The sequence below is a fragment of the Pagrus major genome, chromosome 6 (genome assembly GCF_040436345.1).
Source record: "Pagrus major chromosome 6, Pma_NU_1.0".
Taxonomy (NCBI): domain Eukaryota; kingdom Metazoa; phylum Chordata; class Actinopteri; order Spariformes; family Sparidae; genus Pagrus; species Pagrus major.
Genome location: NC_133220.1, coordinates 8821432 through 9109789, shown reverse-complemented (window position 1 = coordinate 9109789; position 288358 = coordinate 8821432). Strand labels below are relative to the sequence as shown.

The 288358-nt window shown below is 40.2% G+C and overlaps 5 protein-coding genes across 5 annotated transcripts; 2 read left to right on the top strand and 3 right to left on the bottom strand.

Annotated features, from left to right (window-relative positions):
* Positions 1–17126: 17126 nt before the first annotated feature.
* Positions 17127–27009, bottom strand: dhrs3b (dehydrogenase/reductase (SDR family) member 3b). The gene is made up of 6 exons (XM_073468802.1): positions 26260–27009; positions 20761–20904; positions 20325–20444; positions 19628–19866; positions 18228–18353; positions 17127–18113 (listed from the first exon to the last, which is right to left on the bottom strand). Exons 1-6 carry the CDS (start codon positions 26452–26454, stop codon positions 18029–18031), a joined length of 909 nt encoding a protein of 302 aa, XP_073324903.1. The 5' UTR covers positions 26455–27009; the 3' UTR covers positions 17127–18028.
* A 5236-nt stretch (positions 27010–32245) lies between these two features.
* On the top strand, positions 32246–35577 carry aadacl4 (arylacetamide deacetylase-like 4). The gene is made up of 4 exons (XM_073468801.1): positions 32246–32422; positions 32846–33071; positions 34621–34684; positions 34794–35577. Exons 1-4 carry the CDS (start codon positions 32246–32248, stop codon positions 35575–35577), a joined length of 1251 nt encoding a protein of 416 aa, XP_073324902.1.
* A 517-nt stretch (positions 35578–36094) lies between these two features.
* On the top strand, positions 36095–39051 carry cfap107 (cilia and flagella associated protein 107). Its single transcript, XM_073467630.1, has 4 exons — positions 36095–36205; positions 36683–36793; positions 37154–37331; positions 38756–39051. Exons 1-4 carry the CDS (start codon positions 36095–36097, stop codon positions 39049–39051), a joined length of 696 nt encoding a protein of 231 aa, XP_073323731.1.
* Positions 39052–40965: 1914 nt separating this feature from the next.
* Positions 40966–43230, bottom strand: klhdc7a (kelch domain containing 7A). Its single transcript, XM_073467489.1, has one exon. It carries the CDS (start codon positions 43228–43230, stop codon positions 40966–40968), a length of 2265 nt encoding a protein of 754 aa, XP_073323590.1.
* Positions 43231–48050: 4820 nt separating this feature from the next.
* Positions 48051–236709, bottom strand: igsf21a (immunoglobin superfamily, member 21a). Its single transcript, XM_073469140.1, has 10 exons — positions 236571–236709; positions 177404–177516; positions 134245–134366; positions 123283–123401; positions 84476–84591; positions 70680–71160; positions 63631–63716; positions 58846–59038; positions 55921–55959; positions 48051–48256 (listed from the first exon to the last, which is right to left on the bottom strand). Exons 1-10 carry the CDS (start codon positions 236707–236709, stop codon positions 48180–48182), a joined length of 1485 nt encoding a protein of 494 aa, XP_073325241.1. The 3' UTR covers positions 48051–48179.
* Between the last annotated feature and the right edge of the window lie 51649 nt (positions 236710–288358).

Genomic DNA, 288358 nt, shown 5'->3' with positions numbered 1-288358 from the left:
TTCACTTCTTAACTCCTCTCACTGTACTAAACTACCATTTTAAGACTGCAAGCCTGGAAGAGTAAGTCATAGGGTCAGCGTGTGCACAACACTGAAATGCACACTGAATCATCATAATTCCTGGGCTACATGACCAAAATCACTGAGGGCTATGTTGAAATTGCCCATGACTCACTGAAAGAGGAAAAAATGCTGTAATGTTAACCAGAGCAGATCAAGTCAACATCAAGACTTCTGTTCTTTGCTTGGAGATGGATAACAACCGCTGCAGCTCACTCCCAGTGACTAATGAAGAAGCTTATTTTAACATTTGTGTTGCTAAGATTTACTGTAACCATCATCTTTTTATTCTGTGGTTTATGTTATGTGCTTTTTGTTCGTTTTGTTTGATTAGTGATGAGTGAAAATGTCATTTTTGTATTTGTTTAAATAAGGGGAGGACTGTGAATAAGTCTTTAAGGCTTCTTTTCACTCCAGCACTGCAGTTTCTGTCTTTTCTATTTAGAAACTAAACTAAACTAAACTAAACTAAACCACTTCCAATAACGAATGAAGTCATTGTTTTACATTTGTCTTGATTATATTCTTTTGTTGATGCCACGTGTTTGTTTGTTTGGTTTCATTTTAGATGAGTTAAAATGTCATTTTTGCATTTGTTTAAATAAACGGGAGACTGATGAGTCTTTTCGACTTCTTTTCTCTCCTGCAATGTGATTTCTGTCTTATATAAATGAAAACTAAGCTAAGCTAAGCCAGGCTAGGCTAAACTAAACCACTACCAAATGTCCCTTTTTTCACACAGTGATCAATTTTCACCTGACTATTAATGCACTGTGCCTGTGTTTCTCTTTTATGCATTACATTCTGTCTGGCCATCGGCTCCACTCAAGAGTGGAAAGGTTTTTGCTGCAACTGCAGTATGTGATCCACAGCAGACTGGATTTAGACTTGAAGAGCAACCCTTGAAGATAGAGAGAAAAAAGAAAGAAAACAAAACTTATGTGGTGACTTAAAGGTGCACTATGAAATTTTGGGTAAGAAATTTTGATCAGAAGAGAAGGATCTTCATTAACTAATTACTTGTTTATGCCTAAACAAACCAAATAAACAAACTCTCTTTGTTTCATGACCTGAATAAACAAACTGACCTTAAAGGACAACAAAATATTAGTTCATACTGTTTACTTTGTTTATATGTGGCAGACCCTGCCATGTTTCTAGCTTCAAACAGTTTTCTGGTGACCTTATTTTCCTCTGAGAACAGCTTGTTTATTCAGTTATGGAAAAAAAAAAAACCTCATTAATATTGTAAATATTAAAGTTCTGAGTTTGAATTTCTTCTCTAAAACTACATAGTGCCCCTTTAAAAAACAGACAGAGGGAGAGATGGAGGAAACAGAAGGTTTGAATAACTCCATAGTGGTAAAAACCCATAAAACAACTCATATCCATATACAGTAGTATCCCTATTATTTAATTATGTTGCAAAATGAAAATACTCCACTCCAAGTAGTAGAAACAAAATGTTGAGAAATTGAAAGTTAAAGTACTCGTGCAGAATGAACTCTGTCAGTGTTATGTTATCATATTAATGGTGCAAGACCATTTAATTTAATCAGAAGCAAAAATTCGACACAATACAGAAGATTTTGTTTCTCAGAATTACATCTAAATGAATCCTGTGTCCTGGGAACTGTTACTTCTGTGTGAAGGAACATTTTGTTATCCCCAAAAGGAACTCATTCCACAAGGCTGATAAGGACGTTAGAGTGTCTGGTATTTAAAGACCGTTTGTCTCCATTGGCAGGTCTGCAGGACCCGTCTCTCTGAGACGCCGGCAGACAGTTTCTGTCTTGTTGACAACAGTGTGATAGAAATGGAGAGAGAAGGGAAAGCAGGAGGGGTTGTGAAAAAACACAGCATGAAGGGAGAGATTGAGAAAAGTTGAGAGGAGAGGGAGGGTAGAGTAGAGAGGTGAAGGAGGGTGCAGGGGGAACAGAGAGGGGATGAGGGGAGAAGGGGAGGGAGAGAGGTGGGAGTGGGAGGAGGGGGTGGCTGTGCGTGAGTAGAGGACCTCCCCGTGAACTGTGCAGTCGCGAGCCGGGTCATTGGGGCGAGGTTGTCAGAGCGTGCCTGAAACAGTACACCCAGGGGTTCAGCCAGAGTTCACACACTCAGTGTGCAAGATCCATGTCCCTCAGTCAGCGCTCGCCAGCCGTACACCAGCATATACACAGCAACACAGCAAAACTCGCGTGTACCATTACACACGCATGCACAAAGACGAGATCAAAAGCAACAAACAAACAAACACAGATGCACTTGCGAAACGTACAGGATGTTTAAAATATAATCAATCTTTCTCGGGCCGGGCCAAATGGGAGTGCGCAGCGACGAGCAAACAGTGAGAGTCTCGCACGCCGCCTCTGCGTGAGTGGTGGCATACGGTTTTCATATCAGTGCAGGAAAAAGTTTGTCTACAGGAGACACATGCAAAATAAACTCACAGAAGGAAAAGTGACGAGGCCCGTCGCTCGGTTCAAACAGACTAAGTGAACCGGTGAGACGGTAACTGATAGTGTCCATGGCCGGCGACAACACCAGCAACAGCACCAGTAAGGTTGTAACACACTGAGAAAGATTTTCTTTAATTCCAGTCAGTGTGGTTTAAATAGGAGAGGCCACTAAGCCAGAATCCCCTCTGTGTGACTGAGCTCTTTGTGGGAAAGCTGTCTGCTTTACTCCCATTGAAGACTGGTTGGCCCATTGTCAAACCCAGAGCTTGACCTGGTGTTGAACCCAATTGTCAAACTTGCAGTGTAGTGTGGGACCTTGGTGGGGGAGGAGAGGCAGCGGAGTGTGGTTTAGCTGACTGAGGCAAGTGTTTGTCATCTCTTGGTCCCTGAAAGAGTTCTGCATAATGATTTCATGTGTCTCAGCTAGTGTAGTAAAAAGCTGTGAAAAGTGGAATTTCCCGTCAAAGCCTCATTTCTTCTTCCACATAACGAATGTGGTGATTTAGGCCGAACATACAGTACGTTCTCACATTTCATCGAAGCCCCTCCAGTCATGTGGTGACCACCCCAAATCTCTCTCTCCCAATTCTCACGCTGGGGATAACTCAGTCTTGTGTGTCACATGAGGATTTGACAGACAGGCCCAGCTGTGGCAGTCAGGCGCCAGAGCACCACGCCCTCCGAGTCCAAGGCAGACAAGGCCCAAAACCCAGAACAATTCAGTCTTTGTGGATCTACTGGAAACCATCAACTGCATCCAAATGACCGTAAGCTGTAGATACAAGCCAGATGTTGGAATTCCTCGGCTCAGTTCAATCTCAGTCCAGTCTGGCTCATCCAAGCCCGGCAGCAGAGCGGTGGCAGGAGAGTGGGGGCGGGTTGTTCTGATCACTCTGTCATATGAAACCCAGTCTGATCAAACAGGAGACGCTGGTTGCAGCCGTACGGTAGAGCCGTCTAATTGAGAAATTGTGCAAAATTGGAGCTTTTTTACCCAGGGCTTTGTGACAATTGAAAACAGGTTGCTGTGTACTTTTCATTTTGATGAAATGCTTTACAACATACCAAACCCAGTCATGTCTCATGAAGGCAGCTGTGTTGCACATTACTCTATGTATAATTCCTTTCTTTCAACCAAATTACCCCCAGATGCCCCCATCTAGATTAGTTACACTTTATGGAACGAGTTAAGCATTAAACCTGTTTAAACTGCTTTGCCACTCAATTGATTGCCCGAAAGAAGCTGCTTGTCCATGTTAGTTAGTCAACTTCTTATGCGAAAGCGAGCGCTCCGTGCAGAAGAAACAATAGTTTCCATCCTCATTTCGAGAGCAGCCTATCGTGTAATCAGGATCTCCAAGAGGCCACGAAATTATCTTGTAAGGTCGTCAGCGGTCCGAATCTGACATGCTCTCAGCGATCTGGTGGGAGACTCATTTGTCCTTTTGCAGGCTAATTACAGCAGGCTGTTGCGACCACCCCCCGTATTCCCAGCCAACCTTTCACCTCCGAGGTGTTGAGCAGGCAATTACTCTTCTTGGCTTCTGTGTGAAGGGTACAAACACAAACTGGCTATTCCTCTCCCGCTCCATCCCTATCTCCATCTCCATCGCTCATTTCTTCTCTTCTTCTCTGATTTCGGAGCACTTGGACAACATACAAGTGCTCTATAAACACACGCACCCATCTGTAGGTTCAGTGGCGTGTCACGCGTGGGAGGGCGGCTGCTGTGTTTTTTGCCTCCCACACCCTCTGTGCTCTCTTTTACCTGAACTTTTGTGCGGATATTAAAGATGTCTCAGAGTGTTCAAATACATTTCAGCTCTTCCGGTTTTTAAGAGAAAAAAACAGCCAGAGAGAATTCACACAGCGATGCGATCACACCTCAGTCTCTCGCAGACGCCTTTACTTTTTTTTATTCCTCTCACCTCTGATTCATGTCATCCTGAGTTGCAGATATAAAAGCTGCGCGCATGGAAAAACATCTCCAAAAACAGTCTAATGAGAGACCCATATGTCTGAGACCTCTGGCAAAGGTGCCTGTAAATTTTAATAAAGCTAAGAATGAGGGGTGAATTGTACTCCTGAGATGTGAAGGTTTTCGGTGTGACTTTTTGCTCAGACATGTAACTAAGCCCCATGCTGACTCAATCGTTTAGAAAAGTGCTTTTCAGCTCTCCTGCGCTGCTTGATAACCCACATCCTCTCCTCAAAACCCTCGGTAACAGCTCTCCAGAGGGATGCTTTCATCCTGACGCAAACTATGTGTTTGGTCTGTTTCCATTTAGCTAAGTTCAGGTGTAGTTCACAGAGGCCGCCAACTCTGGTCACGTGATGCAGCATGCAGGCTGTGGGCTTGCATGGGAGGCCTTGTTTTGTGTAATATAGCCCTGTGATAGATCGAGGACTTCTGTGCCAAGAGAACTCAAAGAGTGTCTAAACTGTCAGCTATTTTACATAAGCCAAGAAAATATGCGCGGCATTTCATCTATTTTTGTTCCTGTCAGTCTTATCAGCGCGATGAGTCTATGACCTGCACATCTCTTGTTATGATGAGAGCAAAGGCATCTCGAACAAGTTGAATAACCTTTTTGATATGTTCTGGATTTCAGATGAGGGTGCGGAGAGGACGGTGACCTCCATCTGACCCACATCTGATTCACCTTGAGCAAGGCAGGCTGCTGGCAACAGACGCAGAGCCACAGAGTTCGCTCGTGCTGCGACACTGTTGCGTAATCTATGAGGAAGCCGCTCCGCAATAAATAAATCTGGCTGAGGCGGTCCATCTGGGAACAACATTTTTCAGCAGAGATCTCCTGACGTGATGCCTTGTGGGCTTTATAAATATCCTGAGCCCATCCGCGCAATGTGAACTGTGTTTCACCCTCCCACACCCTTCCCCTTTGAGTGTTTGCCTTCTGCTCGCAGTGAAAAGCAGGCTTTACTTTGCTTTGTTTGTCCCTCAGCGCTTACCTCCCACTTTCTCCCTGTTAACTGTCAGTGCTCAAAAGCAGAACACTGGAAACCACATGTGAAACAGAACTCTCTTGGCTTCACAATGTAGGTGAATGACCCGGAGGGATTTTTTTTTTTTTATGTCATATGGGAGTTCAGAAAGATGTGTGACTTTTCTCCTTTTGAAATCTGTGGTAGGCTCACAAACTATGTATGTGTGGCTCTTGTCATTCTAAAATTGCAAGCTGAAGCTCTAAAAGTAGAAAAATGTTTTATTTAACGATCCCCTCTGCACATGTATTAAGGTAGACTTACACAAAATGTATGTCTGACAGGGTAAAATCACCACGTTAAATTCCTTAAAATGGCACCTTTTCCTTCTCCCTCATAAAAAATTGATAATATATGAATGTGGAAAAAAAATGAAGTCCACAAGTTTAATGAAGTACTGTATTTCACTGCTGGGAAGACGGCCCTTGCATAAAACTGGGCTGTCTATGCAGCAGAAAGACGCAAATATTTTTGAAATTTGAAAGATAGAAATTGCCGCTACATGGCAAAAAAAAAACAGAGAGAAAGAATGGTTGTATTCCCATTAGCTCAAGAGGTAGAAAACCTACAACAACCAGAATGAAGGTAAGGACAAATTGTTGTTATTTTACAGCTTCCCAATTCATCATCAACTGAAAAGATGATGGATAGTCAAAATCTGGAGGGGCCATATTTCAAGCTAAAACAACATATTTGATAACTTGTTAGCTGACGTTAGCATTCTACCACTTCCTAGCTAACATCACCATTTGATTACTTCCTGTGTAATGATGTGTGTCAATATTTCTAAATGTGTACACCTTTCCTAATTGTATCACATCAAAACAGTATCGTATCAGTAACAGCATTAACATTAGCTAGAATTTGGTTGAATGCTAATGTTAGCTGTTGTCCAACGGAAGCTAATCGGTTATGAAACCTGTGGTTTTACCTTGAAATATGGTCGCTGCTCCTCCGTATTAAACCATCCGTTGTCTTTACAGTCGCAAATCAATCAGGAAACAGTCAAATGATACTATTTTGTCAAATTGTCTACGTTTATGTGACTCGCACCCTAGAACACAGCGGTATGACATTTGAGCTTCCCACCCTGAGAGTGATGTCAGAGGAAAATGGCCGCCGTGTGAATATGGTCAACGAACAGGATCTTGGTTCATATTTGATCAACACGGCCTGTCTTCACTGTGTGATGTTAGTTTTTCTGGTTCCATTTTTCACAAATACAGGAACTATATGGCAGCCATTTTTGTTTCACTACCTTTCTCTCTTGCTGCTAAACAGTACGCTCAAACAAAAACTAAAACAGTTTCGGTAAGAAACATGCAGTGTAGCAACATAATCTTGGTTTATAATTTATCAGCACTTTCTAGTTTGGACAAACTTTTGATCCAAAGAGAGAGTTACGGCTATTTTGTTTCTTCCATACCATGTGTGATGTCAGTGGTCTGGCTCGTAGGCCTGCCTCTGAAAATCAGATTTTCCAATGAGCACAGAGAAAATGTACTCTTTAATCAATGAATATTCGAGCAGCCTTCCAGTGTCAAACTCTGCACCTACATCATCCTGCACCTTGAAGCTCGAACACCGAACTGCAGGAGAACACATTTCTGACCTGCGGGGGACTTTAAACATATTATTGTGAGCGTGAGCCACTTCTCCAGCGGTTCCACACACCTCCTCGCTCTGATCTAGTGCTGTTCCTAATCATATCTGTTGGCATGATACGATGTTCCAGAACAGAAACAAGCCTTAATGAACAACGGGGTGATAGCAGAGACAGAGTTTTCTTGTGTGGCTCCGAAAACCTTTTCCCCACAGAGATCACCATATAGATATTCTGTGCTTCTCTGCTCGCTCGCTGTGGAGGAAGCACCGTGTAGATACGGCTGGCAGCCAGTGATGAATAGAATATATGGAGAGTTATGCCCCAACTACCAACTGTTTGACCTTGTGTTGTAGAACTAAGGCCCCATCTGCTTAATGCATATGTATGAGGCATCTACCTGTAAAGGAGCCATTCTTTCGCTGAAGCGGTTGAATATTTCATGGCAACATTAAAGTAATTTGCTTCTGTTCTCGGCCTATAACTACATGACAAAAGGTTGAAATATTTTCCTGCGTGCAACATGTCCCTCTGAGTCTAATGCGTTGACAGTTTACTCATTCATTAATGGATTGCAGCTAATTCCCTCCATTTATCTCCTCTGTATGTGGTGTGTGTGTGTGTGTGTTTTTGAGGACTGACACCCTCTGAGCTTGCTGCTCTCTTTGACCTTTAACACCACAGTGTATAATCATTCTTACAGTCTGACAGGTCAACTGAGGCGTCACGGCTGGCCCCTTGCTGTGGGTTAGGCCTGAGCCTTTTTATCATACTACCTACCCTGTGATGGATGAACCCGGCAACAAACTGGCGAGTGGGCTAACAGCGTTGTCCAGAGAAAGCGGATAAGGCGTTGTAACAAATAACACCTCGTATGAACTCCAGTCCGCTACCTTCTCGTTGCCCCTGGCTTCAGGCTCATTCAGCTATTTGCTTCAGGCGGTGTCTGCTGGTCCACAAAGTACACAGACTTATGGGGTTTATTACAGGTAATACTACTCCGCTCGTGTAGCCAGGAGTGTGTTAGTGTAAAACAAGGGCAAATTTATTTGGAGCTTCTGCGTTATGACTCTGCGGCTCCGAAACATTTACAGAAATAATGTTTTTTTTAAAGGACAGTAGGAGACAAACACGTTCATTATTTTTGCAGACTGTGAAGTGAAACGGGATATGAAGTGTTTTGGAAACACATTTATCATATGCAGCGGAGCCACATTAGGCTTCAAAGTCACGGTGAACCATCTGCCAGGAAACTGCGAGTCACAGGATCTGTAAGCGTATGTGATGTGAATAACGACAGAATCCTGCACTCGCTGAGGTTTTACATGCGTTCAGCATCGCTGCACAACAAGCCAAATGGACTCCAGATCCAGGCGCCTATAATATATTTAATGGATCATTGGAGGCCGACTTTCCGAGCCCCTGTGTTGGGATTACAAATGCCTGGACAGCATATAGGAAAAGTACACTCAGGCTCCTTGCTCTCTCTTTCAAAGTAGAGAAGAGGGAACTGCAGGGGCGTTCAATAACAAAGGTGCAGTAAGGGGTAATGACGACTAATAAACATTTAAGATAAACATGCATAAACATAATTGTGGTGATGGTCAGTTTTCAAATCAAACACACAGAAAGAAAGAGGAAAAATGCTCAAAGACTTCTTATCACATGTTTTACAATCCAAAATGAAAGTGAAATATCCAGCAGAGACACCTGGGAATGTGGTCACAGCTGAGACAGCTACACTCTCCGATTTCTCCCCATGTGATCAAACCTTAAGTCCACCTGCGCCTGGTCAGTCATCCTGGAGCTGAGCGCCTTCAGCAGGGAAAAGGCTTCCCAAGCTCGCTTTGATTTATTCAGTATTTGGCTAACCTTGCTCTGAACCTGCCCCATGAGATTTCCAACCATTTTAGCCCTCCTCTTCCAGCATACGTGAACTACATGCCTCCTCAACCTAGTTCCATCCCAACATGCTTCTTCTCCCTCTGCTTTCGCAACAGCCCGCTCAGAGAATGAGAAACAGGCCCCTCGAAGGAGGCTCGGGTTCACTCTCGGCACAGCGCGTCAGCCCTCCCCACCCAGTGTGGGTCACCTACTGATCACAATGTGCGGCCCTATCGTGAGTGCACAGGAGGGCATTTATGGTTCGCTGGGATTCAAATGAATGTTTATGGGGCTTGTCTGGCAGCCAAAGGGCAGGCACTATCCCAGCTTTTACAGCCACTCTCATGGGTTCGCTTTTGGTTGTGTGGGCTTGCTTTGAATTGTGTTAAGATATGGGGTGTCTGTGCGTGTGTCTGGATCTGTGATTTCCATATATCCCTTCATGTGTTTATTACTCCGGGGTATTACTCTCAAGGCAACGAGGTAACAGTCTCTGTGTGTTTGTACAGAACCCAAAAACACACAGCGTTCACTTGTCTTCCAAGTTGACAGGCACAATTTTCTTGTGTCCTTTGAATGTTGGCTGGTTTCATGATCTTCAATATTTAACAGAGAATCTGAGATTATTGTCACACTGCACATATTCTCTTCCATGTTAACAGTATTGGCTTCATGATTAACCTCACAGCGAGGGAGGAAACAGCACAGCACAAATTTGTACTGCGCTGCATTTTCACTGAACATTGCTCTTTGCTCTGATCTAAATATACCAGTTATAGTCTCAGGAGGAACAATCAGAGCATCTTGGTGAGCAAGCAGAGGGAATGAAGGTATGAGGTCCTGTTTCAGGTCTGCAGATAAGGAGCTGCTTGCTTTGTGCTTTCTGATGATAAGTCAACACATTAATAAACCATCAATTTAACGTGAAAGCAATTATTCTGCTGTTTTATGTGGCCTAAAAGAGAACAGTGAGACTTAAAAAGCAGACAGATGATTGTCTTACAAAATATATTTATTATAGACGGCAGTAACCAGTGTTGTACATTCAGTGAAAAGGTAAAAAACCCTCTTTTATCAGGATTTTTCAGGAAAAAGAACTCCTTTTTAGGAAAAAAAACCTAACTTTTTTCAGGAAAAAAAAACTTTTTTTTCGGATTTTTTTTTTTTTTTCAGAAAAAAACCCCTTTTCCCTTTCTTAAAAAAATTCCTTAAAAAATCCTTTTTTTCCAGGAAAAAAACTTTTTTTTCGGAAAAAAACCCATTTTTTTTTTTTCGAAAAAACCCCTTTTTTTTTCTAAAAAAACCCCCATTTTTTTTCGGAAAAAAATCCCCATTTTTTTTTCGGAAAAAAATCCCTTTTTGTTTCAGGAAAAAAACCCTCCTTTTTTAAGAAAAAAAAATCCTCTTTTTTCCGAAAAAAAAATCCTCTTTTTTCCGAAAAAAAACCCCTATTTTTTCCAGGAAAAAAAACAATTTCCTTCAGGAAAAAAATATCCTCTTTTTTCAGAAAAAAACCCTCCTTTTTTCAGGAGAAAAAAACACTCTTTTTTGAGGTAAAAATTATTTTTTTCAGGAGAAAAATTATTTTTTTCAGGAGAAAAATTATCTTTTTTCCGAAAAAAACCCTGTTTTTTTCAGGAAAAAAACCTCCTTTTTTTTCCAAAAAAACCCTCTTTTTTAAGGTAAATTTTTTTTTTTCTGGATAAAAACCCTCTTTTATCAGTATTTTTTCTGGAAAAAAACTCCTCCTTCCTTTTTCCAGGAAAAAAACCTCTTTTTTCAGGAAAAAAACCTCTTTTTTAAGGAAAAAACTTTTATTTTTTTTAGGAAAAAACTAATTTTCAGGAAAAAACCTCCCTTTTTTCAGAATAAAACCTCCTTTTTTCAGGAGAAAAAAACACTCTTTTTTCCAGGTTTTTTTTTTTTCAGGATAAAAACACCTTTTTTCAGGAAAAAAAAATCATCTTTTTTCTGAAAAAAACTGACATTTTTTCTAGATAAAAACCCTCTTTTATCAGTATTTTTTCTTTTTTTTAAAACTGAAATTTTTTCTGGATAAAAACCCTCTTTTATCAGTATTTCTCCAGGAAAAAAAACACTTTTTTCAGGAAAAAAACAAATTTTTTAAGGAAAAAAACTAATTTTTTAAGGAAAAAAACAATTTTTTTTGAGGAAAAAAACTAATTTTCAGGAAAAAAACTCCCTTTTTTCAGAAAAAAACCTCCTTTTTTCAGGAGAAAAAAACACTCTTTTTTCCAGGTTTTTTTTTTTTTCAGGAAAAAAAACTCCTTTTTTTTCCAAAAAACCCCTCTTTTTTAAGGTAAAAAATTTTTTTTCTGGATAAAAACCCTCTTTTATCAGTATTTTTTCTGGAAAAAAACTCATTTTCTCAGGAAAAAACTCCTCCTTCCTTTTTCCAGGAAAAAAAACTCTTTTTTACGGAAAAAAACAAATTTTTTAAGGAAAAAAACAAATTTTTTAAGGAAAAAAACAAATTTTTTAAGGAAAAAAACAAATTTTTTTGAGGAAAAAACTTTTTTTTTTTTTTTAGGAAAAAACTAATTTTCAGGAAAAAACCTCCCTTTTTTCAGAATAAAACCTCCTTTTTTCAGGAGAAAAAAACACTCTTTTTTCCAGGTTTTTTTTTTTTTTCAGGATAAAAAATCATCTTTTTTCCGAAAAAAACCCCCTATTTTTTGAGGTAAAAATTATTTTTTTCAGGATAAAAACACCCTTTTGTCTGGAAAAAAATAATATTTTTTCCGAAAAAAACCCTATTTTTTTTCAGGAAAAAAACTTTTTTTTCGGAAGAAAACCCCTCTTTGTTTCAGAAAAAATACCCTCCTTTTTTCAGGTAAAAAAACTCTTTCCTTCAGGAAAAAAAACCTCATTTTTTTCAGAAAAAAACCTTTTTTTTAAGGTAAAAAAATTTTTTTCTGGATAAAAACCCTCTTTTATCAGTATTTTTTCAGGAAAAAAAAACTCATTTTTTCAGGAGAAAACCTCCCTTTCCAGGAAAAAATTCCTCCTTCCTTTTTCCAGGAAAACATTCCTCCTTCCTTTTTTCAGGAAAAAAACAAATTTTTTGAGGAAAAAACTTTTTTTTTTTAGGAAAAAAACTAATTTTCAGGAAAAAACCTCCTTTTTTCAGGAGAAAAACCCCTCTTTTTTACAGGTAATTTTTTTTTTCAGGAAAAAAACCCTCCTCTTTTCAGGAAAAATATCCTCTTTTTTCCGAAAAAACCCCAAATTTTTTCAGGAAAAACCCCCTCATTTTTTCAGGAAAAAAACTCATTTTTTCAGGAAAAAAACCCTCCTTTTTTCAGGAAAAAAACCTTTTTTTTCGGAAGAAAAACCTTTTTTTTTCGGAAAAAAACCCCCTCTTTGTTTCAGAAAAAAGACCCTCCTTTTTTCAGGAAAAAAAATCCTCTTTTTTCAGGAAAAAAAAAAAATTTCTGGATAAAAACCCTCTTTTATCAGTATTCTTTCAGGAAAAAAAATCATTTTTTCAGGAGAAAACCTCCCTTTTTCAGGAAAAATTTCCTCCTTCCTTTTTCCAGGAAAAAAACCTCTTTTTTCGGGAAAAAAAACTAATTTTTTTAAGGAAAAAGACTATTTTTTCAGGAAAAAACTATTTTTTTCAGGGGAAAAAAAATCATTCTTTCAGGAGAAAAAAACCTTCTTTTTTCAGGTAAAAAATCTTTTTTCAGGATAAAAAACATTTTTTTTCAGGGAAAAAGCTCATCTTTTCAGGAAAAAAAACATTTTTTTTCAGGAAAAAAATCCTCTTTTTTCCTGAAAAAACCCTCTTTCCTTCAGGAAAAGAAATCTCCATCTAGAGAAAAAAAATATTTTTTTTAGGAATTTTTTCCAGGAGATAAGTCAACACATTACTAAACCATCAATTTAATGTGAAAGCAATTATTCTGCTGCTTTATGTGGTGTGAAAGAGAAAGGTGAGACTTAAAAACAGACAAAACAGATAATTCCTGTTTTTAAATGGAAGAGGGTATTGTTTCATACATAGTAGTGTTATTATGTATCCCACTGCTTTTCTTGCAAAGACCCCCCCTACTCTTCCTCTGATTGGACAACAGGCTCAACTGAAGATGAACGCCCCATCAAGTCGGAGCAACAACTCGGAAAGTTTTGGTACATGAGTCGCCAAGTTGACGTCATATGGCGCTGAAACATGGCGGGTGAAAGCAAACTATAGGGTTGATGGTAACATGCAAGTTTGTAAAATATAATTCATGGCTTAAGTGGTCCGTTTCTTTTGTTCTTCCCTGTCACTCAAATACTGTAAACAGCTGTCAATGTCTTATTTAAACGATCTGAGCGTCCATGTTGCTCCCACATTCTGAACTACTTCCAATCTCATGAAGTGGGTACATTCGAGGAGCATGTGAATGCAGCATGGCAGTCATGCTAACAACAATAGCTAAAATGCATAAATAATCACAGAAGACATTCAGTGTTGGATTTATCCTTATGGTTTTATTTTACAATGTCTCCAAAAAGACACTGCACTTCAAGGCTGGATTACAAAACTGCTCAAAGGGATAGCCCTCGTTAGCACTACGCAATCCTTCAGGGCAAAAAGAAAAGTAAGTCACTCACATGCAGCTTTCCAGAGATATCTTCTATGTTGTGTACGACATATTTAGATAAAGTATATGTCTTGGACCCCAGATAACAAGGTCGAGTGGTAATGAGTTAATTGCCACTAAATGTGATAAACCAGAAATCAGAGCAACTGATGAGGACTGTGAATTTAGTTCAACATGTAAAATTGTGAACTTTGAACGTGAACTGGTTCCTTTTAATCTGTGTGAACTGAACTTTGAGCTCACTCCTGTGAAGTGTGAACTTGCACAACACTGCAGTAACATTATGGGCTGATGGTCAGAGTTTCATGTGAGAAAGCCATCCTCCTCCAACTGAAATTACTGTTTTTCAAATCCAACCATGAAGTTCTCGATGATTTGTATTTTTATATACTCCTAATTCAAACATGGTCGGTCTAGACATCATAAAGTGGTTTAGTTAGTGTAAAAACAGTCCAACACCGGCTCCACAATAGGTCAAAAAAGGGAAAGGAGTGTGGCATTTTCATCTTTACCACAGCCCTTCGTTCATTGTGATAAACCTCAATGTGGTCAGATTTTATCCTCATCTCATTAAACATTAATGAGCTCTGATTCACTGTCTGCCATCTGTGATGTGAAAAAGAGCACAAACCCTCCCCAGCATTATGAGTTAGTTTATTGCAGCTCATGGTCCCTGGTATTGTGTTTTTGTGGAGCAGTATAACCTGAACTTTTCATTCCACTTCCATTAAAGTTTGGTTCTCCCCTCGTGGTCTCGTCTTTATTTGTCAGAGTGGCCTTCATGGACTGCACAGCTGACTATTCTCTATTCTCTGACTAAAAGTACAGGTCACACATGACAGTAAGGGCAACAACTTCTTATTGGAGAAAACCAGGTACACACTGGTCTTTCAGTGGCTTAATGACTAAGCTGCCTTGTTGTGTAACTGAGGTAGGAGAACAATTACATTTTGCTCAAGTGTCTCAGGTCTGTTTGGGATTGTGCAAACTTTAAGCTAAGTTCAAGTAGTCCTTGACAAAGTAAAACAGACAAAATAGAGGCACCATTACCCAAAGGTATGATATAAATCAATGCAATAACCTTCAAACAGTCTGTCTAACCTGCCTCAGTGAGTCAACTGTGTGAGCCACAGAAATTCTGTGGAAGAAAGGCCAGGTGCTAACTTCATGTATAGCTATAAGAAACGCTCCTGGCTTAGAAAGGGATGTGATTATAAAACACATCTTTTGAAGCTTGATTTCTTTATCTTTTCTCAATAAACACAATCTCTTCAGCATGTGTAAAACATTATGTCTACGAAAAAATATGTATGGAGTGGAAAGAGATATTTTTATGCAGGAGGGGGACGTCTACCTTTAGACATCCCTGCTGTGTTTAAGGTGCTATTCCAGTGAAAGGAATAGTTTAACATTTTGGGAAATAAGCTTATTTTGACCAATTTGGCCAGGAGTTAGAGATCAATACCACTCTCAGGATATTTTAAAGTAGGATGTTTTTTAGGACTTATGACCAAGTCATAAGTAAAAAAAAACAACCTTTTTCAGGAAAAAAAACATTTTTTTCTGGAAAAAAAACCTTTTTTCAGGACATTTTTTAAAGGAGAATCATGTGTGATATCAAGTGGAAAAAAGAAAAGGAGAAAAAATATGTTGAAACCAAGTTTTTTTCTTTTTTCAGAAGCAAAAACATCATGTAGACCAAGTGAAAAAAAAGTTTTTTTTCAGGAGAAATTTTTTTCAAGGTTTTTTTTTTATTCAGGAGAAGAAAATTCAGGGAAAAAAGTTTCAGGAGAATTTTTTTTCAGGAGAATCATGTGTGATACCAAGTGTAAAAAAATTAAAGAGACCAAGTGAGAAAAAGAAGTCAGGAAAGAATTTCTTTTCAGGACATTGGTTTTCAGGAAAATATTTCTTCAGAAGAAATGTTTTTTCCAGGAGAATTATTTTTTTTCAGGAGAAAAAAAGATCAGGAAAAAAATGTTCAGGAGAAAAAAAAAAATTTTTAGAAAAAAAAAAAAAAAATTCAGGAAAAGAAAACTATTTTCGGGGGGGGGGGGGGCGATTCTCCCTGAAAAATTGTAAAAGAAAATTGTAAAAAAAAAATATTTTTTCAGGGAAAAAAAACTATTCTTCAGGGAAAAAACACCCTTTTTTTCTTTTCCAGGAGAAAAAAATTTCAGAAGAAAAAAAAATCCTTTTCAGGAGAAAAAAAACCTTTTTCAGGGAAAAAAAACCCAGGAGAGAAAAAAAATGTTGAAACAAAGTTCTTTTTTTTCAGAAGAAAAGAAAATCATGGAGAATTTTTTTCCAGCAAAAGCTTTATTTTTCAAAAGAATCATGTGTCACCAAGTTAAAAAAAAAATCAGGAGAGAAAAAAAGTCATGTTTGAAACCAAGAGAATCTTCTTTTAGGGGAAATTTTTATTTCAGGAGAAAAAAAAGATTTCAACAGAAAAAAAACATGTGACACTGAGTGAAGTACAAATTCAGGAGAGAAAAAAGTTATGTTTGAAACCAAATTATTATTTTTTTCCAAGAGAGATCGTGATCATGTTTGACATCAAGTTTTTATTCCAGGAAAAAAAAAATCATGTGAAACCAAGTGAATTTTCCTTTTAGGGGATTTTTTTTTTGAGGAGAAAAATACTTTTTTTTCCAGGATAAAAAAAAATCATTCAGGAGACAATTAATTTTTATTAGGGGGAAAAATATTTTTTTTCAGGAGAAAAAAAAGTTCAAGTTCTTTTCTTTCCAAGACAAAAATTGTTTTGTGTGACACAAAGTAAAAAAACAACAACTCAGACTTAGAAAATGGATCACCAGGAAAAAAAATCCTCACTTGCCCCTCAGAGCTTCCGTACGAGCTGTCTCCTCCTGCTCATAAGTTTTAATGCTGAGCTAAGTTAAACTCAAATGCTGGTTGCTTTAGTTTAATATGTTTTGTGCAGACATGAAAGTGATATCAATATTCTCATCCAACTCTGGGCAAGAAAGTAAATAAGCACAATAATTGAAATTTCAAACATTCCTTTAATATACTAAGTTTTACTGTTCCAGGGTTTTATTCAGTTCATATACGATGAAATCACAGATCAGTTTCTCCTCTTCGTATGAAGTCGTTACAGTTGCATATTTCCCATGGGGATGGACCAACTTCAGCTACCAAGCTTGGCTCCTGACAATTTCAAGACATTATTTTCTAGTTCTTAAATAATATCCTCAATCACAAGGTAATTCTCTGACTCTGGCATTAATAAATCTCATTTATTGTGAATGTATACAGCTCTTTTCCTCTGTTTTGCTCTAAAGTCCTGGAGCATGCTGAGACTCATATGCAATAAAACGAAAGAGGCTCCATAATGTCCCATTTTTTCCTGGAATATTAGCCTCTGGGGTTTTGCTAATGCAAGTCACATTTATATGATCTACTACCACAAACGTGTAGCAGGCAGACATTGTAAGATTTTATGAAAGTGAGCCAAGATAACAAAACCAAATGATACATCGATATCTTTATAATGAGCAATAAAAGTTTATTTTTCAGAAGTTTTCCTTTTTAGAAACTCAGATGAGTTCTGTCCTTTCAGGGCTCAATAAATACAACAGTCTCTCTGCCTGTGCATGTTCACTCAGTGTGGTTTAGACTACTGTGCACATGTGAAGAGGAGGTCCTGACCGACTTGTTTTGAGTTCAGTATATTTATGAAGCATTACACCATCCCCCTGCGCCGTTTTCTGACAGCAGGAGAACAAACAATTATACACATTCCCCCCCAAGCTTGTGTTTTATGTTTTGACAACATCGTCTGTCACAGTCACTGATCTCATGCTTGGAATAAATCAAAAGTTGTTATCACGCTGCCATGGGAGTCAAAACCCAGACACAAAACAACGTGTGCCTCCCAAGTGTTCGCTCTTTCTATTTTCATCATGCACAAAAGAAACACGGCGCGTCTCTAAAACTCCATTTTATTATCTGGTTTGATTCAAAGACACGTTAAAAGGAGAATAAAAAAAAAAGAAGAAGTGTAAAAACAGACTAAAACAAGTGTCACAAAAAACTCCCAGAATAACTACTGGTACAGTCCTATGCATGGCTTCTGTTCAAAGTGAGAATGGCATTCAGTTCTCCATACTATACACATGCGCGCACACACACACGCGCGCACACACACACACACACACACACACACAGACACACACACACACACATACGAATGGGACCAGGGTGTGTCCTGCAGTTTATCAAATTATTTCTACCTGCAGAAGGAACCACCTTGCATGTCCCCTAAGTGTTTGTCTTCACACTATCATGGGGCTTCCTCCACCTCCATATGTCTTAAGGTCCATATTCCCTTCATAACACCTCAGAGTTGTTGAGGCCGCGCTCACATTGTGCGCAATCCCGGTTCATGTCCTCCCTTTGAACGTGTTCATGCAGGTATAACTCCCAGTAAACTTGTGGATTTCTTCAAGTGCAACTTGTGGCATGAAGCTAAAAAAAGAGCAGAAAGACAAGGGAGGGAATGTTAAGCATGAAGCAACTATACAGACGAAAACAAGACAAGAAATGTCAAATTACAATTAGATTTTTTTATTTTTGTTTTACCTTTTTAGAATGACAAGAGCATGCATAGTCCAGGGCAGGTAGAGGAAGGCCTTGTCTGCTCTGACTGCATCCACAGTCCTCTGAGCGACCACCTCAGGTTTGAGAGGTGGAAAGAGCTGAGGGAACCTACAAAAGAAAAGATGGTAGATTTCACATTAAATGATGATCATTCTAATAAAATGAAGAATGAATTTTCAAGCTTCATTACTCCAAACAGATCATTTGAATCTATGGTGCCAACAAAGCCTGATTTAGCTTGACATGCTAATATAGCAGCTAATTTTAGATAAATTGTTGGTGGAAGCTGCCAAATTGTATACTAGATGTTTCTGACATTTCCAAAAGTTATTACACAACAATATGGAAGGTTGGGCCTACTGATACACATGTATGAGAACAGTCTGTGTCGCACACTTTAGCACTATTATAGATTTAAAAGGTGCAATATGTGAGATTTTTTGTTGAAAACATTCAAAAACTAACTACACTATGAATGTGAAGAAATCACAGTCCAAAGCTCCTGCTCTAGTGATGTAAACAGCAACACTCCCCTGGTGCTCCGGGCTCCCATTCCGAACTGCTAGCTGCACGGCTAACTGAGCTAACTGGCTAATGGCAACTGCAGTTAACAGCAGTTAGCGGGTACTCCAGCAATATGCTGCCCCCTTTTTGTTTTGAGAATCAAATCGACAGGTGGCCAATTGTTACATATCACACCTTTAAAGCGTCTACAAATGCCTCAAAACAGCCGCTAGAGGGCAGATGGGCCGACAATCAATAAACTGCTTAATGAATGAATGACCAGGAAAACTCCTTTTTTGGTGATTGAGATGCTACTACTTTTGCTACTACTACTATTACTTACATTTATTAAGGCCAAGTAGATCAATAATATTCATAGTCACAATGAAACTGTGGGGGAGTTTCTGTCTGACAGTTGCGCAAAGTCATAAACTTTCACTTTAGATTCCAAGCACTGTGACCGTCTTTTATTAGGGTCTACTAGGGAGTAGCTCATTAAAAAGGGAAAGTCAGGGGATCACTAAAGTTCATCGGATTCATTGTCTGGGAACCAAACATATCCAACAAGTAGATAAAAAGCCAAATTAACTATTAAGTGAGCAGTGGTGGGGCTGGATGAATAAGTATTCAGAATATCAAGGGACCTTGGATATATATAGCAAAGTTCCCAGAAATCCACCCAGTAGTTGTTAAGATATTCTCTCTGAACTATAAATTTCAATGTGGTGCAAGAGGAAAGGTCCCCACTGTCTGTGTGGTTCATCCTGTGGGGAACATGAAAGTACATTCATAGGATCTATGGACCTGAGGACCAGCATCACCATCCCTCCAGCTTGGCTAAAAATAAAAAATATGTATATATATATATGCATAAATACCTGACTCTCATGCCCTGGAACATCTCTGTGTTGGTGTGAAAGGGAAGCACGGTGGTGCAGCCGACGCCGGGACAGTCCAGCAGGCCCAGCGTCAGGCTCTCCATGAAGGCCAGCGACGAGGCCTTGGAGGTGCAGTAGTCTATGGCTCCAGGGATGGGAGACTGGGACAGGATGGAGTTTATGCACACTACATGGCCGTGCTGCAGCTCCAGCATCCGAGGCAGGAAGGCTTTTGTAGTCTGGGGGTGAGGGAGGAAAAAAAGGGTTAAATGAAGGCGGAGAATTAATTCAGGGTGGAGAGAAGCATACAAATAGAAGGTGAAATATATTCAGCAGAGGGAAAAAGAAGAACAGACAAGAGTAACAGGCCCGCAGTGTAACCACAGATGAAATTTCTATTTCCATTTAGTTGATAATTGCATTTCTGTCTGCATATTACAGCCTTTTGATCTCCATTCAAAATAAAAATGCCACAAGTTTCAAATCCCCTCTGATGTTTCAGGGGCTGAGAGGAGAATTGGAAATACCCTACTTAACCTGCCATAATAGCAGTCGTGATTGACAAGTCCGGGGGTGCCTACTGTAAATACTGCCACGCTATAATCAAAATATGAAAACGATAAGGATAATCTGCTCGGAGGAATTCCCCTTCTTCTGCATGCGAGCTCCCTCTGCTTTAATTTCCTGCAAGTCTTACCCAGAACTGTCCCATGGTATTGATGTGTTGGGATTTCAGAAGGGCGTCGTCATCGCTGTCCATCAGACTTTTGCCGTGGACTACAGCTGCATTGTTCACGAGTATCGTAACATCTCCGACCTGAGATTGAAAAGCACAGCGAGGGGAAAAAAAGAGAACGCTGTCAGAGATCTTGTGTGTTTTCTGTCTGCCTTCATGAGATGACACAGTTGTGCTGCACCAGAGCTTTCAGCAATATTCCCCGCTCTTATTCAGATATTTCAGATGAAGTGTAATCTATACACCAGATGGGAGAGACAGCGGCTCAGAGCCAGTATACATAGGAGAGGAGACAGAGAGGCATCACAGAGAAATACTTTATGAAGAGGTTCACTGTGTGCAAACACGGTTCCTTTTTGTGCAAGCAGAAACGTCTCTAAATATAAAACTGGTGTACCTTTTCTCTAACCACCTTGGCTTGCTTGTAGACTTCCTCCCGATTGGCCACATCACACAGGAAGTAATGGCACTCTGTTCCTGAGACAGAGATCTCGTCAGCTGTTTCTTTGAGGCACTTCTCTGTTCGGCCCCACAGGATCACCTAGCAAAAAAAATTTAAAAAATTCAAAAGGTTAGAGACAAATAGGGAAATGTTCTGCATGCACCGAAACTGTGCCGAGATCAGAAGCAAGTGAACTGTAGCCTATAAATGGAACAAAAGGGGTTGTTTTCACAGTCAGTCATCAACACAACATTACGTCAGTTTTGCGCAATATTTTCTGGCAGTGAGACCTGGTGTAACTGTGGGGATCTTTGGGCAGCGATGTTCTTTTCATTCAGAGAACAGAGAGGCCATTTTCACTCCAACAAATAGTTTTCGAGCAAGATTAAAGGCTCGGGGGCTGCTGTGTGAATGAACTGTCTCTTCATCCACCCGGAGACTAAATGAAGGCCGGTCATTTGAGCAGGGAACATGGGGTTGGATGGAGGTGGGGGACTAGTGATTGGGCAATTAGATCTGTCAGTCTTCGGGGTCAGGGAAAGGTAATGAAATCAGGGGGTGAGCCCTCCTCATCTCTCAAACACAAATTCTCAAAGAGATTACACGGCCTGTTGGGCAGATGAGCCCCGTCATTTCTGGTCAGGGAGTCTGAAAACAGTGCGTGTGTGAAGTGCTGAGGACGCCAGTGTGGGATTTGGCCGGTCGCCCGTGACCAAGGTTAATATTTGAGCAAAAAGTCTACTGGAAAGTGATCTTGTGTATGTGAGCGACAGACAGGCTGCGTGTGTGTACCATACACACACACACACACACACACACACACACACACACACACACACACACACACACACACAAGAGAGTGTGTGTGTGGCTTCCCATTGCTACAGATGATCACACGTCATCTTTTGCACGTATTGAACCTGTCCTCCTGCGGTAACAGGACACTTTCAGACAGCGCCAATCTCTTCAAATTTACCCAGCATTTATGTGGAGCCAAACATAACACACTGGCACTGACAGTGCGTTAATTTGCGCAGACACGGCTCTTAGAAATCATCAAATTACTGCGCTGCGATTGCTTTTAATGTTGCGCTCGTGTGTCAATAGCTGTCTGATAGTAAACGAGTCAAACACAGAAACACTGACAGGGTAAAGCTCCAGAGACATCAAAGATTACAGTCTGGAATGTGTTCTTTATTTCTTTATCAGATCAGAAGCAATAAGGGGTTTGGCTCCCTCTGTGAACGGCCCTTGTTTGAGTTGCTTTTTGATTGGGCTTTTTTTTTTGTTTGCTTCATTTGCAAGCCCGTTTGAGTAATCAGCGAAGGCAGACAGGTCTTGATAAATAACTGAAAGCTTTTAATAGGATTTGAGCCTTACAAACAAAGCTGACAGCTCTCATTAAAAGTCAGCACTCAAACTGTGCTCTCCTGTTAAAATGTTATTTAATTCATTAGGTTTATCACCCGTCACAACACACGGGACCCTCAGAACAAACAAGCACCAACCAAATTGCTATCTGGATAGAAACAGTAAGAAAACAGTTTTTAATTGACCTTGCTCAAGCCGCCTTTGCTATCAGTGATACACCAGTGATTGTTTCTAACCAGGCGTGCCTAACAAGACTTCAACACATGCTGGAAGTAAAAGCTGTCTGATCAACAAATTAACGTCGCCGAAGCCTCGACACGAGACCTTGAGAGGGATTGGAGATGCCACTCAATACCGGCTGTGGTGTTCGTCTCCGTGTCCCCGGTAGCTCCAGCTGAATTACAGTGATACTCTATCTCTCAGGTCTGAATGTATGGGTGGGTATGAACCCTCCTTTTCACACCCATTGTATGGGCCAGCAGAGAGGCGGCACACAGAGGGGGCAGCAGGAGTTCAGGAGGCAGTCGCCTGCCGCTGTCTAATTACTGCGGAGACAGCAAGGTCAGTTGCAGGGCAATACCCAGCTGGGAGCGGTGTGCTTCCCGCCTCCAGCACAACACACACACACACACACACTGACATAAACCTGTTGTCAGTGCCTCGGTTTGGTTCATCCTCCGTGCACTGATCTCTTTATGTAATGTTAACAACCACATAAAATCCATGTTTTCTGCGATCACTTTCTCCTGGAGTTGTTGTCATGGTGAAAAATACTTAGAAAAAAAAAGGAGCTTTGAAGAATTATGCTGTTTTAAGTTGTCAGCTATTTACTGGAGTTGTTCTGAAAGACCTCTTGCAGCGCTCTGAACTTGGATGCCGTTTTCGAAAAATGCTTTGGTCTGGTTTTATTGTTTCAGGGCTTCGTTCTGCAACGGTTCCCCCCTAACAGCACACAAGAAGACCTGGCTCCCCTCCTGAGTCCTCGGCTCTCCATCTCGCCGGATTCTTTCATCAGCGCTGTAGTTAGTCTTCCTCACACCGTGAAAACACCAAAGCCGAGGAGAGGGGAAAGGAAATTCCGGCTGCCAATCACAAAGGGGCTCAAACTGGGGTGAGCGCGAGTTCGTGGAGGTTAGCCCTATTCATAATTACCGTCCTATTCCCTTTTAGCATCTCTTTAGGCAGGGAGTAATTGTCATACACATTACCACAGGTGTTGTTTTCAAAGCCTTCACACCTTGATAATACCCAACAATGGGGTGCTGAAAAGCGTGGTGACATCCTTTGTTGTGCAGCTGCAGAGTAAAGCTTTTAAAAACCCGCTGGTTTCTTCTTGCTCGTTCCCCAAGGAGACGCATTGAAAGACAGAGGGCGAGCAGTTAGTGTTTCATCAAGCTTTCAGCAATATTTTCTAGCTGCTAAAATTGCGCCTTGAGAGAGCATGCGAGATGAGCCACTGTCACACAAGTGCTGATAATTACAACCCGCAGCATTCAGCTGGGCTGCTCACCGCTTTCTACCAGGGAAATTACCACCATTCCCATCCCCGTGTAATGACGACTCCCATCTGAGGTGATCAAAAATAGCGCTGCTCTGTGTTAACACATCCCTGCTGAAGGGACACCGGCAGCTCATCAGGCACTCAGCTGTGGAATGTTCACCCGCTGGATTGGAAGACAAAGTGTAGCTGGAAGTGATGATGGGAACAGAGCCCGACCTGCAGGGCTGAGGTACTGTGTGTGTAGCCACTCGAGCATTTCAGGCCCGAGTGACGGCTCCTTGTTAGGGGGGTGAGGGATGGTGAGGGTGAGGGTGGGGGGGAGACTGGAGGGTGCACAGGTTTGATGGGTTGGGTGATTCTCTGATACTTGCAGGACTGGATTAGTTCCAGGGACAATATTGATTTGCAATTTCAGAGTTTGCAAACATGATATCCAACGATTTATTCCAGCTCAGCCGTGTAATCCGGTAACTTCTGGATCACCTCACACACATGTTTCAAGATGTTGAAAGGTTATGTCTCCATGCAGAAAATATATTTATAAGACCAGGCTGCATGTTTCTTACGGCTGAACCAAGTGGATGGTGAAACGCAACAGATGTAAACATGTGCGTCGTGTTTAACTAGGCTACTTCTTGCACTCTGGTGAGGTAGCTGAGCATGAGCAAAGAAAATGGAAGTAAATTCATCTGTTTTTTAAAAAATTATGGATGACTACGATTCCTTTATGTTTTAAAATCAGTCACTGAGCGAGAAAAAACAAATCATGTAAACTAATAAATCTACCTGTCACCTGTCAAATATATACTCAAAACAAATGGGCGGGCAGCATATCACCTGTGTAACCGCTAACTGCTGCTAACTGTAGCTGACACTAGGTACTTAGCCGAGTTAGCTCAGTTAGCCGTGCAATTAGCAGCTTGGACTGTGAGCTTGGGGACCAGGGGAGCGTTAGTGTTTACACCGCTAGCACAGGAGCCTGGGACCAGGATGGGACGGGGCTAGCTGGTTAGCATGCTAACTTCAGGAGATATCTCTGAAAATTGAAAAACTGAATTTCACTGAAAAACTGTTAAGATCATGAAGTTGTGACATTTGTTAGGGTCTGTACCAAACAAGTACGTTTTCTTACAGCTGGAGAAAAGGCTTTGTACAGTAGGTTCCCCATTTCGATTAGGTTTCACTTAATTGTGCCGCCTTAATTGAGATGCATCGCTGATCGTTTTGCGATCACATCACAGCCCTCTGAATCGGAACATAACCGAACCCTGATGGATAACGTCATGCAAAATTCAACTTGACATTCGGCTGGGAAACATAATGACGAGTCGTTATAAGGGCTGCATGATACGGTCCACAAATCGTATCGCGATTATTTTGACAGATATTGCGATTGCGGGGTGAGTCACACGATTAATGGGAATGACTATTTGGATCACAGTTTCACTGCAAAACTCTTAAAATCAAGATGAAGTGAACATTTGTTGGGGTCTGAACCAAACAAACATGTTTTCTTAAACCTGGAGAACAAGATTTGGAGGCCAGGTCATCTCAGCAGCATTACACTACTAACCTTAACCAAAGACTGGCTCTTCTGCGAGTTGGATATTGCACTTCTTGCAATCTGAATGTAATCGAACTCTGATGTTGATAATAACAAGCAAGAGTCACCTTAACATTCAGCTGGGAGTATAATGAATCATAACTTGTAACTAGTCATAATACTTCTAACTCTAATGGGTTAGAATCGCCACTTTAGCTTTGGACTGATCCAAGATACTGTGATCTGTTCCTCCCTCACTGTGTTTGTTGGATTCATTTACTTTTCATTAAACTCCATAAAAGGCATCTCATGTCCTGAAAACAAAACCTAATCTGGCTCTTATTAAAGGCATCATGGAGCCTTTTGTTGTGCTGTGATATGGCAGATTTTACAACAGAGCAAAGAGGGCAAAAACTATTAAAACTATAATAAGCTCAGAGCAGGAGTGTTATTGTGTGAATGTCTTTGAAGCAGTGAGGCTGTGCACACACACACACACACACACACACACACACACACACACACACACACACATGCATAGAGGCACATGGAGTCAATGCCTTAATCTTTGGATAAAACACTTTCTGGACACGTCAGTCAGAAGCACAATCCCCCCAGACCTCAGCAGAATGAGTGTCAGCCCAATGCAGCACTTATAATCACATCAATCAGCCATAAAGGCTGCCCAGTCCTGGCCCCTGGTTGACCCGAGCTCTTGTGCAATACACGAACCAAAATTGAGGGCAATGTCTCCGGTCTCGCTGGCCCAACGAGGCTACTTAGAGGTTATGATCCCTGCTTCCATAGAACAGTAACAACAATACACATGGGGCAGGGTGGACATGACTGACCCCGCTACCGGGAGGTGGAGGAGGAGGAGGGGAGGTGTGTGTGTGTGTGTGTGTGTGTGTGTGTGTCAGGCTGACCCAACTACTACTGACACACAATGAACCCAAATAAAGTTTCTTGCAAAATAACTTGAAAAGTCAGGAGGGAGCTGTGTGGGTGCAACAAGTTGGCCGAAGTGAAATGATATTACCTTTCTGGCCCCCTGCTTGGCGAACTCTTTGGCCAGGTGTCGCCCGATGCCTCGTCCCCCGCCGGTGATCAATACCACCTCCCTGCTCAGATCCTTCCTTCTGCTCGGCAACAGAGAAACCAGACTGGCTCGGACTAAATAATAGAGCATCTGGACCGGGAAGAGAAACATACGACACGCGCTCTTCAGCTCCATGTCTCAGAGTGCTCGCGGGCAGCAGCCGACAGAAACAGAGAGTGTTTACGCTGCAAGTTTACGCGCACGACGCGGCCGATATCCTCCAAAACAGCGACTGTGGAGCTCCCGCAAGTTTATCCGCATGCAAAACAACACGCTCATGTGCAGCCTCACAAACTGCTGCACGAGTAATCCACAGACGGAGGAAGAGTGAAAAGGCAGCAGCCGCAGCAGCAGGAGGAGAGTTGTGTGACTTGAAGGAGCTCTGACATGTTAGTCGACATGCATCACGCTCTCGAAACGTGTGAGTGATCGCTCATTACGCCTGTCAAACTACTGGTGGAGACGCAGAGACGTGAGACACAAGTCCAGGCGACGCTCCGTGCTGTGCGCTACTGAAACCGCTGCGCTCCTGTCCCGTCCCGTCCTGTCCTGTCCTGTCCTGCCTTATATATCGGTGCCTCCACCAGTGAGAGGACCTGGGTGAACCTAAAGAAGAGGTCTGTAAGGGGCATTAATCCTGATTGACATGTTAAGTGGGGATGAATATTTGTGCTCCAGTGCCCGTCTGCCCTGAGTGGTTGCGTACTTGCCTCTTCCCCACCCCCTTTATGTGCCTACAGCGGTGGTGCTCAATCTGTGGTCCGGGGCCCCCCAGTGGTCGCCCCATTGCCTTCCCAGGTGGGTGCCCCATTCACGTTTGGGGAAACTTGATTTAAGTGACTGGAACTGAAGCCTGTTGAAGAACAATGTTGCAATCATTGCTCAAAGTTATAAGTCAGGACAAAATTAAAGGAGCACTATGGAGAAGAAATTCAAACTCAGCATTTTAATATTTACAATATTATTGAGGAAATGATGCAAACTCAGACATGTTTATTTTTTCCATAACTGAATAAAGAAGCTGTTCTCAGAGGAAAATAAGGTCCCTGAACACTGTTTGAGGCTAGAAAGGTGGCAGGGTCCGCCACATATAAACAAAGTAAAACAGTATGAAATTGTTGTTGTTGTTGTCCTTTAAGGTCAGTTTGTTTATTCAGTCATGAAAACAAAGACAGTTTATTTAGTTTGTTTAGGCATTTAAAAAAAAAACAGTCAGTGAAGATCTTTCTCTTCTCAAAACTACATAGTGCTCCTTTAAGAACCAAAGTATCCTCACCTAAGTGTGTCAGATGGAGGTATTTGTTCAGAAAATGACTGAGAGTGCCCTAATCAATTAATCTTTACACCCGCCCACTCATTAATTAAGCGAACCAAGTAAACAAACACAGAAAGAAACAGCTAATCACTAAACAAACACACAACTGGGAGTCCTGACAGTTGTCACAATCACATTAACCCCCAAATAAGCAGTCAAGATCCTTTACTTAAGTAAAGGTAATAATACCCAGAGGTGGCAAAAGTACACACATTCTTAACTCAAGTAGAAGTACAGATACCTGTGTAAAAAAAAGTACTGATTCAACTTCTTTAAAGTACAGGCTCGTAAATGTACTCAGAGTATAAAAGTTAAAAGTATCCCTCTGAAGGTAATTTCTACCGGCCATTTATGTGCAAAGCTAACTGAATCTCATGTCATATTAATATAATTCAAAGACTATTAAACTCAAAGGTAGAATCAGTTGGGTTTGTCCCAGCTGTTCCTAAATGCACCAGAAAGATAGTTGATTGTTGGGTCTCATTCCCAGGACGTCAAATACTGACATTTTGGGTCGATAAAGCGCCATAAATAATCGATAACTCCCCTCAAATGCGTTTAAAACTAAAATAACAAGCCTGTTTTGAGAATGTAAGGAGTAGAAAGTTCAGATATTTGTGTTCAAATGTCGGGAGGAAAAGTAAAAAGTTGTCTCAATACTAATAGTAATGTACAGATACCTGAGTACAGTAATGGAGTATTTGTACTTGGTTACTCTCGCAAAATGTACTTAAAGTATAAAAAGTAAAAGTAATCATTGTCCCTGTCAGTATGTTTCTATTATATCTGATGTTTTTGGATTAATGTCCTTGCATGTCGCACTTTTATGCTGTAGATGTTTACGGCTGAGCTAATTTGAACCACTTGATATACTGTTGGGTAGTTTAATCTACAGCAAAACATCATATTCTATAAGATCGTCATACGTTAGTAGCATCTCTGTCCCGTCAGAGCCACATACTGTACCTCTAATCCACCAAATTTGGTGTTACATGGTTTTCACTGGACATGAAGGGTCCTAGTAACTGGGGATCAGGGCTGCAGGACACAACAAAACACTATTTTAAACTACCGGTTTACTTCAATAGCTCTATTTGGAAAGAAATGATCATTCAGGAATAATTGGGGTGGATAATTTGCAGTGGAGTCCATTGTATCAAACAAACCAAAGCAGGGCCTGCTTTGTTTAATAAATTCATCAGGAATGATTGTGATTAGTGGTTAACTGTGCATGCACTGTGCGAGCTCACGTGTCACTCAGTAGCAACAACAAACTCCCACGTATCCAAGAACCCTTGAACTGGGACTAAATTATGCAATATCAGACAGACCTTTGGTAGATTTGTCATCGAAAATGAGATCAGTTTCAGAGCAAAACAACATGGTTTCAACATTTCTTTATCAGGAATATTAGATTATCCATCTTTGCTCACTATATCTGAGTCCTTTCTTTCCCTCAGGTGTCAAATTATCAGTTGCCTTATTGGTATCAGCCACAAGAAGCAGGTATAATCGGTTATCAGTATCGGCTGAAAAAAGTCCATGATGTGCATCCCTACTTAAGCTGTCAGAGTAAAAACTACAATACTGGCTTCTGAGATGTAGTGAAGTAGAAGTACAAGTACACTGGATTTGTACTGCAGTACAGAATGTGAGCAAGCGTACTTAGTTATGTTCCACCGAGACGATTAAGTAGATAGATGTGAAGAACTGAAGAATAACTGAGGTGATTACCTTTACATGGGGCAATCTGGGTTCAACTTCCATAATGACCGTACTTCCCCTAATGCTGATGTGCCCTTGAGCCAGTTACTGATCTCTGCTGTCTCCTGCAACAATAATCCGACGGTAACAAACCTACAAAACAACATTTGTAGCTTCAGAATAAATGTCAGTGTCACTTCTGGGTGATTCAAGCTCACATAATAAATCACATCAAACATTGTTTGAGTTGCATAAGCACAGCAGGATTTCCTGAAAATGATTTTTTTATGTTACACAGTGTGTCCTACATCGGTCGTGGTCTCAAATGTTCAAAACCACATCGGTTGTTTGAACCCAGCTTGTCGTGGTAACAGTGTTTTTGAAGCAGACTATATCTTTCTGTGTGTGACAGTGCAATTTGGGAAATAGGTCAGCTCGGTCTCAGCAGCTCGGCATGGTGACAAACAGAATACTGCATGAATACCTCCTAAACAAATCCTATGAATTCATGGGCCTCAGACAAGATTCCAGTCTGTGATTTTTGGCCCTGGCACTGTGATTTTTACAGGGTATCGCTGAATGCAGGGCTTTTTCAGCAACTGGGATGGGTTTAAAGAGCAGCCTCACAATGGTTGCTTTGTGCTGGGCTCAGCTACTTAGGGAAGGCAGAGAGGCTCCCGAGGGCTGCTCAAACCTCCAAGACAACACGACTCCAGATGCTGTCTTCATTTTGGAAATTTCTGAGATTTACAGAAACTGAACCCAGAGTCAGGTTGCACTGGAAGCTTGTGCCGTAATATTCTCTGCAGACGTGAAATGTAATTGAACTCAGAGGACTTGAGGAAAAACAAAACAAGAAAGAAGTCCAAAGATATGCATTACAATGAGTGGCAAATGGGTTCCGGCTGCACGCAGAATGCAAAAATGTAAATAGTGTATATTTCAGCAGGCCCTGTTTATTTATACTCATGCTATCACTGCCATCTACAGATCAGCGGAGAAAGTTCAGATAAGAGAGTTTCTCATGTAGGCAGGCACCGGGGAGCATCTCTGAACATTTTCTTCCCTCACAGACACCAGACAGTCAAAATGCTGGTCTGTGCCGAGTGCAGCTGGAAGAAGCAGAACGTTCCTCAGTACCAGGGGCATGAATGAAGGCAGGAAAAACATCAGGAACGTCAGTGACTGTTCGGGATTGGAAGGCAACCGAATGGGTACTATGAATATGTATGCTTAATTAAAACATTCATCTGTTAATGAGGGATGCAAATAATGATTATTTTTATTATCAATTAATCTGCCTAGTTAGTTAGTTTCATCTGTTATCATTTTGGAAATGCTTTTTTTTGTTCATAGCAAAAAAACAACAACAATTCCATTCAAAGACAGACATTTAACAACAAAATGCTTCACAACATCACCAACAATAAAGAATATAAATATATTAAAATGCAAGTGACACACACCTCATATCAGAGGGTTTGTTTAAAGGGTAACTCCACCAATTTTCCTCATGAAAGTGTGTAGAGGTCTTCGGGAGTATTACTGCTTGATATGTGAAAAAATTGTTGAAAACCTTTTGTGGCTCCAGAGGAAGCTGCATGGAATCTGATAAACTGCCTCCAGTGATGTCACTCAGTGACCAAGTTGCTTTGTGGGTAATGTAGGCACCAGGTTTTTGAAAAGCAGTCCGCTTGTCCAGCATTGTACTCCTATGACGCTGTTGGACTCCTTATGGACAGTTTAAAACAAATGATCAAAATAGACACTGCAGAACCAGAACTATCACCTTTTCTACTCCACACATTCTTCTTTGTTTCCAAAACCTGGTGCCTACATTACCCACAATGCCAACTTGGAGGCAATTTATCAGATTACATGCAGCTTCCTCTGATGCCGCTAAAGACTTTATACTACTTTTTTTTACATGTTAAACAGTAGTACTCCACAAGACCATTGATCTCTGGGTGTTGTTTATGACTTGCAATTTCTAGACATCTTAACATTCTTACAGAGTGTGTTCTTGTTAACTACAGACAGTAAAAATATCTGGCAGTGAATCACAAGGTCAAAATACTATACAAAAAAATAAAACCAGTATTTGTGTATCTACTCTGACCTAACCAAGAGTCTACATGAATTACAATCGTTGTAATCCTTTGCTATCGATGACACCTGTATTTATATCCCAGCAATTATTATATTTAGCAATTTACATGTCACTTTGAGACAAATGAGACCTTCCCTGTCTCTCTCGGTTGTCTATACAAGCCTGTGGGCGATTGTTTGATGCTGCTGGACCGTGGATTTCATTGTGAAGGACTACGGTCAGATTTTCCATGACAGTCCAAAGGACTTCATGCAAGTTTTTGAGTGTCTCGTGTCAGTGCCTCTCTACGCTTACGTTAGTTTAGAAATGGAGTCTGCTAACATAAACTGACAACCGGTTTCAAGCATGACACAGAATTTCCACAGAGCTCCTTTAAAGAGGCTGGAAGCAGCAAGTCCAGTTGCCTACGATACAGCACCTAGATTTACCATGACCTGGATGACTGAGAACCTTCATCAACAAGCAGCATTTCTTAAGAAATAAATTATTTTTTAATGATCAAAACTGTTGGCAATTAAATTTCTTCCAATTGACCAATAGATTACTGTTATCTTAAACAATATGTTGTGTGATATTTCATAAAGGGTCAACTTGGTTTCTTTTGGAAACACTAAAACACGTTGAGGAATATAGGTATTATTTCCTGGGCACCCACACATGCCCAACATGTCATAAAGTGAATCCAAGGTCAGAATGCATTGCGCGTGGAGGTGGGAGTGGAGGCAGGAGACTGAAAGCAGGCAGATAAAACATTTACTCCTAATGACTCGCCTTTAACAGAGCCGACCAGCAACACCATGGACATCGGCTCGGCAATTTTAATAATTGGCTTCGCTGCTCTTGTTGCAGCCTTCCTCCTTCTGGTAATTGGACTTGTGTACTCTGAGCTGATGAATTCAGACATTCCTCGTGGGGTTGCAAATAGTGGGAAACTGCACATGGTTCATGGCTTGTTCGTCGGCATAGCAATTGTGGTGAGTATCCACTGCATCCATGGAGTTGTTCGAGCTTATTATTTTATGTTTTCTGCGTGTTATTGTATCTGTTGTAATTATTTTTTTTATTATCATTAAAAGAACATATTCCTTAGTGTAAAGGAAAAGACGTCTGTTTGTGCAAGATTAAAAAAAAAAACTCTTTTCAGCTCTCCTTGCCTTGTCCTCCAGCAGCTGATAAAGCTCAGATCAGAGAAATTTTAGATAAGAAATCAAGTCTAACAAAGGTGCAACGAAAGCAAGGTCATCTGTTCTCGTGCTTTGATGTTGTCATAGTAAATATGGTTACTCAGAGAGAATAACTTTCACTTTGATTTTACCCTTCAAGAACCCTTTTTTTATTTTTTATTTTTTTAACATTATGTCCTACTTGTGGTAACTGTGTGCTTCCTCTCCTACAAGGGCCGGATCCTACAGCGTCTGGGTGTTTGTCAACAGGTCAGCTTCAGTCGGTGGTTTGTGGCCTGTTTCCTGACTCACTTAAATCCAGTTCCTGCGGGCCTGCGAGTGAAGGACCTGACATTTTCAGAGGTGCCAGTGCGAGTCTATGAACCTACCGCTGTGTGTGACGGCTTGAGAAGGGCACTGGTGTATTTCCACGGAGGAGGATGGGTGTCGGGCAGTATAGGTACACGGATAATTTACTGAAGTAATGTAGTGGAAATGCAATACTGTAAGAAATACTCAATGACAAGCAGGAATGGATTAAATTCTGACTTTATAAATGAGAGATATATTCAGATACATAGTTGAGTTTAACTTAAGTGCTGCAGACAAACTTTTAATGGCATCAGAAACATGAATGACTTTGTGTAGAGTACGGGTCGTCTGTTAATCAGTTTGTGGGTAACATGAAGTTTCTCTCTTCTGTTTGAATCTTGGTGGTGGAGCAGTCTACACTTCATTTCACATTTGGCTCAAGGATTGAGCTTTAAAATTTTTGATGTTTTAATATATTTTTGAAAAAGGGAAAAAGATGTTTTGAGTGTGCAGCTTCAGACATTTCTGTTTTTTTTCTGATTATCTTATAAATTGTTGGGCGGTTTGATCTTTAACGATTCATCACATTTTTGAAGATCCTCATATTTTTGAACGTCAAGTATCTGCAAAGTAACCAGTAACTAACTAACTAACTGAGCAACAAGTATAAAACATAATATTTTCCTCTGAGATGTAGTGGAAAAGAAGAAAGTTGTAAAATATATATAAATACTTAAATGAACAAACTTGTAATTAACTAAAAAACTGGCATTTTCTGAGGAAATGTGTGTGACGGCTGCAACCGTTGCTGTCGCTTGCAGTGAGTATGCAATAATCAAAGTCCTGTAGTGGTAAATTCATCACAAAACTCTGCGTTCATACAGTCTTGTTAGTATATTCAGTAAAACTAGATTGCATTCTTGCTCCACTGAGAGGTCACTGACATCACATTTCACAGCAGTGTTGGCCAACTTTGTGTTAATTGAATCATGCACTCTGGAGTAATGGCATCATTTTATTAATGGCCACAATATGGCTTTGATATGTCTTGAACATGCTACATTGTGTACCAAGTTTAATCTTTTTAAGGGCAACAGAATTGGAGAAGTATCATCTTATATTGTTACTGTAGCGCCCCCTGGGGGTAGAATTGTCACACCTGTCCAGCATGGCGGCACGAACAACATTCCCATTTGCTTCACTGCAGCTATCACGCAAATACAGTACTTTCCATCTATGGGTAAACAACACAAACAGAAATAAAACAGCATATACTCTATTGAAAACAGCACAAAGGCATTATATTAGATGTTTTAGCTCATCAAATTCATTGATTTTGTAAATATATGCCTTTTTTGGAATTTGATGCCACCAACATGTTTCAAAAAAAGTTGGGACAAAGGCAACAAAAGACTGTGACAGATGTGGAACGCCCCAAAAACACCTTATTTAATAGGTACATTGGTAACAGGTGATGGTATCATGATTGTGTATGAAAGGCTCAGATGGTAACAAGCAAGGATGTAAAGTAATTTCTTTAAAAAATAAAAAAAAAATGCGGCCTGGATATCCAAAAGAACAGTGTAGGTAGAGAGAGAACCAAAAAAATGTCATGTTTTCTCTGCAGTGCTTGTGTGCTACTTTTAAAAGATCATAACACATCTTGCTACCTGTGATGTTCTGCTAATCCTGAACAGATTCTGTTGATGAAGTCTGTCGGCACATCGCCAAGGAGTCGGGCACCACTGTGGTTTCTGTTGGGTACTTAAACTTTTACCACAAAACACGTTAATATCCCAAAACTTATTCCGTCTAGCAAAAAGCCAGAATCCAACATATTGTTCTCCGTCGTCCCTCTCACCTCTCTTAGGTACCGATTAGCCCCTGAGCACAGGTACCCTGCCCAGCTGGACGACTGCGAGACAGCGACGTGTCACTTCCTGTCTGTGGCTGAGGCAGAGTTCAGCGTGGACCCACGCAGAGTGGCAGTCGGAGGAGACAGCACTGGGGCTAACCTGGCAGCAGCGCTGTGCCAAAGGCTGGCGAGGAGAGAGGACGGACATCTGCCGTCCCCCTGTGCTCAGGTCCTCATTTACCCAGCCCTGCAGATGGCAGATTTCAACCTGCCCTCATACCAGCAAAATCATGCTGTGCCCATATTGTTTCGTGGCCGGATGGCGTTCTATTTCCTACAGTACATCAATGGGGACATGTCTGTGTGCCAGGACGTGTTGGAAGGCATTCACGTCCCCACCGAGCTCAGGCCATGCTTTAAGGAGTGGCTCTCCCCTTCCAACCTACCACCTGAGTGCCTTGAACGGGGCGTCCATGAGCAACCAACCCCAGAGTATGACGGGGAAGTGTATCACGCAATCAAAGCTGGTTTAGAACACGAGGTTTCACCTTTACTGGCGGACGACGCTGTCATTCAGAAAACCCCGCCCACCTTCGTCCTCACCTGTGAGTATGATGTCCTGAGGGATGATGGGATTCTTTACAGGAAACGGCTGCTCGACTTGGAAAAGGACGTCACCTGGCAACACGTGAAAGAAGGATTTCACGGCATGATTAACTTCTTTAACCAGGGCTGGCTCAGCTTTCCCTCTGCAGTGCAGGTTGTCGATCGTGTTGTTGACTATGTGGAAACACTGTAAAGATCATAAATAGGATCATGTGATGTACTTCTACCTTCCATCTTGTTTTATATTTTAATAAACAAAACTGGCCTCCAGTGGCTGAGTCTTCTTCTTCATTAAAAGTATAGTGTTCACAGAGGAGAAAAAAAAAACACATCGAAATCTATAAACAACACCTGTTTTATTCCAAAAATGAAAAGCAGCCTGAGGGCAAGAAGCCTGCACACACTCTCTGGCACCATTTTAACAATATAGAGTATACTGCTAAAAGGTAAAAGTCATGCCCTCGCCTTAAGGAATGTATTTCTTTTTACCACAGATATGAGACGTCTCCCATTTGCTTCCAGGACGCTCTGCTTGCCTTCCCTTTTTAGTGTTTGCTGTAGCCATAGCAACAGAGCTCTTCTATTTCCCCTGCACTGCCTGTGCTATTATGGAGCCAGGTGAAACCACCTACATGCTGTTTGATGAGCTAACCATGTTCTAACAGGGCTTCAGATGTCCCCGGTTAGGTTTGTTTGACAGCAGGTAAGGCATGAACCTGAAAGCAAAGGCACATGATAAGTGGGCCCAAACCGGCTGGAGAATAGAGCAGAAGTATGCAAACAAGGTGCTGTTGGGCAACTGGGCGGAAGACAGGCTTCAGGTAAGAATTTTTGCTTGCTTATTACCTATTTCGTAAAATCAGCTGCTCTGGTTTAAGCACAAAACTTGATTGAGTGTGAGAAAACAGACCATTCCTTTTCATGCTGCCGATACAAAACCTGATGTCATACCGGTGGCAGCCCGCCAAGGGTTTTGTAGCACCTCAGCTGGTAGTCAAATCTATAGCAAAGTGATTAGGCAGCCTCAGTTCAGCTACATCAGCACAGCCTCCTGGTGGGAGAGGCCTGAGCTGGAGACTAATTGCATCGACGTGAGGTTCGGCCACGGGCTGCTGGTTCAGGATCTGAGAGGAGAAATGACTTAAGGAATACTGTACAACAGTGCGGATCGATATTGAAGTGTGAGCTTTGCTGATCCTTGCGCTGGGCTCATTGCTCAAGTCCCCATATATTCCCCCCCACCCACCTCCTCACTCCTCACTCCTCTTTGCGGTGTCTGTTTATTCTGTCCGACATAGTTCACTCGGGAGCCAAAGACAGACAACAGCACCAACCGTGTAGACTACGGGCCCCACTGGGACTTCAAGCCAGACGTCTTTGAGAGAAGATCTGCCCTGCTGAGAGCTGAGGTCAGCCTTTAACTGCTCTTTCATGGCATTAACACCAATTGAATGCCTGCCACAGCCCTGCAAGTCAGGGCTTTCTTCTCCAGATTGTGGCCACTTCTGCATAATATTGACGGCCGAGATAAAGGCCTGTGATAAAACTCTTTATGAAAGCAAGTTTCTGGCCAGACTCAGCAGTCATGAAAAACACGTAAAATCATCAGTCCTACTGGGCACTTAGAGGCTAGTTAGAGCAATTTGCTGCTGTCACATAGTGAGCCTTTTGAAGATTATTGTAAAAGAAGAGGTCATGCCCTCTATATCTTAATCCAGCGAAGGCCTGTGCATACAGGCTATGTCGATGTACTGTGTATTGTCTTCCAGGGGCTTCCATCCAAGTCGCTGTTTGCCCACCATGCCCCACCGTCCTCTCATTACTCGGTCACGCATTATGAAGAGAGCTACGGGCGTAAGTACACCAATGCATTGCCCACTCTGCGACCCTGGCATCCAGACAGCAGCTCAACATGGCAGCTTGAGAGGTCTGACCGGCCAATTTCTGGTAAGACCACAGTTTAAAGTGCCATGCCACCACCGCCTGACGGTACAGATTATAACTGGGAAATTATATATTAAAGTATTCAGGCACCAGCGCCATGTATCTAGAGCAAGGGTGACCAAACTTTTTCCTTTGTGAGGGCCAAAACCGAAACTTAAAGGTGGACTCAAAGCAAACACCGGTATTGTTTTGTTAATGTGAACAGACAACCTTCCCCCCCAAGTGTTCCCAAAGTGCTTTTATAACTGGATCGTTTCCATTTTCCTCGGAGTAGCAATTACCAACAACACAGGGCAAAACATACGTTTATTCATTCATGTAATGCCAGGCTGCCTGCCTGACTAGATGGCCAGTCAGCCTTCATTTTTCCTGGGAGTTTTCGTACCCAACGGCAGACAAAATCCGCATAATGAAAGCGAGGTTCACAGGGTGCCAATTTAAACTGCGATGGTGTCATTATTCTATAGCCTCTACATCTACATTTACTTCATAATGATATATTGAAGCAAAAATCGTATCTAGTGCCAGTTTAAGATACATAAGGGCACAAAGCGTACAGAGAGTTCACCCAAAAAATAAAATCCGGTCATTATCTACTCACCCCCATGATGATGGAAAGAACAGCGTTGCAGCATTTTCCTAAACAACCGAAGTAGCTGGGGACTCGTTTTCAAACATAAAACAGCTCCCTGCAGATCCTCCGGCGTTATCTCCTGAATACCTGAGATCCCACATTGATTTGAAAAGACAATATTTACATTTGTAGTTTAGCAGCTACGGTGCTTTAACAAGGTGGTAAATAATTACTTTTCAAATCAATTTGGGATATCGGGGCTTCTTGGGGCTGGGATTACACCATAAGGAGCCATTTAATGTATATTTTCTGTTTTTTTTAATCAAGTCCCCATGTACTTCAGATGTTTAGGAGAACGCTGCAATGCTATTTTGCTGTGAAGCTCCAGAAATGTTTTGTGGACTATTATTTTTGGGTGAATTTATCCTTTAATTGACTGACTTTCTTATGTCACTCTGCCTGCCACTCAGATTATGCAAAATAATTAATAATTAGGGATACTACATAATTAAAGATGAATTTCCTCCACACACACGACCAAAAAAAGAAAAACTGTATGAAAAGCTATTTATTGCTTGGAAAAGCTCCTTTGCTGGAAACATCAGACGTTCCAAATCGAACCTTTTGGCGGCCAACTTCGGCCTGTGGGGCTCTGCTTTGAGCAGCGCTGGTCTGGAGCAAACATACTTCAGCGCATTAAATTTTGTATGGACGAAACACATCAGCAGTTGTGCTCATGAACAATTAAATCTGGGTGGCCCCAGATGCCTTTTATTGTTCCAAATCACTCACCAGTGTAATTAATGGCTGCAGTAACATGGCAGTTAACTTTCTTTTCTGGGTTCCTTTACAGCCCTTCAAACCAGCTCTGGCCCTCTGCGGTCCACAAAGCCCCGTTTGGAAAAGCAGCAGTCACACCTCCCATCTCTGACTGTGTACAGGTCAGCATACCAGAGGCACCCACTTAGTTCCTTCTGCCAGAGCCATTTTTCCAGGACTCCCCGTGCGCTCTCCAGCCACCTACACGCAGCCAATCACAACAACAGGGACCTGGATCTGAGAGGGCGCTCGCTGTTACAAATCCCGGATCCTCACTTCGGTCCGCGTCCACAATCACAACAGGCTCGGAGACAACACTGTAGCTCTTGAATTGCCTCACATGCTGCTTGTTAATTTAGAAGCTGTGATCAAAGCGGTGCGACTTTGAGGTTCCTCTTTTTAGTCAGCCTCGTGAAAAAAATGTAACAGAACAGACCATTTGGGAAATCAAAAGGAATTTAAAAAATTAAACATGATTCTCATTACGTTGCTGTGAGGACTACAGACAGTTTACTGTGTGTTGTGTGCTGATTTGCTACAGTGTTTATATGTGTGTGTGTGTGTGTGTGTGTGTGTGCAACAAGCAGAAAAGTGGGGGCTATAAATTACGTCCGCCCCTTCCAGAGAATAATTATATGCAAATTCTTCCTCTCTCGCACAGTTAATATCTGAAACTCAGAGTGGGCTGCTAGTATTACCCTAGATACTCTGTGGGGGGAGAAAATCAGAAAAGGATGAGAAAGAAAAAAAAAAGTGTTGATGCCAGAACTAACCTGAGTATTCAGGCAAACCAGAAGCCATGAGTCATCCAAGGCAACATCTGAAGGGACACGTCTAACTCTCATTCCATTAGGTGTTTAGTTACAGGGAATCAAAGTGTTTAATTAGGATGAATCAAAGATGCTTATGTTTGATGGTCAACCATCTGCGTCTGCCTCCCCGGTCCCCGCCTGCCTGCTGCCTTACAGTGCAGCTGAAGCCCTCTGTTTCACACACTGTTAGCTAGTTAGTCACTCTGCTGTGCTGCTGATGCCTGCGTGTCACATGACGCCTTTGTGTTGTGGGAAGTCTAGAGCTTTAATATGTCTGACCCGGAGCACTGCTGTGTTTGCACCGCGAGCCACATGATGGTGCTATAGCAGCACGTCACTCCCCGAAAGCTGTCAGTGTGTCTTTGAGGTCCTCGGTGTTACAGTGTGTACAGTGAAAGATTGCAAATGAGCAAACAATGAAGGGGGTTTAATATTTGTATCATCCTCATACATATTTCCATCGTTAATCTAATTGCTCAACGTTTAAAAAAAAAAAAAAAACAGTTTTGTTTGGACTGCTGTGTGTTATTCTGTCATTGGTTATCATCAGTCACACCAATACTGGAACAGACATGTGGATAAATACCAGTAATTGTGGATTAAAAGGCAATGAATGACAAATGAATGTTTTTCTTTGATGTTTATGAAGCAATAGATGACAAAACAAAGAGACTCAGATGTCAAAATGAAAAAGAATCAGCTCAGTCAAGATGAAAACAGATGGCCACCAAAGGAGAAAGGCTCAAATTATAAAAATAACTGCAAGTCTGAGTGTTGGAAGAGTTTCAAAAGTAATGACGAACGCTTTTACAAGCACACCTATTTATAATGTAAGACAAACCCATTTATACCCTGTCATACTTAAAGAGCAACTGTAGATAATTGCATTGTATCCAGGCCACTGTGTAAGTTATACTTGTGCCCTACACAGCGCAGCAGTGATACATTAGCACTATATTGCCCAATCTCAGTAATACGTTAGAGCTGAATGAACTCATTTACTTCTAGTCTTATTTATGAATTATCTTTATAGCGAAAGAGGTTAAGCATCTGGGATGATATAAAACTGAGTAAATGGCAGGAAGGAGTGGCAAATCAAGAAGCAAACAATTTACATGGCAGCACATCCTGCGTAAATCTAAGCAAACAATAGCTTGACTACCATTGAGAGTGTCATACTTCACATCTACTGCCAGGAGCCGAGACATAAGAAACACACATTTCTTTGTGTAATACCCAATGCAACCAAATAAAGAAACAGAAGCTTGGTGGAAAGGTGATCTTGGTAACACTTCAAAGAAATGACAACACCGTGGTTACAGTTTTTCAGTAACATTTTGGGTTGAGCATAAAACCCACTCAGTCAACAAGAAACTTGTAGGGAAAGTCCATCACCACCTAATCTCATCATCAATGAAAAACTGAGTTCTCGTTAAACGCTGGTCTGCCGGGGCTTCTTATCAGGGAGTGAGAGGACAAAGGGGAAAAGTATGCCCTTTGCTGCGGAGAGGACACTCAAATTCTCATCTATAAAAGCAGGAGAGATCTCATCAGCCTCAAACCTCATGGTGAACTGCCGGCTGACACAAAAGATCATGTCATCCATCGTGACACACTGGAAGGCCGGGCAGCGCTGAAGCCGTTTGGAGCTGCACTCGTACCACAGTCGAGCCACTGTGTGGTAGCGGTACACGCTGACACCCAGCAGCGGGTTAGTATCAAACCGATACAGAAATCTCCCCACAGCGACCATATCTGCAGTTCTGTCTTTGCTGCTGACTAACAGACTTGGCCTCCAGGTGTTGGTTTTGGGGCTGTAGCGCAGAAGCATGTATCGGAGCGTTCCCCCAGAAACAAAAAGCTCTCCGTTGCACACTGTGACGTGATGCGCCACAGCAAATGTATCATTAGGCAGTGGAGCCACAAATGTCCATCTGTCCAATCGTGGGTCATAGCGCTCCACTGAGGAAAGGCACTCCCCTCCGATGGCGTAGATGAAGCCCTCCAGAGCTGCCAGTTTGCAGCGTGGTCTGGCTTCATTCATGGGACTGATCTCCTTCCAAATGGATGTCAAAGGATTGTAGCAAAACACTCGCTTTGAGGGTGTCATTTCTCTGTCTGTGCCTTGGCAGCCCACTGCCACAAATAAGTAGTTATCCATTGTGCACATGGCACAGGCTTTGGAGATGACCTCCTGTGGGATGAGGCAGAGTGTATGCCAGACGTCTTTGTAGTCATCATAATAGTACACTGCACTGGATGTCCTCCTCTGCTCTGTCTCTGCTGTCTGTCCTGCTGTGCTTCTCGCCCAGTCCTGAGGGTCCATGTCTGCCACCATGACAAACCTTCTTCCTCTCATTCTCTGCTTCTGGATTCGTTCCCGCTCCCCAGCCATCAGCCGCCCATAAAGGTTGGGCTCCCTGAGAACCTGTAGGTAGTTGTCTGACATGACTCCCAGAGCTGCTTGCTGCACAGAGGTCTGTCCGTGTTTCTTAGCCAAGTACAGTGTCTCCACACAGTTACCCAGATCAAGTTGACTCCTCAACTTTTCAAAATCTGCGCTGTCAAGAGGTTTTGCTGGAAGGTGTAGAAATGGAGCCCCTGCTAGATCTGCCCCCTCCCTCACATTAAGATCATTGCTGTCTGTCGAGCTAAAGATCATAGTGTGAACAGAGATGGACTCATCGTTGGTTGAGACCACAGTGTGAGTCATTTGAGTTGAGGCTCTTGATGTTAGAGAGGGGATGGAGAGCTCAGACTGCTCAGCTGCAGACAGATAGCTCTCCTTGCGTAGGAGTGCCGGCCTTGCGGGGTGCCTCGGCTTGAGGCTTCCCAGCGTGGATGAATCCTCAGCAGTGCTTTGTGGTAAAACCAGATCACGCATAATGATGGGGCTCAGAGAAGTAGGAGATTCTGTGAGGCTGCTGCCACGACTTCCAAACTCCCCTGGGTTAGACTCAGAGTTTCTCTCAAACTGACCCAGCATAGTATTTGAGTCTGTAATCGAGTGAGAGGAAGATTCCACAAAATAATCATATATCTTGCCGCGCACAATCTGGTCTCCTGTTCCTTCCAGCACCACGTTCGCATCCTCCACTTTGATCTCCGCCTTGGAGAGGAAGCTGGAGTAAGCCCCCTGGCGTTCAAAGTCCTGCCTTAACTCCCTGCCCACACCCACACTGCCCTCCAGCTTCTGCAAAAAGCAAGGGGAGCGGCGCCCCGTTGTACTGGCCATCCCACTCTCTGTTGGATGAGGAAGGTTCAAAGCAGATCCAAATGAAATATTACTGGTGGCAACCTGTGCCGGCTTCTGATGAGTGAGGATCTCTCCTTCCACGCTGATAACTTGGTCGCCGCACGCATCCTCATTCTTTTCAGCCTGGAGTGGCGTTTCCTTGATGTTGTCAGATGTCTGGTCGTCAGTGGCTGAGTCTGTGTGCGAGGGTCCTGGTTGCTTGGCCTCAACAGCCGTGTCGTGCTTTGGTGAGTTCTGACATCGGAGAGTCGTCTTGCAGTTTTGGCAGGTGGCATTTTCTGGTTCTTTGTTGTCTTTGACACAGACCTGAATTTTCTTCGCATCCCTGGAGCTGTAAAACCTGTAGGCCCAAGACACCAGCAGCACCGCAGCCACAGAGAGGCTCAGTTTCAACAGCAGCTGCATGTCGAACTGGACTCCCAAAAGCTCTGCGATGGGCATAGCTGTAGCAGCGATGGCGGGGACGACTGGTTGACTGATCCTATTGAATGTTACTGTCGATGCGTCTCAGCTGACGGTAGCATGCTGTCTGGCTTTCATTGTTAAAGAGCTGCTGTGATCTGATGACTGCGTCTGTTGCCCAAAGGATCAAGTGGAAAGTGATACCTGTAGAGATGCTATTTGCATCCCTGGCTCTGTAGAGGCGGAGCACTGGTCATGCACCACCTGTGTCGTGTCAGATGCAGCTTCAGAAACCATACACAGAATATGTAAATACCACATAGATCAATATTTGCTTATGCAACAGTCTGACTCACACAACTTTTTAATCTAATGTCTTCAAAGAACCTTTCTGAATAAACTCTAATCCAAACTTTATTTGAGCCATCTTGTTGTTGTTGCAGCTTTCACTCTGTGTTTATGTGAAAAGGAGTGGTTCAGGTCACGCTCTTTAATGCCAATTTCTGAAAATCTCCGTGAAATATTATGATAGATCACACCCCTTAACTTGCTCAGACACATGGCTGGAGCTGCGGGAGGAAAACATGGTTTGAATAAGGGGTGGGGAATGATGATAGGTGACATTTATCAAATACTTAATAACCAGGATACATCTGTTTGCACAGCCATGCCACAGATCAAAGGTCCTTCTCCGTGCCAGAGCAGATGCTTAAATTGCTCTCTCTAAAGAGAAGCTCAAGATTGCTGTCCAACAACGAAATGGCAGGCAGTCACTTGGTATTATAAACACATGGAGCCGTGAATAATACAGATAACCGTCTGAGGATCCCAGATGACAGTGTCATTCATTTCCATACGCTATACATACATCTGTGTCGCATGGGAGCCGTGTCACTCAGTCACTGCTGTCAGGCCGTCGTTTGTGTTGCTGATAACACACTTGAGCGAGGCTGCGGTCAACAACAGGACAGTGTTTATTTTAATAGCACTCTGTGGAGCATTTGAAAGGTGCGTCACGAGGAGAGGCATATAGAGGGTGTGTCAGGTGTTGTAGCTGACATGGGGACTGTTTGGTCATCTGATAGCTGAGCCTGCAGACGACATAAAGGAAACCGGATTCTGCAAGCATGGCTGACTACTGAATTATTCACAGATGGGCCAGAGAGGCAGCTTCTTATCCTCCCCACTGCTCCCAGCTCAGGTGAACTATTCAGTCAAGACAGTGCTGAGAAAAAAAAAAAAAAGTGATTGTCAGCCATGTGCATTGTTGTATGGAGGTACTTTCACCTCTTTGTGTACCAGCCATCATAGGTGTGCAACATGCGACTGAACAAGAACAGAAGACACAAAAGGCACATTTTTAAACAGGTGTTTGCTTTTTCCTGATTAGTGAAGCGTGGCAGGCAGCAGAGGGATGTAGAAAAAAGCGATGTAGCTGAGATGGCTCAAACTTTATCCATAAAGACCGTCCAAAGTTCTTACAAATAAACCTAAGCAGCATTGGTTTACAGCGAGCCAACAAATGTGCACACAAAAGCTTGCTCTTGTTACCACGTTGATGATAATTATGGACAATCACCACTGAATGGAAGAATAAAATGCTTCACAGCAGCGGACAAATTTTATAAATGTTATGACAGTTACATGAAATGCACATACTATTAAGTTGTGGCCATATCTGCACACACGCACGCGCACGTGCACACACTCACACATGCAAAGTTATGAGGCACTTCTTCTCCTGGCACGGTTATATGAAGACAATTTGCACGTCCTCTAATGCGTTCAGAAATGGTGGTGGGCTTGTTTTTCTCTCTTGAATGTGAAGTGAGTGAAAAAAGCTAAAAAGCACAGAAGTGCACCCTTGAATCAAAATTAAAATGATAGCTGAGTTGTAATGCTACACAGTGGGGGGACAAGGATTCGTGCTCAAAAAAATTAATTCAAAGCGCATAGTACAGTCTGTTAATAATGTTTGTGCTATGCAGCTCTCATCTCCAGAATCCGGGAATATGGATTGTATTTTGGCAAGGTGAGCCGATATCCCAAACGGATAGGTCTATCCTCTCCATTCGACTAAGCTTTAAAAACGTCTCCTCTTACCTCCCACCCGGTTTAAACCTTAATCCCTTAATACATGTTGTGTCCTTAGAATAGTTTAAATTGCAATTCTTGTGAAGTCTAAAAAGTGTGGGATTACTTTGCATTAAGATACTCTTCACAGTGTGAGAGAGTACAAACTGCAAACGGTTAACAGCAATGTCAGAATCTCCTTCAAGTCATGTCGGGGTCAGTTCAATCAGAAATATCTGAAACAAAGTCATTTTTTTTGAGGGTTGCGTGAAATTGAGCAGGCATAGAAATGAGTCTTTCTCTCAGCCTATGCAGACTGTCCTTCAGATTCTCCTTTACGGTGAGTTAAGATTAGATACAGTACCACTTCTATATGACCGGGAATTTAATGGTAAGTAGGTGATATTGTAATTACCAAGCAACTTTTTTAAAATTTCTTTGTAACGACCTCCAAATTACCACAATAATTACCCCAAAATGTATTGAAAGTTACCCCAATATTATTTAATAATAATAATTCTGCTACTTTCCATCAGGCAGTTAATAAATATCTGGTAATTTCTTTAATGCATTTCCAGGAAACGTCTGCTTAACTGCTTAACTTCTGCTGATCATGCCATTTTAATTTCCTACTAGTTTCTGTCCACCTTCTGCAGGTCAGTAAATTCAAGATAACAATCAGTCTTCCTCTTACTTTCCTGCCTCTCTCTCTCTCTCTCTCTCTCTCTCACACACACACACACACACACACACACACACACACACACACACACACACACACACACACACACACACACACAGACACAGCAGTTAAATGCAGATAATTAAATGATAGTGAAGATTAACCTTTTTTTCCCCTGTAATTAATTTATTTGCTTATGTTTTGTTGTCTCCTAATACAAAAAGAGTGACATTTAACTCGAGCGATTATTAGGCATCAATTGGCAATTAAGTAATTAAATAGTTTAGGCTGAAATGACAGTAATTTGTGAAAATGTAACTGGATAAAATAATTATCTCGATTTACTGACCTGCAGGAGGTGGGCAGAAAATTGTTTTTAAATTTTAAGCTGCAACAACTCATTTCACTTTAATGGCCTGCTGAGGGGAAGTTAGACAGAAACTAGTGGGAAGTTAAGCTGCTATGATGAGCAGATGTTAGCCAGAAACTAATTGGAAATCATCTGCAACAACTCACTTAAGTTTAGTGGCCTACTGAGGGGAAGTTCAACACAAACTAGTTGGGAAATTAAGCAGCAACAACTCACTTAAACTCAATGGCCTGCGGAGGGGAAGTTAGACAGAAACTAATTGGAAGTTGGTATGATCAGCTGATGTTAACCAGAAAACAGTTGGAAGTGTCCTGGAAATACATTAAAGAAATAACCAGCTATCTATTAACTGCTTATTGGAAAATAGCAGAATATCATTAGTAAATCATGTTGAGGTTAATTTTCAAGTGGCATTGTGGAAATTTGGGGGTGATTTCGAATATGTTTCTTGGTAATCACCAACTAGTTACCATGCAATTTGCAGTAAAAAGAAGTGTTGCCAATTTCACTAATCCCTGCAACAATCTAGACATTACGGAGTGTGCAGTATTACCTGCACCCAGCATGAGAAGGCTGAAGATGCACATATACTGCTGGACATGTCGAACACAGTGATACAAGTAAAGTCAAGGCTTGTAAGTTTTATCATCTCTCCATTTTAATACAGGTGAAATGAAACAAATGCAACAACCCTGTTTACACACGCTGCATCAAGGTGAGCACCTCCCTGGAATGGCTGCTAAAATGATCCTACTAGTACTGTAAATGTCTGGGTAAGAGTTACGTATTGTACACAATGTAGGTCACTTAAGATAGTATGTCACAAGTAAATAACTTGATTACAGGCCAGTGACAATGAGTTGCAGTGCTGTCAATTGCAACACGCCAAAAGGAGAAAGAATCTTCAAACGTCACATGCACCACAACCCCAAAACAGCAGACATATGTTAGATAATTTTTTTTTTTTTTTTACGCTGTCCTTGGAGACCTGCCATAGAGATATAAAAAGCCCGAATGAGAAACAGAAAGGCTGTTAATGTGTCCGTCCTTCCAGCCGAGAATTATCTCTGAAAACAGTGTCAAATGAAGTACAAACAAAGGTGGAGAAGTGAAAACTCCAACTGTCTCAACAACCATCCCTCACCGTAACCCATATAACCTCTTTAATTATTTTCAATATTTACACTGATGTACACAAAATACACTCAAAAAGGAGATTTTTTTTTTCTAGTTTCTCAATTCATTTTAAATCCTCTTGTACATTCCGAGCCATCAGAAAAAAAGGAATAGGTGTATATTAATAAAAAAAGAATGTTCTCTTGGAGCATCTGTGTCTGTTCCCCCGTGGTTTATCAGCTTGTTGCTAATCAGGTGCATCCCAGGACATGTAACAGACGGGTGTGGTTGATACGGTGGCACAGCCTAAGCCAAGTTCCACTTTCACATTTCAGTCAACACCAATGACATTTTTGACTCATCAAAATAAAATCCAAATGCTTTTTTCTTTTCCGTTTCAAATCAACTGAATTTTATTGATCAACAGGCAGACGTGGGACAAGAAACAAAAAAAGGTGTAACTGGGCAGGGCTATATAGGAGGTGGTTATTGTCATGTTCATCACGTTGCTCTTTTGATATCATTATCTTGGTTATTATTTTTGTTACAAAAACAGTGGCGCGCCATCCTGCGGTGGTACTGTTTCCTGATCGACTGACGCATGGAGGGCCTCTTGATGACTGGAGAAGGCTTGCGGGATTTGTGGAAAGTGTGTGTGGATGTTGTGTAAGAAGGGCAAGTAATGTGTGTGCGTGTATGTGTGTGTGTATGTGTGTGAGTGAGTGAGAGTGTCTTGGATGAGGGGTTTCACGTCAGTTCCACTGTCACTGTAAGGACGAGTGCCATCCACGTCAATCCAAGCATGTCCATGCGCGAGGCTCCATCTACAGACACAGAAGAAACAGTGAATCAGACGAGAGACACACTTCCTCCGTCCGCTATTCAATCAATCAGCAAAGTCAGATCTCTTAAACAGGATTTAAGTACATAGATCTAAAAGATTTTGATTCGTAAACACTATGAATGTAAAATGTCCTGCTACATTTCAGAAGCAGAATCTTTATTCATCACGTACGGTCATACTGAGCACAGCGCAGTGAAACATGTACTCTGCTTTTTAACCAGGCAGTGGGCAGCCATCGTTCAGCGCCCAGGGACCGACTCTTGATCCAAGCCAGTGCCTCGGTCAAGGCCACTGACTGGAGAATTAGCCTAATATACATGTTTTTGATGTGTGTGGGAACTGGAGCGCCCGGAGGAAACCCATGCTGGCATGGGTTGAACATGCAAACTTCACACAAAAAGGCCCTGCCCCGAACGTGCTGCCAGTGCTTAAAATGGCCAAATATGTTCCATAGTAATTAAAAGTTCTAGTGATTAGTAACTAATTAAGTATTTATGAAGAAAATATTTGGCCTGGGTCCAGACATTTAAATCCACCCAGTTGACTGATTCTGATTTGTGTGACGTAATATGAAACAGCGGCTCCTTGTCTGAAAAGAGACGATCCAATAAGTGCCCGGGGGGATTTACAATTAGGCAATCAGTGCCATGGGCAGGACTGAGGCTGTATTCAGACCAAATCGCGGCGAAAACGCAGGTCTTCCTATTCATTCTAATGAGGGTAGAGCGAAAAAAAAAAAAAAGATGCAGCTGGTGTGGTGAAAAAGTTGCACAACTGACTCAACTTTTGGAGTAACACAGCTGGACGTCATCTTGTGGTGGCCAATCATGTAAGCTGGCAATCAGACCAGCAACATGAAGGACTACAACCACAGTGGAGTGTAATGTTATGTGTCATAGGTTAAGGTTTACAACGCTACGCCACACAAACGGGCCATAGAGTGACACTCCCACACTGCCGCACCACCCTGAGGCGTTTAGCCGCAAAGCCAGATTCGTTCTGAATACAGCGTAGCGCCGTTGTCATGCTGTTGTCAAGCTGTGTGCTGGAACCAACTTAGCAACGTAGTGGAGTTACTATTTTAACTTTCATGTTACAATGACCAGATAGCAATGTAACAACAATGGCAACCGCTATTGACGAGATACACAGTAGTGAGGGTGTATTGCTGTGTTCAGACCAAACGCGACGTGGATTATTCTCGTGACTAGATTACATACAAAGTCAACGATAGCCGCGATATTGCTTATAATCGCAGCTCTTCGCTGTGTAGCGAAAGCCTATTGGCGTTGACGTTCACACTGACGTCGTGACATTCATGCCGCTGATTTCTGGACTTTGAACATGAACAACAATGGAGGAGAGGATAATAATCATTAATCATAGCTGTTTGCAGACACCCAGAGCTGTACAATAACACATCTACTCGTACCAAGACAGGACAAGGTATGGTATAAGGAGCTGCCATGGAGGGAAGTGAGCGAGAAGGTCAGACTACCTGGTAGGTCATGTCAGCACAGCATAGCTCTGATCGATCTGAACTCCATTCAGGGAACAAGCATTTTAAAAGTCGTTTGCTTGTTGTCTGGCCGTCAGACCTGACGAAGCATGAGTTCAGGCTTTTTACAAGACGGCATTATGATGTTGTTATTTCAGCATCCTTCTGTTCCATTTATTGCTGTTAGATCACAGAGAGGGCTCTTTGTTTTGGGTTCATATTGATGTGCCGCGCGTTGGATATTTCTATCGCGTTGTGCAAGTACACCCGATTAAAAATTAATAACCCAGTGATCAAACTCATGCGAGTAACGCAACATGAATATTTTTCAACGCGTTTGGTCTGAGTGCGGCATAAATTGACAATTACGTCTGATATCAGGCAAGTTTATATTGTTTTCTTACAGATTTTTTTTTTAAATGAGATCACTGCTCTACTTAAAAAGAAGCAAAACTTCACTGTGACACATCTAAACTTGTCTGTATTTCATGTATTACATAACATTCACCAGGCAGATGCTTTTGCACAAAGTGACTTAAAATACCATAATTGAACCTAAATGCATTAATATATATTCTCTTTGTATGGGAAGTTTACTTGAAGTCAATCTTCTGTCTTAGACTGGATTTGTGGTGACTTCATGACAGTCATGCTAATGATAAAGATACCAGTAAAACCTTCTTTCTTTCAGAGCATTCATTATTGGAAAAATGTTGTTGTTCTTTGAAGTGCCCAACAATGATATGCAGTCGAGTCGATTTTATTTATGTGGCCCAATATCACAAATTGCCTCGAGGGGCGTTACGATCTGTAGAGCATATGGTGCGCTCAATCATTAGACCCTCGATTTGGATCAGGAAAAACTCCCTATTAAAGGTTTTTTTGAAAACAAATGGAATAAACCTCAGCAGGAGGGACGAAGGAGGGATCGTTTTCTTCCGGAGTGGACAGACATGCAATAAATGTCTGCACAGAACAGACCAACAAAATTGAATTACAGTATGGACTATCAGGATGAGGAAAAAAAAGATAGATCGTATATGAAGAATATGGATCCTGAAGGACGTCGATGTCTATAAACAGTATAGGCACACCACAACACCAGTGTCCCCACATGGCCTTTGGTACATTTCAGGCAAACACAAAGACTCTCTTTCTTTCCCAATATTTGAAGAGTGCACAGATAAAGAAAATGACGCGTGAAGCCTTGTTTTTATTTCTTTATGTGTCGGACTTGTTGTTCTTAGGCCCACGGCGGGGATACTAGATTATGGCGGTGTGATCAGCAGAGACAGCAGCTTTATTCTGCCATTGTTTTCTGCAGCTCCCTCATGGACACCTTACAGAGAGAGGTGGTGGAACTGGAGCTGTTGTGGGAGGGAAGTTGTGGGTGTGGTTTTGCTGACATAACCAACAGTTTGCTCAGACTGTGCCAAGTTTGTGGACACACCAATAATCACAATGTGGAGCTGACCGCATCAGGGACTCATTAGTGTCTGGGCATGATCTGATATCACCATGTTGGTTTCCCTGGAACATCATAATTAATATTGCACCAGGGCCATCATTGATACTGACCAATGACATTTTTTGTCATGTGATAGATTAGTAACCCGGGAAAAAGATCAGAAAAATACGTGCATGGGAGAAGATGTGTGTGTTTCAAGTGTTTCAAACTGGGGATATTAATTTTAACCAATTTCTTTAATCGATAGCTGGCTGCCTTAACAACCGATTATCGCTTAATCATTAATAATGTATGAAAAATGTTCATAGGCTACATTAGCAGTTAAAAAAAAACACGTGAAGTGAACACTTGAATAATTAAAGAAATATCACAGCGTAATGACTTCCTTTTAAATAGCGGAGCTCACATCTGTCGCTATTCAACAACTGGTCCAAACAAAATCTCCATTACAAAATGTAATAATATCAGTTTGTATCAAATGTTTTTTTGTAGTCATAAAATGACAAATTACTTGTGTTTTAAATTAAATATAATATTTGATAAGCAAGTATCTGTTAATACATTTTTAATCTGTTAAATTCTTAAAAGCGATTAGTTGATTAATCACTGACACCCCTACTTCAAGCTGTTTAATATTGTGAAAGGGTCTATATTAACCCAAACCATGTTTGCCTAAAACTATTTTAGTTCCCTAAATCTAACCAAACAGCTGCAGAAAACGGAAAGGAAATGGAAATTAATAGGTGAACTTAGTGTCAAAATAATAAGTGGAATGTATAATATGTTGTAAAGAGGATACAAACCCCAATATCTTGAGTGAGAGTCCTGTTCAACCATAATGGCCTGGTGTAGGTTCATTTTTAGACGCTGTTTCATAAGTTTTATTGATGGTGCTGGAGTCAACATTAATTATGATGTTCCAGAAACAACACCAACACGATTCGCAAAGCTATTACATCACAACAACGTTATTGGTCAGTTTGAATGATGGTCCTGGAACAACATTAGTCAGATACAACGAGTGATGACACTAGTGGTTCCATAACTGAATAAACAAGCTGTTCTCAGAGGAAATAAGGTCCCAGAACACTATTTGAAGCTAGAAAGGTGGCAGGGTCCGCCACATATAAACAAAGTAAAACAGTATGAAGTCGTGTTGTCCTTTGAGGTCAGTTTGTTTATTCTGTTTAGGCGTCAATGGAGATCTTTTTCTTCTTCTCCCTTTAACTAACCAGCTTGATGGTGCTTTTATTTATTTCATTACATTGATTTTATTCTTCCCTGTACTTTGTTAACTTGTCTGTATTTCTATGTATTAATTTTTATTATTGTTTTGCCTATAAAGGACACTGAATAACCTCTGTGTATGATAAGGTGCTATATGAAATCTTTGCCTCACTCCCAACTCGTCAGCTACGGCCCTTTTTTGTCAGTAATGCCGTAGGTATCCATCTAACAGCATTTTTCAGTAATAATGAATATGCAATGTCTCATCAGACTTTCAAAAATAAAGCTAGTTTTCACATATTATGAGTTTTGGACTGTTTAAGTTGTGAAACTGTCATAGTCAGGAAAACATCATGCTTTGGGTTAAAATAAGTATGTAAATTCAGTTCACAACAAGTCAGGTTTGACTTTTGGTTACAACCCTGACCTGCTCCCAGTGTGGATGACGCTAAAGGTCTAAAATTAGGTGTCCTTAAAGCGTTGGGCCACTGACCAAGCAGCCGTATTTGACTCATTGGGAGGGAGAATAGGCTGTTAATTCAGTCCAGTGAGTCTGGGTGATAAAATATTGTCTACCATGCTGAGAAGTGCTGATTTAATTATTGTGAGTTGGATCATAAACAATTGGATCATATGACTGTCTGGATTGTCTAAATTAAACTGTCAGTGTCTCCTAATGGCTCCCTAATGAATGTTAAATCTCCACACAACTAAATATTGCGATATTTCATATGCAGCATATTCTCCTCTGTTTATGCGAGTCGTACAACATCAGACAATAACAACTGGATCTTCTCAATAAGTAACTCATTCTGTAATGGGCTCATCCAACCATAAGATCATCATCTGAGGTCCCCTTCCAGTCTACAATCAGAGATGCAAGTCGCCCCGCCATCTGTTTGCCTTCAGTTTTTGGCTCAGACCTCAATGAATTTCTGCCAACCTGAATTTGAACTGGGACTGATTTCTGTGGCAGCTTGCTCTTTTTAATAAAGGATGACTCTACCTCAGTTGTGCGGAACCTGAAATGCCAGCTGAAAAACATCATGCTTTTTTTGCATATGAAAACATGACGGCTTTGACTCCAGAGAAGGTTTAAGTCGAGTTAGCTGTCTGTACAAACCATTTTGATATTTCCAAATGTGGCTACGACACATCTGTTTGTACTCCTACCGGTCTGGTTCCAGTCTGTGTTCTGACCTCTCTTATAAAAGAGGATTTAAATTAGCATTTCGCATGGCATCGCTGTGCAAAATGACAGATGCAGCATGTCTGCCAAAAAACTCAAAATGCAGATTACTTGATTTTAGCTCCTGGCACTTATGCTGCTGTTATTTTTGAGTCAATGAGTGCAAAGTCCATCATTTAAGACTTTGTTGGTTGTAATGAGTTTCACTTTACGATTGCACAACTGTGTCTCAGATGACTCATTTCCCGCTCTGAGGTGATAACCCCAAACTTTTGACACTTGCACGAGCCTACGCTGACAGGCACAGCGCTGTGCAGCAGAGAATATGTCACATTTTTGTCCTCAATTTCACTCATCTCTTAAATTCTGTTCATTGCCATACAGTGCGGCTTGACAACTTCTCTGGGAGACTGCAATTCTGACAAAGATGAATGAATATAACCCCTCATGGGAAGCGTAGTTTTTTCGCCTGCTGCGGCCCTGACTGACTGACAAGGGTGGTCCTTTTCGCTCGCACCAGACAAGGAGTTGGGTATTCAGCCATTAAGCGACCGTGCACGTGTGCGTTGACCTCTTGGGGCCATGTTGTACACCAATTTGACTTGCATGCAAGGCATGTCTGCACGTCCATGCTGACCTGATTCTGTCCTTGCTGTGACACACCTGCTCCTGCGCTTACCATAGCATTTGCATATTCAGATTTGCATCCCTAAGATACGACTGGCATAGACGAGGAAAGGCGGGTGGGGGGAGAGGCGGAAAAACAAAGAGCAAAAAAGGACGAGAGACAGAGAAATTGAGAGTGGGAGAAGAGGAGAGGCAAATAATGAGATGTTTTTAAAGTAGGAAACAGGAAAAGCGAGAAAAAGAGTGGAGCCCATGTCAGACTACAAGACTGCTCAGATCTCATCTGACGAGGGCAGTTCAGCTTAAAGACAGCTCCGCTTGCCATCTGCTTTGGAATCTGTTTGCAGACTGAGCTGGGAACAACATGGGTGTCACACACATGCACAGGAGATTATACACTATGTAATTATGCCTTTCAAATACATTTTCCACTTCATCAACAGTAGCTCATTGTGGGAAAAAAGAAACTACTACTATACAGGTGCTATATTGATTCTTGCTTCACGGTACATAAGTTACAATTAACTTCTAGTGCACATTACTGAGATATTTTACAGAATAATGTTCAGGATTTTTCCACTGATCACTTATAACTGCACAATTATGTGGACTGACCAAGATATGCTGCCACATTACACTAATTACAGCCATTTATTGAGCTTGGAGTAAATGGAGCTTGAAGTGTTGCCTATATAAACTAATCTATATGTTGTATTTATTCAGCTTTTCTTACCTCTGATTGCTATTTCTATAGGGTCACACTCTGACCACTTCGTACTTCAAAAGACCATCTGACCAGAGTCTAAACTCTGACTGTTTAGCCAGATTTGGATATTTTTTTACACTCTGAGCTGACCATGAGGCCAGACTTTTTTGCACATCTGCATCAAAATTGTGAGCTAAGCTGAAAAGGAAGAGTAGGATGTATGAATGTGATGGAAGGGGGAGAGACAGATGAGCAAGGGAGAGGGAAATAAGGTGGTGAAAAAGGGAAGATGAACCAGAAATGGATGAATTGGTAAAGAGACTGGCATTGGAAGACAGAAAGTGAGTATGAAAAGTCAGAGAGGAGGAGAGGAAAGACAGAAAGATTGAAGCAGAAAGAGAGAGGGAGTGGCAGCAGAAAGCGAGAGACGGAAAGGTTGTTGTCACAGCCCTGCGGCTTCTTCTGACAATCCCTCATCTTTACATATGATAATCTCAGAAGCCGCAAATGAGCCACCACTGCACATATGAAACACCAATAATCTCACACTCAACCAGAAGTGACAGCCTCTGTTAGTCACTGGAAGAGGCTTGTTGCTGCTGCTCCTGAACACTGGTGAAGATTAATCCTGACTGAATCACTCTCGCGCAGTTCTGTCTGAGAAAATGCATTCAGGACCGAATGAGAAACATCCACCTGTCAATACTTTGAAAGTTGAAACCACAGTCTCCCAAAGAATTTGCTTCTCTGATCAGTGCCAGATTTCCGCACACATTTCGTGGCTGAACAGACAAGCGGCGTCACATTTTGTTCTATTGCATGCAGCCCCTCTGGAAATGCGATGATCAAGCGATACAACAGGAAACATGAGACACATCGTAATGAAATCACATTCAAAGACAGTTTATTTCTGTGGCTGGAATACTCACTGTTTGGATTCTGTGTGTTTTTCATCATGCTCGGATTTTCTGTTGGAAACAAGGAGAAAAAAACAAAACAGTGAGATGACATAAAAAAAACGTAGCTGTTACTAAGAGACCGAGTGACTCAGTGAATGAAGGAGGGAGTTAAACGGATAAAGAGCATGACAAGGAGAAAGAGAAAAATAGTAATCTCTGACAGAGGTGGTGGCTTTCCAATGAAGCTGAACACCAAAGTTCCTGAAGCACACGTCAAATGGCACATCCCCAGCGAGCGAGACGGTGCCTGTTAATGGATCTGGGAACACAGAGCAGTGCACCAGAACAACCAGGACACTTTTAGCAGCAGTGAGAACAGGCGAGTACAGCTGTGGCCAGACAGTCTGGGAAAGTGTTTTGGAGAAATCCACTCCACCTTTAATAAGTAGTGCCAACGTCTACCCTGCACAATACGCTCTGACAATGTATTTCCAAAGTTCTCGGAGGAATAAAGTAATTGCGAAGGAAGAAGCAGGAGGCCTTGCAGAGTATTAGCAAAACCCCTGAATTCCACTTTGTGAGCTATTTTTTGACTTCACATACGAGCAGGTGGAAGCTACACATACAGCACAGTGTGAAACTTTTTCTGGTCTCACTGCAACCACATTAACATAGCAGCTCCTCCGAGAGGCACAGGGAAATTAGTGTGTGCACTCTGCAAATGCACGCTCCTGTTTGCCTGCTCCTGCACATTTGCATAAGCATACATATCTGTGTGTTTCTGCATGTGAGTGCAGTTTTCCTGTGTGTGTGTGTGTGTGTGTGTGTGTGTCACTGCCTGGCTCTTCAGTGCTGACTCACTTAACAGTAATCTCAGAGGGTATTATCACTGAGGGTGGCTAAAGATGTACATCATCAAGACACAAGCGCTTCTCGTCGTCAGTGGAGAGTCTCTATACCAAGCCGTCATTATACTCTATTATTCCTGATGATGTATATTGAACACGTTGCCAAGCGAGCAGAGCCCCCAAATACTTCTCTCTCCTCACCCCCGGCAGGGAGAGAAGTGTCTCATCTCAAGGCCACGGGGGACGGTGCCAAGGTCACTTAATCACCATTTACTTCCCCTAAGCATGAGTGGAAGCAGTCTACAAGGAGCAGGCAGACAGATGGGCCATACTAGGCACGTAGCCGATGACACCTGAGGGTGCATCAGGGTGTTAAATAGACATTAGTGCTCTTCCTAGCAAAACGCCTCCCAAGGTAACGCCTCCCTAAAGTGGCACTTTCCCCTTAATGTGGGTTCTTATTAGGCCCGCCCAGTAATTTGTACATTTGTGACATACTTTAAACCCTTTTCATAGGAGTGTTTCAGACAGAGGACTTTAAAAAAAATGATGGATACAATATTCTTTGTCTCAAACTCGATGAAGTACGAAAGTGGTGTCGACCTGATTTACGTTAATAGGGCACTTCAGGGCCGAAGTGCACGCGTGTCCGCCACACACATTTCTTCATATTTAAAGAATATTTCTCCTGTTTCTGTTCCGTGACTTGACTTCTGTAAAGTCCAAGTGTCAGAAGCCCTAACATTGTAACATGGCTGTCTTTATCTATCTACAGCACTGTAATGTCTTCTGGGCTTTCAAACATAGGTCGCTGTTACGTAAGTGTTTCGTAATGGCTCTATTCTAACACGACAGAGCCATTATGGATAGAGCTACAACACTTGCACGATATTTAACATCTGGTATTCAAGAAGGATTGGTAGCACACATCAAGGAAGAAGTGTTCTCAGTTCTCTCATGGACTGCATCAATGAAGGATTTAAAAACTCATTTTGTAGCTGAAGCCTCGATTAATGACCATTGTGAGTGCGAGGGAGGCTCAACCCTGCTTTTCACGAGCAGACACCCTCGAAGATACTTCATCATCATAATTGATTAGATAGAATAAAGAAATCTGCAGCCTAATTTTTACAAATGATGTCTGCTAATTTAGCGCTGTGTGTGTTGTAGCTTTTGTTTGAATGTTAAGTCTTTCAAATCAGGTTGAAACCGTTTGTAATTTCCACTGTGACTTTTAAGGAAAAAAGTGACTCGGAGGCTCATTCAAACATGAGACAAACACATCCAATTGTCATCACAGTGATGTAAAGTGCACTACTGAGAGGCCTAAAGAAGACAACGCTCATTTAGCCGCAGTAAAACTTATTTGGATAAAAGTTTCTGCTTTGATGAAGCTTTCAGAAGAAGCTCAGAACGACAGATCCCAGTTCTTCCAAGTGTGTCCATAGTAAACAGAACCAGAGGAGCATGGCACACAGATATAATAGAGCCTGTAGGCAATCCAGCTCCCACATCAACACGAGTAAATGAACAACTTCCAGGTTCTGATGAACACGTTACTTTGGATTGGCCGTTGAGCAAAGTGCTGTTCTAACACTGTCAACAACAAAGGTCCTTTGATTTCATCACGGGCCTTTGATGCCACACTTGGCTGTTAAATGAGAGCAGTACAAGACGTGCCATTGTTGGAATAGTCACTAAATCCCTTGCTGGAGACTAGTTATCGGCACTAAGTGCAGCCTTAAAAATAATGTGTTGTTGAGCCAATTAGGGATACAATCTCTTATTAATCACACACTTAGCTGCATTAATGATTCATACCTAAAAGCGGCCACATAAATCTCTAAAGTATTTTTCAAAGATACTGTAGATACATGAAATGAATTTTGTAGAATTATGTATTTTTCTGTGACATTTAACTGTGTAATTGTATAAGAGTTCCAGATAATTCTCGTGGAGCCAAGTTGTACGGTAACAAAAAAAATGTTTCATATTCATTGTCTCCTAAATAATTAATCAAACTTAAATGTGATTTCAGTTCAACTGCGAGTGTAGTAGCCGCTCCAGAACGGGGCCATGGAGCGATGCTGCAGCAGAGCGTACATACCAAAGACTATGAGGCGAGTGTGCGTATCCGTGGAGCCCAGTGGATTCTGGGCCGTGCAGCGATACATGGAGCCGTTGAGCTCGGCCGGCACTCTCTCCAAAATCAGCTCCTTTCCCTCTCGCTCGGTGCTGCCGTCCAGCAGACGGCCCCCCACTCGCGTCCAGGTGAAGAGGGGCTCAGGGAACACCTCATTCTATCAACGCCCAGCCCCCGCACGGGATGGAGAGGAAAAAAAAGAGGAAAGAGACAGGAGAGGAAACAAGAGATAGAGGGAAAGAGTGGAAAAGGGGGGGTGGTGCAGAGAAAAGTCTGTGAGTCTCAGCCAAGAGATTAGGAGCAAAGGATACATGAATAATACAAGCTCCAATTTTTTCCCCTAATGCAATGGCAAGTTAACAACATGCATTAATAATCAACACTTCACTTTACAAGTTTTTTCTCTTCACATTTTTGAGCCCTCCAGAGAATATTACCCCCCCTCCCCCCGTCTCCAATTTAAAAATATAAAGCAGTATTTCATTCATATCAGTGGGTTGACATGTTCAGAGATAATAGGAGAACACAGTATGAGGTTGGGTCTCTTGTATGATTCCACCTCTGAGGTAGAAGGCTTTGCTTCTTCATCTTCCTTTCTCACACCATAATCCCTGCCTGACACACACACACACACACACACACACACACACACACACACACACACACACACACACGTACCTTTCTACATTGCAAACAGAGGGCTATCATTCTACAAATAATCAAGTGTGGACCACTGTCTGATCATTTTCATACGAGGTCTATGACTTTTAAAGTTTTCTTTTAAAAATTGCCAAGAGGGGACTGGCTGACTGGCCATTTTAACTTTAGTATGTAACTTCATTCCTTGTGTCAGGAGTCAACATTTTTCCATTTTCTATGGTTCATCATGTCAAATAATGATCCAGAATTCTTCTTTCTCCGATATGGACTATTCACAACTTTAAGCATTCATGCTGCAGTGTGAAGAGGCAACCCGGGTCATTCAATACTGGCTAAGACAGGACTCAGACATTTTTTGTGAACCTTAAAAGATTTGGCAGCTCACTGTTCAACCACAGTGAATATATTTGCTGCTGTTTATCAGCAAAACATGTAACAAGATGAATAATAATTGAATTAAAACTCTTACATTTGATTTCGTTCAAACAGTGCTGATTAATATTGTGACATTCACAGTAACTGCTGTGGGAATCTTAATTGTTTTAGTATGCTGGCGATCTGATGGCGATGTTACAAGCATTCATTTTTTCAGTAGAACTGCTCATTTGGCTTGTGTCTATTCCCGTCCTTGTGCATCTGTGCCGGAGTGTGAATGTCACTTCATGCTATCTTAGAAGGGACATCTGCTCTTATCTGACAGCAAACAGCAGACTCCTGTCATTCTGTACTGTAGAAGGAAGGACTGTCTTTCCTGCTATGTGCATGAACTTAGGACTGTTATTCAACACCATTTCATTTTATTTTCATATAATTGAAATATTTAAGATAAATTAACAACCCAGACACAGATGTACAGATTGTAAAGCCCACTGAGGCAATGTGATTGTGATTGTTGGGGCCAAATAAATAAAAGTGATTTGATTTGATTAACCCTCATATTAACATTCCAAGACTATATTTGCTGTTGCTTTACTGACTTGTATCATAACAGGCTGTCACTGTGTTTGCACTCTGCGCCCCTTCATTCAAACAGCAACAGTGTGAACCCTGCTGGCAGCACTTTACACAAACTATAAAAACACCACTGCCATTCTTCAGTGGTGAGTGACGCTAGAGTTTTCTTTCCACAAACATCATGTCATACGAGCAGAAAGTCAGGAATCAACAACAACTCTACTCAGCATCTTAAGCTTTGCGCCCGCTTGAGGTTGGCCAATCATTACACAATCGTAACAAGCAAAACCGGATTAATACATTTCGATTACTGCCTCGTAAGAATTTATTTTGCTTTCATTATTTTGCTGGAGTGTTAATTTCGTTCCATGCTATCGAAGGAGGAACATGTGTCATTTCAGTATGTACCAGCAGATAGTGGACGCCTGTCCGTCTGTACAGTAAGAGTGTGGCCTTTTTTTCTTCTGAAATGTATATTATATATCAAATTGCATTCGTATACAAGTAAATTGAGGGTTTTAAAATTGATTGAAATCCCATGCTTGTGAAAATAGGTCAGAGGAGTCTTTATTTCTTTTAGCAATTACCCACAGCAGAAGGTCCTCTGTTGGCGAATGTGGAACAATGGCGTGTTCCATTGAAAAAAGGTCTATTGAAAAGGTGTATGTTACTGCACACACACGCATATGCAGTTTATAGACACACATGCACACACGCTAGCATGCACACACACACACACACACACACACACACACACACACACACAAACGCGCACTTCTCTTTCATCCATTTGATGCTCTCTTGGAATAAAAGCCTGGAAAAGGCTTTCAGTGTAGAAAGGGCCGTCCAGCACTCCAGCCTTATGTCAAAGGAAAGCGCACCTCATTGCGACATTAGAAGTACTTGATATATGACAAGAGAGAAGGATATATCTATTCCCACAGAAATGAATGATTCAGTGAGGGGTTTAAAGGTTTGACCGCATTGTTGTTTTTAGTGATGAAGAATATGATGTGAGTTTTTTGTGAAAAACCAGTGAATGAAGCAGGTATAAAATGAAGGTCCTCGACATGCGATAACCATTTGTATTGGAAACTTCTCAGTTTGGTTCATTGAGCTAGTTTATTTGACAAATTCACAGAGGTGAAGTGAATCATAACAGAGCCAACAAATCAGTTAAGAGTGCATGAAGAACCAGCAGAATATGAAAAACAGTCCCGACTCTAGTTTGCCCTTCCTTTTCAGTTTTTCAAGCACAAGTGACTTCTAACTATCAGATGTCAACATCCCTCTCCATTGACTCACAAAGGGCACATTTTGGAATCCTTCCCTGAAGCAATGTCGGTGCATTTGGTTGGCATGCAACCAAGATCAAATCATATCATTCTCACATGCCCAAACAAAGCAAACACTGGAGAGTTCAGACAAACTGCTCTAAACAGGCTCGGTGCAAAAGTCCCCACTGAAATAGTGTGGTAGGTTATAGCCCCGTAACTTTCTGGTTTGTAATTGCTGTGATAAATCTGATGTGAATTGTCTAACCTTTCAAAAAATGAATGTTAATAATAAAAGAGTTCTCCAAGGTCTGTGTTTAAGTCATGACCGGGGTTAAATGACTGAGCACTGTGAGATTGACTCAGGGGGAAAAGGTCACGTTTAGATGAAAAAAACAAACAGGAAAAACACTAAAAGGGTTTAACGGAGACCTTGTTGTCACATAATAAGAGCCTGTAGAATCCAAATTAAAAAGGTCTGCGCACTGTGCTGCTACAACCATCAATGTCCTATTTAATCTCATACATAAAGCAATGAAAAATGAATACAAAGAGCACACTGTCGGACGATCATCCATAATATATTCCTAAAACAATAAACCTGGGGGGAAACTGGCATCTTATTTTATCAGAAAAGCGGGGGGAAAAATTATCAGTCTTGACACACAATCTTATCTACTTGTGAAACCCTAAAGCCTCGGTCCAGTGAAGGATAAGGGAAATTTGCTTTCTGATCAGTCTGCATGCGCTGATGCCTATGCTGCCAAAGGGCCCAACTGGCTGTATGCCACAGCCGAGCCTGTTTATAATAACCAATTTTAACACTGTTCAAAGAAAAACTTTAAAAGATTCCTGAGGTCACTGGGCAGACACTGGGCCTGTGCAAATCTGTGCAGTCAAAGGCCTGATGCATTATACCGAAAACAACACCATGAAAAATGTCTCAAAAGAGTGGAACAAAATCAAACTTATGATTCCTGTAAATTCCTGAAGCAGTGACTGAGAAAAAAAGCAATTTGCGCTGTGGTCCATTAACAGGATCTATATCAGGATTAGCCATATCCCCTTCACCTGACTGACACCAGCTGCCTGTCTTCAATGTGTCATTCCTGTCAAAGAGATCAGGACCATCCGCAGGCCATTCACACGAGGGACATGTTCTTTTTTTGGCAGGGGAACAGAGTGACACATAGACAATCTCTTTGCTGTTACCTTTAGCACCTTCTATTGGATTATGGAGCCGGAAGTGTGAAAGCAGCAAAAATGACATCGGCAAGCAAAACACTCCTGTTGGCTAAGACCGATAGACATCAGATGGTCATTCTTAAAGCAACATTATGTAACTGTTTTACCTACGATGGTCCGCCCCCCATCACTTGTTTCTGCACTATGTAAGTTTTCAAGACATAACATTGTTATGTCGTAATGAGTTTTGTTTGTAGTTAACACCTACAGTACATCTGACAAATTATTACAGACCTGGGATTTCTATTTACAACAGCGGTGTTGCACTCAGAAACTGTTGGGGGGCGCCAAATCGCACAAAATATCAATTTCTACATAGTGTTGCTTTTAACAAATGAATATCTTTTTAGAATTTACGAAAACCAATTAAAAAATGGTTTGTAATGTATTTCACAGTCTATATACTTCATTCAAAATGTTAAAATGGGAATCAAAATTTTGACAAAATGAATATATCGCATGCACATCTGAAACGATTGAGAAGAAGATGTCTATGCCCAACAGGATGGTCACTTCAAAACAGAACAAGCTTATCAGCACACATGCACCAGTTCAATTCAAAGACTGAAATTGTCTTTTTTTTAACACCCCATGCACTTACCCCAGGCGATCCTACCTGGAATCCTTGCACAGTGATGCGCACTGTGTCCCCTACCTTTGCCCTGGTAGGGGACATGAAGAGTTTAGGGCCCTTTGGAGCAGCTGAAACGAGAAGAGAGAAAAAAAAGACAAAGAGACAAAGGTCATCGTACTGAGCGTGGAGAGCAAATCTTGTCGGATACCTGTTTTGTCACAGAGGGAGAGAGACAAATACAATTTCCTGTCAATTAAGGTCACGGGGCGAGAGGCAAGGGACCTGCAGGTTCTTTCATCTGAAGGACTGTGCTGGATTTATTCCCCCTTGGAGAGAAAAAGAACTAAATTGGGTAGATACTCATTACTAGAGGAGAATGGGAGTGCACCGGGTGGAGTGTGGAGGCAGTGAGATAAGGGACACTCAGAGAGCTAATTCCCTTGTCTTGGTGTGGACAGCAGCCCCCAGATGGCTTTCATTTGGACCCTCTAAAACAATGGGGCGCAAGCGAGAGAGGGAGTAGGCCCATTCTAATATTGTGAGATTGTGAGGGGCTGGTGATTGTCCTGTGTATGTAGTGTCAAGATAAAATGAGTGATTTGCATAATGTTATAAAAAAGGTAAGTCATTTCATTACGGCTAAACTGCACAGCATACTGCATTAGGCCCATATAAGCAGGTTCTGGACGATTTGAGATGATTAACAATTCCCTTAAAGATAACTGCTCCACACGCTGTGCAGTTCCATATGTTAGACAAATGGACTGAGCAGCACATGCAATGAGACTCAAGCTAAGGGCATCCTATCAATAATGCCTGTCCACCCCAGGAGTTCTTCAATTAATTTGGTTTGAACTCTCAATATAAATCACACTGGATGCTTGTTTCCATTGATGAGTTAAACTGAAGGATAAATAAATAAACAGACAAATGACCTCAGTATTTAGCTATTAATCTGGCAACAAACTGTCCACTGTGGCTAATGGAGCACAGCCTTTTCTTTAGGCAGCCATTGACTACAAGCCTAGCTGACTAATGAATTAGGATCATATGTGTAAATAGGATTGAGCATGTGCCATTGCCCATGTGCGGTATATCATGCGGGAAGCCTTTTGTAAACAGAAACAAAAGCATTTGAATCGCACAAGATGGTTAGAGAGCATTCGAGTAATACAAAGGGGTGAAAGAGCAGAGAGTCATTAATATTTAAGCACCATTAGACAACTTGTTTTTCTGCATAAACTGATTCATTTATCCAGAAAATCAATGCATCGCAATTCAAACTGCTGCAAAGTCTAAATAGAAATCATGGAGTCGGTAGATTATTTTTTTTTGGTCGGGGATTACAGGAAAGCATCCACATATGTATGTGCTCTTGGCATGATGTGAGCATTTTGACATGGCTAAGTGTTCCATCTCATGCTGAAGATGGATTGCATTTCACAGGCTACTTTTGGCATGTCAGTGTGAAGCCCTATCTTTCCACCTCCCACACACTTACGGAAGGGTATTTTTAAATACTGGTGTCATGGCGTCACATAGAGCTTGCACGGCATATGGCGGGGGAAGATGATGGCTGATTTCTGGGATTTGCTCCAACAGTGACAGTTGGCGTCCTACGTCACCACCTTTGATTAGGGCAGCATGCAGTGTGATGGACATAACACAGCCTCTCTCCGAGGGCGAGGGCCTCGCAGGGGAAATGAGCCACGGTCCCATGAGACCGTCACCTAAGACCCAACTTCTTCCCACTGCAAGATGGAGCTGTTACCACTCCAGGAGGGGTCAGGGAATAAACATGCTCCCCCCAGAAAAACAACTGCGCACCCTGCATCAGGTGTGCTTTAATACCAAGCCAAGACATCAACAGGTCTGCCCAGCTGCACAACAGACTTAAGCAGTTGAAGGGGAACCTGTCACATTAGCTGGGTGACTGGTTGCGTTGGAAAAGAGAAGCTGGAGAGGCATGCGAGCGAATTTAAAAAGCCTGACTGACTGCTGGATTGCACTGTTGCAGTGAATCCGGCACTATGTAATGTCTTTCACGGATAAACTAGGTGACCCAAAGCAGGGAGATAAGACAGATTGATGAATGTGGAACTGAGCTGCAGATGAACACTGGTACAAACAACATACTGGGTACAGAAAACACATATAGGTTTGCATGGGCAAACACACACACACACATACACACACACGCAGACATTTACATACAAATAACCATACGCATACTGTATGCATAAAATCCCCCCAAAATGGACACACAGATACACACCTGCACACATACACACAGATCACAGACGCCTTCCTGAAACTGAGCATCTGCTCTTTGATTATCACGGTCTGGCAAAAAAAAAAAAAAAAAATGACTGGGAGATGTGAAGATGTGAGCCTGGATCTCTTCTCACTGCTGAACTGTGTATGAAATGAGAATTCCACCACTTGTCGAATGAGGTTGAATAATAAACACACTAGCTCATGTAAATCCAAAGCAGAGAACTTCTTTTAATTATTAAGATGCGCTATGGTCACGAACACAATCCCGGAGAATAAAACAGACCGGAAACATGATCTCAAGGAGACATAGCACTTTTTTTGGACGACCAAGGCCGGAGCGCCAGCTTCATGTCCATTTGCATGGCAAGCACGGAGCCATTCATGAATATTCATAAAGTGTAATGCAACATTTGTCGATTGTCAGACTGTCGCTCCTTCTCATGTGGCAATATTAAATCTCTGAAAGATTTATTACTTATGGGCACTGCGAGGACCTTCTTTTCATTTCCTGGCCAAACACACCTGAGAGAACCAGGAGAGTGTGTGTACATACAGTAAGACAGATCCTGAGTGCAATTATCCAGTTATGGGCTGTGTAATATAAACGAATAGGGTATGTCATTGATGGGAATCCTTCGGTGAGCTGTTTTACACAGTCACATCCAATTACAGATAAAAAGAGAAACGCTAAATACTTTAAAAATATCTGTTCCGTTTTGTCTATGATATGAGCCAATTCAAATTTCTACTGTAATAACCTCTGACCTGAATCACAACCATATTATTTTGTTATTTTTGTTCTACTTCTCCATTCCAAGATGGATCGAGCCCCCAGCAGGTCTGCGAGTGCTTTGAATTTCAAGTGTGCTCCAATTAGAATCAACAAACGCCACATTTTCTGTTCTCTTTTCTTTAGGTGGTGAGGAAAAAAAACAGGAGTGTCTGCTGATGCTCCTACCATCTCTTTAAAAGAACAAAGGTAGTGATAAATTAATGACTTCAAACACAGCGGGGAGAAAAGCTTGTCAAAATATTAGTGCCTTTGACATTTAGCAAGAGTTTCACAGGGCCGATTCTCCTCAGGGTGTGTCATCTATTTTATCATCAACATGTGAAGGAGCTGTTAGAGTCTTTAGTGCAATACTTTGTCTGCAGAAGACAGCTCATGCCATTATACCTTCAACTCATGCCGCTGTCTCCGTCTTGCATGTGATGTACTATATTTCTATCCACTCGGGATATGACGGTGACAGTTATTACATTTTAAAAGATGATTTTCTGGTATGAGATATTCCCATTTGAAGCAAGTGACAATGGCAATTGCAGCTATCGGTTTTTAAACAGGGGCCAAAGGGGCTTTTTTTTAGACATTGGGCCCTCTCCTCTGCACAGATTGATTAAATGGTTTAAAGCTTGAGGCTGGCAATATGTTATATTGTTCTTAACATTGTCAAATTCTACGAATGGACCAAAAACAACAATGAATGAATCCTACAAGTACTGTCTAAAAGTCTTAGAAGACATCAACAAGCCAGACTGTGGCACTGGGTAAAATGGTTGTTTATTATGATTTGAATCAGTCCCAAGTGCTGCACACCATCCTGCTGCCATTAATACTTGTACTAGTGCACCAAATGTGCATTAACACACAGATGAAAATAGTCCCAGACAAATGGACTACTTATCTTGTTTGAGTGATGTTTGCTAAAAAACTGCAGCTGTTTGAAAATATGAAGCAGCCTTACTTTAAAACATATTAAACTATCTTCAAGTATACTGTCTGTGTGTAGTCATGGGCTTTATTTGAACTAAAATATATATATATATGTCATCAGTTTTGAGTAGTTTGTAATTTGTGTTTTGCTGGCCTTACAAAATAAGATGTACTTTGCATGGAAATGCTTATTTTTATTACTTAACATGTCATTTTATTTTCAAATCAGACATATATTTTTATCCCCAGGTGGTTTTTGGCTAAATGCAAATGAATCGCACGACATATCCTGTCAGGTCCATCACAGAGCACTCATTGTCACCTAATGTTGCTAATTTGTGTTCCAGATGAACAGCAACTTGTAAAAAAGCCGTAGACTACTTAATGCCTAACATGTGATAATATGAGTTTGTATATAATGTATTTTTGTATTTTTTCTGTACTTTGATTTTCTGACACTTTTTGATGTCTTTGTTCCCATCTCTCTGTGTGTGAACCATTTTTACAGATTTATGTCTTCAATAGGAACCAAAAAGCTTTGGGCTGAGTGTCATACACAACGCAGGGCTTTTATCTTTTCATGGGATTTGTTTGACAATAAGAGAAAATATAGAATAATACAAGCCCAGTCCTTTCAGCTGTTCTGCACAATATCTACACTCCTCTTGTCAGTCTGAAGTAAAATCTGATTTAAGAGCTACATCAGAAAGGAGTGTCCCTTCCTCACTAATTGAGACCCTGTAGATTCACCCTATTTACCCAGATATGTATATGGATTTTGGCAGGAAACCTTCTTGGCACACAAGTGTAGAAGTGAAATTAACCCAAAATCTAAAACTTTTTTTTTCCTCGAGCAACAAACTGTGAATGTGCCATCAAAACAAAGCTGGACTAGTCAGTAGTGTCGTATGATATCTGATGCATTTTTTATTTTTATTTTCCAAACATCAAGCTGCTATTTGGGACATAAAAAGGGATAGAGAAGTAGGGCAAAGTGTTAGGGCGACATGGCCCTCCAACAGAGCTTTTGTTGTCTTTATAACAAGCATAAATCAATCGCTAACAGTTTGCTGATGTCTCGGTAGCTATCTAGCTGACATTACACTGTTATTATTGATTTGTGCATGACAGTCCCTCATTTTGACACAGTTCAATGTTGCATCCACCCCTATGGATGATGCCCGAAATTTAACTAAAGTCCAGCATCAGAGTTGCTACCCTTGGTACCGCTACTCTAATATCAGTGCAGACTATCAGGGTAGAAGCACAGGTTGCTAATGTTAGCCTATAACGCACTGCTAGTGGCTAGGTAATGAAGTAGTGTTTCTCTTTTACTTGATTGATAGTGTGAAGTTGTGAATGAATCGGGACCTTCAATACTTTTCTTTCTCCAGCACATAAATGGCAAATGGCATTGTGATAACAACAGGATTGCCACAGTAACGCAGGAGAAATTCCCACAGCTGAAGATGGAATATTGGAAATGTCCGCTCGCGTATGTTTACATAAACCCCATCAACGGCTACTGATGAAGTAGGAGGGTCTTGAAGGGTTGCCCCATTTCATAGGGGTAGATTTCAACTACTTCCCTTACAGTTAGCAACAGTTACTCCAGTAATATGCTCCCCCCCCTTTCTGTTGTGAGTATGAATTCGACAGGTGGCCAGTTCTTACATCTTGCACCTTTAAGGTGCCGGATAGAGCACTGTCCAGTTGTGACTATAGTATAGAGTAAATGGATTAGCTTGAATGCTGCTTGAACATTGATGCACGAGTAATCTTATACTATATAATAGTATTTCTCTCTTTCTTTATGTATTATATATACCCAAAGAGGACATTTTGCTGATACTACCTTTTCAACTTAAGTAATATTTTCTTAACAGAACACAGAACAGAACAAACTTACTCACATACTTTCTCCACCACCGGATCATCCCTGATAACAACGGACCACGGCTGAGGCAAGAACAAACTGTGGCGTGCCTCGTTTACAAGAGACTTTGAATCCCTACTTGTCATTTCTTAAACCCAATAAAGACTTTCCACTTCTAGATGCTAATGACGTCTCTATACATTGACTCAGAGTGACCACGGCTGCTCACGAGCATATTAAGAGTGACAGTTTTTAATTAGATGAAATGTGGTGATGGGAGATAAAACGCTGACAGCGAGACACAATGCAGCAGGCAAACATGTACGAGCCACAATCTCCTCATTTTCTTTCTGCCTTCAACCATTGCTTGCATCTCATGGAAGATAATGTCTCTGTTTATCATGTCAGGATTGCGTGGCTTGTTTCCAGGAGGACCATGCCAACGTATTGCCTTTGAAGTGTTAATTGGATGCGCTGGAAGCCATCTTTGTTTTTAGATGAAAAAAATAAGCGTGTGTGTGTGTGTGTCTCTTGGATCACACACCATTAAAACTTAATGCGAACTCTTCCCTTAAAGTGTGACTCCTGTTTTCAGCATTCAGTATCTGCGTCACTGTGTCTTCTGCTTTGATAGTTTGCAGATGAAAAAACAAATACATTTCAGGGGCTATCCTTCAGATTAAAAAGCTAAAGCGTGAGGCTGAAGAGCTAAAGGGAGGTGCTCACTGAAGTTCGAAGAAAGGCAGAATCTCTGAAATTGTCTTTCCAGCGCTATAACAATGGTCAGCGTGTCTAAATTCTCATTTGACTTCTCTAATTCAGGTTGACTTTTTCAATAACGCTACTGAGTTAACTCAATCTAGCAACAGACAGCTCGATGAATTGCCCTGTCAGTCACTCGGAGTTTTGCATTCGCCGCTAAACTCGCAATCTGCTCAGCTGTAACACAATTAAGCGGCATCAAATGAAAATCAGTGTTGTTCTGAGTACATTTGCAAAGGAGACATAAGGGGGCCCAGTCGGTTTCCAAGTGCGGCAAGGGGATACAAGGAGACAGCAGGAGATTAAAAGGGAGAAGAAATGAGAAAAGGGTGTGAGAGTGTGTGTCTCTAGGTGGAGTGTGCTGGATGGAGTGGGAGGAGGAACAGAGGACAGATGAGAAAACGGTGGTGGGGTAATGAGAATAGCGTGCGAAAACAATGAGTTAGTGGGTGTCCTACTCACCTAGAGTGACCTCTGTCTGCATGGGCATGGACAGTGCTGGGTGCTTAACTTCGCAGCTGAACAGGGCATCGTTATCCAGCTGAGGGTTGAGGGTCCAGGTGAGTCGGGCCTGCACCACCACAGAGCCGTCACTCTGGGGGAGGTGAGTGTGGCTAAAGTAATAGAGAGGGTCCGTGCTGTGGACCCAGCGGGGGAATTCCCGACTCACGACTGTCTCTGGGATGACCTCTGTCGCGGGGCTGGGCTCGTGGGCCTGCTGGCCCTGAGTGTGGACACGACTGGGGCTCTCTGTGTACAGACGTGCCGCCCGCCCCTCTGGGTCCAGAAGTGAGAGGGACCGCTGCAGTTTAGTGTCATCGAGGTCCCTGCTGATGAGCGGCCGGGCTCCTCTCACCCCTGCTGCGCCGCCTCCCTGCTCGCTGGTGGAGGCAGGAGTGTAGGAGATCACCTCTATCAGCTCACCATCGCGCTTGAAGTACACCTAAGACAGAACGAGGAGTATTGAAACTGAGTGAGAATCAGGAACAAACGATCGAAGGACATATTTTACTTGCCTTTTTTTTTTTTTTGCAGAAAAAACAAGCAATGCACAACGTTGTCCCTCATGGGGTTGATATTAGCAAACAGTTCCCTCTTTATACATCCAGCGGACACGCAGAAACATTAGCATCAATTTAAAGTCCTGTTTCTGGCCACCTGGTGAATGTAATAGTCAGTCTTCTCTTCAGGTGCTAAATCCTTCACTATGTTCACCAGCCTGACTTTGTCTGTTCCTTTTGGTGCTGGGCAGGTAGCGTACTGTGGGTTTAATAGAACTGTTTTTTTTTTGCTGGAAAAAGCTGCCTGCTGCGGCTGGAAATGGGGTTGATAAAAGCAGTGAGAGTGAATCAAAAAGGAAACATTGTGAACTGTAAAACCAAAACAATGAATTCAGAAGCCTTTTATACACCGAGATCCTGCAATACTGCCACAATGAAGGACCGTCGGTACACCGGCTTTACCTTATTTAATACACTGAACCAGACAACGGCGGCATAACGCCACCCCGGTGTGAATTTGGATAGCAAGCCAGCAATCCTCAAGCAAAAGAGGCATAGCGTGCGACAGCAGGGTTTGAACAGGCTGTGTAAACGGGGCTTAAGACACAAAATCTTTCAACTTAATATTTTTTTTGTTAATAAAAAAGTAGTGCAGCCTTCAAAATGACCTGCCGTGTCAGACCTGAAGCAGCATGAGCAGCCACCGAGACGGCTTTCTCAGGATATTACAGGACTTTTTTCACTCTTTCATGAGTCTATTAACATCTGGGGGCCTAATCTCCCATTTCAGCCTTTGACCTCCAGATATTAGCATTGAAATAAGGTTGTATAGTCGCTGCCTGTGCTGTTGATATTTCTGAAACAAACATTTTTCTTTTGCTGTAAAAGGGGATTTTAATCTGCAGCTCTATTGGGGACCTTTGGTCATTTGAATTCAATTTGCATAAAATCAAAGAGTTCTTATTTAACACTGCATCTCACTGTACTGTTTGAGGGTTTTGTTAGGAGATGATTGAGGCGTGCTTTGATATGTTGCCACCTCCAGGGCTGATGCCTTGCGTGGGTAAACAGCAATAATGAGTGTCAACAAGTCGGGATAAGGCCAAACTCTTCAGGAATAACTAAAAAAAATTACATTTTCATGTTCATAAAGGGGGTTGAGTCTATTATGTGTAGGCCACAATACAGCTGTTCACACTTTGGCCCTTTTTATGAATAATCATTCACTCAACACTTGAACATCATGGTCGAATTCAACCCAGATCAAAATATAAAGCTAGACTAACTAACTTTAGTATTCAGAATGAAGGACACAGAGTGAAACCCCATTCAGAATTTATTTAAAAAATACACATTTCATTTCAAAAGGACAAAGCCTGTTAGATGATTCCTAAGCCTTCAGAGTTTCATCCAATGTAACCTTTACTTTAGCAACTTTATTTTAAAACACTGATGAATGAGGGCTGTCTGTGCGGGCCCCCTTGTTGTTGAGGTTATGCTGGGAAAGACAGATGCAACATCATTATATTACAAGCTGTGTTGTGCTGCTGGGGTGTATCATAGTATTTATAGCCAACTCTAAAAACTTTCTAATGCCTGCCATCAGAGCAGGCTGGTACACATCCACATGGGGCTGGGTGACCTTGCACAAAGGCATTCAGCAGTACTGGTGAATGTCCGTGCCACAGAAAAGGAAAAACTTTACTCACCCTTCCAACAAACATGACGTTCCTACCTATGAGTACTGAACTGCTCTATGGCCCCATCTGCCTGCACTACACTTTCAGTGCAGAGGGTTCGAAAAACTTTTACTTTGAACAACAAAAACTGTTTTAAGCTAATTCGTTCATTTTGGAATGTGAATATAGAGGCTCGTCAGTTATTTCATGACATTTTCATTATATTTAATTAAATATTTAATTAGAGAAAAACAGATTTGAGTTCTTGAAGGTTTTCTTTTATTCATCCAATCTATAATATCTGATTATAATTGCCCTTGTTGGAGATATTCTGAAATCCCATTAGTGCAATCTGTTGTTAAAAGATGAATAATGACTACGTCTACAGGTACAACATTCCTTTTTATTTAGCTTGCACGCACATAAGAGATATTTTTAGAAACACAACACATTAAAAAGCTTCTCCCAAGGAAGGTCGAGTTTAGCTAAGGTTCACTTAAAGAGACAGGATTTCAAACAGAGTGTTTCAGAGTGAGAGAGGGAATACAGAGCTGCAGCACTGGACAGTATGAGGAAACTAATGTGTTTTTGAGCATTTAAGCATGTAAAACTATTCTAGTAGTTACCCATTAAAAATTATGAACCTGAAAATTAGCATAATATGTGTCCTTTAATTGACTGACTTCCCGTGCAAAGTATCTGTCAGGCACAAATTAAGGATAATCAGAGGTTCTACATATTTTTACTTCAAAAAAACATAAAATAGCAAAAAAAATCCTTTAATTAAAACATTTGTAGTTATTTTTTCCTGCCACAAACATCTGGCGGGCCATATTGAACCATATAGTGGGCCAACTTTGGCCCGCGGGCCCCACTTTGGGCAGCCCTGATGTTAACTCGACAGCATCTACCACAGCCTTTTGCAGTTAACAGTCTTAAGTACTGATTATAGCATTTATATAGCATCATTTACAAAATAAGTACCATAGATTAAAATATTTCCCTCAGATGAGTTTTGCCATGTGGAAACATTTAATACCCACCACTTTTTTTTTCCCTGCGTCTGCTCTGTGGAGCCGGAGCTTAAAATCCAATAGCGCAATGGGAAGCACACACATCAACCTCAGATCCACAATGACCCCATTGCGTCTGCTGCTAACTCCTACAGCTACTCGACAACTTGCGAGGAGAAGGAGCTTTTTCACTGCGTATTAAAACACCTCATTAATTATCACAGCAGGTGGAGGGAGAGCAGCGTGGATTAGAACGATCCATGCACCTGTTCTGTAGCTTTTGTTGGACAAAATGGTGTGGGTACACAATAACACCTGTGTTGGCGATGGATCGGTATAATAGGGAATTAATTGTGTAAAGCCCTGATAACTGATTTGTTTCTGTAAACATTAACAGACAAGTTAATTTATAGGCATTAAAGAAAAAAGTGATTAAACAGCTACATGACTTAACATAGTGCATAGAGGCTTGTGCTGCGTGTGCTCTGAATGAGTCAGAAATAACACCTTTATCGAGGTGTTACCTCCAGCAAAATATCAAACCTCGGTTTACCTATTCATAAGAATCCCCACCATGACTAAATATCTTTCGTCGCCACCTGTCTGCTTGAAGTATAAGAAAAGGAATCAATCAATGTTTCATCAAAGACATGAATGAATGGGATAACAGATATGTAGCTGCGGGGAGAGAGTGGAGTGTTATTCCTGTGTCATTATCCTGCAGTTCTGCTTCTTTTTCATTTCCCCTTTCATTACTAGGAAGCAGATCACATATGGATATGGAAAATACTGCAGACACGGATATAAATAGAAATATAAAGAAATGTTAGAGAAGTGTGGCGAGCTCGGTCATTCAAGCTAGTTATTTGTAATGTTCTCTTACTGATTTCCTGTTAAGCGGCTTCCAATCAGCTTTGATTTCTCTATCGACTCATCCCTCTTTGTCGAGGCATTTTTTCCGAGTCGAACACGTCATCATCCTCATTTCTGTGACTTTTTCCCCTGCATATTTTTGCAGTGGCAGCAGCTCGTGTGAGAGACAAGTGAATCATGTTAAATGGAATGCCAATCAGCAGAAAGCGTTGGCTTCGATGGATTTCTGAGTTAAATGTGAGCACTTTTACTTTACTGTTGAATGTATCAGGCTCGAAAATGCCAACTTTCTAAGACACCATTCAATTAATGCCTAACAAATCGTGACTTGGGATTAAAACGATTTTGTCTGAGTGGGATGCAGCTCTGCGGGGCCAAGATTTGACATCTTGCAAACGTGTTAAAATGTGTTTTGAAATGATTTTTGGTGGCATTTCTGAATGTACCGGACAGCTTACAGCAGCCGAATAAGAGGAATGAGTGAGACGTGCGACAAAGGTCCCTTGCGAGACTACATTCAATGTAGCGAGCCATCAAGCCACGCTGCATCTTTGTAAATATTAATATGAATCAATCAACAATTCATCTTAAACCCAAGCACAATTAAGGAGACATCTGCCATCACTGTAAACTTGGTCTGTATTCATTCAAGCTACCTAGTAATTTGCTAAAATCTCATTTCCCACATTTCCTTGTCTGACAGGCAGAGATAACAGAAAAACGCATCACTTCTTTCACGTCTGTTCAAATGGGAGAGCAAACACTGATTAATTTTCCACGAGTGATTATAAAGCTGCCAAAATAACGACGAGGACGTCTCTCGCTGTGATACATGTCCCCAATAAACGGTTGCATTTCACAAAGTGACATGGGAACTTTTGTTGGGTGCTGCTTAAGAAGAGCTGCGTTTTGTGTGATTATCCTGCATGTAGTATTCTGTATTGATGAAACAAAACAAAAAAAAACTCTTTTATGTCACACAAAAAAACAGCACGGTTATTGAATGGTGCATTGTCCCTCAAGAGACCATTTCTTGTCAGGTAATATGGCTTGAAATACAGCATTTGAATCTTGAAATCCCGAACATGTCTTCTCAGGAGATTATAAAACATGTGTCTATTGTCTAGCAAGCATGCAGTGCAACGTGCAAAATGGGTTTATTGCCTTTAATCAACACAATGACTTGTTAGGTAAAGCATTTGGCCGCTATAGGACTTAGAAACTAGTGTTTGCTCTCATGTAAAAGGGGATTTCTGAGTGTTTTTGGCATTGCTGTTGCATTGTTCTTTTACAGACAGTGTTACTGCATGGAATAAAGTGATTATCAATCACGCCTCTGTTATAAATCCCCAAACACTTCATAGTCCAATATATGCAGACAATGAAACCAGACAGAAACCACTTACTTCATTCTGAAATGAATTAGCACAGAAAAAAAAAGAGATGTAATTCTAAGCAGTAGCCCGTACACAATGGCATACAGCAGTGGTAAAATTAAGCTGGGATGGCATGAGAAGGGTTTTGCATTTTTCCTGTGAATAGACGGGGATGAAAGCACCTGCACTCTGAACGCTGCCAAGCTGCCCCCACCTCGCCAACATCTCAAATACGAAAACCTTTTTGAAAATGTAACAATCATGCATTGGTCCATATACACCTTTATGTTGCTGCAATTAATCATGGCGGTGTCAAAGGGACAAGGCGGTAATTTTCACGCTGACAGAATGATTCAATGAGAGTGCAGAGGCAAGAGAAAAGGGGAGAGAAAGAGGAGGGAGGCAGTGAGAAGGATCCTGGCCATGACTTAATCAGCTTTCCTTCTTATTATTAACTGTCATTATCTTTCTTCTTTTCAATCAGTGCTTGCTTGTGCTCTGAGGATGCTCTAATGAGTGGCACTGGGAAGCTATTATTGATATGTCACCAGCTTGCTTCAGTGGCATCAGATGCCGACAGATCTCGAAACATAATACTAGACAATTTTAACACATGCAGTCAATTGTATTCAGCTCTCTCCAAGCTCCAGTGGGGGATTTTGGCATGCTGGGTGTCGCCTAAAAGTGGTGGGAAGTAACAGCTTTTTGAAAGTATAAGAAGTTCACACAGAATTGATGTTATGCTGCAACATGAGAAAACTGCACACAGACATAGTCGTCTCTTAAAATGTTAAACCTACTGTATATTATAGTAAATAAGCTATCGGATACAATATTAACCTCCATACAACTCTATCGGGCCTTTATATGGACAAAGCAGAATTGCATTTTATGATGCAAGGCTGCAAGGCTGCAAAGATGAAACATAAAACACTCTGTTATTTCAGTGACATCTGTGGAGGATAGATAACATGTTTAAAGAATGCTGTATGACTGTATTCATGCCATGGTCATGGAAAATGCATGTTACATGCACATACATCGCAACACATCAAATCACTTCATGTAGCAGCCATTTTTTACAACTGACAGAAAGAAGGCATCGCAACAACAGTGCTTTGTTGATGCTTGATGCTATATTAGTCCTGCCAGTGTCATGGCAGCTGTCGTAGCTAGCTTGGAATGTTAACATTTTCAACATGAGTTGAGGAAATATGAATCAAGCTAGGTGGCAAGCTATGTAGGAAGATGATGACCCCATACTTACTTTGGGGGTAACAACAGTCATTGAGCGCAACATAACACACATATGAACCTCTGACAAAATCAGAAATGTGTGCAGTGAGTCAGAAGTCTGGACCCAGGCTACTGCTTTAATTAAATGGCAAACGAATATGTAATTTTGCCAGTCACCACTGGCAGACTGAGAAAGTTTGAGGGGCAGGGGCAAAAAATATAACATAAAGGGCACCAGCTGTATGCAGTGGATCACCTGTGCACAGAAAGTCGTGCTACATTTATAGTGAAATACTTACAAACACCCTAGAAGGAACTTCATCATGTATTATCGACCACAGAGGCATCTGAGACGACTTTGTTAGGAAAGAAAAAACAAAAAGCCCCTAACTATTTCATATAACAGGCTATTCACTTCTGCAAGTTAAAATTTAACTCTTAATCTTAATGTGACATTTGAAAAAAAACATTGAGAAGAACATAATGGGGCAGAAGTATGAGGAGCCTTTCTAAAACTGCTTTGAATATCAGTGTTACTAGTCATGCAACAGCTGCAGTGTTGGATAAACTTCAACACTTTCAAACATCTACACTGAGCCAGAATGAAGTGTCAGACAATGTACTGGATGTGGGAAAGAAGCAAAAGGATGTTGCATAGCAACAGGGAATATCTTTGTATTCGTTAAGGACCAAAGCAAACGTATCTAAGCAGAAATCTTATGAGACGAAGTCAAGGCTGACACTTGTGTGGTACTTATGACTATACGGTTTGATCAAAGCAGTGTCGAAACACAGCATGTTCAGCTGTTCAGTGCTCAAAGTTTAGAGTAGAAGGTCTCGTTTGACTCATTTGTTTTGTCATTAAAGCTCAGGCAGAGATAGAGAAGTGAGTGTGAAGCAGTTTTAAGGGCCCTACAAGCACATTTCTCTTCCCCACACACACAATTTTAATAATGCTTATCACTATAAAAAAGAATACTGTTACTTTATTGGTACTTATTTTTAATATTAAATTGCAAAAGGTAAAAATAAAAAAAATAAAAAAATAATGCGAAAATCTGATGATAAAAATAACATTTGCTGCACAAACACTGTTGCTTCACATTGCTTTGTTTTAATTAGTTGAAAGGATTCGAGCATAATCAGCAGCCCTCATATATGAAGCAGTGCAGAGAGGATCCTTTATTCTGGAAACAGAACAACTTTTTGAGGCCTGGGAACATAAAATGTGGCTGACTTTATATTAAAATGACATTATGGCTACAGCAGGTATAATAAATATTTTTTACTTCGATGTTTTTATTTTTGCCTAAGAGATTTACAACAGGTTTCCGAACCCATTGCCAGAATAAATGATAAAGTATGTTTCTGCAAAACCACAGATAATTCAAAACTTTACCTTATTTACGTTGCAACCTTCCTTAGGTTCAATTTTAAATGCTTGTCTTGTCACAAAGCTATGCTTTTGCTCTGGTTAGGTTAAGGCACAAAAAAAAACACTTGGTTAGGGTTGGAAAACATCACGTTTTGGATTAAAATACTTGTTTTGGTAGCCACATACACACCTGAAATTGTTACGAGGTTTCCTTAAAAATAACTGGTGGCTTCAGACTTGACAATGTTGAAACATAGACTCAAACTACAGTCACCAGCTTGTTAGCCTTGTTGTCTGAATTCAACTTAAAAGGTAACATATCAATGTTTGTTTGTTTGTTTCTGCTGCCTCCACTTGGCCAAAAAAGTATTGTACTTTTTAAAAATAACTTACGAGTTTCTGTAAATTAATGTTAGTTTCAATGTTCCCGCAGTATCCCTTGTTGACCTCATTTGATAAAGAGTTGCTGAACACACAATTATACGCTGTAGGGCTGGAAATACATTAGATACAAAATGTGTTCTACCCTAACTCCATGTGCACACGTACTTTTAAAATAGAGGGCAAGTTTTATATGCAGTGTATTAAGGAATTCATTCCAGTCACACAGTAACGAAGGTGAATTATGCCTCGAATCAAAGATGATTTAAAATGAGCAATACCACAGAATGGTCATTTTTTAACGGCTGTTAAATGGTGGCTCAATAAAAAACGGCCAATTCCTTTGTAAGTCGTGAGCCACTATTGAGACCAGCATTGCAATGATATGACATTGAAAATAGAGCTGACAACAGCTCATTTTGCAACAAGCCCCGGGGCAGCAGCACCGACAAAGACTAAATGAGTTTCATCAAAAAGCGGAGGGAGCCTTTTGAAGTTGCAGTCACATAACTGGGCCAAAGAAGCAACATCTAAGCATATACTTACAAACCTAATAATGAGGTTTTGCTATCCGGCGTGACCATGGACAACAGCATAAATAGGACAAATTATCACAGTTTAAATGTGATATTTGCGCTCATTCTTAAAACTGAATGGGGATTAAGTCAAGTGTAATACTGTGTAGAGACAATAATTAAAGAACAATGCCACAACAGTGTATTATTTTTATCTTGTAATTCTCCTTTTTGGAACCCTAGTTTACTTTAACAGTAGCTGTAAGTTTAGCTTTGATCATGATATAACAAAGACATATATTTTGCTACAGAGCTTTTCTGCTATGACAGTAACAGTTCAGACAACCGAGCATATAGCGAATATACCCAAAACAAATATGAAAGCAAGCTTGACTTCCCAAAGGACCAAACTTTTTTCCATATAAATTACAAATATTATTTCCCTATCCTGACTACGAACCACATGAGATCTCAAAGAGAAGTTTTCAGGACTGCGTATCATAGCGAGACTGCACTTCTGAAATCTATCCATGAAACCTGTCAGAGTTTGTTTGCCTGGTTTTGATTTAGTCCGACAGTGCAAGGCAACTTTGACAGGCCATGATCAACTCCCTGCAGAGGCAGTGTAACTTTAAAATTGTTTTCTTTCTCACTTTCCACGAATAGCGCAGTCTTGACTTCACACTGTATCACTTGCATCACTCCGGTGTAAACACTGTGTCTGTTTGCCGAAGGCTAATAAGCGACCCTGGAAATTAGTTTCCATCCAGGCACAAGGTGCAAGATTGAGAAGTAAATATCCTCCAATAGTTTCCTGGCACACACAATGACTCACAAATATGATTTTAGCAGATGATTTCCATGCTTTGAGGGCACTCGAAACATTAGAGGCCTTTCACACTCGTGGTGCTCACACACAGGTGTTTTCACTCATATCGGCTCATTAAACCTCTTCTCGGGACGGTGTGGGTGTGTACAAACAGTGCTTGACTAACATCTAACGGGGTGAAGCCGTATACCTTCATGAATATTAACACGTCCTCACTCCCACAACTCATTCAATGTGGCAGCTCGGTCAGTGGCCTTAAGCTTCAAAATATGTTGGCTACCTTCCCTTACAGTCTGTTTTGGATGTGACTGGCTCCGCGGTAAAGTTAGCAATAATATGTTATATGTATGGTTAGACTTTCAAAATAAAGCTTGCTGACAAACTTCTTGTGACATAAGATATTATGACTTCTGGACTGTTACGTATGAACGTTGTCAACTGGTTGCAATTTGGTTAGGTTTGGTCACAAAAACGTCTTGATTGGGTTTAGGAAAAGATCATACTTTGGGTAAAAATAATTATGTTCAGTCTCCTAACTTACAGTAACGTGGCTTACATAAGTGACACAACTCACATCACGCATTAACTTACTTACGTAATCTGAATTAAAAACAAATCACTTGTAACTCTTGGTCCCAAACGCCAGTCTCCGGAGGTAAAGTCCAGCGAAATGACCCCTGCAACCACCCCTGACATGGACCATTCTCACTTTTTATAGTACTGCACTAGTGGGACTTCAAGAAGGCGTACCTACAGTTTCAAATTTAAAGTGTATAAGGCCAGTGACCAGGCTGCTGTATTGGATGCATTGGAAGTGACAACAGGCTATAAATATATATATACAGTTTTGGTGAGTAATTGGTTACATGAAACGGTGTTGCATAATCAAATCACAAAATAAATGTTATGTAATCTGTTTTGGCCTGTTAAAAGGCAGTTTTTCCTGGCACTGTTGTCAAGTGCTTGCTCATGGGGAAATGTTGGGTCTCTATAAATAATGAATAAGGATATGGTCTAGACCAAGACTATATGAAAAGTGTCATGAGACAACTTTCGTAATGATTTGCTGCTATATAAATAAAACTGGCTTGAACTGAGTGAGAAAAATGTGTAATTAAAGTACAGATAATGATGAAATTGTTGGTGATTACATCCGCAAACATTCTTTTCGGTAAAAAGCATTTACATGTATGTAGAATATAACCTTCATTCTGTTGCTTTGCATCTTTTCTCTGCTCGTGAAGGACTTCTTTTGGCATATTTGCGGAAACTCTTGCCAGCAAAGCCATTAGGACAAATTTAAATGCAACACCATCAAGGCTGGGATGGCTCACAAGGAGCTGTCTCTAGGTTTTTTCTGACAGGCTACATTCATCGGGCAGTATGCTCTCAGCACTGTTTTTGATTGGTTCTCTAGTTTGAACTGCACCACCAATCAAAGCGATGTCCTCATGAAGTCTGAGAAGGGCTCTAATATAATCGTACAGTGTGACGCTTGTTTACTAGCGGTGCAAATGCTGTCAACATCGAAATGCATAATGTAACTGCAATCAATCACATGAAATAAAGTACCTCCTGCCGCAGCGTGTTATTTATTTTTCCAATCTTAATTCAAGTTAAATTGAAGACCTTTTCATAATAGTTTGACGGTAATCAGTGTTGAGTACTGTTGAGGTTTACACTGCCTGGTTTATATTTATGTATTTCAGACTTTTCCCCTTTATAGCTAGTTTAAAAGATTTGTTAGAAAAGTAATCAAAAAGTAATCATCAATAAGTGATGAAGCACTTCAAATAGATACTTTACATTTTTAACTGGGTAACTAGTAGTCTGTCTACTCAAAAGTAACCTTCCCTACACAATATATGTATATATGAAGTATATCAATAGGAAGTTTGGTGACTTGAGCAAACTTTCAGAATACTTTAACTCACCCGAGCTTCAAACAGAATAACTAAGAACACCTGTGTGGGTATGAAGACAAGTATACCAGTGTTGTTTCACTTTCTCTGATAAAACAGATTCATTTGGTTCAAAAAGCACTTTGCAAACAAAATGAGCCAATCTGAAGATGTCTTGTTATTTCAAGGATGTTATTGGATTCAGTGTTTCCCTGAGGATTACTGTCCAGGAGCTCCAGTAAATGTGTTTTGTTTGAAAACGGTTGTGACTGGAGGCGGCTGGATCTTGATGATGAGCTGAAAAATGTATTGTGACAAAGGTTTCACAATATGAGTTTCTTATATGTGGGGGACCATACATCTAGCTCATTATTTTTAATTGATTCCATGTTTGTTGTCCATTACTGCTACACTGCAGCTGTGAGCTAACAATCATTCAGGGTTAGCAGCCTTGAACAAAAGGTTGAAAACTTTACTTTCTTTTTGTTTAATTTGTTTAATCCTAGGTACCATTACCAGATATTTCTCAACTTGCTATTATAAAATCTGCTTTTTATGATTCTCAATTGAACCATTTGTCATGTAAGCTTCTACTTTCCCACATGAGTCACTTGTGAATTTGCTTTTAAAGAGTAGGAAGATGTGTTTGAGGTTTCTCTTTAATTCTATGGTTTGGTGTATTAAAAAATGGTTTTTCTTTTCGACTTGCAGTGCTACTTGAGTTTCTTGAGTGATAAAACTGCTGCTTTGAAATGATTGTGAAATGTCTTTGCAGAACAAAGCTTCTTTGCATTTGAAAGGCAATATCTAAACCTTTCAATATCTTAGAGCTTCCTCTGCAGTCTGCAAATACAATGTTGAATGGAGCAGCCAAACTGTCTTTCAATTTCTGTTTTTTATCTCGAGTCGCTGACTTGGATCATTTTCTTGCCGAGTCACTGCAAAGCTAATTATCAGCAATGTGACTTGGTCATGACACAGCGACGGTCCGGGCTTACTGACCAGCTGAAACCTCTCTGATCTCTTTTCCTTTTTTCTTCCTTCCTCTTTTTAAGTGTTGGAAAAAGGATCCAGCAGTGCTGAGCTTTAATGGCTTAAGGCTCCCTGTGAAATCACAACAGGGGGAGAACCTCACTCATCACACCATCATCCAGGAAGTACCTGAGAGAACGGAAATCAAATTCACCTTGTATTCACCTCTCACTGGGCTCATAATTGCAGGAGATAGGTGTGCTCAGGGTCTGGAGTCCATTACCATACACCCATGGACGATGATTAATGACCCGGTGGGAACAAACAGCGAGCGACCGCTCTCAAACAGTGTTCGTAAGCTCATATGCCACCGAACACAGGAGCATATGCTTCAGACGCTTTAAAGACCTTGTCTTGCACTTCAAAAAGTTTAGGGAAAAAAAAGTTGTGCTAGGTGCTACTCTGAAGTGTGTGTGTGCTTGTGTCTGCTCGATTGCATGCATGTGCACACTGGTGCTGTCTGCATGTGCATGTACAGTGATAATTCTGTGTGCAACCATTACCATCATGTCACTGCCATTAGATTAATTACCCTAAATGTGACCATCAATAACACTAATGTGTCTGTTTCCTAAATCTGATCTACCTTTTTTAATGACTACATTGCATGACGAAATTAGTGCTGGTAATCAATCACATGTCAATCTGTAATGAATGTAACAGCAGCTCTGGTGACAGCTTCTTCAAAAGACCAGGAATACACTTTTTCCGTGTGTTTATGTGCGGCTGTGCTGAGCTTATATCCACCAGTATTTTCTAGCAAAAAGCGCCGGGTGTCTGTGGGATGCACTGAGATCAAGGATTGTGCTGTTGTCATGCAAATTTTAAAATTCTGTTTAAAGAGCCTTTTTTTTTTTTTTTTACTGGAAGTAGTCTGTGTGCTGATATCTTAAAAAAAAACAACCAAACAAAAAAAAAACCAACCCAAAAACCCTGTAGCAACATGCAACACAGTTTCTCTTCCTCTGTAAACAACAGGGATCTGTGCGCTGTAAAGGCAGGTCCCTGGTGGACGAACAGCATGGCGCAGCTTCAACAGCAACTCACCGATGGGGCCGGTTTCCCTCCTTTTGCAGTGCAGACGAGAGTGAAATTCTGGGCTTGGTATCGACTGAATGGGGCTGGAGTGTTCTCTGCCACCACTGATATGTTGTTCGGAGGCGCTGTGGAGGACATAGGAGAGCTTTGTGAGACAAAAACATTTGAGACACGAATGCAACCTCAGATATTCTTAAACTGTTGGAAAAAACATCCGCTTTTCCTTTGCTCAGTGCATTCCAGGAGTTATTTTGAGATGAAACGTCATGGGGTTATGTATGTAGGTGGAAACAACACGGGCAATGCTGACACAAGAGTAAGAGCAAGGAAGTGAGAGCAGAGAAAGAGCGATACTGTTGTGCCCAGATGAAAGAAAATGGACTAAAACAAATCTGCCGACCTGCTTTATCTATCTATTTTCAAAAAGGAAAGCAAGAACCTGCTGAGACAATCTCCACTTAAAATGGTAACTGAATGGTTTGGACAGTGTGTTCAAAACTCCCCAGGGCTCATGTGAGTCGGATGAGGCTGATAAGGTAGAAAATCTCATACATATCATATCACCAAGCCTCCGTCTGAATATCTCAAGGGATTCCAGCAAGTATGTCATGGCAGTGTAAAGGGAAAACGTGTGAGCGAGACTTCACAGCATTATAGAGGAGCACTGGGAGGAGAAGGAGGTAATGAATGGAAATCTTCCACATCCCCCAGAAAATCAGCTGTTCAACATGCAGTACTCTAGTCCTTGTATGGCGGCTTAAATATGAAAGCGAATACTTCATAGGGCCATATTGTGGCTGATTCAGGGAAATATCAACACGCAAGTTTTAAACTGACGACACTGCAGCAGATGATGGCCAGCTGCACAAGGGCCACTTGAATTTCAATAAGGACCGCTGAGTGGCAAAGGCATTTTTTTCTCTACAACATTTAGTGGCTTTAAGATGCAGACTTTCTCATGCATTCTGAATTATCGTCTCTTTTTCAGGCTGCATCATTTTCCCCTACAGATGCGGCAGTAAAGTGTTTTTAAAACATTTCAATTGGCCTGAGCTCTAATCAGAGTGAGAAGCGTTTAAGAAATCTGTCAAGGACTGTGAAGAATCTCCTCAGAAGTTATGATTTCTGAATCCCCTGGCCGGGCTTTAAGGCAGATAAGGCAAAGAGAAAAGGTCACGCAGGGAGAGCAGTGCTGTTTTTAAATGTGTTCAGCCCAGTCAGCAGGATATAACTGTTAGCAGTTAATGCCTGTGCAAACCACGGATTCGTCCAAGTTTGTTCGTGTCATAGGCTATGTATATTGACATTTGTGCAAAACATGCCGTGTCACGTTCACAATGTTTAGTACCCCACTCTTACATCAGGAGGTGGAGGGGATTGCGGTTGATTTACAGGCAGTTCGAGTCGGCGTTCCATCATTTGTAAGTGTCACACCACTGGATTTGTTTTAAGGAGAACTCTTTTTCACGGAAAGTAGAGCCATTTCCAGCCGTGTTTGTGGGGACAAAACCAGATGTTTTTGAGGAGACCTCTGGAAATTTCCAGCCGTGTTTGTGCCAACAAAACAGTTATTTTAGGCCAAACTGTGATGTTTCTGAACCATTACCAAGTTGTTTTTGTGTCTAAACTTAACCAGACCATAAGCGCAGCGTTGTGACGAGAGAAATAAAAAATTGAACCTCAAGAAACGTTAAGTTGTAACTTATCTGTGGTTTTGCAGAAACTTACTTCGCTAACATTAATTCTAGCGACTGGGTTGTCACTTCATTTGTAGATCTATCAAGCGGTTTGAAACAGACATGCCACCAAAATTAATTGATTAAATGCGTAGGTGGGGGTTGGCGGGGGATCTAGCTGCTGGTCCGGGTGCCTCCGTGTTTCCACACCTGTTAATTGCTTATTGATGGGATTCATATGGTAGTAAATTAACCTTAGAACACTCCATTAGCTTACTGACAAGCCCGTCTCAACCTGGCATATGATAAGCTGTCAGAGGTGTCAGTTCCCGACCAGTCACGCTCCAGTACTCGACACAGAAGCAGTGTCAACTGTTGAAGTGCCTCTAGTGCGGTGAAGTTGTTCCGATGTGAAGAGCGTATAACCAGACAATAAAAAAAAACAATCCAACTTTATAGATTTATAATATTGATTGCTCTATTCCATAAAACAGTATTATACTCCACTTTGTAAAAGCTTGCTGGAGTCCAGTAAATGTATTCTTAGCACCATCATCCTTTTTTTTATTTGCAAAGCGCCTTCAGTGCTGCTGTAGTATGCAGTTAAAAATTATGATTCATTTTCACAATATTAGCAGCTGTAAATACAAAGAGATCAAGGGAGTTTTGCAGCAATCTGGAGGGAGTTTCAGTACACCAAACCACACGCGTTTCATTAAGACAAAGTTAATCGCATGAAATTCAATTTTTATTAGATTAAAAATAATTGCTGTTAAATCGAAAGTTTCTGCTTGACTGATAAGTATTGATAATCCCCCAACAAGTGCTTCTTTAAATCGGTTGTAAGGAGATGCTTTGCTTAGTTTGGATAAATCACTAACACAACCTCTCAGTCAAGTTAGTTCAGGAGAGCTGAACATTGATCATGATGCTCCATTGTTTTCTGCCCTGTGGGCGCGGGTCCGACTAATGGGAGTCAGAGTCAAAGACGTGATTAAAACCAAGACCTTCTGTGCACAGCGCACTATCTGCAAACACAACAACCCCGTATGAGATTAAGATGGTTGTCTGCGATGATGGGCTCTAAGCTTTTCATACCTCATTTAATTGCATCTCTCCCTTCACCCACCTGTTAAAGGTTGAGCATTTTTTTTCTCCCTTGAATTTTTGTGCTACAGGTCTTTGTTTTAAGCTCTCTGTTGGGCGTGTTAAATAGTGCAAACACCTACTGAGACCTGCATATCAATCATTAAAGAAAAAGATCAATAATTGCATTTTTCTCTTGACAAGGCTACTGTCTAATATGCTGATATAGTGCTCATACAAAATATGGAGGGAAAAAATCGAAATGCAAAAAGAGCCACAAGTTTTTCTAAACAATATTCAGAAGTCTGGGGGGAAGGAAATATCAAACGCAAAGAAACTTTCAGAAAAAAAAAAAATGTCAATATCTCTGACATTCTTCTGGAGGTTTCTTTAAAGACTCAAACGATTCAAGTGCAGATATAAAAATTCCAAATCCTCTCAGCACCGTCTCTCTTCCCTTTACATAATGAAAACTGCACAGCGACACAGTGTACAGAAAAGTATTCCTGCTCTGTGTGCCTGGCATTCTGATTGTCACACAAGTTCTTCTCTTTTCCTACAGTATTGATTGAAATCTTTTGGGTAAAGTAAATTTCTGGTTTGGGTTTTGAAGGAGGGTTAAAAAAAAAGCTTTAAATATGCTCAGTATGGACAATTTTGGTGATTTTCATGTCTTCGCTTAATTTTAAGGATAACCTCTTCCTCTTAAGGTAATTTTGCTGACCTCATGAGCCCGAGGAACTCTTTAAATCTTGTTTGTAATAAAGCTGAATCAAGCTAAAACATCCTGAAACTTCACAATTCAAGTCACCTGAAAAAATAACATAATTTGGATTAAGAGAAAGACCTGAATACCTCCGTCCATCTGTGCCAAAGATGTATTGTATATACTGCTGGCTATAGTCCATTATATCATATGAATACAGATGGTGAAATTTAAAAGCAGGACACTACAAATGTCTACGAATGTGGAGCCTGCAGTCCCATGAGCCATTCCTTCTCTTTCCATTGTTCAGAGCGCATTTGCACACCGCTGCATTAAAAGCAGCATTTACTTCCTTTTGTCCCGGCTAGTACTGCTGTGCCAGTTACATCAATAATGATCTCTCCCTCTGTCTCTGGTTTACCACCTCCTTCTTGTTCTATACCCTCAAGCACCATTACCCTGCTATCTTTTCAAAAACACTAAAAAAAAAAATAAAAATAATAAAGATATAAAAAACAGCAAATGGGATTGGTGAATGTGCAGAACAGGAGCATGTTTAATGCTCCCGAGAGACTGCTTTCCCTGGCCTCATAATTAAGGGATTTAGAGCTCTGGAGACAGCCGGACTCACAAGAAACACTCCCAGCATCCCCTTGTACTAAGCACCCTGGCCTCGAGTTCAAATCTCTGGGGGTTTATTTATTGTGGGGGAAGGTTGTGTGTGTGTGTGGGGAGGATGGCATCAAGGTCATTCTTGGCTTACTTTTACTGACAGTAATTCGGTGATAAGTATTTGATGAAGCAGTACTTTTTTTTATTGTGAGCCCAAGGGTCCCAAAGTAATCAGTATGAATTTTGAATGGTTTCACCAAGCTAAATGCTAAAGCTAAAAGTGCAAGGCATTTCACTTCTCTGTCTTATCAACATCACAGGAGGATTAGTGTCTTGACAAAGATTTTCTGTGACAGCTGGAGAGGCACATACTTAACAAGAACAGGACTTATGACATTCTCCACTTTGTTGCTACATGTATTATTTGGAAACTCTAAATTGCCCATAGGTATGCATGTGTTTGTTTTGTATTAGCCCTCTGATAGACCGCTTAAGGCAGGCCTGCTCAACTGCCTTTTAGAAGAGCTAGATTCAGTGATGGAGTGTAACTGAGTACATCTACTCTAGTAAAGTAGTTTGAGGTACTTGTACTTTACTTGAGTATTTCCATTTTCTACTACTTTGTACTTCCACTCCACTGCATTTTGGAGGCAAATATGGTTTTTACTCACCACATCAATTTAGTAACTTAAGTTAGTGTTTACTTTTCTGACTTTCTTTTTAAATTAACATAAATGATCGACAATCAGATTTAAAAAACACTGATTCAGATGATCCCAAAAATGCTGAAGATCAGATCTGATAATTGTCCAGGCTGATAGTCAGTTTACCCATAGTATACAATATTTATATACCTGTAAATAAATGTTTAATCCACTTCCTCATCTACACATCTACTTAAGACAGAATATTATTTTTGATACTTAAGTTCATTTAATACCAGATACTCAAGTACTATTTGTATGCGTTACTGAAGTAATATCTTAACACAATATCTTTCCTTTTACTCACCTTTGGGTATTTTATACAACACTGGCCAGATTTTTTTTTAAAAAACTGTAAATTACAAGGGGCCTGACTTTTACGGTCCTTATGCCTGACCTGTAAAGCTTGAAATTTAAATGTGTTAAAACATTGCAATTTTTTTTCCCCGCTGCTTTGTTTTAATCAGAATGCCTTTATTGTCATTGTAAGCTCATCATACAACAAATTAAGAGTGCAACTATGTTTGGTGCAACAAAAAAAATCACGGAATAAAAACAATTAAAACAATACAAAGACAATAAACAACATATGAAAATATAAACATAAAAACTAAACGTTTTCACAATGACAGAAAAAATACCAATATTCAAAAAACAACATGTCTTTTTAATCCAAGAAGAAGGTTGTTGTTTTGATTCTCCTAAATTCCCTCTGCTTAAACAGCCTGAGTTTAAACTTTTTAATGAAATAAGACTATTTTTGTGCTTGTCAACAGACAAAGTTAAAGAGTGGGTTAAATAGCCTTCCAATAAAATGATCAAAGAATCCAAATAAAGTTGTTAAAGGTCTGCATTTGGCCCCCTGTGTACCTAAAGAGGATGGGATAACAGAATAGCGCTTCAAAGCATTGCAACAATCTTATAAATGACATTGTAGGTTTAGTTTCAAATGACCTGATACCTACAGGTGAAAGCTGGCGTACCTAAGCAGCAGCTAATCTTTGTCTCAAAATTAAACTAAAACTCAATTCAAACAGTAAACACAACAGGAACAGTAGTGCAATCATTTAACAAAGGTTTTCACGCTACTGCTGCTTTTTTCTTTGTTTACTGCACATGAGCTTTTATGCACGACATGTGCCGGAGTCACCAACGACCCTATGTGGATGCATGCCATTGAATCGCAGAGGGAATCATTCTTCTTGAATGCTCTACTGCAGAGATTTGCTTTTAATAAAGCCGTCAAACACTGATTTCAAACGGCATTTGAAAGGATGGTAATTTATTTTGGTATATCTGACTTGTCTGGAGCAGGTACAATGGAGACAGCGACAGCCATACTCTGGCACATCCCTATGTATTCTGGTTGTATTTCAAACCACATTGAAGAGGGGCCTTGAGGTGAGACAGTGTCATCAATATGCAAAACAATTTCATGTCTGAATTTGGAGAGGTTCTTTATAGTTGAAATTGGAAATAATGTGCAGACAGAAAGAGGCACAAGTGGACCCCGAAGAACATCTAAAAAATATTTCCCTCCTCTTAGTGCCAGAGTGACAATATCACACTGTGTCTGTGATATGCAGATCTGTGACAAAAGCCAGAGAGAGAATACAGATGGAGGGAGAGGAGAGGCCGGATGATGAGGTGGTATCGTGCTTTTTGCATGATTCGGTCTTTGGCCAGAATATTTTTTATTAAATCTTTAGAGAGACTCCACAGAGGTCAGAGCTAGTTGGATGACACAGATGCTTGAACCTGTTTACTCCAGCTGATGCACACCCGGCCACTTCATCTTGTTCCACCCTACGTGTCGCTAATGGCACTTGCATATGCGGTCCTTTGTCCTTTTTTTCCTTTTGTGTATTTGTACAAGTCATTCAGCATACTCTACGGTGCTCCACCGATGTTGTTAAGCCAAATTCATGTAATGTGCTGTTCTATCAAGTGCTCAAAGTATGAGCGAACTACTTTCAAAAAGGATGCTGCATTTTACTCAATTGCTCTTAATGCAATTTGTAATTGGTCCTAAACACAAAGGCATAAGTAAGAGGTTAAACATGAGGAGTGGTAACATAAATGCCCATGCCACATTACTGAATATTAAGCAACTGGAGATTCAAAATGTCAGTTTTATTGACTCTTTCACCTAATATTCATCCCGGTGGAGCATGGAGTGGAGATGTTAATTGGTCCATTCCTGAGCCAGTCCTATGATCTCGATTTAACTTGTAAGCTTGAGGATATGATTCTGGCGTCCAAAAAATCAAAACAAAATTCACGTTGCCAGCTCTTGGCAAGGCTAAAAACATATGCCCCGCTGCTGCTTTACTTCTCCAAGGCTGAGACTGCTCCTCACACAGAGGTATATGTAAATGTGTTTGTGTAAAACGCCGTTATATCTGGAGGTGTAGGGGAGAAAACATATATGCATTCCAGGCTGAGTTAAGTAGAGTGAGACATAAAACACTGCCAAAGGGCTTATATCCCTTATTTTGAGAAGACACACAGTTGGATGGGCCATGATGGTGGCAGTGGGGGAGATAGAAGGCGGCCTGAAAAAACAATCAAAGTTAAGTCCTCTCAAGAGGGAAAAAAAAGGACATGTTGAAATGAGTGCTGGCACGAGTCGCCTGTACCTAAGTCTGAAAGCCTTTATTCCCCAGCATGAGCAGCACTGCGAGATAAAAGACACTGAAATGCTTTTTAATCACTATTCTATTGTGCTTTTAGCATTCGCATTTACACCCCACCCTGTTAATTTGCATGGGTTATTACTGTGCTGTCAGCTCATATCGCATCCTCCCGCCCCAGCCGAGCAGCCGGCGGTGGCTGGTTGTGGAGAGAGGGAGACTCTGGTGGCTGTCAGGAAGAGGAAGGGGATGAAACACAGAGACAAAAGCTTGTGTCACATTGAACAAGTTCCCCAGTTCCGGAGCCCATTAATCATACCGATGTTGTTGAAAATACAGCGAGCACACATCCTGCATGCTTGGTTTCTGTCCGTGTGTTTAAGATGGTGAGAAATGCGTCTGAGTGTTGCTGTCTGTGGAAACATATGGTTTCATTGATGCTTTACTGAGCAATAGCAGCTGTCTAGCAAGCGGCCTCCTCTCAAGTGGCCATAATATTGTGGTCTACCACTGAGAGATATCCACCACCCACATACACCTAATATACAACGCTATTTAGAGCCATCCACATAAAAACATGTCACAGGTTCATATATTTTTCATTGAAAAGTAAGAGGGGAATTACACAGAAATAAAAAAATCCTTCGCGATCTAAGGAGAATGATTTGCGAACTTAAGCGCACTTGGGCTTTTTTCTGTCGCTCTGTTCCCGTATGATAGGAAATGCGATATGTCATGGCTGTATATGGCTCTCCCCAGGCTGCTGCTCTCTGAGGGTAAACCAGGCTTGGACTTACAGCTTGTGTCTATAATGAGGACGGGGGGGATAGAAGAGAGGATTCTGCCAGCACAGTTTGAAGGCTTGGTAGAGACAGGACAAAAGGGAAGGCTTTTTGTGTCGCCCAAATAACAGACAGTGGCAGATGGGACTTACCCTGTACCCAACCCAGCATCAATTATGCTGTGACTGGCACCCTCATCCCTAAAGTCCATTTTTTTGCTTAAGGGCAGGGGTTTAGGGTCGGCAATCTGTTACAATTTGGCCCTTCTACCTCCAGCCCTCTCCAGCCTCACCCATCCCCCTTTCGCCAGCTTGGTAATCCAACACAAGGCACTGACATGGATGCACCTTTAAGGTCCCCGGTGCTTTGGGTGTCGCAGACAAATTTCATGTGGCTGTAAGGCCTGGGTTGTGATGTTTCGTTTCTTTCTTTTTTATGACACCTAATTTACAGACCAAGGGGGTAAAATGAGGCTGTAAAGTTATACGAGGCCAAAGAGAGTCACTTGAGGTAATGAAGTATCCATCATTCAATTCTCAGTTCTGGCCTGAGACCATACGAACAATCCCCAAAGAAGTCTTTGAGAGAATCTACATCAAATGCCCGCGGCCAGACGGCCACAAGCACCACAAATGTCGATATAGTGTACACAGCATTCAGGGACAGGGAGGAGAAATCGTTTTTCACGCTGACATGCAAGGGTTGTTGATGGGGCAGTTATGACGGGGACAAATGGGTGACCATGCATCAAGGGTTTCTCTTATTAAAATGTGAAAATACAACAACAGAATACCCTTCATTACCTTGACACTGGTCTCTGTTTATCTTCAAGCAAAAAATGACTTCCCTCAGCTATCAGATAGTGTAAAAGATGCTAATATCTGCAGCTTTTGACCATCCCGGTGTGAAATATGGTAAACTGATGAAGCATTATAACATCTTTAACCCTTCCAGATCATTTAAAAGCCTCCTGTGCTTTGATTGCACATTTCAGAGATCTGCCTGCTGCTTCGGTGAAAATGCATTTGATTGAATAAGACAGCTGCATTTTAGCAAGCATGCTCCTGAACCATTTATGAGGCTCCTCTCGCTATTCAGAACGTCAGTGACAAATACTAAAATTGCCATCAGTCAGGCACACAACACAAAAGCAATAATTTTCCCAGCTATTAAACACATCTCAGAGCCATCGGTAAGTGACATGATATATCTATTTCAGACTCTATCTTATGTCTTTTCTCTCTTCTTATCGCAGATTTTTTAAAAGCAACCTGTCTGAAATAATGTGAACTGAGCGATTAGTACACGGGTAAGAAGTATTATTCAGGACATGACTGATGAAAATAACATTCTTAATACAGAGGTTTGTTTGTTAAAAAAAGCCAAACATGCAAAACAGCAGTGGTGGAAGAAGTAATCAGATCCTTTACGTAAGGTAACGTAGGTGTAATATGTAAGAATTTAGTCGAAAACATTCAAAAATTACTAATAATGAATAACAGAATGTGCAGAAATAACAATTTTGATATCTACTGAAGTTAGCATGCTAATTAGCTAGCCATAGCCCATCCTCTCTTATAAAACCATGTTGTACCCAAAAAAAGGGGGATCTGATGGTCTGGAAATGGGCGTTGATTGATGCCGATTTCTCGTGCTGCCAGCTGCATGGCTAATAAACTACCTTGCAAATTGCATTTACAGTTAACAGTTACTCTGGTGATATGCTGCGCCTCTACTCGTTTGGAGAATCATTTTGACAGTTGGCCAATTCTTACATATTTCACCTTTGAGAAAAGGTAGAAATTAGTTACCTTTGTAAGAAAGTTGATTTTTGATTTTTTTTATTCAAATGCTGACGCTTCGGGATGGTAGGTCGGGTCGGTCACCATCCCAAAGCGTCAGTATTTGACGAGTTGAGAATGAGACTCAAAAATCCACTTTCTTACAAAGTGATAGTTGATAATTGATTTTTCATTCTCAACTCGTCAAATACTGATGCTTATAGACGGTGGCCAGCCTGACCTACAATATGTGGCGAACAGTGTGGCTAAAAGTAGTGCTGTAAAAAAGTATATGAATGAATATTTATCTCCGAAATGTAGTGGAAGTAACTTAAAATAGAAATACTCAAAATTGCACGTAAGTATACTACTTGAGTATATACTGTATATCTAGTTACATTGGGATGTTCAACAATGAAGGCACCCCCCATTACCCCATGCTACTTTGTGACATCATTAAACTAGGAGGAAAATATATACGGCGTCTTTAATTAATGGGAAGTGTTGCATATGTCTGCAATATATCTGGTGTTTCAAGGTGAATGTGAGCGGACTCTGACGGTGAATTTCTATAGTGGGGCATCCTCAGTTATTCATTATGGTTTGAATGGCAGGTGATCAGCACAGAACATCTGTCTGTCTCTTCCAAATGTTTAGCAATTTACATTTTACTCAACATGTCCTGACAGCATATTGAAGGGTTGTCAAGGCATTTGAAGAGCTTTTTGCCACAGGTGCTACTTGTTCGCAGGCTGCAGTCTTGTTTTTTTTATGGGCATGTGCTTGAGACAGTGTACCTTCATAATGATAGGTTTGTGCAATTAAATGCTGCTACTCAGTACATTCTTAAAAACAGGCCTCGACAAAGTAACTTGGCAGTTGCTGCTACATTTCTATGTTCTCTATCTCACAGCACAAAGAAGCTGCCAAATATTATATTTAAAGAAGAAAAGGGAGTCATTGTGTTCATGTTAAAGTATCTTTGTTAAAAAATTCTGGAAAGGGTGTGAATGAAACTTAAGCTTTCTTCGTTGTTGTGACATTCTCACCTTTTTTCTGTTTTGTTTTTTTCTTGTTCTAGCAGCCAAAACATAACAAACTTAAACTTAACAAGCTCCATCTGGCCATGAAAACTTGTTCCCTACTTTTTTGGGTTATGAATTATGCCTAAACAAAGAAAAAAAACACCATTCACTGAACAAGTGCCACAAACTCACCCACAAACTCTTGCCACATTATTAGCGTGATATATATTTAAGCCTCTACTGAATCTTGACTTCATCACATTGTACCACTGCTTCTTTAAAATACATTTGGCTTGAAATGTTGGCAGTCGGGAAATAGAGAAAGAGGAGTCCAACATGACATGTTACAAAGTCATGTGTCATAGGCCATGTACCATATTGACATCTATACAAAACTTGCCATATCACGTCCACATTACATGTTTATTACCTGACTTTCACACTGGGAGGCGGAGGGAATGATGGTGGGCAACTGCACAGCAAGTCTGCGTTTCAACATTTGTAAGTGTGACACTGCTGGATATTCTTACATCGAACTCTGGACAATTTCCAACCGTATTTGTGGCGGCCGAAACTGGATATAGTTCACGAGAAGTTGGGCTATCTCCAACCATGTCTGTGGCAACAAAACTGGGTGTTTTTAACGAGATCTGGGGACAATTTTCAACTGTGTTTATTGCGACCAAAACTGTATAATTTTCACAGGAAGTCGTGCCATCTTCAGCCGTATTTGTGGTGACAAACCCAGGTGTTTTTAAGGAGACCTCGGAACATTCCCAGCCATGTTTGTGGGGTCCAAAACCAGATATTTTTCATGAGAAGTCAGGCCATCTTCAGCCTGTTTGACAGAACCGTGTGTTTTGAAGGTGACTTTTTTGTGGTGACCAAAACAGGTATTTTAAGCCAAAACATGGTGTTTTCCTAACAGCACCAACTATTTTTTGTGCCTAAACCTCACCACAGCATAAGCACAGCATTGTGACAAGATAGAAATTGAACCTAAACAAACAGAAAGTTGCAATATAAAGAAACATATTTATTTGGCAAGCTGCAAGATCATCGATTTAAGCCATATACAAACTACCATCAGCTGTAAACCCTTCTTCGATCAAACTCATAATAGGAATATACTTCAAAGTGATGAAGTTAAATGTAACTGACTCATCAGTAACTCAAAGAAGAAAACTTGAAATGTGTCTTGAATTTAATGACTGACCTGTCAATACCATTTACATCTGTCTGCCTTAAATGTCTGATGCCTTGTTCTGCCACCATTAAGTATTATATATATTCTCTCTGTGCTGACCACAAGTAAAGACATCTAAATGTAAAAGCTTTCAATGTGCGTCATTACTTAGATAATAGTGGGTTCCTGTTAGAAAGAAATTTGACGAAGAAAGGAAAATATGCAAAGTAGCTCCCGAATGCAGTGTGTTCGCCATAGTGTCAGTCCATTCCTTAGGGACATGAGAAGAATGGGATGTCTAAAGTGTGTAACTTCACACATTAAAGGGATAAAAAAGGTTTATCAAGTGTGAATAATGTCCCTTGTGTTGCATTTGATTGATGGGTCCTTTCTCGTGAGTAATCCACTCTGAAAAGAAAAGAACTTATAGCTGATGGCATGTTTCAACAATGTCCATTAAAGTGTGCGGCACAGTGAAGCCCTTAATGGAGGCTGGACATTTCTTGAACAATTGTTACACGTGCTGAATTGAGTGAGCACTATAGAATTTTTTTGTGATGATAATCAACCTTAATGTTATGCTCTATTGCGTTACATGTACAGGTATGTACTGTGAAGGTGAAATATGTGACTTTATGATGTGAAATGATTTGTGATGATTGCCGTTTAAACTAAAGATAATTTTAAATAAATGCAGCTTTCACATTTATGTCTTGATAGCATCATACTATAAGGGCCCTTTGTTACCTGCTCAGGGGAAACGACGAATATAATTGGCAGGGTGTGGTCATCATTAAATACTCTCTCTGTCAATCACTCCTTAACCGCTGAGCCAATCACAAAGAGGCATGACAACAACAGTTCAACAAATGGAAGTCTGGGTGATGAGAAAGACACAACATGAACATACAGCACCACACATTGCTGCTGGGATCAGCCAAAGGAAACTGATGTGTTTTTATTTCATTTTAATAATGACAGAAATTGATGAAGCTGTTTATGTGAGCGCGTCAATCTGATGCACTTTCAGTGTCTCCTGTCGTAAATGGTCGCAACATATAAAATGTGACATGAAATGAAATGATATCAAAAATAAAACATGAAATGTCACATTGGAAAGGGGGCAGTGACAGAGGACTGACGAGCCACTGTGTAATCCAACAACTCCTGCATAAACAAAAGAATACTGAGTTATAATTGACCAGTCTGATGTGTGTAGAGTCGTACGGTGTGATGTCGCAGCAGCCCGGGGTCATTTGCATGTGATTTAATGAAGGTAAAGACAGTGAGTGGCATTTCTAAAATCAGAAGCTGCAGATGTGTTGACATATCTGTCCCGCCGCCTTCAGACGGCTGCAGGGATTTAATTAACCGAAGGAGAAGATTTTCATACAGTGTGCATCAACTGTGGATAACAGATACTGTAAGATTCATTCGTATTAATCCATATATTAATGCAGACTGCTTCACAAGAGGTGTCAAAGACCGCAAAGACAGGGAGCTCAGCCAGCCATTGATTTGGACTTGGCAGTTAAACACTTCAGACTTGTGTTTATTTTATGTTGTCAGTTTTTTAGTATTTTTTTATTCTGGTTTAAAAGTTTGAAAGTGATATAGAGGGAACATTTCTTGATTGAGAATGAATTAAAATAGAGATATGCTTTTGATGCTGTTTTTCATTGAATTTATTTCACTTTTTGATCAGGTTACATCAATTATCATCAATCATCATTAATACCTTGTCTTTTCTCTTAATCTTTGGGGGAAAAAAGTGATTTGACTTGGAACTTTACTCCTCGTCTAAACACTTACTTGGCTTGACTTATCCAAGAAAAACAACATGGGGCTGGCTTGAGACCAAATGAATGAGTCACAAGCCTGACATTATAACACAACCAGAGTACAGACTGTAGCGTCGCTCTCATACATCCTTTACACTCTGTGATTGTTCTGAAAAACATTTATTACTGATATCAGAAACATGACATTGCATCCTTTTTTACAGGGCTGAGTGCAGGTAAATTTTGCTGGAACAGAATGTAATGCAACCATGCCTCAAAGGTCCAATTTGTAAGATAGCTGACTGTTGACTCACATTCACAGCTCGTCAAACACTGTCACACAACCTGCTTTGGGTTTCCCAGGTAGTCTTTGGGTTGGTAGGTCAGGCAGGCTACCATCCTGAAGCGTCAGTATTTGAAGAGTTGGGAATGAAGACTCAACAATCAACAAATCAATCTGCGTGGTCAGGAAAAAACAAACGGTCGGACCACTGTCGTCGCTGGTGGATGCGCCACCACAAGAAAATAAGGCTTTAAATTCTAAAAGGCCCTGAAAACATATTTTCTAATTCAGGTTTCACATTTGAGTGTTAATTGCTCTTGTTGCCAGATCACTAAAAATCTAATCTGATCAAACACATCCACACGGTGCCAGTGAAGCAGAGTTTTAATGAAAAACACCTCCGGATATTTTTTTTCTGAAATTGAATTTTGATTGTTTAATTTCATCTTTGATATTATAGGATATGTAATAATTTAAAACCAAATTCAGTCGGGGCTTTAACCTGTTAAGAACTCGCCTCTACTTTGTGTCTCTGCTCGATAATTAACAGAGCAAACTACAAGGTCTATTTGAATAATCAAGGTATCATAATAAAGGGAGCACTTGAAATATTTGTTCAGATGTGTAAGTATAAGTGTCACTGGGTCCGAGTAAATTAAGTTGGCACACAGCATAAATGAAAGATTTAAAAAATATATATAATTTTAAAATTGAAAATGACTATCACTTAAGAATGATGCAGCTGCAGCTCCAAACATCTAGTAAACTATAGTAAAACTTCTGAACATTACTCAGGCAGGATCTCCAAATGTGCCATTTTTGCACATTTTGATACATCTATGCCATTTAACATTGATCAGGTACCAAACTATATATTTCATTTATATGTTGTTACCATAGGTGCTCAAAAAATAGCCCAGTTGGGCTCTGCTCGGGCTTAACAGGTTAACTGCTTCCAAAATCACAAATGAGTGTATCTTAAAAGGTGTTGGGGAAAAAAGCAGATACACAAGAAGAAAACTTTTAATATCAGATATTCAAGTACTTTTCCAATACAATCTGCCACTCCTTATTTTGAATGTAGATTTCTTCGCCATGATAAAATTGTCGAGCACACCTTGGTGTTTGGATTGCCTTATTCTGTGATGTCCATTTAAAGCGGCATTCTTGGTGCACCTGCATTTTTCTCAGCATCATTACTGCGGTGCATCTTTCAATATTTACTGGGCCCGGCAAATATTATGACTGACATTCACACACCTCCTCAGAAAAAGATAAAATCCACAAACCAAACTTGATTTAATTTCTCAAAGGACTAAGCCTCGCCTGTTGATCCAAGCTTTTCTCTCTGCTTTGTCTTGTTGTACAACTCTTTTGTTTATCTTATCTTTTTGTTTGTTTGCCTGTGTCAGATGCGATTACAGGAAGCACTACAACGATTCAAATCAGGAGCTCAAGATAAATACACCCTATTTACAGTGTATTACACTCAGGAAAGGTTTGATGGAAGTGATTTTGTCCAAGATATGAATAATCAGTTTGCTTAACCGTAGAAGGTGTTTTCTTTCCCTCGAAATAGAAACCAAAAGTTTGCATTCCTGTCTCACCTGACATCATATGATAGTCAGATGATTAAGAAATATATCCTATCATATAAAATAGATATAAATTATAAATGAAAGAATGAGCGAATGAATAAATGTATGAATGAAAAAAAAAGGATCTCATAAGATCTCAGCATTTTCTACATGTGATACAAATGTAAATTCAACATTAGCATGCAAATGACATTTGATTACTTCATGGTGACATATTACATCTCCAATTCCTTAATATTCATGAATGCATTGGTTCTTCTTTTGGCTGTAGAAAATATTAGATTTAAGTAGGGGCTGAAAGAATCTTTCATTTTCAAAATAAATTGAACTTTCATGGTGCAGCAGCTCTTTTCAGACTAGAAGTGATGACTAACACCCTGTTGATGCCGGCCTCCCTCTGTGCCATAAAGAAACCCTGTTTTAACCTTTCCCCACTTCTAAACTTTTTTATCATTACTCAGTGTACTGTAAAGCTTCTAAAAATGTTACCCAATAGTCAGTACTGAATATGCTCTCACAGCAAAGACATACATTTGAAGGCATCTTTCACTATACTGATGAATTGTTCCTTCACATATTCCTCATTTTTCTATTTTGACAACTGAATCTTTGAACATGTCACTTCAGAGAATTTGTCATAACATCCCATGGCAGCTAATTCCGTCACATAACTGCAGCCAAAAATCCCATTTTCTACTTCAGTTACTTCACACTCAGCAGATTGGCAAACGTTCTCAATTAAATCTGAAGCTTTTGCTTCGAGACATGGTGGGTTTTTGTTTCAAGGATGCCTTTAATTGCTTAACTAGTTAGAAATTTCATTGACATTCCAAGGGTGATGACAGTCATTGAATCGACCGGCATTCTACCATTGAAAGATCAGACGGGTGAGGAATGTGTGAAGCACGTATGAGAGTGACGGCGACAAAATAAAAGCATCGAGAGTCGACGCATGCCCTGTTTTTTATGCGGTGTTTTCGGTACGGTCAGTCAGTGATAACAGTAAAATTCTATGTAATATTCTATTCAGCTGGTAAAATGAGGCCAAAAATAGGATGAACCATAAAGTCCTAGTCTGGGGTTTGATTTATGTGTTGTGGCCCTTGTTAAAGGCAGGTTAAGCAATTGTGCCACGCTGCACTACATCTGCCGCTTCATATTCTTTGTATAATGATCCAGTTCCCAATATTCCCAGGCAGGCAAAGGCCTCTCTAATGTTCCCTTTTAATATTAGAAGGCATAGAGAAAGAAACAGAGTCTGACTGACCTCATGCCTGGGGTACACTGCATTCAAGGGTCATGAATTTGCAATTTCATGCCTTCGTATTAACTGCACATGTAGAGAGCCACTTCATTGCAGCGCCCTGCTGCCTGAAGTTTTGATTAAAACATTTGTGGAGGACCTCACCAGTTTCCTATACAGCACGACTTAATTAGGATGACCAGATTGCTCTGATTCAACCCGGAAATTGCTCCGATTCAGTCTCGGCCCACTAACGTGTGTTTGTGTGCGTGTGTTATGATTATTTCATTTTCAGGCTTAGATTTGACCTGAAACAAACTCAGACAAGCTGCTACTGTTGTCTCAAATAACTTCTGAATAGCTGCTGCAGGGTTTTTCACTACATAATGAATTTCAAGATGGTCTCAATCAGCGGCATTGTTTCATCAATCCAAGGTATGGCAATGTCGTGACATCAAATACATACTCAGTGGGGATGGAATTTTATAAAGAATATGTCAGTGACTAATGTTTGCGTGTAATGTTCCACTTACAAGGAGCAGTGAAAAAAGCCTTTCATTGTATTTTGGTCCACCTTTCAGCACCATGGACAGAGAGCGGCAGTCTTAATATTGCTAGTCATTTCTTTCAAACTTCACTTCAGAAAATAAAGATGGCATTCAAATACATGATTATCTCCATGTCAAAACCAATGGGTGTTCAAAACACAGCGACACAAAAGGGAGATTTTGCACAAAATAGGCTAATTTATTCTAGTTTCAAAGTACTAAGGCCAAACCACACAGGCTAATTTCAGTCTTCAGTAACATGTTTGAATTCAGTGGATGCTGAGAAAAACACTGACAATCACGTACATCATTTATACAAGCTGTTGGCCGCTGATTGTATTGAAAGCAGCTGGGCAAAATGCTTCCATAACAGACGGCCAACAATCGTGGATGAACAATAAGCTAATAATCACCAACTGACACTCATATTTACTGACGGGCATATTATGGACCTATCAGTGGTCTATTTTCTTCTCATAGACAAAGAGGCCTGAATGAGTGCATATTGTGCATTCAGTAGATTGTAAACGTACAATGAGCATACAGCTCAATACTTTCAATTTCAGTAAATGCATAAATTCAAGTTCCCTCTGAAAAAGGGTCGGCCCTTTCTATGAGGCACTGCAACCGCGCTGACACAGTTCACGGGTTCAACAGCACACAGTGAAACAATCACCGTCCAAAACAGACAATCTAACACACTAAATCACATATGATCACTTGGTTGCATCTACGAAAATGTCACTATGGTTGGGCAAAGCACAAATGTTAGTCAACAGATTACAGGAGGAAAACATTCCAATCTTCTTACCTGCTATTTGTTTAGTCCATAAGCGTCTGGACCTTAACTGGTCAAAGTCTGTCACCAGATCATCCATGTTAAATGTCCAGATTTAACATGGATTCCACAGCCATAAGCATGAGGTCGGTCAACCTGTCATCACTCATTCCCAGATAGCAAAATCGATGTGGGACAGATCTGGCTCACACTGAATAAACCAGTACTAGTTCATTTCTATTGCGGTGGGCTGGATCTGGCACAGATTTGGGCCAGTTCTGGGTTAGTCAGTTTGCTCTTGGCTGGCATGTCCTGCTTGTGGCTCAGATCTGGCAAACAGGAGTAGACCGCCCAAGTGTAATCATCCCATGCGGTATGTGGGCTGGATGAACGTCTCTGGTACAATTTTGCTATCTGGGTTGCTGCTCTGAGATGGTTTTGAAAGGCAATACAAGTGAAATCAGTTGTTTGGTTTTATTTCATAAACAATAACTCATTCCACGGCCACACGCCAACTGACGCCTATAGTCCCAATCAAAAACACCAAGTGCCAAGTGCGCACCACGCTTACTTCACTTTTCAGGAAAAAAATAAGCCTTTGTTGGATAAAAGTTCTTTGCTCCTGTGTTAATACTCCTACATCACACAACAGCCATCCATCGCACCACCAGATATGTGGAGAGCAGGTAGAGTCAGAGTGCAGGAGCCCCAAAACCTGATGCTTTACATCAAAGCATTCCCTCTCATTTCAGGACTGTTATCATCAATCATTTTTCAGACACGATATCTCCAAATTTGACCAAAATGTGATTTCAGAATAAAAGAACAATGCAATACATTAAAAGTGAATATTAAGCACTTCAATATAAAGCATATCTCCTCCTGATGAAAAAGAAGTCTATTGCAAAGAATTTTTCCTTTATATGCAGTTGTTCTTAATCAAGTAATTCAGCTTGCGACTATGCTAGAACAGTTTAAGATTCACTTCATATGATGATTAAAATTGAAAAAAGCTTGTAAAAGTCCATCTTTGTGAGTAATAGTTTTAAAATGTATCTGTTTCTTTCTGAATCTGAACAAAGATCTGCATCACATACTGGAGATTGCTCCAATAAATGAAGGCCAGAATCACAAACAGGATATTGAGTGAACTTCAGAACAGGGAAAAGCAGGTAAAATAATACATTTCATGCAGTGAGTGAGCGTCTCAATATTGCGGCATTTTTTACTGTCTCAAGACAAAAGTGGGAAAAAAAAGAGCAAGTAGCAGCACTTTCTCATGTGGCAGAATTTGGTATGGTCCATGGTTTGTGATTTTTTAATCCAGCTGAGATGAAGAAACATGCCTGCTACTGACAAACTAATCCACGTTTCTGGCTGCAGCTTTTAAATGAGCTGTTTTACATGTAAAAACCACAAAAATTGCTGGATTTAGTAAACGCTCAGATTCCTGGTCATCTAGATGGGATTGTGGGGATTTTTGTTCAAACCCAAACTGAAGCTTAGGGAGTCAGCAGTGATGTGAGCTAATAAATGCAAATGCAAACGGTCCGCGGTAGTACCACGACTGGCACTGGAACGTCTCACTGGGAAAACTCAAGCTCGGTTCATCGTTTTCTTGACGGATGTGCACATGCAAAGCGCTTACATTTTTATAATGTCTATGTCAGTGAAAAAGAGATGTTTGTTAATAATGAGACAGTTTATTTGCATTTCAACTCGGTGCTGAGGAGGCACAACATTGTCCAAAGTCACTCGGCCACGAAACTGATGCACGAGCATCCGTATCTCTTCTGTCAAGTAGACAAAATTACACCATACTGATTATGATAATTAAAAGTGGCAAATTAAGAGTCTTTAGAAGAGTCAGTTAACAAAGACTGACAGACTGACCCATCACACTACCGCCAGTGGCTGCTCCAATGTAATATGCATGATCAACTGCTATTGACTGCTAAGTAATTTGGCCTGTCACATTTCTACTTAAAACAACGATGGATTCACAAACTGTTTACTTCAAGAGCAAATCTCTTGTTGTAAAGAGCCCGATTCATTAGAGCCGCAAATGGTTGAGATCATCTCTGCAAGCTTTTACTCCTTTCAGGCTTCCAGTAATGTCATGGCGATGTCACGTATATAGCTATTGTCTGGGCATTAATAATACTGCTCTTCAAAGAGCATCAAAAAGTCAAGGGCAAAGTTGGCGAAAAGATGACAGACATTCATAATTCCTTGTGTGAATAAGGTAAATTCAGAACAGTGCTATAACTGATCTACATGTGTTCAAACATCCAAGCATGATGCTCCTGTGGCCACAACCCAGTCAGTGTCTATCTATCAGTGACTATCAGTGAATAAATATACAAAATATTTCTATTTTTTTAACTACAAATTAAATCTGTTGTTTAATTGCAAAATATTTGCATTTCAGAATATGTTTTTTTCAGAGACTGGATTAAATGGATAAGTGCAGATTGGTAAAATAATTGTTATCCTGCTGCCAGATCTGGTATATATGTATATGTATATATATATATACATATGTACACACATATATATATATATATACACACATATATATTTATATATATATACATATATATATATATATATATATATATATATATATATATATATATATATATATACCCAAAAAAATAACTCAGTAACAGCCACTAACATCTGTGTTTTGTCTTTAATGTGAATGAGTAATCACTCCCGCATCTAATGACTCTTCCTCAGTCACGGGTGTTTACTAGTTTCAGCTCCGATTGGCTGCGATGAAAACACAACACCAGGTGGACAAGATCATTTCCACCACTTGTCAGGTGCGATGCTGTGACGTGTATTGAAGTTAAGGACGCTGGCATGTCAACACTTTTTATGTTCAAGCAGCACGTAAACATAACAACATAAACAGCTAACAGTGACTAACAGCCTCCTCAGCTGCCTGATCGGTACTGCAGAGATGAGAAAGAAGTGAGATGTCTCACTCCTTAGCTACTTCCATCATCAGCTCCTGGAAAAAAAATAGTTGTAGAATGTTATTAAAACGTTTTAATGTCTAATGAGGTATATGATCTGCTGCGTTCTACTGTTTCCTGTTTTTCCAGACACCCAATTAAGAAAACAACAACAACAAAAAAAAACCCCCAAAAAACAGAAAGGCCAATTTGTCTTCTTGCGAAGGGAAAGGGGTCTATCTCCTAGCTATAGCAGGTTTACCTGCGGTTAAAAAAACCGCAAATGGATGCTAATTTTGGTGGTATAGTGCTATATTTTGAGTTTGGGTTAATACATTTTTGGGTAAAATCACAGCTAAAAGTTTCTAGTCGATAACTGAATTTTATGGCTGAATATTATTTTGGTGACAAATTAAACTTCAAAATTGGAGCAGGGTTTAAGGTTGAATTCAGGCTTTATTGAGTGTACTACCCCATCCACAAATAAGACATCTGCTGTATGCAAGAAAACTAAATTGCTTTGGTGTTTACTTTCAAGGTTAGTGGAGATATTTGTTCGCTTAGGTCGCGGTGTCACAGCTCTCCTTATTTATAGCAGCCATGGAGACTTGTTTGGCCGAGATGGCCTGTATCACATGTAAAAGAGACATCAATACGTACTCTCTGTGGCCTTGTAAAATCTGAACCCAGCGTGAGTGTGTTGATTTAAAATTGAAGCTTACTCTTCACTGAAGTAGGGCTACTGACCTCAACACAATTGTTTTCGAAGTAAGATGCATCGTTTTAACTGAGTTAACAAATCTGGCTGTGTTTGCCTTCATATCAGCACAGCAGAAACACAACGCAGCGACAACCTCTTGTGTCCTGAAAGAAACAGCCCAGCTATAATTGTAAGTCAGGTTGGGAGCCTGTTTCTATTCCACAGTCATTCAGTCACAATAGGATAGAACAACTGAGAATAAGCTCCCGGGCAAAGTCACAGCCAGCAGCAAGAGCCAGCCGAAAGAGTCTTCATTATATGGAACAAGGAATCATTTATGGAGCACTGTTACTCTGTTCAGGGGCAATCTGACAAACATATTGACTTTGGCACACATGAGGTTGCAGATATCTCTGCACCTACTTTCCATTATGGCATAATTTGATTTAGGTGGAGCCTCAGCTCTGTAGCAAGCTTTCGTTGGCACCTGATAAAAATGTTGTTTCAAGAGGATATTTGCTTTCCATGTTAAGAAAGAAAATGATCATCAATACAGTGCAATGTGCATCACCCAACCCCTGGAAATGTCAAGTATGATATACATTAAGTTTCCAGCATTTCACCACCGCTCACATAACGAAACTATCAGAGAATCCTCAAGCATGCATTATTCAAGAAAAATGCCTCAACTGTTTTTGTGTCGTCTCTGACATTCAGGCTGCGAGAATTTGCTCATTGGTTTGTCTGTTCGGGTTGAAAGACAGCTTTTCCGACATGCACCAGCCCACATTGAGATTTTGTAGCAGTTTTCTGCTTCTCAAATCTGCTTTTGGCCCACGGCCACTTCAACAATGTACTCAGATCGAATTATCCAAGATCAGAACAGAGATTGAGGCTACCTCAAGATGTTAAATCTCTACTAATTCCTTCGCCAAAACAGCCCACATCCCATCAGTCTGTAAGTCCATGATGGCAACAATGTTCAGAATACCCCGCAAACACATCAGAACATAATATAGAAATAGTTCAATACATAGCTCCTCGCAAGCCAGCTCCAAGCATCCCTACTATTAAAAGATTGCATCATTTAGTGAAGGAGTCTAACTCCATCAGAAGAAGTTAAACTCCAGGCCAGAACCAATTACTCAGGGTTAGCATGAAGCGTCCATCTGCTTATGTGGTTACAGTGAATCACCAGAAAAGAGTCAGTCTGGTCATTCAGTTCAGCAAAGCCTATATGAGTGAAAAGTATGCACTCTGAGAATAGTTAGCGAGGTCAATGTCTCTATTTAACTTCTGTAGAGTTGACATGTGTGAATAAAAAATGTGATCCATGAAAAAATGTGTGGATCATACATTTCTCAGCATGTTTTACCTCTGGGTCTGAGCATTGGATTTGGATGCAATATTGAAGTTGCCTAGATTGGCATTCAGAGAAGCCCCTAGACGCAGCATCACAATTATTTTTTTCTTTATAAGTCAGGTATCAGGTTTCCTCAAAAAGTCTATAAATCACAACAACTCACCCAGAATGCTGCTGCCAGGGTTTTAACAGGAACAAAAAGATCTTGCTGCAACTCCAATTAGTCTCAGCATAGATTTTTAAGATCCTGGTACTTCTGTTAATCTATGCATGCTCTTGCCCCTGACGATATCACTGATGTGTTGCTACGATAGAGTCCTCTTCCACAACCTATTTCTGGCATACTGTCCATCTGGATCTAAGGGCAGATATGCTCTAACATTAACAAAGGTTTTTAATGTTTTACTTTTCTGTCTGGTCTATTACTGTTACCCAGCATGCAGTAATTAAGTTTATTTTTAATGGTGTTACAGAATGCTGCTTGAAAGAATCTACATAGTGGCACTACAAAACATTTCCCTCTCTCTTTTTCTCTTTTTGTGCATTAAACCCTTTTTAAGAACAGGTTCGCTTCTTTTCACTGGTTGGATATCTAATTTTGGAGCAAGATTTTAGATCTTTATGCTCCCACACAGGCAACACCTGCCCACTATAGTCCATGCCAGTGCCACATGTCATGCCACCAGGACTTGAAATTAACATTTGCCAACCTGCCAAATATGGGCTTGCAATTGGCAGGAGCTGTGTCAATTCTACCGGCCACTTTGGCAGGTGAGCTTTTTTGATCTTGTTTCTGTATGAAAAGCTTCTCCAACACTGAGGCTGACTCCTATGTCTTCTTGCTTGCCTTCCTTTTTATAAAATAAATATTACAGAGTATATAGAGTATATATTCTTTAATTGCCTATTGATTTGCTTCCATTACAGTTACAGTTCCTGGTGTGCTGTGACAGCGACTGTGAAGTCTAGGGAGGTGCATTGGAGCAGCTTTCTTTTAGCTGAAGCCCACACTGCAGCAGTGTAGTAAATGTGGGAAAAGAGATGGATTGTGCAACTACATTTCCATAAACAATCTTTCCTCTTTCCAGGAAAGCTGCTAGTGTAGGAGCTATAAGGAAGCTGCACCTGTGAAGCAGACAACTATACGGAAAACATTATATAACAAGCGCAAACTCACGTACACACAGTCTGTTTTGCAATATAAGGTAGTTCTGGTGTTCAGGTGAAATTAGCATAAAAAACTGTGTAACATGACCATATTTCATCCATAACGTCCTGGGATTTGATAGTGGAATTTCAATCGATAGACAAATATAACACCCAGGAATATGTTATCCTTTCCTATATAAACTCCTCTAGTGAACGACTCTCCGTCTGATGAATCCAAAATGTTTGTCAAGTAGAGCTCCCAGTGGTACAATTACTGCCACTAAAATAATAAGAAGTAGAAGAAAGAACGTGGAGTTAACTACAGCGTGCCAATTAGTGTTTAATTGCTAAAAGCAGAATCATCAAACTTGCATTTGGCTCTTCTGAAGCTGTCACATTTCACAAGCTTTCACTTTCAATTCTATATTTATCAACGTGAGTTCTGTTTTCTGCCCTTTGAAATACCTGAATATGTAAGTTTCTCGACCTTAATTAAATTATTTTTAGAATGCGTTTGTAAATTAGCAATTAAGTTGAGAACACCTTTCTCTCAAGGATGAAACAATGTCTATTTGAGACAGACCTGCTCATGTACCTATTTGGATTATAGGTTCGAAAGCACTCATTAATCAAGTCCAGGTTTCTAATACACTACTCTTGAGACTGAAGATCCAAAGGCATCCTTGCTACATATATTCCTTATTCATTACAAATCTCTCAATCCCAGCAGGACTATCTCAGATCAGACATTCACACAATTAGTGCGAGCTACCCTATTTACTCCTAAATTGATGGTTTTAGACAGGACAGCGTAAGGGTCCCAATATAATATGAATTTCCCATTTCAATTTTCCCTTCAGCTGTCCCTCCTCTGATTCCCATTCAAGTTTAAAAAATGGGCACACTGAGAAGAAATCCATTCGATCCATGCCCACAGGCTGCTTTCAGGGGCTCCTAAACCTGTATTTCTCCTTTCCCCATAAATTTATCGCCTGTCTCACAGTCCTTTGTGCAGCAGCAAAGATGAGTGTCAAATCTCAAAGAGCTAAGACCACAGTGAAAGGTACTAAGCACCACTTTTGGAAATATCAGCCACTTTCCGCCCTCCCAGTGTCACACTGAAAAAATACACTAAACTAAAAGACATCCACAAAAACCTCTTCTGTATGGCAGGTGCTTATACCCAACATGAAAATAAATAAATATAACTTTATTAAAGGTGCTCTGTGGAACTTCTATGTTGCTGGTTGTTAGTTTATGTGAGGGGAGTCCATTTCTAAACGTTAGCTGCTGTAGCTCTCTGTTAGCAGATAAGGGAGAGGCAATGGAGAACGTGCAGCAAGTCACATCTTTTGATCAGTTGTGGAAAATCTCACCTAAGTCCTTCACAAAAAAAAATCCACTGTCCAGCAGCATTGAACAACTTAAACAAATAATCCACAGGCTTGTATAGGCGACTGAGAGAGACGGGGGCCCTTATTTTAATCTTGTTTTATTACAACAAGATTTTGACTGCTTTGCCTAATTTTTGTTTTTAGTCCAAACATATTTATCCTGTACTTTAGCTTTAAGGTATATCATTTCTTTGTTGTTTTAGTTTTTTGTTCTACATCTCGACAATATTGTAAATGTGGATATGTCCAAAAATAGTTTTTCAAGGTTAAAGAAAACAAACAAACAAAAAAATTCCTCATCAACAGACATATTGTCTTTCAAGGCTTTCAACCAAGCACAGAAACCTAAGAATCCTGAGCCAGATTTTGGTCAACTTTTACAGAGGAGCCATGGAGAGCATCTTGACTGGAAACATCACAAACTGGCATGGTGCGAAGGACAGGAAGGCTTTAGAGCAGGTGATTCAAATTGCCCAGAAGATCACTGGCATCCATCTACTGAGCATCAGTCTGCAACACCCACCCCAGACACCAGACTACCCCATACTGTGAGACTGCTCAATTCATCATCGACACTCCATTTTCTAAAATAGATGTGGCACAAATGACTCAAACATAGTTTCATTTTTTTTTTTAAACCATTGTGTTGAAAAAATGACAATACATTTATCTTGTTCCTTGAATTACTTTGGCAACCCTGTGTGAGAAATCATTATTATCTTCTCTTGTCAATATGTTTTTGTAAAAGCCTAAAAGATCCCTTCTGGTGAGCTGTGCATAAACACACTTTTAAGAGAGTTGACATAATGAAATGTTTTGAGAGAGAGCACACAGGGGACAGACTGCGGGTGCAAATACTTAAAGAAAACATCGTCACAAAATAAATGTCATGAGAGGAAAGCAAAAAAGGCTATAAATGACAGACAGGTGATCTCACATCTGAGTTTCTCCTGTAAAAAAAAAAAATCTTACCATCGCATCGGGCCAAGCTAAAAATAAATCAAATCATACACTTACTCCACAGGGACAGAGCGATATTACAGACTAGGGAGCTATTCTCGCTGCTTTCATCCCGTCTGGCTCTTTTTTGTTGACCTTTTTCAAGTTACAGATGCCCTTGGTTTACTCCCTGGAGAACAAAATTAAATCTAAAATACAACACGTAACCTCCTTAAGTGAATGAATCGATTCATTTACAAAGCAAAAGATAACACTGTCTGATAAGTTTTGGCAAACTTGCTCAAAAAAACCTGTGAAGACAGAAACTATTTTTAGCGAGATCACTTGGTAGGAAAGCAGACTTATGAGGCAAGGTGATATTGAGGTAAAAGGTAGAGAGACAAAGAGGTTTTCTCATCCTTTGGTACAATCAGCCGCGTGTCTCTGGGGAGGCGAAGCTGTTTCTCCTCTGTCGCCTCCTCAGTCAACCACGCTCAAAAGGAGGGACCTTGGTGGGGAGCAGAGCGCAGCAAGTGATGAAGACATCCTTAGTGAGGGGGAGTGAGGGGAATGAGGGAGACTGCGCCACGAGGAATGAAGCCTTCACTTCACAGCATCCAAGAGAACCACAAGGAGACATCAGGGGAGGCACTGTGTTCAATATCAGACATGCACGTCTCAGGATGAAGGAAGGAACGCTACCCAAGAAAACAAGAAAGGGCTGCATTGTGAAAGACATCACAAGGTTATTCAAAAGTGATGCTTTAAAGACTCTTGGAACTTTTTTGAAGATGTATACATCTGTGTTTAAGTGTGGCGCTTTGAAAAAAAAAAAAAATTGCTGATTTGCTGAAAGTTTGTTCTTGTCAAAAACAGTGTCTGCATGTCACTGACAATCCGACAACTTTGTGTTTATGGATATAACAACCTTGACTTGACCATTGTTTGATGTGACTCATTGACTTCAACATTAAAGAAGAGAAATATTGCACAGCACAGACTGATCCTTGCATGGTGTCCTCCCCTGTTGCGGCTCTGCTAAGACTGGGATTATGTATCTGGGGAGGGGCATTCCTAAATGATTTATGTGTGACAGGCAGGAGATGCTGTGTTTTACGGGGTATAATAAACATCCCTCGATGTCACACTGAGCAAAATGGTATTTGTGCATTTCAGCAGCCAAGCACAGCCCTAATTTGTGCTCTATAACAATGGTGCCATATGGTGGTGGAAGCAGCAGGGTCTGCTCAGGACATGCCTACATTTAAAATGAGAAGCCAAACTTTTAATGTGCCTGCAGGGTCTGTTGCCATTAAGTGGGAGTAGTGAGGAGAGGAAAAATGCATAATACAGTATACTTAGCATAGAGTTCTACTTGTCTGTAAGCTGCACAAAAATGGAAGCCCACTATTAGAGTTTAAATGCAGAAAATGAAAACTAAAAAAGAAATGATCCACCTTTATTAAAACAAAAAGATAACGTGCCCCATATGCTTGAATTGTTTGAAATGTGGCACTGACCTGCGCAAGGTCACACCAAAGCTAGCAGTGATGCATTTCATCCTTTGTCATGATATATACACATGACTACATCTTCAAAAGAGCTTTCATGATACTGTGTCACAGCCTGTGATGAGAGTTTTTGGGCACGCTGTGCAGAGTGGAATATATGGGGATTCTTCACGGCCACTTTACTGCTACACGTATACGGTGCCATGCAGGCAAAAGCAAATCAGTCAGTATGTACAGAAATAGCCTGCTCCTACAAAAATGTACTAAGGTGTTATGATGGAAATGGATGATATCTTCAGGTTCAGGTATAAGGAATGTACCATAGTACTGTTCGTGGAAAAAATTGTACATAATGTCTCTGTCCACAGTGAAAATAGGCCTATTTGTATTGGTACTGGCCAATGTACCGAACTGGGACTCCCTGAAAACTTACTTTGCCAGGGGACGGCACTTTAGGTCCTGCATCACACGTATTTTGTAACACCACAAACACCACAGACAGGTTGGAATCTCTGGTCACCCACATGATAGTCAGACGTAGGATCCATTCAACCGCATCTAACTGTGACTGGTGTGTTGTGTCCATCCGTATATGGCCTGACTTCCTGAAGGCCTTCTGGCAGAAAACTTCTCATAAAACCACCCAAACAGCTTTTCAAGGCAAATGATCACTTTCCATGCACGAAGATGTGAGGTCAAATACGCAATTATTAAAAAATGACGTACACTAAGAGCCCAGGCTGAGACGGTCACGTAGCTCGCCAAGCTGTGCACTGCTACGTTCTGCAAAACCACACCGATCCAGTGAAATACCAAGTTTAAAGTGAGACCTGTACCTAACTGTGCCATTGTACTGCAATGTTACAGTTGCCTAATTAAATTATACAAACACAAGGCATAAAGTAGGTTATTGCATATAATTAAAAAAAAATGGTCTGGTGCCACATGCAGTATAGAACAGTTTACTCTTATATGAAAATATGAATTATAGCTAACTTGAATTGAGGCATGGTGGCATTTCTTAGGTTGTTTATAAATCAATTAATAGATTTATTTTTGATTTGTTTTGTTTTTGCTGTTCTTCTGTAACAGATGGAAATTTAAATGTAGCACCAACAAGAGATAAAAAATACTGAGGCAGTGGAATTACTTTTCAAAAAAATGATTTCTACAGTAAGGGGAATAAAAGTAATTTGTTACTTGCACCTGAAACTGTGAATATCACGTAGAAATGATTGAAAAGTCAAAAAGTAAAAGTAATATCATGGCTTTGGAAAACATATCCCTATTTTTCTTCCTTGAAATAGTTTCTCTAATGTTTATTGATGAGCATGCATGCGCTTTGTGTTTTCAGTCAACAGTCCAGATGAGGAAGCAACCGTTTCCGAGCAGAAAGGAACATTGCGCTCTTCAAGTCTGTCTCAATAATGGTGTCAGTTCTGTTGTTTGCTCTTGTCCTCTGGGAAGTTCTGCAGTCAGCAACTTTTCTGGGACCAGCAGCCATGCATCAAAGTCTGGTAGGACTTTTGTGGATGCTACTTTACATAATACTTTAATTTATCATGTATAATAATTCACTGAGGTGTTACCAAGGCACTTTTTTGTGAGGGTGCATACAGAGAAATCAGTTTGTCGCTGATAAACACTATCCAAGGCCAAAACTGTGCCTCCTGGAGCCTTTCAGTGGACAGAATATAAGCAGATGATATGATGCAACCGTCAGATGGTTGTTTTTTGTTTGCTGTGTGAAAACACCGGGTATGAAAACAGGCTTACTCATGAGGCTACAGCCTTGGCGAGCATCGGCTGCCCCGCTGATGAGTGCCTGGTGAATGTCAACTGAATGAGGCACTGAATGGGCTAGAGAGTAAAAACTGCCATGTTTTTTAATGCAGCCTCAAATGAGATACAGTGTGGCAGCAAACATGATTGCAAGTTTATCCCATAACCCAGTTGAAGCTAATTGTAGCAAGGTGGCAGCAATAGATGTCAGTGTTTGTCCGATGAAGATTTAAAATTCTGCTTCTGACTTAATGAAACAGCCCAGACTTGTGGGTTTTGGGGAAAAGAGTAACATCAAGTAAATGGAAAACAGACATTTTTTCTGGCAAAACTCTGACAGAAGACAAAATATCAGACAGAAATTCTTTAGCATAGACTAAGTGATGCACAGACTACCAGTTCAATGTTGGGTAGAGAAATCCTTGAGGAAGCCCATGGGTTGTTTATTTTTGCCTCAGTTATCACCCCAGGGTTTAGCTCAAAGACAGACATTTAATAATTCATCTGCTCTTTGAATTCATTTCATTCTTTTTTTTTTTTTTTCCTTCAATGGGCTCCAAGCCAGCATTCTTTATGGTGCTGTAAACCGCTCCTAGTCACAACTGAATGGTGGTACAGAGAAGGAGTGGGAAGGGGTCACACAATTTATTAAAGACCGGATAGAATTCTCTCAGAGGAAGGTCTGTTCTGTTAATTACGAACAAGATAGAAAAAAAAAAAAGCCTCACTCCTTGCGGAGAACAGTTCATTCACTATTTGTCACAAAATGAAACAGAGAAGTGTTGTTGCCCTTCCGCATGAAATATTTTTGCCCGCAATCAGTTGAACAGGTTGTGATGCTGATGGCACACTGTGGGACATTAAGTGTGATAAGCACGAAGGTGACAGAAGATAAATGAGGGTGTAATGGAGAATCATATCAAGGACTCTTGAACAATCCCCCTATGGTGACCCGAGACGTGCTACAAGACGACATGGCAAACACTTCAGACTACAACCGACGAGTCTGACAAAATTGGCATCCTCTCTGAGAGCTGAGAGCGGGGAAACAGGCGACTGTGTTTGAGTCATGCTATGTGTCGATCCTGGCCAAGACGTTCTCTTCACTTCCCAAAACAAGTACAGGACAGAAAGGGAACAGCCGCTCCCCAGCAATCCATCAAACCCCGCCGCACAAACAAGGCCTCTCCACACACAGACACACAGGCGCGCAGTCACACACAGTCCCTAAACTCTTCCTACTAGTACACCGAACTGCTGTGTCTGCAGGCGTTGCTGTCTTTGGGCTTGGCTTGTACGCCATTAATCCCACCCATTTATAAACGGGCACCTAAATATACACAGCGCTTAATTAAAGTTGGGCATCCATTATTGAAGCGAATCCCAGTTTTATGGGATGAGAAGGTAATTAGTCCCTCTACACCTTAGCGCTCATCTCAGTTTCTAGGGGTTATAAATACCAACCCCGCCGCCTCGTGAAGGGTATCCTTTAAATTACACCCGCACGCTTTACAAAAGGTTAGAAGAAAGGATTTCTGGAATTACGTGACGTGATGTTTAAACACAAAGGGCTATTAAGGCGTTCTTCAGGAGTCGCAACCCAACGGTCATCTGATACAGACAACAACACGACAACCTTAGTCGCCTCGGACACTATGCACAGATCAACCGGGAGCTGGCTTCCCAAGGTCAGACTCCAGTCTGCGGAGACAAATAACCTTTCCTTGTAATCTTTGGAATGTCGCATAGGAATGACTTTGGGTAATAACAAATAATGACCCTATCTCTACCATTGGGAGGAGAGGTATTGATTTCTTTCACCCAGCAAAGCCGGAAATTATGACCTTAGCTTTACAGGGATGGATATGTCACTGTTTGCAGAATGAAATATCTATTTTATGTGACTGGTGATGGGACAGAAGTCTATCCCCTAATGGCTGAAGTACACAGGGCTGGGACGAGACACGTCACGTAGGCGGGGCGGAGCAGTTTTTTTGTTACCTGCTGCACTGAGTCACGTTGCTTCACTGTGTGCATATTAAGTTTTGCCAAGTGATACTGCAGTTGGTTATGCAGGGTTTGGAGTTACCTCTGGTAGTATGAGGTATTTATTCTAATGAGGGACGCACTATAATATCTGCATGTCATCGGGATCAGCTGATTAAGATGTTAAAATTAATATCCCATTGGCCTGATATGAACATTTCTGCCATTGTGGCTAATAAATTAAAATTGCCGTTTTTATCACAGGTGTCTTGATCCATATCCATATCCCAACAGCGGCAAAAAAACAGCTTTGTAGGTATTTTTAAATGGTATTTTTGAGTTTGTAACTTCCTGGAAACTCATTAAAAATGTTGATGACTCATCCCGCACTCGGGGGTGTTGATTATTTATTTGTTTATTTTATGACGCTGCCGTGGACGTATAAAAAGAAGAACACTGCCAGAGGTGTGTTGCTAGGGACCGGACGTCACCAATTACTGTACAAAAACACAACTTCATAACTTTATTCTCTGATTTGGGTGAAACTGGGTCAAATTTAAGGGAGAAAATATTTTCTGGTTTTCCCTCTGCTGCCCTAAAGCAACTGTACAGATAGCTTTACTTGCTGCTAAAGTAACTGCTAACGAATTACCAGCAGCTTCTCGACGAACACAACCTCTGCGCACGCCGACGCAGGGGCCAGTGACAGTACAGAGGTGACTTATCGAGTTTCTAGGTAGACACATACCAGCAGCTGCTGCTAAATGTAGCTGCCTTTAGCTTGGTAAGCAGTCCTTGCTGACTCAGTCCCGGTCAGTTGCCGGGATCCAAACTTGGCAAGAAAGCCACCTTGGTACCGTATTCTCTATGTCAAACTGGCCTCTGTCTTCTCAGAGGTTGAGTAGTTCTGTCCTGCTCCGGCTGTGTTGGGAGCTGCCAGTCCGGGTGAGTCACATTCAGCTGGTGGCTTCAGTTCATTATGATGTCAGCACATGATGCGGCACATATGTTGCATCCCTTATGTTTTTTGGTCTAAGTATTGAATCACAATTTACAGAATCTATTGTAACTTAATAAAAACTGCCAGCTGGCTCATTCAAATATGACTATAAAGGTGCAATTAAAGAACGAAAAAGTTCCCAGTGATTTTCATTTCAGCTCTTTATTGTTTTCGTAATTTGCGTGGGTGAAGTCACTCAGCGTGTTTCAGAATGACTGGCACCGGCATAAAATTGCTTTGATTGCTGCAAAACTTTAGTCAAATTTGAAGACTATCAGCGAGTTTAAGAACCTTGCAGTCAAAACAAAGTTCTGCAGTTAATGTGGGGACACAAATCAGATTCTGCTATTATTATTGGCAAAGCTTTTTCTAAACTCGAGGCCCTTCTGAATCCTGAAAAATATTTCAGATATTCTAATTTATCATTTTTTCAGAGGCAAAGAAAAGGAGGTTATATTATTGAAAAAATCCATGCAACTTGAGGCCAAATAACCTTTCGCAGTCCTCTACTATGCACCAGTTTTGCTCTGAGCAGACTGATTCTGTTTGAAATCTTGCATGTAAAAATACATTTGGATGAGCTTGACCATGACGTTGCATGTGTAGTTTCTCTGTGTAACACTGGCCTAAGGGTAGTGAATAGAACAAACCTGGCTTTCACAATTTTTGAGACACATTTCCAAGTTGAAACAATGTGAAAGCACATCTCGTGGGCGAAATATTCTAGTCTCTTGAATCCTACTTTGTTGGCAGACCCATAGCCAACAGCGGTGGTTAGTGATTGCTGTGAATATGATGTACTAAGTATTTCCTAATGAACCACTGCCCACACTTTTATGATTTCTTATGCATTTTTTTTTTTGCACACATGATAATCGTATTAAAATGTCTTGTCTCGACATCAAAGAGCAGAATGTTTTGTTCTTTGATGTCATCCAGCCGAGCACTCTTCAATTAAAACCAGAACACAGAGGAAGCGGGTCAACAGGCCAAGTTCTGTTACATTGTCAATTCTCTCTCTGCGGTGTATTTACATCTTGTTGAATGTATCCTCTGCAGACTGAGACTGAAGATGATCTGACAGTAAATTCAATATCCTAATAATGCTCCTGTCCATCATCCTTTTTCAGCAATTTCTCACACTGAACTTCTCATCCGTAACCTTTCAGTTCAGATGTTGATTTTGAACTTTGATAACAACAGAGTGCCTCAACATAAATTACCATGCAGTAATGCCTCAATAATTACTTTTACAGGCACAGAGCACCATAGCAGCTCACTCAGGTTAAGGGAAACAATTTAGCCAACACAGTACATAATATAGTGCCCTAGTTATGGGTGCATCTTGGTACTGCATGTTCCTCATTATCAAGATAAAAGCTTGGCTGCACAATCGTCCAGGGGATATGGTATATAGTGTACATAAAAAAACTAAAACAAACAAAAGAGAATACTCCTTCGCATTTTAATTTAAATGTTAATAATATTGTACGTGAGGCTTTGCTTGCATAGCTCCAGAAATCAGTAATTTATAATAATTCATCACATTCATCATTGGGTATAGATGAAGTTAAATTGTTCATCACTGAATGACTGTGACAGTCATTTGGGTGAAAGAGCCTTCAGGCCTCTGGGCTCAATAAAGTCTACATATGCTTCTGCAGTGCAAGAAGAAAAGCTAAGACTTTTCAAACTTTCCAGAGAGTGAAGGACAGTAGCAGAGGTACCAAGAGTTCAGGGTTTAGCCTTTTAAAAACTGGATGATTGAATTTCTTGGCAGGGGATTCATTAAAATGATAATTCTTATTTATGAAGCCCTTTAAAAAATTAAAATACTCTCCGTGTACTGCTTCCTATTAATTAACTTTTTTTTCCTCTCATTTTCTTTCTCTCTCCTCTTTACTTTTTTCTTTACTTCCCACTGAACTTGACACACTAATAGGTTATGAATAATTCTGTTTCAGTTTAGACGGCAATTAGCCACAATGCCAGGGGCCATTCGTCTTCCTCTCTTGTGGAGTGGTGATTTAAGACCCAGCTGAGTTAGGGGCGCTCCAACTATCCCACGACTGCATCATTCACTTTTTCCCACCCAGAGCTCAAACAAGAAACAGTTAACCGAGTAAAATCCCCTCCCATTGATAAAGTCCTCTCACTGACGTTAGTTTGGGGGAGCACTAAAAACAGAGGCATGGGATTGCAAAAAGAACAGAACAGAGGGTCAAGGGCTTAGGTAACAGGAAAGTTGAAAGAGAAAAGAAAGAAAGAAAAAAACAAAGGCAGTTCTTGGGGGCACAAAATGTGATAATGTAGTAATATTGTCAAATGGTGTCTCTCTCTGGTGTTCCACTGAAAAATTTCACCATTGCTAATTAGCCATAGGACCACATGGAGAGCAGCATGTCTTTGCTGCTGAAATTGATACATCAGAGGGGAGTGAAGCAGCTGTCGTTAGGGCGACTTAAATACAATAATTACAGCACAGACTGAGGAATATGCTACAGGCGCATATTCTCCTCTAGTGACTGAAAGAGATATCATGCTAACCGAATAATGGTAATAGTGGCTGTATGACAGAGGCAATAATGTGTGGAAGAAACCAGAGAATCCGAAGATGCCTCAGCGTTAAATCCACACGATAGACGGATCGGCAGAGATGAGTGTTTTGTCTGTGGACAACATGGGTGTAGTCTCTGTGAAGAGCCATTGTGAAGCTCAGTGTGGGAACTCTGGCCATCGCCATTTTTGTCAGTGCCTGACTTCAATTAACTCCTAATCCAAAAATAAGCAAAGAGGTGGAACGTGGGTGGACTGAATGAAGCCCGGTTGCTGACAACTGACTAGACAGCTAACAGCTAGCTGCCACGCACTTAATGATTCATGACTTTGAGCCTCGGAGGAGACATGCTATGCTCTTTTTCAGGTTCATGATTTTATTTTGGATTTTTTCTGCTTTAATGCTCAAAATAATGCATCAGTTTTCGCATACTGTCCAGTACTGCAGAACTGTATTCCCTCTCTTGTACGTCTCAGATGCTCTGCTAACCCCTCCTGAATACCCAGACTGCTCTGATTGGTCAGCTCACACGCCTGACCCAGCACCACTCACCATGTCTCTGGTCGGCTCTGTCGTATCTTCAGCTTCCAGTTAGCTTCACTTCTGCTGTGAATATGTACATAAATTATGCAAATGTGTGACATGGTGCATTTTGTTATGTCAAGAAGTCACAGAATTAAGGGGTGGGGGGGGGGGGGGGGGGGGCTACTGGGAGGCATTTTAGGCACTTCAGGAGCAGGGTTATCTGTGGGAGAGAGGAGCTCCCATTGGCGCAGACTTTGGGCTTTTTAACTTTCAAGACCTTTTACATGCACGAGAACCTATATAACACAATGAAGGAAATAAATCAAAAAAGCATAATATGTCTCGTTTAATATAATTTAAACAAGTAAGGTATATAAAGAATGAGCAGTGATATTAGCTAACCAGGCTGGTAACATGGTTATTTCTCCAGCTTTTTTCTTTTAAACTTCCATGTTGGCTTCATTTTTCAGCCCTCAAGGTTGCCACTTGGTTTTGTCTAAAAATGTAAATCCTGAAAAAGTAGAGAGCACAAAGAAACGTCCTTACCTCCCCTACTGCTCACCACTTCTCACCACTTACAACACTGCAAAAGCGACATTTTATCAACTTGAAGTTTTCAGTCGGTTCGATTCCTCGACCCTGCTAACACACCCTGAGGATTTTAAATCAAGTCTATTTCTGCCAGGTTCATAGTTGAAGGAAGCAATATTCTTCTAAGTGGCATCAAGCTCACCACCAAAATGTAATCAATTGTTGTGTTGCCCAAGGCCTATCAGTCCACGAAATTTCAAGGCTGTATGTGTATTAATTATTGGTGCAACACAGACAGTCTCGACAGCAGGGCGAAACTGTGCACAAGACGAAAATGAATAATAATAATAATAATAAGTACTGTATCACCCAGAAAAATCACCTCTGTATAAAATATCTTTGGTATTCATTGGGCGAGGGTGATTAATCCACTTGTTGCCTGTAGTGCCGTTGTTTTCTTCTCCGAGACGACATCCATCCAAGTGGCGGGTCGTTTTTCAAATGTTTTCACACATAACCTCGAGAAGCAGCAGAGAGAGCTGACGGGTGTCCTCAAATTCGTCCTCAAATTCGTACCGATCGCTGAGCATTAGAACAATTGTATTAATTGAAAATGTGTTTTTTTTCCCGGAGTCTTTACTTTGATATCACAAATGGAGGAGATTACAAAACAGAACATAGATGATGAGAGTGTGCAGGGGATTTCTGGCATGCTGGCAACATGTGCTGCTGGTCTAGAACCTCTCACAATCAAAAAGACAGCTGATGAGGTCCGATGTATACAGCCAATTTTGTGACCACTTGGGGAAAGCGGAAACAAGTTGTGAATGCAACACTGACATGACCACCATCACTTATAACACATCCAGCAGTGACAGAGCAACACTACCTTCTAACGCCTCTAACCTAACGCCTAAGTTAAGTGAGTACTGGGCTGAAACAAGTATCCAGTACAGATAATGTACTTTTTATTACAGAGTTCATCTGTGTAACATTATGCAAAATCTGTACTCGTAATTATGGAAAATCATCATTGGGACTGAAGTTTATTCATTCAGGTTTATGGAAAACTTGCTCTGTAAATAGTTTTCTTACTCTTGTGAACAATAACACTGATCTGATGTTAGATTCTGAGGCTGTTCTGTTTTTTAATAAATAACAGATATGGCAACTTCTGATCAACGTATGGATACAAATACAGATAATCCAGTTGGTTGGACAGATGCAGATACAGGTAATGGTGTACTTGCTCAGCCCGACTAACTCCTGAGGGAAATATCTGGATATTTAGCAAACAAATGCTCCACTATGTTCACCAGCTAGTCACTAAATGTGTCTGTCAGCTATTTGGTGCTGGGCAGGTAGTGCAGTGAGTTTTCTGAGAGTTTTCTTTCACTGAAAACAGGTGTTGGCTGCAGACACAAACCACGCTATGAGGGAGGACAGCTGTGAGCATGAACCAAAAACAGCAAAACTGTCAGTCATACAGCTAAACAATGAGCATAAACTTACAATCAAGCTGTGTAAAGTCGAGGGAAGGAAGCTGCAGTGAGTATTCTCTGTAGGCTCATCATCACGAGTGACTCCTTTACATTGTCACATTGTTTTCACATTGCCATACTGTGTAATAATGACACAAATCAATTGTTTTCCAATTTTAGATAGGAGAATTAGCTAAATATTGAAGTTGTCTACTTGAATTATTACATAAACTTGCTGATTTTTTTCTCCCAAAGTTCCTTCTTACTTGCTGGAAAACAACATATCCAACTTATAGCACCATCAGCTTGAAAACATTCCCCCTCGGGCACCTCACATAAAACATGAAACCCCGAACGTTTGAGGGATCAAGACGCACTGCGCAACCCACTGACTTTGAACAGTCCCTCTCCACGCACCCATGTCTCACCCCGCAATCCTGTTGTAACAAAAAAAACACTGAGAGGATGTTTCTTTGGCTTTAAAATATAGGTAAGTGTAGTGATGGTACTCACACATAACAGTAAGAAAAACATTCCCTGAAGCCAGGACAACCTTCTCCCTTGTTGCCCGGTCGTAGATGCCCACATGGCATTCGTAAGGCCCGTTGTCTGAGATCCGTACCTCTGGGAGCCTGTAATAGAAAAAGTCTTAGTCATATTGAGATAATAATGCACAAGAAAATGTTTGACTGTGAAGTTCAAAGGTTAGCACATAAGCATCAGCGTTTATTGATATGAAGTTAAAAAAAGAAGTTTGCCGTGCACAGCACAGAGAGTTGAGAATGAGAGCTGCACTCAGGTTAATCAGACACTTAACTCCCAACACTCGATGGAGTAGAGTGGATCTATTTTTCTCACATGACATTGGTAAATTATGTGTTTATTCTGATAGTCAAGGGCTGTAACCACACAAAATGATAAGGTACTCAGAGAAGATAATGACGATCTTTGGCTCAAAATCCTCTATTTAACCTTAACTACAAAGTTATGACTTCTACTGGAAAAGGACGACTTCTTTGCTTTAACGTATCATTCTGAAGTAAATACTGATTGCACAGTGTGATGGTGGGAATATAATGACACCATCTGCATATAGATTGGTTCCCTATAAGTCTCGCATTCACTATGATTGTCGCTATCCCCAGCTAACGGTTGAACAACTGTGGAAACAGACGGGCATTCACTCGACGGAGAGCGCAGCGGTGTTGTGTCAAAGTCTGTTGCCCCCTTGATGCAGTATGTGATTCCCCTTACCACAGAGACACTGCCATTCTTTCTACTATATCAGAAAATAACAAAACCTGCCTACTTATTACTACAACCAAGTGTTTAACTCTGCTTTTTCATAGCACTGAGATCATCATTTCGAGGTCAAATTGGCACTCTTACAATTTATTCTTTCCTTTCGTAAAGTAGCCAGGCTGCTAGTGTTAACCATTGTGATTGTTGAGTCTCATTCCCAGATTGTCAAATACGATCACTTTTGGTTGGTAGTCAGACTAAATGAGCTTGTTGGTGTCGGTCTGAACACCAACAAGCTCATTGTTGATTGTTGAGTCTCGTTGAGACTCAATCAATTATCTTTCTCCAGAATCACCTGCTGCACCTTGAAACTCTGGTAACTTTATAGTCGCGACTGCTCATCCGTAGCAACATTTTTGTGTTGGCAAAGCACTCTGTATGCTGGCGTTCATTACTATCTGCTCTCTATGCCTTTCTAGACGCTTTGCTTAATGTGACATGACATGACTTTCATAGCAATGTAGTATTTTTGAAGTTAAGTACATTATCTAACTTCCTCTACACACTGTATCTCATGGAGTAATATAGATATTTCACAAATGTATGGTACATGGAAACCTTTAATTAAGACAGTCCATTTATATTTTTGCTAACAATGCAGTTTACTGCTTCTGTGTCTAAAGATGCTTACTAGTAAATTATTGATATTCCTCATAAGCTCCTAGTAAACAATGATGATGAATTAATAATGAACATGTGTGAAATTAATGAAGTTCGTTATTATGATCAATGGTTTATCCATTATATTCTCATCATTATTTTTCACATCATTATTATCATATTTCTTAACGATGATAATTATTAAATAATGGGCTGCTGTGTTGTATGCGTCAAACTGCCCAAGGTCCATTATGATGAGCAAAAAGTTGTTTGTATCATTTGTTACTGATGAAGGCATCATTTGTTCCTCAGTAACAGAATTCAGTCAGATATAATACTTTTTTTTTTTAAGAGCATAGAGTACAACGTTGTTTATCAAACATTTAAAGATAATATAAAGCCTTTAATCTGGAGTCTTCAGAATATAACATTCATTAAAGATTCACCGATGTTTACTAAAACATTTAGTGCCGTGACTGTGACAGAGAAAACACACAAAAACAAAAAGCTTGAGTGTATTGTTCTCACGTACGCTTTAAAAGATGCAGACTGAATTCAAACCAAAACCTCTTTGATTCAGAACCTGCTTGTTAACCAGCCGAGGTGTCAGACATTTGTGAGCTGCATCACTCACCTCACACAGACTGAATAGGTATGGAGATGACACCATTAGCTAGTTGAATATTCACCACAGTTATATTCACCGCATCAATGTACCATACCTTTCCATTGCTATAGTCTGCATGCTTAAATCGAAGAATACAAAATAAAGTGAATAAATTGTTCCTTCTTTAATTCTTTTCAGTGTGAATGTATTTCAGGGTCGAAAGGAAATCTTAAGTGAACGTCTTTAAAACTCATACTGTGTGCATTATTAACACGGTTTCTTGTCAGTGCTACTATTTATCTGTTTTTTCATTTATTTAGTTTCACTATCAGCTCCCCCAAAGGCAAACGTTGTCAGGGTGAACTAAGCTGAGCAGCTTGAAATGCATGCTCAGTTTTTTTTGTGTGTTTAGTTTGAGTTGAAAAGAGAAACAATCACACAAAGGAATCACCAGGCCAAGACGCCTACAGATCTATGTAGGTACATCTTACTCTTTCACAGATAAAGGACTAAAAACCATTGCTGGTTTTATAGGAACTGAAAAAGAGAACAGGGAGAAGAAAGTGAGACTGAAAAAGTCACTTCTGTCAGAACAAGCAATGAAAAAATGCCCGAAAGCGAAAACTTTCCGACAAAGTGAGCATGTGAGTACGACCCACTGAGCAGAGTAAAGAAAAAAAGGTAAAATATGAAGAAAAAAAAAATCAAACAATTTAATTAAACAGCAAATTAAATAAATTCAAATAATTAAATTAAACAACACCAAAAAGTCTTAAAAAGGTCAACCAAGCAAATAAAACGGAAATCACTAAAAACACGTAAAATAAGTAGAAGAGAGAATTCTTTTTTTTTTCCTGTCTCAAACTTTAGCCTGTTGATTTACTTTTCTTTACTGTTTTGAGTTTATAGCAAATCAAAAACAGTATTAAAAAAAAAAAACCCAGAATGCGAGGAGTGCTGCTCGGTTGTGGAAAATGGTGTCCCTAAGGTGCTCATCAGCTTGTTCTTTCAGAATCATAGAAAAAGTCTGAGGCACTCAAGAGGGTAATGAGTTAAAAAGCCTTTAAATACACATGGCTGCTGAATCACAAATCACGTTTCAGACATTAAGGCCTTCGTCAGGGCAGTACAAAATGGCTGACATACAACATATTCAAACTAAGCAAATCTGAAGTACAACTTTTAATACAGTACATGCAACCTAAGTACTGTGTTTAAAATGTAACAAAACTTTAGGACTTATTCATAACTTAATGCATATTTTTTTAGATAGTTGTACTTTTTCCTTCTCTTTCCTGTTTTTGACTTCCAGTTCCTCAGAGCAACAGCAGTCAACACTAATTCAGTCCGTGATGGCAGATGACCATTTTTGAGTGAGCTAGGGAGCACAATCTGTATTCTGCACTTGGCTAATATGTCAACAGTGATAATCAAAGTGAGACGCCACCAGTCACTTCCAGCCCCTGTGATTTATTCCCACCAAACAGGAACAATTGTCCTTGCCGCCCGGGTGTTTCAAATGGGGACCTCTGTCGGAGCAGCGGCAGGTCGCTCAAAGCAGCCGGGCTTTAATGAGTTCAGCTGTTTGTGTGTGTGTGTGTGTGTGTGTGGAGGAGAGGAGAGGAGATCACTCTTTTGGACAACAGTCAAACGTGTGTTTTCTCTCCTCGCTCAACAACTATCTTTGAACTACCCTTGAGCGGGAAACTTTAACCTCAAGTGAAAAAGTTTAAGAACAACATTGGAGTAAAGTCAGCTGATTTCTATTCCAAGGCTTCTTATGGGTCATCTAAATCAATACATCTGCTTTCCACTTCTACTGTTGGTTTCTTTATATCTTTATACACGGATAATTTAATCGTCATTGAGGGCAAATTGAGCCTTACGAGACAAAGAGCTTCCTTTATATCTTCATGTATTCAGAGAAGAGTGTTCGCTTCTCTGCAATCTTTTGAAATGATAAAATATTGAACGAAACTTGCTCTTATGAAACCTGACAAGGAGTTACATCAGTATTTGCCCACTGCTGCCTCACTCGGTACAGTTGGGATTATCAATAAAAATGATCACGTTTGGCCGAGGCTTCGCTGTATGAACTTGGAGCAAAAAAAGTAAAGTTTAATCATCAACAAATGTTCGAAAAAAGTAGGCCTGTATGAAAAAGGAGTGAGCACCTCCAGATATATATTGAGGTTTCTCCGCCAGCACTTCCTCGAGGGATAAGAATAAAGCAAGCAAGTCTTTTATTCACCACAGTGCAAAATGATGAGAATAGCACAGTGAATCTCTCTGTGGTGGCGGGTGGGGGAGGTAATTGGCTTTGTCTTGGCTGGCTACATTATAGTAAACGCTGATGTAGCCCATTGCTTTGTTTTTTACAAACAAAGCCATAGTTCTGCTATCCTCCATCCTGAATGCTGCATTCAAGAGCCTGGAGATACGATAATTCAAGGCATGGAAATATTGCCTGAAGAAGGGTGAGGAGGCCACAGAAACCACCTCCCCAGCCTTTCTGACTGCCTCCCGCCTGCTTCTAAAGTCTTGACAGCAAGGCACATCCATCAGAATTAGGCGAAGAAAAACAAGAAAAGGTTGTACTCCTAACACTGAGACTTGTGTTAAATATTAAGACTGGTGGAATTAATTTTTCAGCAGCCCCTCTAATCTTTGATGTCATGCCTTTCAGAGGTGCTGGTCCATTGAGAATCTGTTCACAAAAATGGAAAATGTGACTCTGAGATTGCTCAGGCTCTTTTTAAAACGCTGTCTCAATTTACTATTAATGGGTCAGCTAATGTTTGAAACCTTAATTGGAATGAAATCGCCATTTAAGTGGAATAACTGCAAGCAAAAAAAAAAGAAAAAAAAATCCTCAAACGCTTTTCCTCATGATTATTGCCGTGATTACCCCTATAAATCAGGAATGGCATCGACTGCGCTGCTGTGATTTCACATCGGAGACGAGGGAGCACATAAGCCAACCGTTAAGCAAACATTTATGCATAAGTGTTTTGAGTCCTGCGGCTACCAAAGTATACTAGAACTGGATTTATTCGCAGTAACAATGCATGATGGGAGTATACCTTTGTGCAGAACATGCTTCCTGCTCACAGTTCACATTTTACCAGACGACTCCCTCGGTATGTTCCACTTCTTTCTGGGTCCCCAACACCTCCCTCTTCTAGCATTTTTTTCATGCTTCAGTTTTTCTTTTGAGACATTTTTACAAATCCTTTAGTCCTTTGCTTTGTGTTGAAATTGCGGCACTCATTAATCACTGTAAAAGGCTGATTAGCAGTGACACATACCAAGGTAGATGCGAGACGGAAAGAAAAAAATAACAAAGAAACAAAACGAGCCCTTTTTCACAGCCTTGGAGACAAAAATTGGTATCAGCACACTTTAGATATGGTAAATACACAACCAAGTGAATAAGTAATTGAATAAACAAGCAATTTCCAGCTAACCACATTAACCACACCACAAAATCTCCTCTCTACACCGAAAAAACAGCACATACACGGTGCAGATCGATAGCAATGGGCCCCCATGGAGGAGCAGCAAAAACAGCACACCGCAAAGAGAGATCGATTGTCCCCCAGGAGTTGCATCTGAAAGCTCTTTCCTGTTATGTAGGCCTCCCTGCAGAACTCCTCCTGCCTACAAATGCAAGCAAATGCAACTGCCGAGATGGAGAGTGAAAAAGAGCAGTCTTGACAGAGTGGCGTCTGATAGCTCATCCAGTCAATCGCTGCATCAAATTAAGTAGCACATTGTCAGATACTCTTTCTGGCCTCAAGCATTACGGTTGAATGAGTCAGGACTGGCTACTGTAAGACACGATGGAAAGACAAACTGCACAGAGGACAGGATGCAAAGAGAGCTGTGTAATCACCCGTGTTTCCTTAAAGAACGAGCGAGAAAAAGAATGACGAGGATCATGCTGCGATTCTCTGAGCACCAAGGGAGGTGTGATTGGCTTTGTGCTGGCTGGTTACATTATAGTAATTGCTGATGCAGCTCATCTCTCTGTTCTTGTCCACAAAGCTTTAATTCTGTTGTTTGCTATCATAAGAACGGATTTAAATCCATGTGAATACATAGAAGAGAGCTCAGTGGTTAAAAAAAAAAGGTAGAAAGCATGGAGGTATTACTGGAAGAAAGAAAGCTCAAATAAAAGACTTACTGCTGATTCCAGTCCCATTCAAGGTGCAGTACATTTATGTTTTAATTAGAATTCATCACCTAAGCTGTGCTCATCACTCCCGAAGAATACCTATTACAGTATATTCTCAGACTAAATTTGGCAGGGTGATCCCTTAAAAAACTTCAAAAGCGATAAGGCGTCGTTTGACTTTTACTGAAAACAATTTGTAACCATATTTTGTCATCCTTTGGCTCGACAAAATCAAAATACACCCACGGGGGTAAACGCTCTTTCTTTTTCATGTAGGACGCCTCAGCGGACCCATTCATCTCTTAGTGTGAGATTGAGAGGGAAGATATCAGAATGAGCATTTTTAATTTGCGACTGAAGTCAAAATAAAATTGAAATAGACATTCTTAACATGACTTCCCACAGGAAATTTTTTATCAATTACTGAAACGCCCTCCAGAGCTGTGTTAACTCCTGAAATTGCCAGTACAGCAATAAGGCTTGTCCATCAGATTTAGTTTGTGCGTGGAGGGGATATAAAACGAAAGGTCCTCCAGCATGGCTCCCGTGAAGTATAAAGACTGGAAGAAATTATTTTTTCAACACCTACTGGTCAGGCTCCTTCAGTGATACAGACCAGTAACAGGGCAATTTGGAGGAGGCAATTAAATTCAATTTGCTTTCTCTGTGTGACTGTTGCTGTAATGTGGTATATATATATATATATATATATATATATAGACATGTAGGACATGTCCCTACCAGTGGACCACCGTGGTATGTGGTTAATGGCCAATGATCCAGTTTGAATTATACCATGAATTACTCACACAGTATGATATGTCTCAATTTAATAGATGATTTATTTTCAAATTAAGAAAGTCGCAGTTTATCAAAGAACTGTTGAAGTATCACACTGTGAAAATACAAAATTAGATAGACTGGACACCCAACAGCACATGACGTCGTCTTAACCGTTAACCGAAGCCTTGTAGAGCCGATGTTAGCCAGCTCACAGAACTGACTGACTCTCCCTTGGCAGAACTGCTGCTGTCAATATGGCCAGACTTGTTATTTTCACCTTGTTGGTGTTCGTGTTGTATACTGAGCGAGATGATGTAGTCTACTAGGGGGTTTCACACAGAACTTACTTTCTTGACTTGCAATCTTATCCTTTAACAGACATTAAATGTTTAATAAATTCAGATGGGATTAAGAAGTTATGTGTCTCTTATCATTAGCCAGTGTGCATATTTCTTTCTGAAATCCCGTTAGAGAAACCGGTAGGGAACAGACTTCAGCTCTCTATTTTCATTTCGTATTCTCACGAAAAAAGTACAACATATCAACCAGGTCTTCCATTAGGAAAAGTCGGTGCTGGTCCATGTGCGCTTAAATTTGAATCTTCCAAACAAATGGGAGAAATTACGGTTGAATATTTTCTGTTTATTGATCTGAAAAACAATTTACAGACGCCACGATGACGTCGTTACCAACAAAGAGAGCCGGAATTTGAGGACCTGGGAATGAGACTCAACTATCAAGTATCTTTCTCGGGAATCGCTTCCTCGGATAATACAACTCAGATTGTGCATGTAGGGAATTATTTTCATGGGACATTATCACCGAAGAGACTTAAATGTGTCGGACTAACAAACAACAAAGTCTTCATCTGTAATTTGAATCAATACTTTATTATGTAATCTTTCAGCATTGTATAGGTGATTAAGAACATCATTAGCCGTACCGCGTATAAGTGCTTTAAGTGTGAATAGTAGAATTTTCCAAAATGACCCACCAGAATGTTGCAAAAATGATTCATTAGATGTGTTTCTGATCTTCCGTCTCTTGTTTAACGATGGACGAAGAGGTGGACATTAAAAAACTAACTGTGGAAAAATGTGATGTGGTTTAAAAAATACTGCTGACTGTTGGCTGAAGACAGGATACAAGTCGCAGTCTCCAGTGTCTACATCAGACACTTTCTACTGCATGCTCACTAATAAATGTAATTATAGGTCATTTTAAATTGGAAAAAATGGCCGATTCTGTCTGAATGCATGTGAGGGAGCAACGGAAAGGATAAAACACATAAATAATAATAATCATGACTAATATCAGGATTTTTTTATCTCATGATCTGAGCTTGAATACTACAGGCCCTTCAAACTTCAAGTGCCATCGAAGACGTGCTCTGTCATTTGTCATGAAAGAACTAATCAATGCAACGGCACTTGAATCCAGAGGAAGTTCCAGCTGCTTCCATTCTCAGAAAGAGTACGACTGTTAGCTGTCGAAGCCTGACAAGACTGCAATCTTAGATCAAGTCAATATAAATGTCACTTCTGAATCTGTCTCATAATTGAAAGTTGGCACGTAAGGAGGAAAAATCACCTCCATTATTGTTACTCTATTATGGCAGGGTAATCATATTGCTGTGAGAAAAAACTAGTCTACAAGAGGGAAAAAGAAATAGCTAAAAATATAGTTTTCTCCCAAATACTGTGAGTTTATAAAAGATACAGCATATTGAGGTATTCATTTCTTGGTCGTACAAGTGGATTTGTCAGACTGCCACGGCTTTGTACAGAAGATTTACCATTCTCAGGTGGAAATGGGAGATTATAGAGAGTAAAAATTCGGCTTTTGCATTTCTTAGCAGTGTTGAGCGCCTGTGTTACACCATGAAAGTGGGACCGTGACCAGTCAGAAGGAATTCTTTCTTGACTGGAAGAATGGTGCGACTGTGGCAGGAGTCCACGTTTCTCTCTGGTTGACTAACACAGGCTAAGCATTCTGATACAGATCCAGATACAGGTCAGTGCAGGTAGCATCCAACTGTTTCATTTGCAATTCTTCCCCCCCTCGATGTGCCGTGTTACACTTTCTCTCACTTGCTCTCTCCGTATGTCTGTCTGTCTGTGTGTGTGTGGGTGTCCATGCATCACGGGGGGGGGGTATGTTTTCAGTCTGTGTGTACATTCATGTTCCCGTGTCGGTGTGCATGTAAGTGTGTGCACCATTCCATTGCGATGATGCCTACTCTCCCAAAGGGATAGTAGGATTGTCCAGATAAATCATCCTCAGCTGGGCAGCCACACCACACACAAGGAAAAAAAGGTGGGAAGGAGGGAAAGGAGAATAAAAAAAAACCCAAAGAGGGAGGGATGTTCCTGAGAGGAATCCAAGAAAGGCAACTGGACGATGTTAAGATGAAAGAGGACACAAAGAGTGACGCATTTGAGTTTGAAATGAACTCATAGGTGCGATGTATGGCCGGCACTTCCTTTGTGTTGTTGGACATTCCGACAGGGATATCTGCAGCAGAATGAGAGCCAGGGGAGAGGGAGGCAAGGAACGAGGAGATGGGCAGACAGCTGCCAGCTGTATTGCCGAGGCCCGGGGTAAAAAAGACAGTCCCCACGACGCCTTCAACGTCTAATCAAGCCAACCAGAGCCAGATGACTCCTCATCCTACTACTCCCTCTTTCTCCATCTCTTGCTCTGTCTGAGTAAAACCTGTTAGAGGTCCTATATTACATTTCGATACCAGGTTTATACTTACAGTGCATACTAGAAAATGTTCACATGCTTTAATGTTTGAAAAACACATTATTTTTCTCATACAGTACATTACTCTATTCTCTCTCTTTCTGAATGATCCATTTTAGTGCCTCTCTCTTTAAGGCCTCGCTCAGGTCAGCTCGAGCAGCTCGGACAGGCCTGAGCAGTCAACACCCAGCGTGCTTCTGCATCAGCTCTGCGGGTATTTTTGCAACCAAAAAAAAAGGCTGAGGGCAGTGACTGTTAAGTTGTGACATCACAACCTTACAGAAGTCCTGATGGCTTGTTTGAAGGTAAATACGGCTGCGTGCACTCTTCTCGGCTTGAGGTTTTTGACACTTTCACTGTATTTATATAAGCCACAGATCTGCTTTATAATCAAACTGCAATGGAGTTCAGTAGAGGGCATAGCCCCGCTGGTTTTCATCAAGATCCACGCATTATTCCCTGAGAAATTACAGAAAATGATGAAAAATGCCCTATCTCAGGATTTAAAGAAAGTGAGAAGACATTTCTGGATGCGTCCCTTTATCCAGATCTGCACCAAAATATAATGGGGTCTATTCTGGGCTGGGACCCATCCTCCATCCGAGTTTTGTGCAAATTCATTCAGTAGTTTTTGTGTAATCCTGCTGACAAACCAACCAACTAACAAAAAAAACAAACTGACATGGGTGAAAACATGACCTCCTTGGTGGATTTCGATAAAGACAAGAAGAAATCTCACTTTCCACAATATGGGACCTTTAATGGAGAAACAGTGTCGCTGTACATGCACTGGATCATGGAGGCCTGAGAGACGGATGAGTTTGCCTGAGGACGGCGGTGCTACCTGGGACATTGTGGCTGGAATAAGGACCGGCTTGGCCAGATGTTAGCTAAGTCTTTAACACCGAACTCTTTATCCTGACCAGAGTCGATGATTAGAGTTCGCCGATGCCTCCTGTCCGCATGTAATAATGCACTGACCCCTTCACCAGGTCACTCCCGTCTGGTTGGCCTGGTGTGACCAACAGCAGATGGCTGAGAGTGAAGCTGTGCAGCGCCGAGCAGGAGTTCAACTTGGTGCATTTACTATCACAGCATCAAGAGATTCTTTGATTAAATAGCATGTTTAAAATTTTTGCAATTCATTAGTGCTGCAAAACGAATAGAGCAAAAGCAGAGTAGGGAAACACAGCGCCGGCAGAGTTCAACAAGTAAGTAGTCTTGCTTTAAATTAAAGTTAATTGATTTTGAGACTCACCGGACGGTTGATTGGTACACAAGGTCTTCGCGCCTGCGGTAGTCCTCCATGTGAGAGTAATTGGTATTAAACATAGCATCGTAGGTGAAGATTTTCTGCTTGATGGTTCCTCCATCTGTGACCTGTGAAGCAAAAAGGAGAGCATTAATAAGATGATTCCTATAATGATGGATGGGACAGGGCCTACCTTTTTGCCCCGAGAGCTCCTCCTATGCATAAACTGCTGTCCCATGGCCTGGAGTGTAGATAGCACTGCTGCCTGCAATTATCTCATTGATTCATTTGCAGCCATGATAAGCCCATTCCTTATAATGTCTGAAAGCGAGGGATTGAAAACCTGCTGACATGATAGCATCAGCCAGACAGTCTCTTAGGCAGCTGCCAGGATGTGTTCGTGCACATGGTTAAATCTTAATGAAGACTGACACAGTGCGGTGTTCTGTATGTGTCAAGCAGTCTGCTTTCTGCAGAGGTAATGGCTTGTGACGAGATACTGCAGAGGTATGGGGATAGGATATTCAAAACACTGGTCTAATCTTTTTTTGTCTGTGCACGGTAGATGATGGAGTAGTTCTCTCCTTTGTAATATTCACGGGAGTGTTAAAGTCACTTAGCATTTGAATGACTGTGATTTCTCCTCTCCTCAGAAGCCACAGACAGCCATAAAGGAAAAAGGGTGACAGGATTTTAATGGAGCCACTAATGCTGCTTTGAAGAAGGAAATTGTTGGTGGGCCGGGGATCCTTCTTCCGTTTGCCGGTGAAGATGCTATCGTTCTGATCCAATCCAATCCCTTCAGTGAGGTAAACAACGTCAAAGCATTTCATGATTAGTCCGTATAATGTATAATGTACACAACTGCTCATGAAGAGACAAAGCTAAATTGCATTTATGCGAACAAACAATCGTTCCCGGTGAATATGGGGTAATTCATATAACCTCTTGCCTCTGGAGAAAGCATGCTGCCTCAGGCTTAGTTTGCTAAGTGGTGCTGCACAGGGGAGTTGACAGTGCTGAAACAACCAAAAGCAGGAGCGTGAAAATAAATTACCTTTGTCACCTGTAACCAATAACAGGGTGGCTTTTGGATACTTTTACAGATTTAAAATCTTGACAGCCAGGACACTTGTTTGGACGGATGTTTTTAAAGCATTCCTCCACTTGAGCACAAGATTTTTAGACTTTTTCACACACCGTTTGATGAGGAGAAAGTTTTGGCACCCTTGTCAAGGACCTGAGTGTTGGTGGCCATCTGCTCCTTATTAATAACACAGAGCGATGATGTGGCTTTGTTTTGAGCTACAGAGCAGGAGGAGGCGAAGGAAAAGGTCAGCCTTTAAAAGCAAAGCAATGATTGAAAATTGTGCTTTCTAACCATCCACCCAGAGATGTGCCACCAGTGTAGCTACAGTAATGGCCCGGCTAGAAATATCACCACAGGGAGTCGAAAGACATTCCTGTCTGACGTGGCTGCTCGACGCCATATGTGGAAACGGCTTGACAGAGCTTAAAAAGAATATCGCCATTAACCTTATTGATGTATGACACCTGTATGGAGAGCTGAACGGCAGCACATTTTTACTGGATTAATGATGAGATGTCAGGGAGGCATAAGATGATATACACTATCAGTACAGTGTGAGACAGGGCGAATTATGCCCCAGAACTGTCAATAAAATTTGAGTGGTTCATTTCCACCTGCCTCATTTTTTTGCTATTTCAACCAGGAATAGTGCTTGGGCAAGCAACTGTGAGATTAAATCAAATATTCAATAAAAGAATTGTCCTCATTTCTGTTTGCAATCTTCAAAAGAATGTTCTGGTTCTGCCCCCTCTCAGTCTCTGAATATTTTGCTGCAATTTAGTGTCAGACAACAGGCCAGATGTTTTTTAAAATCCTGTTATTTCTTTGCTTGTTTGTTTTGAATGACCTGAAGTCTTTCACTAGAACAGCCACCTCACGTCAAATTTAATAAAGCAAAACAAAGCACCTGTTAAAATACTTGAACAGGCGCATTTTGCATTCGCATAACAGGGGGCAGAGGAGTATTAATCACTACAACAGACAGACCCACGTGAAACGAAACTCGGACGCTCCCGGAAACATTTTACAAGCTTACCTTATGCAACACATGCGCGTGTATGTGCATCCCAGGTGCTCAGTCTGCACATCAACTGTAACATTGGAGCTAGCCGTTGAGCAGCCATTGATGTGTTCAGCCCTCAGGCAACAGTGGCTGCGAACAACTGACTACACATGGCACTTTCATCGATCTTTTGAGTTGACAACAATTTAGCTTGTTAGCAGTTAACAGTAATATTCAGTCTGCTCGCCTTGTTAACAATTCTAATTAGACAAAAAAAGGGAGAAAACAAGCTGTCTTTTCATAGCCAGGCAGATACATGCTTAAGGACCGAAACACACCGGCAATTCTCCAATGAACCTTTATAAAAGCGCTGGCGTTGGTTCCACTGAAATTTGCACTGCAACTGCATGACTTCTCTTAAATGACAGCGACACCATGGCATGGAAGTAGCTGTTCAAAGTCTTCATGTGGGTGCTGGTCAAAAACTTTGATGTCATACATCTTTCTGACCTGCTGTATGCGTTTGTGTGCCGAGCTTGACCAAAATCAAATGACCTTGCCACCGTGGCAGCTTTTGTGTTATTGTAGAAAACACCTTTTAAAAAATAAAACCACCGACAAAGCACCCCGTTTTATCTACTGTAAGTAATAAGCAGGAAGGCTTTTGAAACCTTTTCCAATGGCAGAAATAGAAGCCGTAAGTGCGAGCAGCAATAACCTAAAAAAATACAAAGCATTCCACAGACAGAAGCTCAAACATCATTACCACAATTGAGGAAAAAGACATCAGTGTCTAATTGCCAAGTGAGCTCCTAGAAGTGCAGTGGAAAAATACCACAGCAATGAAGAAGAATTGGTAAAGACTGTGGATTATCTCTTCAAAAGGGATCATATATTTGTATTATTTTTTTTTTTAGGATTTCATTAGTTTAATCATTAGTTTAAATCAGATGAAAAGGCATGACTAAAACTGCCTGTGACATTCACATTATCAGTTTTTCAGAGTCATTTATTTTCCATCTAACCGAGTGACAGTGAAAGCTATTATAGCACAAGGGGGAAAAAAAACACATGACTGAGCTTATTTGCAAATATGAGTGAGTGCAGCTACTTTATGAAATAGTTTACAAATCTCCTGCAAGAAAGCTCACCTCCCTCCATCCGAGCACATTACAATTGCTTTAAGAGTTACAAGGCTTCATAAACCGATGCAAAAGTGCTCTGCTGGCCCTGAAGTGCTGAGGTGAGTTGGAGACATGTTCGAGCCGTCTCCTCTTTCACAGTTCATCTAATCCAACAAGCATTACAATTGCTGTCCGTCCTCCCCCTGAAAAACCTGGTGGATAATGCAGGTGTCAGATTTCTGGTAGTCTGGAAGCCATGAGGACCAGAGAGAATATTTCTGCCACAGACAGGTCATCTCTGTGGCACCATCTCTTTATCTTTCCCTCCTTAATGATTTCACCTCTTAATTAAAACTGACCCTTAAACCCCTGTGTAATAAATCTGAAAGAATCTGCACATCAGTGGATGTCTCCCTATCCCCAGGAGGGGAGCTGTTTGTGGTATGAATGACTGACTATGGAAGGGATAGAACAGGGAGAAGGGGGAGAGTGGGAGGGAAAAAGAGAGCCAAACTGTGCCAAAACGTCTGTACAAGAGGGAGGGCAAGAGGGAGATGAATACTCTTTGATTGCAGAAAAGCACCGTTGGGGAAGCAAAGCTTTGCTACAACTGCTTTGTTGAATCCAGGCTATGCAATGCATATGAGGCACGCAGGCACCGAACCTCTCCAACACTCGGCCATCTGGAGATATGAAAAGACAGGCATGGGTGGTAAAGAGTCAGCTACCCCTCCCTCATCTGCATTGTGGCAGATAGCGGATGTTGGCTGAGGGAATTGCCAGCAGGCGAAAGAGAAGTCCACGACAGGTAGCTGACAATTGGGTGAATCTGAAGGTGCTCAAAAACAGGGTCCTGTGCCTCTCCTGAGATGTGATAATGCCAAGATCTCTCACGATGGAGGGGGCCCTGTATCCTTCCTGGCCAGGCAGCTGAGCTGACTCTCTAATGATGCTTCCTATTATTGGGGTCAGATCGGGACTGGGTCTCAGGGGTTAACCAAAGCCCTCCTCCCTCCGCCTGTCTGGGCTGGGCCTATTTATAGGCTGCAGCTGCATCAGCAGCCACTGGAGGAAATTCAGCTAACACACTGCAGGCCAACTGTGAGAGATTCAACCTGAATCCTGTTTTATAATTTCAGGCAGCAGTCAGAGAATCACTACAGCGAGTCTTTTTATAGTATTTTTCAAGCTGGTTAGGGAAGAGAGATGAAATACATGGAAATGCACAGTGAAGTGTTCTAATCTCCACATACAAAGATGGAGGACCTCATGGAGTTTAATGTTATGCTAAGATAGGGCTGAGTAATAAGACCATGATCTTCACATGGCATCGTATAAGTAGATAATAATGGTTTTGAAGAACCACTCATTCATATTTCACCAGCGTTTTCTTTGTGATCTGAATCTACAAGTCTGGCACTTCCATAAGATGGACAGCAGCACGGCTCTAACATAATGTCTTAATGAGATTTATTCCCATTCAATCCCTCATTTAAAGACTTAGACAAGCAGCAACAAAAGAGATGATCGGAGCATTGTCATGAACCGGCTTGGCACTTTCCTTCATATCCATGCTAATTTGCTAATATTATTATCTCACCAAGTGTCTTTTTGAAAAAGGGCACGAGCACTGGGAGACATTGTCTTACTTGTAAAAGTTGGTGTAATTGCTGTATGTAAGAACAAAGTTAATACAGAATCCAGAGGGACAGAAAGAAAAGGGGTTTATTCATATTAAAACCAAGATATTTTTTTTTTACTTCTAATGTTTGTTTTTGTGCTTGTGACATTGTTATATTAACGATTGTTATGATTTATTTTTTCTTGTATTTTCTGCCGCGGCACAGAACACTTTGTGAATTATAAGGTCTTGTCACGACCTTGTTGAAAATAAATTCATAGCGAGGTGATCTTTTAAACAATAAAATGTGTTCAATATTTTGGTAAATGTAGATAAACGGTACAATAAGACTCAATAAAGTACTTCATCACTGGGAAATGAAAGGAAGATTTTGGTTCATACTTGGTCAGCACTGCCTTGGTTTACAGTTTGATCAGCCTCGATTTTCACCGTATCCTTGAGAGAAGGGCATCTCTCTCTCTCTCTCTCTCTCTCTCTCTCTCTCCGGCTATACTCTTTGTGTCTGTGAATGCACGCATACAAAATGCTGAACAACAATCTGTAGTTGATGCAACAGCCTTACAGTCCCCAGATAACATGTTTTGGTGGATTTTTGCTGGCAAAGATGTGTGGATAGAAAAAATGGAGAGCCGTTAAACATTGTTCATTTCCCAACTACCAAAATTGTAGTGACAGAAAGCTGGTTGAAATCCAACAAAGTTCCCGTTCAGGCAAAGAAAACCTGAAAATATTCAGCATGTACAAAGATTATCGACGTTAGGTGGTGAAGCACGGGGGCCTTTCCGTTCTATTAAATACAGAGTAACAACAAGCTACCTCTGAGCCTTTGAGCTACTGTAACAAACAGGCAGACGGCTGCACTGCACACTGGGAGATATGCGGTATGTGAGGTAAGGGAGTGCTAAGGTACAACAATAACGCTCCATGCCCCAGTGAGGTAAGAGATTAAATTCGCTGTCATTGCTTTTATGGAGCACAAAACATTATATACTGGGGACAATACGGAAGAAAGTGTTGCAAAAGTGTTGAACCTAAAAAAGTGCAATAAACCAAACAAAATACGATGCGGCAGGATAAAAGTGCATCGTGTATTAAGTTTATTAGTCCGCAGCACTTAGAGCTGCCAAGTGTAACTACGGGGAACGCTGAGGTGTTGATACGGCTTGCCTGCTGACTGAAGAGGTCCATAAGTGATGGCTGCGTCTGTGGATGTGCTGTGTAGCGTTCATCTTCATTCAATAAGCAGATCCAACAGCAGTGGTGAACCTGCCTCTTAACCTGTGCGTTTGCAGCTCTGCATGCTGCGCTCCCCTACTGGCAGCTGAGTGACAGAGGACTTGGTTAAAGGGATTTCATGCTTCAAATGACAGCCTCCTCTCCTCCCTCTGTCTGTCACCACTCTCAGTGGGGGACCACGGCTAATTCAGGCTGGTAGCTAACCGGCGATGCAAACACGTACAGTACACTTTGATGCTCAGATTGGCCCGTCGCGCGGTGCCACGCTAATTTAAACAGATGCTGAATTTGCAGGAAAAGTGAGCGTGGAAATACCTTTGAATGAAAATTGGTTGAAAATGTGTGAATTCAACAGGTTTTTAGCTCATTCGGTTTGAGTTTGGGACATTTATTAGACAGATACTCACCGAGAAGGTTCATGGCATTGCTATGATCATCTCTTGTGTTATTTTTTTGTTAAATCTGTGACTGCTATTGAGTCTCCAAGAAAATATCACATTGTTCCCTGAAATATATTGTTGTGAGACAGTGTGATGTTATATATCTGTTAGTGTGACAATCTAAGTTCAGTGGCATACCAATCAGGAGATGCTGTTTGACTGCGCGCAGGTCTTCAGTCTGACAAGTTTATCGTACTTTCTGTATGCACACACGGAAAAGAAGGACAGCATCATCAGTAGACATTTAATCTGGCACGATACTGGCGTCACATGCTCCCCGCTCTGCTGTCAGGCATTTTCATTCCAATATTACAGAGTACAAACAGGTTGTGATTGGCTGCTGCTGGAGCTGCCAGATTACATACATGGATTAGAGCTGGGCTTCATGAAAACTGTGCCACCAACAGGAACAGACCAGCTGCACTCAGCTGCACCCTGGAGGTAGCAGGGTGAGGGTCAGGCACAGCCAGGGTATAAATTCAGGCAGTTAAGCGTTATGCAAGCGTGTTATCTAAAGCCATCTGAGACAAGGCCATCCAGAGATGGTTATTATGGCTGTCATTCTGAGGGAGACAGGCTGTCTGTGGGCTGACAGTGAGGAGGTGATGAGATCAAAGCAGGTCAGACTTGTTGGAGACTGCTGATCTACAGTATATTGGGTATTATATACAGTAGTTACTATATATATGGTAGGGCAGGATAGTCTCAGCTAAGCTACTTTAAAAAAAAATGGAGAAGCCTCATTTTTTTCTGAATGAAATTCAAGTGGTGCTAGAGTAAAAAAAAAAAAAAAGTGTATGTGTGACTGTCATGGCTCCTGGTCATATTCCAGGAGTGGCTGGGAAAATCAGGGCAAGGAATCACTCAGCTACCTCAACAAATATCACTGAGGTGCCCTTAAGCAAAGCACTTCAAACCAAATTGCTCAGTGAAGCTGATTAGCTTACAATAGAAAACTGTGGTTGTTCTAGGCTGCTCCCTTTAAATGCTGAAAATTTCAGAAGTACACGGATACCAATAATGGCACAGCTGAAAAAGACTATGCATGCACAGGAAATGGGCACTTCTAATAAATGAAGCGTTTGTGCCACAACTCCCTGAAAACAGCATGGGTGTGTGTGGAAGAAGGGCATTTACTATTTAAATGTATTAGTGCAGGATTTTAACCAAAAAACGTGGAAACAAAAGAAAAATAATGTTCATTTAAACACAGAAAAGCAGGCATTGAACCTGAAAACTAAAGCATCAAAGCATAAAGCATCAAATCATTGCAAGCTTTAGGGGCAGAGGTTCAATGGAGGATTGCGTAACTTCAGCAATTAGTGGCAAATTATGTAATGCGGAGACTTCGACTGCGTATCAAAGAGTCCCATCAAGGACACGCAGGTAATGAGATGCAGCACTAAGGGAAGAACATCATTGTGGGCACTTGTCCTTAATCTGTTTGATCAATGTGCATTAAGTGACTCCTCGTTCACGCCTTCCTTTGACAATGTCTTTATTAGACAGCTGGCAGGCTGAGCAGGTACTGTAGGACACAGAAGGAGAAGTGAAGAGGAACTTCAGGCTGCATTGATAAGAGAAGAATCCAATAGAATACAAGTACTGTGTCCAAGTCCTTGTAAATGTGTTCATGAATTATGAATTAGTTGACGTTCGTCTGTCTGTCGCTCTCTGAATCATCTGACCTCCAGGCTACTGCAGCCTTACTTCACCCTGTGCCACTTTGGCCCTATTACTGTACGTGCATGTTGCTTGACATGCAAATTACAAAAAATTTCAAGGTTGACTGCACTCAACACTGATAATGTACTGTGTCAATATCCAGAACTTATCAGAATGGGACTCGAGCTGTGTGGAAGCAGGTCACTACAGTAAGTGGCTGCATATGTGAGTTAAGGATGTTGAATTGTTGAGGTGACGGGAAATGCTGAGTGGAACTTGTCCAGTGGTCATCAGAGTCTCTAGTAGTTGCGTGCAGCTAATACATGTTGGTGGTGTATGTGTGTAACTTAGTTTGCCACAACCCCCCAGGCCACTTGTGCACATGACAATGTGTTATGTGTGCTACTTCTGATGAGAGTGATGAGAGTAAAATCCCAAAACAATCAGTATGAGACCAAAACAGAGACGGGCTACCAGTGGTGGAAAGTAATTAAAGTGGCTCTAAGTGTTATTTTCTTATTGGAAAGTAAGTGGTAAATATCTCTCTCTTCCAACAGTAATCACTGTGACAGTGTGTGGTCAGTAACCAATATCTCTCCTCCCTTTGCTAACGCAGTAAAAGAGAAAAGACATTTTCAGCTATCCCTGCTCACTTGATCCAATCAGGACAGAGAACTCCATAAACAGGCGGTCCTGTCTGCTCTGGCAACAAGCAGAGAGCAGGACCCTAACCACACCATAAGCACAGCATTGTCACAACATAAAATATAAAATGGAAGCCAAAGAAGATGTATAGTTGCAACAGAAAGAAATGTAAAGTGTCAACAAATCTGTGGTTTGCAAAAATGTACATTGCCAACATTTATTCTGTCGATTGGGTTGCCCATTTGTGAGTTAGTCTGGCGATGCCAGGCCACTTTAATCATCTACTGAAATACATTTTAGAGGGAAATATTGTACTTTTTACTCTGCACTTACATTAATCTATCCCTTATTATAATCCAATAATATAATATACATTTCTGATATTGAAAAATCTGCATAATAAATACTTTTGAATGCTAACGCTTTTTGTACTACTTAAGTACAACATTTCACTGCAGGGCTTCTGAGTATTTCTACACTGTGGTATTGTTAACTTTTGCTTTACTTTACCAGCAGTGGTGGAAGAAGTACTCAGATCAGATACATACATACAAGGGAATTCTGGAGAAGTAGAGAGAAATATGTTTTTTTTCTTTTGTTTTTCGAACTAATGATGCAGTTTGTTCATCAGAACCTATGGTGGACAATTTTTTTTGCCGTTTTCGTCTTTATATCACAGATGGGTTTTGGCTCACAAGGGCACAAAAGTTGGAAAACAGATGGTCTTAGAAGACATCAGGGCCACTGTGGACATAACGAGTCTGCATATGTTTGCAGCTTCACAGTTCTCTCCACCCCCCCCCACCCCTCTTTTTATTCCATATCCTCCAGATTACTGGAGCCACCATCTGCATCTGCCGGTTGATAGATATATGGGGAGTGTTATTCAAGGCATAAATCATAAAGCAGGTCGTGAGCACACAACAGAATGCTGAATTTGGCAGAATGCTAAAATAGACAAAAGGTTTTTGTTTTCTTCGTAAATTTTATGAGTGAGTTTATTAAGATGAAGCATTTTCGGTCTTCATACTGTGAGTAAATTTATCACTTGAACAGTCCCTCTGACAGAAATTGGTTGAAAGCAGAAATTCACATAGGGCTTACTGTGCAGGACAAATTCAAAAGGTTAAAGCAGGATCCCACCGAATGATTGATTTCACCTACAACAACACTGGGTTCTGGTGTCAGTACTGCTTTCCGTGTAGCAAAGCATGCTAGAAATTCTGTTGAATGTTCCTTCATTTATGTCCTGATTTATTCATCAAGGTGATGAAGCGTTAATACATGTTATGAGGGATTAATGTACATACTTGAACCAAATTTCCCCATGTTTCATGCAAATCCTCAGAATATCTATTCGGGCTGGGCCGAAACATTTATCTGTCTGTTCAGCGTACAGCATAGGGCTCATTTCATGCTTAAATACAAATTTCTAATCCCTAATGTGGCATGGGCCTTTTTTCCATTTTTAATAAGACATGCTTGAGTTAAATTGAGGAAGCAGACAGTGGCTCATATTATTTACTCCTAATGCTTGTTTCCAGGGTGACTTTGTCTCCTCATTCAACTGAGCTAAGTACTGAGGAACAAAAATTCTAATTTAATATTAAATCCTTCTATTTTCCTCATTTACTCAACACGACTAATCTCATGTTCCACTGCTTTATCTTTTTGTCTTGATGTGTCTACAGTACAGACAGGATTTGACGCTAGCGTGATACCTTTATTGTAATCAGACTCTGAATTTGTATCCTAACTTGAATATAACACTTAGGGGCCACAATGCCACAACATTAATTAACAAAAACACTGTTAATACAGCCGCGTTGTGAGTACAAAGCTTCTTTCAAACATCTGCTGTATCGCCTCCAGTAACTCATGTTGATTTATGATATTTCAAACAACACATCTTTAATTAAAATAAAAACAATCTTTTTTTTTTTTTTTTAAGGTAATCTGTGATACATTTACAACTTGAAATCCTTCCTCTAGCGGAGGAAAAAAAGCACCAAAACACTTCCCCAAAGGGTCTTACTTCGAGATTCACACGTCACAAGTGTTTACCTGATCATTCTCAAGTCAGGTGCTAAGTAACAACACTAGCAGACAAATCCATGAGATAATGATTTCACAGTCATCCACATCCAAATAGTAAAAATCATTTACAAATAGGTGACCTAATCGCCAGAAAAAATGTTAGAAACCATCTTTACATTTCCTTACCCCAATTTTCTTTTCCTTTCTTATCAAAGCGCTCTGCTGACACTCTGGTTAGGTTAACGCTCAAAAACCACTTGGTTATGGTTCAGAAAAAATCATGGTTTGGCTTAAAATACCAGTTTTGGTCACCACAAACATGGCAGGAAATTGTCCAGAGTTCTCCTTAAACACATCTAGTGATGTCACGCTTGCAAATGTTGAAACCCAGACTCAAACTGCTGTCACAGGTTTGGCAGCCTTGTCGCCTGTTACTCCTCCACCACCCCCTCCACCTCCACCTCCTGAAGTGACAGTTCGGTAATAAACATGTAATATGAACATGATATGGCCCGTTTTGTCCAAGTGTCAATATATAACATAGCCTATGACCACCAATCTGTGGTTTGCGAGCATTATATCCTGGCGCCTGGGCTGTAAGTTGGTGTTTTACACTCATTAAAACGTATTTGTTCACCTCATGTCACTGTGAGACGATCGTATTTAAATGAAATCTCACAGCGTCTGTGTGTTTCTCATGATACACCTGCATTTTAGTTAGTACAAGGATGTCATTAGGGAATGGTAAACATACCCTGCTATGCAAAACAACAACCTGCTGCTAGGAAGGAAAAGAAATCCAATCTTAATATTACCTCAACATAAACAAAGGGTCAAAATGGAGAAGAGCGCAGGGAATTATATATAATGTGTCTATTAGCAGGTACATCATGCACTCACAGCAGAGGCCAATTATTTGTTGAAGTGCTATAAATGAAATCTGGGCTACGTCAACATGTAACCCTCCAACTCACACACACTCACACAAGCAGGCATATGAACACACACACACACACACACACACTCGCACACTTGAGCCTGGAATAAATCTCCCTCAAGTCATTTAAATTACTAGTTGTTGCTCATATCAAAATATTATTAGCAGTAATAATTAGAATATCAAATGATTCCCCTGTGGGAATGTTGACACCGGCTCTGTTGACATGAAAGGGTCTCCAATTTGATAACAGTTGGTTCTCCGAAGCGGCACATTTGTTCTGCAGTTCCCTGCTGAGGTGTCAAACAGGAGGAAGTGGCCTGATTTTGACCTGCTCCAAGGGTGAGACATGTGACCCTCTTAAAAAGATCTCACCTGGATCGTTGCTAGTATGGACAATTTGCTAATATGATAATCAGAGACTCGGTGTCTTCCTCAAGAACACTCTAATATAATTTATTGGCTTCTGATGCCTTAAAGCCAAGCAATGTCATCTTGTGATCCATCTAATGTGTCTTGGTTACGACCACATGAAAAAGCATGAATTTATATTGGATATTGGATTTGTTCCCGATATTTCACATGCCAATATTTTCCAAATCATTTCAGTCGATTTCATATCGTTACTGACACATGCACATATTTTTCCCATCTAATTGAAGAGAACATAAAGTCTTCCTCTGTAAAGGAATTAAAACACTATTATGTCTGCTCTTATAGTGAAGGACCACAGGCATTCCTGCTGCATGTGAATTATTAAAGCTTCATCTTATCGGCCTGTCAATAGCAGCAGAAACCAAGGGCAAATATTTCATTTCACTGTTTGAGGCGACAATAAAGATCAGCTCCATAAGGGGACACCAAAAGTGCTGTTGTATTAAAGGTATAAAGAGGAAATGCTATTGACTACTATGAAAATATACTGGATAACTGACAGGTAAATAAGCCTATCTTCAAGGTTGTACCGATAGACGGCTGCAAAGTACCAATATTGTGGCCACGTTGACGCACAAAATTCAACCGTGAAGTGAACCAAATGCAGTCTGGTGAAACCTGTTCTATTCTACTGAGTGGTAGAATAAATTAAAAATGTCAAGCACATCGTTAAGAAGCTACTTACTGAAGGTCAGCCACCACCACCAGCACACTCCCAGAGAGGGGAACCAAACTTTACAAACTCTAAATTACATATTAATACATTATTTAAAAATATATGAGAGGGCTTTGTTTTATTTAAATATGTTTTAGATGCCTGAAATATTCAATAATTCACAAGGAAAACGAAAAGTTTACAAAAATATATATTGGGAGTGTATTTGGTAAAATAAGTTCACTTTTTTCTAGCATTAATATTTTTTGCTGCTTCTGCCAATCACTGGTGTTTTAGTCATCTCACAACCCCTGAGGTTTTTCTTGGGAGCCCTGACCACCCACTGATATGAAGCAGCTTCCTCTCAATTAAAGAAAACTCCCTTGTTTCTTCACCACCAGTATTTCTAAATTTGGCTTATCCAGTCAGGTAAATACCTGACATATGAAGGTAGATCACACTGATCCAAAAATCTTCCGAACCCAATATTCTTACAACGCAATGGTAGCTTACAACCGGAGATATTGTGGCATAGTATTATTTATAATTCCAACCCCAACAGTACTTGCCATCAAATTGTTCCAAATACAGTCTTACGATGTATTTATTTTTTAGTGTGTTTGCTGAAGTTGCTCACCAGCAGGTACAGCAGATGTTGGAATTCCTACCAACATCTGTGAACCACAGACTGGAATGGCTCCACCTCGCTGCTGGCTTCCACTGGGGCTGTGTGGCCAAACACACCTCCTGCCATGATCAGCTAGTCAAGATGACCTGGCTCGTGATGTGGGGTACTCACCGGACGATAACAGCATGGGAAATGATGCCCCCGGGTGCCAGAAATGTATGTCACTGCCTTGCATCATTCTCGGTGCTGAGATGGACGCGGAAGCCAGACCCTGCGTGCCCCTCAGTGTGAGGTGTCTGGACAGAACGACTAATCAGACAAGACTTGGGAGACTAGCTGCTCATTTGATCTCTGTCCTTTCCCTCCTGGGCACATTCTCCTCGCAATGAGCCATCAGCTGGCCTAATGACGAGCGCCAGATACATCTCAGCTCTGCAGCACCGTACAAAACACTTTGTAAGGTGGAGTACCCCCTCGCAAGCTCACTCCCTTCATGCTTTTGTACTCGGTGCCCACTCTTCTGTCGACTGATATCTGCAGTCCAAGGAGGTGCATTCATTAGCACAGTTCATCTGAAAGGAAAACCGGTCTTCAGAGTCACCAAAGACAATGGTTTCCAATTAGAGAATAGACGCTTGGGAAAAACAATATGAGCATGTCAAGGCATAAATGTTTACTCGCTTGTAGCAATGAAACAAGAAACCACAGCCACACAAAAGGGAAAAAGAGTGCTTGTGCCGGGGAGACCTTGTTATCATCTGGGGGGCTGAAGCCATATAAAGCATGTTTCAAGGAGGTTTTGGTCATCTGGTGAGGGCTGAGGGGATTTCAAGGCTGTGTGATGAAGCAACGCTGGCTAATGAAGCAGCAGACAATAATAACATGACAAAGAGGGAGCCGGGGCGCAGCAGAAAATAATCTGTCTCCCCCCCCTTCCACAAATCTCCTCTCATTAGTTTGTTTCCTTGTGTTGTGCACATCGCTTCAAGTCTGCTGCAAGCAAGAGCTGTCAAATGCATGTGTGAAAAAAAAGCCATTGTTTCCTTACTGAGAGAGGCCTTGGGAAAATATTTTAGTGTACAGTGAGAGCACAGACTGCTGCTCTAAAAACCTATACAAGGCACCGGGGGGAAACAAAACTAAGAGGTATTTTCGCTTATCACACAGAGGTGAGGAGACTGGGTGCTACGAGTGCAACTGATGTATGTTTCTGTTGTGGAGGTCAATGTTAATTGTGTGATGGAGGTACTTTAGATGCTTGCGGCCAAAAGCACTTTCAGTTCACTGTGACAGTTGAGCAGTGCAAAAAACATGAAATGAAAGCTACCAAAGGTCTTGGCCCTTCTGATGCCTATAGCATGGTGCCGCGTGCGTGCATATCTTCTCCGCTTACGATAGTTCGCTGTTCACAAGGACACCTTAAATTGCATCCGTTCTTTTGACGTGCTTCCATACGGTGGAGTAGGTAGAGAAAAGTCTTTTGTCGGCAGCCCTTATAGCTGAATACAAAAAAGGAAGGATAAGAAGGAAAGTGTTTCAATGGCATGCCTTCTTCCAGCATTACAGATTTGTGACCTTTGTCAGCAGAGGGAGAAATGTTTTTCTATGAGAGCAAAGAAAATAAATCTCCCCCTACACTGTGGGTTTCTGTAATAGAGGCCATGTATTTTTTGCCAACCACACAAGTATTTATGTTTGATGAACAAATCTGAAACAAAGAAAGAGCCGCGGGATATCAGCGTGTGAAAGTGCCCACACAGTCACCTAGTTTCACTGCGCAGGGGTAGCTCATTTCACCCAGCACCGCATTCTACATGCATATTATGGACTGCAGGGTTGAAACTGACATGTCAACACATTTTCAAAGCAAAGAAATTTTTCAATCTAATGGCAGGCTGCCGCGGAGACTCGCAGGGGGGTGGGAGTGTGGGGAGTCGAGTCTGCGTTTAAGCCACGCTGATGGATCCAATCAGATGTTTTTATCTTTTAAAAAGTGTCCCGGTGGAGATGTTTGCAAAGGACTGCTGGCGTCAGAGCACTCTATCAATGCATCACAGCTGCTTTACAATTCAGTTTATCTCTCTGTCACTGTTCTCGACTCAATTTATCAGGGAGTTCGTTTGAGCTGTACATTCAGTGCATGTTTCTGATACTGGGAGGAAAAAAGGCTTGCCTCAGAGATATCTTAACAGCTTTAAAAAAAAGATGCATAAAGAAAGCCTTTGACAGATTTATCTAATGCCATAAATTCCAACTGGTTTTTATGTATCCCTGCCTTTTATGTGCCCATTTGAACGGTGTAATTGAACCAGTAAACAACACGACATTTTAAATACCTGATCTGCACTGGCAAGACACTCCAAAGCATGTGAATCAAGTTGTCACCAGGTAATTTAAATCAACATGATGCATTTATTTGGTTGGATTGAGTGAAGGCGTGATATACACTTTACGGGCTCAAATAAGGTTTGCGCTCATATATTTGTTCTGACAGAAAATACGTTGGGTGCCAATTAACTCTGCCTATGTTCTTGTGTCAAAATAAAAATGCACACAAAAAAGGAAAATCATTCAAAATGGCACTTTCTTGTTTACTTACTGCACAAGAAAAACACCGCATTACATTTGCTGCTCTGCTGTAGCCGCAGTAAAGCTATTCTACGGTCCTGATATACAGTGTGTGTGTTGCCTTGTAGCACCGAAAGTAATCTGGAGCCAGGTCCACAGAGTCGACCATCTATGGAAGTCTATCTGTGAGTGATTTACCGCTCGAGTGTACATGTCAGGACAGCTACGTCAGGGTTGCGTCAAACAAGATTAGAACATGTAGCTTTTAATTGAGAATACTCCTGCGATGGCATTCCCGCAGATGCCAAGCAAGCGTCTTCCATAAACCTAACGTATGCTTCATGGTGTCACCAGTGATTAATTCACTGAGGTATAAAACGGGCATCTGATCAGACGTGCCAGGCTTATCGAGGGGAATCTTGCTTTTCTATTAAAATGCCTAAAAGTTGGAGTTTAGCGTGACAGGGTACAAAGCAAACTTGCATGATTTTTTTTTAGGATCAGAAACACAACATCCATAGATTGCTGACATGGGGTCTGTGGTGAGTGAAACTGCATCACTGCCAGACATTTTTTGGCTATGATTTCTGTGCTCTTTGCACTTCTGATGGCGCTCACTCTGCTGTGACTTGGTCAACAAGGGTGAGCTTGGGTAAGCTTTTTTGTTAACAAATTAGTGCTGTGCTAAAACAAAATGCAAATAATCGAAACATGTTTGGCAGACGGCACATTTTTTTGGGGGGCGCAAAAGAGAGAAATGAGGGATTTAATTTTGCATGATGCTGCCTGGCTCAGAATGCCTCAGTCATTAGCTCGGTGACGAAATGGGTTTACCCAGACCATATAAAATCCCAGCTGAAATGCAGGCCTGAAAACGCAGCCCAGTATCACAGCTTTCTCAATAATTATGAGGAAGACCATAGATGAAAGGGAGCTCTTTGGACTTTTAGCACATTTCAAAGCCGATACCTCTGAAATTTAAAAGAAAATAAGATATGAAAGCCTTCAGTCTGCTGCTATTAAGGATAAACCGTGACAATGGCACAGTGCCAAAACAAAGATAAAAATGAAAGCAGGAGCTTTAGCGCCTGCCTAAAAATATCATTATCTCAGTTACAATTAATGAAAGCACTTGTTGTTACATTGTCTTATTACTTTATGTACTTTTGCTATTGTCACGCAAACGTGCTTTGTTCTGCAAAAAACAAGAGTGTTGGGGGAGGAAAGAAGGTCAAAGTGGAACAGTTCTTCTTTGTGCATCATCCAGACTCTGGCACATTCATTAACATTACAAAATGCATCAGTTGGCAATGTTCGGAAGCATCTCACTCCCTCAAAAGAAGGCATAGCTCAGAGGATGTACTGGCATTTAACAGAACTGTATTTTACAGCTGATTGGCTCAGGGAATGAGCAAACAAACAAACAAAAAATAAATGTCTATCATTCTTTAATGCCAAGGGGACTCAAGAGGTATGTTACACTAAGTGTCTGCTGCTGCATGAAATGCAAACTCATTTCGGTTCTAACAGCTGGTTTCAGTACTCGACAGTTTGCGATTTGGGCTTAACTGATTTTTGACAGGGGTAATAACCTGTAAAATCAAACGGTAAAATGGAAATCTAAGTGTGTACTTTAATCTGAGAGATGTAGACTGTTTCACTCGCAAAAAAAAAAATAAATAAAAAATGGTTTGCAGACTGCAGGGCTCCAGTATCAACCTATTTGAAGCAACATTGTGTAACTTTTTTACCTTAAAATAACAGCTTCAAAATCATTTTGATGGTACAGTGTCTTGTAATAGGATGAATGATGTCTCTGTCACTTGTTTCTCCACTATGTAACTTCAGTGAGAGGGTCGGATCACAGTGTTACATACATGTTTACTCCAATATACAGGTTTTCAACACATAACATTGTTATGACGTAATGAGTTTTGTTTGTAGTTAGCTTCTACATTACATCTGGCAAACTGTTACAGACCAGGGATTTGTAGTAACCACAGTGGTGTTGCACTCAGAAACTGTGGGGGGCGCCAAATCTCACAATAAGCCAATTTCAACATAACATTGCTTTCAAGGGTAACTCCACTCATTTTACAAGTCAAAGTGTGTTTACAGATATTGCGGAGTTCTACTGCATATGTGAAAAAAGGAGTCTACACCAGAACCTGGTGCCTACATTACCCACAATGCAACATTGCCACTGACATCATTGGAGGCAATTTATCAGATTACATGCAGCTTCCTCTGGAGCCACAAAAGACTATAAAACTTTTTCACATATGCAGTGGTACTCCCCAAGACCTGTCAACACACTTTAAAGCATCATTATGTAGAAATAGGCATGTTGTGCAACACGACTGCAACACAAAACTCAATACGTCTTAACAATGTCGTGTGTTGAAAACTTGCATGTTGGGGGGCGGAGTGGCTGAGACAGAGACACCATTCACCATATTACAAGACACTGTACCATCAAAATGACTTTGATTTTGTAGCTGTTATTTTAAGGTGAAAAAGCTACATGATGTTGCTTTAATGTGTAAAAAGAGTGGAGTTACCCTTTAATCCACTAGAGTAGTGATGTTTCCAGCACACTGCTCTTCACCAGACTAGAGCGACACTGCACGATTCCATCTTATGTACACGTAGTCAGTCACATGAACGGATAAATATAATACAACAGCACAAAAATACACACACACACACACACAGAGAGAGAGAGAGGGAGAGAGAGAGAGAGAGAGAGATATGACATTGCATTTTTAACTACAATGGCACTGTGACGAAAAAAAGAAAAGAAAATCTTCTCACAGTTTTGTGGATCCAAAATCAAGGCCTTGGAACAAGCTTTTATCTTAACTAGGGCACCTCAAAGTAGTTTCACTCTATGGGTTATTTAAACCTGAGCAGGAGGAATTCTCATCCTCATTGCACAGTTTTCATACCTTAAACCAACAAAAGCCTTTCGATTCAGGTATGTACACGAGCAGAACAAACACATCTATACTTTTAGATAGCTGTGAAATACGCTGTAGTTAGCTACTCAAATGCTCTACATCTGCAAACATGTAAAACACACAACGACAATGAAATTCCCTTCAGACTGCCGTGTGCTGCTCGATGATGTGCCGTGCTTTGATCTCGGTTTCCCTCTTACAGGTTGATGCAGGTTGCAGTATTATTCTGTGTCAAGTCTTCTTCTGGTTCTTTTGTATTTAAACATAATTAGACTGTCTAGCCAGAACTGCTTGATCCCACCCTGAACTCTTTGCTGAGAGATATAAAACCGAGAAAGGGGGAAATAAAAAAAAAGGAACAGGATTCAGTGCTAGTAACTATCCATCCATCCACTGAGCAGCCAGCCCTTTACCAACAGCGTTACATACCATAGCAACGTAAGCCTTTCGTGGGAGAATATGTGAGTGGTCTTGTCAATACTTCAGTTTGTTTAATGGGACCACTGACATAACACTTTGCCTCTGTGGCTGATCGATCAGAGCCCAGCGCACATGTGCTGCATCAGCAGGGGAGACGGTCGGCACGGCGACCTGAATGCAGACGTATCTCTGTTGGCTTTTTGATTTCTAAATGGTTGGCTCATATCAGGATAAAGGAGGATTAAACAAAGTGTTCAGTTCGTAAATCAGAGGCTATTGGAGCACAAAGTGTGTAAAAGGGAGGAGATGATCCAGATGGGTTCAAAGGTACTGGAGTTTGCCTCAGCTGGTAAAACACTTAAACGCTGCAGACATTCTGTATTACCACCACGTACAGTACTGTATAAAGACTCCACCAGGCTGACATGTCACGTTCACATTACTACATCAAAGCAGAGCCGTAATGCAATGTATGTCAAAATGTGTCTTAAAATACCATTTGCACTTACTCTGAGTCGCAGTGTAAAAACGTGACAAATTAAAAGGTTCTTCTCCAACAGAGACCATCGTGTCTCACTCGGTGCTTTTTATGCAGACAAAGCCGGCTGAGTTATAGAAACATGTATTGAAGTGGACATCAATCATTGCTCAGGTCAGCTCAAGTAGATACTGTATGTAAACAGCTAATTACTCGGGAGAGACTGACTGCTCAATTCAACATCATCCACCCCTGCAAGCGCATGAAGCCATGTGGGAAAAAAACAACAACATTATTGGACTGTTTTAATAATATGAACATAAGAGACAGGCTCGCTGATTAAAAGAAACAGAACATGATTTAACATGATCTCATACAAAATTTTTTAGAGATTAAAGAACAAAATCTTACAGGATGCCATGTGGGCCAGTGCTGGGTGCTGGTATGCTTCTATTAGTAACAACATAAGAGCCGACAATGGCCCTGTTTGTAGACAGTATACAAGAATATTGGTTATTAAAGCTTCACTGTCTGCATTAGGGATTCAGAATATAACCAATTTCTTTCATCAATATTTGGCTGCCTTAATAATCGATTATTGGTTAATTATTCATAATATATTAAATATGCTGGAAGTTTTTCCATTAGAAAACTGTTGGTAGGCTTCATTATGAATTAAAATAATGGATAAAGTAAACACCAATTTACATGAATAATAAACGAAATAACACAAAGTAATGAATTCATTTTAAAAGCGGAGCTCCAAGAACTGGCCTGAAAAAATCCAACCCATACTGAAGCTGTTTAATGGCTATAATGTAATAATATCAGCTATTTCTTATACCCATATTTAGATATATTATATTTTGATGGATTTGAGCCTCTCTCTGATTGTCGGTTACATTTTTAATCAGTGAAATTCTTAATTGTAATTAAATTAATTCTTAATGATTCATCATTTACATCCCTAGTCTGCACAGGTAACTTCATTCAGATTATGCTTACTCACATGTGAGGTTAACCTGCAATAAGTGATGTAATTAGCCATTAAAGGACAGCAGAAACACGTCGAACAAATATAATATCAACATATACATGTGTGTTTCTGATTATTTAGAGAATGTACAGTAAGTCTTATGTTCAGACAGCAGACAAATCCGAGTTGTTTCTCAAATCAGATCTGAAAAACGGCGTGTCCATACTGTTATTTGCAAATGATCAGATGGGATATTTGGGTCCAGACATCACCAGCATATCTTGATGACATAGGCGTCAGTAACTACGCTGATGACGTGCCATTTACAACATGGAAGCACGATGCATCATCTCGCCCTCCAAACAATCACACTGTCAAGTCGCAGACAAGACAGTTTATTTCAGCGTGACTCCACAGACTATGTTGTTTTTCCATACAGCTCTGCCAGTAGCAGCCTAGATAGCAGCCACACGGATGCACGTCTCTCTGAATTTGATGTTGTCGAGCATTTCCGCTGAAAACAGCTGCCTGATGCGGACGAAAATGACACTATGTGGCCGATGAGAGTGACCCAAAAGAGCAAACTTGCAGCTGACCAGCTAAACGATGAGCTGAAACTCACTATGAAGCTCTGTAAAGCGAGGTGAGCTGCATGTTTGTAATTCTAATTCTCTTAGGGCCATCCCTGTGAGTGACCCCTTTCACATTGCCACATTGTTCTCACATTGTCATTTGATGCATTGTTATTATAAAAATATCTCACATTATTTTGAGCTGACATAATGGCCGCGCTCTCTCAGGGTTTAACATCAAAGATTTATATGCATCATCACTGATGAATGTAATGTTCTCATCGATCAATTCCTTCCACATGTTTCTACATTTGCATTGAGACAAGAGTGTAAACAAAGCATTCGCTGATAACATTAGTGCTCTCCTTGTCTCCTCTCTGCCTGCACTGGAAAGGTCTTTTGGATTTTATGCTAATATCATGTCTGCCTACAAGGATGTAAGCTTTGATCAAGATAAATGAGATGGGAGGAGGTAGGGTTAAGGGTGATAAGCATTTAGTATAATGTGAATGATCTGTAATTTCTGCAGCTAAAGAGGTTTTGTTCTGTAGCTGGGTGGGGAGCAAATCGATTGCCAGGACCACCACGTCTGTTGAGTCTACTCAATGTCTATAAACACACTCTGTGGGACATGTTTTATACATACATAGCACAGTGTTTACCCAGGAGTCCAATAATAACTGACAGTAAGTAAAACATTCAGAATAATTAACTAATTAAAAGCTGATTTCGTTTGATGATCTTTTGGTTTGAGGATAAATACTGGATTAAAACTCTGGATCAAAACAATAATGCACATGTGGGCGGCTCCAGTAAATGAGCTGCACTTTAACACATTAATGTCAGTGGGAATGAACGTGTGGGATGCAACTTGGCAAAATTATTTATTCTCTGTGCAGTCCATGTAAATAGCACAGAGATAGTAATTCCATACTTACACACTGGGAAAATTGCGAATGTCAATGGTCAAATAATTGCAGACATCTAGTTAGCGATGGCGTAGACGAGCATACCACTAACATATTTAAAGGAGACCTATTATGTTTTTTACTCTCCATCAGTGTGTTATATTGGGTCTTGTGCACAAAGAAGGTCTTGATACTAAAAAGTCCGTGCCAACAGGAGCTCCTCTTTCCCAAACTGCTCCTGAAATCAGTCATCAGTTGTCCCACCTTTAAAGGTACAGTGTGTAAATATATGCAGTATATACCATTAACTATTAGCACACCATAGCCGACGTTTGTGCCTCTCAGAGAGCTGGTGGTAATGTCGCATTAGCAAGATTTATTTAGATTTATTCCTTGTCCGTTGCACTAAGACAACACGGAGCGATCACTAACTTAGATATTTAGGGCTGGGAGCGTGCCAAAGACAATCAAAAGAATGACTAAGGGAGATGGATAAACTGAGGAGAAGTCCGCTCATCCCTGAGTTAATACATTCTGTGAATAGTTTTCACAGTGCTCCATATTTTCTTTTACGATCCAAATTATTACATTTTTTTAGTTATAACTTATAGTTTTATAGACTAAATAACTGCTTTGGTGCCTAACAATAAACACTGTCATTTATCTCAACTTGCCGTGAGCAAAACTGAACTTCAGCACGACGAGCATGAGAAGGCAGATTTTGTTATGATGGAGAGGTATACAGTGATGGAGTTCTGACACAGCTGGGCACTTTATAAGACTGCCTAAAGGGAACAAAGAGATCACAGCTAAAGTGAGGACAGAAAATTAAAATGAACAATATCACTGACAGGCACACTGCTGAAGATGATATGAAAGTGAAGGCTTTACCGTTTCTGCATTTTTTAAGTTTAACACAAAGCACCTTAAGGCTAATTTAAAATATTTCTGATTGCATTCAGAAGGAAGACGAAATAGAGGTCGCAGACAGCAGGAAGACGTTACCTCGATTCAAACACAGCTTCATTTTCTAATGAGCCGCAAGAACTTTGACAAATGGACAAGGGGATTCAATGAATACATCTGAATAATGGAGTGTTCATTATACATTTTTCTTTATCAAAATGGCAAACAACAAACCGTGGTACAAGTTGTTTGCATTTGAGAATATATAAATAAAGAACTAAGAGAAAACAATCCACAGCAGCAGATACGAAATATTCAAATAAATTACAGGGTATCTGCTTTTTTATTGTACTTTACAATTTACTCAGGATTATTTCTGACTAATCTGTGAAGAAATCCGATTTCCAGTTAATTCAATTAACAGTCAGAAAACTTTCAACAAAAGAGAAGCTAAAAGTGTTTTGCTTTTCTAAACAAAACCCACAATCTTCAAAAACGGCCTTTTCATTAATCTGTCAAGATGACACGATTAACATCACCAACTCAGCAGCTACACAGAGGCTGGAAAAGCTGGTGTCGATTGCCCCGGATCACATGGCATTTAAAAAAGAACTTGATTGCATAGATGCAATCTCGACTTCCAACACCCCTCAGAGGCTCTCTACGATAACTACCATGAGGAGTAGCTGTCATGGTTCGTAGTATGACTCACACCAAGTGTGAGAATGATGTCCTGGATGAATATCCTTTAGCCCCAGTGGGAGTATGCTGTCCCACTCGTCTGATGTCTTTGAGTGTCTTGGACCTAGAGGTCAGCATCTCATTTTACACGGACAAAAATCTATTACAAAACCTATCTCTCTCCACCTGCATTAAGCCACTGGGGAAGAGAGGCTTTTCTCTAATTGTTTTTCCTTGGCTGCAGAGCTGTCCTGGTTATGAGTGAACCTAGTCCACATTATGGCTCTGATTGGTGAGCAGGTCATTCAGACCCATCATTTACCCATTGCTATGTACAGAATGACATTATTCACACTAAATGTCCTTTTTTCACTCTGGAAGTACTGTGCCATAGCATCTGCACGAGGCGCTGAAATGAACTGTGTATTAATGGAACCACTGCAATTTTACAAACATATTAGAGTTTATATTTTACAACCATCAACTACCTGCTGTAATGTGAATATATATATATATATATACATATATATATATAGCACATATCTGGCACAAGACATTGTTGTGAGGCAGTTCCCCATTTTCACAATCTTTTGAAAATCTAAATGGCTCTGTTATGATTGATACAACACTACAAACAGAGACTGTAAACTAACAGCATTTTAGACAGAGGGGGAATACAGTGTGCAGCACTGGACAGATTGAAAAAACTGATGTGTTTTTGAGCATTATAGCATATTAACCTGTTCTAGTACTAGCCCAAAATAATATTATGAAACTGAAAATGAGCATTATAGGTCTCCTTTGACAAAAAAATTGAAAAAAGCTGTATCTCATAATGCTTGGATCTGCCCCTTTATGCAAATCTGCACCAAAGGTTAATGGGGTCGGTTCTGGGCTGAGACCATTCCTCCATCCAAGTGTCGTGGAACTCAGTTCTGTAGTTTTTGTGTTATCCTGCTAACAACCCAACCATCAAACTCCTTGGCCGAAGTAAAAATCAGGTGGGGATAATGTTAAGTTTCCACTGGCCGTAACACCTACTTTTATCAAATAAATAGGAAAGTGGAGGAGATGACATGGCGTGGGAAAAACCATCATAGCCGAAAAGACAACAAACGAAAGCACCACTTAAAGAAATATAAACCTCATGGCCCTGAAATCAAGATGCATTAATTGATGAAAGAGTTGGTGTGACGACATCACAGTGATGGCTGCTTCACAACAACAACGCTTATAGTATGGCTGAACCTCTGATAAACATGCTGATAGTTCATGAGCAGGTCACACTGTTAGGACACACGCCAACTCAATGCACAATTATCGATGGCAAATGTAGTAACCAATAGTTGCCTTGGTTACATTGTTAAAGTTGTGAGACCCTTTAGAAAGAGCTTAACCTCTTCTTGGCTTCTTTTATTTCCTCAGAACAAAGAATCACGTTCAAGGCCACGTTCAAGTCCCTTTGAAATCGACAAATGGCTCAAGCAGCTCTCATGGCTGTTCACTTGTCCCTGCGAAATGGCAGGGTGCAAATGTCCATGCTGAAAAGCCTCTTCTGGCAAATTGTTATACTGAAGCAGCAGTATCCTTTTATAGCATCTCTCTGCACTTGCGGTAGTTTCTGGACAAGAAAACAGTAACAATGGCGTGTAGCCTTGATAGCAGCAAGAGTCCCATATCTCTAAGTATAGAGCTGAGGTGCATTCTTTCTTATACTTTCTTTCTTTCTTCACTGTCTAAGACATAAAAATACAACATTAAAGTCTGACCATCTTGTTCTGCACACTATGTTCCTGCACTATAAAAGTTTGTAAAAAAGTTGTCCGGGTAGCTTTCATGAAACGCATGTCTAAAAAAAGTTTTTTTTGTCGATTACGTCCCCAAATTCTCAACCTTTTCACCTCTGACATATATAATATCACCTGAAATATAATCGGCAGGGGAGATGAAAAGCTTTATTGCATCCCACATTATCTCACACTCGATATAGAAAACAACCTAAGTATTTCTCTGTGCAAAGGGAATCTCCCTCAGTTTGCTATGAAATATTTCCCAGAAGACTGTGGGCCAAAGGAACGACCCCCACAGATTGGGAAATTTAACTTTCCATTAACACTAAACCTGACAAAAAGGGTCACTATGGCAAACAAACCCTAAAGGAATACTGCTCCAAGAAAAAAAAAAAAAAAAAAACTACTACTCAAAAATGGAAACAAACCTGTGCTTACAAATGAAGCAAGTGACAACAAACTGTGTTTAATCCCCGCAACAGCAGTTATACTAATAAGGATTAATGTCAAAGTAACGTCTCTTTCATGGTGTAAATGTTGTGTCTTGTCTTGGTGAAAGTAAAAGTTAACGTATTCATGTTAGTGAAAGAAAACTGTTGACATTTTACTCATTTCTAGTCATCAGACTATACTCAACATTTCAGTCAATGTAGTCAGTTTGTTTTTTTGTCATTTTATCTTATCATCTGATGAAAAGCACAGGTTGAATGATTGAGAATGCAGCTCTGCAGGAAGTATCTGTTCCAGTGGTCTGATGTATCAATTTAAAGGGAAGAAGAAATTCAAAATCAGAATTTTAATATTTACAATATTAATGAAATGATACTACAAATTATTTAATATTTATTTACTATACAAATATTTATTCTTTCCATAACTAAATAAACAAGCTGTTCTCAGAGGAAAATAAGGTCCCAGAACGCTGTTTAAAGCTAGAGCGGTGGCGGGGTCCACCACATATAAACAAAGTAAAACAGTATGAAATTGTGTTGTCCTAAGGTCAATTTGTTTATCGATTTTATTCAGTTACCAAAACAAAGAGAGTTTGTTTATTTAGTTTGTAAAAGCATAAATAAATCAGTCAATGAGATCTTTCTCTTCCTCCTAAAACTACAGAGTGCTCCTTCAAGCAATACATTCAGACATGGCACATGTTCGGATATGCATATTTATTTTTACCCAACAGGATTCAACAAATGGCCTGGGGCCCAATGCTCTCTTTAAAACCATCGTGAACAATGAGAGCTGTACAGACAATAAAACGTTGCAAAACCAATTTTTCGGTTGCCCAAAGTACATGACAACCTTGCACTTGCACAAACAATGGAAATAACACTGGGAGTAGTAGTAGTCCTGATATGGCACAGCGCAGCACAGGAAATGGGACTGCTGCTTAAAAAACAAAACAAAAACAAACAAAAAAACTGTCCACAATATTTTTTCTCCTCATTTGTGTCGCATAAAATAAAGACGTATTTGTCACAGATTTTACTTTTTAAACCACATTTTAGTGATGTTTTTTTCTGGCTAACAATATTGCAGTTTATAGAGTCACAATAAGTGTTTAATGACGTCTGTGAGGTCAAAAAGAAAAAAGACAAACAAAAGGTTGTTGATGAACATGTTATCATAGTGTTAGTTCTCTACTTTAGTCTATAAATATTAACTTTTAATCAAAAATACAGAACGTGCCTTTAGCTGTTGCACAAACTAACCTTTAATACTCAGGTGACCTATCCTGTGAGGTCTACTCATTGGATAGTCTCCAGCTGCCTCATGAAACTGAATAAGAAACAGCAGAAAAATGATGAATGGACGAGTGAAGGAAGCGCTGAACCAAAGCCTTAAAGCAAAGGTCACATCTCAAAGGAAGAAGTGGACGAACCTGCAACCTCAAAGTGTTTAACTCAACTAGCATTGAGGATAAATATCTTCCAACGGCCTGCTGTTGCTCACTCAAACTATGGCAGCTATTGCACGTCACTTTCCGCAAGCTGTTTACTTACGGGACTCCACAGAGAAAGAAACGGCAAATATCTTTGGTTAGAAATGTATTGTTGTCTGGATTACATGTTTAATCAACATTATGAGGAAACGCTGAGGATTAATCAACAGGTTGCAAAATGTTGAGAGTGAACATGTCAGTGAACATGTAAGATAATTAAATCTCTGCTTGTGTTTGGATATTTGTAGAAACAGATAAAGGCTGCAGTGACTTGAAGTATGAGAGGAAAACAATATCAGCTTGAAGAAAATGTAACAAAAAACACAATCTTTAACTGAACTTAACCGTAACATAATCCAGGTGGTGATTACATTTCTTAGCTTAACATGACTGGGAAAAATAATCAATCCAACATACAGTAAATATAATTTCTAGGAGGCAGAGGTATCTTGATTGTGGTATTATCATAGTACTAATATTGCTGCAAGGTTGCAGAGTAGTGGTACATGCTGTAAACATTGGCATTGCCAGGCTACATTTCAGTAGGGTCACAGCCTGGTTCGAAGGGATCAATACAAAAGAAAACAATCATCTAGAGACTGGCGTGATTATTTTCTGGGTACACAGTAAAGAAAATAAGTGCAAAAAATGTTGCTTCAACCATATTAACATATCATTTTAAATACTCAAATTCATTGTGGCCTAACTTGACACGATGAAACTAAATAACTTTGATTTGAATTCTAGAGATTTTTCAGATGCAATTGCTCGTACTGTCTGTTAATGCCCCTAAAGTATCGGCCCTGATCAGTACTTATTAACTCCTGGTCTTTATTAAGTGCTGATAACTGGTGCCCTATTATCCCTGTGATAGAGTGCCGACACATCCAGGCGCTTTCTATGCAATTTACTCAATGCATGCTGGGATAGCCACCTAATGACCCTGAATAGGAAAGAAAAGACACAAAAAAGGCACGGAAAGATGGATGGGTGGATGATAGCTGTTGTGCGAAGTGATGATGTCTAAATGTGCAGATAGCAATCGATATTTTCTGACAACTTCCTCTTGTTGGCAGAGCGTGGACTAATTTAGATAGTGTCAGTCACTGGATAATTTGGTTATGTTAAGGTCTCCCTTAGATTCCACTGTTGTTGCAGCTCCTGTGAGGTGTGCGTAGATTAGGAACTACTCACATGTGTAAGTATGAACAAGTACTGCTGTGATGACCTATTTCTATACAAGTGTTGTTCAATGCTTTCTGCTCCCACACTGCTGTTACATCATACTGAAGGAGCAGGCCAACACATATTACATTTGTCTAGTTTTACATGTGCAAATTTTGAAATGGTTGTCACAAGTAATTATGTTATTTATATATATCAAAGGCCCAAAATATGTCACTATAGAGCCATATGAACCAACTGCAGTAGTAGGCAAGGAAAAGCTGAAATATAATTACCCCTTCTCTCATAACGCTCAAAACTTATATCACCCTCACAACTGACCATTTTGTATCAGTTTCTTAACTTTTGGGTCACTTTGTAGCGTCACTAAATCCAGTGACCCTTCATGGCCGCAATGAACTATTTGTTTGGCGGGTTTTTAATGAAAAAAATAATAGTTTTTATGTGTATCATCAGTTGTATTGATTTGGAGATCTCAGTGTGTTCACATCATGTTTCTACATCCTCGCCAAATACTGTCTATTCAGCCCAGCCACCATCTGCATGTGTCAGATGTCACCATATTGACATTTCCACAAAATGTATCATATCACATTCACATCATATGTTTAGACCTGACTGTCATATCAGGAGGTGGAGGGGGATGGTGGTGCAGTTACAGTCGAGAAGGCTGCCAAGTCGGTGACTGCAGTTTCGAGACTGTGTTTCAGCATTTGTAAGTGGGAAACCACTGGATATTTTGGATGACAGGCCACAGCATTTAAAACATTTATAAGTGTGACACCACTGGAACTTTTTAAGGAGACCTTTGTGTTTGTGGCAACAAAAACCCTGACATATTTGACAGGAAGTCGAGACATTTCCAGCCATTTGCGTCAACCAAAACATGATCTTTTCCCAACCCTAACCAAGTGTTTTTTGTGCCTAAACCTAACCTGACTGTAAGCACAGCAGTGTCACAAGACATGTCAAGTTTCATCATATCGGTGGTGTAAAAAAAAACGTGTATCGCCAACATTTATTCTGGTGATTGGGTCGGCATATTCGACCAACACATGGATTCTAACACTGAAGCAAAAAAGAAAATAAAGTGATGTGTCCGTTAAGATTGACGCTGAAATAAACTATTACTCCAAGACAAACTAAAACACTCATCGACGGTATTTCATTGGTCATATGGTTAAATAGGCCTGACATGAAATGGGACACAAATCAACTCTTTCTTTAAAGAGCTGGGCACTGTAGATGTAAGTCTACAGGAATGTATTGTGCATTTGTAGGGTACTATTTTCCGCTGTGGATTAATACACATTTGATGCTCCAGTGAGCATTTACGACAGCAGGACGGTGTATTTGGGATCAAATCAAAATACACTACAGTGCCCATGTTCATGGTAATGAAGAAACATGTCACCCAGAGCAACAGCGTGGCTCAGTGATGTGTTTTTAATAGTTTTTTGACAAATATGGAGCTCTGGAGGAATAAGATAGATCAGGCTTTGGCTACACAGACAACACTTTTTGTTTTGTTTCGGTCTTATCATGGGATTTGTAGAAAATAAGAAAAGCATACAGTCTTTTCAAACTTATCTTAACTCTACAACGTGAATATAAAAAAATAAATCTGCAAAATTTTGCAGTCTGATTTGCATTATGGTATTTGTTTGTGCGTGGGTGTTTTCCTCCTTTTGGAATCTCATCATATTATAAATAATTCATAATTCAAAATAAACAAGGAAGTAAAGAAGTAAATAAATATATAAAGAACAAAATAAGTAATTGTTTCGCCTCTTTCCTGCCCCTGGAAGACCTCACAGTGTGTCGCGTTGAGGCGGAGTATGGAGGCCACTGCTAAGACTCTTCTGGCATGGAAATGACTTCCTCCTCTCATGCAAATGTCACAAAGAGGCTCTGATCCACTCCTAATCGCTAAGTAATCACTTTCTTGTTTGATCCTTCTGTGATAGTAAGAATGGATTGCAAAAATCTGGTATGATTCTGGTAGGGAGATTAGGAATTTTCAAGACATGTTGAAAATTCGATGAGCTACAATAAGCCTCCGAAGGAGTGAAGCAGATGCAATGAGTTTGGCTTCAAAATTATAAATCTTCTCCCAGAGGGGCCTTTGCTAATGAAATATAATGAAGCAAACATTTTCAGATGGATACCAGCAACAATCATCGTTCTTCTTAAAAAGATAATTTTTCAGTATTTGTTCCAAAACAAGCACTGCTACTACATTTAATACTGTTATATAACCAATTTCTGGATGAAAACAATAAACAAAGAGATTGAAAAATAAATGCGCCATGCAACCCTTTTATGATGCGTGTATGATATACTATACTCTGATGCTTACATCTACCGTAAAGATGAAAAAGTGGGATGTGTCCATAAGAGTGTATTTAATCCTGTTGTCATGGAGAAAATGAGTCACTGGGGAACAACTAAATGATCTTGTGGTGAGTTTTTTTTTGTTGTTTTTTGTATAATCATTTATTCAATTACCTAATTAATTAGATACAGAGTATGCTCTTGATAGATACCTGGGGATCTCTGGGAGATGCTAACAATGAGGAGGCATTATTCACTCTTAGCAGCACAGAAACAAAATGTCCCATTGTCATCACAGTCACTGCCATTAGCTGCACACGCTCTCAGACGGGCGCAGCCGTGATCACTCCCTTTGTTGCTATTAGCATTTGTGGATAAAAGGGGACCCATCTTGTAGTTTGCTGACATGAAGTGTGTAATTATCATTCCATGTATAACAGGCTGCTTATTTGCCCTAGTGGCATCCTCAAAGGGGAAGGTTGCAGTGCAGTGATCCATATCACCTTATCTCCCATTCCCCTTGGGGCACCACATTCGGTATGGAACAGCAGGCTAATATAGATGACAGAGGATTGTGCCACTCTTTAAAGGGGCAGACAGCATTTTTTTTTCCTACCAACAGAAGAGGCCGTGCACATCATCTTTGAACTGAAACGTAATAAAAGTGATTTCTAGTGTTCTTTGAGATAGGTCAGCAATCTGTCCGCCGTGGAAGTCGATCACAGATGGCTCAGCGAAGCTTCATCACATCTCGTATTAAATTCCACTATTCTGCTACTACAGTAATGTATCATATAAAAGAGCCCTGTAGTGAGAACCCTAACCCCTCTCAATAAAATTAGATTTGGTTGAGGACACAAGGCTGAAGGAAAACAATGACCACATCAGGAAGTAATTACTTGGCCTGTTGATTGCAGAATTTACTATCATTACACTGCATATGGGCCTACTTGAAACGCAAATTGTTTTCACCAGAGAGAAGAAAGCATCACATTTTGTAAAATGCAAAAAAAGAGAGAACAAAAACAACAAACATTTTGATTTATAACAGCTGCCCAGATTAAACCCTTTTCTGAATGTATCATGTATTGACTTGTTTATGCAAACACATATTTTTCAGTCTGAGACTAATTTCCCATTTTCCTTTTTTTCACACTTTGTAAGACAATTTAAAATGTTTAGGGCTCGCTGCGTTCAAAGGGCGCATCAGTGTAAAGTTATTCTTTCTGATGGACTCGTGTGATCGGGGGTTGAACCCGAGTGCAGAGGCAAGATGAAGGCAGAGGGATGCTCAATCAGTCCCTTTAATGATGTTACAGTCGAACGCGGAGTCTAAGGAGGGAGAGCGACAAACTCTACTGCCAAGTAGGGCACACTAACCAAATAACTCACTGGGCATAAGCCCTAATAATAGACAAAAGGAAAACTAAACAGTTGTCACAATAAATGTTCTCTATCTAGATAAAAAGTTATGTTCACAGTTGAAGCTGGCAGACTTAAAATAGAGGACGTTCTTGTCTGTCACCCTGTCAAAACACAGCGGCCTGGAGGTTGGCTACATACAGGAAAAGGCAGAGTGTGTCATTACTTAACAAGTAGGTTAATTCACAGGTGCTGAATTGTCCTGTGGGGACATTCAGGAGGTGATGGGAGCACTGTGAACATGCCCTGAGAGCCACAGCCAGAGCAGCTACATGGGCACAAACCTTAACAGCAGCCAATAGTGAGCTGTCCAAGGTACTAGTCTTTGTTGGTGCTGCATGAATTTATGCGTAAAGTAATAAGTGTAAAAAACAACTTTATGAGTAATAGTTGCAGAAAACCATGCAATTTAGTTTTTCTAAAAACAAAAAAAAACCTTCTGCCATTATTTTGCAGACAGATTGACAGCTTGTGCAGTTATTCGGGTGGCATACAGTCACACAGATATCATCTAACTTAATGGTTTGCAAACAGACAGACAGATGGTCAGGCCGGCCGTGTTCTTGCGGCGACACAAACCAGATATTTTTGATGAGAAGTCGGGGTATCTCCAGCAGTGTTTGTGGCAGGTATTTTAGGGCCAAAACACTATCTTTTCCTAAACCTGACCAAAAATCACCAGACCCTGACTGCGTTTGATCATAGAGTTTATGAAACAAAAGTGGAAATGTTTCACAGACAGACAGACAGACAGACAGACAGACAGATAGATAGATAGATAGATAGATAGATAGATAGATAGATAGATAGACAGATAGACAGATAGACAGATAGATAGATAGATAGATAGATAGATAGATAGATAGATAGATTCATATGGGACTGTACACTACACTAGAACATAAGTGAGACAAGAAGTTTTTTGAACCTACACAATTACACTTGGGGATTAAACAGCAGGAAGTTAGACACCCAAAAACCCCACAGGAGTGTGCTGTGTGAACACGCTCAGCGAGCTCTCTTCAGCACTTACAGATTCCAGTTGCCCAGGCAACCCTGTCTCGAAGATTTTAAACTTGGATTTAGCATACGACGCCTCCTGTGTCTCTCCACAGTCAAGAAACAGGATTACTGGCTAGGAGAACACTTCACTTTCCACTCGAGTGTCCAGTCACATACACTTGCCACTGCATTTGGAGGAGGCATACGGGCAGAAAAAGACAACAGCAAATCCAGTGACACACTGCCCTCAGGTAATGCACTCTTATATTCCTTGGCAGACTGTGACAAGAGATAAGTCATTTGCATAGCTGTTATATTGTGCTTTGACACTGTCAACAGCTTTAATGGGATTTGTCAAAATGTGGGCCACAAGTAAATCTGAGAAACACCACCAGAGGCAAAGTAAGAGTCAGGGGTATCAGAATAAGATGCAGTGCAGAGTTTGTGTAGGCACGGATCCTCTCACTCTCATACCAGAATAAGTTTCCTGCTGCAAGTTGGAGTGTACAGTAGTAGTCAGGTCAGTGTTTTATGTGCAGAGCTATTTTCATATTTCCAAATATAATCATCGTGCTCTCCTCAAAGCTACTAAGGCAGCTGGCCTGTGTCCAAACACAGCTGGCAAACGTTTAAGTACACGTGTACTGCACTTCTGCGCCGTTAAGATAATGGCAATATGTCGAGAGGGAAGAAATGTGCGTGCGGCATTCGGATATGAGAACTCTCACAAATTCCCACAAAGGACTGTGGTCTGTTCATGATGTGAGAACAATGGGTGTAAAGTCTGGACATGTGGAGCATAAGATTTAATCATACACAGAAATCCATACACTACAGTGTCATTATGTTCAAACTGTGAGAAAAATGAAAGCAGCTCAGTTTGGTGAAATGAGTGACTGACTTTAGGGCTTTGTGGATGTGCTTCTGTGTGGATAATGAACGGTTAAGTCTTGGCAGCTAAAAGTATGTGATTGATTTTGGGACATTATTGATTTCATGGTAACATGAGCTGAGTCCAAAATCATTCCCTCGTTCACTTGTTCAGTACTCCCTAATAGACACTGATTAGTTGCTTCATTGTGACAAATAAACTTTGAAATTTAGACGTTGTCATTATTTTTGTGTTATCTCAGACAGATGTTATGTTGCATGACTTTGAAGGTTTGCAACTAAACGAACGTGACCCACAGCATTGTGGGTTTGAAGGAAGTAGTGCACACGCCGTGGAAACTGGTGCTTTGGATAAATTAACTCACTCATATATATAGTGGCAAAGAGTGAATATAGTGCGCTTCATGTACCGAGTCGCTTTGCTCGCGTCTTTGATATCTACACTTTGACATCTTGGACTGACGGCTAATTTGGTGTGAACCTATGTTATATAGAATATTTATATAGAAGCAAACAACTATTACCTATGTAAAGATGGCGGAGTAATGGCGGTGGTGCGTGTTGCAGTCTGAAATTCTCTGTTTTTTTTTGTTTTGGTGGCTGGGACAGCCATGTACGCATGTAATTGCATGTGAGTCCTTCTCTGTCCTCCCCTGGTCTGTTTTCAACATGGCAGCCTGGTAAGAAAAATCTTTCATATTAAAGTTAAACAGTAAACTATTTTATGTTTCTGGAAACATCTGAGGCGAGAAATAGACAACGCAGTCACCGAATATTGGTTCATATTCAAACCAGCTCTGCCTAATTCTACAGTTTGATCTGATTTTTTTCATTTTTTTATCCCGACTTTATTAAGTGAACAGCGCGTGTTGTTTTGGTCTGAGACACTGGTGCTCTATTGTGATGTCCAGTGCCGGCGACTGTTGTGCATTTCACCTTTCAGCCTGACAATAACAACATCCCATTACCTTCTGGTTTGGTTCGGATAAATTATGAGTGGTTGAACTGTTTGACCAAACAACCCATGCCCTCTTTTTTTCTGGAAAGGACAGTCTGAACCTGTCCTTTGTGCCGAAAGGTCCAATTGTTCGGCAAAACAATGCTGCCTCTCGCCAAAAATAATTGAGTAACCCTGTCTGGCTGTCACTCATCCTTGGCGCACCAAACGAAAAGCCTCTGAAAATTCTTGCAGGTACAGCAAAAAAGTAATGGATTTCAATTGTAGCTTCATATTTAGACAGTTACCTCATGTAACACTCATAATTGGCTTAAAATAGTGTCTGTGAATAGTTTAATTACAGGTAAATTGTCCATAAGTTCAATGTATCAGATTTAACACAAAGTTTTTCTATCATGTTGAATCAATGTGAATAAATTAAAAATAACTTAGTCTGATTAAAGTAAATCAATGCAGACTAAAACATAAAACTTGTGTTTTTATTCAGTTATATAAAGGTGAGTTTCAACATAAATACAGTATATATGTACTCATCAAGTGTTAATTCAATTCAAACTAGTCTATGTCAGACTCATACCGAGTTCATAGCAATGAAAAGAAAGAGATTTATTCAGATATTATACATGCATGCATCCATCCATCTGTTGTCTGTAACCGCTTATCCTTTTTCAGGGTCACGGGGGGGGGGGCAGCGAGCCGATCCCAGCTGACATTGTGCGAGCGGCGGGGTACGCCCTGGATAAGTCTCCAGTTCATCACAGGGCTGACACATAGGGACAAACAACCATTGACGCTCACATTCACACCTACAGATAATTTAGAGTAATCGATTAACCTAACATTTTTGTCTTTGGATTGTGGGAGGAAGCCGGAGTACCCAGAGAAGAAACCCACGCAGACACGGGGAGAACATGCATACTCCGCACAGAGGGCAACAGAGCTAACCACTGTGCCGCCGTGCTGACCTACATACAAGTAATGCATTTCAAATTGTTTAGTTTAAAATAAACCACAAATCAAGCTATTTAATTTAAACACCTCGACTCACCTAGATAGAAAAACTCTGAATTAAATATGACCCTTTACACTGAACTGAAAATTTACATGTAATTAAAATAAAGTCGCTGTTCCAGGCACATTGTTTTTATGAGTGTAAAAGGTGTTACAGGGTAGGTTGTAAAGCTAATTGTTAGACCTGAGATGCTCCGAACAGGAGGCAGATGGCTTCATTAAAAATGTGACAGGCTTTCAATGGTATTCAGCAGATGATTGAGATTTATGACTGTCTTTGGTTATTGTCCTTTCTAGACATTATAAACTATTGATTTGTTATTGCTCCACACAAATACCAGCACAAACCCACATGAGAGGGGGAAGAAATCCAACAACACATTTCCTCTGAAGGTAAAAGCTCGACGTGGCATATATATTCAGCGACTGTATACCTCGTGGATGACAATCATGATTTTCAGGCGATGGTTAGCGAGCTGCTGGAAAGCAGGCAGGGAGCTAATGCCACTTCACAAGCTAATTATACTCGAAACCACAGTGTTTTTTTTATTTGTGCTGCGGTTTGATTCAAAACGTAATTAGAGATGGACAATATGAAAGCTACTTAACGTGCACCCGTGGAGTCTTTGTGTGATGTGCTGCCACCATTTGTTGTCCTCTCACGTCCAATACTATCCAGCTGAAATTCTACCTTGCAATAAAGCAAGAATATCATTTGAGGAAATAAGCAGATAATTCGACAACACGTGAGGATATAATTTAGACACGGACATAACTGGAACAGTTTTATGGCGCCCACCGCTGCTCTAAACTGCAGAATGATAGCTATTTTTTGAGCTTTTCTTGAAAATAAAATCTAATTTTAAAATGAAAAGCACTCTTTTTTTAACCTTCAGTCTTAACCCTGTTTATTTCCTCAAAAAGTACCGGACAAGATCACAACTGACAAAGGAATGAGTTCCAAACGCAGAGATTGGATTCCAGTATTTTCTGACTCGCTCATGGTCACAACAACTTGTGCAGATTATTTTGCAAATTGCTAACGTGCAGAAAACAAAATGTCTCCTGGACATAATTAATGTTTTTCTCACTAGCTGTCGATATTGCGTGTTTTCTTGTGAAGCTGTGCACTCGTACTGCACACAGAGTGAGTGGTGAGCGGGATGTTTAATTCAGCTGAGAGCAGGATTATAAATACAGGTGAGTTTGAATCATAATAATGAAATGGACAGAGGTAGACACAGCTGAATGATGAGAGGAGTATCAGCAGGACCAGCTCAGCTAACAGACAGGCCAGTGGTAAATTAGGGAAGTGTCTTAGGGAAGACACTCACGTTGCTGAGAGAGAGGATCCCAGAAGAGTTATGTCAGGGAGGATGGAGAAATTCTGAAATGGGCAGAGTGAGGGGAGGAGAGAGAAACAGGCAAGCAGAGAGAGTTGATCCAGTGATTAAAATTAACCATAGTGCAGAGCTGCACTCAACAGGCGAGCTAACAGGCACTGCATGCTCCACAACGCTGTCAGCTTTGCATACCTGGGCGCCCGCTGGGAGAGGTCCCAAACGTATATATTCATCGGGATGACATGAATTAAAATGAACACAGCGTGAGATGAGCCCGTGTGCACGTCTGTGAGGAGCTCCGCCACGCTGACATTCCTCTCTCAAACAGGCGGCACATTAGCAGCACCCTATCAAATGATCCATCATGACTATTTGGTATGCTATTAAACCATAATAGACAGCTTGATGGTATTGCATACCCATAGTGCTTAATCCATGCCCTGCCGGTATTCACCACTCACTAAAAACATTCATATGGCCTGTAGTGCAATATCCTACACACTTGAGAGGCTTCCATTTATTTGCTCTTGAAGCATTAGCTCCGGGGCAATACTACATCCATTACAGACGACTGCTCTCACTCTAATGCATTCATTCTCCGTCTCTGTCTGCCTGCTAATTTCTCATCTTGAGTAACCAACTAAAATGTGAAGTGTACTGTAATAGGGGATCCAGGCCTATGATTATTATCAGATAGTGAGGTTAGGAGGCGTAAAACGACACAGGGTTTTGGCTCTTTTTTGTAGGCTGAAGCTACATTTGGTTAACATTCATTTTTTAAGCATTTACTTTTAACCAAATTTAATGATGCGTCTCCACATTGGAGAATAATCCACTTGAGCCACATTGCCTGAAGGAGGCAGACCTTGTAGTTTGTAGACTGTGCAGTCATTAGACTGGCAAAAGAGTCAAAGACTGAAAAACTTTAGAGAATTGCTTGGATAATGAGAATTGCTTATATATATATGATCTTAAACTGACATCTGCTCTAGAAAATGACACATTAGGTCTATTTGTGGCCAGCTTTACGATGTAGTTAACTACAACGGGTGTCCATGCACTTTTTATCTGATTGGTGTTGACTGCACTTTTTAACCCTTGTGTAAAACATCTAAACATTCTGTTTACTCCGCTTGTCCTAAGGGTAAAAAAAATGACACGCCTTCACTAAACCTCCTAAAATAAAGCAGCTTAATTGAATTTTAAACCACGAATCTGCTGTATTTTGCATGAAAAAACAAGTGATCACCACAAACTTATGTATATATATATAAAATATATTTTAGTGTGTTGTCTCCTTTTTTAATGTAATTAAATTAAATAACATTTCTATTATTATTATTATTATTATTATTATTGTTATAACAATTCTGTCATCCAGGAGACTAACTTCTCCTGAGTGCGCAGCACTGCAGAAATTATAATGTTTTAATTATAATGTTTGCTATTTTTATTTTGATGAACATGCTCAGAGTTTAGTATCACACACTCAAAATTAAAAATGTTTGTGTATCACCAACTTTAACTGTCAGACAACTTTGGTGTTGTAAGATGTGTCGTGATGCTCTCTTTCTCTTGGCTACTTAAGGATGATTCAAAGTAATGTAATCTGTCTTAACTCCAATTAAATCAACTATATATCACTGCTAACATGTTCTTGAGCTATGCTTTTCAATTTCGGTCTTTAAAAACAGGTGTTAATGTAATTTGGTTGAATTTGTCTGAGATTTCACTTCATTTACATGTTTCCTGACTCGCTGCAGGGGAAACAGCCTGTCACTGTGTGTACTGACTGTGCCTGCTGCTACTCTTACAGGTGCATTATGGTGTTAAATTGTATTCTTGTGTGCTTTTACGGGAGGATATAGGTTTTGTTAATAAGAGGTCTGACCTTGAGTTAAACCTTAAACTGATCCCAAACAACGTCCCTATGTGAGACAGCATATTGTAAATTTCTTTGCCAATCACAAGGAAAGAACTGACTCACGCAACTTCAGTGTTTTTAGTATTTCAACGATGACACAAAGTATGAAAAATGCATTTCAAATTATATGGAAAGGTCAAGTAAAAATCTCCATGAAAAGGGAGGGTGTGGCTTTAAAAGAAAAGTTTCAAGGCGTCCCCACACACCCTCACACTTCATTCTTAAGCGAAAATATTTGTACAATCCCTAAAAAATTTAACTAATTCATGATTTCAGGGATAAAAGGAAAACCAAAATGCTTCAATAAAATAGAAACCACGGGGTACCTCATATCAAATCCATTACTTTTATCTCCCGAGTCTTGAATATAATGTTGCGGAGAATTTGAGTTGGTGTGGCATGAAAGACTCTCTAAATGAATCAGGTTTATCTTAAGCACATCCTAAGACATGCTAATTTGGACTGCAGTCTGGATGTGTTATGCATTAAAAAATCCTCAAAGAGAATACGTCAGGATGTAGTGCCACAAATGAGCACTCGCTGAAATATTCAGTTCAAGTCAGCCCACTGTCTGATTGGCCATGCTTCGATTAGATATGAGGATTCCCCAGGTGAGTATCAACCCCAGTTCCATTTGAACAGGAGGTAAAATGAGAAGTCAACAGTATTTAGTCAAATAAAAGGCAGAGATTAAAGAAACTTTGGCAGCCAAGTGTGGATAATTGATTTATAATTTATCAACGTTTGTGCTGAGCAGTGGCCACCAGAGAGATAGGGCCGATTTCTGTTACAACCTTTCTGCTTCCCTCGTGAGAACACTTAATATGGGCAGCTCTATTCTCGGGGAGGTTATTTAAACTACGGCTATCAGTAGACACCACAGAAATGTGATGGAATATAAGCAAAACAACGCTCTCCAATCCCTGCCTGATTAAATGAAATTGTCACAGCAATGAAAGTGATCTATGATCATAAGGTGAATGTGTAAAGTGCCATAAATCTCTTTTTGTCCTACCTTGAAAGGTCAGCATTTGCTAAGATGAGTCCAGAGACACTGTTTTATTTCACAATAATAAAAGTGTGAACGCAGAAGCTGCTCTAAAGACAGACTTCCTTCCTAAGCAATAAACCGCTGCTTGTGTGTTAATGAACACTGTTCCAGCACAAGGTGGAGGGTGAAACCAAGGTGAGAGTCACCATAGTGCTGGACTGTACATTCACGATCATCAAATACTCTTATAATAACTATCAAGTAAGCTGCAGGATTCACAGGTAACGACCGCATACGGTAGCGGTTGACTAGAGTTGGTTGATAGTGATGTTAGGTATGCAAACAAAGGGTTATTTTTGAATGACTCTTAAAGAGACAAGAAAACTACTGGGTTAGGTTTAGGACAACATAGTAGTTTGGGCTAAAATAACTAAGTTACTTATTTAACTTCAGTTACAAATGTATTTACTTTATCTATGTAACTGTTATGTTATGTACATGACATACCTTCAGTACGTTAGTAAGTGTTAATAACTAATTGTTTACTTTTGGGTTAGGGTTAGGGTCACACCATTGCAAACAGCTTTCTCCTGGGTGTAGGTCCTATTGTTGTTTGATCCAACTATCCGTCCAAGATCTTCTACTGATGTGGACCTTCTTGCTTCTTATACTTCTTTGCCTGACTTCCTCCTTCACTGCCGCAATAGTTACGATACGAGGGTTAACGAGACGAGCCAGTTTACTTTAAAGATCCGGTCTTCACATCACTACCAGTTGATGTTGATGGTGTTGTTACCCACAAGATGACGAGGCGCTCAAGCACAAAAGCAGTTAGTGTTAAAATTGTACAAAGGCCAATTTACATTCTGATTTGCTTCTTTGGTACGCAGAGTACGGGTTTTTATCATGCAGCTCATTACAACGGGACAGATAAAAATTGAGAGAAAGAAATCTTTTCTTTGTGCTCGCTTTTTGTTTAACAGAGGCCTCTTTGGTAGAGAAATGGTGCAATCAGTTGATTGAAAAATGGTTTTCACCCAGGTGGTTAAAGAATACGATACACCAGATAATGGTGAACTGTAGTACCGATTTTGTCTCTTTGGCAGGATCTTTGAAAATGTCCCTTTGTGATTTAGGGGTCCCTATTGATTTAGGGTTGCATTTCCATAAAAATGGAAGCCACGGAAGAGAACTGAGAATTACATTTTTTGCAGCACAGACCCAAAAGATATCCTGATATTTAGTCCAGTATGGGTCAAGCTCCAGAATGAATCTTTCATTTCCTATAATGCAACTGCCGCCTTCTGTCTGATAGCATCATTTAAAAGCTTCCTCCAGAGCTAAAAATACACACACAAACAAACATATACGACTGCTTTCACAGGCCGACTGGGACTCCTGATGATAAGTCAAGTGTACCTCATGTGTCTATTATACAGGAAGTCAGACCTGCACATTATAGTCACATTGCGACGCCACTCTTACAATGCATCCGTCTGCATGCTGTTAACTTGTTTGTTTTGGAGGCCAACCAGTTTTTAGATTATATCACGAGCATAATGAACGTCACAAGACAGAGCAAGAATGCATTTTGGGGAATACCCAACAGCTTGGTTGATATCATTTCACGCTCTGCAATTTGTCTGTACCACATTATACAAATCCAATCACCACTCAGCAACTTCACTAACAACTCGGTGAAGAGTCAGCCGCGTTTACAAAGCGAAATCTGTACAGCTCTCAAGAATTATTGTAGAGCTTTTTGGAGAAACAAATGGTCAGAGAAGGGTGTGATAGCAGCAGCTGCTACTGCTTTTCAATTCAAGTGCTTACCAGTGGCTCTCTTGAAATGAAGCGAACGCATCCTGTGAACTGTGTTATTTTGCAGATTTATTTTACCGATCTCTACTTCATAGAAAAATTCAAAACCATTCAGTTTTACAGTCCCAAATAAACTCCATCTAGGACATACAGAGATTTCTTGGTCGTTTTTTTTCTCCTTCAACACCAATCCAATTATTGGCACTTAAGCTGTGTAGTACACCAACTGGGATTTTAATAACTGTTGAGTCGCCAGCTGTGAACTATTAAGAAATGATGGTGATGACCAGCGGATTGAGAAATCAAATTCCCAAGCAACAGCCAGCGAAGCCTCCCATACAGCTGGCCCAAATAACAGCGTGTTTCCTGACAATTGCAGTTGACAGTGCATGGTTGTTCTCCTAACACAGCAATAAAGCTGTGATATGACTGTTGGCATTGACCCCCTCAGATGCTGAATGGCTAGAAAATGAAAGAAATGGATGGTCCGGAGAGAGCATCGAGTGCTTAATGGTATTGAAAATGTTAACAGGTCTACTCACCCTGTACCAAACAATCTCTCGAAGCCTTCCATCAGTTTTGAAGTTACACTTGAGGGTAACAGTCTCTCCCACAACAACAGGAGGCAGGGGCTCTATGGTAACTGTCAGATATCCTGAAAAAAGAGAAGAAGTGGAAATTAGTTTTATCACAGTCATAAACCAGGAAAACAATTTGCCTGAACAAGTTACTTGCTTTTGTGTCTTCTTTGATTTCTGCTTAAGTAAATGTTAGAAAACAGCAATTAGTCACAAATCATTTTTAAAAAGCTCAAGATTCAAGAGTCCACATTCACTTTTGGAAAACTGCCATGATTCATCCTTATAGAATAATACATCAAGCACTTTCCCACACAAAGGTTCAGTATCTTGGTAAATAGCACTTCAGTGGTGGCTACTCAAGCATTCATTTTTCAGTGACATTGCACAATTTCTTCATCTGGTTTGGATCTTTAAACAAACAAACAAACGAGTTATAGCGAGTCACAGCGCAGCCATTTCTTTACCAACATTTCTTTTCTTTTTAGATTAAAATTCCATCTTCCTTGAAACAGAAAAATGTGTTCATAAGACATAATTACTTCTCACACTAAATAACGGCCATGACAGTAGCCCTGCATGCTTTGTTGTGCAAAGTCTCTTTAAGCTCTTCACCAGTAACTAATCTGAAGTTGTTTGGCCCTGAATAAACACGCACGGTCTGTAAACCTCAGAGCCTTTGAGACAAGCAAAGGCAATGGCAATGGCATCGCATTTCATGCAGTAGTTTCTCATTCACTGTCAGTTAAGATAAAAAACAAACGTCAAACCAGCTAAATAAAAGTCCCGGGGTATGATGAAAATGTATCTGGAATGTTAATGCCACCGTTGTCTTTTGACAAGGTTATCATGTATACAATGAAATGTTTTTCTTATACTCAGAAATCAACTTTCTTATTAGTGCCACAGTACACAGCCTTGAACATGCCTATTATCAAATTATTGAAAGATACTTAAATAACAGGCAAAGTCAGAAAGAACCATCAAATTCGAGGACAAACTTTACTTTCTTCAGATTTGAAGTTCAGCTTTCAGCAAAGAGAAAAAGTGGAAGTGGAGTCTCGACCTTGCTATATGATGTCTCATCATCAGCCCTTCGCACAACCATCTGCACTTCATATACCTGCAGGTATAGTTTCACTCTTCCACAATCACATCCATTCACAAGGTGATAATACCACAGCATATCAGCAAGATTATATCTCTCGAATAAAAATGGATATATACAAAAAGCAATTAGCTAGTGATAATGAGAAGACCTGGGAGAAAATAAATACATCCAATACCTGGAAGGTTCGGGGGCAAATTAAATGAAGACAGTATGGAGGATACATTCAAGTGAAGGCAGCGCATAACCTGAAACTTGGGGGAGCTCATTGTAGTGTCCAAAAATACATATATTTTATCTATTTAAAATACATCTACTTTACATGCAAGTGCAAAGGACATCTCTTTATATGCTACCACTCTGGCTAGCAGAGTGAGCCAGCAATGGTGCGTGGGCTGACTTCCACTGACAGACAGCAACCCTCTGCCCAACATAATAGCAGTTTCAACATGTTCAGTATTTAATGAGGAAAATGCATCTTGTAAAACAGATTGATATCACAGTAAAAATATAAAACTGGGTAAAAGGGACCTCCTGAGCAGTAATTGTGTTAGTAAAAAAAAGTAAAAAAACCACAAGCCACAGTGAGGACATCATTGCCTCATAGAAAGTCTACAGGTGATCTCTGCAAAGGAAGAAAGGTAGACTAGAGATAAAGAGAGGTGCACTATTGGCTTGCAATGAATGAAAATCTGATCCCAGGCTGTGCCTTTTTTTCTTTTCAAAATGCGTTTTATAATAAAAATGTATCGTATAAATAACGGAAATCAAAGAGATAAAACAAATCAGCAGGAGGCTGATAGAAAATGGAAAGGCGAGCTTCAACATTTAAACAGTCAAGTATTAGAATATCTTAGGAAACAATACATGCATAATGAACTCGCAGTGTGCACCCTCACCGTTATCTAATGAGCATCTTTGTAACTCTGTAACCTTTTGCACTCTATTGAAAATGAATAAAAACCAAAGCGCTGACACCCAAAGTGTCTCTTCAACTCGCCCACTGAGTTTGCTTATGTTTATTTGTCTTTTAAATATAGTTTAACGAGTATAATTTCTCTCATCCATGGACTGCAGTGTATGCACACAGGGTTAGGTAAGTACATTTTATCTCTCTTTATTTGATCTAGGTTCTTCTTTGTCTTTGTCCAACAAGTGCTGAAATGAAGTGAATGTATATATGGCATCTTAAATCAGATTATTGTCTGAGGAGACGACAAATTTGCCTATCATTTTCATGAATATGAGCGTGAAGATGTGACTTGCCAGATAATGCTGATGAACCAGTTCATCCTTCGGTCCTCAAACATTTCCAAGTTTAGGAAATGGTTTAGTTGAATCCGGAAAACGACAATTTCGAGCTCGATTGTAGCTCATTTTGAAGAGGGGGAGGGGATGACAAGGCTGACAAGCCACTGACCACAGTTCAAGACTGCGTTTCCACATTTGGTGAGAAATGTTGTTTCTGGCAAGTGAGAAACAACTGGATATTTTTGATGAGGGACCACGGCATTTCAGCATGTGTATAATATTTTTATGGAGACCTCAGGATGATTTCTATGGCAACAAAAAACATATATGTTCAACAGCAAGTTGGGACATTTATAGTCGTTTTGTGGAAACCAAAACAGGTCATTTGAGTCAAAACATGTTTTTTTCCTAACCCTAACCAAGTGGATTTTGTGCCTAAACCTAATCAGACCATGAGCACAGCATTGACACGATTTAAAAATGAAAATTGAAGCTAAAGAAATGTAAAGTTGCAACATAAAGAAATGTAATGTTTCAACATATCCATGTTTTGCAGAAACATACATTGCCAACATTTAATCTAAAGCTGGTTTTCATGTTCCAAATTAAAGATGATTTAGTGTATTAGTTATATCTGATTTATCCATGTTAAAAGTGACAACAACCTGAGGACCTAAAAATATATATGCATTCTTATGAACAGCAACAACAAAACATTAAATGTTATTTTGGGCACATCACTCAGCTTTAAGCAACTGAATTGGTGTAAGACCACAGAGGATTTTTTCCACCACCCTGACATCTTTCAAAAAACAAACCAACTGCTTCAACAATCCGCACTATGTGTGTCACAATGCGTGCTGACAGTTGATTGTTAAAAAAACATTCATTCTCAGAGTATGTGAAGTTTGAAGGTAATTACAATGGGAAAAATGTCATGTTTAATGTTTTACTGCTTGAGGGGTTTGTATCAAAGTCAAATTACATGACATATAAACCACAAAGGGTTGATAAGAGTTTGATCTGTTTTATTGTCAAAGTTTAAAAAGCACGGAAAACCACAAAACACTCCTTTGTAGTTCACCTCTGACGTGGTGTTAACATAAATCCGTGCAAATCTTTACAACAAATTGCTCCATTCGACTTGACTGTTTGTTATACACCCCCTAGTGAGCTTCTCCACCCACATAGATGCGGTAATGTTCACGCATCAGAACAGGTACAGCGAGGAAAACATGCATATGATCAAAGAAAATGCCACATGTGCTATTTTCTCATATGTTTAAAATAAAGAGCCCTGCTAACGTACTCATTAATTCTGCTTGCCGCTCATTGTTAGCCTGTTTGGCCCTTTGTGTCCAATATTTACAAATATTACACTGAGTCACATCTCTGCAATACTGCTGAAGTGTGCCAGTTTTTCATGTTAGGTTTCAGTGAGAACATCATATAGAGACTGTTGATCCTTTACAAGACCTTTTACATGTCCTTCGCACCTGTTTGTAAGAATCTGTGTCTACCACATTTTATTGATCTCCCACACAGTGCAGATAAACAGAAAGCATTTCAAGAATTACCTTGGATGAAATACATAATAATATATCAAGGACAGTAAGACTTTACTGACAATTCAAAGTATACGCAATAAGCTGAATGTACAGCACATAAAGAAGTGCAGATACTGAACTTCTCCTTTTAGAAAATGACTTCACAATCCAGCTGTGGAATTGCGCGGCACAGCAAATTACAAGCAGAAACGAAGTGAATTATCACCAGCAAAACGAAACTGAGAGACCGAGACGTTACACTGCAGAAATCCACTGCTACATGCCTTTAAAACAGATAGTCGTCGGTATCTGCTTTGGTAGACACAGATCGGCCTGTCTCTTGTGTCAGTGCACCTAGATATGCTTATTAAAGAATCTTAATTTAATCAGCAGGCTGAAGAGATCTTCTCTTTAGAGTCAAATTGAATGGATAAACCTTTCCGGAGACTGCATGTCATTAACACAGAGCTGATGCTCTTAGAGAAAATCCTAACCACTTACGACGAACCCACAAGAGGAGCAGCCTGGCCTTGTAAATGTCTCTCTGTGAGTTTTCCACAGAGGTGGTGGAAATGCATATTACAAGACAGGGGAAAAAAAACCGAGTCGACTGAGTCTGTGGAACACTGTGTTACTCAGTCACCAGGGGATAAATGTGTGCTTCGCCTCGTGAAGGACATTTTCAGTTACAGGTTATGAAATATTCTTTCCAAATTTAAGATGTGCTCTCCAGTCAATGCACATCCTGTATAATTAAACATAATATAGGGAGCCATTATGGCACATTATTCACTCGACAACAAGAGTACTGTAAGGAGATAGTTGGTCTTCTTGTGTGGTTGCAGCGATTAATTGTGAACAATTCATTGACTCTGTGGCACAGAGGAAAATATAGCATAGCCAATGACAGAAAAGTGCTCCGGAGCATGCGGGGAGGGATGTGGAATTTTTAAAAGAGCAAATTACATGGGTTATGCACTCGTGCCAGGGAAGTTCACATTTCAAATAATCCCTACGAGAAACTGGAGCAGTTGCAGGCTGCACATACCAAGACATGAGGACATAATTCCCACGCAATTCAATATCCAACGCATGCCATCCAAATGACTTCATAAATTAGACACATTTTATTTGCCAATTCTCTGTTGAAAGTGTTCCAATGAAGCAATATCCCTTGTTATGCTTGATGCGCTTGTTAAAAACGCGAGCTAATATGGGCCACATTCGCACGGCAAAAACTCTAGTGTTAATTCAACTCCGAGCGAAAAAAAATCAACACTGTGCAAGTGTTTATGTAAGTCGCCATCCATCAGAGATGATCAACACTTGTGATCGTTTAGACAGCTGCCCCGGAGCCGCAGCAGCTCTGAGTGGACACAAGTCTCCAATCAGCCCATTGTCAACTCAAAACGGAAAAATCAACATTTAATCTGCAGAGCAGGCTCTCGCAAACAATATGGCAGGTTATTAGTTTCCTCAACAGAGGTGCACAAAACGTGGTCGCTATGGCTCCAACATGTTTTAACTTTGATGACAATTAAGAGAGACAACTGTTAGTCGCTCTTATTTACCGCTCAAGCTCAACTAAAACCAACAGCTTTAATCCAACATGTTGTACAAACTGAATGAATGCTTGTTGATTTTACTTCAGCGTGTTATACAAAATATTTTCATAGTCGGGGGGTAAGTGATTCTCCTTTGAACAGATGAAAAGAAAAAGGCATAAATTATACAACAGTGTTTTAAGTCTTTTTTTTTGAAAGGATGAATACAATTTCTCCTCAAATGTTCAGATTCACAGCGTGTGCTCTTGTATAGGTTGTTTGAATGGATGACATTTTGGAGCATTTTAAGGAAAAAATGACTGAAGTGTCGGGCTGGATATATCCGGTAAGCTCTAACAAGTTCTGTCTGGCACCGTGAACACCTTCGCTTTAGCTGAGCTTAAACTCGACAGACAGAGAGACTTAGATTCTGTTTTCATGCTAGTGCCTCACAGTATCGATCCATCCTGTGTTATAAGCCCTGCTTTTGAAGGAAGCCCCGGTTATATTTATACAGTCCTCGCAGCATCCTACTCATAAGCCTCCTCTACATGAATCAGACTGTCGGCGCAGACGACGTTACCTTGAAAAACCAAACACATCTGTGACTCTCACATCTCGGGTAGAACCTACAGAGCTCGCGTCACAAATAGCTCCAATTACAGAGGAGAGAGATTTAAAAAAGAAAAAAAAGGAAAAAAATGCACCTGATCAAAGGAAACTGTTCAGCATCCTCAGAGAAACCAGCTGCTTTAAAGGGACGTAATTTATTATTGTGGAATACGAGGGTAAGTGTACAGTTCTGCAGAAAATCTTTGAAATAAATCTACTTGTTTGAAACCCTAATCCATTTGCCCATGAAGCGGAATACTTGGATAACGTTGTAAGAGCACATAAGCAAGTGTGGAGTGGCCAGAGAGTGCACGGCATTTAATTGGCTCATATTAGCTGGTTGTAGAGGCAGACAAGGCCTCCAGCTTGTCTTAATCCATCAGAGGCGCTGTTGGAACAACATCTAATGAGGGCTGCAAACTATGCTTTCTCCCATTAATAACAGCAATTTGCCAAGATGCAATGAGAAAACAAAACACAGCCAATGATGGACCGGCCCAAAATGTGCCTGTTATTGTGCTCTGTGATTTATGGCTATGGCCTACCTTTGCTTAGATGTCAGTGCAACTAAATGTAGGAGAAAAATGGATGGCTGAGTTTTCTCAGCTCTCTTCCTCATCTGTGCCTCTAAGCAGTGTAAACAAACCGAGCTGATTTGTAGTGTCTAAAACACATTTAAGCAGCACTTCGAAGGTATGTGCGAAAAAAAAAAAATCAGAATGGGATTACAAAGACATATGATAAATGTAGTACATCATGTTAAAGCACTTTTACCCCAACAAAGACTGGATATGGCTCCAATATAGCATTCCACCTCAATATTTTTCTCATGAATTTTGGCACCCTTGTGGAAAACATCTGAAATTAAACATGCCTCATATCAAATTTTGTCCATTAGTGTCTTGAAAAGTCTAGCGACGTGGACACACGCGGTAATCAATAAATTCAGCTAATAAGTGCACCGCTTAAGCCAGGTGACTCCATTTCAAGGCCGGAGCTTTAGGCAAGCGAGCGAGTGATGTGCTGTTAATGGGACAGGGGGCTCTTCGGTAAAAACCAAGGATGACAAATTAATGCTTTACAGGTTTTGCGAGCGATATCCTCTCCATTTGTAATCTTCGCATTTAGTCAATGTTCTGCAGGTCCCCTCTGAAAAACATTAAGGTCCAGAGCCTAAGGCAGACAGAGGTATAGATTATGTAAATTGAACACGTAATATATCTTATTCCCATTATTCTCAATAAAAAATATTCACTAAGTGAGGACCTTGGTGGCTATTAAAGCTTGTGAAGATATTGTAAAGGTTCCTTTACTGCCTCATTGTTTTATTTCTAAGAACATTAATAAGGGTTGATAAAGATAATGGGAGCAAAGAGGTCACTTCTGAAATATTTGCTTCACAGTCCATCGCTAGGTTTGGTTAAATGGTTAAAGAATGCTATAGAGACAGTAACAATACCAGGAGGTTCTTGTGAATTTGCTGTCTTTCACAACTACCTGAGAAACAGTCAGGGTCTTGATTATTGTGCAGCATAAAAGCCAGGCCAGCTGCCAGAACATGTTGGCATTGTACCATTCTGCAAACCACAGATATATTCGTACTTTTCATAAAAAATAATACCAGCGTTTCTACAGGATGCATCATATTATGTTCACGTTACATGTATATGAGTAGACTTTCTTATCCTGGAAAGTGGAGGCCGCTGTTCACTTCCCACTGCAACCAACAGAACTGGTCATTTAAACGCCAGTCAAGGCATTTTCCAGCCATCTTTGTTGCAACAAAACCGAATATTTTCAACAAGATGCCACAACACTTCCCAGCTGTCTTTGTGGGGACAAAACCAGGTATTTTAAAGGATGAGTTCACCCAATAATAAAAATTCAGTCAAGTTTCAACATATTGATGGTTTGCAGGAACATACAGTGTCAAAATATATTCTGGCAATTGGACTGATCAAAGCAATACCAAATGTCTTACAGTGTTTCCTTACAAATAACAATTATGAGAGGAGGATGTACTATTCCCACATTAGCTTTTAACTTTGGCTTTGAATTGGCATAAACCTTTGCACTTGTATTATTTGCACATACTGGAATAACACACATTTATTATGAAGTAAAGTCCATCTGTTTACAACCTTGTTCTTATCTTTATTATTATAGCCTTAGTATGGACCACAGGCTCCATAGATGCTACCTTGCTAGTGGCTAATGGAGATCCAAATAAATACATGAAAAGAAAAAAAAAATCCTTTCAGTTTTGTTACCATTTCGCTTCATTGCTGAGATGCGGCCATGTGGCATCTCCAGCAGAGTAGTCGGAGCTTTACAAGCTGAGTGCTCGGAGGATGCACACAAGCGATTTGTTTGACAGCTTGTGTTGCCTTAATGGGCTCTCCTCTAAAGCTGTATATACCTGTGCCGCCGCATCCCCGGATCTCACAACTGTCACGGTGTCGTAACCGAAAATGATGCTGCAAAGTACCGACAACACAGGGCTGTTAAGATATTGACATGTCTTTAGATTATTTTCTACCTGGAGACAACGTGCCCAACAATGCACAGACTCAACCAATCTACTCTAAATGATCTGATCTATTCCTGTAAAATCTTGACTCTCCGGACAGTTTGCATTTACTTATTTAACTGGTACACCGTCGTATTTGTGGCGCTCAGAGAGTTCAACACTAAGAAGGTGTTTAAAAAGTGTAAAGTGTTATTATTATCACTGTATCACCCTCTACAAACTAACGGTGTTGACAGCCGTGTAGATGATTGAACAATGTCAATAAACAAACACACGCACACACACACACACACACACACACACACACACACCTCAGGTTGTGATTTGTAACTTTACATGCGGGCTGAGCTCAGGAAGCGTAACGTGGAAGTGGAATCTGGATGAATGCTTGTTGATTTATTCTGGCCAAGAGCACAATCTGCGCCACTGGAGAAGGTCTTCCTTTTGTAAACAGAAAGCTGGGAGCTGATGCGTTTTTCAATCAGGGTGATTTACTGTTTAATGACATGCTTCAGCTTCAAGAGTGTCAGCACCCGTCCGTTGTAATCCACCGCCCTCCCACAAGCCCGTGCTGCTATAGCGGATAGCAATCACGAGGAACCCTATCACCGGGTCCTCATTCTGAAAGGCCTTAGGCGTGTGGCATTATCATGTCATTGGTGAGGAGAGTTGGAGCCAGGGAGGAAATGCAGCCAGCCTTCCCACACGGAGTTAGTCAGATGCAGTAGTGTGTATGTCAGTGTCGCAGTTTGCCGGCCAACTAGAAAGCAATGAATCTCTGATCCCTCTGTATCCCACTCTTCATTTTCTATCCCTGCATTAGTGTTCCTCTGGCGTCAAGAAGAAATGCAAATTAGAATTTGTGCCTTTCCTTATTTTTCCTTATTGAAGCTATTCATTTACTTTCTGAGTGACTTTTAATGACCCTCAGGACTGTGAATCCGGTTAAAAACCTGTCATGTAATTACAAAAAATAAACAAACGCCAACAGGGAAACAAGACTTTTTTTTTTTCTCCACTCAATGCATAAAAAACACTTTTGGGAGATACGAGGTTTTTAGCTGAACAGCTGCCACACAAGGCTCTCATGATAAAGACAGAGGATGACCATCGCTATGGGATGCAAGGGGCCCCCCGGGGAGTCGGAATAGCAGACCCTCCATGGCCACACCATCGGGAAAAATGACACACACAGCCGTGTCTGGTGTAGATTATCCAACCGGGAACTTGTATGTACAGGGATAAATGTGCCATTAGCTTGTGTGTTTCCTCTGGAGATTTGTAATGTCTGATATAATCAGTGTGGGGAGTTTACCATGCATTTGTTTATTCACATTCCTGGAGCGTATGACAAACAGAGTAAAAAAAAAAAAGAGTAACTAAAAAAAAAGACCAATGCAGCACTCTTCTGCCTTTAGCACCAGCGCTAAAGACTTGGCGAGGATGCTCTGCAGTCCGCAGAGAACTGCATTTTATCACCAAAGGAGGATTACAACAGGCACGTCTGATGGCGTGACAATATGTGAAAGTTTTACTTTGCAGCCGTGCGATGCCGGGGAAGGCTCTGAAACCTAAAACTCACGGGGTGACAGGTATGATTTTAGTACAGTGGATGAAAAGAAAATTGTGAAGAAGGGAGAATAGGGTTCGTGAAATGACAGCCGACTGAAAGCAACTTTAAAATGAGATCTGACAACTACAGAATGAAGAACAAACTCTGTTGGCATGCAAGAAAAACAAACAACGACAACGACAAAAAAACAAACATTTATGCTACATTAACCTGATTTCAGAAGCTAAAGAGAAAATATGGTTTTTGTTAAAGGGGCCCTCACAATCAGTACTTTCTTACGTGTTTTTGGATCAGTGCACACAAAACCAATGATGCTTTAAATGGTTCTAAAGTGATGCTGTACCCTAATAGCAATCTCCCTCTCCCCAGCTAAAGAGATTCATTACACTGACATATTTAGTAAATTTTATGAGACTAGAGCAAAACCGTGTGATGTCAGTGGAATGAAAAGCATTTTTAGTTTTTGGAGAGGATATTGCAAAACCTGCATCTCTCCTGCTGGCTAAATATAGATCCATTTGCATTCTGGCTTCATTATTGCAGCTGGAAATGATTTGTTATCATTGTTCTGCGGCTGCCAATCTCGATAATTTCGGGAGGAATCAACCAATTTCTGCTCAGGGAGGGCTGTATCTCTGCTTTGTTTGAAAACAGCTGCACTCAAAAAAAGTCATGCATCTGCAAGTATGTGAAAGATATTGTTCAGTGAAGTAGTGAAAATGTGCTCGGTAACGATAAGAAGTTTTTATAACAGGTTTCCACTCGACTTCTGTGGGCCTCTCTGGCCGCAGAGTAACACTGTGGTAACACTTTGGAAATGCAAATGATGTGCTCATGAAGCAAGATTGTAGTGTCAGCCATTGTCTGCCCACTGATGTTCCCTTCACCAAACAGAGTGAATTGCCCACCAAAGCGGCATCTCAGCGCTCTCTCAAGGAGTTGCGGTGAACAAAAACTGTTTGTTTGAACAATGCTCTCATCTCTTGAACCTCCAACTTAGGAGATGGTGCACACAGCGGAGAGAGCAAGCAGAGCCTTCTGGCACGGAGCTGCAGCGTGACACACCAGGCAGTGGATCTGTCCAAGCTTTCACAGTCCCACGGTAAATATAGGATTTAATGAGTTAAATATTTGTCTTTTGAGCTGAGGGGACTGAAATCTTAGTCTCTTGAATTTGGAACTCCAGAAACCAACACACTATGTGTTAGGTGATTGTTGCTAGGGACGGAAAGAGATAAATGTTTTTTAGAAAGTGTTTCTTGAATAATAGAGAGCAACGCTTCAGCATTTACTGTAGTAACAGGTAGGTGGCACGAGAAAGAACTACTGCTAATGTTCTATCCAGCATATCTGGGGCAGGTAAATCAGCATCAGACAAGAACCGAGGCGGAAAAGGTAACCGACTTGTCTGCTCTGCTTAGAAGTGTTTGTTTGGCTTAAAAAATTAAGCGGACACCTGCAGAAGAAACAGAAAATGCATCCCAAAATCCTTCCTCCACCCCTCAAAAAGCATTTATAATTCTATTCACTGTTTTTTCCATAAAAGCCTCTAGTTGAATGAGTGTGGGTGTCTAACACGAGTAAACACATTTGGACCCGAGCGGGAGTCACGGCCCGATTAAACGTGACGCGAACACATACGCACACAAACACACACAGGCATACAAACACATGATAATAGATGGCTACACAGATTAATACATGAGAGATAATTTAAATATTCTACAAAGAGTTTTTAAATTGGTTCATCCAAAGTTCATCCAAAAATTTGGTCATTATCGACCCACCCCAATACAGAGGGAAAAAGTGGGTGAAGGTTTATAGTCCAAAACATTTCTGGACCTTCACAGCAAAGCAGCCTTGTAGCATTCTCTAAAAACAACTGAAGTGGATGCAAACTTCTTTAAAAACTGGAACAAAAATAAACCGAACCCAAACGGCTTTGAATAGACATTATTTACAACCCCTTTCAAGCCAAAATCTTCGCTGTAGCCAAAAGCGTTAGCACACATCCCCTCTGAAATGGGTGCCCTAGCGCGGCCACAAGCTAAGGGTGTAAATAACATCTTGTCAAATCAGTTTTGAGATGTCGTGGCTTCCATTTTAAGCCTCCATTTACTTCAGTTGTTCAAGAGAATTATGCTATGCTGTGTACGTCCAGAGATGTTTTGTGGACTACGAAACTTCCCCTGACGTTCCATCTGCATGGGGTGAGTAGATACTGATGACTGAATTTACTTTTCCTTTAATATCAATGCCTCTATGTGACTTACATAAGCAAACAATGACCAACAGCGAGAAGCGTCAGTGAAGTGTCCTGTATGTCGAGGTATGTTAGGGCGAATGCAGGGACAGTGGGTTAGATCTGTTGATCCGTCAGACAGGTCATAAAATAAAAATAAAAAATGTTATGGCGGAGTGCTGAGGGAGAGGCTCCTCTGTAGCCTGGTGGTACGGCACTCATCAAGGTCATATTACAGTTTTTAATCCTACATAGCCACCAATATTTTCATTACCTCAGTGCCATGCATCCTGCAAACGGCTGAGTTTCAAAGTATTGAAAATAAGTTGCATCTTTCTTTCATTCGCTTCCCAAAATAAATGCAAGTGCTAACCAGACAAAGATCTTCAGACACCAGGCTGTTTCCCAAACAACAAAAAAATAAAATCTTTAACTGTTTTAAATATTTGTTTTAAAAGAAGCATGTTGTAGTTTTGGGAGAGAAATTTTAATCAGAAGAGAAAGATGTTTTTCACTTATTTTTTTATGCCTGAACAAACTTAATTAAAACAAAAAAATTCTCTTTGTTTTCATGGCTGAATAAACTGAATAAACAAACTGACCTTAAAGGGCAACACAATTTCATGCTGTCTTGTTTATATTTGGCAGACCCTGCCACCTTTCTAGCTTCAGAAAGTGTTCTGGGGATCTTATTTTCCTCAGAGAACAGCTTGTTTATTCAGTCATGGTTTTCATTTCTTCGCCAAAACTACATAGTGCCCCTTTAATATAAAGTTTCCAAAGAGAAGGTGAAGCTTCATGGCACTGTAACAATCCAACACCCTCCCTTTGTTTGCATGTGCGCTTGTTCAGGAATTAATGTGAAATAAATAAGAAAAAGAACGTGGTGATGTTTGCGTTAATTTAAATTACACTCGAAAAAAATCTCATATGCATCACCGCAAACAATCTACAATCCCATCTGATCTGAAGGTTTTCCTAAAAGCTGCCTGGCAGCTTGTTTGTATTTTTCCATTACTTAATAATAAACACAACAAACAAATCTCTAGCTCAGAGGAATGAAATGTCACAGAGCCTTGGAAATAGATATTCCAATCTGTTTTTAATAAGGTAAACAGGACCTGGGTGCCATATTAATAAAGGCCTCAAAGAAGTCATGATGCGGTTACCAAGGAAGCAAGTTGTCCTGGTAACCCAGAGACAGACTCACTGGGGTATCAATCACTGTTTGTGCATTCAATCTGCAGACCCCTGCATCACCACAGGTCATGAGCAATGGCAGGAAACGAGGGAGGAGACGGGGGCAGTGTGGAGAAATGGCCATTCTGAATGTCAAACGGGCAGATTTGAGGAACGCATCCAGCATGCAGGGAACATAAACTGCAGAGTCAATTTATCATTGCAGAACTGCTGCCGTTACAAGAAGGCCATTTCATGTTACTTCAGTGTCTATTCACCACATCTTTGCACTGGTTTGTTCTTTTCTCCACTTTGAAGCCTCACTCAGCCACCTCAAAAAAAAATCTTCCACAGGCAGAGTTTTTATTTTTTTATTTTACTCAAACTATTTTAGTGTCGGGCCAAAGAGAGGAGTTCAAGTCTTGCCTTGATGTTCCGAAAGGGAGGCAAAAAAAGCGAGATAAACTACTGGCTAAGTGACCTCAATTAAGATATCTTCGATTGAGTGTATTGAGTTTGCCTGACAAACAACGCCTGCAGTGTTGTGCCAGTGCCTCAGCTTATTTCTGGTACTGTATTATATATTTCTATTAACTCTAGTGGCCTTCTAAACGGAGACCTCCTGCTGTTGTATCCTTGTCTTTTTTTTTCGCTTTATGGTGAAGTACTATTAAAGTCAGGCAATGATACACAAGACAGAAAAGAGGAGATCTGTCATCTAGATAACTTCCTTCAAGGGCAGAGCATGTTGAGCATGATGCAATGGAAAACTGGAGTGCATAATCTTCAATCTATGCTTACACAATCATCATACAGCTTAGAGGCAAGAGGATCAGTTTGAAACTGTTGTAAATGAAAGTACGAATGAGTGATGGGAAAGGGACTGGCAAAACCCACAGAAAAAAAACCCAGATTTTTTTTGTTAAGTTCTTCTAAAAAGAGGAGTCATCGTACATTTTGAGATATCACATTTTTATTTTACAAGATTTGACTGCAGCAAAAACTGTAGTGGGGATCGATGGGACGATGCGAGAGAAGTTTAAGGGGCTGCAAAAATTCATCACTGTATTTATTACTGGAAGTTCAAAGAGAGACGCACAAAGTCACATAATAGTTTTGGACGATTCACACAGTGATCAAAGTGATAATTGAAAGAAAACTTTAATTGCAACTCCCTTTTCCCTTTTCAGGCTCAAGTTCAAGTTATTTTGGTTTTCATTGAGGATAGACATATTATTATTCTGGACGATAATTGTAGCCGATATTCAGCATTTTTGGGATTATGGGTTTCTGTGATTCTTCTGTCAGGTTGTCGATAAAATACAGTGATTTAACAATGTGCTATATCCTCTCACACAATGTCCCAATGACAATATCTAATTGGTTACATGTCACAATCTGAATCTGCAAAGTAACTGGCAACTAAATGTATCAAATAAATGTAGTGGCATGAAGTATACAGTAACAGAAAAAGGAAATACTCAAGTTAAGTATCTCAAAATTGTAATTAAGAACAGTACTCAAGTATTCCAAATATCAGTTATCAGTCTTCTTGATTTCTATTAATCAGTATCGGTATCAACCCTGAAAAAGCCACATCGCTAGACCCCTATTTTCCATCCGTAGTCCAACTACAAGTAGAGAACTTACATACATTGTATTAGTGAAGCTTTCTGACTGGCCCTACTGTCCTCTCCCCAGAGATCCCACTGCTCTGTCTGCCCGTGAGCTAACTGGACTCTGAGTCCATCCACCTGTTTGCCCAGTGCCTCAGCACGGAGCTGGCCCGGTGCAGAGGCCGTAATCCAGGGTTGGATATTACATCAAAAGGCCTCAAAGGCAAGTGGGGGTTTGTTCATCACTCAAGAGCCAAGCAAACTGGTAAGGGGATAAAAATGAAACTCGCATGCCGATTTATCAGCACTGTGGTGAGGATTAAAGGACTGCCAGCCCCCTGCCTGCATCGCCAACCTACTGCCTGCATGCTTTGTTTCAGCAGCTTTTAAACCCCCTCTGTCTCTCAAGATGTGCTTCATCACTTCAATAGAACCATGCCTTCGTCCGACCAACATTGCTGGATCAGAAGTGCTTGCAAAGGAGACAACAAATTCCTCTAGTCATTGATACAATTCACCTCTGGGAAGGGACACGGGCGTGTAGGTGAGGTAGGCAAAGCATCCTTTTTATTCCTTTTCCAATTCAACCTTTACCGTCAAACAAAGGAGAGAGGGGACACACCCAAACTCAATTACAAGCTCTGTTTTGTGTCGAGGGCTGGGGAGGAGAGGGCCGCATGACTGCTGATAAAGAAAAAAAACAAAACAAAAACAACACACATCTCCACCCCCACCCACTTTCATTTTCTGTTTTTTTTTAATACAGCCGTGCTGGCACTGCCATGTCTTTGTACTATGTGGAATTGCATCCCCCTTTTTTTTTTTTTTTTGTACTAAAATCCACATAAAGTAACTACTCAGCTCAGCACCAGAATTATTCATTGCAGGGTGGGGTGGGGTGGGGTGGGGTGGTGAGCAGACCTGTATTAAAAACCGCCAGAAGAGGAGACAGCTGTCCCAACCCACGTTCTTATGTGATCTCTGCTTAGGGAGCAGGCTGGTATTCCAAAGCCCCATCTGAAAACAAATTAAAGAGGATTAGAGGCTGCCACTGCAGCTCCTCTCCTCTCTGTTCTGGGGAATAGAGTGTCCTGCTGGCCAAAATGGTGACCTTCACTTCCCGTCCTGTGCACAGGTGCACGGCGGCAAACATTAAGGTCATAGTATGGATTCAGCAAAAGTCACTATTAGTACCTTAAAGCTACAGAGGGGTCATTAAGACTACATGAGCAGCTGACTTCTTTCAGAATATACACCATAAACAATGCGGTCCATACATGTGTGGGCATTAAGACATGTTTTGCTGTGTACTCAAGCACTTTAGATGTGAAATGAAACGATCGCTGTGTGGTTAAGGGGCAAAATCTCAAACTCAGCCTCTCTTAATTTGAGGTTGTTTAACTTCCACAACAGATAAACAGTGTGGGATCCTCTGGTGATATTCTGCCAGTTCCGCACTGCAGCCATCTTTATGTCTGGCTTGCCACGGAGTCAATCTGCACAGCTGGATTAAAGTCACTGACCCGTCCAGACAAGCACATTCCACTATCTTATGGAACCAGATGGGTCTCAATATCAATGAGTACACACAGATATTCACACATTTACATTTGGACTTATATATAAATGTCTCTCCACTAAATATATAAAAAGAAGGTTAATAAATGTACTGTATGCTAATATTTCTGATGCACACAGAAATACTTCTTTTGTCAGGCCATCTGCTCGGTGATAGAGGAACAACATTGCTACAGACAATCATTGTTCTCAGAGGATGGATCTTAGTAACTATATATATTTGATGGACTGTTATGACATTTCTTTCAGACATTCACGTCCTAAACTGGGGATCAGCAGCATCATGATGTTGATATTTCAATTTCTCTTTTTGTCACTTTGTCAATACTTTCATTTATGACTGACTACCAGCACAACCGGTGATATCCCCGTCATCCTCTTGAACTTTACTTTGGTAGTTGCTCACACAAAGCATAATCAGCACGTATCATTGTAAACAAAACACCTACAAAAGATCCAGCGTACTAAAGTTAGCATTTAGCTTAGAGCACTACTGTGCTCTGGTGCAGTCTCAGAGCGCTGCTACCACGGCTGTAGACTCTTTCACTTGTTACTGTATCAGCTCTGAAACATCGTCTGATCAGGGAAGCAGAGACAGTAAAGGCCTAGCACAATACAGCCGTGACTGAACTGAACGGAGCTTCATAAGGATGATGAAAGGACTTCAGAACCGCTCCACTGTACTCATCTTGTAGTGTACGACTTTACCTTCTGTTTGAAGCAGTGTTTTTTTGGCGTAGGCCAATGTCAGTCTCTCTTCAAGGCTGCCCGCTGTCGTCTTTGACTGAACCAAGGGCATTTTTACTGATTAGACAGTCACCGGTTTGATCATCTTTCAACATTGCTCCCCTGTGGCTACAGTTAAACCCAGCATTAATCAGTCTTCATTAGCCCCGGTGTCACATGTATAATTCTGCTGTCATTTTACCCGCCTATATGTCCCCTCCCACTGCTAGCTAGTGGCAGGTAGGACAGTCAAAGGAGCCACATTGTCTATCCTGCGGCTATTTTCCTTTAGTCATTTTCAGATCTCGCTGGAAATGTGGAGGCAGAAAGTCAGCTGGGGGGTGAGACAGGATGGGAGGGCACCGGCAGCGAGATGGATGTCAGAGATCAGATAGTTTGGATTTATATGGCGCAGGAAAAAATGATAAAAGCAACAGAAGATTGGTGTGTTTCCATTCGTTCAATACAATGGCAAGCGAGGGTGTTTCTGGGTACGGCCCAGCGACATACATTTCCCTGATTGTGAGCACACTGCTGTTGCCCTGAAGTCAAGCATTTTGAAGTCCTCATGCCTGGAGGCGTGGCCCCCCCCCGGTGGAAACACTGCCACAAACTGGAATGACCCAACTATCCCAAAGGACATCTATTCTTGTTTAAGATCCTTAAGGGGAAGAGTGATAGCTGATGACAGGAAGAGAATGGAGGAGAATTACATTTATAGTTTCCCTGAAAGTGCACAAGACTGAAAATTACACAAATTCATCTAATCTCACTACCTCCATTATGCCTCTCAATTATTCCTCTAATCGTGCACTCCTGTATGCCTTAATGGGTTATTTTTCCCATCTCCTTCTTTGAGCTGATGTATTTCTATGGTGGAATTAAAGAAACATGGCAGCCTGAGGAAGAGAAAGCGGGAGAAACAGAGGGAGAGGGAGAGCACAACCTATCACTCGTTTTTGAGTGAGGGGAAGTAGGAAGCATTGGTATTCACAGCAGTCCCTCCATTTTGGATCTCGTTCGGTACTTGGCTGCAGCCAACTGCAGCTCTGACACATGCACATCTCCCCCTCGCACTGTTAGTAAAAGAGCCACTGTGTTAATTGGGCTAAACTGTGTTAGGGATGGGAGGGGGAAATTAATGCACGGCTGTAAACAGGCAAGGATGAATCACATCTGTCAGGTTTATGAGATCAAAGAAGACGTACAGTGCATGTGTCTCTAGCATTTTATTTTATGTGCACATCTGGTGAACTGGGCATCACGCTCGACTAAGTGAAAAGCAGCTAAATGAAAATCACTCTATACGCGATCTATATTGCAAATCACACTTTTACTATACATAGTCTGAGGTTTGTCTTTCCCATTATGCAGTCTCGCTGGTTGAAATCTACATGAGTTTACACAGACTTCAAAACTGTAAGAGAAGGCGAGGTTGAGATGTCTGAGTGGGATGGGTTTCATTAGGATTTTATCAATACTACCACTCTTTTTGATTTCTTTTTCATTATGAAATAAATGAACTGAACTGAACAATATATTATTCAGAACAGGAACAGAATTTAGGTGTTTCTAGGGCAGCAAAATCATTATAACCTCGATAACACTTCGAACCTAAAACGTCAATAAAATAAACAATTTTCTTGACATCAAAATACTGAGTGAAGTTTAGAAAGAATGAGGAACAAAGACATGAGTCAGTATCGGTCCTCCTCCCTCTGCTGAGGTGATTCACTGCCTGCAGGTACAGCTGGTAGCTCAAGGAGGGGCTGGTTTGTCTCAGCCAGGAGCAAGAATTTGCCAAATTCTAAAATAAAGTTACAGCAATCTGAGGTAAACATCTAGACTACACACAGACAGCTCTCGTTAGAGCTTACAGGTAGCTTGTCCGTAGCGATTTGCTATTAGCCGAGTTAGCGCACTCTGCATGTGTAAACACATATCAGCAGTGGATGAGAGACTGTGGACGGTGTATTGATAATTTATTAGAAGTTCGCTTGCAAAGGTTTTACTGCACTTACAGTAACGAGCGTTGTTGTTGTCAACTCGAGTAAACTTTGAGTTATCTTCACCTGGTTCAGATCATGTCCATGTGTGTATGTGTGTAATAAATTAGCCACAGGGCCCATCTGGTACAGAGAGTGGTAGACATCCTTATATCTGAGGAGCATACTACTCAAAACGCTCAAACAGAAACGTAAGGTTGAATAAATTGTAATACTGTACCAGCCTGGGCTCATTTTCAAGCAGTTATCAGTATTGGAAAGTAAATAAGTACTTTTACTCAAGTACTGTATTTAAGTACAATTTTGAGGTACTTTACCTGAGTATTTCCATTTCCTGCTACTTTATATCAACCTTTATACCTCCCAACTTTAGTGACTATTTACTTTGAAGATGAAGATAAAACCTTTGCAAGCAGATAAACCAAATTAACTAGTTAATCCACCTTTAAAGGTGATTTAACTGCCTCCAGCTTCAACAATGATTATTTGAAAATGTGCCATTCTGCATAGGTACTTTTACTTTAGGTTATTTACGTATATTTTGAGGCTAATACTTTTGTACTTTTACTTGAAAAAAAAAATGCATGGCTTTTACTTACTAAAAGAGTATCAGAGTATTTCTACACTGCTACTTTTACTTAAGGACGAGAGCTGAGTACTTCTTCCATTAGTGGTATTTGTTACTTGTTGGGAGTAACGTCAAAGAGTAAAATAATCACATAATGTGTGATAATGAGTTAAAAGCCAATTATCAGATGGGTTAATTAAAAAAAAATTAAAACTATTAAATATTAATACAATGTCAAAAAAGCACCCTTCTGCATTTTTTTTTACTCATTGATGAAGCTAACTGATCCTCTGAAAAGTCAAGGTGAAGTCAACAGAAGGTGGATAAATAAGTCATATGAAAGCCATCCTCACACACACACACACACACACACACACACACACACACACACACACACACACACACAAACAGACTCAGACTTCTAATGGTACAAATCAAATTAGGTTTTGTTAACTCTCACAACAGTGGTGGTGTCATGAAGCTTATCAATCTTAACTAGTGGCAATTCATGTTTATCAGTATTTCCAATGAACCTGATAGAGTCCATGATTATTTTGATTCTGTTCATTATTAATTCATTAATGGGACTTTTCTGTTGATTGCTAGGAGCTGCTTTACATCTCCAAGGACTTCACTCTCTCAGACTGAAAACTGCAGAGCCACTGCTTTAAAGGTTGAGCCTGGCAATATACCAAATGTCTGGTACAGTAATGCTCTACAAAAAACAAGGTACCCTTCGGGAACTCAGCAGAAATGATGAGCACACTGATGCCTACTAAGTGTCAAACTGTGATGTGTGAAATCTGTTCTGGCTGCTGTGGGCTGAATTTCCTTCCATGCAAGAAATTATTTTATAGAGTACAGTGTTATATATATAATTTAAACATCTTTTATTAAAAAACAAGAATGATCTATATGCAAAACACATACAGTGTATGCAACTTTTAGCAATCCACAGTAACTATATGAAGTCTTGGTGTAAAGGCACAACATACACAACACCCTGGTGACTCAGCCGACGCAATTTGGATATAATAATTGTGTGATGGTCTGGTAAAAATGAAAATCATCACAATCTGGACAGCTCAAACTGCAACTGTCCCATACTTGGGTGAGTATAGGTATAAACCGGTCAATAGAAAATAGCTTAAAAGCTTTCTTTACAACAACTTCAAAAGACAGTATTATTCCTGACAGCTCCTTTCACGCCTCCGAGAAGGCAATAATTGTGTGTAGCGAGTGCGATGAGGGAATTTCAGCCACAGAAGACAGGTACATGTGTCACACAGATAGAGCCTGCTAAACGCTTGGATACTTTTTCTCGTTACTCTCCCACTATTTTATTCGACTTGTGTTTGCGCACGCAATTATTTATGTTTTGTTTTTTTCCTTGGGTGTCAAAAATAATTGAATTTGCTTCAAACAATATATGAATCTGCTGGAAAAGTCCCTCCAAATAACCGCCGACATGTACACAAGCAATTCTGCGGCCGTGCTAATTGCTGGGAAGTTTCAGGACGGCGGCTTCCTGCCCGGCATTGCTGCGTTCCCGTGCCATGTGTTCAGGTCGCTCACCGCTGTGACTGACAGGTGCCATCCCCCTGCGCACCAGAGGGTGCAACAACACTCACGACTTCTTCGACTCATTATTCATACAACTTCATTTATAACACGGTGACTGTAGATATGACTAGACTGGAGCAGGCAGTAAAAGAGAAGGGTTTTTTAATTGGTTATATGTGTATTTGCATATTAATTCACAGATTCACAGAACACCTGCAAAGTATTTAATGGCTTGAGTCTTACTGTATAAGTTACTGCAGTATCAAGAAGGATAATTCTCTCTACACATGCATATTTTGATTGCATTTACTGCATACCCTGTGTCTATGCTATATATGTATATATTTATATATATTGTCACTGTAAATCATAGGTTAACAGTAAGGGTGATTGTTTAATCACAAGCCAGTATGGGGGTGGGAGGGATGGGTGCAAGGGAGGCAGAGAAGTGGAGGCATAAAGCTAAATGATGGAAATCCCTGCTGTCACCCAGGGCCTCTGCAGCATGTTCACTCAGGATGCTCATCTGTCTCAGCCTCCCACTTTAGCAAAGCGGTCTAAATAAGGAACACGAGAGGCATCCTTGGCAAAACCCTGAACCTGTCCACAAGGTCAGCTATCCCACCAGGGGCCCGGGTTACCTTCATGGGGGACTGGAGCGATCAGGTGTTAACATCTGCACTAGGGGAGCCTCCACTTCTCTAAGGCTCCAGCACCAGAGGCAGTGAGGACTGTACTGAGGCTTGGTAAAAGCACTGATACTCAAGGCCTTGATGAGGGAACAGATGTATTACAAAAGATTCAAAACATAATTCTGTGAATTGAACACTGACCTTCCCTGTGAAAAGAACCCACATACATCATGTCAGCGAACAGATCCGACAATATAAATTATTAAAGCAGTTCAATCCACAAAGCTGCAAAAGGAGATATTTTTATGTAAATGAACACCTCGCCTAGACCACAAAGACAGGCTGCAATAGAGCCGTTTCATTCCTTTAATATAGATGCTGACAATACATCATATGCGCACGAGTAAAGCATGGCAGCGTGCATTTCTCTGTCTCAAGGAAAGGAACAAATTTAACTTAGACTGCAACAAAAATGTCCTCTAAACATGAGTGAGCGTGTGATGCCTTATCATTTCATAAAACATATAATAGACCAACCGCACAAACATCATCTCAGTGTGCAGAATTTACTGTCTTCACTGAGGATTAGGTGATATGGTTTTTTCATGGCTGTATTAAAAGCGATTATTAGTAATCAAGGAGACCGAACAAATATTTGGAACCGATATACATTTGCGGTCAAAATAAAAATCTTAACCAATAACCAGTGATGGAATGTACTCTACTACATGTACTGTAGTACAATTTTGTGGTACTTTTACTTTTACGTGGTACTTTTTTGTGGTATTTACATGTTTAACTGTTATATACTTCCTCTCCAGTGTTGATAGGCTATTACTTATGACGTGTAACCAATCAGATAGTGTTGTGGGCAGGACTTTGAGTGAGACCACAGGGAAGTCGTGAAATGTTTACATGTAATTGGTAGGGATGCACGATATGGATTTTTTTCCGCCGATGCGATAACTGATAATTACGTGACTCCTGTGGTCGATACCGATAAAATAACTGATAATATAAACCAACATTTTTATGCTTTTTTTAGGCACACGAGTGCTAGAAAGACTAAGATGTAGTGATCAGAGATGGTTTATTTAATATTCCACAGCTGTGATACGATTTTATGGTTACACTTGAAGACTTTTTTCCCTCGTGTTGTGTTCGTCCTGTAAAAGAAAAACGTCCACACCAGTGACGACATGTTTGGCTCATGTCTACATTGCGTGGCTCTACACAGGTGCAGCAGTTCGCCGTTATGAGCACGACAACAGCGTGTTTGTCGTTCTTCTTCTCTGTTTTTATTGGCTGCTCACAAAACAACTTTAAAGGTGCATACCGCCACCTGCTGTGTGCAGATGCTGCACTTGTTAAGTCAACAAACGCGATTTGACTTTGAATTATCGGCTAGATTTATCGGCTAGATTTATCGACTATAATTTCTTATCTGTCCGTATGTATATTGTGCATCCCTTGTTATTGGTGTCAGATTTAACCAAAAGTTTCTAAATCTTCCCCATGCTTGAATCTTGTTACAGGCTCAGGCCATGCCACAAAGACATTCTCTGTGAAAAGTGTGCAACTGTGTGAGCAAGGTGATGATTGCTCGGGTGCCGCTGAAGACGGCGGCCCTATCACACGCTGCCTTTGTTCTCAACCAGCTTCTTTCCCAAGTTTCTCTACTTGTCTGCAAAGTCACAGTTCACATAGAGCTGTCTGAATAAAAAATGGCGCCCGCATTTTCAAGTCTTCTTTCATTTTCACTTATTCATTTGAATTTTTCATCTAATTATTATTCAATGATGGCCCCACTCTCCCAATGACAGGTGATATCCCGTGTCCCAAATATCAATTTTAATGTTGTGCGCCAGCTACAAACACATCACAGTGACTCATGGGTTTTAATAGATTATTTTGTGAGCTGTCAAGTCCAGGGTCTGTAATAATGTGACAACGGCTCATTGACTTTTAATAGGATGCAATTTGAGCTGAAACTCAGTGTTTAGAGCAGCAAAGTGGAGGGAGACGGCAGAGTGATGCCCCCGATTCCCTTAACTTGTGATGTTTCCTTGGGTTTTAAATGTGGCGGGAGGAGGGGAGAAAAGGGAAACAGTCAATTGAGCTGTAAATCTCGAGAAGATACCGATGGGGCCGACACAAAAAGGGAGTGAACCTCGACTTTGTATGTAATGCAGGAGAGAGGCATCAAAGTCATTCAATGACAAGAAGACAGATGCAATAAATATTAGCTCTGAGCGGCATGTGATGTTGGATGATGACACAAAGCTGTCCGATATGGCTGTCGCTCAGTCACAGATTGAGTTTGTAAACGCTGTACACGGACGTGTGACCTATGGATGAACTGAGGGCTTTTTTTTCTGCTTGGATGAAGACAAAAATGACAAAGAGATTGTTGGTGGAGGGAGCAGGAGAGGGGCGGGATGAAAGCCGGATCATTTTGACATTGCCTTTTCTGACATTCATAATGCTTAAAGGACACAGTGAGCATCCAGCGTCCTCCTCCCCTGTCGTTTTATGACAAGCTCAGACACTCCACAATCTGGTGGCGCCCAGGTACCATCACTCCAGTCATTATCTCGCAAAACCCATTCCATTTGACCTCTGCAGTTGATGCGCATTATTCACGATAGGAAGAGCTCCAACGTGCACCTCGACTCTGGTGAAGGAGACACGGGCAGAAGAGAGTGCAAGTGAGTGAATGACATAAAGAAGGAGGAAGACAGAGGAAGAGGGGGGTGGGAGGGGGAGGGATGCCAACACAGAGCCAAAGACCAGAGACAAGGAGACAATAAGTTTAAAGAGACAACGTGATGAAGAGTTTAACAACTCAGGGGAGACAGATCACATGCGTGTGGTGCACCTCCATTAAAAACAGTGGTCACCTTCAAACAAAAATAAAATGACCGCTGTGTGTCTCCACCCCATGGCCAACACCCCTCCTGCTTCCTCATTAGAGCATAAGTATAGCTCTAATGAGCAGGAAAAAGCCTCCGTGTTGTGGGCAAGATGAATGAATGCGAGAAGCTACTTCACACCGCTCTGCCTGACGCTGGGGCAGTGTGTCTGTCTCCGTGCTCGATAGGAGGGAGCCTTCTGGTGAGTCCTACAGGACCAAAGGGTCCTAAGAGGCCCTAATTACATCATTCAGATAATTATCCACAAAGCTGTTGTCATGGATAGCTATTTTGTCAGGGTGAAAGCCTCAATGGAGAGAAAGGAATGACCTTAAGGAAAGGTTTCCAGTCTAGGATGAAAGCCCTCAAGCAAGTTTTTTTGAAACGCACACAAACAGGTTAGATACACTCGAGATGAAAGAGTAATCTCATCTCTTTGTGCCATACAGACTTTTGTTTCTAGGATGTTTTGGCAAAGCTTTGTAGCGCACTGCAGTGAGCAATACTGTTCATCCAGTGAAGTGTGAGTGGCATATTTAGAGGCCTAGAAGACCTCTGGCAGCTTGTGATATTTAGGTCCGTCACTCTGCAATACCATACTTGATATCTGAAATAGGTTTTTCTCTGAGGCTGGCATAATAAAGGGGCTCTTAGCCATAGCGGGGGGCATTACCAGTTTTACATAATTCAGTTACGTGTCAAACTTTGAAGAAGGATGATCATAGCATAGCCTTGCTTATGAATTTCTTTTAACACTATTTCCGAGTGGCAGATCATTTCATCTGGTGTGGTGGTGCCATCTCCTCTTCCTGTCCAAGCCTCCATCTGTTCTCTAAAGCCTTCTTTCATTCTGTGTAGAGATGGTGCAGAGGGAGAGACTTTTTTTCCAAGCACTGAGCAAAAAGATAGGGTAAAAACCCCGGACAGTTGACCAGTCTATTGACCAGGGTGAACAACAGCCAAACATTCATTACTAGAGAATGGGCAGTAAGTAAGTGTCTCTAACCCACGTGTGTCTGGGCTGTGAGGGCAAACTGAAGAAAGCAGGGAAAAGGTCGATGTTAACATACGAAAAACCCAGCCAAGGAAATGTGATTCAAACATAGGGCATTTTTGCTGTGAGCTAAAGGTGCTACCCAGTAATGTTTTCAGGCTAAGGACCCCTAAGGTGATAGAAAGATGGAGCGGGGACCCCCTACTATATATATATATATATATATATATATATATATATATATATATATATACATATATACATATATATATATATAGTAGAAAACTAAGTTGCATTTTAAACTGGACCTACAATAACATATAGGGCGACCTATAGCAGCCCAGTCACCAGGATATAATGTTGGCACTTAATATGTCCAATGTGGTACGCATCCAAGATGGTATGTATCAGAAGCGCCGTAACATATTGTTATTTGTACAAAGTGGGCCATATCACATTTATGTTACATGTCTATTTACTTGACTTTTGACCACAGTTGAAGTCTGTGTTTCAGCATTTGTAAGTGTGAAGCTACTGTATATTTTTAAGGAGAACTCGGGACAATTTCCAGCCCTGTTTTTGGTGACCAAAACAGGTTTTATACGTAAGTTAGCTTGACTGCAAGAGGAATCATGGGTGGATTATCATCATTGTTGTGTAAACTGAATGTTTTTGTTTTTGTGGATACAAATTACGAACGTTCCTAAGCAAGATTGTCTAGCCATCCATCCATCCATCCATAACAATGGTATCACGATAGGAATTGTGCAATAATCATACATTGCCAGACAATCATCTAACAGTACATCACAATACAAAATACTCCTTAAAAGGGAAAAAAAATAGTCTAGATCTATCTATCTATCTATCTATCTATCTATCTATCTATCTATCTATCTATCTATCTATCAGTCCATCTGTCCATCTATCTGTTGAGTGTTTGACAGCAACAGTGTATGACAATGATTATTATACAACAAGATTATTATACAAGTTTGCAGATTGCATAACAGTTGGATTGGATGGGATTCTGGCACGCAAAAAAATGATGGAGTGGTAAAAGTAATTGTCTTGTGTGAGCTGTGAATCTGTGTTGCGAGGAACAGCCCGAGCGCCCACAATATCCAAAACATAGACTTATGGCCGTTGAATGCTCTGTCGTTAAGAGTACATTCTTTACACCTAAAGGCTATGAAAATAAAAAAGAACAAGGCCTGTGAAGTGAGAATTGAACATTAAAGGCGGTAAGTTATGAGGCTCCCCGCTAAAGGTGGTATAGATTCATCAAGGCCAGCAGAAACTAGAGGAAGAGAGTGGTTGCTTGAGCTCAGTGATGGATTAAGCTGTCTGATGCTGCTCATGACTCATATAGACTAATCATTGTTTAGAGCAGGAGTGCACGGTGCATTACAATTGCATGCTGAAAAATTACTAATACAGTAAGCTACTTCGGCGAAAGATTATTGAATTTATCTCTAACCATCTTAAGTTGTGGTAATGCAGTGTGTTCTTCTACAGGATACAATGGATGCGAATAAAAAAGAAAACAGGGGCAGGCTGGTAGTCCAACCTAAATTACTAATATGCTGATGCTGAATAGCTTGAATGCGTACTCCTAAAATATACTCAGCACGTGTAGTCTCCTTCAAAATGTGCAAATGTCAGAATGTGCTCATAGAAGCATGATTTTGAACAATTTTGCTTTAAACTATGCCCCGTGACACTGGTTAAATTGCTACAATTTTGCATTTCGGTACATTTAAAATGCCATCAGGCCTGCCCTAGTGCACGCAGAGTTAACACTGAAATGGACAAATGGATATAATGAGGGGATAACAGATCATTGAAGCTCACTATTCCAAATAGCATCTGCAGATCCCGTGTTTGCAGAGCACTCAGTTGGAAACAATGATGCAATACATAACTGGGCTACTTTGAATTCATTGAAAATGGCTGTTTCAACACGTATACAGAGGTGTGTTATAAAAACCTGTTTGAGATAGCACAGGGCCTGTTGCAAGGATTCAGATAACTCTGTGCTACTGCTGGCAGAGCCTAATGAACCCTCAGTGCATGCAAAGAATAACTTCTTCCCATAATTGGGATTCAAGTTGCATTTCAAGGTGTGAAAGTAAATGTAATGAGAAACAGCGGGGCAGCTATGATAAAACAACATACTCTAAATGCTGTCAATTTGGCACTGGAATTGATTATTTGAGTCATTTGACATGTCTGCTCACTCGCCAAAAAACTGCTTTTTCACCACGTCTCCTAGGAAATCACTCTTAACTAAAGCTAATTGGCTGGAACACTTTGGAAGTTAGTGGTGTGAGACCAGGCACAAATATCTGCCAATCAATCACACTGTATCCTCCTGCAGGCCCTGAATGCTACATATGCTGGAGCGTGGTTTACGGCATATGCTGTACAGACACTGACATGTCCCGAGGTGACTGATAAGCCTCAGTAAGGATCTGATCATTCCTGAGGGTCAGCATGGCACCCACATGCCTTCCAACCTCACCGCATGACAGTCACAGTGAAGACAGGGTGCCAAAATAAGGACAAATTCTGCCCTCGTGTGCACTTCATACCTATGTCAGCCATGACAGCCGCTCCACTTATATGGTCTAATGAGGTGGCTCAACAACAGCATGTGACACATGCCGGGAAAGGTGAGCAGAAGAGTGGAATGCGCAGCCTTGACTGGTATTTTTTTGGAGAGCTTGACATTTTTTGTCATTTACTTTCAGGACGGTATATGTTGTGCAGGAAGGAGAGACATTTTTGGTTACTTTTGTGAAATGCTGCAACTGGGAACGTGTTAACATGTGCACAAAACTCGTGTGAGCATCGACCATCTTATTTCCACACATTGGTATACAACAAAAGTAACAAATTTGACTCAAAACAATATAAGGTAGCCTCTATATTTTCAGGGTGATTGTTGGGAAGAAGTTCCTTGCAATCGTGAAAGTGTTTATCCAATTTCCAACAAGGAAAATACTATGAATATATGAATTGCTGACTTGGGGCCTATTTTCAACTAACACGTACCTTGAGAATAAGATATCTTCAAATATCTCCCAGTACTGTATTTTCAAGGGTGTTGAACATACCAACATTTCTGTTCTGTTTCTTTTCTTTACAAAAGCTGTACGGCTGGTAGCACTCGATGACCTTGTAAAAGGTGCAGTTGTCTATACAGCCTGCTCGGCTTTCTATAGGTTTTAACTCAGTTATCAGGCATCGACCAATTTAGTTCCTCCAGGTACATAGACTATTGGTTAGTAAGGTCATTTTCCAGGCAAGGGGCCAGAGCAGGACCACTGTGCATCCATAGATGAGGAAATATCCTTCAGCAAGACACTTAACCCCTACCTGCTGCACTAACTGACAGGCCCTGCAGGCATAGGGTGAAAAGGGAATTTCATCCTGAGGCAATGAAGAAAGCAAAAAAAAAAAAATATCACACCACGCACAGAAAACATGTGCAAAAGAAGACGATGTGTTTAAAAAGGTGTGTTATCATTTTGTTTACCATCTGAGCTACAAAATGATATGTTGCTATAACATGGCAGGTTGTGTTAAAACAGAAGAGACAGAAAGACTTAACTAGAGTCTCTTTCTCTTTTTGTTGCCTGAAAATCTTGCATAGGACGGCCACATCCCTGACAAACCACTACCTGTTCATAATAGACCTTCTGTTGTTCATATTAAAATAACTCAAGCTGCCTTGTAGGGAGACCAAATGTCAAGGCCTACGTTATAACTTCATTTTAACAATATCCATAAGACTTTACTGAACGACCCAATAATAAGAGGAACTTTAAGGCGCCTATTTGTTCGCAACAGATGCTCGAAGACGATTTAATATTTTTCTCAAGACCAATTTTATGTTTTGTACTTTAAGCTTGTGTATCAGCATTGTTAAGAGTGGCAATTACCGTATACAGTTCAAGAGGAAAAACTCAATAGCAATTGGCCTGCTAATTTGTAGACGTTGCTACTTCTTTTAGCTGTTGGCTATCTGCTTTAAATTTGATAGCCATGCAGCTACTTCACAGAAAAAGCACATAAAGAGTATGTTGAATAACCAGCTGATGTTATATTGACCTTTAGCATGCTGTAACTAAACATCATGTCTATACATCTACTTTCTGAAGGTGGATATATGCTTTTAGACTTAGGTAATATTTATGAGTTAGATGGCAAATCACCAACATTTCTGTGAAAGCTCTTTCTGTGAGTCATACGTTGATGTGCTACACTTGATGTTGTTATGCAATTGATCATCAAGAAACTAAGAATTTGCACTGCTTCTCTGGTTGCTGACATATATCCCACACCAAAGTGTTCTACAGACAGAATAGGTGATTTGAGAAAGTTTTGCAAAAATATGTCGAAGAATGTCAATAGCTTGGAAATTTTGAAAAGGAGCACAGACAGCAATTCTCATGAAAAAAAATCTTAGGTTTTTAGACTTAGACTGGGAAGACAGAGGGAATTTCTAACCAGTCAGGAGGGTTTTTTTTTCATATAAGCATATTACAGGTGGAATCACATTAGAAATATAATATATGCTATTGTACAGCCAAAGGAAAGAAGCATGAAACTGTCAGAAATTGATTTTCTTGTCTGTAAATGACTTAAATCAAGTGAATGTAATGATGTTAAGGGCAGCCATGGCACATTATTTCACAGGATATAGCTCATCATTTGAGGCAGGAATCGTTAATCAAGCCAATTATCAAAGGACATGGTACATTTAAAAATAGCAAATAATTTGTCATCCTCTGTTTCAAAAATGCATAATATCTATTAAAGCCCTGGGAAATGCTGCAGTAGCTGATCCTGAAATTATACTTTGTATGCACTTTATTCACCTGCGAAGTAAAAACCTCTGTGACTGAGTGATAAAATGTATCTTTAGGCTATCTGAACAACCACGGCGGACATTTTAATTGCAGCACATTAGAACCTTAATTTAACAAGAAAGTGCCGTATTTTACTAATCATTTTCAAAGCACTAATTATTACATTGCTTTTTGACATTTTAGCCAATGGACCAAAAGGTTTAGTGTGTTTCCTGAAATTCAACCCCCCCCATCATCAGTGATAGAGACAAAGCTGCTTATTCCATTATTCTTCCTGTTTGGCAACATTTTCTGAATTATTAACTCAATGTGAGAATCACTTATGAAACAACCTTCTGACTTCAAGCACCATTAAATCAATATAGATATGCGTATATTCCCCAACTTTTAACGACATTTAACGAGCTACAGAACAACATCCATCTTACCAATTGAATTACCATCAGAAATATAAAGGTTACCAACGTGCTTATTCAGTGAAATCAGACATTATTGTTATTATCATTGTTTGACAGTGGTGTCACCCAGGTAGAGGTGAGTTAATTAACCCTTTGAGGCACGGTGATCACTACAGAGAACAGATATTCGGATGCCATTTGAAACGTTATAGTTGGAGCACCACATCCCAACCACCAGTTAGTAGAGCCCCAAAGCCCTGTACACAGTTCCACATGATTATTATCCTTGTATCGCTTTGTCAGATTTGGGATATTGCATCATAAATGTAAGACGGCGGAGGGAAGAGGAGATTCACCAAGTACCACTAAAATAACTGTTAAATCTTGTTATTCTCAGATATATTTTTCTACTAAGTAAGGTGTGAGAAACACTTTGATCAAGACTTTACCAACATTTTTCTCTTACATTTTTTTTTTTTCATCTGTCCACACTAGTGGGCGTAATGTGCCAAAGGGTATATTCTGCTTATTCAGATTCCCCCCTTTTGCATGTTTTATTTAAAACTATGATATAATCTACACTTGAATAGTTTAATTAAACAGCAATATTAAACAGTCTTCAGATTTTATCTAAATAATGGCCCCTTTTATCTCAATATATGTCCAATAGGCAGAATATACCCTTTGGCGTATGATGCCTCCGGGAGTGGATGGATGTATTTTCAGTCACAGAAAAAAAACGTATAAGAAAAATATTATTAAAGTCTGGTTAAAATGATTATTTTTTAATTATTATTTAAGTAGTTTCAAGGGAATACAAAGATTTAACAGTTATTCATTCTTGTATATTACTTTTTATACCGTTGATGCATGGTTTGCATTTACATAACTCTTTCAAGATAAAAAATATTGGCATGATTTTTCACTTATGCAAGAGTAAAAACAAATACTGACATAAATGATTACTCTGTGATTTAATAATCCATGCATGCAAGGGTAAAAATAAAACAAAGTGATAAACGAAAGATGAAAAATAATAAAATTATACATTTATTATAGGGTTTAAAAGCATTTATTCTAGTATTATGAGCTGATTTGGTGATTGAAGAAGGAAGAAAAAGTCTAAACAAAGTACAAATCAAATGACTGAAGGAGAACGCAGGAGAGTTGCTGTTGTAGAGGGTGAGTTAAGGTGATGCTGGCAGTATCTGTTTGGTACCTGTGCATTTCAGTGTAACTTATATATTACAGTCATGAGATAGGGTGTAATATTTTGCTTGTTCACAGGGTAGACATTAACAAATCGTATGCTTTTTTGTCAAATAAAGAAATGCATCACTTCCGCCATTATTCTGTCTGTAACTGGGGTAAAGTGAGTAATTCACCTTTTCATTCTCAACACCCCATTTTACTGGGCTTTTCATACATCTGTGTCATGATAAGCTTAATTTCTGTACCGTGTAGAGATTGATAGCCGCTGGTTTCTTTAGTTCCATTAGTTCCATACAATGCACCTGCAGTGCTGAACTTAGTCATGAAGTGATGTGATGGCTCTACTTCAGCATGGGTACTGAATGACTTATTGTCCCCATGCAGAGCTCTCAGTCTAGCCTCTTAGTCATTAAGTTTGTTCGGTTTCTATATAACACATACATCATTAGACAATTAATGGAGGTGTTTCTACATTTCCGTTGAGGCATACTGTACAGTTCTGAGAGTTGCAGCAGGGTTGCAATGGCACCAAACTAATATTTAATAAGATGCTAAAATAAAACTTGCTTGGAGATATATAAATATTTGTTAGCTGTTTTTGGCACATAATCTGAACCACACACACATGCATATTTACAAAAAATCACACCTGAAAACCGACATTCACACACATATACAGCACACACACACACAATCAGGCACACACCTTACCCTTGCTGCCTGCATAACAAATTATGTTTATGCCTTCAGCACTGGCTTGATAACACTTTAGTAAATATAGATTGTTCATGGGAAGTACATTATGGAGTCTCAGCTGTGTCTATGCCTCTACTGAGACACAAGGGCAGGAACTTCAAACAATGTCTGCTTGTGTGCCAGGGTTAGTAAAAAATACAAAATACATCTATATTTATTTGGAAATGGAAAACTTTATCTTGGGGATGAACTTTTGTGGGATGAATGATGAATTTCACCGAGTTATTGGCCTCCGCTGTCAAGGTTGCCTGCTTTGTCTCAGACAATTCAATTCAACGGGCAACAGCCACCACGAGAGTTCGTATCAAAGATCTGCTCGCCTTATTATTCTAATGATCACTGTCAATCTTGATGGATTAGTGTATGCATTATCGACCTGAAAATATGAGAGAGAGACAGACTCAGCATGCATCAGTGAAGGAACAGTTTGGTTTTATGGGCAAACCCATTAGGCGCGTTAATCAGGATAAAATGTCTATCTCATCTATTTTCAGTGGCTGACCGCGATAATGAGTCATTAAACATTGTGTTTCAGAGAAATCCATCTCCATCTTGGCCCAAAGATATTCTGAGATTATTCACATTATCTCTTATTCTGCACCAAAGTATAGCCTCGGATCAAATTTTAAAGACATCTGCAGAGGAAGATGGACAAAGATTAAATAAATCAAATCAAATGTATTTAAAAGGCTAATCAGGAGGTAAGTATTCAAACTCAACCTCTTTGCTTTTAAAAATCTTCTACAGAGGACATATTTTTGTAGAAAAACTGAAGAAAAACTGCCTCCAGATTTTTTTTTATGTGAGGTTCATTGATATTTTTAGTCATCTTTTATCACATTGGCTGTGTTTACATGCACACGGTATCCTGGAGACTATCACATTTCCTGTTTGAAATAATCTTTGGGAGACGCTGTTACCACGACCATTTTGTAATGCCCATCTCTCCTGTCTATGTATTTATTGTGGTCTGAATAGACTTCAAGTCAAGTAAATGTACAAACTGTTATGTTGCTGTATACCAGTGCTCAGTGTATTCATTGAGCCTTTTATCCATACATTTATGCCAGCTAGGGATAGGAAATACAAGAAATAAGTGAAGATAAAAACAGTAGTACAAGAACTCTCTTTTTAATATTACTTTGTTGAAACAATATTCCTTAAAGGTAAACTATGATAATTGTTTTTTTTTCATCATCTGTAATTTTATGCTACAGAAAATGAAAAAAAAAAACATAAATAAAAATAAAAATTGACTGAAAGCAACACAAAACCAAATGTTACCCAGAGGCTAGAATTTATGTAAACTCTGGGTGGCAATCTTGAAACGAGACCTTCAAAAATCTAATCTGAATGATAAAGCTGTCTTCATCAAACAATGACAACAGAAAACAAGAAAACAGAACATTACCCACAAAAGGGGAAAACTTGCTATCTCCTTGTATGCAAAGTAAAATAAAAGCAACAACATAGAATTTGACCACACAGAACCTGAAGAGCTTATTGATTTAGTTAATGAAAGGATTTCCTATTGCTTTAGCTGCACCGGGGGGAGCTGAGCTCATCACATTTTCATCTCCTTGCATACAATCGCTTAAGACGGCACAAGAGCTAATGATTCTCCAAAGATTCTCCGTAAGAGTGATGCTGAATGGCTCTAACTGGTTTCATTAGAGCAGGTGGCTTCAAGCAAAAAAGGAAAGACAAACACCAAGCACTGACGGGAAACGGCCAATCAGAACACTTACTGTGAAAATAGAAAGAATGGAAATCCAACAGACACATTTAAATCTATGCCCATTTGCTGTAAATCAAAGTGCTTTGTCAAAATGGATTCAAGATTGGATAACAAGACAGACTTGATGTGAAGACACAGCATGACAAATCATCACTTACCGATCTTATGAAAGCTTTTGTAGTGTTTCACATTTTATTGCAGGAAATGATCTGCTGAATGATGTATCTCCCAATTAAATTAAAAAAAATATTACTTGCTTAGCAAAGCTCACACTGTGAGGCCATGCTGAGGAATGGTGATTCCCATTAAAAGATTGGAGACAGTTATTCATAGTACAGAAATGCATGTTATACTATACATTTGGGAAAGCATATCAATTCAAATTTTACGAAATTGAATTGTCGTAAAAATTTACGACACAAAAATTTTAATGAGGAAACTTATGATCAATAGGTTAATACAGACTTATAAGACGTTGGCTTTTACCTAAAACTGGTCAATAAGGCCTGTTGAACCAGATTATCAGAAATATCAGCACATCAAACGATTCTGAAATTCTTTCATTTTCCATATAAACAAAAATCAAACATTTATTTCATTGAAAGGTAAGCAGTACTGCATCTACAGGCCATGAGCCTGTGTGTGATTTTGTTTTGTATATGTGGCTAATGGGATAGTGGTGTGCGCTGGTATCGTCTGAACATAGAAAGTGTGCCATGGCAGAAAAAAGGTTGGGAAACACTGCCTGAGGCTGTGTACTTGCTGAAACTCTGAAAAATGTAATCCTCGACAAAATATGCCGTGGCCTGTTGTAAAGCAATTTCTGTGTCAGACTGTGTGGATAATATGAATGCTCCCTGATTTGCCTAAATTGCGTCTTCTAGCCGTGTGGATGCATATCTTTGCTTTTCAAACTATATTTACGATTAGTTTGTTCGGTGTTTGTGTGTATGAATGTGCATTTGCAGGACTGCATGGGCATGTGTGTGTGTATGTGTACTTGTACTTGCTACATAGTGAGGACCAGAACAATTAACCAACAGATTGAGGACATTTTCTGGAAAGTAAGGACAGTTTGGGCAGTCCTCACGACTACAAAGGGCTGTTTGGAGGTTAAGACTTGGTTTTAAGGATTAGGTTAGAATTAGGTCTAGATTGGGGTTAGGTATTAGGGATTTCTTGTGGTGGTTAAGGTTACGGTAAGGGGCTAGGGAATACATTATTTCGATGAGGTCCTCACACATATAGAAGTACAAGCATGTGGGTGTGTGTGAGTGAGTGAAAGGGCGCATAAAAGGCAATAATCTATGAAACAAGATTATTTGCATATGCTTTTGAATTAGGATGCCAGACTCCTCTGCCTAGTGTTTAATCAAGCATTTAATCAATTCACCACATTCTGTACAGCTATGCAGAAACACGTATTTCACTCTCACCAATGTTCCAATCCTAAGACCTTTTCCCAGCAAACAGACACACACAGCAATATATATCAGTCAAAAAATGTAAAATATAATTTTGTTAATCTACCTGCCACAGTAATTATTCAACCTGTGAGTTCATGAAAGTTGTTTTAAGTATATAATAAGACAGGAAACAGAACATAATAACGAGAACAACTTAATGGAGCAGCGTGATCTTTTCACCTTAGGTGAAGTACATTGGTGAACTTACCCTTCTGAGCAAGTCATGTTACTTTCATGCACAGCCTTTTGTTAAGTAAGATTACATGGATAGTTAGAGGTGGAGAGCAGCCTTACGGTCGAGCCCAGTTAAGATGTTTGAACCGGAGAGACCTCGAAGAAATTACTGTTGCCCCACTGTTGAACTTTGCCGTCAGTACAGTCAGGTGACAGTGAAAATGTCACGCACTGATGGCTGGGAAAAAGTTCTCCTGTAAATCTCTATTGATTATCTATTGCTGACTCTTAGCTGCAGAGCACTTGGCAAGAGCTTGATTTTGTCTGGGTGCTGTTCAAAGCAGAAATACATCTAGTGATGGAGGAGCATTTTAGGAGGGCAAACCCAAGATGGCATTTTGCAGAGAGGACAGACTACAAAGCCAAGCAGGAGAGCTCTGGCGAGGGACCAGAGTGTTCCCTGTACTCAGACCACATCACTCCAAGTAACGCTTGTTCTTGTGCAATTTTCCAAAGAATACCAACAGTAAGAACGTGTACAGATTTTAAAGGAGAATAAATGCTACCTGTTTTACAGATTACACAACCGGTATTGTGGTCCCTTCTCTCCTGCTGAACTGCAGTGATTTGGATGGTATTCATCGAGACAACATTAACTTTTTCTAAGGCACGGAGGTCCTGCCAAGGTCGGTGATAATCAAATGAAAAAGCCACACGAAAAACCACTTTACTGTGAAAAATCTGGATTCTCGAGTGGATTAAAATCATTTTCAGATTATTCTGTTTGGTGCTGTGAACATTTCAGTTGGACAAAATCTATACACGCAGTTGGAAGAAGAATAAATCATCAGGTAATTTAGAGATTACAACAAGGAGAGACTGTTTTCATTGAATATTGTCTTAGTGACTCAACGGCGAGGGCCTTTACGACTCACTCAGGACAGTCTGAGGAAGCTTACCCTTGTGAATATCAAATAGTCTTTGGCTTCGTCACCTGCCCTTTTCTCTGCCAGTGACTTCATACATCACAGTGTTGTCTGAGCCTAGCCCTTGGAACATGGAATTTATATGAGATTACAGTTTTACAGGCTCTGACTGTATTGTCAGCACATCGGCGCACTGAAGAGACTAAATCCTTTGATCGACAGCGTAGGTGCATGCTCAGTACAGTGACTGCAGATGTTTTAAAGATATTCTAGCCTGGAACATGAATCTCCATTTTAGTAAATGATGATAGCAATGCTACATTTTCAGATATTTTATAGAAACTTAATAAATATAAAAATAATAATAATAATAATAATAATAATAATAATAGAAGTCAATAAATACATTCTATTCTAGTCTCCTTAATAGGCGGATTTATCAGGATTGCTTCACTGCTGCCAGTTCAGTATGGAAGCCTTACAGTAAATTAAGTACTTTGTAGCTTGCATCATGCTGAGCGAACTGTGTGAGGAGCTTAAGAAGAGACTGAGATGAAAGAGCCGTGGGTTTTGGACTAATTATTTCTGCCTACTTGATAAGGATAACTCGCCATGACCACAGGGCTAGCCCAAAGTCTGGCTGTGTGACAACCACGATCACTAATGTAAGAAGCAGCGTGCACAAATCCAGAACAGGTGCCGAATCAAGAGAGAAACTACAAATTAAGCGACATTTATTTTTTTAAGAATTCAGGGATGGTCAAAGGGGCACATGCACTCTTGATTGTAGCTGCTTTGCTCCGAGGCAGCCTCAACAATAGCTCTTACAGTCGGCTCTTCTTATTTGCTCAGCTGACACTCTGATTTGCCAACATTCACGGACTTCTTTTGTGCCATTACCACAATGAAGTGGAGCTTAATAGCATCTGGATCATGGCGCTCTCAAATACCAAAAATCACTCACCACTTGTGGCGTGTACCAAAAAAATCTCCATGAGTCAAAGCACTCGATAAAGTAACTCACAGACTATAAACACTTTCAGTGAGTTTTCATTTCATATTGTTTTACTAAAAGAAAATATAGCCATCAAAGGTCCTTCTCTGTTGTGTTCAAGCACTCATGAATAAAGTGTGTGAACGCAATGACACTGCAGTGGAAATACAGGTAAAGAATGCTGGATTATCATACGTAGGAAATGCTACCGTACTCTATAGTCCTCAAGGTATTTGTGTCCAAATTGTGTGTGTTGTGTGTGTGAAATTAGCATCTAATTTACCAAGGCAGCAGCTAATTAAGCAAAAAGACTGCCTTTAGGGCAAACTCAAGCAGAGCTCAAACATGCTATACAGTGCTGGAAACTACCGAAGGTTGAGAAATTGACAAAAGAAAGAAAACAAAAGAAAATCGGTTTAGCGGCACTTAAATAGAAACCCTCATCAATGAATTAACAAGCTACGCAAACTTTTTTACAAGGCTGCAATTCCACTATACCTGAGGAAAGTTATCTGAAGCTTCTATTGAGCATAAAGTTAATGCAGTGGAAGTTACTACACACTCTTCTACGCAAATGAAACGAAATGGAATGACATAAATGCACAAAGGAAAATGGTTGCTTATAGGGTAAACTGCTGGGGGGGGGAGGCAGATAGCACCGATTGAGATCGTGTCCCTCAAGAATCTCACTGGTAGTAATACACACCTGTAGTCTACGAGTGGAACCACTGAAGCACTTATTGGAAATCCCAGTGGCTAAGTTGCGTATTCAAATGTTACAACATATTTTATTAGAAACAGTTATTTTTACTTTTAAACTCCTTGAGTGCATCTTCAGTGACTATTATTCCACCTCAAGAGCCGGAGGAATCCCAATACAAAACTGGCCCCTAACAAACTAGTAAATCCAACAAACTGCATCAACCACATTTATCAAATCTCATTTCACGACTTGTTTAATACCTCCTTTATTGCATCTGCAAAATGGAAGAAGGCACTTATCACCCAATAGCAAGGCTGAGGTGCACATCAAAGTGCAATGTTCCCCTGATAAATTCAATGATGATTATCACATTCAACTGTAAATCAGTCCTCTCTTCAGAACAGGTATTATTATGGTGACAGGTGTTTTTCTGTCAGTAGAATCTAATTCTGTCCACCTCATTTATGTCATTGAGAAAGGCCAAATGACACAAAAACTAGTCTGTGCAAAGCAAACCCATTCAACAGCACTACTAAACTGAAACAGTTTTTGAAGAGGGCTCAGTACTGTACTCATGAGTGATCTGCTGCTTCTTGTTTTACAGTGTTTTATTGTATTACAGTTTGTGTTTTACATTGCTCTTCCTGTATTTTATTGTACGTACTTATTACTGAGTTTGTTTGTATTGTCCCTTGTGTATTTATTGTTTTATGTCTTTTGAAGGCCCATCTAGGAACAGGCAATGCAATAGCTTAGGCTCTAAATGCTTAATATGTGTCCCTGTTCAAATAAACATCTTAACTAAATCCTCCAAAATGACCATACAGTAAAAATCTAATAAACTGAAGTGAACTGAACATCATAGAGGCATGATTCATTGTAGGTCTGTTGTTTTAAACTACTTTAGTTTTAGGTTTGCTCTACTTTAGAGTGAGAGTATGTCTGCTCAACCTCCTACTGCTTCTTCCTTTACTCCACCTCATGAGCCACATTTCACATATCCACTGTAGGCTACTTAAATGTAAATGTCGATTTTTGGCATGTACACAAACAACTGATTCTGTTGTTTTTTTCTTGAGAGAACAGCATCATGATATACACATCGATGCCTCCTAAAGATCAATCGAGTTAAAATAAATAAAAGATTAAATGATATGTCTCCAGGCACTAACAACTGCATTGAATTCCGCATGACAGCTTCTGGGTGCGTCATATGCCAAAGTTGGAAAACCTACAGTCTCTGCCATATATACTAATATAAACAAAAACAAACACTTTTTTAAAAGATGTGACATCTTGCAGTGTGTGGTTTTGTTTTACGATCCTCCATTCAGCTTGGTTCCTTGGCGACTGGGCCATCTCATTCCCCAAACCGTTTGTTAAGAAGCATGCAAAACATGAAAAAAAAAAAAAACAATTACGCCTAAGCCTCTTCTCCATAATGAGTCCTGGCCCAACATTTGTGGTAATTGCTGTCATTATTGTATGTGCTGTTGGTATGTAATGAATGTGCAATAGCTGCTTCAGCTCATGCGAAAGAGAATGACGGAGCAGATTGGGTCGCGTCTGGAGATCAAAGTAATTTCAGATTATTTACGATGTGAACACTTAAAGACTTCCAATCCTAAAATCAATAACAGGACAGGCCATCGGGACCGGCAGGAGAGATCCCGGTGAAAAAAGAGCAAGAGAGATGTTTTGTTGGCTCACATCCTTCTCCAGGGATCACGTGAACAGGTGGATTCATTGCATGAAGAAGGTAGCTGGGCTGGTCTGGGTTAAAAAAAGTCCAGAGCCGTTTTTTGGTCTCAGTCCGTCCCTCTTAACATCCACACATCCTTAACATTTACCACGTCGTATTATTAGTTGAACCTTCTGTAAGACACTACTCTTGTTTCATTTGTTGAATGAACATTTGATTAGTTCTCCAGCTATTTGCTTTACTATTTCCATATGATGAATAAATTAATTGAATTAGAATAAGAATTTATAAAAAGCACTTATGCAGACACAACTGAAAATACTGAAATGTACTAGTAGTAGTATTATAATTTTTCACATTTTTACAATATTTGTTTTGTGAAATGCTCAAAAACAAACACTGATATAGACATTTTATCTTATATTTTCTCAGGCTGCTGAAGTAATAATTTCTCCCAAGGCTCTTGGCAGATCTGGAGACAATACAAAGGCTTAATAACCTTGGTGCAAAACTACCTTGCTTTTGCAAAAGTGGCAGATGAGAGGAGTCTCATGACATACACATGAACTCACAAAGGTCTCTTTGTTTCACTTAAACATGGAACTGTGAAATTGAAGTCATGCCTTCACGTACCTGCTCGTAATTACATCCACTTACTGTCAATGTTTTGTTTTTCTTGTCCTTGACAACCTTTCAGTTTTTTTATCTAATGTGGGATTCATTCTCTACCGGGCTGTGAATGCGTGCTTTGGTCACACATGTTGCAATCATGTCCCTGTTCACCTTGTATTCTTTTTACACACTGTCCTTACTGCACTCTAATATTACACTTTGCTAAAATGAGTCTATTTTGAAATGGAAATGTCACCTCGAATGTTAAAATTACAGGAGCCTTTAACAAGACGCCTGTTAGGATATTGACAGAGATGCCTGTGACAAACACTGAATGCAGAATATGTAGCTCAAACAGTCCAAAAATAATGCGTTTAAATAATAAATAACAATATTAACAATTAACAAACTCTTCAACAGCTTCAGTATTTCAGCCTCCGGGGGAATTTGCAGTTAAATCAATGATATATGAAACTTTTTTGAAGCACTTAACAAAAGTATACTATAAGTAGTTTTAAGAATTATAATTGTAATTAGCAGTACAACTACAGAACTAATTAGTATTGCATTAATGGAAATACAGAGATGCATTATATATCTTACTGTTGATTTATATCAATACAGGATCTTTTTTTTTTTCTCTTAAACAATATCCTTGATTTTGCCTGACAATAGAAACCCCTACTTGCAGAGAAAAATCTACCACTTCCATTCTTTCTGCATCTCTGCACGTTAATTACTGCCTCTTAAGTGGACTTGCTGATACGAATTTTTACCAACTATACGGCTATTAGCTCAGACTGAGCTGCTGGAAAACAGGGAGTTAATGGATTTAGAAAAAAGTATTTAAAGCTACCATTCTTCCTTCTGACGAGCCACATATGTATAGCAATCATCAGAACATGACAGTTACTCTCATACTGCTTACTCTTTGAAACCACTGTAATTCCTGTGGATGGATGTGAATCTTGTGGACTCAATACAACCTGAATTTTTACCTCGAAAAACCATTGAGGAGGTGTTCTCAATAACAATGTTCAATGTCAAGGTGTAAAAAAACAACAAAAAAAACACGAGAGTATTAGAGATTAAATGTTAAAATCAAAAAGTACGGGACAATAAACATGCTATGGACTAAATAACAAAATAGAAAAAAAGTAAAAACAACTAGAGTAAGTATATTCAATAAGTATATGCAAGATTAAAAAAACATATAATGACAAAATAGTTAATAGAATGTGCAATCAGTTTAAACAAGATCTTAGGTGAGGCCTTTTTTAACAGCTCTAGTGACAACAAAGGGTCCAATTTTAAGGTCTTTTTACAGATTATTCTCTGTATAAGGTGCACTGTGAGAGAATTACATTTTTTTCCAATTCAGCTCTGAATAATAGAATGTGGAGCAATAACCTATTCTGTGTGCAAGAACCAAGATTATGTGAGTTCAGAGTTAAGAAATCCTGCTGTTTTGCTTCATTCATCAGGATGTGAATGCAATACTGCGAGACAGGACTGAAGAGAGAATACTGATTCAGCCGGGGAGGGTGGGGCGTCCACTGGACAGACTTTTTTTTATGCATGTGCATGCATCTCTGTTGCACTGTTTAATGAGAGCACCAAAGATGTCAACAACAGAGAGGGGGTTTCATGTATCTATCCATCTATATATATATTGTACCTGTCTATATGAAGGGATGGAAATTGGCTTTTGAATCTTAAGGACTGATTCAGCCGTTCTTGTTTATGTAGGCTATTAGTCTTGATTTCATTGCACAAATCATGGTAAAAGGTCTACAAACATAGAGCTCAATAGTTATATCGAGGGGAAGAAAGAGCCAAAGGACTTATATTGAGTCATATTAATACAATACAAAAAAGGAAAATATGTATTATTATCAATATCAGACACAAGACAAACCTCAGCAACAGTATTAAGAATTGATCTTATTGGACAAATGTAAACTATATCCAAAGTAATAAATAAAATGTTTAGGACTGCAGCTTACCATTGATTTCAGCGTCTGCTCTAGAATAAATTTCGCAAAGAACCTTTAATTGCCTTCGTCTGATAACTAATTGTCAGATAATGGTTAAAAATGTCCATCAGTGATTTCCCAAAACCCCAAATGACTTCCTCAAATGTCTTGTTTTGTTCACAGCCCGAAAGATATTCAGTTTACTGTCATAGATGAGTAAAGAAACCAGAAAATATTATCATATATTTGGACTTTTTTTTTTTTAATTACTTTAACTGATTCATTGATTTTCTAAATACTTTGACATTAATATAATTGTTGACTGCAAATTAATTAATCAGCTCTAAAAAATGTTTAAAAAGATACGCAGTGTCATAACTGTGCACGACATAAGAGTCTAATGACTCAAATGAAAGCTGCAGGTCTCTTTTCTGCATAAAGAGCTTTTTAACATTGCACGATTAAGAAATATTTGCCTGTATGTTGGTTGCATGACAACCAGACTGTGTTTACAGCAGCTTTTTGTCATAAATCTCAGGTTTTTCTTTTTAAACGGAGGTTTAAAATAGCGCTACAGTGTGGATTTAACCTGAGCAGGTGTTGCTTAAATCTCCAGTGGGCGTATCATTATCATCCAGAGTTATTTTAAATTTCCGCCCCAAGAGCGCACGATCATAAACAAAAGAACAAATGTGTTGCTTTAGCCAGATCTTTTTCTGGCTCAGTGTAGTATAATCCTCTCGTCAGCTGATGTTTTTCCTCATGGGTGGGGCTTAAACGGCAGAATTAATATTAAGTCTGGTGTAGCCTCAGATGGAACGGTTAAAGAGTCGGATTTATGAATAGTACAGCCCTACAACTGACACGATTCAACATACTCTTTATTCTGAGATTATCGTCCTGAACACTGATAGCAGCCAGTGTGGTCCCATCAGGAGAGTGGCTGAATGGCATGGAGAGAAGGGATAGAAGGGATGAGACATATATATCACCACACTCTGTCTCTGGGGGGTTGACAGATGTCTACTTCACAATACGCTTTAATTCTAGGGAGAAAAAAATAGTCAGCTCCCAATCTCATAGAATCTATCGTGGCAGGAGGCGACGATTTACATATTTCATAACTTCTAATGGCACTTATTTTTACATTTTTATCTCGACTGTGATGACGATGTTATTGTAGGAATCCAAAGCACTGACCTTTGCTCCCCCCCTCCAGCCATATGACAGAGAGAGTGTCGGTCTAACACGATAATCTCACAGTGATTCATGCTCAGCTGTCCAACATATACAGCACCGCCCTCTATGCTTTTAAATAAATAAATAAGCATGCAGCACAGGGTTACTTTTAATTACATAACATCTGTTTTGTTGTCGTGGCATCAGATGTCCAACATCTGACATCAAGGACATTTCGCTGAATTTCAATGAAGTCGAAGTAGACTGGATTTTTCTCATTTTTTAGTGCTATTGTGCAAAAATTGAGGCTGGGTGTACATATTCATTGGCTTTGCAGGGAAGAGGGTATTAGATAAAATGGCAAACAAAACTGATAATACACTCTATTGAATCTACAATCTGACTGCATCCTGAAACGGGCGTTTTCTATCCCTTAGTGTTACTATGACATGATGGAGGTCTCACTATGCTGCAGAATGTAGCCTAATGTTCAGTCAGCTGTGACCAGGACTAATGTGAGCTTTCTTTTACATTCAGCTCCCCTTGGAGGAGGCAGCCACATGAGGAATCTGAGCAGCTGAGTGGGTGCGTAAATCAAACCGCTGAAGTGACAGGAAAGCAATTCAATTCAACTTTTGCCGTTGCTTTTGCCAAACAGGTGCATAACCAACATTTAATACATAAAAACATAGTGATGCAAAGTCATTAAAGGTCCATTGTGGATGATTTAGTGGGGATCTATTGGCAGTAATGGAATATAATATTCATAATTATGTTTTCATTAGTATACAATCATCTGAAGCTAAGAATTGTTGTTTTTGTTACCTTAGAACCACTATTTGTTCGACTATCGTTGTGGTACTTGGACAAATCCATGAGAGACATTTTGAAAATGATTTTAAAAACATGTAAATGTATCAAAATACTGCAGAATTTGGGATTTACTGAAACTGAAATGTTCATGCATGTTGCACGCATACGTCATCCATGATTAGTCACGAGCTTAACTCAAACTGTGATGGCAAGTAGGGGGAGAATAACTCAGGCAGCCCTGTTGAAACCCAAGTTAACAACAGTGAACGAGCATTAGTGCTAGTAGCTACTTAAACAGCGGCTTTGACGCGCTCACAGCACCTGCTATCGTTAGCAGCAAATGGCACAACAGAGTCAGGAGATATGACTTAGAGAGCCTAATATTTTCTGAGGTGATACACTGTATAAAAAAAGTTTGAGAAACACTGCCTGAGAATGAGCAGTTTCTATTTACAGAGAGAACGGATCCTCTTACACAGAGTCCGCCATGTTGCACCACCACGTTCCTACAGTGTCCCAGAACAGACAAACTAGACACCGGCTCTAGATCTGGCCTTTCACGTTTTGAGCATCCACTGTAGAGGCGAAGGGTATTCGCCACCAGATGTGACTAAATCCGACACACTGGACTTGTTATATTATTGTCTAGCTGGATCCAATATTTAGTTTTGGTTGTCCTAAGATAAAACAGCTGCAGAGCTAAAGGAGGCGTAAGTAATAAAGATCCCTATAGTGTTTTGTGTAATCTTTCAGGAAATGGAGGTTTCAGTCTGAGGCAGGAAGGCTTGAACAGTCTTTTTTTCTTCCCAGCATGAATAAAAAGTCCACTCGTGAGCTTCAAAAAGAATCTTCAAGCATTAGCAGCACTTTAAGTAGTTAAAATCAATTGGTTTTATCCTTAGACGACTATATTTAGATTTCTTGCTTTCATACGCTGTGTGTATTTCATAGATAATTATGCACACACATCCCAAAAAAAAAAAAAAAAAAGGCTCCATCTGTGCCAATCGGGATCATTCAGATGAGTTTACAGTGGGGCTCTGTCTTGGGTCGGGGTCATCAACAACCTTGACCTGATAAAAAAAAGTTCATGAAGAAAGCTCCAAAAGAAAAAGATTCCCAGTCTTCTAATCTACTTTTAACAAACTTAAAGTGCGCAGCTCTCCGGGCCGTTTTTTTTCCCAAGCGCACTCCCTTTTCCTATTACCATTACTTCCCCATGCTGCTCTCTAAGTTTGATTAAGTACAATCCAGTGGGGGTGTTTTAGCACAAACTTGATCCATGGCCGAGGGCTGACTTTACTCTGCTGCATCCGAGCCAAAGATTTTTGTGCAAGTGTTCCTTTTCCCTTATTCCCACCTCATATTCATCACTTTCATTACAGTCTGGATATGTAAAATCTCAACCTAGTGAGAGGTCCAATAACACAGTAGTGCCTGTTGGGCTCGGCCACCTGTTGTCTAAGGACTACCAGCACGCGGGTTACAAGATTACATAACACACAGGAGAACCACTGGGATTTCAGAGAGTTTTATGAGCAATATTCTGCTTCTCCCCCTCTTGGCTATAAAGAAAAAGATTTGACCCTAACATGATGCTGGTGCACCAAATATTTTAATAAACTGGTGTACAAAATAAATAATGTTTCCTATATTACACAACTCAGGTAAATCACTGTTTGGGGATGTAACTGTATCATCAACGCTTAAATATTAAAGACAGTAAGATCCATGAGCAATAAACTTAATAACTTTCAGAACCAACTGCTTGCAAATTAAATATGAGCACAGTTTTAACAGCTAAAATGCCTCCAAAGTAAGAAGGGCTTCATAACTGCTTAATATTAGGGTCTCATTGATAGAATGTTGACACTGTTGCTTACACATAGCCTGTATTGTGCTGAGTGACTGTAGATATAATGGCATCAACAGCAGCAGTAAAGCTAATGGCATTTTAACAGCTAAGCAGGGCAGTTTTGTGTGTGTGTGTGGGGGGGACTGTCACGACTCGGTAGAAATGATTTTTTCAGACACTGTGACTTTGTTCAGGGAGAAGTCTCTGCTCACTTAAACTTGGATCGCAAAAAGGAGGTGACGTCTAATGTGCTGTGAATGGCTAGAATTCATATCGACTGACTGTGGGATGTCGGAAATGGCATATTTTGTCCTGTTATTGGGGTAAACTTGAAGTAATAGCATGCACCGGGTAAACAAGAATGAATCAAGTTCTATGAATTAGATCAAATAACATCTGTGGGGCGCTGTCTGTGTTTACAGAGAATTGGACATCTGTCAGATAAACCAATTGAGGATTTTTATCCACAAATTAAAAAAAGTAAAACTCTTCCCAGACGCGATAAATGAAGGCAGACAGAAGCGCTATAGGTGCTCAGGCAATCCACTCGAGCTGCACTTCCTCTGAACAAACACATCTGAGGACTAGAGCAGGGAAACATGCCATACATGACATTCATCGATGCGGACGTTCAACATATCATCAGTCATCCTAATTCTGCTCACCATGACATGTTCAGGAAAACTTAATTCAGGAAAAATACGCTGCTGTCGTCTATTCACACACCACTGCCTTGTCTTGACTTTGGTCTACCAAGCATCATGATGAGGTTTAACGCTAATTCTTCACTGTTTTGTGCTATTTCGACCCATTGTGAGCTGCAAACCTCAGCACGAGGTAAAACCTTTAAAAGCGATGCAGCAGACGCTCTCTATATCTTTGCCCCGCGATGGAACACGAACAGTAAAATGTGATGTAAAAACTTTTGACAGAGCAACAAATTGTGCGAGCCGTTCTTGATGATAGTTATGGCTGAACATAAAGAGGAGCACAAGAAGCGTGTTCCCCTCACCAGCAGTCACACCAGAGCAAAAAAAAAAACACAGCCAGAAGGTTTGACAAACAGTTTCCGACAGCTGAAAGAAAATAATCCTTTAGAAAAATAGAACGGATAGTTAGTGCCTCAGCGTATAATGGTTCAGTTATTACTTTGGCTAATGGCCTGGAGAAAAAGAAAGGCAGACGCATGTTACGGTGAGTGTTGTGCTCTACAAAGATAACCGTGTAAAGGTTGAGCACCGGTGTTTGAAAGTGTACACAGCTTGGACCTTCATGCTTGTTCGCCTCGAGAGACTGCGAGAGGACAAATCACACCATGACCCGACATTATATATTTTCATACTACAGGTTAGCAACAGCAATACAAGCAACCAACAGCGAGGAGTCATTACAGCTGCTCCCTGACAGTATTTCATTCTGTCCTGAGAACATTGCACTGAACCAGAGTGTTGCAAGGTAAAAAAAAAAGGCATCAGCCACACTCACTTTCAGAGTAAAATCAACGCTGACAGTTTTATTGGCCGAGAATAAATTAGATCATCTACAGTTTATATAAAAAATCAGAATAGAGGGGCAGGCAGCGAAGAGTTAAGCCTAATCACCCCAGAAGATGAAGAAATCTCGCAATATTAAGGTTCCTCGTGGAAAACAGTGAAGTAAAATAATTATGTCAAACGCAGGCTATGATCCGTGTGCAGCTGCAGTTTCTATCATTCCATAATTCATGTCACATGTTGAAGAGATTAATTCCCTCAACTTGCGAGTCAAGTTCTGTGGTGGATCAAAGGTTCGCTGATAAATGTTATCATAAATGGCAGACGTTACGGGCCGAACACAGAGACTTGTCCTGTCGTGGACCGGCTCTGTCTGTGAAACCTCACTGAGAACTGCTCTTGTGACTGGAGATTGATGTCTCCGTGATTCTTTTCGATGATAGAAAATGTAGGGAGGCTGTCCCGAGGGGAGGAAAGTCTCTCCGCGAGCGCGTGAGGAGGAAGTCAGCATGCATAAAAGGACATAATCTGTTGTCATAAGATGCATAGCCCATACAGTCCTCCCTTACTCCCATCTGCACTGCTTCAACCCATCCGGTGTGACGTCAATGTGCAGATTAGAGCTTTTTTTCCCTCTCCTCCTATCCCATCTCCTCTGTTTTTTCAAGCCTAATCCCGGGTTTTCATGAAACCTCTGCGATGCTGCATTCACTGCCTAGGAGATGGCTCTGAATAGCTAAATAACGGAAGAAACTAAGAAGGCAAAGCAGTGATTTTGGGATTTTTACAAGGAATCTGCCACAGAAGTGGAGATAGATACGATAGAGGGATTACATACAGTGGTATCGCTTTTAGTTTTAACGACCTTAATAACATTCTTGTTCCAGTGTCACCAATCTTATCTGAGATTTTGTATATTTTACTGCTAATGCAAGTCGAGCTGACCACTCCACCTTCCTTCGTAACATAACCTTCATATATTGCCCATATTGTATGCTAACGCAGAAAAACACAAGGACAGCCAGAGTTTTATCTTTTCAAACTGAGGTCAAAGCGACATTGAATAATTCCTCCTGCTCAGGTCCTCTGAAGAAAAAAAACGCAAATCGCTGGCAAGAAGAAAGCAAACTGCGAAGCATCAGAATGTCTGCATGTGAAAAATCATCTGTGCACAGCAGTGTTACTCCTGGAAGCTTAAGCCCCCCCGTGATAAAACATGAATGCAGAGATAAGTGTCACGTATCCTATACGTGGCACTTCTCACAGTCTTAAATAAGGAGGCTAATGTTGGGACACGGTGGCGGAGCTATTGTTATTACTCAGCAGCCATGTTTGAACACGATAAGCAGAATCGCATAATCCACATTAGCATGTAGGAAACAGTGAGGGGAGAATGTAGTAAAAACTGCTGATAAAGCCTGTCAAGAAATCCCTGCTTATTCCAGCTGCTAATTTGAAAAACAAAAGTAAGGTTCTGATATCAGAGTGACGTCCACGAGATAAATGTCATTTACAGAAAACATTTCTGTTAGAGGAACATAAGAAACTATTTGATGTTACTGTTTGCTAACTGAAGATCACAAACAGCAGCATTATACTTTCTCTATGCAGCCTGTCTTGGGAGACCTTTCTGAGCAAAGCTTCCCTACTCTTTTTCATTTACACCAGCTGCTGAGGGAATCAGAGTTGCTTCGAACTCCCACGCAAGCCAAAGACATCAGCAAGCCAGCCTACATCTGCGTATGGAGGACTTCAGGCTGGGGTAGAAAGGGAAGTTACTGTGCTGTTTGAACTTCCTTGCCCCGAGCATTTAGTTGTCTCTACCAATCACAGGCTTTATCATTTGATCATCTGTAGCATCGCTGCTTGAGAAATGTATTCCAGCCATATAGGCGAAGCAAAGTAAGGCCATCTTCCTTCATTCTCGCCCTTACCACTTCCAATGCTGTTGTGGTGGCAGCGGGGGAGGACAGATTTGTCATGATGGTTACAGATTTCGTTGCATTATTTGCATTGTGGGAGACATACGGCCTGTGGTCGATCCCTTTGGGTTTGAGGCTTCTAGGCAACAAGTCATCTCGGATGCAAACCCCATAGCTGCAGATGCTAGCTGTTAATAAAATATGTTAATGGATTTCCAATGACTGGTTCACTGCAAACACCACACTTTAGCTCATCCAAAATGTCAAAGAGATGATTTGGTTTCACACATTTACCTGAGAAGCAGAGAGTTGGCATGTATGCTAATGCTCAGAATATGTTATTCTCTCACATGTGGCTTATCACTGTCTCAGACATTTCAGGGTGTCACGCTATTGGGATTGATGCCTTTGAAGAAACTAAAAGCCAGAATTTCTTTCAACATCAACAGCCGTACCTCAATAGGAAAAGCAAATGAAAGCGTGGTTGAGAAGTGTAAAACCATTTCAGGCCCGCTGTTTGAAAATGTGTAGCTTTTAAGTGTCGGAGTTTTGTTAAATCATTGCATAACGAGTTTACACAGCCCCATTGTGAAAAAGCACAATGTGATTTTTTACGACAAAAGGTTTGAACCAAAGTTAAGGGATTACATCACCGTTGATGATCTTCACCACTGAGACTTGGAGGAGAATGGAACTTTGTTTGTGGAGCTCAAACTGATTTATTTATAAAACTCAACAATGTGAGGAAACAAGGTGCTGGTTAGCCATGATAATAAGACCTCACTGTTTTCACTATTCGCGCATTATGGTGCAAAATATCATCTTCAGATAAAAAATTCTTAACAGAAACTGACAACAGGACAGTTTTCAGTCAGGTTGTTAAATGCTATCCATTGTACTGAGGTCTCAATTACGCAAATTTTAAAACCTCAGCAGACGAACAAAAATTATCCCTATTCCTATTTGTGTGATTTGGGTGGACTTACACTTTAAAAACACAGTGAATCTGATCCTGTGTCCCTGTGTTAACTGTTCTGTCATCTCTCAGTTTCTGTTTCTGTATGGCATAAGTTGGGACGCTGTGTTAAACATAAATCAAACATAATGTGATCATTTGCAAACCCCTTTTCGATCTATATTCAATTGAATACAAGACAAATACAAGATCCTCAATGTTTAAACTGATGAAATCCACTGATATTTTGCAAACATATGCCTAGAATTGGAAGAGCTTGGAAAGTCTGTCCAATCAGCCAGAAATAAAATATATCTTCTGTCGCCACAAACCGGGCTGGAGATGGGCCAGCTTCCTGTAAAAAATATCCGGTTTTGGCCGCCACAAACACGGCTAGTGAGGTCCCCACTCTCCTTAAAGATGTCCAGTGGTGTGACGCTTGCAAATGCACCAACGCAGACACCAATGGTCACCTCATTGGAATGCTGCTTTGGAATATTGCACGGGTAAACCGGTCCATTGGTAACAAGTGTTCGTATCATGATTGGGTATAAAAGGGGCATCCTCTAAAGATGGGTCGAGGTTCACCACTTTGGAAAGACACATGATTGTGTTAAGTATATCACTACATGAGCTCAGGAACAATTTGTAGAGCCACTGTTGGTAAACACAGCTCATTCATAAATGATTGCATTTTGTTTTTGTTTACATTTTACACAGCATCCCAACTGTATCAGAATCAGGGTTGCATCAAACTCCCTCTCTTTCCCTTTCCTGTAAAACAGTGAAAGTAAACATAAATGTATTTAATGATTTCAACTAGCTAACCCTGCTAGCCAGATAGCAGTAAAATATCATGAGTCAGAGCTCATTGTTTACTTTCCACAAGACCACAGTTGTGTTCCAATTATACGTTACTACACAGGTGAGGGAGGTGACGGTGGACAGCAGTGCTCTCCAGATCAATACTGCTTCTATTCCCTCAGCCATACAAACTATTTCCTCATAATCATATCTCACCAACATATTACATTTCACTGGAAAATGAGTCACTTAATGCACGGTAAAGATGCTCTTGACTTAAAGAAGTTAAATCTCCTCTGCTCCGGATAATCAGATAATAAACTCCAAATATTCAGTGGAGTCCTGCAGGGACTGTGTGACGCCGCAAAAAAAACCTTTTGAGGTCATTCTGAATTTTCCATTTCATTTTTTAGCACAGTGGTCTACATGCACAAAGCTGGCAGAAGCCCTTCAACAAAAGCCATCATTTCTGGGTCAGCAACCTGTTTCAAGTTTTAATACGGCTCTTTCATCACATTAAATAGGATTTCAAGTTACAAAAGATCCAGACTAAAAGGTGAGCATAACAAGAATTATACTTTAATTGAAGGTGATCACTGAATGAGACAATTGGTCGTCACACACGGTATCTACAGTGACTGCTGTACAGATTTCTGAATGTTTTTTTTCTTTCTTCTTCTCTATTGAAGCTATTACTGTAGAAGTATTCCCGCCACCATATTGCTTTGGTTGCTGCCCTAATGTCCGTAAAAAATACTCCAACTAGTGTGAGAGGTCAACCAGAGACTCGGAGCAGTTTTGTGCTGCTGCTGCGTCATCGTGTCCAAGTGAGCTGCACTCTCCTGCTTTTCGATTAAATTACCACCTAAAAGAAATTAATGTTCTGTTTTTCTCATTGTTTGAACTCACTGTCGCATCAGAGCTATCAGGAGAATACTTAATGGAGTTTTAGGGACAAATGGGATCCTATCAGCTGCAGAGGATAGTGTGATATTAAATTATAATCCATCTCAACAGTACTGCATATTGAGTCCGGGTGATTTTAAAAATAGTCAAGAAATGAGACGTGAGCAATAAATGGATAAATAAATCAAACAGCTGCACTGTGCATTTACAGATATCTCAAAACATATATGATGTATTTAGAGAGTCACAGTGACGAGCGGAACAAACAATAGCAGAACAAAACAATGAAGACAGTTTCTAATCTGTGTATAATCATTTTATATAACTGCTGAAAGCTGCAGTGCTGATGCAAAAGCCTGGTGATTGTTAGATAGTGGCATAACCACAACCCATTTTTCCCAGCCAGCCATCTCTCCTCACTTCCTGTGAATCAAGAACCAGCCATCAGTAGCAGACAGTCACGGTGCACCGGAAACCATCAGATCTAACAGAGATCCACTGGCTGTTAAATCTGTCAACACCGCTCTGATCCGCAATCTATAAAAGCCAACCTACAGTAGGTGTGGCGGAGCGAGGCGACACATTTTCTCTGTATTTCAGCAGGTGGAGGCGGTTTAAAATAAACATGTGCTGAAAGAATACGTGACATGAGATGCTGTTTTTAGCCTAAAGCAGATTGAGACAAGCCTACCGGAGGCGTGTCACGTCATGTTAAGTTGACTGACACTATAATTCTACAGCCACCTGTAGCTGTCATTACATTTATGTATTTCTATACTGACTCATTTTTAACTGGAGCAACTCTAACAGTCACAACAGTGCTGTTTGAGTCTGTTTTTCCATAATACTCAGGGATAAGGAGTAAAAATAATCAACGTTCACGGACTCACGTTCGCTGTGTCAAAGGTCAAAGAGATACTGTGATATTCCCACCAGATTCCGCTGGTAGCAAATCACCAGAGCTCGCCTGGCCCATTTCCTGATCTACATAAAAATCGGAGCGCCTTGTGCTTTACTGCTTTGCTCTTTGAACTCACGTGCAGCTGTTCGAAGCTGACTCTACAGAAGTTCCCACCTCGTGTTTGTATTACGCCTCGGAAATGCAAAGGATGACACATAAAAAATATTCATTCACGGCAGCACTAATTGGAAAAACGTTAAAACGAGATATATAAACATGAACGTCTGAGAAAAAAATGCATAATTGATTGCACCGGGCAGCAAATTGCCACTCGCAGTGAGAGAAAACGAGGGGTATTACTCATTTTCAAGAAAAAAACATTATCCTCAGCAAGATTTATGCAGAAGGACTTATCTAATACTACATGTAAGACACTTCATCCACAGATTGCTCTATAAAGTGAAAGGGAAATGAGATACAGCATTAGAGAAACTTTGATTTCTAGGTAAGACTGATCTTAGAAAATGGTCCGGGCCAGAGGACGGATATGAGTGGAAATACCGAGCTAACTGCTCTGGCAGGAGGAAAAAGGCATCAAAAAGCTGCAATTTGATAAAGAATTTCAATCCAGCTTCTGAACACTCTTATCTAGTTCTTAATCTCTTAGAGAAATCTGCGCAGCAAGTCTGTTCCTCTCTAAATGGCATTGTAATACAGACAGTAATACCACCTTGTGCCATCCTATTAGGTTCCTTTGTTTCTTTAGGAGGGTGGTAGAGGTCTGTAAGGGCTGTAAAATGAAATGAATCCAGCTTCACACTTCAAAAAACATAAAACCAAAATCACCAATGGGACTACAGAGAAAAGAAGCCAATCCCTTCTAACCAGTCGAATACAGAAGAACACTATTTGCCCAATTAAACACTATGGGGTTTGGGTTTATTAATTTCTTTCCACCAAGAAGTCATAAATCAGAACTTAACAGTGAACTATACACTATCTCTTGGACAGCAGCAAGTGATCTCAGAGCAGCAACGGTGATTGGTTAGTCTAGATGAAGCTGGACCAATACATCATCTGCCCACACACATTTTTCGGTACACTTTCCTATCAAGACATCAGGTCACCAGCATTGTCAAACCTACGTGCCACATGTTCAATCTCGTGCCAGCAGCACTCTAAAGCTGTGAATGTGTGATGTTGCTGGTGCGGCTTAGACAGCTGTAGAGACCGTAAAGCTTTTATCTTATGTGACATCTCATGTGACACTATGGCAACTGCACTGTACTCCCACACCTGGTTGGTGCTCCCCTGATTTAAAACAATAGTTCCTGTGTGGAAAAGTAAATATGAGGCTACAGCCGGCAGATGGTTAGCTCAGTTTTAGCATAAAGCTTGGAAACAGATCGCCTGGCGCCATCTGAAGGCAACAAAAACTGCCAAGCAGCACCTCTAAAGCTCATTAATTTACATGTTGTATCTTCTTTGTTTTAATTTGTACAAAAACCTAGCGTGGAAAAATGACAAGCTGTAGTTTTATGGGGGATTATGTGCAAGGCTATTGCTTCGCTAGGAGCTGTAGTCTGTAACTTTTCTAAAGTCTTGTTGTCACCTTGAGGCCGTTGGGCAACCAGCCAAAACTTCAGGAAGTTACTGCTCCCAGCCTGGAAATGGTCTGGCATACAAAACTCATGTAAATCCACTGCTTAGCATTTTTTATACTTTTTGTAAGAAATAAGCAAACTATTATCATGCGTTACGGTGAGCTTTAGAGGCACTGGGAGAAGGATTCTGGGTGCCAGGTGCTTCCAGTCTTGGTTGCTAAGCTATGCTAAGCTTCGCTATATACAGTTATGACTGTGGTATAGATCTGCTCATGCAATGTCTAACAATTTCTTTATTTCCAAGAATTTTTTCAACGTTTCTTTGCAATGTTCCCAAAGTTTACAGTACGAGCATGTAACCCCTCATCAGTTCACAAGCCGATGCTGTTCAACTCTCTTGGATAAGACTTGATTTCTAAATGAATATTTCACCTACAGGGCGTGCACTGTGGTGAGATTGCTCCTCATAATGGAGTGTCTGCACTGATGTTCCAAAAGTCAGTCAGATGTAACAGGTGCACTGGGGGCTGAAGACAGCTACATGTTGTCAACATGGACATAAAACTGTGTGAATGCTTCAGAGGAGATGCTTCTACAGTATGTCAAGCAGAACGTCAACATACATACAATGCTAAATAATGCATATCTGCTCTTTTATATTGAATGTCTGGGGAAAGACTTACTCAAAGCCTACTGTGTACACACAGAAGTTATATAAATGTGCATGCGTTAAAACAGTGACTGTGACATGCTTTAAAGCCACACATGGATCCCCAACTGCCAAATCCCACTAGCTGAGGCTAGCTTGTAGGCACAGCTGCATTAAGCAGGGACCGGTTCTGAAGTTTTTAAAAGGGCAACACATCTGGCAGACAGCGGTGGTGTGTGTGGTGCATGAGAGCTGCAAGTTAACAGAGCAGATAAAAGAGTTTTGTTCTAAAATTAGATGCTGTACGTTTCATTTCTCTCTTTTTTTTTTACTGACATGACAGAAACTGTTGGAGGAAATAAAAATGTATGACATTCGAAGATCGAGATGAGACTGGAATCCCTGACCGAGGGCCCTCTCTTAGGGGAACAACATCTATCTTAAGACACTGGTGCACACATTGAAATACAGAGACCTTGATTTTGTTAACACACACACAGGCACACCCCACGGGAAAACTGCATACTGGCGTGGATTGAGTGTGATATCCAGACAACAGCAGACATTCACTCATACACAGAATACCTCTTGGGAGAAAATAAACAGAAAAGGTGATATTCTGAGGTGTATGCACAGCGTGAATCTATTTTGTTACCACAGTTGTGACAAGGAAAGCCAACAACGACAATGCAGCCTGACTGCAAGTCACTACAGCTGACATCCCGCCAATTGATTGGTCAAATTCAGCCTTTCACTGTTTGTCTACATGGCGATCAATCTTAACTCCTGCATGGGAAAATCTCACCGTCGCTCCACGTAATGAAACCAAAGTCATCTAAGCCATTGTGAACACTTCAAATGAGCATGATTGCATTACTGAGGTAGCCCTAAATACTTCACATGAGGCAGGGCTTGAGTGCAGCTCAGCATCATCAGAGCAAAGGCAGACCCAGAGGCATTTTATCACTTAACATTATGTTAAGCTCAGCTGACATAATGATTTCCCATATGGGTCAGCGAAGGTCAGGAACACTTCAAAACAACAAAATCCTCGGCTAACAGCGCAGGTTAACAGGTTAGTTTGTAAGGCATGCTGCTCTGATGTTGTAGCCAGGAGGAGTCAGCTCTCCTCTGAAGTCCTTCAAACACCACAATGTTACCACCGGTGTGTGAGCCTGCAACTCCAGCAGAATGAAAAGGAGCCTTTACTATTTCTGTATTTCTCTGCAAGGGATTTTTTTTTTTTTGCAATGCAGCCCCTCTAATGCGAGCTCCTTCTTGATGTGTGCCACCATGAGGGAAAACAAAATGCATATATGACCAGAGGCACCAGATGTGAGGACAAGTAATACCCACAACAGTGTGCCAGCAGGTCCTTATCTGTTTTGCAAATATTTGAATAATACTGGCTTCCCATAAATTGCAGTAGAGCAGCCACAGTCCCATCACTACCTTAAAAAAAAAGAAGACAATCCTGTAGATGACAGCCTAATAAATCTTTCGGGTATACATATATTAAAATCCGACTCCACTCTCACGGTGAAATGATCACTGTTGTTTTCATCCCCTCTCCAACATCTTAAACGCGTCAACGGGAGGATCGGGGAGAAAAAAAACACGCGACACTGATGCCACCGCTGTGCCGAGCGGATCGCACTGAAAGCAGACTGCATCTGCATGGGAGGCGGGGAGGGATGGAGGGATGGAGGGGGGTGGAAAAAGACGCACTTTAATGTTTTTCGAGGCAACAACTTTAATATCTGTTGAGCCCAGGCCAGGGTGCTGTGTGATGGGCTAAAAAAAGCACGATGACCAACCAGGACGGGAATGTGCGCTCCGGCTTCAGCACGCTTTAGTTGCTCAGAAGTAGGTGCTGTCATGCATACATGCTGGTCGTGATAGTCAATGCAGAGGAATTAAGACTTAATACATAACCAGGCCTCCTGCTTCCCCTCTTTCTCATTTTTTTTTTTTTTTTTGCATTTCCTCTGAGCACCACGCATTGTGCAGCCGGATCTGAATCCCGACCATTATTCATTGATTTCTCTCTTTCACGACTTGATCGCCACGGAAGGAGGTGGAGAGGTGGTGGTGGTGGTGGTGGTGGAAAGTTGGCATGAGGCATGAATAGCACCGATCGCCTCCATCCGGCTGTCCTGTTAATGGCCAGTTAGTATCTCACTGTCACATATGAATCAACTCATTGATTTTGACACTTAGTGCTATTGTTGGACCGCACGCATCGATCCGTGCGTGTGCGGTTCCGACTGCGTGCAGGATAATAAAAAATAAATGAAAAAAAAGAATGAAAAAACAGGAAGGGGGTCAGACTTACCGACGGCTAAATCCAGTAGATCCGCGCACAAGAGCAAGCACAACGAGAAGACGGTCATCTTTCCCTTATTTTGCAATAAATCCCAAACTCCATTTGCGTTTACATGCTCTCCGGGTTTCGGCTGTGTAATCCCCGCCATTCCAGAGGTATGCGATTGAAAGGTGCCCCCAAACTATTCATGATGCAGCTCAAGTCTTAAGTGGAGAAATCGGGAGAAGTTGTCAGTGGATGCAAGCGTTTCAGAGCGGTGGGGACAAAAAATCGAGCATCAGATGTTCCCCAGGAAGAAGAAGAAGGAGAAGAAGAAGAAAAAAAAGAAAAGGCAACACAAAAAAATGACTCACAGGATGCGATTACAGAAGAAGAAGCCGGGGTGTTATTTTTTTTTTCTTTTTGCCTCCCAGTTTAAACAATGGGGAGCTGCGGTGAGCCGCGGAGCAGAGACAGGCTCTGGAAAAACCGGAGGTTTGGATGGAAATGTGTTCCCCCTCTCTCTCTCTCTCTGTGTGTGTGTCTCTCTCTCTCTCTGTGTCTCTCTCTCCTCCCGCCCTCCAGACAGACGCACAGTCATTCCCGATCACTCGCTCTTTTATTTCACACAATTTTCCTTAATCCTACCCTGGATTCAGACCACTCTAATTCTGTCCATTAAGCCGATTTATTTCTGTAGGATTTTTTTTTTTTTTTTTCCTTTAAAGATCCTTATGCTCCGGTAGGCTATATGATCACTACAAGAACATGACTGCATAAATAAAGCATGTCCAGTTTGTCACAGCAATCAGTTATTCAATCACCTGGAAAATGAGCGATGGATGCTTTTCTTCTTTGCTCACCCAGTTTTGTGCATCCAGTGAAAAAAAGAGGCGAACTCTCTGTTCTGCCAAATAAACGGTGCTTCACTTCAGTTCATGTTGCATCCAATCAAGATTCATTCAGCAGGACTTGTACTGAATGTGTCCACAGTTAAAGATAAAGATGTTGAATATACACTTACTCAAAACTAGTTAGGGATATTGGGATATGGGTGCATCTATGTGTGTGTGCATGGATATGCTCCGAGATGTTCCCATACCATTTTTTCTTCCCGATACCGATTCCGATACCTGGGCTTTGGGTATCGACTGATACCGAGTACCGATCTGATACCAGTGGTGTTAAAAAAAGAAGAGGAAGATTTTTTTTTTTCTTTTAACAGCTGTATATACACCACTAACCTTGTCTAGATGTGATATGATTGCTCATTGTTGTTGTTTGGCCTGGCTCAGGGAAAACCTTGCAGAGAATGATTGCCACACAATGACAGTCAGTCATAACCAAAAAATAACAAATAAAGAAATCGAGGAAGAAATAACAATTCCTTTAAAAACTGTTAAAGTGAAGCCACTTTTTGAATAGAACAGTTTAAAACAGTAGTGCAACAGCAACTTAAATAAATCTAGTAATAAGTAATTCCCCTTAAAACTTACTCACGGGACTCGTTTGCTCGCAGCACCGCACTTTGAAGGGCAGATGTTGGCGGTGATAGTGTGTCCACCCGGTGTGCAGACTCAGCAAAGACACGGTGCCCACGTTGGAGGTCCAAATGTCAGTCGTAAAGGAGTGCTCTTCCGCGTGATGCGCCTTCAAATGCTTTATAAGGTTGCTGGTGTTGAAATTGGCAACACTCGTGCCATCCCACGAAATTACAGCCTTGCTTGTCGCCGTTTTAATACTTATCCAGAGTGAAATATTGCCGCAACGTCCTGCGCGGCATTTCCGATACTGGTATCGGAAATGGAATCGGAACACCTCTACTCTTTGGGGACCAAAAATACTCACAAAACACAAAATCATAATTGAGATATGTCACAGAATAAACAGTCAAGTGACACACTAAAATATCCCAGTATCATTAACTAAATCTGAGTAGTGTATTTTGTAGGCTGCAGACTTATTTGTACTTCATGAGCAGCTGTGTAATGGACCTGGTCATGCAGGTTAAAGTCACTCTTCTGGTTCAAATTGGCAGCAATCATTTGTCTCAATAATGATCATCCATCATGCACCCAGGCGTGTGTGGATTCAAGTGTCAGGGAGGATTTTGCCTGAGATGAAATGACCATTTTTACTTGGATGTTACAGTGCATGCATGTGTTACCAATGGCAGCAGCACTACTCTTTCATACTGTAATGTCACTCAACTTTAAAAGCCAGCTTGAAAATGTCACTTTGATTAAAATTGTGCCTCATGTGTACTTTTTGATATAACAATGACATTTTCTAGAAGCTCCAATTAGCATCCCTGCTGTCCTTAAAAAACTGTTTTACATCGGTCACATTTGCGTAATAATACACTTATCAGGACTTAGCAATTTGTGAATTTTGGGTTAAAACATTTAACCATTGTGAAGAAATAACAATGTGTTATGTACTGTGTTGCAGAGATGCCTGCTGAAGTTAGTCTTCATCTTGTGTCTTATAACATCACCAGTAAAAGGGTGACAGTCCTATAGCTAATATAGTTAATTTACGCTTCCAGAATCACTAAAGATTATCTTGCTGAACAAAACATGTAAGTATAATGAACTTGAGATTGCCACAGAGATTATTTTCTGGAGATAAATCCAATTCAAAACTGCCATAGGCTTTTTGTCGAGGCAACCAGGGCAAAGCTAACTTCTGAGTTAGCCTACAAAAATACATTGTCCCTTCACCACCCTACAACATTACTCATCACCCAACTACAATGCAGTACTGAGTTCCCTCCCCAGACAGCTTAACAACCATTTACACCTGGGCTCACCTAGCCCTAGCAACCCACATGAAGGCCGGTTGAGTCAATGACCCACAAGTGGCCCTCAGGACTGAAAACTCAGAGTTCACATGTGTCCTTAATGACTCTGTAAGGACACTCCCACACAGTTTAAAAGCCCGCAACTCCCCTCCAGTTAGTCAGAACTGAAGAAGCCTCTTGGATGAGAGGTGAAACGTCTTCACGAAACTGAAACATGTCCAGTTAATTACGATACAGCACCTAGAATTGTTTATTTCTGTTGTACTAACAAAAACATGAACAAACAAACAACAGCCTTAACTGTAACTTATCTGACGTCTCTACTGTGCTTTTTTAATGCATTAACTATGTTGATTTGCTAGGGTCTCTGATTTCAAGAACAAGCATTTTAGATGAATTATATTTGTACACTTTTGAAATAGCAATATGAAAAATTGTAGTATGTAGTTGCAAGGTTTTCTACCTGGCAGCTGTTGTAAACAGACATTGTGATCTGGTCAATATTTCTGGAGCTGCCATTGAAATCTGGCCATATTCTACAAATAACACTTTTAAATCAAATATTGGGGAGATGAATTTTGTATTTTTTGTCATCTTGGCCATCTCCATCTCTGAAGAAGAGTTTGAGAGCGACGGGGCAACAACTACTGCCAAGACTTCCCAAACTTTGACAGGTGCCTCGGGCTATGTCATTCTAATCAGCATCACCTCAGCAAGGTTAGCCCTGGTTTGCTACTCTCTTTTGCTCTGAAATGATGTTTGCAGCACTATAAGCCTTTTGTGAAATGGTCCTCCGGGTTCTCTTTCAAACTCCATTCAACAAGTTATTCAGGAAGACAGCCACAGGCATGCCAAATCCATTCCCCCCCCAAAATATGAATTCAGGTGAATAAAGCCATTGGTTTCCCATTTTCAGCAAAGCCGACTCAATATATCAAGGCCGTAAACTTGTATTGATCGGAGAAGCAATGACCCGAAGACTTTTACCTTTGCAGGGACCCCAGGAAAGAGGCTTTCTGACAGGTAGCGATTTGGCGACCCATACATTCGACTCATTATTAGAACCTTGTCATGCAGTGCAGCAACATCGAACTGAATAATGAGATGAGCGAGCTGCTCCACAAAAGACAACAGCGTGAAAAGGAAAAGGTGTCACAAATAAATAAACGCATAAGAACATGCAAATGCAGTGCCGGAGACTCTTCCACACGCCCTCCCCCCTCACAGCTGACTGGGAGGAGAGGATTCTTCCTTGGTCAATGCCTGCGGTACTAATGCACAATCACACATCTCTAGAGGGCAGTGTCAACAACAATTTATTGGGGTAACGTAGCTGAACGTGTTGCTGTCCATATGGCATCCAACCCACTAACAAAGAGGGGTCCTTCAGTCTTGTGAGAGGCCACATACCGTTTTCATGTGCTTACTTTTCTCTTTGTACCATAGGCACAAATCAATAAGCCTTAAAGTGTGTTTTAGCTTTTTATTCAAGATCTGAGCAATTGCGCAGACAAAGAAACCTGACAAGCGGATAGAACTGACTCCATCTTGGTGAGGATTACTCTGCCTCCTCTCATTCCTCTTGTCTTTCCAGCGATCATTAAGTACCTGTCCCTTTGAATTATTTGTTGTGATGCCTGCGCCGTTCCCACTAATCCATTAACTATTTTTGTGAGTGTTGCTTCCGGCCACTCTGCTATCAGAGATACATTTTGGTGAGTCACTAACTCGTGGCTACTGGGTGGACACAGTTCTTTTTTTCTAATCCTGTGGTTGTGCGCACATTAGTTTGCTTTGCAGCACCTTGTCTAATTGCATGTTTTTTATGTAAATAGAGTTCAAATGAAGGTCAGCACACCCGATGAAACAGTCAAGTACTAAACGTGGAGGCGAGAACTGTTGGGTATGTTTAACTCAGTGACATGGAATAAATATGTATGGTCTTGTGCTTGGAGCATTATACAGTAAGACTAATTTGCGATCCCTTAATATAACATTTTCACATTAAAGTAGCCAAATCAGCATTTTCATTTGGTATCTTTCTACAAATTAAATCAAAACTGCTGTGTTGTAAAGTGCATCCTTTGTGTTTAAAGGATCATGGGAATCATGTCTCCTCTGGGCAGCTGTGGCTCAGGAGGCAGAGCCGGTTGTCCACTGATCACAGGGTTGGTGGTTCAATCTCTTCATGTCCATATGTCAGAGTGTCCTTGTGCAAGAACCCCAAATTGCTCCCAATGGACAGACTAGCCCCTTGCATGGTAGTGCGCTGTCAATGTGAATGTGTGTTTGAGAAAGGTGAATGAGAGGCAACATAAAGCAGTATGGATAAAAGCGCTGTATAAATGCAGCCATTTTTTTTTTGTACCATTCCTCTAAGGAACTCTTGAAATCTTGTGTTTGAGAGATCTGGTAAGATTTGTAGTCGGTGCTGTCACGTCCTCGAAAAGTCATCGAGTTTTCAGCTAATTTCTCACTGTAGACGTTTTTCTCCAACACTTCACAACTTACAATAGCCTATTTGTTGTGAGGAAAAAACAAAAAAAAATACTTTTAATTTGTAATGGTGTGAAATAAAGAAAAGCAAGAAAATACACCGTTTGAGAGGTTTAAAGGTGCACTGTGTACGTTTGGGGAGAAGAAAAAGATGTCTTTCCAGATTTACACCACCATGTACCATGATGCCATTGCTGAAGTAAACCCTAAATTCTATTTCATGCTTGGTATTGAGGTAATCCAAAAGTAACAGGAAGTAATCAAGTTACATTACTTTAATATTGGGTTACTTGGATTACATTACTGACTACATTTTTTAACAGGCAATTAGTAACTGTATCAGAATATATCTTTATATGCAGCAAATACTCTATAGCAGCCAATCAGGCTGAGCTCCTGCCTTAATATCTGTCTTTCTTTTTTTGCTCCATTTGTAAAAAGTTACTTGTTGTTGTTGTGTTTGTGATCAGTTTGTTGTTTGGTGATGTTGTCCACCATTTGGCATTACCAACACAATCCCAGATGGCTTCTAAAAAAAAAGGCCTAGCACTGTGCTGACATTAAAATACTTTTATTGTGAATAACATTGTGCTCAAAACATTGTTGTGTAAACAATGACCTAACAGATTGACAATAATACTGAAGTTACCTAACTGAACAGAGGAGAACAGAAAATAATGACATTCTGGTGATGCCATTTAAATGATGAATGATAAACTTGAAAGTATTATCTACAAGGAATTGCAGCAAACTGGAGATTCAGGTGCACATGTGCTGCCACAAACCTAGTATAGTAACTACATATATGCCCTGAGGCTGTATGCGACATATGGTGGCTATGCAACACTAGTTTTGTAATGTTTTCCGACTATTTTTTAATTTGCATCAATATGACTAATCAATCAAAAAAGCGCATTTTCTGACGAAACACAATAAAAGGCGATTGTAACTTTCAGAAAAAGAAAACTTGATATGAGGGCATTATACTTATGTACAAAATGGGTATTAAAATAGTTGAGGACAGACTTTCTCATGCGCCATGTTGTAAGAATTGTAAGCAGCTCAATGTTTTCCCTTCAACACACCTGTCCCCCCCACCCCCGCTGGACAGAAACAGGCAGGAGCATCTGTCAGTAATCGTGGAAGCCTGTGATTGCACAATAACATTGTGGTATGCTGAATTGACCCAGCTGATGTCACTGATAGCATGACAGGCCAGATGTCATGTCCGGGGAAGCCACTCTGTGTTTTAGCCAGGATGGTGAATTTGGGTTTGTCCCCTTAATACTGCAAACTGTCCAGAGTGCACGGGTTCAGTCCAGTCCGGGCCTTTTATACCAAAGAATGCAGGTGCTCTTATTGAGTTAGGACGGTGATTCAAGGAGAGCACCTGATGCCTCTTTACAGCCCAATGCCCCTTTCACAATAACGATTGAATTTAAAAAAAAAATATCTGACTGGTGAAAAAGCTTCACCAAGTCCCTTTATTTATTTCCTGTATCCCTCTCTCATGCAATATTTTGAATTTGTTGACCGAATTAACTACAGGTTAAAAAACAACATCAGTTTTTAAAATAGCAAATCACTTAAGTTCAGTAAAGATCGCATCCTTCATCGTTAAAAGTGGGAGTCCTGACTGATCAACCTTTGTGTGCGCCCAAGACAGATCCTGCATCCTTGGCAGTCCCAGGATCACCACCTTGGACAGCGGTCGTTCAACACTCTGGTCCACAAAGTCCTGAATGATTCACCTCAGCTGTTCAGGAAGCAGGAGAATGCTTGGTGCAAAATAACATTGGCTCAGCTGGTATGAAAGTTAGAAACTGTCAATACATCAGTATTGACAATTTCTAACTTTCATACCAGCTGAGCCAATGTTATTTTGGATCAACAAAGTTTGCTTTATTGAGCCAATGTTATTTTGGATCAGTAAAGTTTGCTTTATTAAACCAAACTTGGTGATCCCGAGACCTATAGACTGATACCACCTGAACCCCTGTCCATCTTTTGATTAAAGAATAAAAATTGCTAGGAAAGAACAAATCCATACCAGCTTTAAAACTAAAAGCACCTATGTTAAAACTTATATGAAATACAATTAAGTGTGGAACTCCCTTGCACTTTATTGCTGGCTTTAGAAACGTGCAGTAAAATCAATTCTGAAACTCACAGATAACCAGTGAATGGCGGCAAGAATCGGTGTGATGTGGTCACGTAGTGTCTCTTTGATCTCTTAGTATGTGTTAAAAGCTTGGCTAAAGCGTTTTGTGTAAATTGCATTCTTTGGATGATTCACCTGATTAATGTCTGTAAAGTGCGATGCAGTAGTCAAGTCTGACTGAGATAAAAGCTAGGAGGACCTTTTTCTTGATCTGTAGATGAAAGGACTGACCTGATCTTGTTAAATGTTTCAGTTGGACAAAGCCGGACAGGGGCATTTTAGTCACCAGAGCATCAAAAGATAACTGAATCAGAAAGTACACTCTGCGTCTTTTTCTACCCAGACTAGACGAGAGATTGTCAATGCTGCTTGTGCTGCTCTGATTTAGAGTCTTCTGCAGAAACATTTGGATATCTGATTCATTTCACTGAGGAAAAAGTTGGTGTCTGGCACATGTGGGACATACAGTCGCATATCAATCATGTACCAACGGACATTTGTTCTATTATGCTTGGAGATGCCGCTGCCTCTCGTGTTCTTCTCTTTTGTGGGGTCCCCCAGGGGTCTTTTCTGGGTCCCCTTTAATTCACTATGTACTTGTGGAGCATTCATGCCTTTAGTACATATAACTTATGAACAATGGCTAGAATTTCTCCCCTGTTTCTCCTGAGGGCACAGCGCCTTTGGCAAATGAGGCATGCAATGTAAAACACTGCTAAAATAATGTTATAATAAAATGTTTAACAGCATTAGTAAGACTAGCTGATGAACAGCCCGAATACATTATCAACCTGATTCTCTAAACCCTTAAAAATGTCTCCCCGAGGAGAAATACGTGTCATTTACAACATTCGTAGGTCTAATCTTGTTGTGTGGAACAGTACACAAGGCTTAAATGGATCATCAGTGGAGCCATCAAGCAAAATGACACAAATTAATTGGCTAAATTGAGTTGTGTACACAAACCAGCGGTGTGACCTTTTACGTTTGTTTCTCGGTCAGACACCTGCAAACAGCAATTGTGGAATCACATGGGAATTCATGCGAGAACTGTCTCTAAAGCTGACTTCTAAGCATTAAGAACAGCTGCCAAGAGAGTATTTTTTAGAACCCTCTGCATTTTGTGCAAGGGATGTCAGATTGCAAACAAGAACAGATCTTGTCTACCTTAGGCTGAATAGACCCTGAGGTTCAGGCTGACTAATACCACAGTGTGTTGCCGTTTTTATACTGCAGTCGTATCAACTAAGAGCACAGATGTGTTCATCTTAGACACTTAGAAATCAATTGTAGCATTAAGAGAACACTGAATCATTCTTTATTCCGAGTAATGTCCCTAAAATGAGTTGCTATTCAAGAACGGAGAAGCATCTTGCTGTCCTAATCTGCCGGTGACAATACCTGCATCTTCCAGCAGAATCAGCCATCATTGTGAACTGTCACTGTGCATACTCTTAATACCACCTGCCAAAGAATCTCACATGTGCTGCAGTGATTTGAGAAAATTATGTTGCAGAGTGCCAGACATTAGGAAGCTCCCAATTCACTAAGTTCTTACCAACACAAAACTATTACCTGATCACAATAAGGACTTTTTCAAGTAAATATCATGTGAATACCAGGAGACGTGCAACCAGACTAGTGTTAGATAGTTTCTTTTTACCCATTGAACATGGATTGTAAATAGCAATACATTCGTTTTTTCTGATTTTCATTTTGGTTGATAGAAGGAATGGTATGCATTCAAACATAAGTTCATTGATGTCAGTCTTGGATGCAGGCTCTCTCTTACTGCCTGCATCCAGCTCACTGATAACAGCCAACCGGAGCTGATGATGCTGGACACACCTCAAAAAACTACATCAGAGGGTCAGCCACACACAGCCCAATGACATCCAACGGCTGACTGTCAGCTCGGTGTGTAAGGGCCCTGCCAGCTTAGTTCTAGTGCATCTGTGATACATTCTCTCACAGGGTGTCTAAGTCGTTAAGTGGGGAAGGGATCCCTTTAAGGACACCGTGCCTATAGATCAACATCAGAAATCACAGCTCACAATGCTCGTCTCTTTCAATAGTCTCAATGTATTACTCAAATTATTACTTAGGGGGAATTACTATCTAAATGTGTGGCGATGGAATTGCCTCTCATCATCTGAAACCTTGATCTGAATATACACTTGTCTTGTCATCAGTGTAAATGCCCTGCCAGCTATTAAACACCTTTCAATTTTGACCAATTTAATTGCTAAGGTACAGTAGGATTGATTTTAATTATATCCATTACTCAATCCAAAGGGCTCTCATGTTTAGAGTCTTATGCGAGGAATATTTAATAAGACAATCACATCGGGAAACGCTTTCACACTTTCATTAGCGAAATGGGACAGGCCGAGCACTGTGAAGTACCGAGGAAGAAAGATTAAGATCACTATTGCTTTCCTAACCATTACCAAAAATGGGAGTCACTCTGTTTGATCATTTTGCTTGCAAGCATTCAAAGCATTAACTCGTGACAACATGGGCAGAGATTAAATATTGAGCCGGCAATTTGAGTTTACTTTAAATGGCCCACAATTGTGTTGATGAAGGTTCTCAGTCATCCAGGTCATGATAATTCTAAGTGCTGCATTGTAATTAACTGGAGTTGTTTCAGTTTGTTGAAGATGTTTCACCTCTCATCCAAGAGGCTTCTTCAGTTCTGACTAACTGGAGGGGAGTTGCAGGCTCTTAAACTCTGTATGGGAGTGTCCTTACAGAGTCGTTAAGGACATGTGTGAGCTCTGAGTTTCAGAGTTGTTGCTTGTGGGTTGTTGACCCAACCGGCCTTCATGTGGGTTGCTAGGGCTAGGTGAGCCCAGGTGTGAATGGTTGTTAAGCTGTCTGGGGAGGGAACTCAGTACTGCATTGTAGGTGCTTGATAAGTAATGTCGTAGGCCACCTCCTCTGTTCAATGACGGTCGTTCTAGTCCGACATAAATTAATTATTGTACTCCTCTTTCGAACCATCTGTCTTCTCTGGTCAAGATGTTTACATTGTTGTCCTCAAAGGAATGATTTTTCTCCTTCAGATGTAAGTGGGCAGCAGAGTCTTGACCTGAGGACCTGCACAGATTTCTACACCGGGGAGACAAAACAACCCCTCCATTAACAAATGGCACAACACAGGAGGGCTAACCCTCCAGTTAGTTAGAACTGAAGAGGCCTCTTCAATGAGAGATGAAACGTCTTAAAGAAACTGAAACACGTCCAGTTGCCTATGATATACTGTAGCACTTAGAAGGCCCACAGTTGTGTTTGTCTAAACACAATGCTGAGCCAATACAGATGTTTGAACAGATGTTATCTCTCGAACTGAGATTTGCTGTACACAGCAACATTTGCTGTACAGTTATCTTACTACATATTTAATAATAATAACACAATTAACTTATATAGCACTTTTGCAAGATGCTTCACAAAAGAAACCAAAAACAAAATGAAATCACATAAAGGGACATATCATATTATCATATTAAGAAGCTTGATGCAGATTTAACATGTTTCCAGATGTGACAGCACATTTGTGCCAGTTTCCTAAACACTGTTTTAACAAAGCTGTATTTTGAGATCAACCAATTGATCAGATTAAAATCATTTTAATTGTTAAAATACCCCCTGCTGCTGTCACTTCATGAATTATTTAAAGTTAAACATGTTTATATAATAAATGTATTACGGAATCCGCTTTCAAAGAAATTAATACCGAACTCTGTATGAAAACACGGATAAAAGGCCAGGCTCAAGGCAAGGATTTTTTTTTTTTTTTTTTTTTTACATTGCAGTTTTTCTATGTCATTTTCTCCCTCAAACTTCTCAGACCCACAGCTTTGAGGCTCTTACATGTTGCAAATGCTCATTTTCAAAGAGATTACAACACATATCTGTCAGAAGCAGAATTGCATGGATATTATGCATGGGGACGACTCAGAAGTCTGCCAGTGGGGAACACATTGCAGTGTGCCTGAACCATCACCAGAGATTACGGGTGACTTCTTAAAATGGGACAAGACCAGGCTCGCGGGGTTGACCAGGTTGGAACCAGCTGTAGACGTGCTTTAGCTGCACAATTACGCTTTATTTGCAGCACACGTAGATATGGAGGAATAAAACATCTATGTCAGCTACAAGTGTTTCCTGAAGCCATTGGCCTCATATGACTCACTGAAAAGACTTGATACCCTGTGGTGGCTTTGCAGAATCCTTTAGGCCATTAATACAGTAATGACACAAATACACTCACAGCCACACACAAATCAAGCGAGAGGGGTCATTTATGGCTTTATTATACACTTTTTCAAACACAGTAAAGAAAACGTAGGTACTTAAAGATGACATATTATGAAAAGCTCACCTTTACAGTGCTTGTTCACATACATTTGGGTATCTGGAGTGCATAAAAACCTACAAACTGTGAAATAAGACAACCCAGTCTTTTTTTACGGGCTGCATATAGGTCAGTAAAAATTGGATTCCACAAGCCATTCAGATTTTGGCGTCCATCCTATGTAAAGTGGGGTCTCATTTGATTTATGACGCCCCCAATCTGAGTATCTCCACCCATGGCTGGAGAACTAGCACTCACATTATGTTGAAGGTAACAGGGCCCCAGCCTCAGACGACATCAAGTTGAGCGGATTTCATTATTTTTGATGGAAACATCGCGATAACAACTTGAAAACTTTTGTGTGTGTGCAAACTATCTTACTTCAGAGGGCTCAAGCAGCACAAAGCTGAGAGCTAAACACTCTGAGGATGTCAAGACTCAGTGGATTATCTTTATTCATCGAAATGCGATAGAAATGTCTTTGTGTGTGTATTTTACTACCAGACTACTTCAATACCTACATAATTTCAAGGATATGTGCATTTTACCACAGACTGCATTATCAACAGGGGCCAGTGAGCTCAATCAATATCTGCCCTCTGTGACCCGACTTCAAACTCAAAGCCTGTAAATTTTGCCATGTTTTGTGTTGTATTACTGTATATTTGCAGGTCAGCCTGTTGAATTAGTTAGCATGTTGCTTGGCTAATGTGGCTACTCGCAGTGGAGAGAGTGGAGAACATCAAGTTCCTCGGAGTGCAGATCTCACAGGACCTAAGCTGGAATAAGAACACCTCAGGGATCACAAAACGGGCCCAGCAGAGACTGTACTTCCTGAGGAAGCTGAAACAAGCCTCTCTCCCCATCAGCATCCTCAGGACCTTCCATAGTGGTGTGGTGGAGAGCGTTCTGATATATTGTATCTCGACATGGTACTCCAGCTGCAGTATGTCAGACAAAAAAGCCCTGCAGAGAATAGTTAGAGGAGCTGAGAGGGTCATCGGAGTTTCCCTCACCTCTGTCCAAGAACTCTTCCTAAGCTGCTGCAGGAGCAGGGCACTGAACATCGTCAGGGACCCTCCCACCCTCTCCACACATTCTTTGAACTGCTCCCATCAGGAAAACGGTTCCAGAGACAAACAGGACGAACAAACAGACTAATCAGCAGCTTCCTTCCACAAGCTATTTGATTGATGAACTGCTGATCTTGAGCATGTGCACTACTGCACTTCATGAGCCTTAGTCATAGTTTTAGTTTTAAATTATTATAGTAATATATTGCGTGTGTTCATTGTGTTCATGTTATGGGATCCCGGAGAAACGCAATCTCATTTTTGCTGCACTACTTTTGTAGGTACAGCTAAATGACAATAAAGCATTGATATATACTCCAACTCAATAATGAGTAGTAGGTTTCATGCCAGTTACTGTATTTAAATGTTTGTGTGATTAAGATACACTGGTCAAACTACAGGAATTAATGTGCTTCACCCAGCAGTGAGCTTTCTTACACCAAACAAAGACTGTTACTCAAAGCTGGGCAGTGAGGCCAAGGCTGACACGGATTACATTCTTTCTCTTTGCAGTTAATTATGGTTAAGGAGCGGTTGTTGAGGCGATATCCATAGTAGAAGTGGAGCTCAAAAAACATCAGCAGCACTGACTAGAGACGCAGTGAGCACTGCTGGCTCAGAGCTATGTGAGCTGACCAATCAGAGCAGACTGGGCTTTTTCAGGAGGAGGGCCTTAAAGTGACAGGAGCTAAAACATAGCATTGGGAGAATAGTTGATGATCACTGTACTGTATGAGAAACTGATTTTTTTTTTTTCAAAACACAACACAGCATTCAAGCATGTAAACCCATCATGAGCATAATATGTCTGTCTTTAAGTGTTTAAATAGAAGTTAACCTGTTTTTAAAAAAAGACAAACTGGCTATGCTTGTTAGCATATTCCCATCTAGCCATGTTAGCTATCATGCTAGGCATCAGCAGAATACCTCTGCTGATAATAATAAATGCCTGTTCCTTGTAAGAAAACACTAGAGCCAAAAAAAACAGCAGAATCAGGGTAGGCTAGTACAACAAGCAGGCAAACAGGCTGCTTACTCACCGGCTTCCTGGTCCTCAGGCAAAGTGATCTGCTGAGGCAGAATGGTCTGCTGAGGAGCTCATGATGACTTATCCTGGGTCTGCAAGGTTTTGGGAGATATCTGTTGTTGAAAATATGTAATGGTAATATTCACTGATCGATTGCTCATTGGATTGTGTGCAGGATTGCATTGTTAATACTCATTTGACCGATTTGTGTATTTATCTGCATATACAGTATAAAGTTAACCACCCACATGTGGTTAAGGCAGCTGTGATAGATTACTAAAAGGGGTGACTGTCCACACAAGGGCCTCCTCACTTCTCCTCATATATTTAGAGTGGGTGCTTGTTTGGGGAAGTTTCATTGAAATACATTTGTCAAACTGCATTTCCATTTGGAAAGCGAATTGTTCTGATATGTATGGACTCACTCTCTAACACAAGAGCTGTTATGTTCCAGCAGAGCATCTGCTCTTGTGATGCTTCCATCGAGTCCATCAATATTTGGATCACCTGAGCTACTCGATACGCAATATTGAAAGTGGGTATGGCACACTGTGTTCTAGTTGACCTAATTAAACCTCATGGGGATTTCAGAGGATGTACGTTGTGGTGCTGACTGGTGTTTCTACTATTTTGCCGACCCCGTTTATAACAACGACTGTAGGCTAGTGATAGAACACCACTCTAAAACTGTTTCAGCAAACACTGAACAATGAAACATTTATGAATGTAGGATTTATTACAGGGTGCATTAGTTTAGCTCAGTGTTGTATATTATTAGGTGCATGACTTTCTGCTTGCCCCTGGTTGTTGTGCTCCGCTGCCAAAAGGTACCTTAGCCACTTTATTTAAGTGGCTAACTCCAACAACACCGCCTACATCTAGTGACTAATGAGCTCAACCTGCGATGTGACCTCTGCTTTTTTTAAAGTACAAAAATAATCATCTATTCAGGCCAGTGTTAAAAAAAAATATATATATATACTATTAAAAATATGAACAAGGGACAAACCTAATTAGGCAAAAGCTTTAGTACACATGATGTCTTTACTTTCACTTCTGTTTTGTCACAACTGCACATGCTTCCCTCTGTGCAGCGACAGGCGGTTGGCAGGCAGACTTTGATGCAAAATAATTCTGTTTCCAATGAGTTCTGTGGATTATCACCAGAAACTGTGTCATGAGTTAAATTGCCCTTATATCAACATTTGGTCAGAGGAACACACTGCAACAACTCCGTGCTCGAACACATATTGGCCATGCTCTGTCTATCAGAGTGAAGACAACCATCCATTAATTATGAAATTGATGAAGTTTAAAACCATTTTGATTAAACCCAACCCTGACAGTTGTGCTGCACATCAAAGCACCAGAAATAATCCATCTTCCGGATGAGATTCTGTCATCTGTTTGCCTTTGAATGTGAACATACTGCAGCATAGAAATGCAGTTCTGTTTAGGGGGCCTTCAATCTTTTCCATTGACATGTGAGCACAGCATAATAGCTATGACAAAAAAAAATGATAATTGCCCAGTGGCAGTCATCCCAGACCCGGACATCACCAAAATCTGATCAACTGAACCTTGGGCCCACGGCCATCTGCCACCAAATTTCATCCAAATCCGCTGATTAACTTTTTTGGACATCTTGCTAACAGACAGACGACAACAAATGAGTGAAAATATAACCTCATTGGTGGAGGTAAATATCTTTAGCACAATATTTTAGCCATATCGCAGAGGCTGACAGCCCTCTATTCCAAGTGTCATGTGAGTCATTTTGCCGTAAACAAGACTGCCAACGCATCTGGGTCACTACACGTCTCCAAAGAAAATATCATTTTGTGTGTGTCATGTTGGTGATGGAGGGATAAAGAGAGAATTTTTAATTCGGTTTCACCAAAGCGATACTGTAACCACTTTGCTTCCTTATGCCTGAAAGCATGTAATTATGCTCCCACCCCCATCTCCCTCCCTCTCCCTCCCTCTCTCTCAGTCTCACAAACACACACACATACACTCACACACACACACACTCACACACATGTATATTTATGTTGCATATGCACAGCATTTTGCATCTGGCCAGAATCAAGGTTTCCTCATTATGTTGATTGCTTCTTTAATATATTTATCGTTGCAAACTGCTACTATATAAATGTAATTTCTACAGGTTTGAGAATGCGGGATGTGTAAAGGATCATTCCACCACATTCATTCTCACACTTAAAGGGGCACTATGCAGTTTAGGAGAAGAAATTCAAACTCGATAAATGAGATAATATATTTTTTCCATAACTGAATAAACAAGCTGTTCTCAGAGGAAAATAAGGTCCCCAGCACACTGTTTGAAGCTAGAAAGGTGGCAGGGTCCGCCACATATAAACAAAGTAAAACAGTGTTAAAGGTCAGTTTGTTTATTTAATTCATTAAGCCGTGAGTTTGCTTTTGTTTAAAAACAAATTAAATAAATCAAGATCTTTCTCTTAATTAATATTTCTTCCCTGAAACCATATAGTGCCCCTTGAATTCCTTGACCTTGAGGAATACTGACAAATATAATAGTTTTCTCTGCTGGTTTAAGCCACATAAATAACTGTGGACACAAAATAGAGGCTTGTGCCTTTTACCTTACCGCTTTGAAATTCATGTTATTTAGATTAGTGCACCTCCATCTAAAAAGAATAAACATTTACATTTGACATGTTTCCTTACAAAAACAAAAACAAAACAAATCAGGGATCATGTGGGGATAGTTCATCATCAACTACCACATCACATCCCTTTATTTGCTTAATGGATACGCTGACTTTTATGCATTGGTACAAAGGGAATTTGGAATAAGGCGAACCGCCGTCCCCTCTCCGCATTTAGAAGCCATTCAAGTTCATGCTTGAAATGCACGCTTATAGTTTTCCTACAGTAAACTTATTTTCTCCTCAATAAACTCCCACTTTGAGGATTAGGAGTTACACAAACGGGCCTCATCCAATAACGCAAGATGGGGGAAGATCTCCCACCCACTGACTCATTACTTGGTAATGCCTTTAGTCAGCTTTGATTGCTTGCCTCCATTTCAGATCTTCATTGCAGATGGGCTGCTCAGTCTTATCGTGCATTCATGAGATGGCATCTCTGACCACATCTCACTTTCACTGTATTGTACTGTGCTGAATGTATGGAAGGAATGACACAATCCACCAGCCAGAGTGCCTTTGGTTTCTTATTGATTATAAACAGTTTGTAAACAGTGTGTTTTCTCTGCACTGCACCAAGCCAAACACTGGAAAATACATCTTTTTAATTTTGGAGTGCTGACAGAATGAGATAATATTAAGCCATACATAATAAGCCTTAGGCCTAATTTTCATTTAAAATGGATACATACTGTGCCCCTGCTGTGGCAGAAGACATGAAATTTCAATCAAAGCATAAATTAAACTCATATTACACACTTAACATGTAGCCATATTAATGTAATCATTATAGTTTAATAGCATAATAAGGATGAATGGTATCTTGAATTGGATTTAATAGCAACAGGCAAGACCCTTATATAAAGTAAAACTGCAGAATACACAGTACTGCCCTCATAATGTTTTGCAAACACTGAGTTTTATAATTATTTTTAAATATAATTAGAACAATTACAGCTAAATCAGGAAAAAAACATGAACAGGTGTAAAAAAGTAAATAAAATTAATATGAAAATGTAACTCAAACATCAACATGGTGAGGGTATCTGAATGGTTACTCTCCTCTAGCTTCAATTAATTAAAATACCACTGCACAGCGATGGATGAGCATATGGTGAAACACGCTCGCTGCTCATAATAAGACCAATTAGAATAAGAATTAAGTGTACATTTTGTATCGATATTTCCATGTGTCGTGACCTGCGATGTAAGCTCCACTATACCTGCAAATTCTGTTTTCCAATCCAAGGAAGTGTTTACGGTGACCTGAGATCGGGTGAAGTGAACTCATACATTTTCCATGCAGCTGTGCCAAACTGACTGTAAAAATCTGAGCGTGTAAGAGCACATTCCCACTGCAGGTAAGGCTTTTGAAAATCAGCTGCATGTCATTATTGCTGGCAAAATGTAGCTATTAGACGATCAACAGTTTCTTGCAGAATGTTCCTGGAAAAAAGTGGGGAGATCGGAAGATGACAAATTAAAAAGTTATAATGGTGCTGCTATAACAACTCTTGAGAGTTTCACACTCTCTGTGATCACAATAAAGGTTACATGTCTTACATAGCATACACATATTTTCTTTTTGTCCTTAGTTGCTATTTTCAGTCACTGTTCTTAATTGTTGTTCTTAGCCATTGTTACAATCACTGCTAGTTTTTATGACTATTTTAAAGCTTTAAAGATTGTTTTATTCCCCAAAAGCCAAACCAGGGACAAGGACTGAAAATTAGCCTCGGCTAGACGTTGCATCGGCTGCATTTTAATTTGATGTAACAATGCCCACATGTATTGTCCCTGTCACATAAACTGATAACTAGAAAGTGAATACATAAATATGATAAATTCTTTAAGAAATGAAGAAATCTATTTCCTTGGAGTTCATTTATTGTTTATTCTGCTTTGCTCTCTGTGTCCGGAGTTTAAGACATTCTAATTTAAAGTGCACTGACCAAAGCTGCAGAAGCGGACACATGACTTCCTAAGGAAGATGGATTGCTCTTTCCTCGGGAACTAATTAGCCAGAGTCTTCCAGGGCCCATGTTCAAATGCCAAGTCCTGAAGCTCCATGACTATAGGGGAGACGGCCAAAGAAGGATTCATAAAAGAGGCAGATACACAGACGATGCTAATTGTTCATTATGAAAGCTCTTTGGAGGCCATTTGAGTTGTCTATTTTGAGGTCAGTTTTGTTCAAATTGACTAAATTTCTTTCATTTTCAGGGTTGGAAATCCAAGTTGATGTGTCTCAGAGAGAAAGCACTTTATAGTGTCTCTCCAATTTTGTGCTCCAAAAAGACTTCCTGATGTTGTGGTTTCCTTGTGGGAACCCGCTGCACTCCAAGGACTTTTGAGTAAGATTTAAGGATAAAATTTCATGATGTAATTTCGTGAAATTCTCAATGACCAAACGCAGGATCAGAATCTAGCTTTTCTTTTCTGTCAGAGATACGGTTCAGGATATAAAAACTTGATATTTCTTTTATTCGTCATCAACCGGCAAACCTGAAATGCACAGACGACCCAGAATGTTAAAAAGCATAAGTAGTTCTTCAAGATCTTTTAAGTAGATGTAATTTTTCCTCTACAGGTGTTTGCATTTTGAAACCGTATTAATTGCTTCTACTTGGATCGCCTACAAGAGTCTGAAAGAAGTGTCGCATTTTTTCACGCAGTTTCTTTTAATGAACATCTAACACTCACATGTAACCTCCACTCATCACACACTAGATGATGTGTCATGATCCATGCGCTATAAGTGGATTTACCCATTTGCGGAGTAGTGAGGTAGGCTGCAGCAATAACTGATAGTGTTTTCTGACACACTCCATTTTGATTTCTCTCTAGTGAATTTGAATAGCACGCTGAGTGATACAATGGCTAATTGGCTGATCCATCTCGACATTAAAGGCATTTCATCGCACACTTAGTGTCTTTTCAATAGCATTCAATGTGCCATTACAAGAATTCAATTGAAGGTAGAGAAAGTAATGGAATGGCAGAGAAATGAATAGTCATCAAGTACTTCAAATCATCCACAAGCTATCTCTGAAAACTGCCAGTGTGACAATAAGCATAATTTGTCTTTCAGTCATCCACTTCCAATTGTTGAATCTGTGTGATGACACTTCTGTGTAAAAACCCACGTTTTTCCATGTACAAACACACACACACACACACACACATACAGTATATACACTGATCAGCCACCGCATTAAAAACACTGACAGGTGGAGTGAATGACATTGATCTTCTCGTTACAAGGCGATGCTGCGCTAGGGTCCATTTACTCATGCGGATTCTCTCTGACAAGTACCACCCATCCGACCACCATTGCAGAACAAGTCAACCCGTCCATGGCTCCCTGAAGGCAGTGGCTTCCCCTGCAGGACAATGCACCTTGTCCAATCCACGGAGGCCCCACAGTGGATTCACGTTGAGACATTCCTGAACAGTTTTGGCAGTGTAGCAGGGCGCACTGTACTGCCATCAGGACTATACATATATACAGTATACTATACATATATATACAGTATATATAGTCTGTCATGGCTATGCATGCAGAATGGCTTATTATAGTTATTCATATGTTTCTGTTGCACAATGCAATTACTATGATAGTGGTCAGAAGAGGACTTCTTGTACCACTCCATATTCAGGGGGACTGTATGTTTAAGGGATGAGATGAAACCTAACCTTGAGTATTTACTGAGTGCCTCTTAGCTTCCTTTGCACTCCTCAAATCTGCAGCTCTCACTCATTTCGCCCTGAGGCCATGTTGATGCTGAAGGTGGGGGTATAGAGCCCCAGAGACAGTCACGCTACTCTTTCATTCATCTGTGTTTCATGTACAGATTCTTATCCACCTGTGCTCCCACTCACAGAAGACGCATCTAAGACTCGGCTTGTGAATATTCATGAGGAGAAAATAAAGAGGACAGAGAGAATCTTTGTTGGTATGTTTTAATGTTATAATGACCAGGAGGAGCCTGCTGTGAGACTGTGTTTGTGAGGGCCTCAGGGAGGGTCTCTTTATTACATGTGTCTCACCAAAGACTATCTGTGTACTGTGTATGCTACTGACTGTGACAAGAGATGGTCCGGAGAGTTTCTATTGTTGAACTGTGAAAGCAAAAGTAGCCATTATTATTCTTTTTATCCATAGGAGGAGCTTCTGTGTCTTGGTTACATAAGAGAAATTGCACCTGTGAGTGTGTGTCTGCCTCTAAGTGTACATGTGGGTGTGACAGCGTATGCGCGTGTATCTGCACGCATGCACGCAAGCCTCTGTGTGCAAAAGTACGTGGGTGCGATATGGATTAGTTTGAGTGAATACTGCTGTGCACAGTGTAGCTAAACCCTTAAATGGGATTAATTCAAGGTGGGCTCATAAAATGAAAGATGCCATTTACCTTGGGTTGGTGTTTCCACCTAGATTTGTTGCCTTCAGTAAGCTCCTCTTTGAAAAGTAACATGTTTTTTTTTTTTTTTTTACAGTATGTTCGTTTACGTTGTACAGTAATGTGAGTGTGTGCGTGTGCATCATGAATAGGGGTTAAAATGTTAATCTGAATGGAAGGCAAGGTAATTTACCTTTGACAGTAAACTCAGTATTCAAGCACATGCACTGCTGAGACAATGCAAGGCATAGAAGCTACTTAGTGGTTGTTGTTTTATAACACTGTCAAAAAGAATGTAAATGCATACATATTTCAGAAATGACCTCCACTGTTCATATTTTAAAAAAATGTATTGCCAGACAGAGGGGTCAGCTCGAGTCAGAGGATTTTAAAGCCCCACTTACCATGAATATACTCTACCTCTTCTGAACGACTCTCTGTAGAGTATTACTATAATCTTTACTCTTTTACTTTACCATCGCTTCAGTCGCTTGAGTCGAGGAATACACAGAAAAAACTGACAAAATGACTCTGAGAAAAGGGAGCTGAGCCGAAGCTGAGTGAATACTCGGATGATGGGAACTAGCTGCGTTCAAGTGTGACCGCCCCCATTTACATCGCCGCTCATCCGCGCCGCATGTTGTTAGCATGAATATGATCGGTATGGCGCGGCGCGTTTATTCTTATTTTCTTCATTTGATGGATTGTTAAGTCAGCAGTGATGTTCTGAGCTGCAGAAATGAAGCATTTCTTACAATATTAGGTAGGGGATTCAAGGAAAGTGGAATGTATTTTGTCTTTTACTCTTTCCCTCTTTTCACTTCTCACTAATTACATCTACGAGTACAGAGTACAATTTGAATTTAAGCAGCTGTAAGTGTGAAATAGCTCTATATTCTAATAGTAATCACTGTTATACCTCCACCCCAGCCCTGCTAATGCAGTAAAAGAGAAAATAAGTTTTCTAGTATCCCTGCCCACTTCATCCAATCAGGACAAAGAACTCCATAAAGAGGCGGTCTACACAGGCAATGGCAGAACAGGGAAATCTACCGATTCTAGCGCTCCTGGTGAGGGCTTATGCTACCAAACAGCCCAAACAAAGGAAAAACGCTTGAAGAAAAGAAAGAGGCAAAGAGACCTGCTTTGAAATAAAAGACAAGAGTTGTGCAAGTGTGGTAACGTAGAGAGGAGGGAGGGGATTGCTAACAGCAAAGACGTTAGCTAAAACGACAACAAAGCTTACAGCAACTTTAATATCCGAACCTTTCATCTGCAGAACAGAGAAGGAGTTGAGAGAAATTTAGACTGAAGATCTGGAGAAACAGAAATGTCTTTTTTACTGAATGCTGCTATTGATAATACATCACACACCGATGGTTAAAAAGTAACTAATACTCTGAGTAGTGTCTGAGATTACGACTCTGTACTTGTACTTCAGTAATTTTCAGTAATGTAACTTTACTCGTACTTGAGTACAGATTTTCAGCACTCTCTCCACCACTGGCCTTTTGTCAGATACTCAGTGTTTGATGTTTCCGATGCAGGGACTCATATAAGTGCTACAGCTGCAGTGCACTTGAACACACAGCTGCATGGTACAGCCTTGCTGCATTTGATTGCAGTGACACTGCAATTCCCTTCCAGAAAAGTTGTGCATATCACTGAACTCCCTGTTTAGGTATGACAGTCCCACCTCTGGTGATAGGGACATGATGTATGTGATCAGTCATTTCCCCGTGTAATTTACTGGCAGCTGATTTTTCGGAGGTTAAGCAATTAATTTCATCCACTGAAGTCTGACTCCCTCTCTGGTGACTGACTTGGCTGTACAGAGGAATTTAGATGAAGTGACACATTCAGTGACACTGCTCACAGAGCAATCTGAGTCAACATCAACAACCTGAGTTTTAAGATAAGAAGAACGGTGAAAGATGAGTGTCTCTTACTGCACCATCTGGAACAGATGATGAAGTGCTTAAACATCCAGGAAGTATTAAGGGGAATAAAGGTAACAGCGGTTAATGGATGGAGACACCGAGAATGCATTAAGACAGTGAGATATCTCTGTTTCATCTCCTGCACTCTGCACTGCATGCGGCCGGGATACAATAGCTACGGAGGTGAGGTTTACGTGAACCACCTCATCTGAGGCAGTTCACCACAGAGGCAGGGCTGGTTACAGACTACAGTGGCTCATGCTGGTGTGTCATGCCCCCTGCATGGATACTTTGACATTCACATAAAGGACAGGCTTGGTAAAGCCAGTTATCTCTCAGTCCAGTGACAGCAACGGTCGTGTGGCTGGGAGGAGATGGGGATGCGTCCTTCAGCTGTGTTTGTGATTCGTTCTTAGACACGACAGCAAAGATGGAAGCTCCTCGGGGGATGAGTGTCTTCATTACCAGAGCCTGCCGCTGGTGAAGGATGGTTTAAAGTATACTCCATATGGCGGACAGATAGATAGATATCACAAAAGAGCATATGTGCCCTTCCCCCCTTCTTATGATTTCCGGATAGAATGAAAGCCAGAGATTGTCTTGATATTTTGACCCTGACAGGCCTTTGGAAACAGAGACACTGTCGACCGCTGATAATGGAAGTTAAGAGATCACATATCAGATACAAAAGGGATATTTGCTTTTGTTTATTTATTCATATAGACAGGTCCACGGATATTTTCTTAGAGTCTGTGCCACCACACAGTGGATAATCACTCTAATTGCCATAGTAAATGTTATTTTAGTACGTTTCTGTAAAACCACAGATAAATTCAAGCTGAACGTGTCTTTATGTTGCAAGTTTATGTTTGTTTTTGTTGTTGGTTTTCGTCCCCACAAACACGTCTGGAAATGTCCTGAGGTCTCCTACAAAAAACCCAGTTTTGGTCACTGAATGTCCCCAGCTCTCCTTAGCCAGTGGTGTCCGATGACAAATGCCAGAATGCAGACACAAACTGTCCTCGCCCTTTTGGCAGCCTGGTTGTCTGTAACTACAAACATGTCCGCTCCACCTCCTGATGTGAAAGTCAGTTAATAAACATGTAATGTGAACGTGATATGACACATTATATACAAATGTCAATATGGTACGTAGTCTATAACACGTCAAATCTGGATTTATCTGTAGTCTGCCGAAATGTTCACTGCTAAAATCATATCCTGGCGACTAGGATGCTATTAATTTGTCATGTTTAGATTAAAAATGAATGTTTTTTGCCTGTCTTGGAAATGTAAACGTTGTGTGTATCAAGGAACTTAAAAAAAGAAAAAAAAAAGAAAACAATGATGACACAGCCATCAACTGCATTGGTATCGACTTTTTCCTGTTCTGTCTAAATAAACAAGATTTATAGCATAATATAATAAGTTATATTTTCAGAATTTGATCGATTTGCTTTTTTGATTATAATGGAGATTCTGTGTCTGTATAAATGTAATAATTGCAATATATTTAAAAATTGAAGACATAGACTTTTTATCTTGGGTAATAGCCTGAGTGAAGGGTGTTCAGGGACAGTGTTGTGAATAACAAGTGAATCCATAATGGGCAACAATATCCACAGTAAAAGACAATGGTTGTGGCAGCTACCATGTTTTAACTAATGTAAAGTGTGTTCTGTCCCTCCCCACCTGGTCTCCATAAGTTTTCTAAAATGAACATCATGTATTAAAATGTGAATAAATGATCTGAGCTGTCAGAATTACACAAAAAGGACCCAAACACAAGACACAGAGAGAGGCAGGTAGTATAACAGTGAGCTCAGTGAGCCAATCCAAAATCCCCCCCAAAAAAAGTTTAAACAATTATAAAGCAGGGCGACAACAGTAATAGAAAAACTGAGGACTAACCAGAAAACCACAAGGAACAAATCAGGAACAAACCAGGAACACAGGGAAAACGCGAGGACCGGGGAACAGGCACAGGAGCACAGGAGACGTGTGGACAAAACAGGGCTGACACGAGGACGAGAACAGGCGAACCAACGAAGAGTGAGGGAACAACACAGGCTTAAATACAAACTAAACTAATGAGGGGGTGGGGTGCAGGTGTGGGGGGGAAATTAGGATGAGGAGGAACACAGGAACACTGGAGGGAAACACAACTCTGGGATCACAGGAGAGCAGGAATTAGAAAGTCAACAAGACACAAGAGGATATAACTACAAAATACAACAGGACATCAACAAACCAAAAAACCCCAAACCATGAGAGGCACCGATGACCACACCTCCCATGGAGTATGTAGGCAGCAGATTCAGGCAGTAGTTTGAAAAGTAAAGTTAAAACTGTTTGGAGTAAAGTGGCCTAAAACATTTTATCTGATTCTCCAACCTTTGGTGAATATTTTGAAAACTTATTAAACGGAATATTTGCTCAGATGGTCCCCGACACTGTGACAAATACCATGACCCCATGCATCATGAATGAATATAATGTGACCTTAACATTGTTTACCAGCACTAGGTAACCTGCATTCACATAGACATACAGATGTTTGGAATATCTTGTGCATCGTGTTGAGGGTGTGAGCTCTTCGAGGCACTGCATGCATAATCAAGAAAAGAGTAATGAAAAAAAAAAAAAAACACTTTGCCGGTGCCTCATCCAAATATGATGCAAATGCAAATGCTACAGCGTGGGAAGGTGTGAAAGCAATTCTAGTCAATTCACTCGCTGCAGACCATTCTCTGTCATGAAAATAGGCTTTTTAGTTGATATGATCCTGTTAGCCACAAAATCTGGTGGCGGAGTAAAAGTGATGCAGATGCAAATAGTCACGAAGAAGTGTCCTGTACTCAACAATACCTGTTTATCCACATGACAATTATTACATTCATAATGGGAAACATGGCCCACTGTGCTTTCAGTGTCCCTGCATTGTCCCTTTGCAATGAATGTGACAACTGAGTCACTTTACAACACAGTATACTACATTGTGTGTGGTTAATGACTCATTAAAAAGTAGCCCCTGAATTACTCTGAGCCAGGTCTGATAGCAAGTTACTACAGAGCAGACTATGAATCATTAGATAATTACTGCTGATAAATATCTGTGAATCAACTTACTGCTCACTTTTTCTTAAAGCGTAATTCCTGATTAAATATGAATCAGCGACTGAGCAGCACAAAACACAAAGCTTGCCCCCACAAGTAAAGTGATACATTATACAGAGTAGTTGCCAAGAAGTCCCTCAATGCTGCATGATTATGACTTACAATAATTATGACCACTGAGTTTTTAGAGGGGGATTCATAATAAGCTCCATAATAACAAACCAGATAGCAGGATTATCAAAAAAATCTTTTAATTCTCATATTCAGGCCACATATAACCGCGTCATATTTCTGTGGCATGCTAACATCTTAAAAATTTATGTACGAATAAGCTTAAAGAGTTGACCATGAAGATGAGTTTCTTGTCCGTGTGGGCCACCGTAGCTTCTGGAGCTTCTCCAACGTCTTCGGAAAGGGAGGGGTGAGCGAGGGAGTATTGCAATCTAGAACCTCACCGCTAGATGCCACTAAATACTCCATATATTACAAATTGTACCTTTAAAGGGCAGTGGTGCCACCAGAGGTGCTCTTGAGCAAGGCCCGTAACCCCAACTGCTCCAGTGGGTAGCTTCCAGGTGCGAATGTGTAACTGTGTAAATGCGATCAGGGCGTTCCTGAAAAAGAGATTATTGGTCTCAGTTTGTGTGCAATTTTATCGTGATTATCATATGGACTCTTGAGTTATGGCCAAAAATGTGCTTTGTGAGATCACACATTCTTAAAATATGGCGTTCACGAGATTAGGAAGCCATGAGGTCACAATGGTCTTGACCTTTGACCTTTGGCCACCAAAATCTAGTCAGTTCATCCGAGTGAACATTTGTAACAAATTTAAAGAAATTCCTTCAAGGTGTTCTTGAGACCGATGGACGGACAACCTAAAAACATAACGCCTTCGTCCGTGGCTGTTACCGACATGGAGGCGTAAAAAGTCTCTTTTATAAGATGATAGCAGGTGTGATGAGGTGATCAGGTGTACACCGATGATCTATTATCTTTAACATAAACTGCTCCGGAGTGGGTTAAGTTAGGAGAAACCTCAGGAATAAAAGTAGAAATGATAATAAATAAAATTCCCTCTTATTTCAGCTGAGCACTGTTTAGGACTTTAAACTCAACGTTTAACCGCTTAAAATTTGCAATGAAAGTTTAATGTTTCTGTAGTTCTACAAGTTCTCCAACAACGATGCCTGTTTTGAGGTGACTGCTCGACGAAGAAGTTTCATCCTTCTGATAAAACATGTTTTCCAGCGGGCCACCATCCACTGTGCTCCATCATTATTATGATAATCTGTCACGGTACATCAAACAGCTTCTGGCTTATAAATTATAAAGATAATTAATGGAAAATGTTTGTCAGAGTGCACCAGCAGGACCCCGATGTCCATCGTTCTTAGCAACGGCACCACTTGTGCACATCGTACAAGGTGGTAAATATTTACCACACAATGCCGTCCATCAGCCAGCCTGACACACACTCTGTGGCTCGAATACTGAGCCCATAGAGGGAGGACAGCGGCAGGAAACAAAGCAGATTTACTAAAGTTAATGTACTCGTTTGCAGTCCTTGTACTTTACATGGGTATTTACATTTTCTGCAACTATACTTCTTACTTTTCACTCAACTACAGTTACCTTAATTACTTGTAACTAAGATTAATTACCATTAAAGCATCAATATTAATAATCTAGTAATAGAATTTATATAATTTTGGAAATGGAGCATGCATAATGAGTATTTTAACTATATTTTGATGTTAATATATTTCACTCTCAGTTAGTAAAATATGAATGCAGGACTTTTACTTGTAAACGGTATTTCAGCTCTGTTGTGTTGCTACTTTTACTAAGTAAGAGATCTCAACACTTCTTCCACCTCCACATTAAATCAGGCTCCACAGTAAATTCCATTCATTGCATATATTTGACACATTTATGTGGTTTATATGAGTAATTGCAGTGTCATTACTCTAAAAGGATACGATGACATGCAAAAGTCCTGCAACACCGACCAGCATAAGCCATACAATGAATGGTTTATTGCATCTTAAATCAAATAAAATATCTACGTATTAGAGACATCCATATTTTGTCACTCGTGATTTAAATACTTGTGTCAAACTGCATATTTGAAATGTGTATAAATACAGCTTAGGGATGTACAGTTGTGACCAACACTGATTTTGACTTTGACTGACTGTTTTTCTTTGGCTCCAGATTGGGATCCAGTGGCATCGGAGGTGATGTTGGAGCTTAGAGAAGTGAGGATGTTGGGAGTTCCTCCTGTGTCCAGTGTCACAGTGTAGAACAGGAGATAATGTCAGCACTGTCGGGATTAATCTGCCTCAGCTAAGGGCAGAGATTAAGGCCATCCATGAAAGTGGGACAACGTGGCATCAGTGCTTAGCTAGATGGAACTGAGCCTCACCAGCTTGAACAGCGCCGCCCTGTGTGCTCAGAGAAGAAGATGCATCCATCCTACCACATGGGATGATATTTCACTGCCTGTTGCCTCCAGTAAACATGCTCACAAATCCATATAAAACATCTCTTTAACGTTTACATTTCTGTCAGCACAAGCTTGGAATAAGCACTGTGTGAGAGCTGTGTTCAAGTCCCAAGTGTCATAATGTTTTGCTCATAAATTTAGGACATCCTCATGGATAATTAGAAGTGTTTGACTTGTAAATTCTAAATATCATTATTACAGCCTCCTTAACCCATCATAACTCAAAACATGGCCTCATATTCAGCAACCTTTATCATCTTCCCTTCTGCTGTTCCCAGTGACTCACTACTACTCATACGCCAAACCCTTTAAATTAGAGTTAATTGCAGTGAGAATCATAAACAAGACACGTGCATATTAAGAGCGGCTAATGACTACAGAACTAGCAGATAATTTGTGCATAATAAACACTTTTGCTACTCATGCTGACTGAAGAGACACGCCTTCATTACACTCTCACATGTCGAGATAGCCGCAGTCTTTGCATTGATGCTGCTAGAAAAAGCACCTGAAAATCAAACGGTTAATTACAGAGCCAGGCCAGGGCTAAATCGGTAGCAACTGTCATTAGTGGAGCCAAGCCGCATCTCAGAGAGTGGGAGTGACACGTTTATTAGTTCATGCTGACAAATTGGAATCAGATCTGCATTCTCTAAACACCAAATCACCTTCTTTATTGTGGGTTACTTCCTGCTTGTCTTATTGTATTCAACATAGTGCGGTCAGCAGAAACAGATAATACATAGGCATTATCTTCTTTCTTTCTTTCTTCAATATATAAGCAGATTATGGTTTTGTTTTCTGCATTATATTTTTAGTGCACACACAAAACAAACAATACTGCAACAAGCTAGTGACTTTTCCCTGAAACATTGTCTCCCTTTCGTAAGAGGTCATAGTGACTCTGAATTGAAGTTTATTTGGTAACTTCTTCGCTCATGCTGTAAACATGGAAGAGCAGAGGCCCAACCGTGGTACTCACAATGAGTTTAACCATCTTTAACTTAAAGCTGGGTTTGGTAAGAGCAAGCTAAGTTTTGAAAATATCCAACCCACTCCCTTGAAAGCCACTGCCTGGCTACACACACACCAACTGCATTAGCGGCTAGTTAGCTATGCTCTACAAGCTCTCTTAACTGTTTTAGATATGAATAGATAATGAAAATACACAAATAAACATTTATTGAATGCTGCAATCACATAAACACAAGCAAAAAGCTGTCACAAATGTCCAATAAGGCTAGACAGCACCGCAGTTGGGCCTATTCCTTCCTGCTGTAGGTGTGTGCTTTGTGCTAATGTTAGCCGCTGAACGAGGCCATTGCTGCCGCAGCACTTTTGTTTTCCAGCTTGGGGCTGTGTGTTTTGTGCTACTAAGTTAGCTAGCTGCTGAACAACAGACTCAGTGGATGTATACTGTGAGTGCAGTACATCGTTGTTACCGCCAACCATATTCAACTACCTCTTGTCTCACTGACCAATAAGAATACACCTAATATTATCATAATGCACATAAACAACAAACACGGCTATTGTTAGTACTGTGGAACAACAACTGGATGAGCTTAGAGGCCTGGATCAGCCAAAGATACTGGATTTTTTTTTTTTTTTCAGAGCATCTGATTTATTGATTGTGGTCGGGACGTTTAGACACTTTCTACAAATATAACAAATAATAATTACACTGATCAGTTTAAACACATTTTTGCCCTCCTAGCACATCAACAGTATTTTTAGAAAACTGACATCTGTGAGGATTTGTGGTTTGTTTTTGTGTGTCTCTCTCTGTTAGGAAATGCATTCCTTTAGATCATGTATGTGTTTGTTTATATTTTATTGCCAGCATGCCACAATGCATGATATATCCCCACATTTCCCCTCTATAATATTATTGTGAGCTGGGAAATGAACATAATTGACAGTGAACCATATCCACAGATTCATCATTTCACAAGGAAAGTCTTGCCGGGCAGATTGATGAAAGAAACCACTCAGAAAGATTTAAAAACAAAGTTTTACTCAAAGTATGTAGCTAAGTCATTATGAAACCCATTATTGAATTCAATAATGAGATACAGTATATTGATAAAGCCATATTTTAATATGAATTTGCTGCATAATCAGCTCTTCATCATAGCTTTCAGCTTTGCTGTTAGATAACCTAATGGTCTGGCCATAAAAATAATAAGTTGTGGACTCATAACAGGTGTTTTTGCTGGTGTGCACTGAAATGATCTGGATGCTGATTATACTTGTACATAGAAACAAGTTATTTTACAAATTACTAAAAAGGTCACCTTGGATATTTCTATGCTCTTTGACAGTTCAGTGCAGTCTCACTGAATATGCAGGAAGAGGCTTGAGACAAGACTTTATAGGGTGAGCTGTTGACAGTGAAAGTGAAACTTACTTTATGGACACATTGGCAGTTTACGTGGCAATTTAAAAGAGATACGGGAACAATTTATAGTCCTTAAATTCAGCTGAAATTAATGAACTGAAGATTACTTTTACATAAAAGCTCAAACAGGCATTATATAAGTCCACAAAGAACCTGGAGGTTTTGTCACCTGGTGACATTTCATTCAACACTGCTCTGTAGAGTCTAGCTCTCAAAGTTGTTCACACTCACAAATAATATTTAAACTATCCGAGATTAGAGGTAGGTATTGGAAAAATTTAATACAGGTCTGTAAATTTGATCTATGCTTTCCCTCTGAGTGCTGGTGTCCAGGCACTGCAATAAAATAGTCTTGCTTAGTTTTACTTTTTTGTATTTTAATATTATAAAATGAAGCCAGGGTTAAAGAGGCTACAATTGAAATGTAATAGCTTCCAGACTAATAGTTACCCTGTAATTTAAAAAAATGTAATCAGTTATGTAACTATTTTAACTACTTAAAAGTCATGCAAACTTATTACATTTGATCACTTTTTGATACTTTTCTAGCAAATCTGGGCAATAAATTTGAAAAGTCCTAAAAACATACCAGTGTTTAAACATCACAACAGTACTCAACACTGATTACTGTCAAACTTGTATCCAAACTTCTACAATCTAACCTGGATGATTGGACCTCAAAAAACGAAGTAGTAGCTAGATTATAAACTCTGAGGTGATTGGCCGGTCGCAACCATGGCAAACTGGTGTTGATTGGCAGGTGGGATCAATGCACATTCAAACAGAGGAACTTTTGAGCACATACTGCCCGATGAACGGAGCCGGTCTTGACCAACAGACAACTCCTCTTAAGGGTGTTGCACTCAAATTTGTCCAGTGGCTTTTGCTGACCCACGCTACCTGGAAATATGGTAAGCTATATTATATGTTATATTCTTCTTCATATGAGCATTTAACCGAAAATAATATATACAGATGTATATATTACATAACACCTTGTAAACGCCAACATTTTGATTAGTAACTGCAATTTAATTAAACATGTTTTCCTGTGTACCTGTAACAGATTACTATTAGATTTATTTTGTAGTCTAATTACGTAAAATGCTGTCACATGTAACTAGTTTCTCTTCAACAGTGGTTGCAGCAGCAGTGAATAATGAATGATGCAGTTGTTGCATTGTGACTGTTAGGTGTGTGTTTTGCTGATAAATACGCTTCAGTGGAGAAATGGTTGCCATGGTTTTAGAGACATCTAATGGCACCCCTGCTTATATTTGGAGGAACTCTGCATGGAATGATTCCTTTATTTCATACCAAACTGCAAGGTGTTGAGCTAACGGGTGCACAGCTATAAAACTGTATGTTCAGAGGAGGACCAGAACTTGCACACAGATGGGATAGCTACAGGAAGCCAGGCAAATGTTTCTGTTCGTGACACATTTGAACATTAGTGGTTCAACAGTCTGTTTTCCTATACTGTAGGAGAATGGCCGGTCCATTTGCCTGAAGTGTTTAATTAGTTTGACAGGGTAGATTAAAAAGAGATCCCTGCATGGTGTATGGGAATGAGACAGTATGGGAAGTTTTTCAAATTAGCAATTATTGCTCATGTGAACATTATCTTTATCTTTTGGTGGCTTTCACTTTGGTTGGCTGCAGAGAAAAATGGTGTTTTTCTGCCTATCTAAAGATTTATTAGGCGTTTATGTCAATTACACTTATATCTTGAAAGTATATTTTCAAATTTAGAGAGGCTGGTTTACAAAAAGGACATGAAAATACAGAAAATGCTCAATAACCAATTGTGATATCTATCTATATACTGCGATACAGTAGCAACTGAATGTCATTCTGAGAGAGTAATTCCCTTTGGCATGGACTTTGGGCTTTTTCACTTTGCAGACCTTTTACATGCACAAAAATGCTACATAACACAATAAAGGAAAGGCAAAACCCCCAAAAGCATAATATGATCTCTAGCTCTGGTTTAGATTGTAATCTTTTTTTTTTGTTGTTGTTGATTTATGTTCCTGTAAAGCACATTTCTTGTAGGCGCTATATGCAAATTATAAGTGATGGCATTAGAACTTTTATGCACCATAACAGTGTGCTGTCTGAATGTTTCTTTAGGGAAAATGGCATCAAGCTTTTTTTTAAAATGTCTCTTTTGAATACAGTAGCATGGAGGACTTTGGAGCTGTTCTGCCACACACTTTGCCCACAGTACTTACTGCATGAATCAATCAAGTCAGACCTGAAAACGCCACCGATAAAAGGCATCTATGCAAGTATCACAGCCTGCCAATGTTAACGTTAATGGCTTTCACTAATGACTGAAAATGAAGAGGAGCTGCAAACTTAAATGAGCGAAAAGTGACTCTGGAAAAAGACACTTGATTGTTGAGTCTCATTCTCAGGTTGTCAAATGTTGACACTTTGAGTCGGTGGGTCAGGCTGGCCGCCAGCCCAAAGCATCAATATTTGACAACCTTGGAATGAGGCACTACATCAACTATCTTGTATTTTTCACTTTTAACCATGGTCATCAAAGTTAAAGACACATTGTTATAACAATCACATATTATAGGGATAGTTCGACCTTTTGATGTGGGGTTGTATGAGGTACTTATCCTTAGTCAGTGTATTATCTGCAGCAGATGACCATCAGCTCTCCCCCTCTGTGGAGAAGCAGTGTGTAGCACCGACAGGGAAGCAGAGCAACGGCAGAAAGACATATTTTAGCCACCTTAATACACTAAATTTTGAACATTTTTGGCGCTTTACATTGCCACCAGTTTGTATGTTGGGCCTTCTTCTAGGTGGCTAAACTACGTCTTGCTGCCAGTACCGTGTACAGCAGTACAATGCTCTGCTTCCTTGTTGGTGCTTCTCGCTGCTTCTCCACACAGCGAACTACCCCTTTAATATTTTCCTAATTTTCAAAATGCTTTAATAACATACTATTTCCTGTTCCAGACCCATCTATTTCTTTTAGGATAAGAAAACTTCTCCGTGCACAGGCCATTTATTAATTTGCTTTCTGAGCTATTGTGCTCTTGTCATAAAATGTCTGGAAGTGGTTCTGTCTCATGGTGCTGATATGAAATGAATGCAATAGATACACCCTTTGTACTGACTGCATCATTCACTACACAGTAGCGGGAGGAGTAGCAGCCTGTCTGGACCCATTTGGTATTAGGGCATCTAATACCTGGAGGACGACTAGCTAGGGGAGGGGACATTTAGAAACCAAGTCCAAAACACAACAGAAACCACACATAGTGGTAGGTTGGAGTCAAAAAACAAAAACTCCCAAAGCTTTACAAAGAGAATAACAATACACATGGAAAACTGCAAGGAGACCAAACATCTAAATCTCCTAAATGCTGAGGGGTTGTCATGGCAGCACCTGGATTGGAAGCACATAAACAAAGAGGACGGAGGGCTTTCGTCAATGGTCTTTGGTCTTCTGGGAATACCAAGGCCTAAGTAAGTAATTCTGAAATTGGTTGAAGGGGTTATGACATTTTGTAAAATGAGCATCTTGCAGCTGAATTAAACTTGTTATGCTTGCAAGCATTTGCATCATCATCCAGATGGAGGGTTCAGTGTGTAACCTAGATGGCTGATGGACTGTGTGACTTCGTGTCTTGATAAAATGTGACAGGTGATACAATTAATTTATGAAACAAGACAATGGAAATATTTCAACAGGCCAACTCATAATTAGATGTGGTTATCGCGTGCCTCCTCTGTCTTTTTCTATTAGATGCTTTGGTGATTTAAATATGTTGTGTAGTGCTGCATTTTGTGATCGTACAGGCGTGTGAATGTGAATCTTTAATTTGTATAGAGAGGTAATTGTGAGTGATTTGTGTGAGGGAGGATCACACACTTAACCAAGCAAAACATATTAGCAGCTGCATTGGAGAGCTTTATTACTGCTGCAAGATTTATTTTATTACTTTGCAAAAATGCTAAAAAAAATAAATAATTAAAATCATAATAAAAAATAAACTGAGAATACCTTTTTTTGGGAGGAAATAAAGAAAGTTGGTATGGATAATAATAAAAAGTTTTCAACCAATCTGTTGTAATACAATTTAATGCTAAAAAGACAATGTACTCAAATTTAAATCTGGGTGTTGTTACACTATGCTACCTTACGTTACGCTATGTTGTGCGTTGTTACGTTATGTTGTGTGATGTTACGTTACAATGGGTTACGCTACATTGTGTTTATGTTATGTTTATGTTACGTTATGTTATGTTATATTACATCACGTTATGTAATGTTACATTAGGGGAAGGTTGTGTCATAATATGTTATGTTGAGCTTTGTTTTGTTATATTGAGAACATGTAAAATAAATAGAATAAAAAAACTAAATCTAAATCTAAAGGTCTTAGAGGTCTTGATAACCTTTCAACATTGTCCATTGTTTTGTAATTATTTTATTGGCATTGTCACAGGCATGTCATTTATTATTTTAGCTAATTTATACACCAATAATATTTGTATTTTTAATTTATATATTTTTTAACATTTATATTGTGTTTGTACTGGTCTGTGATGCTTGTGAGTCCAGAAAAATAAATAAAATACCAGTAGATGACAATAATATTAATGTGATTACATTCTGAGATGTTTGCACATCTTTTGGAAATGTCATGACATATACGTAACATCTTGCTAAGTGTACACTCCAGTTACAAAGAAGAGACAGAAATTGAGTATGTTTAATGTCTAGAGAAGCTAACCCAAGAGAAGCCATGCATTGCCTGTATCTGTTTGACTTGACTGTGTTAAAACAACAATACAGGGAACTCAAAAGTCATCACCCTGCATGCCCTCTGAGTCTTAACAAACAACAATTTGCCTCGAGCAAATATCGCCTACCTTTTGCAGGGACATCCAATACAAATTTCCCCCAAGTTATAAACACATGACAAACAAACAAACAAAAAAAGCCTGAAATGTGTCACTTATTTTTCACCCATGGAGGGTTTAAACGTCATGCCAAACGTCTTTGGCTCAGGCGTCGGGGGTGTAACATGCCTTTGCCAGATGTTAATGGAATTTCTGCCAGCATCCAGGGTAATCTATCCATTTCCAGATGGATTTCCTCATTTCATTAGCTCTTGATTTGGTCATGAGCCACCTTGAGCAACCTCCGAATTACCAACATAACTGATATGTTGGTGGGAAGACCTATTAATGGTTTGAATTCAACAGTGAATGCCTCCTGACATTTAAGATAATAAAACACTTTATGTTAATTTTAATGAAAATACAGACCATGTTCAGAGTTTTTTTTTTCTGTCTCTATGGCAGCCTTTTATAGCACTTATCGACCTTTAACGAACCATATAATTTATGCAAAATTATTTTCATTTCCTATCAGCCATGCTGGGCTTTTGTGGTGATGGACAAAGAAATCTGTCCACCTGCAGAAGAGTTAAAGGTACTTGATGCGATGTATGGCAGGATGATCCATGGGCTTGCCACCATCACAGATAAGCAATCCATGTTCTTTTATTGAAGCGAGAGCTTTTTCCAACGTGCAGAGGTTTGACTCTATATTGCAAGTCCAGACCTTTATGAGTAATGACCTGTTACAATGGTTATCCCCCCTGGGGCTCCAATCACTCAAGTGATGGTACAGTGGGAGAGGAGTGGGATAAACTAGCCCTGGGCAGTAATTACACAGGTCTAGTGTTCTGACTGAGCTGGCATGGTCTCCGTTCACTCCCAAAAACAGAAAGTAGTGAAAAAGACAGAACAGCAAAAACTCCCACCCAAGCAATTAGACCCTGGTGGAGCCAGTAATGAAACAGTTAAATGCAAAAGGAAATCAATGAGTCAGTGATGCTCGTGACACGTCCCTCTCCCACAGCGGCCTGTCTCTCATGTCTGACAAATCTGTCAGCGAAGGTAAAACTTGGGCTATTTGTTCACGACAGTGATCTGCTGAAATAAAGAGCGGCTGAGCTGCTGTCTCTCGTGCAGCAGAGCTGTCTCTCAAATATTTAATGGACAACAATCATCAGGATCCATTAGAATATGACTACTCAGAGAAAAATAAATACGCTGTGGTTACAGTGTGATTAAATGACGCTAACAGTTAACATTGCTTACTTCACATGTATTTTTAAGTTGGCTGCCCTGAGGCACACGGCCATATTAACGAGGCAGTAAAGAAGTAATCTCACAGCACCATAAATTACATTCAGGAATTAAATTTGACTTATTAGAACTCCATTGTATCACTTTATATGAATATGTTGTAGAGCTTCTGCAAATGCAATGGTGAGGCTCAAAGTCATAATTATTCATAATTATTTTTCAATTGTTACTTTGTCAGTTGCAAGAAATGGCCGAACAGAAGGTCATTGTCTTATGCTCACTGTAATTTGTGATTTATTTTCATGAACCAAAACACTACAAAAACAATTACTCCCCCTCTAATGTTTTTTCACAAATTGCCACCTGTGTACAACATTATGATTGAACATTATTGATTAGTTCTAAATATCTAGTTGATCAGATTGCTTGGTAGGAACTACTCGTTGTACAACAAGATTTTTAAGTAGATTTCCATATGTATTATCTTGTATCTTGCATTATCTAAACTATAGACAAGTGCTTGTGCACCCACCCAGAAAATATAATCTACCTTAACATAACATTCAGCTAGTGAATGTGGCACACGTCACATTGCCACTGTTGTTTGAATCATCTGCCTTCTCAAGTAGCTGCCAGTTTGATGCACAACCTTAAGTCAGCCATTTTTCAGTTTTTTTTCCACAAACTGGCAACTACCAGGACTCTTGATGCTAAACACATGATACCAATGCCGTTCTACTTTTGGCTGACAAACCTTGCTAGAAGCTGGAACCAATTGTCGGAATTCTCGCACAGCAATAAACAAACAATCATTTTAGAGCCGACAAACATTTTAAAATTAATTCACAATTATAATAACATGTTTAGGGAAAAGAGATACTTTTGTTCTGCACCTTTCTTTAAGCTCTGTAGGTGTATTATTTAAAAAAAAAAGATTTGTCTACATGAAAACGTTATTATCAATGTAACCTTTAAATAACCGCAATGGAATTGACAACTTCATCCAACTTACATTTTTGTTATTTCGAATCATTATTACATTATTATACAGTATTTCTTAGAAAGTTATTATTTATGTATCTAAAATTAAAGTTATTAGAAGAAATATTAAAATTGGAACTATTTGCCAATAGTTCAAGACTCAGGTCTTGTAAATGTCACACAGCAAACAACTAAACATCTTTCATTTCTAACTTCATTAAAGTTGTAGAAATCCCTGCAATATTTCAGACGTCAGTACACAGTCAATTTTAATGACCCCCCTCCATTTATTCTCCCTCTCCACCGTATTCTTTTTCAATTGATTTTACTGCTGGGAAGATTTTTGGCTTCGTTTTCCATCCAGACATAGTAAGTGGCTAGTTTACTGAAATTACACACAGGTGTGGATCGTCACTGTGAGTGATAAATACAGAGAGCAGCCCTTGTTGATTTTAACCGGCTGTCTCCTTGGCTAGCACTATTTTTTCTATGCTCGACCCATGATAATTACAGACAAGCTCATTAGTTATGTGTTGTTAGATTTAAATAACAGACCATCAAGTTTGTGACTGATGTGTTGTTCTTCAGAGAAAATTTAGCTGAGGTGTATCTGTGATTCCCTCACCTGTCTTCTCAAATAAACTCAAAGTAAATTAATCTAAGTTATGCACTTTGTCCACCATACTGCTACTGCTAGTGTTTAATTTTGTGAACAAAGGAGTTTTATCTCACTTCAATAGGCAAATGTTTAAAATGCAGAAGAGTCATTTCTTAAATAGAAGTCTTTTCACTTCCTTTTTCACTGTCACTGCTACAGCAAATGTGTTAATACTGATTAAAGTGCAATCTAAGAGAGTTGTGAAACAGTGTGAAGTGAATGTGGGTTACCCTGGAGCAATAAACAAGACACAAAACACATTTCACACTACACCACTGACTGCAGGTTGTATCAGCTTCCTGCACAGCTTGTTATTCAGTCAGTTCCGAGGTTAAACCTTGGCCTTGCTTAACTGCCGAAGTTAACATCGACTGCTTGCTGCACAGAGAGTGAATTGTCTATGTTCCTACAGAGTGATTGCAGGATTGTTATTGGAGTACAAAATATCTGTGAATCAGAATTTGATTGCACATTTTTATTTCTCTTTCTCTATATTGCACAGGTTTAACAAACAGACTGCCCTTGAAAAATAACATCTTCAGATATGAAAGCTCACCAATAGCCTGCTGCACCTTTTATATATAATACATAGCTTACGAAATGATCAATCCATATATTCAGTAGTGTTACGCTACTGTAGAGAGATGTTAAAGAAGTTGTTGACGGACAAGACAATGATGAGCTCCATAATTTGACAGCTCACACTCTCAGCGTGTCGATCATTCATGTCACTGCTGCAGTCAGGTATTTTCATGAGGTCATTTATAAAACAGTGCATAGGATGTGTACTAAAATGGTACGTGCACACAAAAACCGCCAAGGCTTGTACCTTGTACCATATTTCTACGACTAAATAACCAGTGTTGTAAAAATTACCTGAAATCATACTTCAGTTAAAGATATTGTGTTTCAATATTACTTCGGTAAAATCACTCATATGAATAGTAGTTGAGCAAAAGTCTTAAAGTAAAAGTAAATTAAAGATACAGTTACATGTATGTGCGTATAAACTGTATACTAAGTGTTACCTTGGCTTTGTCGGCCTTGCCGTTATCGACCTGGTTAATTATCAAATCTGATATTCAGCATTTTTCAGATGTCAGAATTAACACGTTTGCGGGTAAAATATATTGATTAAAAAATGTGCTGCTTTGGCTCTGATGCAGCATGCAATCTGCAAATGAACTAGTAACCAAATGTATCAAATAAAGGTTGTGAGTAAAAAGTAAATTAGTAGTAAAATAGCATACCTGTTACTTATGTAGCGTTATGTACATGTCTTAAAGGGGTCATATTATGCTAATTTCCAGGTCCCTACTTTTATTTGGGGGTCCTAGTCGAATAGGTTTACATACTTTAATTTACAAAAAACACATTATTTTTTTCATAGCATCCCTTTTTTAGCTACAGAGTGAGATATCTTTCCTCGGTTCAATCTTTGGTGAGAGTTGCACATGTGCTTTACTTAATGGGCAGGATGTAGCCAATCAGAAGCAGAGTAGGACGGGTCATGCCAAGCAAGGTAGTGTGATCTAAAATAACACCGCTACAGCAGTAGGATATGTATGTCCGCCGACTGACTGGAGTGTATATATTATATTAAAAATAAATAAATACATAAATAAATACAATTAAAAAAAACTTGCCGCTCTTTATACTGTTTGTCACTTCCTCCTTTGCAGCTGCAATAATTACTAGAGCCACCAGAGTTCTCTGCCTCCCAAGAAATGTAAGTATGTGCTTAATAAGTCTATATGGTGTTTTTTTTGATGAGGATGAGCTGTATAAATCACAGTCCACCTGGGAATATAAGCACATAGATAAGCCTCATATCCTGCACTGTACTCGCATCCACTCAGCCATAAATGGTTAATGCAAAGCTCCCTATGAATGCTGATGCATAGAAATAAGTGTCTATATGTCTACAGCAATTAGACTGACTGCGTCATACCCTGCCAAAATGATGGTTATAAATGAGACCTCAGATCTCTTCTGCTGAGGTACAGTATAACCTATATTTGGCAGTTAAAGTGTTTTTAACTGAACATGTTTGTGTTTTAAAATACACACATTAGTTTTTTTGAGACTATTAAAGTAGTATATGTTTTGTTGTTAAACTTTACTACACAGTCCATTTTTAGGTTGTGTTGTTTGTAGGATTTCAAAGAAAACAAACTGCTCCTGGCCAACACAAGCATGCATTTGGATATTAACATAAAGTATTTCGACACCACGGTACAACAGCTGTTCTATGGTGCTTGTTTAGCTATAGGCCTATGCAAATGGTCACATTTAAACCATTTCATTTAAACCAGCTTTGGCCCTGACCAAGTCGTTATGGTACAAATTTGCAGAGTTAAAATGTCATTATTTTCCACCAGGGTTTCATTAGGTTTATTGAATGACACTCAGTGAGGTGTGTCACCATCACTTTATAGTCTATAACATGTGGTGGTTTCAGTAATTGTGTTTTAAATAAAGAGATTTTTTTAGCTACGTATTGGTGTGATTGAATAAACCCATGGAACCAGATGGTTGGCTGGAAACCCATCTGCATCATAACCCATAAGGCAAGGTTATCATTTCTTTTCACTGTATGGATTCTGACCAACTTTAAAGTGTTTAGTTGTTCAGTTGAGAATAAGAAATTGTAAAGAACCCAAAGAGGCTGAAAAGAAAAGACAGCAACAAGGACACAGTTTGCCAAGAAATGCACAGTTTATAGAGACCACGGCTCTTTGATTCCATACCACTGACAAAAGAAAGTTGTGATTTTTTTGCTTTTGCTTTCCTGGAAATAGATCATTACCAATTTATAATGGTTAAAAATTGTGATTACTGGTCTCTTTACTAACTTTTCTTAAATATTAAATTCTATTAAATACAAGGACATTCTTGTCTTGTATGACAGAAATCTCTGAATGGGAGAAATCAAAATATATTATGTATCGGATTATCAGAATCAGACAGCAAACAGAGTATTTTAGAAGGACTTATTGTATATGGATACAACTGGACTAACATTTAGCATGCATCATTTTGTTGCGTATATTAGCAGACATCTTGAAGATGTGCAGGAGCTATCAGTGATTTATTATCTTTCTGATTAGAGATCTCATATTTAGGTTTACATATGTTAATCATCTTATAACTCTTTAGACAAAGTGTGTAAAGTGGTTCTGGCCACAGTGAGGTGTCTAATCTGCTGGAGAGAGAAGGAGTGGTTTCACTTTTTAATACAATTATCAAGATGGAACCACACCATGTCCTGGGTCCAATATTGGCATGCCTGCTGTTCTTTTTAATTAAGCATTCAACAATACTTTAATCTTTTAAGGGCTCCAGCTAAAAAGCCACAGACGGGTGTTGTTACAATTTTTCAAACAACAAAAGGCGAGAAAGAACTCAGTTCCACAGTCTCTTGACTTTCCAAAGATTTATTCTGATTCCCAGAACCAGACATAGGCTCATGGTGTCATTTCATGAAGAATGAGAGCAGATCACAGTTTTCACAGAGTTTTTATACATAGGACCATTTTGCCGATTTACATAACATGGTGTAGCTGGTTATTCATACTAGACATCTGGTTTGCCGGTCCTGGACAGAGTACAAACTGATCTGGCTGAGTGTGAGCTACCTCAAACATCTTCTTATGTGTACTTGAACAATTTAATCTTAACAGTCATGCTAAATTTACACAATATCTGCTGTGTGAACAGAAGGCTATGGTATGGTATGTGTGAAAACTCACAGCTGGTTGAAAGTGGAAGAGCACAATGTTCAGTTCATATGCCATACATCAGAGTTTACAAAAGTCGAAATATAAACACATTTCAATCAATCTTTCAATCAGTTTACAGCCCACGCGCTGTATTGAGAAGGCCACCCACAGCTAGCTAGCTGCTTTTAATGTGGGCTACAGTACAGAATCATTAAATCAGCTCAAGTTCAGCCGTCTTTCTCCACAGCCCACAGTTGTGTGTGTTTGGGAATAAGTGGTCACTGTGCGAGGCTATGTTAATGTTCCCCTTGGTGCCTGTAACATTACCTATGATGTGGCATGTTTAATTAAACTGATGTGCATTCAGGCAAGTAGTTGTAATGTCCTATTTTAGTTAACATGTGTGTTTCAGAACCTAATAAGAAGGATTGTTTTTAGGGTTAGGCAGGCCCACCTAATTTTCTCTGTGCCCACCCAATTCAATGCCATCCATTACTTTCAACTGCATCATACTGTATGAACATCACCTGCTCGGGTACTAAAACTTGCCCTTGAATATACTGCAATTTCTGAGGCAGAGTAGTAGCCTGTGAAGTAATTTGTAGGATGGAAGGTTTAAGATGTTTGGGGTTTGTAACTGTTTAAAATTACACAAATTAGTTTTTGAGATTATTAAGTCTCGTATTTTTTTGTTGTTAAACTTTGTTCAGCTTTATTGCACAGTTTCAGGGTTGTGTTGTCTGTGGGATTTCCGCTGTAACAAATTGTCCCTGTGTAATTGAATATTAACATGAAGTATTTAGACACCACGGTACAACAGCTGTGCTTCAGCGCCTGTTTAGCTATAAGCCTGTGCTAATGGTTGCATTTAAACAGTGACCAGCTTTGGCCTTGGCCCATTTATTATGGTGAAAATTTGCTGAGTTAAAGTGTCATTATTTTCCACCAGGGTTCCATTATGTTTATTGAATGACATCCAATGAAAAGTGGCACCGTCACTTTAGAGTATATACAGTTTGGTGGTTTCAGTTTGTGTGTTTTAAATAAAGAGAACTACTTACTGTATTGGTTTGAATAAGACTTGAATAAAACCAACACATAGTATCGTTTGTTGTTTGCATCAATTATTTTTCTGACTGATTGACTCCTGAATTATAAATCATTTGTAAAGAATGTCATGATAGAGGCTGAGAGGAAGAGACAGCAACGAGGACACAGTTTGCCAAAACCTGCACAGCTATTGGAAACCAGGCCTGCAGACTCTATGCCATGGACAGAAGGAAGTTTCTTTCAAAGTTTTGAGAGAAGATCAATTATGTTTGCTTTTGCTTCCCTGGAAATAGATCAATAGTAATTTATCATGGTACAAAATTATGATTGCTAATCAGCACCTCAAATGTGCCAATCGCAGACTTTTTATGAATTCTAATTTAAACACCACTTGCATCTTTGATTTGTCTCTGAATCTCAACAAATTTATACTGATCCCATTATCCAGTAACAATTGTGTGCAGCATTGCAGAGATACATTTTATTGTGCTCTATTTCCTTTACCTAACACATGTAAATTATTTTGATGTATGTTTGTCAGTGAAGGTTTTCTAAATCCTGCAAACAAATACATGGAGCCAACTAAATAACTGGAGCATGCCAATTGACCTCCACTCTCTCTCTCTCGCTCTCTGTCAGCTTGACATTTCTCCAAAGCATGAAAAGAGAGCAGAAATCAAATAAAACATTTTAAAAGCATGATAACACAATGAGAGATGCAGGTTGAAGAGCTTATTTAATTCATCCATCCAGATGGTTGGGTTGAGGCCTCAGTACTAAATCATGACAGGAGGAAGATTATGCTGTACTCTCTACTCTGGTCATGAAGTGGCCTTGAACTCTTCATCTTTTTGTAAATACTACATAATGTATACAAATGCAGCTTCTTTTTGTCTCATTATCACAGATACTAACATTATAAAGAATATATTTTTATTTGTTCTTCAAGACTGCATGTTACAGTTCCCATCGCCCTAGAAATAATTATTTCATTGGAAGGCGTCACGGAAGACATGAATTATGGTGCTTTCCCTCCCATCACACGAAGTTAAGCTGACTCAACCTCCGAGCTTCTGACTATGAATGTGAGAAGGAAATTAATATTGATGAAGCTGCTATAAAACAGTACTGCAATCGCCACAATGAGCAGCAGTTATTTAAAATAAAGTTGATGCATGTTGAATGTGCATCATTACACAGAAGAGAAAGCTCCCAACGAGTGTCTTGATGGCATATTTTACTTTAATGTTATGTTATCACATATCAGGAAATCTAACCCTAATCTAATATGTCCAGCAGTCGTCTGAGGACCAGTCATGTCTGGATGCCAATGAAGGCATGCAAAGCCAGGAGCAACACTTGTAAAGGATCAATGTTGTCATATTTGTTCCAAGGTCCACACCTCCATAGCTGTTCCTTGCAATGATGGGAAATTGGAGACGTATACAGTGTCTCTCATACTTATCAAAAAGCAAATCGGTTCTTAAAAAGTTAACAGGTTGAACCAACTTTGAACAGCACTCGGTTCACTTCGGTCCAAAAGGGGTATGAGTGACACATTCAACCACCCTGAATACACCCAATCCAGACTTTTCTTGTCTTTATACCACTGCACTAGGCCGGCGCTTGAACAAGTGATGAGTGGCTAGAGGGGTATAGCATCAACCTTAGAAGCGTGCTGCCACTGAACAGCCTGCTGTATTTGACACCTTGGGAGTGAGAACAGGCTGTGATACGACAGGTATTGTAGAAATGATACACATACAAATCTGAACATATCCAACGTTCCAGAAACATAAAATGCCAACATTTTATTCTGGCGACTGGGCTGTGACCATATGAGAGAGTTCAAGTGTCAATGCTGCTCTGTAAGGTGACATGCACACAATCTCAGTGCATATGAGCCTGTGTTGATCTGTCTTATAAGCCTACTGGAATCATTACTGCCAAATGTAGACGTCTTGTAAGAGCCTGAGCATCCCATGGTAGATATGGCATTATCATCAATTACATGCTAATCGCAAATGGGAATGCATTATCTCTGCATGATTTGTGTCAGTAATTAGATGCTAGGAAGCAGGAAGGCTCTGGATGTTTGATATGGCAGAGCTTCGGCCCCAATCATTGTCTAGCAGGTAAACTGGGCTGTGTTTCTATTCGCTGGGAAAGACAAGAATAGCATCAGGCGTTCCAGTCAAGTCCAGTTCCAGACACTTCTCGTCTATCATGGGGCCTGCACTTTGGTCTGAGTGCTGCTATTGTCTAATGTAGTAATGGGCATTACCTCTCACTTACAAAAATAGGGTGCAGCTCATGAATTTTAAAAAAAGAAATGTATATTTTAGTATCGTCAATTACGCATTATTATTAAGCAGGTGACGTAAGATGTTTTCATCCCTTGTGAAGTACACATGCTATGTGAGCATAGATAAAGCGCCGAACAACTCCTCTGCATGTTGGATTAATATTTATAAAAGCAATGTAATGTGTATCCCACTGATAGTCTAATGTTTGTGTCCAGGAGAGCATTAGAGGAAGATGCCAAGTGCCTCTTGTGCACTCAGCATGGGTGCTCAGCATAGACAAGAAGCTCGACACATCATCTTGCTCCTGTGGCATTTAGTTAGTGCTGGTAGCAGCAGAGAGAGCTGACTTGTGTCATGCTCCAGTTCTGTTCTTCACCTCAGTCAGTCTCTGGCACACCCCACACAGCCTGCTCTGTCTGAGCAGCACTTAAAATCAACATAATTAACTGTTGTGTGTTTAATAATGTACAGAAATGTTAAGCTAAATGCGCTGCTGAAACCCCCAGCTGCCTGATATAAAATGACTCCATAAAATTGTGTTGAAATGCTTATTGCTTTAATTAAGTAGACCAAAAAATGGAAACACTTCTTATGATGCCCATATCTATGATGTATTATAACTACCCGCATAATACATTGTGAGAGTCTCAGGCCCTAATGATGCATTATGATGTCTCATAACAAGTCATTATGATCGTTGTAGTTTATAAGGTCAAGTATCACAAATGTTTGGCATTTTTCTGCATGAAAGGTTGTGATTAAATGCGAACAGCGTGGCTCTTTCTGTATAAGACATAGCTGTAAAAGAGTCTGAGTTTTTCCATATAGCAAATAAATCTACAGTTAAGAGCAGGGGTGCCCAAACCTCTTCCCTTGGAAGGCAACAACTGAAACTTAATGGTCCATGGGCAGAAAGCAGGCACCCATTGTATTGTACTGTTAAGATGCAAAATGGTGCTATGATTTCATGTTTCCTTAATTGACTGACTTCCTCTGTCACTCTGACTGCCATGCTCAGATAATGAAAAACAATCAAGGGTTGCCACAAGAGCTTTTTACCTCAAAATATAAAATTTGCCACATTATAACATCATGTTTATTGCAGATACAGTATGAAATAGGCTACTAAATCACTTGGTTAAAGTTAGCAGAAGAATATCATCAAGGTTCAGGTCAGGGCAACTAGAGCTTTTACTGACTGTGCAACCATCTTCCAATCTCTGTTGACAGGCAGACACCGTCTCTACATTTAAGAGTAGGCTCAAAACTCTCCTTTTCAATAAAGCTTAAGGTTCGGGCCTGCACAGGTCCTTAGTGATGCTGCCATAGGCTTAGACTGCCGGGGGACTCCCCATGATGCAATGAGCTCCTCTCTCCTCCTCTCCCTCGCTGTACACATTCATGTCCCATTACTACATGTTACTAACTAGGCTTCTTGCTTTCTCGTCTCTCAGGTTCCCGTCGAACATGGTGGGCCCTGTTGCTGTGGTCCTGCTTAACTCCAGCTGATAGAATTATTATTGTTGTTGTTGTTGTACATCTCATGCACATGCAGGGAAATGTTGTAATTAATTCAAGAATATGGTCTAGACCTGTGTCATTTGTTGTGAATTGTCACTATATAAATAAAGCTTAATGGACTTGACTTTACTTAATACTTACGGTTGGAGTACCATAACTTTCATCATAAAATATTGAAGGATAAGTTCACCCAAAAAACATTAATTCATTCAGTCATTATTTTCACAACACTCATGCTGATGGAAAGTCAGGGTTTTTTCGGAGCCCACAAAATATTTCTGGAGCTTCGCAGCAGAACAGCAGCACTCTACTAAACAAGTGAAGTAGACGGGGGACGTTTTAAAATGTAAAAAAAAAAAAAAAAAACATAAAAAGCTTTGATACAGCTCATCTTGTGTAACCAAGTCTGTAGAAGCCCAGAGATCTCAAACTGATTTGAAAAAAAACATTATTTACAACCTGCTAGATCAAGTTTGTACTCCCACTTGAGAGGGGACGCCAGCTAGAGTCCAGCCTTAAACTTGACTTGAAATATGCTGTATGACGAGCTGTATGGAGCCATTTGACTTTTTTATTTGACTTATTTGACCCTATTTTTTTATTCCCCCTATTCCTATATAATAATGACTCAATATTAATTATTTAGGTTAACTTATCCTTAGAATAACCAACACTTTGGTGTGCTGGTATGGGCTGATATGAGAAGGAAATCAGTGTTAGTTTTAGTGGGTTAGAAGAAATAAAGGAGAACAGTCAGCAATTGTAGAAAGGTGCATCAAGATGGCGCCTCACTGAGAAGAGCCAATAAAAACATGTACTCTAAGATTGTGACCTGTACGTATGTACCATGGAGGAATATGGCTGCAGAATTACACACCATATGAGTGGGTGATATTTAATTATCTCTCATGTGTGCAAGGATGTTCATCTATCGAATATTGGCTTTTTCTATTTTTAGTCCTCCTCACACTGTAATAAAAATCAAATCTGCATATGCCCACATGTTCCTGTACTATATGTCTCTGCAGTAATGAAATCCTGTGGAAACAGAGATCAATTTAAGATGTTTGCTTCAAAATGTCATGTACATTCCTTTCAGAATAAATGTAGAGCCCTGCTGTGTTTATCAGAGAGCTTTCCTGATAGCTTCATAATGTGAGTGAGGGTGGACTTATAAACATATCAATGCTGCCTAAATCAGGTTTTTCATTTTGTCTTCAGGGTTATGTAAAAGATATTGCTCCTCTGACAGCTATAAGAATGAAACATGGCAGAAAGTAAATAATTAAAAACATCATTTAAAGCGACTGTCAGATAAAACACAATGCGCAAAAATTGCCTTGCAGAGTGAAGTTACACACAGATGGTTCCTTCGTGTCTTTGTTGATGTTCCCTCTACCAAAATGTGGATGTATGAACAGCTGTAGTGGAAACCATGTACTACTGTATATGTAACTGAACTTTGTAATGGAAAACAAAGATTTTAGGAAAACCCAATTAACAATAGCACATGAAGACAAACTATTTCAGAAAAGGCAATTTTTTGCTGTGGAATTGATTTATTTATTTACATAATTACTTTTTTTTTATACAAGCCTGTCTATCTGGACCAGCCAGGTGTGTTTTTGTGAGCAAGGTTTAATATTGGAAGTCTGCATGGGAGCACTGCTACACAATGATGATGCAAAGTACAAGCCAAAATAGTTCAGAGAATGAAATGGCAAAAAGTAAAATAAAGTTCTTCTCAGGCCAAGAATATGTAAACTGAGAGGTTTGTTTAAAGATATAACATGTAACATATATACTTTAAAGGAACAGTATGTGGGGTTTAGTGGCATCTAATAGTGAAGTTGCAGATTGCAACAGAAAAAATATCCCCAGTAGCAGTCACTAAAAATGTGCAAAACACAAGGGGACCTTTTTAGAACCAGTGTTTGATTTGCCCCTTCTGGGCTACTGTAGATGCATTACGGTGCAACAGGGCAACTGTGGTGGACAGCTGACTCCCTCAGTAGACATAAAAGGCTCATACTCAGGTACCACTCCCATTAAATGCAAACACCACAGAGCCAGTATATGAGGAAAATGTTGCTATGTGTAGTACTTAAATTCTTCTGTAGTGACCTCAGTTGCGCACAAGAGCTCTCAACTCACACACATGCGCATAATGCAGCCTCCATCAAACCCAACGAAAAAAAAACTCCGGCTCTGATTTTCCTTCGCTCTGCCAGTCTCCTCTCCTCCTGCCTCCGCACAGTCGCGACAGAACATTACTACAATTACCTCAGCATTACAGAACTGGGATAAGTATTCACAATAGCTGAATTTGGTCATTACTGATGAGAGCTTTCACGGCGGTGTGTCCTTACAGGGCGCAGCGGTGTGCAGCATCGAGCTGGGCTCTGCTGTGCTCTCTCTCTCTCTCTCTCTCTCTCTGTCTTATGTTTATATTCCTTTTAGCTCTCTACAGCTACTAGGGGCACTGCAGCTGCAGAAAAAAACAGCCACGGTAGGTCCTCATTTGATGCTCTAAAATCCAAACAAGGTTTTAGTAGAGGCGTCAAAGCAGTTTGGGTGCAGGTTTGGCCATTTGGAACAATATGTGTTCTTCAAAAACTTGCACGTCAGTTGCTTTCAGTGTGTTTGGGCCTTTGATTCAGGAAATGAAAATATTACATACATTTTATATTCCATTTCTGCCAAAAGATCCTTCTAAATCCCACTAAATTCTACATACTGCACCTTTAAAATGTCTAAAAATGACAAGATCTTTGATATATATTTTGTTGAGTTGTGTACTTTCATCATTGTAAATGTTTTCTACAATGTTCAAACTCACAGAAATCCATAATTGTATTCAAGGTAACAGTGCGTTTCATTTGGTCACCTGTCGTCGATTTAACTTCTGAAACACAAGCACTTCTGCCTGAATCACGTCACGTAGATTGTCATCTGCAATGGTGGTTGTTTAACAATGAAGACAAGAGCTTCCATGATCCCACACTACTTCACAACGTCATCGGACTACGTCTTGTGATTTTTTTTATTTACATTTTTTTTCACATTGTTTCGATTGAGGGATCCATAGCGGCAGAAATTACATACTGTGAATTTAAGTCATAGGACGTTTCAGAAAAACTAAATTACAATAAATAAATTGTTGGATATCTTAAATTCCTGCACCAATACACAACCACACACACACACACACACTGCACTGCTTATGTCTTTTTAAAATTACCTCAGTATATTTATCAACCTGGGGCCCCTGCTGTAGGGGACAGGGGATGTCAGCTAACCCAGTTTGTGTGACTCCACTGCATTTGCAGAGAAATTCTCAATTTTCAATCTGGCATAGGGTTATTGGCACCTGCCCTTGTCGCTCATCTTCCACATGATGCACTGACTAATCTAGCGTACCCTTCCCTACCTGCAAATGTGTTTAGTGAAGGGCAGATAAGACCTGTCACATATGAAATCTATTTTTCTCCCCACCCCACCTTACTGGTAATGTCCTGACTGATGTAATAGCCACAGCTGATGTTGAGACATGAATGGGGGGAGGAAGTTAATGGAACATTCCAGACTCATTGCATACGTTGAACCAACTGATTTAGAAGTGTGATGCCATTTCCAAGGTAAATTTGCACACTCACACATGGCTGATCTGATTTTTACATTATTATTTTGGCAATCTAATAGATATTTGAGTTATTTTAAATTTAAGTTAAAGTTGTTTTTTTTTAATTCCCTTTAGTATCAGTGTCATTACAAGATGGCAGTGTTGTCTAAGAATGAGAATAGAACAATGAAGCCCACTCATGTGGTGTCAAATAACTCACTTCCCTCAGCAAACTGCAGATTAGATACAGCTGACATATTGACTGTTATCCCTTAGCTTCTAATGTTTTTTTGCCTGTCATTGCAAGGAGTATATCTAAGACTTTTATTCCCTGTGATAACATTTTTTCATGTATTTTGATCAATACAGTCCATGTATAATGTTTCATAAAAAGCACAATTTAAGCCATTATTTGACATATTTTTGCCAATGAAGAGGGATATGTAGTTATGTCAAATTAGTTCTGATTGCTGCTAATTGTTGACCTTAAAAAATAAATCTATTATGCAATCTCTAATGATTAACATGATGATGATGAAAAAAGATTGTGGAGGACACTTGACAATTAACAATGGAAGGTGGGGTATAACGAGCCACAATGATTATTGTGTACTTGTAATCAACCAACACGTTCTCACTCCCAACTTGTCAACATCAGCAGCTTGTTCAGTGGCCTTAAGCTTCAAAGCTTTTGCACGTGAAGGGATCTGCAGGTAGGTTAGTGATAATATATCATTTACAAGGTCTGGATAGACTTTCAAAATAAAGCAAACGGTTCACATTGTATGTCATATATTGACTTTTGGGATGTCATTACCGTTGTCTAATGGTCATGGTTTGGTTACG

Excerpts from the sequence above, each read along its gene's own strand:
- dhrs3b (XM_073468802.1), bottom strand. The coding sequence starts at position 26,454 with ATGGAGCTGAAGAGCGCGTGTCGTATGTTTCTCTTCCCGGTCCAGATG. Across the intron at positions 20,905-26,259 it reads CCAAGCAGGGGGCCAGAAAG|GTGATCCTGTGGGGCCGAAC; the intron begins GTAATATCATTT and ends TTTTTTTGCTAG. Across the intron at positions 18,114-18,227 it reads GCTCTTGTCATTCTAAAAAG|CTTCATGCCACAAGTTGCAC; the intron begins GTAAAACAAAAA and ends CTCTTTTTTTAG.
- aadacl4 (XM_073468801.1), top strand. The coding sequence starts at position 32,246 with ATGGACATCGGCTCGGCAATTTTAATAATTGGCTTCGCTGCTCTTGTT. Across the intron at positions 32,423-32,845 it reads TCGTCGGCATAGCAATTGTG|GGCCGGATCCTACAGCGTCT; the intron begins GTGAGTATCCAC and ends CTCTCCTACAAG. Across the intron at positions 34,685-34,793 it reads ACCACTGTGGTTTCTGTTGG|GTACCGATTAGCCCCTGAGC; the intron begins GTACTTAAACTT and ends CACCTCTCTTAG.
- cfap107 (XM_073467630.1), top strand. The coding sequence starts at position 36,095 with ATGAACCTGAAAGCAAAGGCACATGATAAGTGGGCCCAAACCGGCTGG. Across the intron at positions 36,206-36,682 it reads GGGCGGAAGACAGGCTTCAG|TTCACTCGGGAGCCAAAGAC; the intron begins GTAAGAATTTTT and ends TGTCCGACATAG. Across the intron at positions 36,794-37,153 it reads CTGCCCTGCTGAGAGCTGAG|GGGCTTCCATCCAAGTCGCT; the intron begins GTCAGCCTTTAA and ends ATTGTCTTCCAG.
- klhdc7a (XM_073467489.1), bottom strand. The coding sequence starts at position 43,230 with ATGCCCATCGCAGAGCTTTTGGGAGTCCAGTTCGACATGCAGCTGCTG.
- igsf21a (XM_073469140.1), bottom strand. The coding sequence starts at position 236,709 with ATGGCGGGGATTACACAGCCGAAACCCGGAGAGCATGTAAACGCAAAT. Across the intron at positions 177,517-236,570 it reads TCTACTGGATTTAGCCGTCG|GATATCTGACAGTTACCATA; the intron begins GTAAGTCTGACC and ends CTCTTTTTTCAG. Across the intron at positions 59,039-63,630 it reads TCACTGTGCAAGGATTCCAG|AATGAGGTGTTCCCTGAGCC; the intron begins GTAGGATCGCCT and ends GGGCGTTGATAG.